This window comes from Cinclus cinclus, chromosome 1, assembly GCF_963662255.1.
Source record: "Cinclus cinclus chromosome 1, bCinCin1.1, whole genome shotgun sequence".
NCBI classification, from domain to species: domain Eukaryota; kingdom Metazoa; phylum Chordata; class Aves; order Passeriformes; family Cinclidae; genus Cinclus; species Cinclus cinclus.
Window position 1 is genome coordinate 119,888,140 of NC_085046.1, and position 244,034 is coordinate 120,132,173.

Below are 244,034 nucleotides of genomic sequence, written 5' to 3' on the forward strand. Positions count from 1 at the left end.
CATTTCTAAAGCATTTTTCGAATTTGCACATCTGAAATTCTAGATTCCAGCCTTGTGATTCAGATGACCTTTTAAATTTAATTAATTTCATGAAATGATCCAAAACTGAGACATAAATGATTCAAGCTACCTGTAAATAAACACTGGAAGGAAACCCCTCTTATATCAAAATCCTTACCAAAAAATGGGAGTATTTACTTCACACAAAAATTTACTGTATTAGATGGAAAGCCTCCCCTGGAACAGCTTTTGCCCTCGGAAGGTAGTATTATCAGAACTTTGGAGGACCCAAGCAATGACAGAAGTAACATAAAAAGAAAGGCCTTTTATTTATTACTTGTATGAAGAGTTTTATTTCCAAATTTCTCCAAAGTAAAGCAGTTATGAGGAATGTGCAGATGGTGCAGCAGTGACACATTTACAGCTGCATCCATCTCTCACACAAAAGTGTCTCTACTTGTGTTTACCACTGTCCTGGTTTTCACTAGGATAGAGTCCATTTTCTTTTTAGGAGTTGGTACAGTGCTGGATTTTGGATTTAGTAAGAGAATAATATTGACAATACACTGATGTTTTAATTGGTGCTCAGTAGTCAAGGACTTTTAACTTTCCCATGCTTTGCCAGTGAGCAGGTGCACAAGAATCTAGGAGGGAGAGTGGCCAGGAAAGCCAACCCAAACTGGCCAAAGGGATGTTCCATAACTCAGGACGTCATTCTCGGTGTATAAATGAGGGGAATTGGCTGGGAGCCACATATTGCTGCTTGGGAACAGGCTGGATATCAGTCAGCAACTGGTGAAGCAATTGTATGGTGAATCACTGGTCCTTCTTGGGTTTTATTCCTCTCTCCCTTCCTCTTTTTGTTTTATTTATTATTTTTATTATTTTCACTTTATTATTACTTTTAATTTATTTCAATTAGTATTGCATCTTTGCATCAACCATGAGTTTTCCCACTTTTACTAATCAAATTCCAGTTGGATATTGTGAAGAATGTTTTTACTGTGAGGATGGTGAGATACTGGAACAGGTTGCCCAGGGAGGTGTGAATGCCCCAACCCTGGCAGTGTGCAAATCCAGGTTGGATAGGACCTTGATAGATCTATTTGGAGGTGTCCATGTCCCTGACAAGGATGTGGGACCAGATGATCGTTAAGGTCCATCCCAATCCCTTAACATTCTATGATTCCCTGTCTCTGTGATTCTCTCCCCATCTCACCAGGGGTAGGTGAGTGTGTAGCAGCATGGTACTTGGTTGTAAGCTGGGTTTAAGACAGTAACAAATTTCTAAGGCACAGGTTTTACAATGCCTTGTGCATACCAGCAGTACATTTCTTTACCTGACAGAGTTTCAGTTTTCCACCTCCTTGGGCAGATGCTTTGAAAGGATTCTCAGCTCAACATGAAGCCTCTGCTGTCTTTTAGGCAGTATGTTTCTGACTGACAGCTCCCAAGTGGAAGTCAATAAAGCAACAAAATTAGAAACACAACTCACACCTCTCTAAGCCTGGTTCAGCTGGAAGTACAGAGCTTTTTCTAGTGGGATCTGCTGGTATCTATCATGTGCTGGTTTGCCCCAGCAGCTACCTGGCCTGTACCCATAGAGTCTTTTAGATGCATGAGAACAGTAGGTAGAAATTACTTGGACAATAGGCGTATAAAATTAAAACAGTAGGAAAGACTTTCCTGGAAGAACACACAGGTTTTTATATTATTTAAAACACTCCTGAGAAATTACCACAGGCATATGTCAATGCAAGAGAAAATATATTAATTGTTTTAAATTTGTTGCATAACATCTGGATATTTCTACTAGTAGTTATCTCCTGGTTGGTAAAATGATTCTGTATGTCCATGCATAAATACAAAATTATTGAAATTTCACTTGCTTGGGCCATCCAGGTCCACACAAAGATCCAGTCATGCTGAGCCTCATGGAAAGAGTAAGAAACTATTAACCAGAATGACAGGGGGCAAAATTAAACCTGTGAAGTGATCATTGAGCTTAATTAGAAGGGCTAAATTTGCTGAACAATTTTTTTGCTAAATTAATCTCTACACTTTCTCTTTCCCTAAATACAATTTGGAGACAAGTTATCCATCACTCCCATTGATCTGATTCTCCTGAAAGGGCTCCTGTAGCATCTCAGCTTCCTCCCTAAGCACCTTTCCCCAGGATAATATGTAATAGTTTCTGGGTGGTTTATTCCCCTTTTCTTGTTCTGTTCTTGCTTTGCCCTTCTTCTCTCTGCAGTCACATCTTGCAGAGCAGCTGGACTTGCTCTGTCAGGAGCAGCTGCCCATGGAAAACATATCTCACACCGTTCACTGGGGACAGGGTACTCACTGACACAGCCAAGTGCCTTTCTCAAAAACTGGAAGCACATAACAGCATGAAGACTAAACTTCATAAACATGACTCAAAGGACCAAACTGAATGTAAATTAATTTTTTAAGTCAATTAAAATGACAGGAATCAAGCATTAATAATGGAAAAGAAAGGATGTCTTAAAATTCTTCCAAACAGATTCTCTTCCTCCTATTCTTGTCTCATTGAACTATATTTATCTGCAGTACAGGAGGTTCATTCTTTTCTTTGGTTATTTAAGAAGGACAAACAGTTTTCCACCTTGATAAAGTATCAGTTCAAACAGAGCAATACATCTTTTATGGAAAGTGAAATAGAATACTTGAATATTTACCAAATCAATACTGAAGATCAAAATGCTGCTTTCAGACATTATAATAGAAAGGTCTTTCATAATACGGCAGGACATTTACCATGTTGCATCCTTATTTTTTGAGTGAATTTTTCATCAGCCTTATTGAAAAAAACCAGTCCCTGGCCTACAAGTGAACTGAACATCTATGCAAAAAGGCTGAATGGCAGGGGGAGTCTAAGCTGTGTGAATAAACACTGCCTTATGTACCAGACTCTTCTATGGCAAGAATGTATCTAATCTGTCTGGCCATCATGCAACATCACATATGTACTAAAAAATGTGATTACATCCATTTAAATTTAGTACATTTGGAAATAGATATGTAGTTAGCCTGACCATCAGCCAGTTGTCATCTTGAATAGGATGTTATGAATAATTTTCCCATTTGGCTTTAAGAAATACAATCCCTTTTACAGAGACAATGTGTCAGGGTCAAATATATTTCAGAGAACTGTTGGAAAAGTAGAGAAGAATGGAACAACTTTCTGTTTTAGAAAGACTAGAATATTAATTTGGCTTTTATACATGACTTTTTCTTCTTTTTAAAAACCCCAAGTAAAACCCCTAATTTTGTTTTAAAGAACCATAAAAAGATTTTGGTTTGGAAGCTGAAATGTGCCTCTAAGCACTGAGGAAGTACAGAGTGAGCCTTTGTAATATAAATGATCTCTTAAGAATCTGAGTTCTCTGCCAGAGCTCAAAATAGTTATTACCCAAAGAAGGAACATTTTCTTCCCCAAACAGGAGCACTGAAAGAAAGAAATGGACTCACACCCAACCTATGCATGTTACCATATACCAGTTGAGTTGATAAAGTGAAAGACCTATTTTTGTAATTTTTTTACTTCTACTTCATTGATATACAAAGGATTTGAGAAGACAAATATAGAAACTGAAGATGGAAAGAGAACTCTCAATGCACAGTTCCTTTGTATGCTTTAACTATGACTTCTCAAAAGGTCTGTTTCTTATTGAAAAGGAGCTGCTGTCATTAGTGTGTGATGTAGATTTCTCAGAAAATACAAGAAGTGAGAACAAACAGAACAATGAGAATAACTCAAGTCATTATTTCTGTCCTCAATGTGCAATCCCATTAAAATGAAGTTTTCTAGAGAAGACAAGAAATAAGACAAGAAATAAAACCCTGGAATACTAAAAGCCTGAATCAGTGCTTTTAACTAATGGCATAAAATTAATTTTATTCATCACTGAATCAAGGTACATGGCGTTTGTTTTGCAAGTGTGTTAGATTTGCTATTAAGCAGTACAAAATGCTTTATTACTGAGAGGGAGTAAAGAGGATCTGGTGCTTATTACCCACATTCTTTTCACTAGTATTCATGCAACTGGTGTTCTTCCCCCCCTTGCCTAAGACATTTATCTGCTCCCAATATTGATCTTTCAGGCTGCAAATCCATTTTGACAAAACTTTTTTGAAAGCATGAAGATCTAGGCCCCCAAAAATTATATTATTCTGCTTGAGGACAAAATCCACTCATAGACACATCATTAAATTTGCTTCAGAGGATAAAATACTGATTTTGCATGAGTATGCCATTTACCAATAAAAGATATAGAGATGGGTAGGAAAAGCTGGGAGCCAGAGGCCATTAAAACAATGTGATGCTATACTACACTGTGGCATCACATTCCATTAAATTTGTCCATAGAAAAACATAATCAAAAAGGGGAAAAGCTAGCTCTTGGAACAGAAAAAAAGCCCAGGCCAATATGTATTTTCATAGCATACCCAGTGAGATGAGACGAGTATATTCAATAGCAAAGCTGTAATGGCTCTCTTCAGTTACAGTGAGAATGTTCCGATGGTCAACTCCAATTACCCTCTCCATGGTTTTCAACCACTAACAGAAAATGAGCCAGGTAGTATGACACAGTGATTATGCAAGGCAGCTGTCACTGAAGAATAGCCTGACCCTAATGTCACCCAGGTTTTCTAAACAGAGATTAGACAGAGAAATAATAGATTTCCATGGTCATTCTTCAGTGGGGTAAAAGGAAATAACCTTTGGAAGAAAGCCTCACCTTCTCCATAAGACTGCCTTTTGAGCTATTTCAGTATTTAGTCTGAAAAAAAAATTACTGTAGGTGATTCAAGTAAGTAAAAATCTTAAGTGAAAAATTATCTTTCTTGAGGGAAAATTATAACTCTCTGCATACATCACTCTCCCTAGCCCAGAGCTGCAACAACTTTCCTAATCCTACAGGCCACGTGGCACCCTTTTGTGGGCTCCTTCTGGACTGGAGCTGCCCCAGGGACAGAGAAAGGGTGAGGGATGGTGATGAGGAATTACATCTCCCCTGCAGCCAGTCTGGTGTGCTGTGCCTGCAGGCAAGGCTCAGAGCAGGGCAGCATCTTTGCACAAGCACAGCTGAACAGCAGTAATGTGGTGCCAGAGTTGCACCAGGACTGTTTCCAAGCTGCACCATACAAGAGCTGCAGATTGGCTGTGTTTGCAGCAGGGCTGCACCTGTTGCCAGTTGCAGAAAATACATTTGGCATGCATGTAAACTATAGTATAAAAGTTGGCTTCAGTGAGGGGGCTCCCCTGTGCTGCCTGCTGCATCACAGTGACTCACAGAGTTGACAGCAACCACAGCACCCAGCAGCAGACACGATTCCTCACAGATGTCACAACCCAAAAAATCCTGCCATCTTTATGATACTGTTGAATAGCACATGGGCTAGTTGATTTACGTTTTCAGCTTCATTCAAGTTTGACAAAAGCAACTGAAAACACGAGTTATACTGGGAAGCACCATCTGGAGCTAGGACAGAAGTCAGAGTCCAGATTTGGATCTGGCATTTCAAGGAAGACTTCTATAGACTTCTCACATATATATTTGTATTTTAACTTAGAGTTTAAAGTCTGCAGATTTTGCTTAAGTACAGGAGGCACTTCTTGTTTTACTAGAAATTTTTCAAGAAATTATTACTACAAAGATGGTGAGGGGTCTTGAGGAGAAGCCATAGACAGATGAGGTACTTGGCTTGATCAGCCTGGAAACTAAGAGACTGAGGGGAGACCTCACTGGAGTTTACAATGTAGTTCCTCATCAGATGAAGAGGAGGGACAGACACTGATTGCTTCTCTGTGGTGACCAGGGACAGGGCCATGGAATGCCCTGAAGTTGTGTCAGGGAAAGTTTAGGTTGAATATTAGGAAAAGAAAGGTTCTTAATCCAGGTGCTGTTTGGGAATTTGTGACAAGGGAAGTGGTCACAGCACCAAAGCTGACAGAGCTTGAGAAGTGTTTGGACAGTGCTCTCAGGCACATGATGTGGCATTTGGGGCTCTCCTGTGCAAGGCCAGGAGATGGATTTTGATGATACTTATGGGTCCCTTTCAGTTCTATTCTGTGATTCCTTTTGGTACAGTGAGGAGAACAGCACAGTAGTGAAAAACTGAAAAATAGCAAAGGATTATCTTTAAAATCACTGAAGCCTTCTGAACCCCGAAAATGTTGAATAAGTAAATTTCTTCCCAAAGCAAGGGTAAAACCCTGTTCTGTGATTTTGTCTTGTTATCTGAAGTCATTGGTTTTTGTATGGTAAGGAAGCTGACTTTTAAAATCAAAACCTGTTGGCTGGAAAAATGTCCTATCAGTTGGAAATGCAGCCCTCCTGCTTTGGACAAATGTAAGACATTGCAGCCCTGGCAGAGCACCCATCGCCAGCTGCAACCCCAGTGCTGCCATGCACAATGAGCAGTCTTGCATGGAAACAGTACTGACCACCCACATGTATTGAGGTGGATAAATCTGAAAGAACAATAGCTGGATCAAGAAGGTAGATATTTTTCTGTTTACTCCCATGAATTAATAGTTCCCACATTCTGTTCTGAGAGTAGATACAGAATTCTGAAGGACTGCCATTTCCAGCCACAAGTTTTGAACATCCCTTTTCCAAACTTATATTTTCCTTTATTTTCTCACATATATCTTCCTAATTCAGACTCACTAGTAATGAGCATAATGTACATATATGTGTTTGTGTGTATGAACAGAGCTGAGGCAGCAAGAGCAGGCAGGCTCTTAGACAGGGACTTCCAGCCTCACTTCTAAAAAATTTTCCTTTGCTCACATGGCACAAGAGTCTCTGTGGTAACCATGCCTCTCATACATAATTAAATGGATGTGCTAATGACATTTTTAAGTCACAGCAATTGACATTTTCTCCACTTTGGAACCTGACAGACAAGTCTGGACTTCATTAACCTTTTGCAGTTTAATAGTGGTTTTGTGATATAGCAAAGCAGATAAAAAGGCAAGAACCTCCTTCTTTCACATGTAAATTCTGCATGCCAAAATAAATTACATAATATATCCCAATAGACAGATTTGTGTGACCAGGTATAGGCGAAGAGATATTCTCATTAAGCTTCATTAAAGTGACCAAGAAGAAGCAGGTTAGGTCACTTACAACAGAGTACCAAAATATTTCTGTAAGGTCACCTTTGAGGAATATGCAGTATGATGACTGAAAGTTTTGAGAAAAAATGGAATCCATGTGTGACTTAATATTCCATGAAGCAAAAGTTTAGTTTGATCAGAACAGATTCCTGCTATAAAAGCAATCTCCAAATGCATTATTTACCTGAGACTCTACAACTTGCTCTCTGGGGGAAGAAGTGGCGAGGCACAGAGCATTTCCTAGTGCAGGCTGGCGCTGAGTACCTGCTGGCATTGCAGGATATGCCACTCAAGAGCAGACCCAGGCAGCCTCTGCAACACCTTGGGATTTGCACTCAGCTTTAAGCAGCAAGCAGGGCTGTCGAGCACCACAGTGTTTGTTGGCTCACCAAAGAAGATTGACATGCCCTGCAACCTTCTGCCACTTCCTAGCCTATCAAAAATGGCAATTACAGTTTGTCTTTAGTTCTGTGCAAGCTGCAATTCTGACTAGGGTGCTTCATAGGCTAAGATAAAGGGGAGAGCTGCCTTTGCTATTCAGAGGAATGGCATCTCCTGTTCATGGCCTATTGATCATGCAAGGCACATGTATTGAGCTGCTTCCCCACTGGAAGAGACTCCTGATACCTAAATAATTTTCTTTTGGATCTCAAGGCTTGGATAGAGCTCAGATATCCCATAAGAGTGTCCAGAAAATCTGAAAAATTCCCAGTTTGCATACAGGTCTTCTGTAAAAAAGAGTAGGCACCTATGTCCTTTGTGTGTGAAAATTTATGCTACCTATTATCATCTGTAAAGCAACATGCATAAATGAGTTGGGAACACACAAACAGCTGTGGGTTTGATAGCTACTCTTTTGCTTAACATACTCCATTTGTTTAGATTGCCATAGGTCTGAACTGTCCTTTAAAAACACAGAAACATAATGAGATATAGCATTTCTCTATTGCTTTTGTGTCTTCCCTCCCCCCCCCCCCCCCCCCCACATTTTGGACAGTTTTCACAGTTATCTTAGTTACTTTGTTGATCTTATTTAAGTTATTGAGTTATTGAATTCTTCAGGCTATAAAACATAGTACCTTAGTACATATTGGGGAAAAAAAAAAGCAAAGAAGAAAGGAAATTATTGATCCAAACCTTTTCTTTAGTTTTGCATAACTCCAAATGAAGTCTCGTGAATCAAAGAAGAAAGTTCTATCCAGCCCATTGCTTCTTGTAAGGCGTTTATTCTATCTGCTCAGACCAAACACAAAACAATTAAAAACTCAAAAAACTACCTGCAGTTTCCATTTGTGTAATTTTAGTACTCTTCCTTTCATGGACTAAGAAAATAAGTTTGAAAGCAGATGCTGTAATCCAATCAGATAAGGATGGTGCAACCAGAAACCAGGGAGATAAAAAACATGTAAAAAAGGGGTTTTCTAAACAAAGTCTTAGTTGTTGTTAAGGTTTGTATTGTCAAAGGGATGTATCATCCATGGCAGTGTGGCACCTCACTTTCTACTTTGAAAATCCCTGACTAAACTAGTAACACAATCAGCTCTATGGAAAGGGAAGGACTGCACCGGCTGCACCTAAGTTCCTTTTGTACTGCAGTAATATTTCTCATTTCCTTCTGAATTTATCAGTCTTGTGCTGGGTAAATCTGGTGACCTTGTCTGAAATCCAACACACCATAATTTATATAAGCTCCCTAACTATACAGCTGCTCATAGTACAGTAAGTGCCTATTTTGCTGTGTAATTCTTTTATTCTCCCTTGGTCCACTTCACCCATACCATTCATTACGGGATAATAAACGTGTCTTGACATATTTGGCGATTTCAGTTGAATGCTTTCCTGCCCTGAAGAGATGCCCATTTGAGGGAAGTGTTTAGTACCCAGCATTTGAAGGGTTTATATAAAATAAGTACAGAAATGATCCTCAAGGACATACCTCATCCCCAGTTACTGGCAGTTCCTCAGATGTGTCCCCCACCAGAGGTTCCATCATTTTTGGCAGTGTCATGTAAAGTTCTATTTCTTAGATACTTTCTGACTGGGTGCAAATTATTTCTACTATCACATAAGTCACTTTTTGCAATGAGAAATACAAAGTGCCTTCTGTCTCTACCCTGTTAGCAAACTGTTGATGGATGGCTGTTGTCTCCAGTCCACCTATAGCTACAGCTTCTAATAGCAAGTACCCTCATACTTCTCTCTCTCTCCATGCTTCTTCAGATCCTTGTTTTCTAGTTATTGAATACTTCCAAACAGCTCCCTTCTTAGCTTTGAGCTGTCACAGCTGTAGCTTTCCCTGCTTCAATACAGTAACTGGTTAACATAAAACTACCCATGACATTCCTCTTTAGCTTCTGTTCCATCCAGACAAGTCTTTCATTTTCTTACCCTTTTTTATTTATTATTTTACACATAGACACAGATGAAGAGAAGGCATAAGGGATCACAGAATGATGTATCCTGAAAGAACCTTCAGGAGATCGAAGTAGGAAATGAGGGAAATCATGCAGCCTTTGGACAACTGTAGGAATTTGCATTAAATATATTTTGTCTACTTTTATTTAGAAATATATTTATGACTTTTTCATCCCTTGAGCAGATGCCCCTTTCATCACTTAAACTTTCAAAAGGACAACTAATGTTGAATGCATAAGGGAAACATCTTTTCTGCCTCATTAGATTGCTATTGGTGTTAAAATTAGGCTATTAAACTGTAAGGAATTGGAGATCAAAGTCTGGGATGGGTACGGAGATGCGTAGGGATCTGCACTTCAAGCAGCCTAACATCAGAAACATTTACTCACCCCTAAATGTTGATGTGCTTCTTTTCTGAATGTGTGCTTGGCAGCCTGACTAATGAGGAGTTGCTGTATGTTCTGCTGTAATTATGCCACATCCTATAAAGAAGAAAAATGCTTAACTTGTATGCCTGTGCTGGGTGTGAGGAGAGCAAAAAACCTCTGCATATGCTTGGATAAACAGGGGAAACATAGAAACTTCAAGTTTTAATATATAGAAAATGTGATGCTTCTTCTAGAACTATGTTCTTGGGTAGAGCACCAGTTTTCAGGATGTGCCTCTTTAAAAGACAGAGAAAGCAGCCCAGCAACTTTATAGCTGTACTTGCTTCATCTGGAGAATTTAATGAAATCCTAGCTCTGTTCTATCAATAGGAAATACTGAAAGTATATTATTTTCCATAAATGTCAGAAAAATAAATTTTATCAGCTGAAGTTCCCACAAATTACTCTAAATACTGTCATGGCTGTGAAAGTGGTCTGTTAGTGACTTTCATATAGAATAAACCTATTCAGCAACTTGTTCATGAATGGGATATGTTTCACTATTTTCAAAGCCAATATATTCAATATGTGAGGCAGTCAGCTAGACAGCTATCTGCATTTCTTTGGCTGTTTTCAGGGTATGAAGTTAGACATACTCCATTGGTTTTGAATCTAAGGATATCTAATGCAGTGCATGCTTAATCACTCTTATCACTGGAAAATTCAAACAGCTCTCACATTCAGAGCATCATAGTCACAAGAAGATATGAGATATGCCTCTAGGCTAAAAGTATGTATAGTCTCCTCTGTCTTCTTTGTCACCACTTCGGCTACCTTTTCTACTTCTATACAACAATTTTCTGTCCTTCACAAAATCTGAAGAGAAATCACAGAGGGGAAAAAAAGCAGAAAAATTATCCTAAGAGCTGAAGTAGCCTTGTCAGTGCATTTTTGCAGAAATGGGCCCAACTCAAAACCTGTGGCCTATGATTCCTCTTCAGGAATTCCAGACATGATCTTCTCACCACTCTCCCTCATCTAGAGTAGTTTGACCTGTTCAAAATGGAGGTGAGACACTACTACCTGGTTTTGATTGCATATAATCTTCTTTACATTCATTCTGTTCTACAGCATATCAGTTTACAAAAATTTCTGCATCTCCCATTTGTTAGTCCTTTTTTTTCCCAGACGAAGACCTGATCATAACAAACCACATGCTTGCTACTTTCAGCAAGAAAAACAGGATATATTCCACCTGACTTAGCTCATGATGGTTACTCACAAAATCTGGGCAACTCCGAAGAAGGGGCTGCAGCAATGGGAGTCGAGTCTAAGCTTTCTACAGTGCCATGCTGTGTGTCCATGATAACAGGTGCATAGGATGGCTGTGGCACGAAGAGAGGTTTTAATTTGATCATTGCTGCTGGTTCTCCCATCTTCAGGAAGATATAAGAGTAACATCAGACTTCAGAGAAAAGTAGAAAAATCATCACAGGTACAGGTATCTTTCCACGTGAGGAAGAATGAAAAAAACAAAATCCCTTCAGTCTGGAGACAGAGGATAAAATGAAGGTCTGTAAAATGTCAGGGAAAAGGACTCCATTTTCCTTTGGTCAGTCCTCATAATGCAGTGTTCAGTTCCCATCTGGACTCGTGTCTGAGTCCTACACATTAAATCTCTTGCTTTTAGGTGCTTTAAATCTTTGCTATAAAGAAACAGGACAAGATATTATAGCCTGAATAGATCAGTGCTGTGTACGTCACCAAAACAAGATACCAAAGACACGTATGCATCTACAGCATTTGAAAGTGTCACCCTGAATTGTGGAATTTTTACCTTTTACTACTGTCTGCCTTTTCAGTAGGGAGAAACCAGACAACACCAAGGCAATGTATTCTTCCAAGCATAAAGATGCTCTGAAAATTCTTCCTGTTCCACTTGCAGTTTAGGAATGGTTAAAAAACAGAATTTGAATTGTTGCAGTAATAGCAGAATGATCAGGGCATACATTTAGTGACTGTACTAATTATATTCTCAGCTTGGAAAATCTGTATTGTATACACTGTCATTTAGTTTCTAAGAAAAGAATACTCTGATAGTTTTTAGCTAGGTTTTGGAAGGTTGCTCTTAAGGTTTTGTGACAACCACAGGAACCTTCTGAAGGCTTTTATATTTCTGTATTTTTAAGTATTTTCCTGTGCCTTTGAATTGTTGCCTGGATAACAACATGGATGGCAGGGCTTTTTTAAAGGATCCACTGGGTGTTAATAATGTCACACCTTAAAAATACACATTGTTGCAGCTACAGCCTTTTCTGGGAATAGTGTAATTGGTATTTCCCTTGTTCAGAATTTTTCTTTGAATAGCACTTGAAAAGCCAGGCATGCCAAGCAAGTGTGTTTAATTAGTACTCCTATTCATTTTGTAACATGCTGCAGGATTTGTCTTGGCACATCCTTGTTAAAAATGATATGTAATGTCATTAAAACTCTGGTTCTACACAAACACGTTACAGCACAGATCACCCCACAGAAATAAAATAGCTGTAGCTATTGATCTAGTTGAATGGATCGGTAAAAGCTAATTTCCTTTGATTGTTTTATAATTAATTTTAGATCTTGTAACTGGCCATAATGTCATTTCAGCATGGAGACAACTGCCAATGAAGGCATCATATTATGGTGCTTCTGTTTATAAATAGAGCTGAATCCTAGCTGATTTTGCCCTTTAGACTGCTTTCTTCTTCCCCCTTTTGCTTTGAGCTAAGTGCCTGGAATCACAATAAATCAGATTACAAAAAAAATGTCTTCTTCTGAGAACAGTAAAGCTGTTTTAAAATTGAAATGTATTGAAGCAAAGTTGTTATTTGTGGTACTGTCAGGGAAATCTCAGCTACTGTCTGCTGTAATCAAAAGAAATGTTGTTATGTGGAATACATTTTTTAAATTCTCCTCTCTATAAAAAGCAAATATTATTATATGAAAGAAAAAAATTACCCTTTAGCTAAGCCACTAAACTAAGTGGAATTATAATAGAAATAAATACGATCCATTAGGTCAAATTCTGTTCAGGTTTACTCCAAAGGAAATTGGAATGATCCCAATGAATACAAAAAATAATAAATTATTAAATTTGCAGAAGAAAGGAGGAATAAGTTTAACAGATAGAAGATTTTTAATTAGACTTTTTTGACATGGTGACATTATCACAAAAAAACATGGAAGCAAAATACTCAAGTCTTAATACAAAATTGGAAAGTCTGAAATATTTAGTGGAACCATATTTTCCAAACATATATAAGGGTTTTCACAGTTTAGCAAGGTGGAATTCATGTTGCAAAAATCTTTGAAAACTCAGAAAAACAGAACTGAATCAGTAGAAGAAGGAAATAGTCATAAGAAAACATTTTGTTTCAGGGATGACTTTTTGATCACTCCTTATTAGCTTGACTGTTTCGTTTTCACGCAATATTTCAGTGGAAGATGGAAATTATCTTTTCAAATAACTGTATATTAATTGGTATGGGTTTGATATCAAACAAAGGAACTGTGGATATGGGCATGATACCTACTGATTTTAAAGTATCAAAAAGTATAATTTCATGGAACTGCCTACTATTTCTACTGCTTTATCCCTAATAATGTTACCATGTCAATTATACCAATGAGATGAACAATATGCAGTGCATTGTTCTCTTCACATTACACAGCAATTAAGGGAAGTCATAACTCAGCGGTTATTGACTATGTTACTCACTTTTGCAGACCAGAGTTCTCTCCTACCCTTTCACTTTCACTCCACTACCAACAAAACCTGAAAAGCTCCTTATAAGTCAAGGACAGTCACCTCTCCACCTGGGACTGCCAGCTGTGTTTGCTACAACCAGATGCCCTGAAGCCCTTCCTCCTTGTGCTCCATCAGACCCAATCTCTGCACACTCGTATCTAGATAACAGCTCTCCCTCATCCCAGGCTCTGCTATCTGCTTTTAGTTTTTCATTTCTTCCTGCCCATAGCCAGAAATTCAAAATCAGCGGCAAATGCTGTGACAGCAAATCAGAGAAAAACCTTTTGCTTTGTTTTGTCTGAATTTTTTTATGTTTAGTTTTTAAAAGTATTATCTCTTCAAATTACATTGTCAGTAAGTGTGGAATGAAAAAAATAAGCTGTAACCTAAATATCCTTGAAAACAGATGCCCAGTGAAAGCTCCCTGTTTTCTTTAACCTGCCCAGAATACAGGGCAGTATCTTTGGGACTTAAGGATATAGAACATCCTGTTCTTTGGCCTGATGTTTTCTGTAGCCTGTTTCTTCTCCTCCCATTTATCTAGAATGGTGAGAAGGGAACCACAAAAAAATCAGTGAAATATGTGTCTTTTCTTACAGTGTTTCACAATAACATCCTTTTGTTAGAGGACTATTCAAAAGCTATAACAAATTACGAAGAACACTGGCATGTAGAGGCACAATAACCTTTTAATAAATGTGTATTTTTTCTAACATTCAATTAAAATGTCACACATTTTTCTGCATATCCTCTTCCACTACTGGTGATGTTCACCACAGAGCTATATTAAGATTCCCTTTGTTTAATCAGCTCATTCATCTTCACCAACTATTTTAGGTATTCAAGAACCTGAAGGTGTTCAAGATAGCATTACAATAATATAATATATTAGAGTTCTGTAGTATTTTCTTGCCAAAATCTAAAAGGTACTTTGTAGACAGTAACAATTTTCTGAACCTGCCAAAACACCAAAGGTCTGGGCGAGTTTACTCCTATTTAATACTTGGATTTAAAAGGTTAAAGTCTTGTCCCAAAATGCAGTGCCAGAAGCCAACACCAGCTTTTCTGATTTATGGCCATCTGGAGTGGTTTAAGGATTTTCCCATGTAACATTACAACTCATTATTATGCATCCAGTTGAGATCAGTTATGAGAGAAGATGTGCATGTTCAGAAGTTTGAGGCTCCACTAAAAAGATCCATAAGGGGGCTTTTTATATCTATAAAACAACTCACACCAGGCCAAGTCCTGAGTCCAGTTCCATATCCAAATTTTTCCAATTCCAGATTGAGCTGGACTCAGTTATGCAGTCCTCTAAGAACAAAGCTGATAGAAATATCAATAAAGAAGTCAGAAATACAGCTTTCATAGAGCAGTAGCAGCTTCAGGCCTTTCAAAACTGAACTGTACACAGTTTATGCCAGGACAGCAATGAACAGGATACTGTAGTTACTATGGCATACCTAGGGAGAAAACTAGCAAAAGAAAAAGAGGCTACAGAATTTGTACTATTTACTCTAGGTAAGCCTAGGTTAAAGGTAGTCTATGGGTATCCTTGAACAGGGTGAAGAACATTTACTGAAGCTGCAGCCAATCCTAGCCCAGATATTAGGATCAGTGGCTCCACAGAACTTGGCGACTTTGTGCCGAAAGAAAACCTGATCCGATTGTTCAGGAACTAAAAAACTTTAATAATACAGAAACAACAAACTTCAAGCCAAGCAGTTTATATTGGATGAACTGAGAAAGGTGGTACACGAGTACTTATAAATTTGGAGGAGGGGAGAAATTAGGGTGGAGTTTAGGGAGAGTATCCAATAGGGAAGGATGATTAGGAATATTAAAATTTTTGCATGAAAAACCAATGACAACAAGAAGAACAGGGAACTGGGCCACTGATTGACCCAGATGAGTTTGTCTGAGGTCCAAGTGAGTTTTACAGCACCGTGCTCATCAGTGGCCCTTGCTAAAAATTTGTCTCAAGTCTTAGTTCCCACTGGGATAGGAGAACCCTACCCCAAACAAGTACTCTGTCTTTGTTAATGATAAACAGCTTGGTAGTAGCCACACGGTCCTCCAGTCCTTTAAAGGAAACAGGATGCAAACTTCTCCACAGTGTTGCTGTGCCCCCTAATTCCCATGAGTGTGTGAGTGAAGGAACAGAAGTCCACTCAGGTCAGTACTTGTGTGAGATAACGGTCACGTCTCCTCCTGTGCCGACGAGGCCTGTCTAGGTGACATTATTTTCCCAGGCAGGTAACATAGCAAGTGATCTTAATCTTACCCAGGCCAATCCGCTGGGTCCATGTGATGTAATCTCTGTCAGTGGCGTTGTTGTTGACTGCAGGCAACCGGAAAGCCTGAGCGAAAACTATTCCTTGGGGGATGAATCAAGGAGGGTTAGGGCACCACACTAGCGCTGTAATCTCCTGATTAGAAATAACACATATAAAAACTGTGTTTTCATACTCAAAACTGTGCTGGTCTAGACTGATAATGAGGAAGTCCCTTGGCTGTGGTTTCAGTCCTAGTTGGCCTGTAGAGATAGTATGATGGAAGAAATAAGTTATTACTGACCGGGCAGTTGACAGCTCCAGTCAGGAACTCGGTGGCAATAATGCAGGCATGTCTCCGACGAGGCATTGCAAATAGAGGTTCAGTGGCCACCAGTGTTCAGAACAGGAGGTGACAGGGGTTCTTGTGTCTCTGTACGCCACTGTCCCACATTTTGCCTGGAGTTTCCCAGCTGGCCTCAACACTGTACCTGGACTTGATGACAAGGGTTAATATCTGGCCTAGTTTTATTGCAGTCACATAGTCTTTGAAAAATTTCCTTTCTGGGTTTGCGGCAGCTCCTCACCCAATATCTCTTTTGGCCACAATTAAAGTATTGTCCCAGTCTTTGGCTTCGCTGTCTTTGAGGACCCTTTTGAGATTTGATTAAGGAGTTAGCTAATACCCGCACTTGAAGAAGAGCGACAACATGCTCCAGTGTAGCCTGCTTATTACAAGCCTCCACCATCTGGGGGATGGTGGGCGCAGGGTCAGAGGGCAAAGCCTCTGGGGCCTTTTTGCGTTCAGGATTTGCAATGACCACTGCTGGCTGTTTCAGTAGCCTCTACTGAATCTAGGTCCTTAGCCACTTGTTTGCCCCTAGTGAGTTTAGGCCTATCCAGGAAGGTCATATAAGGCTCAGTAGGGCCTTACCTTATATCAGCGAAGTCCAATTGCATCTTACTGGCTTCAGGTACTTGTAACAAGGCCCTTTGAGCCGCTTCCATAATGTCAATTAACACCAGCCTTTGCAAATCTCTGGCCTGCTTGTCTGGGTTGGTACGGATTCCTCCTCTGCCAACCAGTCAAGTGTAATGCCGGCCCATGCTGGATCCCCAGCATAATCCAGAAGAAATTTGTTTAACTGTTTCTTCTACTCCAACTCCCATACAGAAAGCTTGGTCAGGGATAGCAGCAATGTCATCAAGAATTTTATGTCTTGAGGAGTAAAAGTATGCATGGCAAAAGTTGCTGAAACCATGCTTGTGAAATATGGAGAGTTCCGGCCATGATCTCTGGCTGCTTTGCATAATTCCTTTATTTCACTAAATGCCAAAACTCCCAGCATGAGTCACCTCTCCTTACTGGCTTTATATCAAGTTTAGAAGCCAACTCCCATTCATCCTTCTTCAGGGCTGATCTTTTAATTTCTTCCCAATTACTCTTCCTTGACTCTGACCAGAAGAGGTCTTCCTTGGAAGAGGAGGAAGAGGAAGACATTTAGGAGGAGTAGCCTTTGGCAATGAGCACCCTTTCATCTCTCAGGTTGCTGCCCTTGCCAGGCCTAGACACAGGCCAGGGCAATTTGGGTGCCACCATATTGGAGGTGGGCCCTACAGGAACCGCCTTAAGGTTAGTTCCAGTCTCCTCCCAGGGAAGTGGCTTTCAGTGCCAGTTCCAGCAGGTGTTGGAGTGGGCAGCCACTTAGGGTGATGGGTGGGCCGCGAGGGAGTGAGGGCAGACTGGCAGGCAGGGCTGGAGGCAGGGGCACCCCAAGAAGCCAGGGCTTTGACCCATAGTGTTAACTGTAGTCCAAAATGGCTGTCATTTGCCGTAGAGCAGCCAGTGGGGTAACAGCCATGGGTGCTTTTACTGGATGGGAACTGCATGGCGTTAAGAGGACAAAGGGGATGAGGAGCACATGAGGGCATCAGAGGGACAGAGCTGGGGAGACCCAACCTGCGAATTGCCATAGTGGGTCCCAGGTGAAGGGTCCGAGGACAATGGATATAGGGCAGCCGGGTCACTGGCAGAGCCGCCTAACTCCCCAGGCCAGCTTTGGGCACAAGCATAAGCCACCTTGGCCCCATATCTGTTATTGGGTTCAGTCACAGGACAGAGGGTGAAGGAGAAGGCAGGATTGGCAGCACCGGGCTGATCCAAATTTTAAGCTTCTTTCAGTCCTCCAAGTAATTTTTCCCTCATGCTCTGTCCTCCTTCTTCCAATTTAATCATGTCATACACCTTATGAAAGATAGGAATTAGTTTTTGAGCTGAGTGATCCTGATTTACAGCCAAATTGTACAGCTTCCTCCCAGTCGAGTCCCAAAATTCCACCAAGTAGAGCTTGTCTTTGGTAGCCTCTGGAGACTTTTTTTGTAAGCCAATAGGATTAAATTTTGGACCTCCTTATTTTCAAATCTTTTGCCCTGATAAGCCAATTTGAACTTAAAATCCCTGTAAATGTCTTTCTGCTCTACAGATGTCCAGGAACCCATCTTTGAACTGAAACTGAACTGCCAACTTAGACAAGAGGAAAAAAGTAGATGGGATGGATGTCACCTTTCCTCTTACCTTCCCTGAAGGTGAATATGCTGAGGCAGTCTCTTCCTGATTCCACAGCTGTTGATGACTCCCAGAGTCTCGACTTGGTGCCAGCACACACCACCAGGAAGGACAGGTCCTACTCTCAGCTCCCTGGAGGATGAGACCGAATTCCGAACAGGTCTCCTGAATTTCAGAGGTCCCTGTTCGGGTGCCAAGTGAAGCCTGGATATTAGGATTGGTGGCTCCACAGAACTTGGTGATTTAGTGCAGAAAGAAAACCTGACCAAATTATTCGGGAACTAAAAAGCTTTAATAGTACAGAAACAACAAACTGCAAGCTGAACAGTTTATATTGGATGAACCAAGAAAGGTGGCACAGGGAGGATAATGCTATGCACAAGGGTGATGGCAAAAAGCAAGGCCTAGGGCAAAACAGGGGTATTTATAAACTTGGAGGAGGGGAGAAATTAGGGGGGAGGTTAGGGAGGGGTTCCAATAGGGAGGGACAATTAGGAATATTAACATTTTTGCACCAAGAAAAAACCAATGACAACAAGAAGAACAAGGAACTTTCTGGCAATAATTAACATACTAAACAGGAGGATTCTGGGGGTGATTTTTCTACTCACCCTTACTGCAAAGGGTTTTCCCACGGCCTTAAGCCGTGGTCATCAATTCTTTTATTTGACCTAACCCCAACAATTTTCTTTAAGTAATCAACATGAGTTTCTACCTAATATAGAGACATCAGTTTGTTTAAGAATGTGGTTGAGGCCACATCTAAGTCAAAGAAAGCCATGACTCTTCTTGAAGGCGTTAACCTCTAAATGCAGCTCAGTTACATTTTCATGCTGGTGCAGACTTGCTGGCTTCATATAGTCCTAAAGGGGTAGCTCTCTCACATATTGTTTGTTGGAACATATTGTCCCATACAACCTGGATAAAAGAAGTATGCAAAGGGCAGTTTCCCTGTGTGTGCACTGCAGAGCTGCTCAGTGTGGGCACTGCAGCCCCTGGGTGAGAACTCCAGATGCCAAAGAGGGCAATGCCTGCTATGGTACATGGTGCACTGGACTAGAAGCAGTGGTTTTGTTTGGTAAGGTGGGTGAACCCCTGTGTAGATAAATCATAGTGTCTCATGTCCCCAAAATCCCATGGTAGGGATCATCTTTCCTTCACAGAAGGGAATAAAACCAGCAATCACTTGGTTATGTCCTGTAACACAAAGATGGTAGCAAATGGAAATAGAGTAAAGCTGTAAGTGCATAAATAAACTTTATAAAGATATAACACATCATGTCAAAAATGTTTTCCTTTTCCTGGTATTCTCCAACTGGAGATACACCAATTAGTCTGAATTCTAGACGATTTTCACACCTTCCAAAAATCTGCTGAAATGTTATTTTTCATCCATCTGTTTCACTCCATCCTGCAACTCAGACCAACCAAACAACCATGTGACCATTTAGAAATGTTATTATTATAATATTGTTACAAACACTTGTACACAGGCACCTAGCTTTATTCAAAAAAGATGACAGTATACTGTGTGCTGGACCACAGAAATATCCTCAGCTATGCCTTATGTGTTAAACATAAGCAGAAAAATTTCAGTTATCAGTACTATATAAGGGTAGTCTGAATTGTGAGCATAGTTATTTTTCTTACTGAAAAGCAACAAGAAACATCAAACAAAAATATGCAACTGCAGTCAGGGTCTGGAAAGCACCAAAAATATGTTGAGAATTCCAGAATTGAAGCCCCTAATTCTCATCTGGAAAACTGTATGGAATTTAACTGCTCTAAAAAGGAGAGTTTAGAAGTTCCATGTTTAGCCTGCTAGTGCTTGAGTCTACAGTTGTAGGGAGTTCAAAGACGTTAACTTACATTCCTGCATTATACTATCATCTAAAGTTATCATTTAGGTAGCTATAAATATGTTTTTATTTCAATGTAGCTTCAAAATACAGTATTTTCTCCTTTCCAAATTATCCCACAGAGAGGTTCTGAACTATTAAAATGACCTTTTAAAATTGATTATTTATTCATTCAGTTCCCTGCCTTATTTGTTCACATTTAACTACAGTATTAATAATGCAGTGCACTGCACAATTTCATTTTACTGCAGATTTTTTTCATATGTCACATTTAATACTTTGTTGAAGCCTTAGGAGACTGTTCCCATTTTCCTTCATGTCATGTGTAAAGGTCTAGTTTTGTTTAATGTTGTCTAGACTTGTCTTTAATATCATTCTTAAAATAGATATTTGCATAAAACAGGGACTTTCTGGAAGTTAAAAGAGGCTGGATTATTTTCTAAAAGTGGAGAGGTAACCCAAGACAGCAGCTGTAGTGATCATGTCCCAGTTTAAATCCCATTCTCATGAATTTCAGTGAAGCTGGACCCCACCCTAGAGAACTAGAGTCCAAGGGTCTGACACTGCTGCTGTGTTTCTAAATATTAATTTTCCCGTAGTGTTTCTGGAATCAAGTGGAATCTGCTCAAGAGGCCTAAAACTACAAGAGGACTGTGGGATTTCCATCAAAACCAAACCTCAAATCTCTGTGTACTGGCATTATTACCCATGTCTCACCATTAAATCAAGTGCTGGTTTAAACCGTGACATATATGCTGATATCAGCATTCCTTAAAGCCCATCAGGGAATGGAATGGAATGGAATGGAATGGAATGGAATGGAATGGAATGGAATGGAATGGAATGGAATGGAATGGAATGGAATGGAATGGAATGGAATGGAATGGACCATTTCTGTTGGAAGGGACCTACATCAGTCATCTCATCCACCATCTGAGCTGCGCAAACCGTAAGACCTCCTCCCCAGTGCCAGGAGGCCCCACCTACCTCCTGGGTCCACCAAGGGTCATGGACAGGCTCAGGGTCTCTGGAACACCAGTGATTATTCTAAGCCCTCAAGCAGTGCTGCTCACCAGTTGTCTCCTATTTGCCTATTTGACTTTGCTTTTTGAATAGTGAAAAACATATTGCTGAAAACAGTGTTTTGATTTTATTGTAGGGGAAATTCTGGTTGAATTTTGCAGCACATAGTGAATTCCCAAAAAGCAGTTTTGCAGCAAAACCAAAATAGGCTCAAATTCAAGTGCCTAGATCTAACTTTTCAGGGCTGCTGAAGCAAAATGATTCCTCAGTGAGTGTCTGTGAGATTTCTTCTATCATTTTATAGCACTGAATTTATACTACTTATCGCATCTGTCATCTATAGCATTGAACTTTGTACTATTGAATTTGAACATAAGGCAATTGCTCTTGTACAAGAATTTATTCAGGACTCTAACGGTAGGCAACTTCAAAGTCATATTTTTCCAAACAGGTTATCCTAGGACAATAGCCTTTGAATTGCTTTGCAAAAAACAACACTACTTACAAAAACAAAACAGTTGCCAGAACTGCTGAGTTAACCATGTGGCTTTAGAGCTTAGCCTTGGCTTCAAAAATTCTGTGTAATTCATATCTTTACATGATGAAACTGTACTAAAATTAAAAAGCAAATACATTCTTTATGTTTGTAGAGAGTTAAAGGAAGTCAGACAAATACATGACATTGTCATAAAAATAAAACTACTACCAGAGGTGAAATGTGTTTAGGAATTTTAGCTACTGGATATTTTGTAACATTTCTAAAGTTCCCAATAGTACTTATTTAAAAATAAAAGAAAAATATGGAAAGATTATTTTAGGAACAGTATTTACTAAAAATTATTTCTGTTGCATCACATGGAAATAAACAGATATTTTTTATACAGAAATCTAATATTCATATTGAAATAGCACTAAATATATGACAATGCTGATTCATAAATATTGGAGATTAAACCTTGTGAAATCTGATTACAATTAACATTCATCTATCAGCTCAGTCAGGGAAAAAACCAACAGAATTGATTAAAAATAAATAATTTTAAAAGGTCCTTAACAACAAGTTAGTAAGATACATGTGTTACTTTAAACCTACCCCATAATACACCTAACTATATCATACTGTTTGGTAACATCAGGTTTAATTTCTCCCATCCCAGCAATAAACATTAACAGCTAAATAATTAAACATTAACATTAATTGCCACAGTAGGTGAAGTTGGATCTAATCTGAAAACCATAATGTTGAGTAGAAGCATTTAATATGTCATGAATGACAGACAGGACATAATTAACTCTCCCATAGTTTCCTCTGATCATTGTTACCAAATGTGATCTGGGTATAGAAATACATGCAAATCTACACTTGAAATCATCTCTGTATCCAAGCCACTAAGATAAGTAAATATATCATTAAGAGTGAGAGAGAGGCAGTGGAGGATGCTGTAATCTGCTCATGGGCATAGGACAGTCAGAATTTGTTCTAAGTCAGTCTATCCGATAAATTGATAAATACTGTTAAAACTTAGCTATACAACCTGAGCAGTTTATGCATCTAAAACACTTTATTTTTCTTAGTGTTTGCTTTTATAACTGGCTATTCCTGATGCCACTGTAACCATCTACTACATTTTTTCGAGCTTGCCAAGTCTTTGCCTTCACTACAGCTTTAGTTGTTATTTACAAGTGTGGGCTGTAGAGAGGATAAAATAAACTGTTGTATGTGCCTAAGTTCCCTGTGCCAGAGGGCATGAGAGGAAATACTTAATCAACTAATTTCCATAAACTATTATGTGCATTCATATTCAATGGTCTCACATCTAAGATGCCAAACCTTTAAAATCACTTTGCCTGAGAAGTTGCAATTACAGAGATAACCCAAAGACATTTAGTTTTCATTGCTCATAGTGGCCTTCTAGGAACTATGATTAGCGGGGAACAGAACCACTGACCCAGAGTAGTTATTTCTCCTGCATGTCTCATTTGTCCACAAGGGAACAGAAAGACAAAAGAGAGGGGTTTTATTGGCAGTCAGATGTCCATGACTTTTTTCTGTAATCTTCACTTATATCAGAGACAATATGGAAAGAATTAGGGCTATTCAGAAGTGAACCACAACACAAACTGCCTGAGTAGTTGGTCAGTAACCCTTGTACTAACACCTTCTGCCCTCTCCTCAACTGCTGCGAAGTCGATGTCATAAACCAGCAAGCCTTTCATTAACACTCATTTCTGGCTAGGGTTTCTCATGACCTCAACTGAAATTCAGCTCACAGAGGAAGAGAGGCCAGCCTTCAGCTCTCACTTCAGTCTGTAATGAACCAACTCCTTTAGTTTCTGACTTCGAAAGCTGTTGGTAAATGTTTGATAATAGCAACCTGCTGTTAAACAAATAATTGGCCAAGTTGCTCTTTCTTTTGTCCAGATCATTCTGATTCTTTGATTCCTACTTTTAATCCTCATGTGTATTCATATGCACATACCCCTACACATACACTTAGCCATTCACCCAACTCCACTAATGCTTGAGATTTGCTACATTCTTTTCCCTTTATAGTTAGACATTAAAAATTGTAGCTGGTGAACTTCTCACAGAAGATATTCAGCCTTCCAGAAGGCAGCACTATACTTGCATAAAATAATAGTGAGCTCTACTTTATTTAGCTGGTAGGCGTTTAAAAAATAAAATTGTATTTGTTGATTTCTGCTGCTTTTTTCCTCCCTTGCTTTTTATTCACCTTAAGTCATTAAAATTAAGAAAGTTACTTTAACTCTATATGGTGATTTTAACTCTCCTATTGGCAGCTCCATAATTCTTGGTTGGATTTATTGAAGGAAAATTATTTTTCTTTGTAGTCACATTATTTTGTAAGAATACCTTTTGGTTTCTGTATCTAGATACATGTGTGTGAGTGAGATACCAACAAAATCACCATATATATATATACATACATGTATGTTTATGTATATATAAACATAAAATTTAAAACCTCATATATATGAATACATATATTTCTGTATCTGTATCTATGTTTTCTTTTATAAAATTTCAGTGTTGATACTGTTTTCAATTCATAGTGTGCACTGGTCAAAGGAACAAGCTATTTTTCCAATGGATTAGCAAGCTTAAAAGAGTCCTCTGGCTGTAAGTGGCAGATCCATTTCAAGCTTTAGAGTATTCGCTGTGTCTATAACATGAGTTGTAGTGAGAGACAGACTGAGATGAGAAAGTGAGGTAATTCACGTGCCATTTTGCAACATCATACGGTATTTTCCTTTTTTGGCTTGTTTGTAAGGACAGGCAGGCATTCCCTGTCAATCTCATGCAAATAACTCCAATGCATACATACATGAGCAATAATCTTTCTATTTTTGTCACTTGAGTAATGCCTTCGATGTAACTGAGAACTGAAGTGAAGATGACACATTGCTAGCAACAAATCCCTATAGCCAAGGGCACCAGGGGAAGTTCCGCATCTGGCATCCTCATTAGCAAAAATTTTAAGCAACACCACTCATTTAACATGCAATGACAAAACACTCCCCACGCTAAAATCAGTCAATCTATAGAGGAAGTTAATAAACCACGGTGGAGCTGTAACAGTTTCCTGAAATAATGTGGGAAATGCATTTAGAAACTTCTGTGCTGCATTCACATAAATCTTCCCTGTATAGTTACCAGGTCGAGGTCTCTGCCCACAGATTCCAGAAGAAAAAGGTTTTGTAAATACTCTTCCCTTTTTATTGCAAGCATTTGTAGGACTGCCATCATGGTATTAGTCAAACATACCTAGCTCAAAATACTGGTGCTGATCTTCCAAATGTTTGTTGAAAAGCAACAACCTTTTTTTTTCTTTTGCTTGTTTTTATATACTTTTCCAATAGCAGGCTTCATCTTTTGGCAGGTCTGTGGTTCAGACCTCCCACCTAAAACTGAGAACAGACAGCATTTCCCATAGTATAGGGCTTGACATAGTCACAAACTTGATTTCAAGTGTTTTCAAATAAGTACAAAAATGCATTTAGTAGATCACTTAAGTGCCTGAGATGCCAGCCAGGCCTAAATACAAGAAAATCTGGTGATGAAACCAGTAAAACATGTGTTCAAGAGAGGACCTTTGAACATCAGCGGCCCAGACAGAAATGCTCCTAGAATATGGGGAGACTGGAAGCATGGAGGGACAGCAGTACCACAGAAGGGGTAGGGGCAACTTCTTGCAAATTGCTGCCCTGCAGCCTCTCTCCCCCTACAGAGGTTACCTGCAAATTCACATTTTAACAGCATGAAAGGCTGGGGCTGGGGCTCAGTCAGTACAGCAGGGCCAGATAGCACAAGACCTGAGCCTCTTTGGTGAATGCCGGCTGCGTTCCTCAGGAAAGAAGTAAGCACGTAGTAAAGTACTTTCCAGAAATTTGTGGATAATCAGATTTCAGGTACTGAATAATTTATTCCTCATCTTTGCATGTAAATATTCTTAAAAGCTTTTTGATTAGTTATTTGGGAAATATTTAATCAATGGGACAGACTGACAAATCTGCAAGGTAACTGAAACAGATAGATACACAATGAAGTAAGCTGCTCTGACTGTGGTCTGAACAAGCACAAACTGTGCTCCTGTGGTCTTATGAGAGAAGCAGAAAGCATCCATTGTGAAGATGCATTTCCCTGGGGAATGGGCACAATTTCTTCTTCCAGGCTTTGGCCTTTTTCTAATTAGCACTAATTGTGCTAGTGATCTGATTTTGTGCCTTCTTTTCTAACAGCTGGACTTCATTCTTTTTTCTGAAGACTAAAATTTCACAGATGAAATCAGATGCTAAGCTGGCTATTTGCAGCACATTCCCCAGTAACACAGATAATTTGAAATCTACCATAGAAAATGGGATGGACTGGATTCTGCAGCTCCTAGGAAAGTGCAGAGTGTGCTACTTGGTACAAGCTTAAAGGATGAACTATGTGAGCCCAGAACGTTGTGTCATGTCTGTAAAGGTATGGCAGACTGTCTGGCACTCACAGTTTTTCCCTTCACCTAGGCCTTTGACATTTCTACTCCCAGCACTAGTCTAAAGTAATGCAACATAAGGCATCAGCCAAGAATAGCTTCAGAAAAACAGCCATTTTTGGAAGCTATTCCAAAGTTGCTTTGCAAACCCAAACAATTCAAAGGCAGTGTAAACTGCGGTTGTCCTGTATATCATTGGGAAATAAAAAACATATACCGATACCGCCTTAAATAGAAATATTTTTACGATGCTCCAGTTTTAGTTCCTATCTGCATCATCACTTTAATTTCTACTTAATTTCTAGGCTATTTTTGCAGTCCTTTAAAAAACTTTTTTAAAAAACCTTTTATTTAGAAAAATTGTTTGGTTTTCCTCTTTTCACAGGAAACAATCTATTTGGACACTATGATCATATCTCAAGCTTTTGCTGTAGTTTTATACTCTGACCTCTGGTGAAAGCCTTTGTGGCAGAACTCTCAGATTGATTCTCCCAGCCAAAAGAAATGCCATGTGTTTTTAAGATGATGAATTTCCAGCAGAATGAATTTTTGAGGGAAGGCCAAAGCAAAGAAACAAATCTTTGAACTTACAGTTAGAAAATAAATCCTGATCTATCTAATGAACAGTTCTCTATTTTGGCTAACAAAGCAGAAGGAGTGTTGCCAGTCATTTACAAAACTTAGACTTTGACCCAATTCTCCTGTGTTGCTGCAGTTAACTTTTCCAGTCTTGTTTCACTGGACAAATGTGGGACATTTTCTTCCTTGTTTGTGGGAAATCTTGTCTCTCCCAGATAAAAGTGTCACTTCCAGCAGATTCTGATGCCACAGACCATGACTGTCCTCTGCCTTCATGGGAGCATGTAGAAAGAAAAACCTGTTTTCTTCTTCCATGAATTCAGACTAGGTCATGACAATCTTTTCCTTCGATGTGGCAAAATCCATGGTGACCTCCTCTAAATCTGCTAGGAGCTGCTTTGGCATATGTTCACTTGCTGTTGCCACTTCCCTCTCCAACATACCATCCATTTGGTTACCAGGTAACACGCATTGCTAGGCATTTGCATTAAGCATCGATGCTTGTCATGTTTTTTAGGCTGGGACTTTTAAAAATAACCAAGGTTAAAATAGGACTGTGTTATGGCTGGGAATCTTCGGATTCATTCTAGTAACTTGTCAAGATATCAGCAGTATAAAATCCATCTGTTGACAAAGATATTACTGTTTAATAAGCACAGGGCCAAATCCCTGAGGATGCAACTGATTTTGGTGTTGATAGCTAGGAACAATTTGACATATTGCCATATGACAACATAAGGCATTATTCTCTTCTTCAGTTGAAAATAATAATGGGCCAAATTCAAGTCTGCTTTCAGCAAGTGAAAACCTGAAGATATTGGAATGCATTTTTTATATTTTACAGATGCATTATCTCCATTAGCAAAACATATTATTCGCTTCCCACAGAGTAAGTAGCATACATCAAGTTCTTTACCAAAATGGGATCCATGATGATGTGAATGCTAAATTCAACTGGAAATTTTCATCAATGAGGTTTTGGATTTTTTTTTCTGAATTTCATCATTCACAATTTTGCGTGGAGAATTATGACTTTCAGACAAAACCAGAGAACAACGCAATGAAAACCCATACTTACGAGATTTCATATAACAGATTTTTGGAAAGTAAAGCAGCTCAGGCCCTATAATGCACTGTGAAAGTTAATTCACTTGAGCAGTTCAGCAAGATGGAAGGTTGGAGACATTTTATGGGAAGTGGAATCCATCAAGATAGGCTTTTTTCTAGGACTGAAAGTATAGGTATGACTAGCATATTTAAACTAAAACTTCTATGTGCCTTTGTGTTAACATTTTCAAAATAAGCCATTTTGACTCCAGATCAAAAGACTTTGAAATGAGGGAAAAAACAAAGAAAGTTACCATCCCTTCTAATGTATATAATTTTTGTTACAGAAGTCTCACTGATTTTCAGTGAAAAAACCAACAAATGGGTTTCTTGGCTGAGCTTTAGGAGGGCTACAGCTGAGCTGATTCCTGCTAATTCCAAAGGATGTTGCTAAAGTCTGCTCACTAAAGAAGAGACTGGAAATTAATATCTCTGTATGAATTATCAGTTAATGAAGAATCACACCTCCTAAAACACCTATTGTTTTAGCCTGAATTTTGAGATTTGGCATTAAATAAATCACAGGCAGAAACCATAATGCTTCATACAACACTTCTGCATCTTGTGTATGTGTCATGGTTTGTATCTTCAGTTTGCTATTCAAATATGTTAGTTCTCAGCGTCTTTTCATTCTTTTTCCTGGGATTTTATCACATATCATAAAGAATCAGACATCTTCCAGTATGTTGATCACTAGCACTTCTGTCATTTCTTCTTCCATTGCCAATTTGAGGCATTTTACATAACTAATGTATAATTTTTCCTTCCAAAAGTAATATTTGCATCTCCCAGATGATATTTTGGAGTGTCAGTTTACTTAGTGTTAATGGATACATTTGCAATAACTTCGCCACAAACCAGATAAAGCATAGAAAAACATGAACTGCAAAGAGTGGTTGATGATGTTTTTCTACTGCTGTGTTATCTCATGGTGATGCAATTACTCGGGTGTACAGGTAATTTTCATATTTGATCTTCAAAGTGCTTCAGTACATTAAAATATGTGTGTGTTAAAATAAGAAAACTATTTGTGGAAGTGACAATCATGAAAAGAAGCAGGTGTAAATAAATTATTCTTTAAACAGAGCTTGCTTGAGTAACAATTGGATGGAACTATTTGTTGCTAACCTCAATATGTGTGTGTGTGGACATGGAGAGGAGACAGGGAGAGACTAAAGAAAATAGTTAAAATGCAGACAAAGTATAATCTCAAGGTGAATTCCTCCGAAGCTGGGAATACCATTCCACAGCTTGTAGGTAACCTGCAGGGTCCAGTAGTGAGGAATGATTCTGGATGGGCAGTGTGATGACATTTCCATTCTGTGGTTTCACTGCTCTTCAGCTGCACATGGAAAATAGGAGTGGTCATTCCAGTTCATCAGCCACTCAAGGGAATGCCAGGATTTCCTGGGTGTTACTGTGGTGCTTACCTACAGCTTGCTTTTGTTATTTCTCTGCAAAAATTTGCATTTCCAGTTTGCAATAGGAAATCAAGTATTTTGAAGACCTCAAAGATCTTCCTCTGCAAACTACTCTTCAGATGATGCTAATAAACAGCCATATTTAGTCTTAGTGAGCGATTCAAATAGGATAAAGAGTGGCAAGACTGAAAATATGACTTTATCTAACTACTGTCAAGGACTTGGAGTATTTGTACAAATCAAAGGTATTCTCGAAGTGCTGCTGTTTATGATACAATCAGACAAGTCTAGTGCTCAGCACTTCTATAAATGTATAACAGACATTAAATTTTCTAAACAGTTTCACATATATATCTAAACAATGGACTCATGTGTGTAGCTTATTTCTTCCAATAAATGTAAGCCTTATTTTGTCTATCACATATTTCAATTAATAGAAAATCTGGATGCTCCATTAAGTATTTGCATGGAAAAATTAAAGCTATCTGAAGTGGTGCGCTTCAACAGGTCTCTATGAGCACACAGCATTCTCAAAGCCCAGAACACACTTAATGAATTGCTGACAAGAGAAGGTGAAGGGTGTGTCTTAGTACGGAGCTCCAAAAGGGCAGCTCACTGTCTCAAAGAGGGTCCAGGCACAAGGACAAGGTGGGGTTGAGTGCACAGGATTAAATATGGGACAAGACAGGCGGATCTAAGGGTCAAGGGCCAATGGGAATGGGTGAAAGTGGTGCAGAGGAGGGGCAGCCAACTGGGAGAACCAATGGGGTGGTAGGGGTGGAGCAATGTGACAAAACAGAGCCAATGGGAATCTGGAGAGGGAAGAACATTCTAGGGAAGGTACGTATCTGGTAAACAGGGACTGAACCAGGGTGAACAGGGGTGACATCAACTTATTAACCAATGAGACATAAGATATCAACATGTGCCTGCAAAGGCCTATGGGAGGGAGGCACTCCTCGCCATGACCTCAGAGGGGCGTGTTCTCCTCTCTTGTTCTTGCCCCTCGATGCCTGATGTTCTATGGCTCTAGGAGTCTCCGGACCTAATTAAAACAACTTTGAATTCAGTAAGTGTAAGGGGGTAATACAGTGTCTTTCCTGCACAAAAGAGACAGTATTTCCTTCCCTTTGCAATATGTTTTTCCCCAAATGATTGTAAGTTCTCTGAAGAAGCAGAGCTGTATTTAATGGTAGTACTATTCTCTGAGAAAAGTAAATTGCTTTGGGAGGCTACAAGGAAGGCCTCAAAACAGTATTAATTTGTGCCCAACTAGTGAAACCAAACATACAAAAACTACTGTGACTAAATTTGGTATTACTATGTGACCAGTCTACAATCTCTGCTTTAAAATACAAGTGTGCATCGAAAGCACATTAAGCAAAAGAAGGGTCAAATATGATTACCACAGGAATCATGGCAAAATTACATTAATTCCATTTATATGTAAAGCACTAGGTCTGGGGTAAAATCCATTCTGTCTGGCTTAGAAGATTGCAAAGAACATTATGAGAGCTATGTTATGGATGGGATATCTGTTGTGGGTTGCCAGCTTGCCAAAACACCCCCAAGACACAAGCGCAGCCCATACATTGATGGTGATGGCCAGATGGAGAGAAAGGGAGGGTGTCTATGCAAAGTCCTCAAATCCCAAGCTGTATTCAAATCTGACTTTTCTTGAGAAGAAAAAAAAGCTACAGAGGAGGAAAGGCAGTGATAGTATAGTCCATCAGCAATCTGATAAATACCTCAAGGGAACAACAGGGCAGTTGGCACTTTGGTGGCATCTACATGAAAGGAATTGGGGCCTGGATTTTTTGGCTTTTTATTGATCCTGTCCAGAATATTTATTATAAGAAATAACATGTGTAAGGTGTACCCTTTGTGTAAGGATATTCAAATGAGGCTTTCAAGACGAAGACCATGATCACAATCTGAATTTATGTGTGTATTTTTATGAAAATGGGTTCAAAAAAACTCACACAGTTTGAGAGACAATGAATAGTAATGTATTTATTTGCTTTTCTTGAAATGTTTAATTGACAGAATACTCTGATGGCTCTCACATATTGAGACATCAGTGGTTAGGTTTATGCAAAGCTTGGAAAGAAAATAAAAGAACTTACAGAACAGAGTTTCTCTGGATATTTTAAAGCAAACATCAATTTCAAATCTGGTGTACTTTCTTCAATAAAAAAGTGGATATGGATCACCAAGAAAATTGTCTTTCTGCATCTATGTCTTCCTAGAAGGCTTTGATCACTGCATGGTATCATGAACCATTAATGTCACTGTGGCATGAGTTAAGGGCAGTGTTTATCTTGAGCTCAGTTGCTGTTACCAGCAAATTCTGCAATTTCAACGGTGATCCCTAGTACAATGTCACAAGGGTATATTTGATGTCTTAACTTAATGGGTAGCTTCAATTGATGTTGTGCCATGTTTCACTAAACAACAAGTCATTCACTTGATGTACTGAATTTTATTACAAGGATAACTGTCCAATAACCTCTTACAATCTGAAAACACAGCTTCCTTAGGCATCACCCCTTTCCTTTGGAAAGCAGCAAATAATCACACCAACTAGGAAAATATATAACCTATTAAATATTTGAAGCTTTTCTTGGTTTCAAAGGAAAAGATGTAAAATATCCATATCTCTTTTTTGTTACCTCCTTCCTAGAAATTTCACAAAATAAGTTTTGTTGATGGTGTGGGGTTTTTTCTTAGGTTTTGGGGGGTTTTTGGGTTGGTTAGGTTTTTTTCATTTGGTTGGGTTTTGGTTTTTGGTTTTTGTTGTTGTTTTTTTTTGCCTTTTTGATCCACAGAAGCTAATTTGGAGGCATGTACCAGTAATTCCAGCTAATTCAGGATGCGACCAGAGTAACACAATAAGCACATTTGCATTTTGATCTACTTATGTCTTAGACTGAGATAGAATTATGAATCCTGTAAAGTGAACCCAAAAGAGATTTCTCCTGCAATTAGAAGAAAATGAGGCATGAGCATAGATGTACAGCACACCAGCCTCTGTAAATTCATCTGACTGCCTTCAGTCTGATTTCAGGATTTTAAAATGAGAGAGAGAGAAAATGTGTATGACTGTGCCCATGAAACAGCAATAAAATGGATAACACCTTAAAGCTCAGTCTAAGCTTTCTGACTTCAATGATGGCCAAGGCATTAAGGCAAGAGTTTAATGTAACAAGACCACCACCAAGAAGGACACATATGCAGCAGGTTCTGCCTTAGGTAAAGCTGCAATTCATTCTCCCATGCCAAATCAATCAAAAAAGCAAGATGTTCTCCATCAATACATAAACGTCTGATTCCTGTGAATATATGTGAATGGGAGGAGGAGATGCTTCTTACTGAGAATCAGTGGGAAAAATTTGAATTCTGGTGATCTTGGAGGTTTATTTTTGTGACCTCTTTTTTAGCTTCCAAGAGAGGCTAATTTCCTCTTAATTTTCAAGTGGGTATGAAGGATGATGGTGGAAATGATTCATTACCAACCTTGAACTCCCAGATTGTTTGACTAATTAAGTTGACATCTTTATCAGTACCTGCCATTTCACAGAATGCACCTATATTTGCATGTAAATTGTACATGTAAGGGCAAAGTATTAATAGCAGAATTAATCAAATTATTCTGCTTTCAGACCAGAAAGATTAATTCTGCAAATCAAACTCTCTGTAACTGAGCCTTTTTTTTTTCCTAATGCTGTCTATCAATTCTTCAGCTGAGTCCAAAAATAAAGACCAAGATATAGGTCTTAAAAGAAGTCTCAAAGTCCTAAGTGGTGCTCAAATATCTATTTCCTGAACACAAAAGGAATTTTAAACTATGCGTAGCAATTTAAGGTGTATTCACTGAACACTTAGAAGTGCAGTTCCTTCCTGTGATACACAAATATTTTAGGTATTATAAACCATATCATATGTTGTAAATTTATACTAATATATCTCAACTGTTTCCTATATCATGAAAACATTACAGAAAATGTGTTTCGAGTGGGCAGTTTCTTTTATTCTGATATTCACAAAAGTTGAATGTATGTGTGCATAGATACCCAGTCAAATGTATTGAGCTAATTTCCCAGTTATGCCCAAGGAGTGAGGCACTACCCAGCTCTAGTAAAACCATGTGTGAGACTGCCAACGTGAATTTTAGGAGCTGAAACTTCCACGTTTCCAGATTCTGCTAATTTAGATGTGCTGAGGCATAGGAACATTTATGTGGTTTATCAAAAGCTTCCAGACAGCTGTGACTCATCATGGTACACACGTGTTCTCTGTCCTTCAACGGTGTGTCTAATGCACGTCACAGTGCCCTAAGAGCCAGCACGACAGCCTTCTCTCCCTGGAAGTTGTCCACAGATGGTAGCACAGCATGATGAATCTCAGACAGAGCACAGACAATGCCTCAAGCTCCAAATAACAAATTTTTGCACCGATTTAATGTCACATTAAACCAATGTAGTAGTACAGGTAATTAGAGTGATTACATAATAAGGAAGCTCAGAAGAGTCACAGTGCATGTAATCTAGGAACAATCTGCAATTTGTAATCTGCAGTTTGTACAGAATTGCTTATCTAATTATAGAAAGGCATAACACTTTTCTGTATGTTGAAGTCCAGTAATGAGTCTAGGCCAACTCAAGAAGCCTAAAAAATTGAGCACATTAAAACAATATTTATAACTGCAGTATAAGAATGATGGGGTTTTTTTTCTGTAGGGAGAGGGATGCATATGTGCAACCATTAATCTTTAAAGATCTTGAGAAAATACATACATCCTTAATAATCGGATACTCCTAATGAACTCCTGTCAATATACAATATTCAAAAAATCTTCTTGATTTAATACATAATTATTAGGGCACTCTCAAAAGCTTATAGAAACATTAATCATGATGATAAACTTTAAGTTCATTTACTAAGGTATTCATTTTTTTTCCATTTATGTGTTTTTTGTCCTGCTCATACAGCTCTCACTTATAGGTGCCTTTCTTTCCTTATCTTGGACACTGTCCTTGCAACATCCAAGTCTCTAATGTCTTGTAGCTCTCCATGCCAAATCCCTGAAAATCAGACAAACTGCATATGTAACTGCTGTACTAGAGACAACTGGAGGCATTTCTGAAAGAAAAGCACGAGAGGTATTCAGCACATTTTTATACTTAGAGATAACACAGCAAACAGCAATTCTTTGAACCAGTGAAGCCTAATTTCCTAAAGATCTGTATCTGAGGGTTAATATGAAAACTAAATTTTAATACTCATAAGTCTTTTCTGGATATTTATAAGGGCTTCTCTAGGGTGAATTCTTTGGTACCTAATAGCTCACACCACATCTTTTTCCATAGTTACAGATTTATTTTTTTTCCCCACTACCTGATGAAAACCACAAGATTTTATTTTAAAATTGGAACCAGCTTCTGCCTCAGGGCCTTTCACTCACTAAAGGATCATTCTGCTAAAAGGAGCTAAATAGACTAATGCAGATCTGCAGTACTCGGAGTGAACCTGCTTAAAATATTCAGGTGGTGAAAACCATTAGACATTTTCAATAGTAATAAATGAAAAAGATAAAGTAATTTCTGGGAAGCATTCCCCTCATAAAGAGGTTCAAATGTTGCTCCTAGTCATATTAAATAACCAGGAAATTAGAGGAGAAAAGGACTGTGTACTTACTGAGGCATACAACCAGAAGTCCAGTATTGTAGATTTTGACTTTTTCTAATCTACTAATTTTCATCAAGGGTGTACTTTAAAATAACCTTTGGGTTAAAGAATTAGAAACAGATCCTATTGCTCTGCTTGTCAGTCTGCTTGGGCTTATTCTTTGTTTCACAGAAAGTCAATCTCTCACATGAGAAAAGAAAGACTTGGAAGTTTTTTCTTATCACAGAACTGTCACACGTATTCAGCTCATCTTCAGTTTATAGAATGGATGGTTATGTCTTAAATGATGGTACTTTGTGTAGTGGTCCAATTCTCTAAGTTAAGAGCTTCATCAAGTGATAGAAATATCTCTCTGAAAAATTCACTGGGGCTCACTCTGAACACCTTAAGTTAATTGCACAAATTCATGACCTAGCCATTTCTTTCTTGGAGGCTCACAGGCATCCATCAGTCTGAAGATCATGTATATCCAGTTCGTAGTACTCACAGAAAACCCTATTTATTGTAAGAATCTCATGTTTGCACACAAAACTAAAGATACAAATCCAAGAGTTTGTTCAATAGATTAGCCATACTTTATGTAATGCAGCTGATATTAACATCTGTCTTTAAGAATAAAAGAGAGAGCTGCAAGCGCCAGGAAAGAAAGATGTTGGGAAAGCAGAGAAAAAGAGCTATATCCTCCACATGGCTTATGTCTGTCCCTCCACATCGCATTGTCTGGGTGGATAAAGCCATCCTCCTCCTCCACAGCCATGGTCACCTTTTGCCTCAAACAAACACACAGGATTTAGCCTTTCTTTTGTGAAGGACTGAATTACTTGCACAGTTTTCTTTTTCAGGTCTTCAGTCCAGACCAAATGCAAATATACAATTAACTTTATCACAGTGTTTCTCTGCCTGATAATTAGCTTTGGCAGCAATAGTGTGGCATGTTTGGTACTTTAATGAACCTGTTCCTCAGTCTCATAACTAGCACACACAACAGCAAAGAAGGTATGATGGTGCAGGGGTCATGTTGCCAGCCTAAGTCTCTGGTGGGTTTGACAATGACCTAGTGGGGGAGTGAAATTATATTATGGGACCCACAGTGCCTCACCATGATTCCAGAACACTATGCAAATAGCAAATACGACTAATGAATTTTTAAAGTAAGAACTAAGCATCAGGCAAACAATTCATAAACCAGGGTATTTTTTTATGTCATTTGCAAGTTAATTCAATTAATAAACAAATTAATAATAATTACAACACAAGTTCCTGCAAAGCATGGGGCACAATTTCCTGTTACTTGCATCTTCAACAGTCATCTCCCTCCATGCAAAATGAATTAACGTTTTTCAAATCAGATTTGGTAGGATTTCTCACCTGCTTCAAAACCACTGCAGCAATACAACCAAGTATTTAGATACACCGGGAAGGAGGGTCCATTGAACACTTCTGCCTGCTCAGCTTGGCATATGACAGCTCAGCCTGATTTCCTGGGGAAAAATCTATGTCGTGGTCTTTCAGGTCCATTTTTTCCCCACAATCTCTTTCCCATCACTTCTAAATCCGTTAGCTCCTTTCAAAACATCTTACCAACTTTCACAAAAAATAGTGACAGGAGAGGAAAGGAACCCACATTAGTCTCTCTGCTGTGTCTGCAACATACCTTTTCTATTATTCGATTAATTTAGTAGAAACACTGACCTTTAAGCATATAGAATTCAGAATAAGCCACAGCGTATGTCACTAGCAGATAGGAAATGGGATGCAGTGAATGGAGGATACTGAGTGTATCTGTGCAAGACAAGGACTATTTCAGGAGTGTGAAATAAAGGAGCTTGTGGGAAATAAATCTCAAGTACAATTTAAGGTAGTCAGAAATAAAGGTCATTAAAACATAAAACAAGAGTCACTTCAAAGCCAATCTGTTTAATCTACAGTAAGAAATTTCATTACTCTGCTTCCAGTCTTAATCAGCTTCCACTTTTGAATCACCATGTTAGTCCATATTACTCAAAAACAGTGTGTTTAATTTTTGTATATATATAGTTAAGAAAAAGATTTTTAGATTTTTGTTTGGTTCTTGTTTTGATGGTTTTGTGGATTTTTGTGGGTTTTGGGTTTTTACTGGAAACAATGCGAAATGTGTTCTCGCCAAGTTAGGAAAATGTGAACACGTAAATTTACACCTTCAATAGGGGTTTTTTAAACATAATGCCATTGCATTTATCCTACACCATAGGAGATTTTTAAAATGGCTACAGTAGGTATAAAAAATGTCTAATGAAATATTTCAGAAGAGATTATGGTGTGTAACCCACCAATTGAGATTTGATATACTTAGGGGGAACCTGAGGACTTGACATGTAATTTTATAAAAGTCATATTTCCTTGACTTAAATAACACCCCATGGTATTAATCAAACCCCACAGAGCCAGTATGCAGGATCGGAAGCAGAGCATTCGTGTGTAATAAGGAACTGTGCATGATCCAAGAAATTACTTCAAAAAGGTAGTCACTTTCTGTTTGATATTTCTGAAGCTAGTTATGAACATAGATCTCTTGAAATGTTCCAGCAAAGCCAGTGTGTTAGCATCAAGATACCTACTTGAATTCCCTTTGGTCTGGTGAATTTCTATAATTTCTTTTTTATCTGAGCTTCAAACCAACTCCATTACCTGGCAGATGCCAATGGAACCTGGAGCCTTGTTTCTTTTCAAGGACCACTTCATCAAAGATCACCAAAGCTGCTCAGGAGCCTGGTTTGCCATGCCACAAGCAACCTGCTTTGTATCTCTCTGGAGTCCCCTATGTTAGTGTTGATCCCTACATACTGGTCTATGTTCAGACTTCTCTGAAGTGAGACCCTGGAAACCTGGGAACCATCCACCTAGACTGGGCCTTCCTCCAGTTTTTCATCAGTGAAAGCAGGGAAGCCAGTGAAAGCATCCACTCCCCAAGTTTTTGAGCTCATGCACCTGAGGTTTGAAGCCTGAAAAATCTTACATGGGCTCACTGTGCAAGTGTGTCCCAGGCAGGGCTCACCCTCCACCACTGAATTAATCTGCAGCTTGTCCAGGAAGCTGGCTTTTTTTTTTTTTTTTTTTTTTTTTTTAGCTGAGATTCTGCCATTCATGGTTAGAAAAATGAAGAATCCTCATGAGCAGAAAACTCTGTTTTTCAGATGGCTTTAAGAAAAAAGACAGTTCTTTCCCAAAAAGAGTTTACAAATTGGAACCATTACCTGGCAACAACTTCATTATTGTTTGTCTTCAAGGAGGTTCCACTTGGGCTCAGTGTTCCATTTACACATCATAGCAGTACTCTCTTCCAGACATTACAAAGGATAAAGAGGCTGCAGGGAACTCTTGGGGTGAATATTAAGGGAAAAAAAAGGCAATAAGGGTAACTTATTATTCTATCAGATTTTTCTACAATCCCATATGAGGAAAACAAAACCAAACCAAAACAAAAAAAATTCCCCAAGCTTGTCTAATGCCTGGAAAATAGTTCAAAGTAATTTGAGGGGGTTTTTCTTAGCTTGCTGGTTGTTTTGAGCTGCAAGTCAGGAGCAGAGCACAGTTCTATGCCATGTGTTATTCACAGCTGGAAAAATATGGGCTTATTATTTGCTCAGGGTTTGCTGGTGATATCAAGATATTTCATTAAAAGAGGAAATGTCCACAGGTTTTCTGCATTCCAGTCCTGAGATTTAATCCCTGGAGGGAATGTTGAAAATGAAAAATAATGATGTCAACGAGAGCTCCAAGGCCTAACACTTCACTTGTGAATACAGTAAGTTTTAAACAAATTATCCACATGTAATTTATCATATTCAACTGCAGTACAAGTTTATCAGATGAACTGATAACAGATTCAGTCCAATCTCTGGGAAGCTTACTTCCCAGTTCCCATCTCAGTGGCAGCACTAGGCTGCCTGAGCACAGCTCAGTGCCTGGTACCTGCAGAACTGCCCTGCTCAGGGAAAGCCCTAAACTGCCCTTCAGGAAAATTCATCTCCCTGCAGCTCCCCTAAGACCCTTTTAGTGATCAAGATGTGGAGGAAGCTCTCTTCCCACATGCCTAGCCCTATCTCTCTGCTCGGAGTCTCTATCCTCTTCTACTCAGCTGCAGGGGAGTGCCCTTATAACTAGGAGCTTTATACCTCTCACCTCTCATATCACAATCTCATTCTCCTCTCTCTGAAACTGGCATCTTCCCATGGCAAAATCCTTTGCTCCTAGATGTTACATTCTCCCTTACTAATAAAGAGAGGTATTTGCTGGTTATTCTGAGCTGCTGGCAAATATCTCTTCTTGCAGTCCTTGCTGTTTTCCTTCAGCTTTCACCTGTGCGGAAAAAAACTTCTGCTTATGCCTAAACTATTGTGAGAGATGACTTTTTATAATCCATCATTAAATCATTTTTGACATAGAGCAGAAATAATCCAAAACACAAATCCTAAAAGTTTTGGCTCCCATGCCACCAGACTGGGAAAAGGCAGAAAAATTTCTGGCTGGTACATAAATTCCAGGTACTACAAAACCTCAAATGAGCTTGGAAAGCATGTGTTTTGTAACAGCCCTCCTTGGAATGGAGAACCCCACTTGTGGGTTTGTCTCAACAGGGATGGGGGAGAAGGAGTGCACTGCAGCAATGAGGGACTGTGGAAGAGGCAGTGGCAGAGGAAGGCATGAAAGCCATCTCCTCAGAGATGGTATTTAAAGAAACATATTTCTTCATTGCAGAGTTCAAAGTTAGCAGGCAATATTGGATCACCTAAAGAAGCCACATGCTAAATAAAGCTTTAGCTTATAAGCATCCCCTATGTAATATAACCAGCAAGTGCCAGCTCTTTGTAGTGACAGGATTGGGTTTTATTGGACTGCTCAGTTGTCATCAACTTGGACCAAAGTACTGCTACTTGGAGAAATTATTCTTAATTTTTAATTATTTCTCAGGCTGTGATCTGGCATAGGGCCAAAACAAGGGATCTCAATTTAAAGGTCTGTGAATAACACCAGATAAAATTTTAATTGTCAAACAGGATTAACATTCAGTTCACTCTAGTAAAAAAAATGGAAATTACAATACCATATATGGATTTTTAAAAAACATAAAAATGCAAGCTGCAATAGCTTACTACAGAGGGTTGAAAAAAAGGCTTGTGACTTTGTGGAAATCATCATTATAGTATGTTACAAAAAGGAGAGCCCTACCTCCTAGAACATAAATGTTGCAGTGAGAAGCCCAAGGAGCCATTCAGCAGGCATCCTGTTTGCTTGCCATAAAACCCAAGCAGTAAATATAATCTATTTGACTTCTGCATATGTGAAGGTACCTAAATTTGAAATGTCAGTTTGTCCAGCTCTGTTACTCTAATAATTCAATTTCAATCACAATGATATGCCTTGTTTAGTTCAAGTTTGGTTTCCATTTGTGTTTTGTCATGTCAGCAACTGATTGTATCCTGGACACCAATTACTATTTTCTTGTGCAGATTTTTCCAGAATTTAAAAAAACAAACAAACAAACAAAAAAACCCAAGAAACCCCCAAAACCCCAAACCAACCAAACAAACAAAAAATAAACACCCCACCCCTCCCCAAAACCCAAAAACAACAATAAACACCCCCAAAACCAACAAACAAACAAACAGAAAAACAAAAAGAAAAAATCCACCTAGAGAAGAAAGGAACAATGAATAAGTTTTTATAAACAGACAAAAAAACTACCCTCAAACCCATCCAAGTTATGGCTTATTTGAGAATGGCATATTTCCCATGATCTGTCTTTTCTGGCTTTGCTCTTGCTCAGCTCCTTTGCTGTTTTTGTGATACCCAGCTCTGTAAGTCCCCATTTAATGCACTAGAGAGGGAAAAGCTGCCACTATTGTCCCTGTGTGCAGCAGCATATCATTCCTGGATGTGTCCACAAGGCAGCCTTTAAACACCAGTGAGACTGCTGTCCCATCCTGTGGAAGGACTGAAAACACTTCCAGGAGCCCCTCTAGAATCCAAGACTTGGAAAAAGTGTGTCAAAGCCTAATCTGTGGCAACCAGAATAGAAAACGTATTATTCTGAGTTAGAAAAATATGATAAAAGAAACCAAAACTTGGAGAAAAAGAGAGGGGGAAAAGCAAAACAAACCAAAACCACTCAATATGAAGCATGGAAAGCTATTCCAATAATCAGGTAGTCCTTAATCCAGACGAGACTTGGTCTGAGCTGTGATGGGTTATGATACTGCCAGATGCTATTCCCAATGTGATTTGTTTCAAGAGAATATTGGACTTGGCCAAAAAGCTGCCTTTGTTTGACTTGTTTTTTCTGCAAGTCTTGGGTGATACAAAGGGCACTGAGATGGGGTTCACTCTTCTCCTGTAACTTTTTTTTGGCCATTTGTTAGACAAGCTGCTGAGAAATTACGATACATTTCAAAACCATATGACATTATATTTCAGCATTGCAATAACTGAGATGATTACACTCAGGAAAATGATCAACCATTTGTTTAGACAGGCCAACTTTGATGCTGATTACAGCAGTCCTCCTGTTATTGGTGCTTAATGTAGTATCTGCTCCTACAACTAAGGAAAAGCCATTAAACCAGTCTATAAGTAGATTATTCCCTTCTCCACAGGGAAGTGTCTCTGAGGCAGGGACTGAAAGCCCTGTGTTGAGCTGAAATGAGGTCCTGGACTGTAGACAGGTACTGGGAAGTCTTCAGGGAAAGTGGGTCAGGGCCAGCAGTCCTGGTCGTGTCTTCAAGGCCCTGGCAAACATAAATCCACTCTTCTTCCTTCATAAGGAAGCAAATGAGTGGGTCACATGAGTTCAGTGGTATGGCCAAGATGGTCAGCAGTGAAGAAGACAATTATTTCTTGCAACAATTAGAGTGTGATTTTGAATTATCCTCCAGGTCATACCAAGATTGAACTATACTTTTCCAAATGTCTGTCCATGTTTCTCCATCCATACCTTCCTCTATTCAGCTTCTCCTCTCACTGAATCAAGGTGTTTGGGAAGCACTGCCTCACAGAGACCTAGCAGGCTCATCTATGGAAATCAGGTGTTAACTGAGAAAGAAGAGACCCAGGATGTTTACAAGGATGGCCTTGATGGATAAAGGTATTCTGAAGAACATGGTTACAATGAGGAGGAAAAATAAAATTCCTGCAGCAGAAATCTTGGTAGAAAAGAGATTTCTCTTTCATTAAAGCTGTTTCTTTCTTCCCATTATCTAACCAAATGAGACTAAACTCCTCTAAAGGAAATCCTTCCCACATAGTCTGAAAGACACTATTCATCAGCACAGCCATGTATTTTGCATTTTATTTCTGGTAACTAGAGAACCAACAAAGGCTTCCCTTCAATATCCAAGCATGCCGGTGTAAGAGCAGAAGATGAGTGTTCATAAACATAAAAGCCCCAAGCCTAGAAAAAGGGTGAGCCAAGAACTGGTAGCATTTGTTCATAAAGGAAAATTGAATAACAAAGATGCAGTGATGTAAACATGTGTCTAGGCAGGATAATGTGCCTCTATGTGCAAAAATAATTTCCCATAATAAAGTTACTTTTACTGTGGACATACTAGCAAAATAAGGAGCTTTTTATTGCAGAATAACTTCTTCTTGAAAGCAGATCAGTTGCTTATTCTGGAGCAGTGTCTACACAGAATGCATACTAGTGTAGCCAGAGAACTGCAGGAACTCACCTATGAACTGCACTTTCTGTCAGTTTTCCCAATAAGCAGGACTTATTAGTGTCTGGGGGTGTGTGTATGAGAGGGAGATAAGGCAGTCTTCCTTTATCAAAAATGAAAAATCAAGTAATAAAATCTCAATAAAACACAGTCTGCTTCAAAACCACTCACACATCATGAAAAGCAGTAGAGGGGAATTGGAGCACCTCAGAACCTATTATTTAATGAGAATCTGAAAGCATGAACTCCAGTTTCCTATAGCTCTGTCTCATGGGTTTTACTGAACTACACTGGCTAAGAAGGCAGACGCTCCAGTTAACTTCTCTCATTGATGTCACAGGTACACGCAGATTTGGAGGTATGTAACAACATACGAACTCCTAATGTCACCTTTGCCATGCTCTGTGCACAAAGAGATATATAGTTAGCTTCTTCATCCACCTGCCTTCTTTTTCTTAAACTTGTTGTATTTTGTCTTTGAGAGTTTTGCTCAGCTGAAATAGATTGGTGCATTCAAAAATCAGTAATGAGACACATAGACACATGCACACACAAAGGGGTGGAACATGTAAAATACATAGACACCGACATTTCAGCTGGGGAGGAGCTGAGGAGAGGAATGGGTTGCTATGGAGCTTTGTTTATCTCATATAAGATATGGAAGAGAATTTCCCTGATTGACCATATGGGTAAATCTAAGCTAAGCAGCATAGGTATGGATGCCTATGACTAAGACTACTGCTGTGGTTGCCATTCAGAAAACTTCTGCAGGTAGGCTGGGAGAAGGTGGGCAAACTTTTAAAAAATTGTACATTTATATGTCCCCAAGACAGGAGGCAAAGAACCACATAAAATGGGTGAAAATTAGTGCAGTAAATGAGCATTCAAAGTTTAATCTTTTTATGGTGGGTTGTAATTGAAATCATGGTGGCAAATACTGCCTAATCTCTTTCTTGGAAAGCTTTCAAAAGAATTAAGAGGTCTTTGAATACAAAACAAAACAAAACAAAAAAAAAACTGATAAAAGTTTTGTTGGAAAGCCTTCATCCCAGCAGCAAAATATGCAACAGCTAAGGCTGACTCTCAGTGCTATAGGACGAGATGAAACCGGAGCAACATAATGCAGAGGGCAAAGCTACAGATGAACTGTTACGAAACCTGAGAAACAGAGAAGAACTTGGAAAGGAGAATAGCTTTCTAATCTGATACCTGAAATATAGTGGGGCATTACTGAATGACGGAAAAAGACTTCCTCCCATTATCAGGAATTATCAGGGAAAAACAATAAAGAGCTATAAAATACTTTGGGAGGGAGCAAGATGCAGCAGGAGTAGCTGAAGTCTTGATTGCAGCCTTCTGTCTTGCCAAGACTTGATGACAAAAACACATTAGTCCCTGCCCCGCAAAGGGTCCTGGCTCTCCAGGCACTGCATTTCTACTGGCGGGGGGTTCAGCCCTCGGCAGGCTCTCAGCACATCAATGGCAAGGTTGGGCTGGCCAGGTCATCGGCCGTGTATAGTCCTGTGCTCTGTGTTGTGTGCCCATACCCTGCCCTGGGTAGGAATGGAAATCTGGAAAGGGATGCTGTGGTTGCACTACTGACCAGGAGAAGGTGGTGTGTGTCTATGTGGATGGGAGGGGACAGTACGTGGAAGCGCGTGTATATGTGCGGTGTGTTTGTGTGCATGCCTGCACATTCCCTATCTGGGAGGACGGTGTGTGGGAAGGTCTGAGGGGTGCGTGCATCCCATACCCAGGAATGTTCATATGTATTCACCGGTGTGTGAGAGGGGAATCCCCTGCCTAGAGGGTGCACTTAGCGTGGGTTGTGTGCGTGTGTGCATGCCCTGCCTCCCTGTGTGTGTGTGTGTGTGTGTGTGTGTGTGTGTGTGTGTGTACCCCGCCTGTGCCACCGGCACGGTGCCTGTGCGTGGCCGATGTCTCTGCGTGCGAGCGCGCATCCCGTGTCCGGGCAGGGTGCGGGGGGTGCGCACCCTTTGTGCGGGGGTAGCGCGGGGAGGGGGCTGCGCGCCCCCGCCCGGGGCAGTGCCGGGTGCGCGCGGGTGCGCGCAGCCCCAGCGCGGGCCGGGGAGCGCGGAGCGCGCTCGGGGGCGGGCGCGGCGCTCGGGAGCGCGGCGGGACGGGGGGCGGGGGGCGCCCCGCGTGCCCCGGCCGGGAGCGGCCGTGCCCCCCCCGCCCCGCCGCCGCCGCCGCCGCCGCCGCCGCCGCGCACAGCCGCAGACACGGGCGGCCGCGCCGGCAGCCGGCGGCTCGCATGCAGCCGGGGATTACGGCGGGGCGAGGGCAGCGAGTGCTCTCGACTCTTATCCCCCCTCGGCCCCCCCAGCCGCTCCGCCCGACACCCCGACCGCGCGCCACGCCGCTGCTCCGCCGGCTTTTCGTCTCCGGGGGTAGCGGGGATATGCCCGTGCCGTGGTTTTTCCACCCCCAGCCCTCTCCGTGCCGGGGGGGGCGGTGATGTGGAGCCGGGAATGTAGAGGAAAACCCTCCCCGGGAAGGAGCGACCAAAACAAATCCTTCGCCGTGGCTCTGGCGGCCGCGCGGTGCCCGGGGAAGCCCGAGCAGCCCCTGCCAGCGCTGGGGAATCCCTCCTGCAGCCCCCGGCGGCGCCCCGGCGCCCGCGGAGCAAGGTAAGCGGGAGGGCATCCCTCTTCCGCCGAGGGCTGCCTTTCGCTTTTATTTGTATTTATCTGAGAGCCCGAGTCATGCCCAGCTCCCGCCCTGCTGGGACTGCCACGGGAGGCGAGAACTGCCTGCTGGCCGCGGAGCGCCCGGGCCGGCCGGGAGCGCCGGGAGCCCCGGGAGCGCCGGGAGCGCCCGGAGCTGCGCAGCGCCCCTGGGGAGGGGGCATGATCGGCGGGGCGGGACGGATACGGGCTGTCCCCGCGGCTGCCTGGGTCGGTCTGAGGCAGGATAATAAAGCCCTCATCCTGGAGCGCTTTGGAAACCGTGGATTGTGTTTTTGTTCCTTCAGAGCTGCTAAAGGGAGGGAGGAGAGAATGACATTTCGTAGTATTCTGCCTCCTGCCGTGGGTGAGCTCTACCGATAAAGGCTCGTCATTTGTTTCCGATGCTCTAATAGTGCTTGTAGAAACCTGATGATAGAAAGCCTCAGCCTTCTCGGTGGCTGTCGTTGGAATTACCCCATCTACTCGGGGACTGAAAAATCTCCTCTGCAGAAGAAAATGCATGTAGCATTGAGGAAGTCTGTATATGCTTTGTATGCATATATGTCATATATGCTTTCTGTAGGTAGGTAGCATGCTGGCTCCTGGATTTAAAAACCTAAATGTCTTTATGAATATAGGCTTGTTCATTGGCTACATGGTTTCTACAAACCATTCAGTGTGTTTCTTCTATCAGAATTTCACTGCCTGGGTAAAGGTAGACCTTTGTTTATACCCTATGTATGTACTGCCCATATTTATAGTAGGGTTTGGACTTCATTCAAGTTACATAATGATTAAGATACAATAGGCTGTATATATGCAGTTTCTTGGACATTTTAATTCATTGCAGATAAGACTGACTCCAGCAACACTGCCAAAATGTCACTTTTTCGATGTTTGTGTAAGAAAGGAAGTGTCCATAGCATCAGGTGGAGATAACATTCCTTAGCACATACATAGTCATCAAGACCGTGCTATTAAAAGGACACCTAAGCGAAGGATTTCAGTGACCCTGTCCTGTAGCTCTGAGGAGGTGTCAGGATTGGTTTAGAAGAGGAGGAATAGCAGCAAGACTGGGCAGGCTTGGGAGGGGGAAAAGCCTGTCTGGTAACATTTTGCATTAAAAACACCTCGAGTTGAAGTTTGCTCATCTGGCGAATCTGTCTGACTTAGAGCAGAGATAGCACCAAGCCTTAAAGGCTGGGCAAGGTCCGCAAAACTGAACATTCCACCAAGCTTGGGACATGATCCTCCAGGGAGTTTTAGTAGAAACTTTCAGGGGAGCAGGGTCAGTGAGTATGTGCCACTTATACGTTTGTTCATTCTCTGATCACCAAGATGTGCTAGCAAATCTCTGGAAGTCTTTCCTAGCGAGATGAGATGCAGTACAGTAAGAATAGTTCATTTCTTGTTCTTAGCACCCATGTCTATTCTGTTCAAACAGCAGATAAATCTGATCCAACTGATAAACTCTCACTTCATTCAGCATTAGTTGAACTTGCAGCTGGCTTGTTACATTTTTTTTTCCCCCCCAAGGAGTGTTTTTGAAGGCAGCTCTCACCACAGCATTCAAATTTCTCTTGCCTCCTTTCTCAGCTGGGTGCTGTTGCTGGAGCTCAGCAGGTTGCCCTCATTCAGACATATGCAGACAGTAAAACATCATCAGCTCGAGATGAGGGAGAGGTGCTGTTTGGAGCAGCACGCTTCAGCCTGAACATTTCCATTTATTTCAGCATTCTGAAATGTCCCATTGCCGTAACGATGCCATATCACATATATTTATTCACACTCAGCCTTTTTTTTTCCTAAGTGAAAGTTAATTGGCAAATTCTAGCTTGCCATTCAAAGCAAGGCAAGAGGTCAAGATTTGCAGTAGCTTTCTTGCCAACACTTGGGATTTTGCCAAACGGTTTGCAACTATCACTTTTAGAAAAAAATCTTGATCTTATGTGACTTCCTTGAGCTTCATGTAACTACATGCACAGGTAAAATATATTCCATGATGCTACTGTATTTAAAGCTACCTGCTAAAGGATATTTCTGTCAGTGTTTTACTCCATCTGTCCTGGTATCAGCAGCACGTTGGGGAGGGTCTGTCTGGGCTCAACTCAGAGCAGGAACGCAAGCTGAGGTATGTAGTGAAGAGGGCAGTGACTGGAAGTATGTCAGTGAGGTGGGATTCTGCTGCAGACCTCCCTGGAGGTGTCTGCTCTATCAGAGTACAGACCTGCTGCTCCCCACAGGAAGAGATGGGAGCCAGAAAGGAAAGCGCTTAAAGTTGTACGTCACTTCAGCTTCATCAGAGTAGACATACGTGCATTTTTTGGGTGAATTCTTGCATGTTTTCAGGGGTCAGTTCTCTTAATTCATCATATGCATAATGTCTTCTGACCCAGCAATGCTCACAGCTCTTGGAGTTAGGCAGTGATTGCTTCTGAAAGGACTTTAGATGTTTGTCTCGTATTGCTGTAGTAAGTTTTATCATTTTTAGGAATGAGGTTTTTTTACCTAATAGATGTCTGAACACTATAAACATGGATGCATGATAAAAAACAGACTGTAGTTTACTTTGTTGTGTTTTGATGTTTCTAGTCTTATCAGGATATGAGCACCCTCAGAATAAATATTTTTGATTTCCCATCTGTAGTGGGCATATTTTTCTTGTGGTTGTTGCTGGAGTAGTGGAATTAGGTATTTGATTTCTTGGATTTTGTAATAAATCTTTGGAATGTGTTGTTTTAACTCACATTTTAGTAGGGAGAAATGTGTGTTTACTTTGTAACAGGAATATTAACTTCAATCCAAAATAAATTTTCTCATATTAAATTGTAGAGGTATTTTAAGATGTGCAACAGTGTTCTGTGGGATAATGTGAAAAAAAATGCTTAGGACATTACAGAGTAGATTTAATTGTCTTGTAAATGTAGATTTTTGTGCAATTCCGTAGCTTCCTGTGTTTTTTAATCTATAATTCTCTGGCTATATGGAAAAGATGTGGAAAGAATTTCATTATTTTGAATTTCTTCTTCACTATTATGCAATTAGAGGTGTCATATTGCATGCTATAATAGATCCATTGCTCAGTCACACTCAAATCTAAGTAAAATGCATATATATGACTAAAAAAAAAGGAATTTGAACAGAAAAGCTTAACAACTCAAGTGCTTATTGAGCAGGACTTGGAGGTTTCCTATCTTCATACAAAGTCAGTCCCAGTATAGCTTCCCAGACCACTAAATACCGTAAAAGCCTTAGAGAGAGTATGCATCACTCAAGATATTTAAAATCTATTAAGCTTAAGCCTGCCTGTATTCTTCACAAAATCTGGAAGGACAGCAAAGGCTATTTTGCTTTTTGTCCATCCCAGTGCTTGCTACAGCATGTGGAGAAATTTCAGCGCAAGTCACACATTGGCATCTTCCTAAGTTTTCACTTGTTTGCTGTGCAGTACATTCCTTCTTCCAAGTCTGGAGGGATGGAGTTTCTTAATGGATGAATTTCTTAGAGGGTTATTGTCTTAAACTACTTTTTTTCACCAGCGTGAAAGTATGATGATGTTAACTGCATAATGAGAAAACAAAAATATTATTTTGAACACACTTCTTCATGAATTCTGGTATGAACATTAAAGAAACAATAAAAGTCTCAGGCCACTAAAATCAGTGGGGTTTTCAATTTATTTGTTTCTAATGCAGGAAATCTATACTTAGCCATCATGATAGATCAGCTGTGACTTAGATGTTTGGCTTCTATATATCCCTGCTCCTTCTCTGGATAAATAGTAGTCAGTAGCATCACTGCTGGCACCAGCAAGAGAGTCAGAACAACAATCTATTAGCTAACAAATAATATATGTAATGCTGGCATAATGCAGCTATGAGCATTTAGGAGTAGGCTGCGATAAACAGCAGTTGAATTCTTTGCAAGGAACAATGGCAATTGACCAATTTACCCCTCATAGTACCATGGCAGGGGAGCACAGTGCGCTGGAAAATTGTGTGGGGGCATTTACAGTCCAAGCCAATGCAGAGGGGCTGAACAGCTCTCTTAGCACAGCACTGGCACGTGATGCATAAGCCACTAGGTTTTTGTTACCCTTAGGTAAGTGCTTCTTACTAGGAAATCAGACTTGCTGTTGCAGGGTGTTCTTCATGCTGCCATCATATCCATATTCAGGTACTAGCTTGTTAGGAAATAAATGTCAGCCCTTTAGGTAAAGCCACCTTACGAGGAAATGAATGCAAAGCTGTGCTGATAATTAACTGAACAAAGCTCTCAAACGTAATCTTCTTTGATGACACTGGAGATGAGCTTCTCTCCCTGATTGCCTAACAAGTTAAGAAATATAAATTAGTTATGGCAGTACAGTCCAAATACAGAATAAATTTGCCTCGGAGCATTAATAAGGCAGTTCATAAAATAATATTTCATGGTACTTCATCAATAGTTAACTTTTAGAAAATTAGCTGTATTTTCAATATATATATAAATAAAAATTAAAATCAAATGCAAGAACTTGAAATGAAGCCATAATGCTCTTTTTTATAGAGTTTTCATTTGTGTCATTTGCTCTCTTAAGGTATGAGAATTGGTTTGCCTGTAAGGTTGTTGACCTTATCTCAGATGGATGTACTCTGAAATGGCAGAATAATCCTGCTATAATTTGTAGCCATTCATTCAGTGTAAATTTGCATATACCAGAGACATTCTGAGACAGTTTGAGCAGAAAGTGCTGGCAAGCTGCAGAAGCTAGAAGAATCCCACTAATGTATTTAAGCAGACTCAAAACAGTGAATAGGCTTAATTAGCCTTGAAATCACACAAGTATGAATGACAGTATTGTACGTGCTTTTCCAGTGGCTGGTGAGATTAACAGTGCAGAGTAGCTCTACCTTGACAGGAGTGCCATCTAGAAGGTTTTGCCTTCTGGAATATTTCCATCTCATGCTTTCTTCATTCTTATTATTACTGACATAGAGCAAACCTCTTAACTGGGTAAGCTTTATACTAGAATTTATTCTCAGGACTACCCTGGCTACTGATAGTCACTTTAGTCCCTATTTAGGCATGTCACTAAAGCAGCATTAGCAGTGCTGTGTATCTTCTGCTCCTTTTGAACTGAAGAACTGATGAGAATGTTCAGCTGCTTCAACATGTTTATAGATAACCTAGGTAGATGCAAATATATCTCACTCTTGCCCAGTAACATTATGGTTAGGGTACTGAGGGAGAAAAATTGAGCTTTTAGGCCTTTCATAGATTAACATGATGCAAATAAACATTTCACTTCTTGTAATCCAAGATTACCACCCACCAAAGGACTGGTCACATCATTCAGTTAAAGGCTCATTCGTGTCTGTTGTCTTTCAAACACAGGCTGCCTGCCTCAGTAGGAATGGGGATGGTCTCCATCACTGCAGCTGTCCTGGGGATTGCTGATAGCAGCAGGAGCCTGGAAGATATAAACCACAGGTTTGAATCACCAGGGGTGAACATGGTCTTTCACTGAATATTTAATGGCCAAGCAATGATGTCAAGGTGGAACCAAGGCCACCACCTCAAGGTGTATTTGAAAAGAGTAGACCTTGTTCAGTTATTTTGAGGGACTATTTTACATTTATTTTACTTTTGTAAGAGGAGGTTTCCAGGCTTAGAATATCATGTGGGTGGGTTGTGTCCCTTTTGATCCTGCTTACGCATTGGGCGTGGATGGAAGTTAAGAGCATCTTCTTCCTGACTGTGAAGTATTGTGTTGATCCTGCCTTAGAGGTTCCCACATCCTTCTTTGAACTTGGGACTTGTGTGTTTAATATTAGAAACCCTGAACTAATGGCTCTGATGAAGCACATTTTTAAGGGATGCTGTGGCTTTTAAAAATACATTTTGGCTTGATAGAAATAAATAAATTCATTTATAGTGCCAGTTTTATAAAAGTGTTCCTTTTAGTCTGTCTTGATTTCAAAATTGTAGTAACAGTAGCATAGGGTTGTACATGACAGTGAGTTCTCAGATTTTTCTATTGTCAGGTCAATTTGAGGGTCAAAAAATATCAATACTCTTGGTATCAAGTAGGACCAAAACTCATTGTAGCTTCTTCTCTACAGTGTTAAACTGGTGGTCCTAAGAACAGCTTCCCCTTACTGACCCCCAGACCAACTGTATCTTTGTGCAGTATGTGGAACCAAAACTGATAAGGTCAGGAACCAAAATTTTCTGTTTTCTGCATGACTGCTTTTCTCAAATAGGCAAAATAAGATGTTGGGTTATCCTAGGCCCTTCGCAGCAGTTTGTAGTAGTGTTTTGAGATGTTTTTCCAAGGCATCCTATAGTTGAAGACATCAAAATGTTGAAGGGATGGATTATTCAGATCAAGATTAGACAGAAAATTCATCTTAATTTTTAATGATAAAAGCCTTCTGTAAAGACTTGCTTGTGCTGTGACCTCGGTGGCATTTCCAGCTATGTGCAAAGGCTCTTGTCAAAAATTGAGTCACCTAAAACCAAGGCCTTGATTCATTCCTTTGTTCCGCCTTCAAGGCTTCTGTAAAGCACCAGCAAGAGGAGTTTGAGCTGGGCTCCTAATGGATAGAGACAAATGTCTCTTAAGTAAATCTGCCCCTTTCAAACTGTATTCTTTGGCCAAGTCTCTTCCTACCTGTTGTCCGGATAGGTCTAGGCCTACCATTTACATTGATTGCATCAGGGAACATTAGAAATGGTTGAAAATGAAATTTTTGACAGAAGGAGCAATTGAACATAAATGTTTTCATTTCTGAAGGAGTCACTTGGGAATACAACTGTGCTTTCCTTAATTGTAGGTTAGGGACGGTGGCATTGGATGTTTTTTCTTTATTAGAAAACTCAACATTATACCAGGATTCTGACTAAAATGCAACATCTAAAATTTTGGGTGCAATTTCATTCAAAGAGGGATAAAATCTGACTCTTTTGTAAGATGTGTCTCATTGTTTCAGACATCATTCTCTATGTATATAAAATAATATCATATGTTGTGTAATATTTTTCTGCCTAGAAACATAGAATCATCATTCAGTACTAGACTGTGAAAGCTTTTCTTCAGGAGAACAAAAAGACATCTGTAAAGTTCTTCACTGCTTTCAGCTACTTGGCAGCACTGTTATTGGTAGGGAGCAGTGGAGGATTGAAGGGTTAGAGAAGCTAACGTATTTAGAATAACCCTAAAACTAATTGCTTTAGGACAACTGGTTACATTAGTGCCTCCTCAAAGAACAAATGATGTGTTGGCAATATCTTCCATCATCTTAATGCACTGCAATCCAATTAGAAGAGAAAATCCTGTAGTGGATGAATAAATTGCAATTCAAAGTTCTAATTTATTAATATTAATGTATTTGTTATTATTAGTGTATCCTGTATATGTAGCATCTGTAAACTCTCAAAGAATTGTATGGAAGCACCAATCAAACCTGTAGATCCAGAGTGCTAGTTGGGATATAAATATGTATTCTGATTTAGACCTGACATGAGGACCTTACATAATCACATTTCTGTAATATCTGGTTGTTTGACATTAAAGAAAATGATCTGCCATTCGGTCTTGTATTTTTCTGTGACAGTTCATCTCCTCAGAAGTTTCCAGGGAAGGCAAAATAAGCAGTGAAAGACAGTATCTTTGGCAAAAGCAGTAAGAGCCCTTAGCAACCAATTGTAAACATAAACAGTAAAGTACAGACATGACCAACAACTACATCTTAAAGGAGAGATGTTTCAACCTGCAATGGAAATGGAAAGGTTTTTGTAAACTGAACAGGAATGCATGAGGATTGTTTGTAAGGATCATTGTCACAAGCACCAACAGCAGAGCTGCTAGTAAGGAAAGAGAGAATCTGGGATGATCTAAAATAAACTTTGGTGGGGATCTTGATTCAGCACTGGATAGTTTAGAAAAACCATTTTCTGTCTTGAGACCTCAGTGCAGGCTGAGGGAGTGCTACAATCCAGACTTGTGAAGAAGTACTATTCAGAAAGACCACTTGAGTTCTGAATTCCATGAGATTTGAGGTAAAATTACTCAGAATGCTCTCAAGAGTGCTCAGCTTTTTGTAAAGCAGTCTGTGTGCCCTGTAGCATGTCTAGAGCCCATCCACATGGCTTTACCTTGCATAAGAGCTTCAGTAAGTGATTACAAGTGCTATTGGGGTAGTTAGAAAACTCAGATAAACCAAAACTGCCAAGCTTTTGTAGCTGCAAGACTTTAAAAACATTTTATCCATCATACTTTCCCTCTTTTTCTGTCTTCTGTCACCTTACCTATTTCTGTCTGGGTTTTCTTATCCAAGGCTCCTAAGGAATATATAGAGTCTCAGAGTCTGCTGCTCCTTGGTGAAGTTCAGCTCATCCATGTAAAAGACACTTCTGTGCTCAAGATGGTGAGAACAGCGAGTTAGCAGACAGACTGATTTAGTCAATCTGAATAGTTTGTCTATAAAAGGCCTCATCTTTTTTGAGTGTTTCCTGCAGATCTCCAAGACTTTGTGCAGCCAAAGTTTAAATTTTCACATACCAGAAATAAATAACCTGTGAGGTCTGTTATGAAATAGAAATAATCATCATTTCAGACCAGTTAGCCATAGCCCCAAGTGCTGATTTTGCAGGATTTACTCTCAAAGCAAGATCTTACTTTTAAAAGACCAGTCCATCCATAGCTGCCAACAGAGCAGTAAAGGCAACAGCTGGGATTTGGTCTTAGTTCAAGGGAAGAATCAGCTCTCCAGTAATGGCTCTGCCCATGGCTGTAGTCTGGCAAGAACCAGTCATTGCTCACAGAGAAGCTGTGTCAGGGGAGACAGGCTAAGGCTCCATCTTTGCCCCCTCAGACCACCTTGCTTCAAGTGGTGTTACCTACTGAAGCCTCCGAGGACTTGGCAAAAAGAGCTGTCACCAGCAATTTGGATAATCAAAGCTCAGCTGTTTCTCTCCTGTGCATACATGCATGTGTTCCTTCATATAGAAATGAATCTGAGACATACAAAGGATGCTCAGGAATACTTTGACATGTTTCATGATGCTTCCCACATTCATCTTGCCAATCCTTAACTATATGAGATGTGACTTCTCTAAAGGTGGGAAATGGAAATAACGAACAACTCATTTGAGCGGGATGCTTTTATGCAGAGTTTTAGCTATCACCTTAGCCATCTTTTAAAAAACTGTAATTAAGGAAAAATTCTAGTAAAAGATCCCACAGCACACCATTAAGAAACTGCACGTCTTCATCTTTTGAAACAAAGAGCAGACATTTGAGAGCTAAATGTGGCAGCCAAAAGATGACAGCAAAGCAGACAATGAAAGAAGAGCCATACAATCAATAAGTTAGCAAAAACGTGTTTGCTCATTAAAAATTTATTGGTTTGTCACAACCAACTTGCTTCATCTTTTCTTGGCTAATTTGCTGGATTCCAGGTTGTAGGTTTTAGTAGTCAGATGCTGAGGTGGGCACAGGCTTTCTAAGTTTTGTGTTTTTTTCTTTTTTTAAATCACAGAGTATCTCAATTCTCCATCTAGAAAGGATCATCACTCAAAGAATCTTCGAGTTCAACTCCCTGTTCCTCACAGGATTCCCTAAAACTAAAAACTAAACCATATGACTAAAAATGTTGACCAGATGCTCCTTGAACTCTGAAAGGCTTGATGTCATGACCCCTTCCCTGAGGAATCTGTTCCAGTGCCCAGCTATCCTCTGGGTGAAGAACTTTTTCCTAATGTCTGCTCTGAATTCCCCTCACATTTCACCTACAAAACCTAAAGCTAGTTTTTCCAGAAAGTGTTACATATATGCATTATATACAGCCTGAAGTTCTTAAGCCTTAAGTCAGTTTTAACAGCTAAACTAGTCAATGCAACAATTGTCTCCCCAGATTTTTCTTGATTTCGGTGTTTTTGCAAGTGAAGAAAACCAGCACATTGATCTTAGACTCCCAGACCTGAAAATAAATACTTTGTATAGGATCACCCATTTAATAATATGTTTAATGTTTTATAATTTCACAATCTCTCCTTTTTAATCCAGAGTTTTCTTGAACTTTAAAAAAACTAATTAAATATCAGTACATTTCAAACCAGATTTTTGTTGAAGACACTTAGGACAAATTGTGAAAAAATCTTCTATTTGTTTTCAAAGCAAGGAAATTAACTAATACAATCTTTTCTTAAAAACAATTTGACAAATTTTGACAAAAAGACATCTTCTGACAAAAAATGGTAGAAGTTTGTCTCTTAAAAGTCAGAAGAAAGCAAAATTGTTCCCTTTTCCTGAGGTCCTTATGATACAACCTCTTCTTAGGTACCCCATACATTTTTTTCCTCACTGTTTTAAATGCAGGACATGTTTCCAAAGTGAAGTGTGCTCACGTACTGTAACTTCTCCATCTTCTTTGGTGAAATTTGTACGGCAAAGATTGGGAGAGATGTTTATGACAAAGGCATGAAAGAGTGACACGGATGAGAATCCCTTTGGAAGAGAGATCTTGTGCGTGGAGTCCATGGAAGGGTCTGGCACTGCTCGGGCCACCTGGCATGGCAACCTCCCTGTGCGCACTTACACCCACCTGGACTCCAAAGCACACGGCTGCGAACAAACCTGTTTTTAGGGGCAGCCCTTGAAGCGTGTGCACTCTCCAGCCGTCCTTGCAAATGACTTGGGAGAGTCCTAAGTGTGTGCTGTGGCAGGCGATGCTCCTTCAACGTGACGGCACAGAAAGCTGGGTTCCTCAGCCTGAGGGTAAATCTGGTCACATAGGCATGCCCATCAAAAATGCTGGAAATGCTAAGGACTCTGTAAAAATCTGCGATCTCAATCTGAGCAGCCAAAATTGTTGGATACCTCAGGCATATATGACCCTAATTTCTACATTATAAAGCAGTGGTAATAATGGCCTCCTACAGATGGGAGGCTGGGATACCCTGGGAGAACTGGGGTAGGACAGGGAGAGCTCCCTGAGGGAAATTCAGCACTTTGTGTGTAGTGCAGGCCTTGCAGCAGGAAATGCTGAATAACGTCAGAGGCCAAATAGTGAATGAGAAAGATGAAAAGAAATGGTAAATAATTACCCGTTCATGTAAAGAAGAAGGCACTGATGGGAGAATCACACCATTAAAAGCTGCATGCCTGTAGTGCGGGGGAGGGCACTTAACCTTCCTTCTGGCTTTCCCAAGCTTTTTGAGTTGTAGTCTTTGAAGTTTTCATTTTTATTTAATGCAAAGAATTAGCTTTGATTTGAAGAGTTTTATGTAATATTGCAGGTATTTTGCTACAAAGTAATTTTATTATAGCACAGGAAAAATGTAGGGTTTATCTAGATTTGCTCTTATGTGTGGGGGTAGAATTTTTGTTTTTCTCTACCAACTGCTATGAGTGCTGGTGAGCACAATGCTGGCTTTGCCTGCCTCCTAAGCAATAGTTACATTTATTACTAGCCCATGGTGGACAAGGTGCATGATGGAGTTGCACATAGCCTAAAGGTTAAAGCAATAAGCCAAGCTGAAAAGTATTTTAAACTGTTTTAAGAAAAAAAAAAAAAAAAAAAAAGAAAATCTCCTGAGTAAGTTACAGTAGCTAAAATCCAGAAAGGTAATTTAATGAATTGTAAAGGTAACCTCACTTGTATAATTTTGTTATAATGACAGATCTGGTTATTTTATATTAAATTGATAGTGTGGTTTTTCAAGTTAGAAATGTTATATAATAACATAAAGGTGATTTCCTTTTTCAACAAGGTAACCCACCTGTTTGATAGGGGGAAAGCAGTGGATGTAATATTCTGGATTTCAGTAAGGCTTTTGGTACTCTCTCTCACAGGATCCTTCTGAATGGAATGTCCAGCCCCCAGCTGGATAAACACATCATGGGATGGGTGAGTGGCTGGCTCATGGATCACACACAAAGGGTTACAGTGGATGGGGTGACATTAGACTGGGGACCTGTCGCTAGTGGGGCTCTGCAGGGCTCCATCCTCAGCCCTGTGCTCTTCAACATCTTCATAAATGACATGGATGCAGGGCTGGAAGGGATATTAAGCAAGTTGGCAGGTGATATGAAACTGGGAGGAGCTGTTGACTCCCTTGAAGGCAGGGAGGCCCTACAGAGAGACCTTGGTAAATTAGAGAGATTAACAATCACCAACCACATGAAGTATAATAAGAACCAGTGCCCAGATTCTCCATCTGGGTGGTGCAATCCTGGATGAATGTGCAGACTGGGGAATGAAAGGCTGGAAAGCAGTGCCATGGAAGGGGACCTGAGGGTCCTGATTAGCAGAAAGTTCAGCCAGCAGTGCCCTGGCAGTCAGGAGGGCCAGCCCTGTCCTGGGAGGCATCAGGGACAGCATCACAGATGGGTAAGGGAGGGGATTGTCCTGCTCTGCTCTGAGCTGGGACAGCCTCACCTCCAGTGCTGGGGGCAGTTTTGGGTTCCACAATATAATAATATTAAACTATTGGAGAGTGCCCAAAGGAGGACTATGAAGATGGTAAAGGGACCTTATGATTCTGAAGTAGAGGCTATTGATTATGTTTTTGTTAAAGGCACAGTTAAAACCAGGCTTTTTATCCAAGGTTTGGGGAAAAGCTGAACAGGAAGAAATTTTTTTAAAAATTATCTTCAGAGAACTAAAGAAGGTATGAAGAATGAAAGAAGGTGGGAAGAAGAGAACTTAGGAAGGAAATTAAAATAATTCATTTATTTATTTTTAAGTCACACATTCTTCTTCTTCAATGTATATTTCAATGACAAGAGCTCTGCAAAACAGGCAGAAGATCACCCTCATGGTTCAAGATTCTACACTTGGGAAAAAGTGTTTTTTTATCTTTTCAGAATGCTGCATGTTGTGAATGGTGGTTCATCCCTTGGTACATACAAATACACACAGCACGTTCTCAACACTAAACTTAATAGTGTTCCACTGCTGACTTCAGTGTGGCCACTGGGATTTTGAAAGATTTTTAGAAAAGCCACATTTCCTCAAGCAGGAAGATGCAACCAATAACTTTACTGAAAAATCAGAAAATGTTTTTACCAGCTTTACACCAGTCATGGGGACACTGGAGTTTTTTGCATTGTTTAAAAAAATATGTGTGGTAACTACACTGCAGAGAAGTTAAAACAATGCGTAGTCTTGTGTATCTTTTGTTCCTACAATCAGAAAAATAAATAAGGATGGTTAACTTATGTTTAATCAGTTGAGATATTTGATTTCTATTGTGTTTTACTTGATATTGTTAATATTAGGGTTCATATTTTCATTTTAAAAACAGTAAAATAAATCCCTGAGATACAACAGTGAATAAACTAGTGAACCTCACTAGAAAATGCCTGAAGACTAGACTGATTTCATGAAGGATGACAGAACCTCTTTATGAGTTTCTTAAATTCTCGTGTTTTCTTATGTAAGACAACCTTTAAAGGAGAAATATCATTGTGTATTGAAGTCTAAAAGGCTTTTTTTAAAAAATAAAGTTCACAAATATTTCTTCTGTAGAGAAATATGCTCTCATAACTGTTTACTCTTTGTGTAATTGTCTGTATGTCAGAAGACTGACAAATGCATCACAGATTACTAAGAAAGGCTTAAGTGAGGAGATTGTGCAAGAACTGGAGTCCCCTGCTTCTCAGAAGACTCACCATCATCCCCTTGCATATCAGGCAATGAGGAGGAGGGTAAAACCAGAGAAAAAAGTCAGCCTAAGGTCAAGAGAAGAAAAACAAAACACAAAACAAACACAAAGAAAATGGATATGTATTATGTAAACCTACTGATGCCAGGGCATTGATTTTGATTGGACATTTACCTTTGCATGTGAAGTTATCAGATTATCTTTTTTGTGAATGAAGGTAAATGTTACAGGCTTAAACTGTTACGTAATTAGGCACAGAAGTGCTCTGGGTTGCATTGGGAGATGAGGAGGGATCATCACAATTCAGTGCTTGAGGCAGGATGGAAACATGCAGAATATTTTGACCCTTACGGTTTTGAAGTAAATTCAGCTTGACAGTGAAATTGGTAACTAAAATGGTGGTGTTCTGGGCTGCTGCCATCACCTAGCTTATGCACAAAACAAAATAAAAAATAAAAGAAAATCTTTAGGTGTAAGTATTACTCTGATAAATAATTTTCCTCTTTTCTGATGTTTTTGCACATGATAGTCTGTTATACCTGGATTGTAGTTGACTTAGTCTTATTTTATCTATTGGCAGAGGAACTTTTAAAGTTTAGATATAATCAAGTTTAGCAATTTAATTTTGTACCAGCAGCATAGTCAATACTGTCATGGGCATGTCAAATGACACACTGGAATTATTCTTTGTTTTTCCTCATACTTCTAGTAAAGGATTATTCTAGATCCTCATGGCTCTTGTGAGGATCTGCTCTATGCTCTATTCTCTTTCAAATTTCTGCCTTTTCTCATGATGAATTTATACCCATTTGTTCTTGTGCCCACTGATAATTCAGTACAAATAGTTCAAACCCCTCCCAGGTGTTTACTCCTGATGAATTTGTAGGTAACAATCACTCCCAGCACAACTTTCATGCTTACTTTGCAAAGAGGATCAAATTCTTGTAGACATCAAATTCTTTCACTTGCTGGACTTATTTCACTTCAAGCCAAACAAACCAAGCAAACAAACAAAAAAACCCCCAGATTGTTGAATTGTTGATTTGCTGAGAACGGGAGAAGATGTCAACTCTGGGAAATTACTAAGGAGGGATTTCCAAGTTCATAACAGAAGCCTTGTCTAAGCATTCTTTGGGCTATGATACTATTGCTAGGTTAGTATTTAAGCACTGTGTCTGACAGTTGGCAGCAGTAGAGATGGTGGGTAGGTTTCCTTCCTGATTAATGCTGGCGTTCCAAATTTGGTGACTAACAGCTGCACTTCGGAGTTCACTGAAGCACTGAGCACAGGGGGTGAGGATACGCTTGTGGATTATTGAAACTGAGATCGCTGATTGCTGTCATGCAGTCATGTCTGCAGCAATTTCACAGGTGAACAGTGGGGCAGAGAAGAGCCTTTCAGAAGATCCAGAAAACAGTATGCAGAGCCCTTGCCTCTATAACATGTATTACTGGTCAGTTGACAAGTAACTGACTAGTAATATGTGTTATACAGGCCTGTGACTGGTCACGAAAGACTTAGGATTCTTTTGACCCATTTGTAAAGAAATAAGTGCTGTGTAGTGACAAAAAATACAACTTCTCAGGATAGCAGTGGAATTTTTTGGTGAAAAACATTTACCCATGAAATAACACAGCGAACTAAGATTTGAATAGGGACAAGGAGGGAAGCAGTTTGGTTTCGAAATTTTGATACGTTTTGATTGTTTTATTCAGTTTCAGTATCACCCAAATTTGAATTTTTCAATAAAAGGTAGACTAGACTCTGTCTTTACTTATAGATATCCCTACAATCTTTCCGTTTGGACACCTCACACATTAAAACGTAAGTAATCAGATTAAGCTAACACAGCTGCATCAGAAACTGATTCTTAAAAAAAAAAAAAAACTAAAACCCCAAGTCCTTTGTAGAAATTGTCACAGTTTATTTTCACAAATATAGAAATTCCAGTGAGTTTTTCCTTTGCTTAATCATAGTGCTCTTAGCTGTTCCAGTTGTTACAGCGCTTCTGGATATTACCACAAAGAGTATCACTGTAACGAGGGCAAATTGCAATCATTAAATTTTCATCTGTGTATGATAGTATGAAAAGAGAGAAAGAAGGACTGGGGGATGCATTGTACATGGCAACATTCTAAATTTTTGTCTTTTTTAGCTTCAGGAATGGATATGTCTGTCTGAAGAGGATTCTGCCCAAATATTTGTAGTCTCCAAGCTCATTTTCCTACAGACTCTGGTGTTACAACGTCATCTTTTTCAGAATGGCTGAGAAAGCTCCACCAGGGATCACCAAGAAGTCTTCAAGGTCCACCCTTTCTCTCCCTCCAGAACCAGTGGAGATCATTAGGAGCAAAGCCTGCTCACGGAGAGTTAAAATAAATGTTGGTGGACTCAACCATGAAGTGCTGTGGAGGACTTTGGACAGGCTTCCAAGGACACGATTAGGAAAGCTCAGAGACTGTAATACCCATGAATCTCTGCTAGAAGTATGTGATGACTATAATCTGAATGAAAATGAGTATTTTTTTGATCGACACCCAGGGGCTTTCACTTCTATTTTGAATTTCTACAGGACAGGGAAATTACATATGATGGAAGAAATGTGTGCTCTCTCTTTTGGCCAGGAGCTTGATTACTGGGGGATTGATGAAATATATTTAGAATCTTGCTGCCAGGCAAGATACCATCAAAAGAAGGAGCAAATGAATGAGGAACTGAGGAGAGAGGCAGAGACATTGCGAGAGAGAGAAGGGGAAGAGTTTGATAATACCTGCTGCCCAGAGAAAAGGAAGAAGCTTTGGGACTTGCTGGAGAAACCCAACTCATCTGTTGCAGCAAAGGTAGGATAAACAATAGGCTTAATACAAAGACAGTAGAAAATGGTTTCATGGTCCATGCATCCTACTTGCAGGAATCAACAACATCCACTAAAATATTTAGAGAAAAGAAGAATCTAAAAATCTGCATATCATTAAGTGAAAACACCCAAATCTGTCCTAAGCCCCGTGAAATCAGCAGAAGGAACACCGTTGAGTTCAGTTGTTTTTAGGCCACTACTGTACTTTGCTTTTACTGTATGTCATGAGAAACATCTGTGTGATTCCTAATGGACTCCATATGAAACACTTAACTGAAAATACAGACAGAGTACATTATCTACTTGTTTGTTAGAACAGGATTTGGGTGTGACTAACATCCATTTCAGTATTGCTTGTCCTGTTACAGGCACTGCGTATGTAGCGTGTCAGTGCTTGGTAGGTTGTGCTGGATAGGCTATCAAAGAGTCAACAGCTGGTCTGGCATGTTTTTGCTATGGCATGCTTTCTCTTATACTACATTTTAGTAATCAATAATTAAGAGTGTTTTGTATAAAAATATTAAAATATTAATGCATATATACACATGTATATATTTACATGTATGTATATTTATGTGTATATGGGTGCATGTACATAAACAAGTATATATTCTATACATTTATACACACACACAAATATATCTGTGTAAAGTTTATATATATTTAGTCAGAAGTGAGAACAAATTCAGATGAATCCTGGTTCCAGTTCTGCTGTCTTTAAACAGGCAAGTTGGCTGAAGTCTCACTGACATAATGGAAAAGTTTACCCTGGTCATGGAAATGGGACTACATACACAGATATTGGTACTGGTATTTAAAAGAAAGATTTTCTTGCATCTTGAGGAACTTAGTTGTTCTGTTTCTGATGTGAAGCAGTAAATAATGTGAGGCAAATTTTGAAAGCTCATCTCCAGTTTGAATGACTCAAAACAAAAATGATCGTTGTTTAGATGTTCATGTTAAGCTTAACTGTGGCTTTATATTCTTTTGTTGTTTGTCATTGGGTGCAGTGCTCTTGGACAAAGGTAGGTATTAAAATATGATGGTGCAATGGAGAAAAAATGAGGATTCTGGCAAAGATTTTTCTTGCAATAGTAACTCTCACTAGTGAGGTACAATACACTTTTTTTTTTAATTTTAATTTTTCATTTTGAGCTGCCTAACTTTTTAAGCAAGGAACTTGCTTTATAAAAAAATGTTGTGGCAGGATATAAGGTTCATAACTGGAATAAAAGCTTATAGGGGAAAAACGAAAGTATTCAGAATATTTTAGAAAACTGCACGAATACATTTTCTGCTTCCAAGATACATATTCTGGGCCATATGTTCCTCTCCAGGAGAAAGAGCATAGGGGAAGCAGATGGGCATAAGTTTTGCCAAAAAGGGTTCAGGGAGGCTGTGTTACACGCCGTGATCCCCTGGTGCAAGCTAACATCCGTCAGCCCTCTCCAGCACTTCTGTGACACAGCTGCTGCACTGCCTGCAGGACTCAGGGACCAGCTTCTCAGTCCTGCGTGCCTTGAAACGTCACCAGAGTGTTCCATAACAGACCTTTCCTCCTGGATGCGGTCAGGAGGATTTCCTGTCTGAGCCACACTGCCGAAACACACTGCATGTGACCTGGGAGATCACCTGGCCGTGGACACTGCCTCAGAGACATCCAGCAGGCAGATTTGTTTGTGAAATATTTCCTCTTTCATATATAGAAACAAAGGCAGTTGCCTCTAAGGCTTGAGACGTATGCTTAATTAATGTTTTCCTAAGATGAGGTAGGAGTCAACACAGTAAGAAGAAGCAGATGAATAAAAATGTAATATACTGATTTTTGCATTCTTTGCCAGTGACTCACTTTAATTCATTTGCATGTTGAATAAATGCAGAAATATAGGATGGTTAAACTTACATGAATGCTTGCCATTCATCAAATTGTTTTTATTACTTAACAGTGCCCCATCATGAATTTGCTTAAAAGAAGTTAGGCTGATACTGAGTTTTTAAGAAAATCTCCCTTTGGTCACTCTGAGCAGATTTCTCCTCAGATTTTGCAGATGAATGTGGCTGTTTCTTTAATTTCCCAAGATGTCTAAATAATTATTTTTTTACCTTTTTATTTTCTTTTCCCCTAATCCCCTAATACGATTCAGTCTTACAGATCTTTCTTGCTACAGGGAATTTCACTTGTATACATGTTGTAATGATTTGCATTCTTTCAATTGCCTTTTGTCTAAGTTAATGCCATTTGATGTGGTTTCTGTGGTTCTGGTAGCTAGAAATCACCATAACACATGCACTCAGTTTCTCTATCTAGTCACCTTCAGTCTTTAAATACATATATGAGCCAAAATTATATTCAGGTACACCTGTGACAACTCAGACAGCTATAGAAACTTGACTGAATGACATAAAGGAGAGCAAAGACCATCACAACACATTTGACCTTAGGTAACATAAAACAAGGTATGGTGGAATCAGCTGGATCCACTTTGAAAAACAGACTGTGTTAGAATCTGTGGAAAGGTTTTATCTGAAGTGTTTGGATAACATCTCTTTTAGGTTTTTCATTTCGCGTTTGGTCAAATAAGTTTCTAGTTTGTCCTGAGACAAGAGGTACAGCAATCTTCTTTCCTCTGTAGGAGTAGAAGGGATGGTGGGATTTTGACAGTGGAGAGATGGGAACCAAGTGAGGAAATATTACCATAAGTTTCAAATTCAAAAATTAGGTCCCTTTTGAAGAAATGAAACCAGATGAATGGGCATAGCTATCCTGTAGGTGCTTGTTCAGTCATTAGAGCCTGTGTGTCATCCAAGCAGTTGACAGGAACAGCTTGCTTTTTAATCCCTTTCACATCAAAGATTAGAAATGTGAGATAAATACTCGGATGTGGTTTTGATATGTGACTGTGTCTTGCCACTTCTTGATTCTGCTAAGAACCCTTCTAGGTCTGATCCAAAGCTTACTGAATTAAGAGGGAGTCCTGCTTTGGATTAGGCATCTCAGGACAAATCCTGCGCCTTTCGAGGTCAGTGAAGGTTTGCCACTGACTTCACTTACATCAAGGTGAGACAGAATAAGTTGACAGTGAATGAGCAGCATGTATTTTACAGGATATGCAACAATAAAGAGGAGAAAGCAAGAAGAATGTGTGACAAGAAATTAAAACTATGTTTAGCTAGTAAATAAAGGAATATTATTGGTCAAGTACTGTTGCACAGTACAGGCACACTTTACTTTTTGAGTTTTTCAAAATTTAGTAAATTCAGATGTACGCCTCATCTCAGTCCCCAGTTACGGTATTAGAGGCACAGCAGTTCTTGCTTAGTCCTCACCCCAGGAAAGATCTCTGAATTCAGTAGATATTTCAGCTGAGGAAAACAGGATTTGCCTCCATTTTCCAGTGTTCTCATTCATAAGCTTTTTAAGTAGGATTAAGATAAAGATGTCCAGAAGTCCAGCCATTTCAGACATGTACAGTGTTGTGGAATGAGAAGCAGTGCTGGGATTTACAAAGGACAGGAATTTTTCATATTTTACATCCCAGAAGAGTCCCAAAGCCTGGTACTCAAACCAGAGTTTTGCATGAATCTGGCATTCTTTGGTCTGCAGTAGCATCTTGAGTTTTTAGACCAGGCATTTATTTATGCATATTGTAACCAGTAGTTTGTGAAAACTGTCTTAAAAAAAAAAAAGTTGTTTTATTTTTGCTATCAGCAATCATTTAGTCTTTTATGTGCAGCTGCTGGACCTATAACCTCCTTAGTGCAGCAGCAGCTCTTACCAGCTACTTCTGTCAGTAGTACAGAAGTCCTCAACAGATTCCAGAATGAGCACTGAGTAGATGTGAACTTCGTGCAGCTGAATTGCATCAGTGTTTATGGTTCAGCACCTTGTTGAACTGGCATATTAAGAGAGCACCTATCTGAGCCAATGCCTTGTCAGCTATGTCTGAGGTATATTGTTCTGTGCAGTGCACTCAAAATCAAAGGAGCCTTACTTTGGAATGACTGTGAATCAAATGAACCCATACATTTGATATTTCTTTGAAAGTGTTAATGCATGAGCTCTTCCTTTCATTCTTGTTTATTGGGTCCAATAGCCTGGATATTTTTTTCTCAGTTTTTTAATACTGATGAAACTCATTTGGGCTAAATCTTAAATAAATCTGGAATGCTTCTAGTGAAGAGTTTTATAGAGTTAAATTTATACTGTAAATATAGAGTGAATGAAATAAGAACTAAGTGGAATATCCAGGAGTAACAAAGAGCCTATGTCTACCTAAAGATATCTGATAGTGACTTAATCATGTTTCATCTACAGGAGTATTTTAGTTACCTTACAGTAACATTATCAACAAATATCAGTCATATTTTCCAACTGGTATTTTATATTCCATGTTGTCCTTTTGAATACAACTAGAATGTAATTGATTGTGAGTGATTCTACAGTTCTTTCTTGTGCAAGTAATTTTTTCTCATATGAATATTTGCATCAAGCTCAATGTCACTACTAACTGATCAAGTATAAAAGGTAGTACAAAGTAATTTAAAAAATTACTAGTCAGTCACATTCTGTCCTCAAATTTTTGTAAAACCCCTATTGATGTACATATACAGGAGGGTAAAATATTGGCCTTTCTGTTTCTGCAGCATGGGGTTTGCTTTACTTAAAGTGAAACTTGATAGGGTTGAAAGTGTTCTCTGTTAATTCTGTTTGTTTCACTGCATGCTTGATTTGTCCTTACTTTATTTTGTTGATTTCTGTTTCTCTTGGGGGTAGTTTTCAGGGGTTTTATTTTGGTTTGCCTTACAAACTGTAACATGGGTATTATTTCTTTGTAAAAAGCACACTAATTTATCAGCTAACTAGTGGATTGTGGATTACAGAAGGTATAATTATCCCAGGCCTGACTGGAAATTGTGAGGACTTTTTGTGCTGTATTGAGTAGCTAATCCCTTTTGTGAACAAAATTTCTCTGGGGAGAAAAAAAAAGCAGGAGCACACAAGAGGAAATTTAGGCCACTGATATTTATTTAGCTACAAGTGCATTTTGGCTAGGCTTGCCACAATAACTTGCCAAGAGAGGGCCACACCTATTTTACATTAGGGGCCTGATTCTTATTTTCCACTGTTTTATATATAATTCTTATGTGTAAGTCTGTCTAATGTATAATTCACACTGACTCTCATGCCTATTCCATGTAGAGCAGCTTAAAAGTGGTCTTAGAGTGAGTGGAAATTAGTAGAGTCACTGTGCATGACTAGAACAGAGCAAAGTGTCATATAGGATATTTCATTTTTCCTTTGCAAGTCCTCATAAATTATCTCCTGGATTGTCACAGTGTTCATTCAGGGGTAAATCCTAATTAATGGTATGCTACTGGTTCCTTTTTGGGTTTAAGGTAACCATATACAATCAAAGGACTTTAGGAAAACTGAGCTGATTCGTATGTTGTGAAGAAGAGCTATCACACATCAGCAAACTGTCAGCAGCTGAATGTTTACATGAAGATATTAAAGTGTTCAAGTGAAAGAAATACATTTGGCTATGTTTGCATCCTTTATGTTGTACGAACAAAACACTTTTCTTGCCAATGTCCTCTTAGTTTCAGTTTACATTCTATGTGTCATCATGATTTTGTGAATATTTATCCATAAAAAGCTTATACTTCATGTGCTTTGCCATCTAATTGTAGACCAAGGATGAAGATGAAGAAATTAAGACTGTCTCTTTTTTAAAGTGTGAGGAATGGCTTTTGCATTAGATTAATTATCACAAATTTTTGTATTAGATGTCATGTACCTCAGGGAATGATATTCATTGGAGATAAGTGTTCTTTTCTAGCAGGTATGTGGCTTGAACCTGTATTTGACATCTCATTTCAATTTATTTTTGGGGGCAATCATGTCACAAACCTTTATCCAAATGGACTAGCAGGAGTAATATAATTTGCATTGTCAGTCCCAGTACTTTATAGAAATTTGTCTGCTGAAGATAAGTTATGGTAAAGCACAGAGAATGGTCACTGGTAATAAATAGGTATCTTCATCTCAATATTGTTTCTTCCAAGGTGACTCATTACCATTCTTTGCTTTTAAGGTGAAGTTATTTCTTGTTCCAAGTGATAATGTCAGTCAATGTGACTGTAAGACAAGGAGATTATATTGGATCCTAGTCATTCATATTTAATAACTCAAGTGTTTTAATGTCTTGAAAGATAAGTGAATTTATTGCTTATTCAATAGATGTTATATCAAGGAACAAAGAAGACTGGCAGTAGTTAATTGATTTTGTTTGAAGAACTTACATATGCTCACTGCTGAGCTGGTCATTAAAAGATTATTTACCTTCTTTATACTTCTTATATGAAGTATCGTGTAACCCATGATTCAGCTTTTTTTGTCCGTTTAAAGTGTCATGGGAATACAGCTACCATCTGATCTGCCTTGCTTCAGAGGTGTTCAGTGCCCCACTTACATACGGCTTCCCTTCAGCCCTGAGATTTTATCAGTGGTGTGCAAACTTATTAAAAAACATATTGAAAGCTACTATTGGAATAAGAAGAGTAAAATGGCCTTTGAACCAACCTGTTTATTATTGACACTTAATTCTCAGTAAAACAGATGCTGAAATTGTGGAAGCAGTGCCAAGGGAAAGATGCAGTGACTCATATTCAGACTGTCCATCAGCGGCATCAGGTACTGGCACCAGGGAATATCCCCATTCCCTGTATGAACAGAGGGGTGAGAACTTTACTTCTGTAGCTGCAATAAGGGGCTTCACTGACTCTGATTTTATGGATACATTAAGGAAAAATCAAAGGGGATTCATGATGAGTCTTGTTAAGGGGGGGGGGGTGGGGGTGGGGGAGGGAAGGCAAGAATAATTGTCTTTAAAATTGCGGAAATCAATTTTTTGTATTTGGTAATAATATCTAATTGGTAATGTTTTGGAAAACAAAGTTTTAAAGTAATGAATAGAATGTGCCTGCACTTGTGACACCATTCACAGACTCATACAGTAGCTCTTGCACAGAGAAACCTACTAGGATTTGGAGTGTATATTACAGTGATTTACCAGTGGATACCATCTGCATGAGAACAGCTATCCTTTGCCATAATGGATAGAAAGCATTTATTCCAATTTACCCCAGCACCCTAAATTGCGTCCTTAATATAGGAGAGCGATTTAACTCTACAACAACAGCTTCTTTTACCACTGATCATATCCTTTTTTTATGCTCTTACCATCTATTGAGTATAGAGTAGTGTCAATGGCATGTATCTTTTAAAATATGTACTGCAGAATTTCTGGTTAGGAGGGTGATGTTTTGGGCATTACAGCATGCTCCCCGCAAAATCAGAGGCATCCATAAGCTTGATTTTCAGCTGTGACATGTCACTTAAGCTGTGTAATGCCTGAGTGGACAGACCAGGCTGTTGTCCCTTTCCCTTCACCTAGAGGCAGCTCATATGTCCTAAAAATGTTGCATTTCCATTCCCTGTTTTTATAAGCAGCTGCCAGTGTATTGTCTTCTCTCCTGGAAGATATTTGGAAGGAATCAGATGTCAGGGAGATACACTAATGCATTAAATGATGAAATATTATCTGAACAAAATCTATGCGACACGAAGGGCTGCATCATTGTCTGGATAAACAGGCTCTGTCTGGCTTTGTAGAGCTGAGAGGCAAAACAAATCTATATGATCCCCTGCAAACTGGCCATTGTTTGGCTCTCTGATTTTGTTGCAAGATGTAGAAGAACAAAAAATTGGTCTCAAGTGATTGGGAAGCCAAACAGGCTGTTGCATGTTACTTATTTCAGAAAAAAACCTGTGGTATTTATCATGACATATGGCAGACTGATGAGTTTTCTTTTTGATGAAGATATGTGAATATTTGACACATAACACTGAAAACCAGGTCCTTTGGGATAATATTGAAAACAAGCAAGTGGCACTGGCACAGCTGTTTCAAGGTGACTTTGAGATTAAAACAGGATCCCAGTACAGTCCTTATATGAAGCCACCACAATCTGCTCTTAACATGTCTTGGTTGTTCTCTTTTTGGGGAAGTGTGAAAAAGGCCAGGGTTTCAGGTGGTATAAGTGAATTTGATTTGCTCTAGGTGGGACTCAGAAAACAGTTCTACATTTTAAGTAATTTCATAAGCGTGCAGTATCCTTTCCACAAAGGTGTTATGGCATTGTAGGTGAGTCAATACCTGTACTCCACATACCACACCTGAGACAGTTCTGGTGTTTTTGAGCAGCCATGGGAGGAAGTTATCTTTGAAAAGCTTACTTACTTTGTCACTGTAAACATTAATTCTAAATATTACCAACTAGCCTTTATTTCCAAACAAAGTGTGGATTTGTTGGAGTTTATCCTATACGTATACTATTCATAAGTATATACAATACTGACAGCCGAACCATTTAAAAAAAATGCTCACAATATTGCACACCAAGAAGATGTGTGAGATGGCTGAAACTATCAGAGCAGTAGTTATCTCTCAGAATTTAAGTGCCTACAAACTGCCTGAATCATATTTGCTGAATTTTCAAATCATTGTGTAGCTACTTGTAATAAATATTCATACAGGATTTCTTCTGAAATGCAGGAATAGACAGAAGCCATGGGATGCAAATCTGAAGTCTGAGGAAGTTTTTATCTGAATGACAAGGTGAACTCCTGAGTTTGGTCTTACCTGACCTCTGAGGCTCAAGTTCATTCCTCACTGAAATTTTTTTATGCCTGCTGCTTGTGGAAATGATGTGTTCCCCTAAGTTCCTGCCTAAAAACTGGCATTTCACCGAACTAATAAAAAAATCTTTTAGGATTTTCTAAGCTATTCTGTCCTTGTCTCTGAAAGGTAAGGTAATTAAAAGTCCAAAAAGAGCTATTCTTCAAAAAACAGTTCTTAAAGGGAGAGCTTTCCTTTCCGAGGCAGCAATGAGCTTCACTACAGAATGCTGGGGCACATTTGTTACCCAGAGTTTACTGTCTTCAGTCATCCTTCATTGGGTCTCTCTTGATGCAACCATGAGGGTTAGAGATTGCTTTAAAAACCTCCACTATGGCACAGCCATATCCCAAGGACAGCCCAGTGGCAGTGACAGTTCCAAGGTGTCACTGGCCACTTGCAGAATTCCCCATTGCAAGAGATTTGCTGCTGGCATGCTTTGGGACAGTAAAGCTTGATGTGATTTCATGTATTCTTGGGGATGGTAATTTTGGCTAACTCCTGAGATGGTTCCATTTTTTATACTCTTTCCGTCAGTGGATTGCTGTGACAGAAAAAAATGGCATCAAGCTTTGTTTACAAACTCAGGTTCACACAGTTTCTTTCTCAAGTACTGTAGCCTCCTTTTGGATTGCTTACTGAAGAATCTTTGGATGACCTGTCTATTCTGTTTTACTGAAGTATCTACCAATGTGTATGACTTTGGGGGAGGTTTTTCTGGAGAACAGTGGTTATTGCTAAAATAATGTTGGTAAGGCTGTTCTTTTGCAGACTGATAAATGTGTTACAGCGTTATTCTGAGAAGAATTGGGAACTCATTTCCATTTTTGTTACTTTCACAAAGCTTTTGTTTTTTCATATATAATATTTTCAAAAATTTTATATAAATTCTTTTGTGGAGTTAAATGCCATTTGAAAAAACTGTTCCAAAAGCATCTTGGTCTGTGGTCTATATATGTATGCATACAGTTTCATTTTGTAGGATGATACCACTGAAAGATCTGGTTAGTGCTCCTGAATTCAGTTGGAACACTAACATTGACTTCAGAGTTCTTTAGGCCATGGCTACCAGCATTTAGCACAAAAGGCAAAATAGGTAATATGAAAAGAGTACATAGGCATGAGGCCAGTCCTGTTTCACTGAATTCTACGGCCTTTTTTTAGAATTGAAGCAGGATGGACGCATTGCTCAGGTCAGTAATATGTGCTTTAGTGAACCTAATACTAAGTTATTGTAATCTGCATTTTAGATTGATATATTTTCCTGCCTGATGGTGAGGTTAGTGTTCATGAATTTAATTCAAAATTACATATGACAAATTTACTCAAAATGCTGTAGGTGCTTCAGTTATAGTGAAATGGTGAATAACTCCTCTTAGCTTTTCAGTGCTTCTTCAGTCTGTTGAATTTAGGAAGAATCAACACAGTTTGCTACGTACTTGTATGTGTAGTTTTGGATAAATAACTAAGTTGAAGAGGGGGCTTTTTAATTAGAGTAGCTGACAGAGATGAGAGCTCTTGGACTGAAAAATAATTTGCTTGATGAGTGTAGTATAGAGGGAGTAGATGAGGGCTAGATATGCTCTTTAGGAAACATTCTTAGTACGTGTTAACACAGAATGGCAGGGCAAGTCTTATTATAATATTGTGAAACTGATGTTAGTAATGTCTGTATGAAGAATAAGCTCTTCTGAAATACTCCTCTTTTCTGAAAGCAAATTAATTTCGTTTGATGATGATGATGAATTGCTTTGCTGATGAGAGCTGCTATGTCTGACTTACAGGTGTCTCCTCTCAGTCTGATTTGTGTTGTTAATTGAAAACAAATTTTTTTTTTAGTTTAGGTGGGTATGAAATTGAAAGGAAAAACCTAATCTTAGAAATATCCATTATTGCACTGAATCTCTGATAATGTGTCTGATGCATTTCAGCAATAATGATTCAGATTAATGTAACTTCAGTATTTATAACTCCAGCATCAGTTTCCTCTCTAACAGGATTTAAAACCAAAACCCAACACTTACCTAAGCCCATGTTCCTAAGAAAGAGGCTGTGTGTGACAGAGAAGTGGTTGAGAGAGTGCAGTTACCAGCAGGGTTTGCTGCTGCCAGCCTTTTCTGGAGACATCCTCCCCCAGGGCTTTACTGGAAGGCAGGGGGCAGCTGGAAAGGGCATGGGGCAGGCACAGATGTCTCCTGCTTGTGAAACCAAGCTGAAGGACAGCATGCAAACAGCAGGAGAACCTGGGTCCCTGCGAGCAGGAGGTGCAGCTGCAAGTCTCTGTGATGCCTTTTCCCCCTCCATTTTTAAAAAGGAAGATGGGAAGAAAACCTTCAAAAGCTCTGAACCTTTTCTCATACTCCTGTTGGAGTTAGCGCCAATAAAAGTGCAGAGGATCATGGCTTAGTGCCATGGGAAAACCTTTGCAGTAGTAGTGAGTAAAAAATCACCCCCAGAATCCTCCATTTCCAGTATGTTCATCATTGCCAGAAAGTTCTCTGCTTACCTTGATATCATTAGTTCCTTTCTGCTGCAATAATTTTAATATTCCTAATTGCCCTTCTTTATTGGAGCCCCTCCCTAATTCCACCCTAATTCCTCCCCTCCTCCAAGTTTATAAATACCCCTGACATGCCCTAACACCTGCTTTTTGCCACAAGCCTCCCTGTACCATCTTTCCCAGCTCATTCAGTACAAACTGTTTGGCTTGCTGTTTGTTGTTTTCTAGTATTAAAGTTTTTTAGTTCCCGAACGATCAGGTCAGATTTTCTTTCTGCATAAAATTGCAGAGTTCTGTGTAGCCTCTGGCCCTGATAGCCAGGCTAGGAAGGATTGGAGACTACCTATTCCAGTTGTGTGAAAAGGACTAATATCCCTTGGGAACTAGGCTGAGCTCAGGAGTGTTCCTGTGAGAGAGAGCGATGCAAAGGCACGTGCCAGTCATGTATCCCTGTGGCAGATCAGTTTGCCACAGGAGCACACATGGCAATCATTCCTTGTTCCATCCTTGTGACGGTGGATGGAGGAACGATTCTTCAGTGCTGTGCCATGGACAAACAGCACCTCTGGGCACAGAAATTATACCAAACCTGCCTAGAGTTTATGTAAGTAAAACACAAAAGAAGAATGGATGTTTTAATTGGATTTCCCCTTTTCCATCCCCATCTGTCTAAATCTACATTTTTCTTTTCTCCATTATAAATGCATGAAGGAGTCAATCAGAAGTCAAGTAAGTCTTTTATCTCTAGATCTAAACAGAAGAATCTCACAACATTTTTACATTTTTGCTAAATGCTTATTTTTTAATATCACCATAACTACTGTTTTAAAACTTCTCTGGAATCAAACCTCCCCTCCAGAGGGATGTTCACCTAAGTCACATGAGATTTCCATGTTTATAGAAGAAGGACAACCAACCATTGACTCTGGTGTCTACTGATTTAACACTGACCTAGCATGTAAGGTAAAAAGAATATATATTTTTCTGTGGCTGATATATTTAATCAATGATGTCAAATACTTTGGCATTCATTGCTTGGTGATTTGTCACAGATAAGGTAGATATTCTAGGCTCAAGGGTAATTTTTTGAAACACAGTTTTTAAAGGAGATTTATAGTACTCCAAAAAATGGGAGTGAGATAATTGATCAAAATGAACATGAAAAGCACAGAGCCAGGTTGTGTCTGAACAGCAAAAGCAGTCATTCCTTCCCCTTCCACACAAGATCTGTAGTCCCATTTGTGGAAGTACACTCTGATTCTTCTGCACAATAGTGTGTATCTCCATATTAACTTTTGACCATAGAAAACCCTTAAGACCACCAGGTTTGGTGATGATGAGAGCTCAGCCTCTGCACTGCAGCTGGTGCTTCATGAAGCCCCACCAGAGAACAGCACTGGGCAAGTGGAGGGCTCTGAACAAGGGGCAGCTGCAGCCTGTTTTGGGAACAAGCTGCCTTGGGAACAGAGCAGGATGTCAGAGTTCTGGCTGGCTTGGCATGTGTCAAAGGTAGGAAATCTGTATCAGGGGCAAGATGCATGCTAGCTGGAATAATTCATGTGATTTAGATAATTAAATTGCACCCTGTATAAGTAACCTAATGTCAACTGTACAGCTGGTATTATTTCGTATGGTAAGAATGAAAAACAAACAAACAAACAAAAAACAAACAAACAAAAAAAAAGGCAGTCCAAATCACCAGATAATTTCCCTAAGGCTAGAAGAAGTCATCAGAAAAAAAAGACCAAGGGCAGGGTAGGGAATAGGAGAAATATAATCAGCAAGTATCTACATGTGTTGAAATCCTAATGTGTATTAGGGTTTCTGTTCCTAAAATCCATGGCATTAGTACTCCTTTATTTTTAAAAATTCTTAATGCGGTATCTCAAATAACTTCTGTTTCTATTGTCAGACCTTTCAGCCACAGGCAGTGGCCATACAAAGGGTCTCCAGTTTGCCATGTCTTAATTCATAGCAAGGAACTTCAGAGTAGTGGCAGTCATCTCCTGAGAGAGGAGGTCTGATGACTAACCTACTTGTGAGTGACATTATTCCTTCTGTGAAAGCAAAGTAGTGTTTTCTCCGACTGTGTAGGTCAGAATTTTAAACTAAGCTGGGGACAGCTGTTCCTGCCTGTTTACTGACAGCTTCTCTGTGTGTGTTGGGTGTATGCATGCAAAAATTACTGTGCAAAGGGAGGTGCTGAGCTCAGCCACATCAGCATGCCACCACATCAACCCAAAACCAAGGCACCCCAGGGAGGAGTATACATTGTGCCTGAGAATATTATCATTTTTTATTGTGTAAATCACTCCTAGTAAAGATTTAATGCCACAAGATTACCTCTGGAGTGAAAAGGCATCTATTGAAGAAAGCATGAGCACTTTGTGGTATGTGAGGAGAAACATTAATGAGCCCTGCTTACAAATTAAATTCAGACAAGTAGATGTATGTTCTTATCTGTCCCTAATGTAATTGTTTTAGTACCAAGCTCCTTGTAATATTGAAGTGATTTGAGATTTACAATCGTTTGACAGAGCAGAGAAGCCCTGTTGTATAAATGCAGACCTGAGGTTCACTGCATCTACTTTAAAGTACCAGGAAAAGTCTGTGACAAAGTGGGAAGCTGGATCCAGATCTTTCACCTGAAACATATTTTTTTTCTGTGGAAATTTGATCTTAAGTATTTTAGACTTAGAACAGGCTAAGTTTATCCTCTCATACCATTAGTAATTAAATAATTTTCTCGTTTAATAATGCTGGCAGAGATTTGAAAGCTTACAAATCTAAGAGACTCAGCTGCCTTGTTTCTATTCCTTTTAATGAAAAATAGGCTATTTTAGCTAATATGTTGTGGGTGTGTCCATGTAATGTACATGTCAGTTGGTCCCAGAGTCTTTTGGCATGTTTACTTCACTGCCATAGTTTAGAACAAAATTTATAAATTACTCTATACTTACTGAATTTTACTACTACTTATTATAGTAACCATTTGCCTTTGATCAGATTTCTACAGTGTAGCTTGAAAAGTGAATTAATATTTAATTTCAGTCAATAAAAAAGACTTTGTGGGTGGAAAAACAAAAATAAATGCTAAGAGCTGAGATAAAAGAGTAAGAAAGTCTTCAAATGCATCCAGATTTTGCTTTAGACATTTATCCATAGTCATTGATTCTTATTTCCATCCTGGTCTTTTGGCTTTGATAAGCAAATATTAAATATCTCCTCTGAGATGCTGCAATCTGCCTACACTTCTAGTACACTGTGGACAGCTAGAGTTTATAATGGGTACAGGCAGCTTCCTCCAGATTCTGAAATGGGTTACAGGGAAAAAAATACCAAATTAATTCGAGCTGCTCTAGCTAGAAAGCTTGATTGTTGGATCACCCTTGTTTGCTGCTTTCATATTAATTCACTTTGGTAAGAGGCAAAAATTATTAACTTGTATGCAGGGATATGCTGACAGCTTCAGTGTTGCTGTGCATTGTGGAGGGACCAGCACAGCGAGTGATATTTGATTTCTCCATGAAGTTCCATACATGGACTTCTGTGTCTTCCAAATGTTTTGTTCAGCATATTGTAAAGGAGAAGAAACACAAGTTTGTTACAAGTGGACAAGGGAGGGGCTAAGGCTGTTGTGTATTCACTCAAGACAACAGTTTTGACTTTCAGAGCAGTAAATAACTTGTTGGACCTGTCCTGCAGCTCTTGTGTGGATGGAGACATTTCTTGCCTATTCACTGTGACTTGTGGTCACAATTCATGTTCATGACATGCGAGCTGCACCAGCCAGTAGAGAACTTCTGTGTGCAATCCCAGAGACATTGCAGGCTGAGCAAGTGATGGGCAGGAGGGGAGAAGACCTGGGCACAGCAAATGGTATCCACCAGCAACATGGTTACAGTAGTTGGTGCCAATGGAGCACTGCAGCTGAGCTGCTGAAGGGTTCCATAGTGCATGACATTTTCTTAGACAACGTGTATAAATCTTCTGTGAATTAACTTTTTTTTTTACCTTACCTGGTTCCAATTTCATGCTCTTGTATGGCTCAGAAAATGTCCAAACTGGGCATTCTGACAAACAGAACTGATGCAGGTGGTAAAATTGGATTAAGTCTTCACTTTACATTGCATTTGCTTATTTTTTTGTGTCGCAAAAAAAAAAAAAAGTGAACTGAAAACATTATGAAAGTTGTTTACAAACAAAAAGTAGGGAAAAAATGTCATGTGAAGAAGAAGAAAAAAATCCAGATGACTATCCCCTCAATAGAAAGTAAAAAAAAAAATCTTCATAAATAAGAATAAGGAAAATATCAGTAAAAAAGCACAGTGCTAGCAAAATCCTAATTAAGCCAAATCACTATATGTTAAGGTGCTATGTAAACCATGTAGGTCTAAAAAAGTAAGTCAAATGGAGAGAAATACCTAGTTTTATTTGAGGATATCAGACAAGTAAGTGTTTCAGAGCTTTGATGGAGAGAAATCATACAATATAAAGGTACAAAGTATGTATGAATTACAAAGCAAGTTTCCCAAGGGAGTAAAGTTCCTATACTTCACGAGTGAAGAACTCACACTATCAGGAAGAACCCACGATCCCTGATCTAAACAGAAAGAATGAAAACCTGCAGCTCTTCTGTCTGCTGCTCCATCTAGGTCTGGACAGGGTTCGTGAATAGCTGAAGGCAGCCAAAAGACTGCAAATGCAAAAAAGCACATTATCAGGTATAGTAAAAAGAGCAGATGTTTAGATTTTATGCGATATTCCCTTTTGTATTGTCCCTGGCACTGGGTGTTCCCTGGCATTGGGTGCTTCCAGATGTGTGATAAAAAGCTGGGTGAGCTGTTGCTGTGCCCTAGCATGGATATTTTCAGCTGTGGGAAAGCTCATACTCCTTTTTCACATCTCATTGTGCTGGGAGTTTTCTGAGAGAGAGGACACTGTATTTTGTGTACTTGAAGGTCAAAAGGCCCCTTAGCTGAGGTTTGTGTTTGCTTGTTTCTGGTAAACAGTGCTATTTCGCTTGCTTGAGTTTGTTTAGTGAGTGAGTCTGTGTGTTCTTGTGCTGCTCATACCCAAAAATCAAACACGGTGCGACTGTCTCTGCAGCCTGAAGGGGAGCAAGTTGCCCTGCCCAACTCCGAGGTGAAGATAGTTAGAAATACAGTTATGAAAGGACACTCAAGGGAAACGACAAGAAAAATGGAGCATGCGTCCCTCCCTGCCTCCACACATGACAGCAGCTCCGCTTCTTCCGAGGCCAGTGACAAAGCGCAGCTGGGATCCGTGTCCAACAATGCAGAAGATGATGCTGTGCTGCTCCTGCACAGCTGGTTACCATCTCCTCTGCATTGTTGGATCCACGCAAAATAGTGCTGTTTTTCTTCAGTAAAGCCAGGTTTTTATCTTTTGAGTCTGCTGCGTTTTCAGGGCTTTGGGGGTTTTTGTGTTTTGTTGTTTTGAGGGGTTTTTTTTTGTTTGTTTGTTTTTTGTGGCTTGAAAGCATTTAACTACTAGTCTTTCTCAAGGCCATAAAATGTTGGCACTGAGAAATAAAGGCAAAGTTATTTTTTCTTTTGAGTGCTGGTGTGAATCACTGACAAATAGCGAAGAAATGAGCCTTCATTAATCACAGTCCTTGTGCAAAGCCAATACTGAGCAGGCGCGCGCTGGGGAGTGTCGTACGTCAGGTCCGCTTTTGGACAGGGCTGATGTGGAAGCCTTCTTAGTTGCACTGTGCAGCAGTGCTGCTTCTGTCCCAGGGATGCTCATTTTATTAGGGGTGAGCTAAACACCGAGGCTCCTTGGGCAGGCAATTACCCCTTTGCTTCCACCCCTGCAGTTTCTCAGATAGATGGATACAGTCTGACAACCATAGGGAACAAGTTGAAGCCTGGAGAGAACATGGCAGTCCAGTAATTTCCCCCCTCACTCCCTGTGGCCAGAGGTACACCTCACCATTTTCAAAATAATTTCATCAATAAAATTTGTATTATTTTGTACTGTACTTAGAATAGAATAAAACCTTTGAGTAAAAATAGGGGAACAATTGAAATACTGTAAGGAGAGTTTGTATTTTTCACTTCTGAATTCTTGTGTTTCAGACTTTTGGCACTGATTTAATAAAAGTTCTCTTTCAGAAGTCTAGAGATAATGAAATATGGTAGTAGTTAGAGAACTTCATTATATAGTGAGGGAAGCAAAGGCAGTATGTGATTAGGAAATCTGCTAAAGAAAAATAATTTCAGTTGTTTGTCCTTTAGAATCAAATGTCTTTGGAGAAAATTTTAGTCCCTGATTTTTAGAAGGGTTAGCAAGGGAATGTCTATTACCCAGTAGACTTAAGGATTTTAGTATAATGAAACAAAAATCAAGGTACCTGTCTAAAAAAATAAAAGAAATTGTTTTTCCTTTATTTTACAGCATTTAAGAAATGTCACTTGACACAATATGTGTTTTCTCTAACAATAGGAATAAGATGATCTGTGTGAGAGAAAATGATATGGTGTCTGGCTCTTTAATCTAACAGCTTGTGCAAATAAAAGGGGAATCAAAAGAGTATTCCAAGTGTCAGCAGTTCATGTGGTGGGAGTGATCTCATTCACCAGTATTCTGCCATCTTACAATGGCCAGAGACATTATATAAAGCCAAAAATGAGATTTCACATATAATTTCAGGACACAAAAGATCTGTAGGAGGCATGAGAGGTTTCCTACAGCAATGCCAGAAGGAGAGCAGTAACACACTCTCAGTTCTGCAGCTGTTGGGTGGAGGACCTGCCCAGCACCCTGATCTGCCCCTCACTGGTGGCCCCCAGAGCCCCAGCCCAGGAGACAAGAGACAGCCCTGCCCTGAAACAAGCACTGTGTTCCCTTTTATACATATGTTTATATATATATATATATGTCTGTGTTTGTATGGATGCATATATATATATGTTCAGATATCCTACTTGTCACTGCTTTCCAGCACTTATCTTATGGAGAACAGGAAAGCCACAAGCAATTCTTTCAGACATGTTTTTGACATAAATCCCAAGGTGTTCTGCTTTATCATATTTCTTCCATAAGTGCTTGGTAGCTGAACTCCTGTTACTCCAGTTTTTCAATTGCTGCTGAAATAGAATTACATAGAGGGAGTGTTTTTTGCCAAGGTTTGTTTTTTATTCACTTGTAAAAAATTGTAAAGAATTGAAGAGGAAGAGAAGAATCATCTAAACTCACGCTGAAGTGTTTTGCATTAATTGAATTTTGCTTAGGTGTCAAAATCATTTATGTGCTGATTTTGATATATTCCATGCATTTTAGAAAAGTTGACTTGATTGGATTACTCGGCAACATTGCTAAATGCAAAGAGACTGCGTCATGAGATTGAATTCAGCCCTCCTTCATGTCAGCAGAGGTCCTTATACTGAGAGCTGAACTGGCTCTCCAGACCCAGTCCTGTTACAGTAGGGCTGAGTATTCATCCCTTTTGCCTCCACCACCCAAAAAGTGCCCAGATCAGTACTCTGGTTTTCTCCAGCTCTGTCCCGTAGTCAGGAAAAACAGGGGCTCAGTGGGATTGAGAGCAGCCTTAAGTAACATGTGTTCCTCCAATGACTGTAGAAGAAATTCCAGTCTCAGGTAGGCACCTTCATTCAGCAGGATGGACCTCAGGCAGTGCACCTGCATAGTCATGGGTGAAGTTCTGCAAAATCGTCTTTCAGTGCAGCATCACCATATACAGGTCTCAAAAGGTTAAAAACAGCATGTCTGACTTCACTAGAGGGAGCAGGAAGGGAAGAGAAAACAGGTTTTGTTGTCCTGCTCCACATTTACTGCATTAGCTCTAACAACCTCTCAATTTTCTCATCCCGTGAAGCAGCAACGTCAGTTTTCTGCATAGCTTCTCACCTTCTCTGCTGTTTGGATGGAAGCTGCAGCTTTTCCAGAATGCTGAAGGGAAAGAGCTGGATTTGGCACAAAGCTTCTAGAGTTCTCTCAAATTGCATCTTCAGTTTGTGCCTGAAAGAAATGGGAGTTAGTTTGTCTCAGAAGATAGCCATCATCTAATGTGTACTAAAATGTTTTACTTAAGCACCCAGCAGCGAACAAGTTGTGCTCCACAGAAATGTAGCCAGGCATCAGAACACAGCAAAATAATTACTTATGCCTTGGGGGTTTTTTTTGTTTGTTTGTTGTTTTTATTTATTTATTTTAGACTGTCCTTACCATCTGAAGAAAAGGCTTGCAGCTATTCACATAAAGCTCCTTCTCAGAGCTGCAGCATTATACTGCTAAAGCAGTAAATGTGGTGACATACAAACAATATGTCACTTCTAAGAAACTGTCGTAGTTGGTCTCCTTGAAACCATGACAATGAATATAAAAATTTATTATCACATTGTCTACAGAATTAATAAGGAATAACTTGTTCTTTTCATCACATTATGTTACTTGTGTATTATATATAATATACATATTATTAGGATGCTAAATTTTAAAAGATGACTTTCAGTTAAGCATGTACTTAACTGCAAATCATCCCTTAAAATTTAGGATTTGACTAAAGTGGTTGGTTTGGTGAAACAGAAATGACATACAGCACCTTTTTTTGTGATCCAAACTCCATTCTGTTGATAGTTTCATACAGATGTGATAGATTTTGTAACTTATCTGTCTTTAAAATAAAATTTCAATTTCCAAGAACTAACTCAAAACATGTTGAATTCCAATCAGGAGAACAGTACTGTTAAATGGTCCTCACAGGCAAAGAAACAGAAAATAAACCACAAATAATTTTTACCACACCATGGAGAAAATTGGAACAGAGTCAAAGATATTGTGGCAATGTCATAATGTATAAGTTATGCCTAAGGGACAAAATTCCAAAATTCATTTTCATATTAATGGTCTCTAGTAAGACTAGTGACCTTATAGCCTGGTCATTTTTGCAGTGCTTTATTTCTATCATGAGTGTACTATTCGAGCATTCTGTTGTGTATTCAGCTTAGGAAATGAATCTGCCCTATCCAGAAGTAGCAGTAGGGTATTTTTATAAATCAAAGCGTGTCTTGGCAATGGAAATAGTAGTTTCTTCTCCTCAGTTACTACCCAAAAATTACATTTCAAGTGCATCACATAAGCAGCACACCTACAAGCTGCTGTTGCTGATCATGGCTGTTCTCAAAGCTTCTTGTCACAGATGCTAAACTTTAAATACTGAGAGTACAGAGAGGTCCTCCATCCCCTGAGGTGTTTGACTTTGTTTCAGTGGTACAATCTGAAATTGAACTGGTATAGTTAATTGATTTTGGGGGGGTTAATTTTATTTTTTTCTGAGCATCTCACAAATGGTTGCTGCATTGTAGGAAAGGAAGCAGAAATGTTTTGTATTGGCCACCTGAGGGTTTGCTGATAGGAATAATGAGGTAGCTCAGAGCATCCTGAAATGTTGGTGGGATAGTCAGCAAATCACTTTTGACTGCTTCAAGCTGGGGCCAAATGTTTCATATTTACATCGTGTTCATCTGTGGAGAATTAATCTGGTACTCCAGAAGGGTGGAAACTGCTTAAGAATCTGTTACACTGGGTCCCAAACTGCCAATGCTGTGGATGTCACGCTTCCAGGAATAAAAGCATATGTGCTCATTTTTAATTCAGAGTCTCTAAATATGTTTTCTGCTGCAAGAATAATTTCCCAGTCTGCATAAACTTTTCTATTGCTGTTTCTGTTGAGCAACATAGGGGCAGACTGTGCTCTATATTTTTCTCAATGGTATCCCATTGCTATAATTTTATTTTATTTTATTTTATTAGCTATGAGATGGTTTGGGTCATGTAGTCTCAGGACTTAACACTTGTTGTGTATTGAACTGGCAGTATAAGGCACATGAAAGAGAAGATTTCACTCTAACTTGCAAACCTTCTCTTGTTGACACCTAACCCGAGGGGAAAAAAAATACTGATCTTAGGGAAACTACAGAATAGTGGATAAAGATCAAAGAACACCTGACATATGGAAGAACAGCAATTGTTTTGACAGGTGAAAAATCCCAGAAATTATATCTTTTTCTAACTCTGAACAGACTTATAATTTACTACATATTTCAAATTGTCTTGCTCGTGGCTCTTCTGATTAGATCAGGACTGGCCACTGAAGTCAAGTGCATTGTCCTGACCATGCACAAAAAAAAAAGACAGGTCAGGGAACTGAGTCACTGAATCTGAGATATAGTTTTAGTTGAGGACTGAAATTTCCATTGTGGCTAAAAACTTTTAAGCTAAATTTTGACTTGGGCAGAAATGGAGCCAGTTTGAGTCCAGAATGTTAAATGGGTGGAAATGCTTGCTTCTTGCCAAAGTTTTGTGCAAGAAAAACTAATTAGTCCTGCAGGGCTTGCCTTGTTAATTTTACTGAAAAAACATTATCAGGATCATAGGCATGAACACACATGTAGATGTGTACAAAAATGATGCATAATAGTTGTTTGCCTGCTTAGTTAATAGCTTAATGGGAAAAAAAACAAGCAGCCACTGTATCTGGTCTACTCTGACTTTATATTGACTGAAAGAAAATGGAGAAATTTTACAAAATAAAGAGAAAGTAGGTCTTTACTAATCCAGAATTGGCTTCATAATGGAGTCTTGCTGTAATCTGGCTTTTAGATGAATGGTTGCTGTTTATATGCTGTCTGGGATAATAGTTGCTTTTGCTTTTGTAAGATGTGAGCCAGCCTCTTGGGAATTTCTGAAAACTTTCTTACATTCTTTAAATATTCTTTTCAGAATTTAGCAGAGATGTTTGAGCAAATGAAAAGAGCAAGCAATTTTCATTAGGCTCATGACTTACCCTTAAGGCTTTTTAAGGGTCATCAACACGGGTTTGTGTCACAGTTCAAACCAATTTGTTTATGATAGGTTTTGAAAAAAAGATACAAGTTTTACAAATAGACAGACATATCAGGTGAGTAAGAAAGTTCTTTGATTTTTCAGGTTGATTGAAAATAGACATCTGATGGAAATGTCAATATTTTGCATTACATTTTAATATTATTTTGCACTGGTTTTTATATAAGGAGCTTACTGTAAGAGCTCAGTTCTGGAAGGATGGAGTGCAATTGAGTGCAATGAGGTAGAATTCAAGCAAAATAATACTGACACTGGGTTTGGATTAGGTATTTACTCTCTGAATTTACAGGCTGTCATAGGGAGAAGAGATAGTATGCAATATTCTACAGTATATGAAGCTGCCTTAGAAAGAGAGGTCTGAGAGTTAGAAGTAAAAATTTTCATTGCCTGACAAATCCCCACAACTAATTTACTGAGATCTGGTGTCACTTTCTGGGAGATGCTGTTGCCTTCCCAACCTCCCTCCCTGCCCCCCAGCACGGTTTTGCCAATGTCTACAAAGGCTCTGGGCTCTTAGCTTGCTTTAAAAAAAAAAAAAATCATCTTGCTAACATAGTGATGCAAAAGTTTTCAACAGAAATCCAAGAAAATAATAATAAATTTAAAAATCCAAGAATAAAATTATCCAGAGTTGTTACACTTGGCAGTGTTTCATTACGTTTTAAGTAGCTGGCCTTCTGAAGGTCTGAGTAGCAGGAGCTGAAGCAGTGCCCACTCAGAGCTGCAGCCTGCAATGTAAACTGGAGTGGTGGGACTTGCCACCACAGTGTGTCCCTTAGCCCTGCGGTGACGTCTGATAAGCACAGTCACACGTCTGTGTCAGCTAATACTATTACAAAGCTCCAGAGTGGTAAAACAGCAGGCTGCCAGGTAAATGAAGTACCCATATGGTATGCTTGCTTACCTGTCCTTCCTCTCCCCTCCACTTTTGCTTTCCAGCGCCTATGCTTTAAAAGAGTTCATTAAAAAAATGATTCAAATGCTAAGGCCTGAATTTCCAAGGCTGTTGCATTTATTCAGAATAGTCCTCAGCCTTTCTGTGTGTATGCACAGATTATAGATTTAAACTCCCACACCATTCCCAGGATAACGACATAAACTCAAAGCATAAGTGTGGACTATCTAATTTTAGTCAGGTGGCAGTAAATTTTCCTGCATAAATGCAGCATGTGATCCTTCTCTAAGGAGAAAACAAAACAACTATATATACTGCTCACTGTAACCCCTTTGCTAAAGCAGAACATCAGCTGCTACTTAAAAAAGTTTTGATTTTCTTTAGCTTCAGTTTTTCTTCGTGAGTATAAAATGTTTGCTATGGATTATGCATAGAGAGCAAAGACAAAAGGCGGAAAGGGATGAAAAAATATTTCTTGTATTTTCCCCTTGTACCAATCAATCCCAATCACATATTGTGAAAGGATACTTGGCAATAGTAAGCACTGAATTTCCTACTACCTTAACATATATATTTATTCATGTTAGTTTTTCTTCACATGAGAATGGGTAACACCAGAGGATGGGAATGCAGGAACAAGTATCAGGAAATCCTGCTGATCAATCAAAAATCAATCAAAAAACTGGCTGTCTGAAACAGGAGAAACACATTTGTATTTATCACAGCAAAATTTATCCCAGGTATATGTATGCAAGACTATCGAGAATTATGGCTGACAAATATGTGTAACTTGTAGTGCCTGGGCTCAGTTTCTGTATGTTATTAGGCTGTATCACTTTCAACTAATTTTAGAAGAACTTTGTAACCAAAAGTTGTAGCCTGCTGTCTTCATTCATACCTACACCACTGGCATCAGTGAACTGCCCACAAAATAAAATAAGAAAGTGTAAAACCTGGTCCTTTTTGTACATAAGAATGAAAAATATGTTTAAAACAGATTGTGCAACAATTTTTTGAAAGAAATCCTTTCTTAGTCCAACTGAAGGATTATGATGTATTTTAGAGAGATTTTGGGTACGGTGAATATCTGACAGATAAGGTGATTTCCTTGCTGTATTAATCTGAGTAGAGGACTCTGAAGACATGAACACTGTAAGTGGCTGTAATCTGCTTTGATGGGTTTAGAAAGTCAACAGACAAAAATAATACAAGAGGTCATTAAACAGCAGTGTGCAAGGTTTGGTGTCATCAAGATGTCTGATGCCATGTGCTGGATGTCCTGAAGTATTCACTGAACCTAGGTCATGAAACCTAAGGCAGGATATTGACAACAGAGTAAAGCTTGTAAGATCTGTGTGGAGAGGCTTAGACACACTATGAGATTATGTTTGTCAGCTGAAAGAGCAATGTCAAAGCCCACACAAGCATAACTGAACATTTTGAAGCAGAGTAGTAAATTCTCAGGCTCTCAAAACATAAAATTGAATGCTGTGTTGGCTTCCTTCAAAACAGTTCTACAATACCTTTAAGCTCTGTACTTGAAACTGAGCTGGAAATTTTCTTGGAAAATAAAGGTTCTGCCGATTTTTTTTCCAAATAGGCAACATAGAAACCACAAAAAGAATAGCACAAAGAATGTAAGACTTTGGTGATTATTCTTAATTGATTGGTTATGCTTGTTCCTGTAGATACATGTCTCAAGATAAGAAGAGGACGATTTGGTTCTAAACTTGTCAACTGTGGTCTCAGATTTCTAGGCAGATGTCTGTAATGTGCATTTTGACACAGGTTCTGTGTAGAACAGGCATAGCCTTCCCTTCTTCCCTTTTCAGTCACAGAAGAGACAGCAAGTACTGGACAAGGGATGTTCAGGAGGTGACATCTCATGGACCAGCACCTAAGTACAGAGTGGAGCAAATGACCATCCCTTTGAGGGGCTTGGGGAAATTACCAGCTCAACACAAGTTTCACATTTATACTCCAGGGATATATATTTGACAAACAGGACATGTCAATATCACAAGAAAGTGCAGTTTTCCATACAAAGAGCATGCATAGCTTATTCCTGTATTGCAGAAGGGTGTGTATAGGAAAGAGACAAAAGAAAGCTAAGAAGTGAATTTCCAGAACTAGAAACAGTTCTGCCAGAGTGCCTGACCATCCATGTCAAGGTCAGATCCAACAGGTCATTATAGAATATCCTATTAACTGCACTATTTTTTTTTTAGCCAATCATCAACTGGAAACTAAAATATTTTTCTGTTTCTATGAAAGTATGGTTTCTGTACAAGTTACTCAGCAGCTACCAGGAGCTAAGAGACTTGTGTGACATAAGCCACATGAGTAGATAGTAAGGAGATAAATCATGCCGTGTTACAAGGAGGAGGAACAGGTGACTGTGTTTCTTTCTTTTCCTGTCATTTTGCCGGCTTGAGATAATTCACAGATCACATTTTGTCCAGTGTGGAGACTTTTCATAATTTGTCTCTGTTGAAGGCTTCCATATACAAGTAGGCATAATAGAAACAAAAGAATATTAAAAAAAAAAAAAAGGCAAACATTTCTTCCTGACTCACCCAGATCCACCTTGTGATAAATTTGGGATCTCTCTGTATCTCTCAAGTTTGCACATGTAGGCTACATTTTCATTGGACTGTGCAGGTATTGACTGCTTCTGGAAAATACCTGCCTACATATTTCCATCTCTGAATAATACACTCCAAATGAAAAATCACTCCTTTCTGAGACTCAAATAATATGATCCAAATCAAGCACCAGGAAAGAAAGGTTTGAGTACCTAAAATTTGCTCTCAACATTCATATATTTTGGGTATAAATTGTGCCTGCCAAGATGACTGTCTTCTCTGAATTAAGCAGTATTTCAGGCTTCTGGGGCACTCTCTCACAAGCACCATAGATTTTATGCACGTTAGTTTTTGTTTACCAGCTGTAAATGACAGATTAGCATTTAAATGCTTTTGTCGCAGTTATATCTGTTTTGGATGTCAAACCAAACAAGCCATTATGTCTCCCTCAAAATAACACTCGCTGTTGTTCAAAATGATTTCCTGCCATTTCCCCACTCTACAGGAGTGCCTGAGCACAGAACATTTCATGGTACATATTGAATTCTAAAGTTCGTCTGAAATCTATCATTCATGGCAAATTAAGTCTAGCACACACTGAGAAAGCAGTTGTATTCACTGAGGAGCCATAGAAGCATACTCTGAGAAGCAGGGATTTATTGTACAGTTTCCTTATTTTTCATCTTTTTTTTTTCTCTTTTTTATCCTATCTCCTGAAGCTTCATTTTTCCCTTTCTTTCTTCAGATTGTATTGTCCTCCATTAGCCCCAGTTTTGTGTCCTTGCTCCAGTGAAAGTCATCTTCTCTTTGTCTTTCTCCAAGAGTTTCCATACCCTTTTGTTTTTCCCTCCCAAGTGTATGCTGAATTTATTCTTTACATAACTGTATCTTGTACCCTGTCTAATTTATTTTCTTCCTGTCTCTACATCATGTCCATCAGATCAGTAGTCAGAGTTTATCCAGTCTTCTGATTTCTGGACTTTCCCTTGGTGTAGAGGAAGGATTGGTTGAATATTTGAGGGTGACAGTAGTCCTCAGGAGGCCCCCTATGTGATCCATCCCCATCATGAAAGTACATGAGTAGTCTGATCTTGCTGGCTATCTTTATGAGCAGAAGATAATCTCGAGAATTTCTCTGAGTATCTTGTACTCAGAACAAGTAATTCTTGATCATTTTTATTTTTGCATGAAGGAAGTTGCTGTCTTATCATGCAACCATTTCTCTGGCAACATCATACAATTTTAAAACAACTGCATGACATTTTTAATCAGTTCACAGTACTTTACATCAAATCTCCAGTAGGAATTTGAGAAATACTTACTTTAAAAAAGCATGTGCTGGAGATGTACATCTAAAATTGGGAACAGCAGCACTGTGAGAAAACCTGCAGCACCTCATCACAAGAACCAGTGCAAGTTTTGCATGTGGTTCTGGTTCCTGTGAGTGTGTTGACCCTCCAACATTATGTGAATTAGAAGGAACTGTATAAATCTAAGTGACATCAAAGTTGAAACTCCCCCAACTGTGTTCAAGGTCAGGTTGGATGGGGCTTTGAGCAGCCTGTTTTAGTGGAAGGAGTCCCTCCCCAAGGGCAGTGGGGTTGGAATTAGATGGTCTCTAAAGTCTTTTCCAGCACAAACAGTTCTATGATTCCGTGATTGATTTGACACCAAGGAAGGTAGTGCTGCGCATTTTTCATGACCCTAATTGTCTTTAGAAAGATCTTTCAGAGTCAGACTGACTCAGAAAAAGACTTTATAAATGCATAGTGTTAGATTTTATTAAATGCTATTAGGTATCTATATATAATCTATATATACTATATACTAGTACATCTATATTAGATAGTGTTTACTAGTAGGTATTATTATAGGCATTATTATGTTGATTAGAGATTCAAATATCATCCTAAGTCCATTTTTAAATGCAGTTGCTCTCATTCCATAGTACCTGCTATTCACACAAAGCCCCAGTCTCTCAAGTACAGGTTTGCTGAGCTGGTTCAGGCCTTTTCCAGTCTTGCCCAAGTTTGCCTTTACAAGCAGGCTGCTGTAGCTGGGGAGCACACTGTGGGTGTCACTGTACCGTGTCTCATTGCTGCATCCCCCAGCTGGAGGCTCTGCCCCTTGCAGTGGGTTCAGCATGGCCACTGGCCACCCCTGTCCTGAGCTGGGGCTCCTGTTGGTCCCCTCTATGCCAGGGGATGCTGCAGCACGCCCAAACAAGTCAGTGCCAGTGCGTGGGAGGACGCCACGCATAAAAGAGTGATGACAACGCCAACCCAGTTGTGGCACAATGTATTAGACACTGCGCCTTGATGGCCTGAAAGCGTTTCTGATGACTGCAGCTTCCCTCTGAAGGAGTCCTCCAGACACGGGGTTCCCCCACTCCCTCTCTATCCCTTCTCTCACCGAGGACAAGTGTATTCTCATTGAAATCTGTCATCCTTTTTGGAGAGAGACATTTTAAATCCCACTGGTGATACGGAGAGCGAACAGATCCAGCTGATCCCACTCTGCCAGCTAGTAACAGCCCACCCAGGAGCTGTGAATACACAGTAGTCCCAAAAACAAGCTCAGAAAAGAGCTCTGCTTTCAAAAGTGCAGCAATAAGATGATAGGCTTGCAAAAACGCTGGCCTTTTGCCCTGTTTTAAAATACTTTAAGCTGCCTAAGTACTATGTAGTAATAAAATATATGTAAAAACATGCTCTGAGCCTGACAGCCTTTGAGCTGTGACCTATGTGTACATCTTCAGCAAGAAATGTAAGTTGCCTTTTGGCTTTGAAGAAGCAGTGGTAGGTTCCTCCTCTTAAGCAGATGTATTACTGTCTCCTTCATATGTGAATAAATTCTTCATATGATAGGTCACAATCTGAAGACTTGAAAATATTTTACATTAGAAGCTTTGGGGATTAAAAAAACCCAATCAGCTGAGAAGAAATCTTAGCTAAAATAAGAGAAAAATAACATCATTGCTTGCCTGTTGCCAGCTCTTGCCCAAGCTCACAGTCCTCATATTTGTGTGATGCCTAAAGCACTGCAGAGTCTTCAAAGGTTTTAATGCGGGGAGACATGCAGCCTGTCAGGTATACATACTTTATCAGAGATTAGAAAAATCCTGGCAAAATATTCAATACCTTTTTTCTTGTCAGGGAGGCAGTATGAAAAAAAACACATCCATATGAATACCTATTTATAGACATAGGTATTTAATGTATAAATCCATATATAATATTTTTAAATATTTATAAATTTAGAATGTATTAATATTTAGATCTAGAAATAAATTTATGTCTGTATTGAGGAAACAACATCTTCAACACAAATGCAGGTAGAAATACTCATTTCAGCTTTGGGATTGATGTAGCAAACAAAGAACATTTATTTTAGGGGCAAAAAAGGGAACTTTCCTGTCTAGGATGCCTAGAACACTGACACTTAATCAAATACCTGGCCCAGGGAGTCCTTAAACTTACAGCAGCTCTCCAGTGTGTCCTGAGGAGTCTTTGGGTGCCTTCCTGGGGCACTCAATATGGGCAAAGATGTTATACCAATATTACCCCTTGGAGTTTTGCTTTGTTGGGCAGTTTCCTTGATAACTTGATTTACATTATGTTATAACCCAAATGATTTAATTAAAAGCCCACTGTTTGCAGCAGCAGCACAGAGAAGCCTGAATGCTGTCAGCCAGCTGTGTGTGCCTTTTATGATTGCCATTCAGGAAGTTCCCAGCTAATCCAAGAACTGTCAGTCACACTGTTGGGGCAAGAAACACATATTTCAGGAATTGCAGTACCTAGCTGAAGGCACTTTGTTGCCACCCAGCCTCTTTCTGAGTGGGTTTTCTTTACGGTGGGCTTCAGAGACTTTCTAGATGGGGTCAATCTCCCTCTTCACCACTAGCAAACTGTGATGTTACAGCAAAATTTGCAAATTTTAAATATAATCCACACAGAGATTTCAGAGTTTACAATTGACCTAGTAAATAATGCAGTAAAAGTGAAAGATATGTTTTAAGACAGTAATTGTATAATACCCATAAAACAATGCAATTTTCAGTATTTCTAAGTGCCACGTACTCCTTTAGTCATAACTGAAAGATCTCTTCAGTAAATATCAATACAGTTCTCTTGCTAAAGCAGAGCTCTGTCAAGTCTTTTCTGTCTCCCTTAGACACCTTCCAGTCTGCTTTTCAAATGTGCTCCTACTCTCTTTGTATGCTACTGATGACTGCAATCTAACTTGGAAGAATATTTTGTATTAGGAAAAAAGTAATCCAGTATACATTAATAAAAGGTATACAACCCAACCTAATCAAACCAAATACATACACGTGCTTATGATTTGTTCCCAATTTCTGCCACAAGAATATTTTACTCTTTTAAGATAATTGTATAAATGGTCTTTTTGCAGATTTATGAGAACCATTTAAAAGCAGAGTTAAAACAGGCAATATAAAAATAATGGACTGTACTAGGGTAGTGTTGTGAAATTTATTTGTAATAACAGTTTGAATTGCAACATGCAGCTATTCATCATTTTGTCATTGTTTGAGCTTCATGATAGCAAGGACACTAAATCATTAGATTTATTGAAGCTTGATTTAGATGTATGTTGAGGCAGGCATGGAAGCAATTAGAGTTGCAAAATAGGTGAGGTTTCACTAGCCAGTATTTTACCCAGCTGTGGAGCAGGCAGTCACATGGCAACTGATTCCAGCCAGCCTAGGTCAGAGGAGTGAAGGACATTCCTTTGTCACCTGCAGCCCCAGGCTGAGAGGTCACAGCAGCAAGGTCCAAAGGGCTCACAGCTTTGCCTGTATGTCATGAGCTGGACCAATGCAAAGTGGGGGGTTTTCCCCATTTCTTTTACTCCATGGCCCAAAGGACCTCTGTGGGATCACCTCACAACCACAGTGGCTTTGGCAGCTCATGGAGGCTGAATATTTTGACCTTCCTCCAGCCTTCTCTAGGCATTGGTAGTAAGAAGATTGAAAGTCGCTCTCCCCCAGGTTTGTACAAACAGAACTAGAAAATATGAGCCTGACCCAGTCTCTGTGGAAAGCATTTCATGAAGTGTAGCCTCTTCTGATGCCACCTCACCAGATATTTGACCAAATGCAGACTTACATTTTTGGCCAGTATCCCTCCTGCCATGAGATACATGCAACAGGAGAGTTTCAGAGAACCAAAAGATTTAAGTAATAGAGGATAAAACGCATAGGGCAAAGAAATTAATTATAAATTTTCTATGTTATTATTATTTGTATTCACCAGAATCCTTTACGGCTTTACAATAATGAATATTGAAACATTCATTAATGAAACTTTACAGTGACTTAATGACTCTGATGTAGTAACATCAGAGTTAGCCAAAATATTTGAAAGGAAAAATGAGAAATGCAAAATGTCAGAGCTCTTTCAGTTGTTGTTTTAATAGTTTTAAACAGTGTTTCAGTAGAAATGCATTAAAAATTATCATTCTCCTTTTAAATATATCTTTCAGAGTCAGTGGAAATGAGAAATTCTGTAAATTCGGTAAAAAATAAAAATTAATGAAGTGTGAAGAAATTCTGCAAAAACTGATGAAAAGTTTGAAAATTGCATAATATGACAGAAATTATGAAAACAGAAAAAAAAGAATAACCTGCTTCCTCCAGTTTTAAGTAACATCAGTCTCCAAATTTTCTTAATAGTCTAGGGAAGTTACCAAAATCCTTTCAGTATCACATTTATGTCTCTGTGGTCTCATTGCCATTTCTGAATGCAAAAATCCCACCTGCTATCTAAAAATCAATGGCTGTTTTTGGATGACCCATTAATGTCAAGTTCAATGGTTCTGTATTTTTAACCGGGAAGACAACTCAATATTTATGACCTTTTAAATTCTGGGGTTTTTTTAAATGAACCCTTCCTATGGTCCCAAGAGATGAGAGTCATCAGGAAAGAGAAGAAAATCCAACTAGTCCTGAGGTGTGTAAAGGGCAAAGGGAAAAAAAGAAACAAACCACAGTGTCCTTCCCACTTTCATCTCATGCTCCTCTTTTAAAAAGGCAGAATCCCATCCTTTTCCAAAATTTGAAGGAGGTGTTCTCCCTTCAAGCTTGTCCAGCAAGGCAATGTATGCATCAGATCCATGATGCACATTGACATAGGCTTGAATCTGCGTGTGATACCAGGTTTGTCTGAAGCTCTTCTTGAGTGTAAGCTCAGCCCTGCAGGAACTGTGGGGTTTACTGGAACCATATGAGAGGTGAGATGTGAGTCCATCCTTTTTGGTTAGCCTAACACAAATAGGCACAAATGGGCTAGTTGTGTCATGTACACCAGTATCTCCTAATGGCTTCAGCCAGTGTGGAATACCTGACACTGGATTCAGTGGATTCCTCCCAGACAGCTCCAATGCCATGGGTTTCCCAGCAGGAAGGAAACAGGGCTGCTACGTGCATCCCTGCAGCCACGCATTGAGCTTGGTGCAGTGCTGAAGCAGAGGCTTGTGTCAGTGAGCACCATTCCCCATCTCCCACTCAGACCCTCACATTGAGAAACTCTGCAGGCATGCCACAAAATCCAACCCACAGCTTCCTCAAGTCCTAGGAAAACATTCCCCTTGACTCTGGTGGAATTTGAATCAAACCTGTGATCTCCTAGGAGCTTATGTTGACATTAAATTTTATTTTTTCTAATCGCCAAGATATAATATGATTGAATCTGCAAAGAAGCTTGGTGATTATTGTAGTTCTCCAAATCTATATGATTAATAGTTTTCTATGTGCACATAAAGAACTTAATTTTCATTCTAAAAACATTACAGGCTTTTCTTGCAAAACATTATGAGAGGCAAGAATATTTCAGGTCAGTCACTTTGCCTTGTCTTAGTGTGAACAGTAGTATCAGATGCTATAAAAGAAAGACACAGTTAGTTATGATAGATGGATAAATAAAGTCCTGATTTCCATACAGGTAGTTTAAAAAAAGAGCTGTAGACCTAGCTTTCCAGCTAGATAGGGGACAATAGCAGGGCTAATTACTATGATGATGTTGTAGGCATAAGTGCTGCAAATGCAAATGACCACTGAGATGTATAATTGGCCTCTTTATAACTCATCTATTATTGCTGTATATGAAATTGCATCCATTACATAAAATTACACATAAGTTTCTCATATTTGAGCTTTTAATCCTGGACATGCTCTCAGCTAATATTTCCTAGAATCACTGAATCACAGAATAATAGAACCACAGAATGGTTTGGAAGGGACCTTAAATATCATCTAGTTCTACCCCCTATGTCATCAGTAGGAATACCTTTCACTAGACCATGTTGCTCAAAGATCCACTGAACCTGACTGAAGAATTCCTCTGTGTGAAGTGTCCAGGATTTTTACTTAAATCCTTTAACTTTACCTTTGAATGATTGGCACTGTTTGCTGAGGTGATGCTTTTGAAACACATGAATTTTATTGTGTAATGCCAAGCTTGAGTGGCAGACTGTACTCAACTGCCTATTTGCAGTTATGGAAGCACTGGTTTTCTCTAGGCACTGAACTGCTTCTCACAACAAAACCACTTTTAAGAATCTGTAATCCATACCCATATCCAGGGAGCTCCTTCATATTGCACTTTCAAAGAATGAACCAAATAATCTGGAGACTCATAAGGGGAACTCAGGGTAATCCAGAAGTTGTGCTCCTTACAGACTTGCCACTTCTGCCCAGTTGTTTGAAAACCTTATGATATTCAATGTGAAAAGCTCAGAAACAAGTGATACAAAGCTCATAACAAGTTAGAACCTCTGCTGTAATTTTTAAGTGATATTCTAGCTGTCATGTTTGTGGGAAGAAACTTAAATGTGTGGCCCAAATGCACAGACGTCAGAAGGCTAATCCATTTTCTTTAAACCATGTCATTGTTTTCTTTTTAAATTCATTTTACATTTTCTGGAAGGGCTTATGGTCGACTTGCTAGTTGATATAATGGACTGGGGGGAAAAAAAAGTCTGTTCTATACCCAAATATGGGCAGAAAATATGATACTGATGATACCAGACATGTTTAAGTTCTGGTATGTGTCATTCATATTCCGAGTGGGGCTTGTCTGGTTGTTTAGATAGGTTTCATTTACTGAAATAGGCTTGACCATGGAATTACAACCATTAATGTCTGGACAGTTCTTACCCCAGTGGGTTCCAGGCTTTTTCTGAGTAGCCCTGAGCAAAGGAAAAGTCTTTGGGGAGGAGAAGTGATCTTCTGAGACAGGATCTGAGGGACATCATTTCAAGTTTCATGTGGGAATAATGGGAAGTGTACACAGAAGGAACTAAAACAAATATTATCTGGTATCCACGGAGTTTCTTTCATTTTTCTCTGGTTAGTCATTTCAGAAGAAGTTTGAGTGGTTTGGGAACTTGGGTTTTTTTCCGCTGTTAACCTTACATTTCCTTGTCTCCAGACTGAGGCAACCTCTGGTGGGCTGAGATAATTGCTTACTTTCTTGTTTGCCATGTCAATGTGATGTTAATACAGGACTAGCCTAAATGTCCTTAGCTTACTTGTTTATTGTAAACCTTAGAGCTCAGGTTCCAGTGGCAGCACAGTGGCTCATGTTTCACAGTGCACAAGACTGACATACCTGAGAAACTTGGTTCTTGGAGAAAGGCAAGTCTCCCTGCTCTTGCTCCTGCTGACCTAAGAACTCCTCTGGACTGAAAAGTTACTGCCTCTCACACCTGTGGGGCCATGGAGAGACCTTATAGCCATTCCAGATGCTCACTTTTTTGAGAAGTGATTCTCTCCTTCTGTCAACCTGACATGTCCTGCTTCCACCAATTTTTTGTCCATTTTCTTCTTTGGAACAGAAGCATTCAGCTGTGGATATCCATTTTCTTCTTTCCATTTCACTGAATGCATCATTCTAGGAATTTACAAACATGGAGAAAGAGATTTGCATTTACGTCAAGATGGTTTTACCTGACATCCTTCTGATAAGGCAGCCCCACAGGGCCCAGATATATAGGAATCCTTAATGCTGCCATAGTGGCAGAAGGTGATGAGAATTAGACCTATTTTGGTCACATTATGATCTTGTTGAACTGAACTTTTTCTATGCTTTGTTTCTCATCTCAGTGATTTCCAAGCTTGGAAAAACTATTTCAGATATAAACCACTTAAAGCTTACTGTTCTGAAAAGCAACTGAAGTCTTTCAAGAATAAATTTGTATAATATTAGCTCAAAATGATTTGCATGACAAAAAAACACTTGTGCACACTAAGATGTTTGTAGAAAAGCAACAGTAAAAAAAAAACCTGATTAGTGCCTTTGAATTAAATAGTAGTAATCTGCTTTTCCTTCTCCCTTTCTTTTCCCCAGTAATATGCTCTGGTTTATTGCAATATTTTTTAATTAGAATGTAAATATTCCCTTTCTGATCCTACTTATAATATTAGAATAACAAGATACAGCCAGCCTAAAACTGCTAACATAATGGAAAATAAATTAATGAATGAAGCATAAATGCAAAAATTTTGCTCTTAAAGGTCTTATTGTCATGGTCAAAGGTGTAGTTGAAAAAAGCCACAGCCTCAAAAATATGCCATATTAATGTATTGGGAGTCTTCTTGTAGATAATGTTATCACATCATACTTTTTGTCTGTGCCTGTCTGACTGCAACACAACTGAAGCTGAACTTTGGAGGGCAATTACCTGCAACACTGCACTAAAGTACAACAGTGACAAGAAAAGTATGTTTTTAACCTAATTTACTTCTTAAGGGAACCAGAAAAAAAACATAGATTACCTTTTGGACCTTAGATTTGTGTAGGACTAAAATGGGTTAAATGCAAACCCAGCCTATCTTTAAATTAACCAGATTAGGAACAAGTATGTCAGTGCTCAAATTCTCAGTACTCAAGTTTCTTCAAGGTTCATGAATGGATTTTGTGCACAGTTCCAGGACCAGAGGTAATGGACATACACTGAAATACAGGAAACACTTTTTCACTGTGTAGGTGACCAAGAACTGGAACAGTTTGCTCAGGGAGGTTGTGGAGTCTCCATCCTTTGAGGTCCTCAAAATCCATCTGGACATGTTCCTGGGCTACTGGCCCTGCTTTAATAGGTGGCTTGCACCAGACCATCTCCACAGCTTCCTTCCCACCTCAGCCATTCTGTGTTTCTGTGCTTTGCACCCTCAGACAATCTTTCTGCTGTTCTGTAAAAGCCAATTTGGGTTTGTCCCCACAGATCTTGGTCTGTACAGTCAGGACTAAAGGGATCTCTGTGTTTGCTCGCTCTGTCAGACAGCAGGAAGAAAGGATAGTGGGCTCTTAGGCTTCTTCTTCCTTCTTTTCTGATAGTTCATGAGATTGGAAAGGATTTTCCCATGAAACACAGCCATCATATCCAAGACCCCACTGAGCCTAGTAAAGCCCTTTGAAATCACTGGCTCCAGGAGGCCTCAGATCCAGCTCACAGGAGAGGCAAATATATCTGTGGGGTTAAGACAGCATTTTCAACATTGAGGGTGGAGAAAAAAGAGGAGGGGGAGAAGGGGTGGAATTACCATCTGTGCTTATGGTTGGTTTTCCCTTTTGATGAAAGGCCTCTCTGGTTTGAACATTCCTGTATTTGTCTTGGAGGTATCCTTTTGCAGTTGCCCATTTTCTGGCCATCCAGTTAAGATTTCAGGGAGGAGACTTTCCCACACACAGCCCACATCCCAAATGATTCTTTCTTTTCCCATTCTCAGTTTAGGTTTCTTCCATTTATCATCATTTGCTTCTGCTGAGTGGGTTTCTATTTTATTTTTCTCCCTCCTTGGTGTTGTGAGTAGTCTCACAGTCAGGGACAAGCTGGAATGGCTGCCAATAGTCTAAGTAACTCCTCCAGAGATAATGAGACATCAGAAATATGAAAGGCCTGTAATGAAACACCCCAACTACCAGCCAGATGGGAATTTTGAATTATCTGACCTAAGAGAGAGTGGGAGATCATGATTAAGAGCACCTTTCTTCATTGGGAGGGTGCTCTGAAGTGAAAGAAGACACTTCAACCAATACTTCCCTACTTTGATCCCTGTGCAGGAAGGAGAATTTACATGCCAGTTTGGTTTGGCTCTGCACTCTTGCAATGTTCCAGTGATTTTAATTCCCCTGTTTTTTTTTCATTCAGATGGGCTGCTGTTCAGGACATGGGGGTTGTTCATGACAGAAGTAGAACTGCAGATGGGAACCTGCTGTGCTCCAGACTCTGCTTGTACTGCACTTGTTGCTCTATCCAGCTGTGTTGCTGAGAGTCCCTTTGCATCAAGGCATGCTGTGTTCAAAGCTGAGAGGAATTTTCCTGTGGTCTTTCCATGCACATAAACTAGCTATAGTTAGGGATGAACTGCTTCACATTTTTAGATGAGTGATTCTGTGCTTGAATATACAGATAGTTTAAAATAAGTAACAGATCCAGCAGCTTAGGGAGATATATTAAATGCATGATGTTATTTCAGGAGTTTACACTAAAAACTATTCCTTTCACTGTTAAATATATTAACTTTTCAGCTAACTTTTTCAGTTTCTGGGCACTGTAGTTCATTGTCTGAGAGCACTTCTAAGGACCAGCCTCCCTTTTGTGATGTTTTAAAATGTGCAAGAATCAATACTTGGAGCTCAGGAATAGCAAGTTCTGGATTAAAATTACAACAAAATCTTGGAATTATTTCTCATTTTTCTTTCAGACATATGTGTAATCTATCTTCCTTGTTGGTTCTCCAAGGCTAGATTTTGTTTTGCCTAGGATTCTCTCAATGCAAACTGGCAGAATATATCAGGTGTCCCTTACTGTTCGAACTAGTGCTCACTATGTAGAAAACCTCCTATTAAAGTAAATGGCATTTTTCAAGCATGATAAGGTCTTTATTTCCATCTTCAGTCCAGCTATTTAGACTGCTTATTGTCTGAATGGTGACAAATATGTCTGGCTTGATTCTGTAGAAAAGCAGAGGTGTTCCGGAATGGTGCTGTTTGGGAAGCATAGAAGTCAGCCACGCTGCACAGGAACCTCAGTGTAAACCATTTAACATCCCACCCTTTCAGGTTTTTTTCTGCAACACCCACTCATTTTGCACAGATGGAGAGATATGACAGATCATGGAATTAAGAAACCAAAAGCTTTTTTGTTAAATTTTTAATCCGCTCCTCCCACACATTGATAGTTCCTTGATTTACAGTATAATTCAAAATGAATGAACTATCAGTCTTTACTAGCAGTGGTCTGTTCACAGCATCTGCTAGCTACTAGCCACATGTCTGACCCTCTAATATTTATTTTATTATTCCCTAAACAGACAGGCTTACAGCAAACAGTAATCTGTTACACCAGACCACCATAGCTTTTGGGCATTACTCTAGAGGCAGGCTTTGGGCAGCAATACTCACTTTTCTTTAAATCACTGATAGCACCATCTTTACTTGAAATAATCACTGTTTCTTAATAAACAAGAAGGAAAGCTTTCTAAGAGAATGCCTTTGCTCATTTTCTGAAATGCCTGAATAAATAGGAAAAAACAAATAGAATTAAAAGACAATATGGACAGCTGTTTATAAGTGATAGATAATTATACCTCACATCTCCTTTCTACCTATATCTGCCTTGCCCTACACAGGAAGGGGACTTAGAAGCATCTCTAGCTACTTCTCATTCATTAAGTTAATAATTTCTTGCAAAAAAAATAACATACAGACTAAACAGAACCTTTGCATCATAGATGAAGTAGGGGAGCAAGGTGTATTCAGAGGACAAATAAGTAACAATATTCATGCTTTTAACAGAAAGAAACTCAATCAAACAAACAAACAAGGCATAGTTTCCTGTCACCTCCTTTTAAGTCTTTTGAGGACTTACAAAAGATGTTCTTGGGCTTTTAGTGCTACCTGCTGTTTCTCTCCTCTGCACCAGCTGTGGAGGTTTCCACCAACAGGATCCGGGGCAGGAAGGGCTTGGCCAAGTGTTTCAGTGGTCTCTCAACCTTCTTTGAGCACTTTGGATGCATCCATTCTGCAGAGAAAGCAGTTTGGGTTTTCTTCTTCTGTTTATATTCTCAATGGCAGGGACATGAAAAACATATACTTGAGATACTGAGATATGTACTCTCCTCTTGGGGATGCTCCTATTTTCTGACATACAAAATAACATGGAGACTCTCACACACCTTTAATTTCCTGAATTATTTACAACTTTTTTTCTGAGTCCAGTTTCAGTTGTGTAAGTTCACAGTAAGGACTTTGAAGTAGAACTATTTTTATTTCTCATTTACACAGATATACCTCGTATTAAAAAAAAAAAAACTAGTCAAGAATTATTTTTTTTAATTTTGCAATTTTTATAACTTAAAGGCAAAATCATTCTTCCTTGTAGAAATCCTTGTAAGAAAATCCTAGGAGAATTTCAAAGCATATGCTGTTCTCATTTGTAATCCTAAAGGGTTTACTGCTGCTCAGAGAGTAAGAACTTCAGTCATACAAGATCATGAATCAGTTGAATATGTCATACAAATCTTTACTTCTCTGTTTTTTTTTCTGCTGGAAATTTCCCTGGTGTTCTCTGCTGCTGAACTTTAGGTGACACTTCAGCTAGTTCCTAGAAAAGTTTTGTCTAGACTTTCATTCCATCACTGTGACATGAACCCTGATCCTTCACAACGTATCTTGGCCCTTTTTCCTTAAGTTGGCTTAGCTAAGATAGTATGTGGCACAGGAATTTAACAAGAATGAGATAGATGCTGACAGGCAGGGCAGGATGTAACAGTGACATCAAGAGAATAAGGATTTAGAGGTGCCAGCCTGAAAGTACAGTACTAATGTATGTTTAATCCAAGCAGGCTGCTCTTTTATTAGTAATTCTCTGAATTTCCTCAAGACACCTGATATCTCCTTGTCCAACTCATTGTGGTGAATGTGACTGCACAGCTAAGAGGTATTAGATAAATTATCAGCAAGTAAAGTAGCTTGGTTGCATTTAATCTGTAGAGAAATTAGAAACCTATTTTGAGAACAGTTTCCATGCTGCAGCATTGAATATTAGCAAGACAAATTGAGCAAAGTGCCACTTTATCATCCAGGTGGGTGTAATCCCCTAGTTCTGCATCTACCATAGCAGAGGCTGCCGCACTTTGTGTGTCTGCCCTCTGAAAGGCCAGAGTGGCAGAAGGATTTTGTGCTCCTGGTTTATCTCCTGATAGCAGTAACACTGTCACAAGGGTCAGCCAAGCTTTTCAACTAAGAAATAACAGCAAAAACTTTTAAACTTTTCCAAACTTTTATCCTTTTCAATTTGTTTGAGCATTGTAGAACTGTCTCCACACTAGGAATTCATCATTAAATAGAGCAGGGCAGAGAGAATGATGCTCCTCTGTATAAGGCTTGGCTGCAGCACTGTCCTCAGGGCTCTCTGTGCTGCAGGAGAGGTCCAGGTCCAGTGTGGCCCTTCTGGGAAAAGGAATCCTCAAACTCTCAGTGTCTGCACAGCCCCATAAGACTAAAGACTGTCGCTTCAGCTTTGACCTCTTCAGGGTCAGGTCAAATATTAAACATTTCTGCTTTCCACTTGATGTGGTTCCTGTTGTGAATTCAACTTCCCTTCAAGCCCAGAAAATCAGATTACATGATTTCCCACATGTAAGCTGAGTTTTCATACTTTCATCTTCCCTTTGGGTTTGCCAAGGCCAATGTTGTTCCTTGTCAGGAAGTTTTATCTGGCTCCCACTCTAAATTACCTTTCTTAGCTACATGCCATTTCTAGTGTCACTCTGAGAAAATTTATCTCCAGAGTCATATATTTATAAAGTACTACAGAGTTCCCCACTCAGCCTGCTTTTAGCCAGTTACATGTTTAACTCCTCTGGTCTTTCCTTGTGAGTCAGCGCTTTCCACCTCTTCTGATGCCCCTCTGAGTGTTTCTGACAGCGAGCAAAGCTCAGTGCCACCTTGCTGGGACAGCCATGTGAGGCAGTTACATAAAGGGAACACCACAGGGAGTACCAGGCCACCTCCCTTTCCTCTACTATGAATGCTATGTCCCCTTAAACACAGTTTTGCTGCAACTTTGCGTTGCAAAATCATGTCTGAGCTACCACCCGTGGCATTTGCAGGCACCTTGCCATTGCCCTTGCCTTCCTGACTTTCCCTCCTGCTGGGTCTTAGGGGTTTTCTTAAGAAAGAAATCCTGCCAGTGTAGCTGAGGAGAACACAGAGCCCAGCAGAGCCCCTGCAGGGCTGCATGGGGGACTGAATCCTGCTGATGGCAGAGCTGATGCATAACTCCCACCACTCAGCCCAGTGCACAGCACAGCTACATCCAGCTACTCCAGCATAATTTCCCTTGGGAACTGATTTTTCTGGAATAAAAGTACTTACCTGAGAGTAAAGAAATCCTTTTTATCCCAGACTGGAATGAGGTATATCCTGGCAGTTTTACCAATCTAGTTGTACAGATATATGGGTAGCTTTTCACATGTAGACAATCCATAAAATACATTCCTGTTCCTGATTGGCTCTGCATTTTCCCTTGAGTAAATCATAATTCAACATCAGTCTGTTCATGTCCCTAATTGTTATAGACTCCTTTGTGTTACTTTATTATCAACACTTGGCTACTCAACTCATCCCTGTTTTGCATTATGTGGAAATTTCATTACTGCAAGTATTTCCTTCCCCTAATGGAGGTACTTAGCAATAACCATGCCTTGCTCTGATTCCTGTGATCCTCAGTAGACACATTGTCATTCATCATCACCTCTTGTTTATGTTTTCAGCCACTTTTCAAGCCTCATAATTTTTTATAAACATGGTAATTTGTATTAACTAGAAAATTAAGATTTGTTTTGAGAGACTCCAAAATGCCTTACTAAAATTCAAATAGCATATGCCATGCTTCCTTCATTCATTACTTTTATTAATCTACCTGATAAAATAATAAAGCCTGCACAAGACTTTCTTTTCATTATAGCATACTCCATCTTTTTAAAGGTTGCTTCATCCTCTAAATACAGACTTCTTTTTCCTTGTAAAATTACTTCTATTACTGTACAATCAGTTGATCTAATCTTAAGTAGCATAAGGAGTCATTTCTCAGGTAACACTTGCTTCAACCAGTGTAATCCAGTTTAATCCCAACTGACAGGCTCTGTGCCTTAAAGGAGTCTGCTGGAGTGTTCAACACCATTACATTTTTTAAAGACTCTCAATTATTTGTTGCCATTAGGGCAAATGAAATGCTGGGAGGATGTCTGTGATATTGTCTCAGAGTCAGCCTTCTGTTCAGTCAAACATCCTCTGATGCCTGATCTGTAAGGAACAGCTACAGTGTTCTTTCTACATTAAAACAGTTACACTGAAAATATGAGAAAAGTAGGGTTTAATTCCATTTTCCTGTAGAAAATGTTTTTCTTCATGCAGAACACTGATATTGACTTGTTTGTACTTCTTAACTATCCCAGGAATTGAAGTTCTTTTCAAGAAAACCAAGGCAGAATGAAACAGAAATCTTCAGACTCTGGTATCTGTCTCTTTCTATATGAAGGACTAAGTAAAAGAATTTGCTGCCTCATAGTAAGAAGTCCACTGTAAAGGGTATTTTTTTTTGTAAAATGGGGAGTAAATTCTCTTTGGAAGCATAGAGAGCATTCTACCTATAGAGAAGTCTATACAACTAGGTGCTTGCTCTTCAGAGGGCCATTATGTGAAATAGACTAACATAATTTTTCCTCACCTCCAGCTCCTTCAGCTGCTTGTGGTCTAATAGTCCTGGAACCCATTTACAAGGAAAAATATGGGTAAACTCCAATCATACAATTTCTTTCTAGACAAGACAGACTGGCTTGGCTGTGCCACTGTTCATAGCAAAATTGAAAGTATTCTGAGATGGTGAAGTCCATAAACAGTGTGTTGGAAATTAGATCCAAAATTTAGATTATGGATATTTTCTTGTACAGGTAGTGAATACAAAGCTGTGGCATTGGGTAGGAGAAAGAAGGCAAAATGGATCATATTTTTATAAAAAGTCATTTGTGAGACATACCAACTTCAGCATTTTATAGCCTGGCAACTAACTCTTCCTTCATTTTTTGATCATTCTTTCAGAGTGATCTACCCTCAGACCTGTCCTCAGCAGTGAAGAAATACTTGGCATGAAGTGAATATTAATGGATACCAAACTATTGTAGGAGCCTTAGGATTAATAATATCTAAAAACTCAAACTGGGTTGTGAGCCTTACAGTAGATACTAGAAGATACAATAGTCATGCACTGTTTTGAATACTGTTTCCATTGGTGTGCAGAAAAATGAGAGTGGAAATCACTTAAGTGGTGGTTAAAGGAATCTGTGTATCTAATTGATTATTCATGGTGTGCTATAAAAAATTGATTGGATTGTGCCACTGATTACCATGTTGATCAGGTGTTTGAGTGACATTGTGGGTAGTGAAGTTTTTTTATCATGTTGCTCTGCCATTCTGATGATGTACAGAAACTTGCAGGAGCAATAATTACCTTTTCAGGGCAGCTTAATTGGGTAAGGCTCAGAGACACGTACCAGGCACAATAACACTCTGAATAATGAAAATCAGCCTGCTTATCTTTGCTGGGGTGGTTCTAGTGACTTACTCAGATATGCAGAGTATCTTTTTTTTATTTTTAAGTGAATCACAATAATGTATTAGATAATTAAAAACATTCAAGAAATACATTCATTCTCCTTTTCTGCAAAGGAAAAAATTGTGTCAGTACTTTTGAGTGTGGGAATCTTCACTAAAGAATTAAACCTGGGTGTGTTATCGTAGTTTAAATACATCTAACAGAACACCCACTCCAATACCAAAACAGATAAACACTTTGCAAAGCGAAGATGAAGCAGTGCAGGCTATTGAATCATCTGTAGTGCAAGAGAATCACATTGAATAAGAGAATAAAAGGAGAAATTTTTGGTGTGGTACCAGTAAAAGTTGTAACTGAGTTTTTTGACCTCTCTGTCTTAAAACATCCTCCTTAAGGAACTAGCAATATCTTAGCATTCTATAGGTAATTTTTTTTGTCAGTCTGTTTCCACTGAATGTATACAAGAATGCAGTGAAAAAGCAGAGAATTTGAGTGTAATGCTTGAAACTAGTTTGGTTCTCTTAAATGGGCTGACAGTTTTGCTGTGAGGAGGAAAACATTTTAAATTAATCAGAGGATTTGAAAATTAGTTTGAAATCTCTTTGATTTTGTTTTTCTTCCTTTTTTTCCCTATTTGTTTGATTTTTTTTTTTTTTTGCTTCTGTTTTTGTTCTTTTTGTTTATGAAGCTCCCATTCCAATCAAGCATGACATTTTCAATCCTTGGATTAGAAGCAAATGAGAGGAAATAGGTGTGCGTAGGCTTTTTTCCTAGCTGTAAGATAAAAGCCACCGGCCACCTTGCCCAGTTGGTGTGTGTATGCGTCAGCAAGGGCATCACATGCTGGGGCTGTTTCACAAATGTCTTAGACACAGAAATAGCTGGCAGGTCACTGAAGGACTTCACCAGTGGCAGATCGCTTAATCAGACTTTACAAGTCGGCTGTGGGACCAATCCCTGCCCTGCCGCCCCAGCAGCTCCTGCCTCCACAGGCACAGTCTCAGGGCTGGCTTATCCAAGGATTGAGCCACTCAGCCAACACAGAACAAAGATTACCAGCGTGCAGGAGAACCCTTGTAGATTACAAGGCTTTGGAGTTTGCACAGCTGTGATGTACATGCCTTCCCATCGTTCTCGTCTCCTTCTGATTTTACTTTTTTTTTTTCCCTCATGCATTCCAGAAGAGGTTTAAAATACTCCTCAGAAATGTCTAAGCAGAGACAATGGATCTTGTTCACTTGATTAGAGGAGCTCATCACAATGTCATGGAAAAACAGTAATCCACAGGTTTATCCATAGTTTGATTATGACCTACTGTAATTATCCTACAGGAGGCTTATGAAGTCTCAGTCTTGCAAGATACAGTTGAAAATCAGATGGACTGGATGCTGCAGTTTTGCACTTAGAAAAGTAATGTGGCAATGTACAATCATGCCACAGCTGATTGTTGGTGTGATGTTTTGTTTAGTTTGGTGGACATAAGTATATGACTTTAGCAGTATGACGGTATTCACATGCACTTGAAGATGCTCTGCATACAATAATTTCAAGAAATTTTCTTATCTCTGTTAGAGCAAGGATGAGGAGGAGCAATTGAAATCACACAGATACAGAAGTCTGTTTGCGGCGAATTATTTTTTACACAGTAATGTTCTATTATCCACATTATTTTTCACAGACATAATTCATATTTTTTGCACAGTAAATGCATTTCATCCCTGGATCAACTCCCATTTTTGTGATATCTGCTATCCTAGCTAATTCTGGGAGCTTCAAACTCAAGAGCTATTGTTTTTAGTCTTTGTAGCAGCCCACTACCTCTCAATGTCTTTGTATCTAGCGATATCACAAACTCGAGTCTACTGTTCCACTCTGTTATAGAGCACAGGGGGACAAACAATGCCCAGTGATGAGTGGGCCACATCCAGATCTCCTGCTGCATGAGGAGTAGTTCCATAGATAGACCTTTTCAGCATGTATCTTGGTTTCCCGGTTGGTACATCAGAAATAACTCCACTAATGTACAGTTTGAAGAGACAATCAGACAAATCAAGTGTCATTTCTGAAGTTCTGAACCAGAATGAAATGCATAAAGAAAATAACATTTTCTCTACAAAAAATAAGAAAAAACAAATGAATGCAAGCAGCAATATTGCATTGCTTTTTTATCTCGATGCAGTGTAATATTGGTGATGTATCATTATAAAATTTATTCACTTATGCATTATTATAATGTGATATATTTGATAGTTTGTGTACCATATATGATTATTTATAATTTGATTCTATTTTGATAGAATGACAAAGTCCTTATAAAATAATTGGGCTTTGATAGACTTGAAAGAGTTTTACCCCATCCACCTATTTTTATCCATTTAAGGATAAAAAATAGGAATTAAGCACAACAGCCGACATTTTTTTTTTTTTTGCATTGATATATGCCTGTCAACTCATTCATGAGAATGAATTTCATAATAAAGACTAAACATTTTTGGAGCCATCCAAGTAAACGTCCCTGTATTCCCTATCAATAAATAACATTGAAATGTACTGTGTTAATGATGAGAACTAAGGCATATAACTAGAAAACTCACTTTCAAGATTAATTCAGGGAAACCTTAAAGAAAAGAAAAAGCAAACACTTTTTTGTGTAGTTCAGTAGCATTAGCAATCTCTTTATTTACTTTTAAGCAGAAATTCTCCTTCATCAAAGGAGGCCCATGGAACTAAAAAAATAACAAAGCAAAACAAAAAAGCAACTGAAATAAAACAATGTACATACATTTGTGTCGGTGTTTGTTTAAAAGGTAATTGTCCGAGTGCTGAACTTGTGCAGATATGTTTAGTCATTCAATTAAGAAGTAAAAGAAGCAATATCTGATGACAGATACCTGACTACAGTTTAGTGCCTGCTAAAGCCCTGTGATGTTCTAAGGTGTTTGTCCTTGAACATTGTTGTTACACTAGTGAAAAGCTGTTAATGGATGAAGTGACACACTTCACTTGTACAAGGGAAGTAGCGATACTTCCTTTGGTACAAAACAATGATTTAACAAAGTTTGATGGTAAATATGACAGTGGTTTAATTAGATTCAATGGAAACACTTGTTTATTTACTGCATAGAGGACAGGGTCAGATAAAACTGCAAGGGGAACCTTGCCAATGAGATATGAGGCTCAGAAAGTAACTCCCCTTGAGTTACAAACTAGTCCTCAGAGGCGAGTTTAGGTGAGGCTGGATCCCAGACCTGGTCAATGATTTCTCTCTAAAGGATTAGATGTGCACAATCAATCATTTCTATCACTTAGCTAAGATTCCAAAGTTTCAGCACAATTATTTCAAACTGACTTACCAAGTATCTGACGTCATAAGAACTCTCTCAAGCCCAAGGTGTAACCTTGAGAGCTGCCCCTTCTCAAGAGGAGATCATGGCATGCAGCCCACTGCCTTGCAGGAGAGCTGAGTGGACCCTCCCTGGACTGTCCACTCTATGGAGTAAGGTGATTGAGTCAGTCCTTTTTGCATACCAATTGCAGAAATTAATTTTGTTCAAATTTGGCTTGAGTCAGACATTGACCAGCACTGTGGTTAGGTGGGCTTATTGCTCCAATTAGCCATTTTCTAATTGTTGTTACCTGTCTCCCCTGTAACCTCTCTGAGCCAGATGCAGCCATCACAACCACGTGCATCAAGTACGACTGCCCTGGTGGCTACCCCTGGAGCAGGGCTATGGGAAATAATGGTGAGATTGGGCAACTGGGGAGCACACCATCCCAAAACCCTCGCAGATATGCAGTTGAGTCTCCAAAAGTGTGCTTTCGCCTGTGTAAATGAGTGCTGTATACAATGTATAGTATACTATGCTGCTGCTTGTGTCACATGGAAGCACTTCTATATTGGATGGGAGCAGTTAGGCTGAACAGCTAACTTCAGCTGAGAAGTGTTTGAACCATATGCATTGTAAGCTATCCCCTTGCAAAGCCCGATAATATTAATTTGGACAGTTTGATGGTGAAACTTTAGAGTGTTCAACTCAGCAGCCAATCTTAAATGCCAGCTTTTTCCAAAATAACAAAGCAAGACATATTGCAGTAGAAATAGGGTACTAAATTTTTGTTAATGAGGACATCTATCAACTTGTTTGTCATCCCTCATTAAGCTGATTTGAAGCAGCCATAAAAGAAGTCTGAAAGATGCCAAGTCATATAAAAATTATGTTAGCTACGAGGAAGAGCTCACTTGTGGTTTCCCTGTGAGTCCTGTTCTTGAGGCAGGATGTTCATTCGCTAACACAGATAAAGAACTCATGGTTTGTTTCCAACTTGCTCCCCATTCATTGTATGTCCTGGTTTAGAGGCATCCTCAGGACTTGCTTAAACTGAGGGTGGTCAGGTGGGATGAGGCTGGAAGTAGCTTTCTTCTTCCTTCTTTGTGTGCCTGACTGCAAGGGTTGAGGAGAGGAGGAAGACATGTTCTCCTTGGTGTGGATCTTAACCATCACCTCTGTCATGATGTACCAACAACCTCTGAAATAATTTTATAAACAGTTTTCTGTAAAATGCCTGCCACTGAAGTGTAAAATACAATGCCTCCTGTCTGAAAGTGCAGCTTTGCTCATTTCTTATCAAGAGGTTTCTTGGCTAAGGGGTGTACTGATGAGCATTCACTGAATTTTAAATCTTAAGCCAATATTGGAGGGCATGATCAGATAATGAAATTCATTCATCAGCTTTTCTCATTGTAAATGCAATTCTATGTTATCCCGTCCAGCCAAAGATTAGCAACCCATCATATGGTCTCTTTATCCAGGTAAAGTCATTCCAATGCAGGAAAGCTAACCCCCACAACAAACTGCTTTATTTCAGCCTCAGATAAAGTTATTTTGCAAAATTGTGTCTCAGTTACTTCAATTAATGAAAACAGTTGAAAAATAGCAATCTGTTCAGCAAGGAAAAAAGAAGTTATTTTTCTGAAGTACATTTTTTTTTGTGTGTACATGTTAATGTAGTGCTGTCTATAAACACAAGGCTTCAGATTTTATTAATTACAGCCCATTTCAGTTTCTTCTGTTAATTAGTATTCAACAATTTCTTTATTAAGGAACATGGACTTGGAATTTCACACTTAGTTAAATACCACCTAACCCCCGACACAATCTGCATTATCCCATTAAGGGAAATTTTTGCTAATACTATCCCAGTTGTCATGATCATTCACCACCATTCACTTTATGGCTATTAAGCCAAAAAGATTCTCTGGGATATATCCTAAAAAAGTGCTATTCTAATTATGCACATCCCAGATAAGAGAAGTATGGACTATTAAATTTATTAATCTGTCCTGGAAGAAAAAGTCCTTTAATTTCAGAATGCATCTGGCCCTATTTAATGTTAAATGTAAGGCATTCTTGGATCTGGTGAAACTTTGCTGTATAGCAGCCTTTACTTATATCGTGTCTTCATTATGGGAAGTTATTATTGCAATTGTCTTTCCCTAAATAACATGTAGTTTGCTTCATTTTGAGTTTGGTTCCCAGATGAACAGAGAGATTTTCCTTCTGGTTAGAAACTATATTGTTAATCACACAAAATTTCATCCATACCCATAGCCAGTTAATAGTGATCTAAATACTATTACTTGCTTGTAACTGGTTATAGGACTTAATTTCATCATTGTTCCTGGAGTAGTTAATCGGAATAATGCTGTTCAATGGAAGTTGTGTAATGTCTCCATTAGAGTACTTATGTTTAATACTGTTTGTACTACATAACAAAGCAGTAAGTTCGTTAATTGAACCTTCCAAATTAAACTGTGAAACAAGAAGCAGTGCTGTTAACATTTTGGGTTGAGTATCTGTTCTTTTCCTCATCTGAAATGATAAAATGTGTTCTTTTGTAATCTAAGGAAACACCTGAAATAGGCATATTTATGCAGTGCACACAGTGCTGATTTTATTTGGCAAGAGGCTGATTAGGAACACCACACCCTGAACACCTTCAAGCCTGTGGGTGCACGTGAATGAATGAATGTTACTGGCATCCTGATAAAGACTGCCAGGGTCTTTAGAAATAACTGGAGTCAGTGTCATTTACTTCACTACCTCCAGACAGGTAGATGGCACAACTTACTTCTCCCCATGGCAAGTTCTTCTGAAGGTCTGTCTTTTGGTTTTGTGACATAAACCCTGGACTTGCCTCATAAGTCTTCCCTGACCCCATAAAGCCAGCAAGTGCTGTGCTTCGAGCCATTTTTATGAGGCTTTATCACTGTGCACAACTTGGCTGCGAATTGCTTGTCGCAAGCGAGTCATGAAATAAGAAGTGGTTACACTGAGTGCAGAATGCCAGAGTTGGTGTTGTGTGCCTTAGAGCTGAGTGCATATGGTGCCTGAGTGCACCATACACAGCATATTTCCCAAACTAAAACACCCGTCTCTTTTGTCACACACAGGCATGACCACCTGAATTAGCAGAATTCCACCCCCTCCAACCAGGACTGGGGAGCAGAGCTGTCTGCAGCACCTGTTTCAGATATCTGGTCTTGGTCCTCTGCTCTGGAATTGCTGACGCTTGAACTTCTGCCAGCAATTAAAGCAGTTCCCTGGTCACTGGGAATACTTGAAGCCAGTGACTGCTGCAGGAGCAGAGCTATTGGCTGAAGAGACACTGAATGTGTTCCTAGAGACCCGAGAGCATCTGGACTTACAGCTGTTTGGTGCTGAAAGGGGAAATCCCATATCTGTGACCCTCTTCCCCTCCTCTTCCTAACCCTACCATACAATCCTGCTTTTTCTCTTATAGCCCTGATCAGACATTATGGAGAGACAATTCAACTACCCAGCCTGGAAGAAGACTCTTAATTTTCTTTTGCCTCATTCTGCTAGTTTCCTCCAAAAATAATGAATGGAACCAGCTTACAGTGAGGTCAGGTGAGCACTGAGCCTTGTAAAGAGAAACAGCAGAAGCTGGTAATTAGGAGCAGAAGAGGTAGGAAAAGAGTGCACTGGGTTTCAGCTTTTTTGATAGTAAGCTGTTAGATCTTGCATATGTCTGTCTTGGGAAATGCAGAAGTACAGATTGACAGTGTCTACCTCCTTCCCTTGGGAAGCACTATCATATTCAGAAATTGAACTGGAGAGCATTTAGCTATCCCCTGCTGCAAGATTAGGTTGGCTTTAATACTTTGAAAGAAGTACCAGTTGTTTTGGAAAAGAGTGAGTGGGAAAAATGTTTCTTTTTTTTTTTTTTTTTTTCCCCCCCAGGTGATGCATTGATTTGGGCTTGGCAGAAACTTTTGAGAGTTCAGAATTACTTATCAAAATCACTGGGTTATCTTTGATTACTTTTCCCCAAAATGGCATATTGCCTGGTCATTAGTATGCTTGCAGTGGCTAACTTTTTTCATCTTCTAATTAGAACAGTCATTTAATTGGTGAATTTTGTCCCAATCAGTACATGCCAACTGGAAAGGGTCTGTTCCTGTATAGTAGTCAACTGGACCCTAATTAATCTTATCCTAATTAAACTACCATCATGATAGGATTTACATGATGATAGTATTTCATGTGGCTGGGTACTTTAGTTTCTAATTCATGCATTGTTGAGTGAGAAATATATCATTCTGTAACCTACTCAGTAGTTTTGCTTCTGAGAATCTGGCTTTCACCATAGAAATCAAAAACCCCATATATGTCCAACAGGTAAAAGTGAAAATTTCCTAATTTAGGCAGGCTGGAAAAATTTCAAGCGCTTTCAGGAATCTGGCAGTGTGGCTGGATAAACCTGTGTGAGTTCCCCTTGGGGACTTGGAGAAGAGACCTGGAGAACCTGAGGTAGAGATGTCCATGTGCTGGCTGACAAGATGGGGCCTCTCAGCGCCTCTGTTTCATGGGATGATGCACTGGGAAATGAGTTAGAGGAGCACCATCAGCTCTGAACTTGGGGCCTGAGCAGTGAGCAGGCATCCTGGCAGGAGTGTAGATCCCTCTGCCCTCAGCCTGGCCCTGCTGCTGCCTTGGCCACTCTGCTCTGCTGAGGTGCATGTGCTCCGATGAGAACGGAGGTGCTGATACTGTGCTGCCAGCATAGGACTTGTGGATGTCACAAGTTTGGAGTGGTGCTAAATGAGTGTAGCTACCTCAGTCAACTTGGCCAGTGTTAAAAAATCCTCCGAGGGTGTTACAGCCTTCTTTACTGTAGCTCCAATTTTTCATTCTGTTTCACCCCGCTGTCAAGCTGCACCAACATCCCTGATTTTTAAGTGTTTTATATCATAACACTGTGTGGCAAAGGGATAAATTTCTGTTGCTGAACCTAATAAAAACAGTGGTTGTCATGGTTTACTAGCAAAACTTTAATGCTAACTCAGACTCATGGTGAAGTGTCCAAATAGCCTACACTGTGCATCCTGTACAATCTCGGAGAAGCTATCAGTAATTGCATCTCTGCCCCCTCCCTATACATATACTCCATGTACCATCAAGTGCTTCACATTTATTATTCAAGGCACTTTTGGCTGGAGATTACTGCAGCTGACTTGCCAAAACAGAAGGATCATCAATGGCTTTGAAATGCAGTGTTTTCTTTTGTTTCTCTTCCTGCAAGTCTGCTTTGTGATGCTGTTTCCTGAAATTTATTGCTGCTTTCCCAATCCCTGAGGGCTTCTAAAAGCTTAGTTGATGTTGCAGGGTCATATTTATATCCTGATTTTAACCCCAACTATTTCTTAGACAGATAACTTCCAACTTTTTATTTACCTGAGCTCTGGTTATGTGACAGGCAAAAACATCAGTGAAATGCAATTCTGCTTATATAACAAATCAGATTATTTTGCCTCACAGACAAGCACTATGTAGGAAACTATATGTGACCTCTGTGTAAAATGTACATCTGCTTCCATCAGCTTATAATATTTATGACGAGAGCAGCAGAAGCAGTTGGGGAGCAGGATCTTGTGATTCACAGTGGTCATTATGAAATCCATAGCAAAAATGGTAGACTGAAGTTTACTGCTGAGTCAAGATACTTCTCTCTGCTTTGAAATGTTTCTTTCCATTCTAGAGTTCACATGTGCAATAGTTTAGGGCTAGGGCTTCTGTTTAATTCTTATTCTACTTTCGATTAAGGGTATCGTAACTTAGTACATAAGAACACTGCTTTGGAACAACTTAGTGAAAGAAAAGGAAAGTATGTTGCATTTGGGAAGTGCACTTCACTTCCAGGGAAGTTGGAATGCTAAAACTGTGAATGGGAAGGAGAATTGTGATTGAGGTATTCAGCATCCAGAGCTAACAGTTGCCGTTAATCCCCTGCTGTTAAAGATTCCTTAATGTTGCAATCCACGGCACCTTCGTGCCTGCTGCAGTCAGTGAAGGCAGCTCTGAGCTGCACAAGCCGCTGGTATTAAACCAGCACCAGCAGCAGGGAGCTTTGGCAGCAGTGTAAAAGCGGCACAGTGGTTTGGCAGAAGACACAAATGTTGCTGACATATAAATTTGACTAGATACTCTTACCTTCAGTTTTTATTGTTATGTTAGAGTGCACCCAGTCCATTGGATGTTAACATCTCCACAGAACTGATCCCTAAATTTAATCTGTTATGCTAAATTGACAAAATTACCCTCTAGAAGGTGATATTCAAGGACGAATCACATGCATAGATTAGCCCTTGAATATCACCTGGGGAAAAAAAAAAAAAAAATGTCTGGGGTAAACATCTGCAAAAGGCTTGTTTTGATCACAGAGAATGAACATATGAAAATTAGATCTTTTTTTCATTAAGTAATGTTGAAACCTATAAGAATAAACAGTCCCTCACCTCAGAAAGCTGATAAACTGTAAGTTACCCTGTCTTAGGTTGGTAAGAAGTTTGATAGGTAGTTTCTGTAAAGTCAGTGATAAGTACCACAATTCACTCCTGTGAATAGAAGTCGCACAATATGGCACAAAATAGGTAAAGAAGGGAACAAGGAGAAGAAAAATATAACTGATGTATTTTCCTACAGGAGATATTGAGGCACTGACCCATTGTAGAACTTCTAATGATGACCCATGATCTCTGAATATTCTTGAGCCCTCCAAGGAGATTTGTCTCCAGATTATTTTTCCTGTCATTGCATTTGCTATTAGCTTTATAACCATGTCTTTACCTGATGGCATTTTATATTAAAGGAAGCTTTTGGGTTAAAAATTAGATTGAACTAGTAAAAGCTATGTCATGTCTTTTACTGCATTTTTCATTTCTTGTTTTATGAGAATTCAGGCTGTGTACAAGCTTCCATCCACTGTAGATCTCCCCCTCACATTCACACATCCAGCACTGTTAGGCAAGTGATTAGGAATAGAAATGAATTGACATCTGTGCAGAAACTACAGGAAAGTTCAGCAGGTTTCTGATCTTATAATTAATTAAAAAGCCTGGAGAAGAAGTCTGTCTGGGGCTGCTATTTATGGCAATTCCAAATCAAAACTGCAGTCATGGGAAGCAGGATTACCCATGCTTTTTGCAAATTAGATAAAGAACTTTCTATCAAAAGCAAACACTGAATTGAATAAAAACAAATTAGTTGCAGCCAGCTCTGTGGTGACTGTTTACCACTCAACCAGACATAATCCTAACCTTAACCTATGTTGGGAAATCTCAGAAATCTCAGAATGTAACTTTATCACCAGTTCTCTCTACAGCCCATCTTTTTCAGACAGGCAAGTACTTAATACCACATAGTGACAGTCAATACCAATCTTATTCATTCATACTTCAAATTTTCTTGAAGCAGGACAGTCCCTATTAAAGAAAACAGCAAAATTGATGTGAAGATCATTTTGGTAAGAGTCCCTGAAAGTGTTAGAATCCAACAGACGTTTTATCCTTAAGGTAGGCTTGTCACCACCAGACTTCCATACCTTTTCCCTGATGGAGACCTTCCTACATTGTCATGCAGCATGTGATCACACTGAGCTCCTGGGTAAACCACAGAAGGGTTTTTAACCGCAAAGAAGCCTTGCATAACAAAGCAGATAAAAATGTGGAGAGAACTCTGGTCACGTTACAGAGTAATCCAGGACAAAATGATACATTTAACACATAGTTATTCAGTAAAGCTGCATGGAAGTATGCATTATGTATCATTTTTATCATATACCAATTTATTTTAGTCTGCTCCTAACACTCTGCAGCATGAGTTTCTGGTGTATTCATCGGAGATGAATTTATCATCTCTATAGCACACAGAGAACCAGGGTAAATGCTCTACTATGATCCTTCAGAATAAATATGTTGCTAGTAGACAATACAGCAGCTGGAGGAATGTCTGCACAGGGAAAAAAAAAAAAAGTCAGAACCATTCTTTTGGATCTTTCTCCACCCAAAGCATCTGCACACTGAACAGGGCAGGGATGTGAAGGCAACACGCACAGGCTGTGGGTGGTAACTGGGCTCATACCTGGTGGCCAGTGTGAGTGGGGGAAAACAAATGGTAGTTCTGTGTTTGTGTGTGAGTGAGCTGACACCTGTACTGCACAGACCTCTGAAGCTGGTGTGCTTGCGGACATAAGTACACAGAGCATATTAAAAGAGAGTTTTCCTTTTCTTCCACTTCCTATAGACGCTTATTTTTAATGGATGTATCCAGGTATCTCTCTCTTACATTTTTCAAGAATTGCTTGAGGCTAAATTATTTTTGTATTTCTCATCAACAGGCATCAAATGGATAACAAGACAATATTGCATGCATTGCCAGAGCTTGTTAGATCGTGGCTGTGTTGCCAATATTCTAAGGCAGTGCTCGTTGGAACAACATTTCGTTGGCTGAAAGACATAATTTCCTACTGAGTGTTTCCATTGTGAGAGTTTTATGTGCCTAAAAAATGTAGCAAATGGTAGCAAAAGAGCAAGCACCAAATGCCACTGTCACCTTGCCAAGGTCTATATTTGTCATTTCTAGACTTGGAACTTTCTGAATATATTAAAAGTAAATAGCTTTCAAACTGAAAGTGTAGGATATCAGGGTAAAAGATAGAACACTTGACTTTGCAGCACTGTAGTAGAGTTCCTTTGTATTTTTTAGCAATTATAAATGGCAGATGTCATCTTAGCATGAATTATAGGCCTTCTTGTCTGCCAAGGACAACCTGTTTGTTAATGCTGCAATCATTCAACCTGTCAGTTTTCCTTAATAATACTTAAGGTAACCCCTTGGAAAGTGTGTAGTGTAGATGTCAATAAATATTTTCCAAAGAACTGACTTTACTGGCAGCCTGGAGGACTTTGGTGCTCTAAGAGTTAAATAACTGTTTATTAGTTTTTCTTTTCCTTGAGATAGACATTTCATAAATGAATTATTGAATTTAGGTTCTTTAGAGTTGGAGATTTTGAGGGCCACAACAGCTTCTTTTAGGCTGGTACAAACACACCAACCTACCACTTCTTTTAATAGGGCAGTCTTAGTACCGTTTATGTTCCTGCAAGGAAAAAGCTTTTGCAAGGCTATTTTTAGGAGTTAATGAAGTCAACACTGGTCTAGGAAACCTGAATACAGCTTTATGTATGTATGTAGGTGCTATTTCCATATATATAGGCTATTACTGTGCATGTATTAGAAACCTTTCCTTTAGCCTGCTCAGTCAGTGTATTCTGTCTCCATTGTACTTGTAAATTTCTGCAGTCAAAATCAGGAGGTCAAACAAAAGGCATTGTGTAGGCTTCAGAAGTTCCACATACCTTGATATGTCATGAACAGAATTTCACTTCTGTTTTTACTCTATTTTTCGCAAAAGTGTTGCTGTTTATTATGAAACACGTATTAGAAGACTGAGAGAAGCTTATTACCTGAAACCTGTGTTTTCTTTGCAAAAAAAAGTTGTCAGTGATAGAATCCTGGTATTTCAGTCTCTGAACAGTTATTCACACAGCATCAATCAGATGCTATAGATGCTTATATTGTTTTTCATAATAAAACTGTTAAGCAGTTCTTTACTCTTAAACCTCAAATGGCATTAACTGAAATTAACTGCTAATAATTCTCATTCATTTTCATTAAGTTGTGCTGGTTTGAAATTCATGCAGTTTGTGAAAACACTGTCATTTTTATCCTACACTGCCATTAAAACCCCAGTCATACTTACTAGGTTAGTACTGTGTTGTTACATTTCCTCTAAAGTCACCAACAGCAGAAGAAAATATGGCAATTGTTAGTGCTGTTGAAATGCCATGTAATTGAAAATCATGTCAGGGAAACCATTGCACAGCTCCCCACACTTTAATGGATCTTTATCCTCACTGTTTGTTCAGCTGTGCCTCAAATATTATACATAATCTTTAATCATGAGCTTTTAAAAATCCTCTTCCATGTTGTTATTCTCAAAGTCATCAATATTTGTTTGCTGCTACCATTTTTTGACCTGGGAAATATATTCCTGAAGACTCATGTCACAGAAAGTATGTTTTATTGATTGTAGGATTAGATCCTGAAATTCAATCCTGAAATCTCATAAGTACACACTTCTTTCTAACCATGACAGTAGGCTCATTAAATATTTTTCTCTTGTGGAATTGGTTGAAAGACAAATAACTGAGTCTGTATTTGTCCAAGCTAGCTCTATGTACTCTTTTAGATATTTCCTTATAAAATGATCCCTACAGTTGTTTTTATTTCTTGGTAATTGAAATCCACAATAATTATGTGAGGGCCTTCAGGGGAGACTATATGCCTTCCTTAATTTGAAATGGGTTTTGCCATATAGTTGTGGGTAGATTTATTGTCTAATTTAACTGGAATCTATTGTCGAATTCAACTGGAATGACAAAGTGGTGCAGAAAATACGTACACAGGGATGGAAACCAGTGTGCCAGTGTAAGAAAATGCAGTCCCCTCTCTTTTGATTTGTTGAGGTCTGGTTACCAAATCAATGACATCCAAATAAAATATATACAAGGACTTCTGGGGCCTTCTGGTGAGATCAATATATATGTGCAGTGACTGGGTACAATTCCTTTTTTCTTTTCTTTTTTTTCTTAAATACAAATGAAGCTCTTTGTGGATATTCTGTACCAACGTGAAATATTTCTTCCCAAAATTAGAGATTAATAAGATGATCTGGCACCCAAATACTGGGCATGGTCAAGGGCAACTTTTGTTAGCTACCCTGCTTTCAGCAGGATTGCATTGGACAAGTTGATCCCTGGTCATCCCTATCAATATCAGCAGTCCCATTTCTTTCTGTGGAAAGAAAAAAAAGTACCTGCTCGGTCCAAGTTTAGAAAATACTTCCAAGGAAAACATTAAAAAAGCTCTAATCTTCATACAGAAACCCATCTGCAGTAATTGCTTAACTCATAAGAATATAGTAACAGAAAAAAAAAAAAAGACGTTTTACATGAGATTCAAGTAGGGATTAATCAAGAAGACTATATTTATCTCATTGACACAGCATATTCAATCGCTTAGGGTTTAGTGGACACAAAGATATATTTGAATGTGTCTAATTTGGAGAGAAAACTAGACTGTATTTCCTTTCCAGCAAGCCTCACTGAACAGTGGTATATGGTAGTATGCTCTCTAGGCATGCCACTCTTCTCTGTTTTTGTGGGTTTTTCTGTGATTTTGATTTCTTTTTTTTGTTCTACTCTTGCTGCAGTTAGCTGTACAAAATTGTATAGAGAATTGAATGGTAAAAAAAATCAAACTTGGAACCCGAATTCCAGTTGAACTTAACTGATTCTGTCTGTACACCGACACTTGCTTGTTAAAATACAAAAAAAAGAAAAGCCCTCCATCTCTTGCACGTCATCAACTGGCAACAATAACTTTCCTCAGTCTTCCCTTCATTCTGAAGTTTGGTGATCAGCTATTTCAAATAATGAAGCTTTTCAAATATTGCAGTTTCTGTTCTCATGCATCCTAATTTACTCATCAGCTCTTTATTTCCAGTTGTCAGACATTCTAAGCAGTCCTATCAGTGTCCTTCACTGTTTCCATTCCTATTCAGAGTTCTGGTTTTTCATCTCTGCCTTCTTGATATTTACTCTGAAACCTATTTTCACAATTCTTCTATGGGTAACATTAATCCAATCCATTTCTAGACTGAGCAAAATCTCAGCAAGCTCAAAGCCATTATCTTCCAGTTTGTATCCCTGTCTCAGACCAAAACATTTCAATGAAGTAAGCAGTCAATAAGGCAAAGACAAAGATCCTATTCCATGGATCTGTCTTTTGATGTTTGTGCTGTACAATCACGTGTTCATCTTCCATGCTGACTTCTGCAGGTGTGCTATCTGGAGAAGGATAAGTCCCATGGAGTGGATTGATGCTGTGCAGCCAGTCCTGGCAGGGTTCTCACAGTGCTTATATGTGGCCAGAGGTGTAATTGTGCCTGGATATGCTGCAGCTCAGGACCAAAATTACTTTATGGCATCTTTTGTTCAGGTGCCCATATCCCCTTTTTAATGCCCATGTAGCCCACATTAGTGGCATACTGAAACAGAAGTTTTTAAGAAGCAAAATGAGTGGCAAACCTCCTTTGCCTGAGCACAAACATGCACAATGTGTTCATAAGCCATACAAAAGAAGTAGGTAAGAAGAATGAAGGTAATCCACTGCTCATGTCCACTAGGAATGATATTATCTGTGTTTGTACAAACTTTGTTCCATGTAGTCCAATAGTATCAGGTGCATTAGTGCCAGAACAGCTCTCTTCCTATTCTCTCTGGCTTTCAAAAACATGAATCTAAACTTATATCTATCCTGTAAACATATCATGTTAACATTTATAGTTTGCACTCATTCAAAGGTGCTGCATCGCACATGAAGGACATTGTGAAAGGAAAACAAGGAAAGCTGAAGGAAATCTCTGATAAATAACATGGACTAATATTGAAAGGTGGTAAACCACATTTCATCCTGGTAAGCATTGCTTGTTGGCAGACCAAGCCCCCTTCCTCCAGATCATCTCATTACTGCAAAAGGAAAAATGGGATGGAAGAAACACTAGTAACACCAGAAGGCTGGATATTAGGTGTAGGAAAACATTAAGATGAGACAAGATGGATTTGGCTCAGTTCCATGAGAAGGAAGATCAGGATAAGCCCCACACTGAGTCTATGATCAGGGATCTCTTGGAGAAAGAGTCAGTGCCTGAGGCTCCTGACCACCTCCCCACTACCAATGAGCAGCTTGGTGTCTACAGGACTCCACTGCAATGTTGAAGGTCATGTCATACCCTCTGGCATTCAAAGCCATTGTGGAATCATTTAGTTACTGTATCTAACAAGTCAGAGCTTCACCAAACAAAAAAAGCCTCAGCTGTTGCAAAAGTCCAAGGAAAAATCCAAGGTAGGAGTCCTGGAGTTTTTAGTGTTGTAAGAAATGTCAGTTAAGATCACTATTTGTGAGTTTATTTTGTCTATATCAATATGAAAGATGTTCCAAAAAAGCCTGTGTCCTGTACTCTGTGGTAAAAAGCTTTAAGTGAGTTACAGTGTTTTTCTTCTCAACACCATTTTTGTGCAGCATTTTGGTTTATGCTTGAAAAACAACAACAGCAAAAAAAGAGAAAAAATAGCAGCAAACAGAAGTTCCAGGGAGATATAATGTCTGGCATTGAACCAGATGATGGTAGCTGGAAAAAATGGACAAGAGTGAGGGTACAGGAGTTCTTCATTGCTACAGCACTGCTATTACGACTGCATTTTCAAAGAAAAATCTAAAAATAAATTAATTGTAATTACTTTTCCCTAAATTCCCCCAAATGTCCCATAGAACAGATAGCTACGTTCTCATAGAACATCAATGAAATTTGAATTCAGTCACCATGTTAGATAATGAAAAGTTAAGAGACTATGAAAGAGAAAAATGCAAAGATCACATTTGTTGCCATAAACTGGGTTTGTGTGCAGGACAGCAAATGCTTCCGAGTACATTTGGGGAGTGTTTTGGAATGGAGTGCTTTGGAAGTGACTTCTGCTTCTACATAATCTGTATCCTGCTTTGGGAAGAGTATGTGTCTGGCTTCAAGGTGATCTATCATCCCACTCAGGGCTATCTTTCTTGAATGGCATTTGTACTGTGCAGTGCAGATCTGGGGACTTGTGTTTATTAATGTGGCCGCTACAGTCAGTGAGCTGATAAGAGAAAGGTGATCCAAATGGTATGAGTTAATGTGCCTGAAGGGGTAGAAGAAGAGAGCACAAATTATGAGAGACAGTGGTTCTTCTTTCTCCTGGATTATGATGAATGAGGTTTGTGTAGACATATCTGAAGAAGCACAATGAAATTATGCAGCAGATGTTTATCTTTGAGTCATGGAGTAATAAAGTAAAATAGACAAGCAGAGAGTGCTCAGCTAATCCTGTGGGCACAGAATCAAATACACCTGCTTTGCTTCTAACAAACTTCTGATCTTTCCTTAGGCACCCTCAAGTGATGGTATCTTCATAGCCATCCCAGGCAATCTGTTTTGATTTTCCTGCATGATTCTTGCTGAAATTTAAGTCAGTTACGTCTTGTAATTTCCACAGTAAGTGTGGAGAGCTGATTGTAGAAGTCCTGTTTAACTAGTCAGATGCAAATTGCCTTCAGCCTTCTCTCAGATAGGATAGCTAATACCTATTTCCTCATAGGTTACATTTTTCAGGCAGGTGATAATTTGCTTTGTTCCCTTCTGGCACCCAAAACTGTACAGTAAGACCACTGACTGAGGGTGTGGGAAATTTCAGCCTCCACAGAACTATGTAATGGGAAGGATGTGAAGATTCCATGAAAAGATGTGGGATAAAGGTGCTCCTTTGAAAGCAGACTGAATGTGATAGGTATCATGGGCTCTACATGCATCAACATGTGAAGCATACGTGTGAAAGGACTAGAAGTAGACAGGGAAGACTTCAAGAGATTATGCTTCATCTTTTGGAGAAGGGGGAGTGAGAGAGTATCTGTTAAGTGCAGATTAATCATATCCAAAGTGTTAAGAAAACCATTTCTTTGCAGTAGAACTTGTGATGTCTACCAGAAAAGAAGAGACTTGAGAGGTCAAAAAGGCAGAAAAAAAACAACTTCTAGCACTGAGTTATGAGATGATGAAGATATAAAATGTAGATTTATATTTATGGATGAAGACTCAATGAATGTAGAGCTAAGTAAGGAGTATCTTAGTAAAATTCAATCAAACTCTTCCTTTCTGCATTGCCTAAAGGCATTTGTATTGCTTATTTACTTTCTACCTTTTCCCCTTCCTTACCATCATCGGTGTGAAGAAATTATGAACAAATTTGCCAAGGAAATAGGAGTCTTTGCAATTTTATGAAATTCAGTGGCTAGGATACTCCCAGGGAAGTACCCCTCGATGCTGGTTTTTGTTGGTTTGCAGCAGTGGTATAGGAGGTGGTGGAGCTAAAAGTGGTAGAACTATGCTGCAGATGGCATTTGCCTTTAATTCAAGAGTTTGGGTAGATTTTTCTCTCTTAGGATGGGCTGTCCCATGCTCTGGGAATGCCTCTCTCCCCATTGCTCACAGAAGGTTGACTAGTTCAGGTCAAACCCTTACCTTTCAACAGAGACCAGGTAAGATGATGTCCACCTTGGAGTCCAACAAGAGTTGTGACAAGGGAAAAAGAGCAGAGGGAGAAAATGGTGACCAAGTGGCCAAGTGGCCTTGTGATGTGAAAAAGGGAGCAGAAAAGCTGGAACTGGAAGAAATCAGAGAATAAAAACAGCTAAGGAAAGTGAAGAAAGCACAGATGACAGCTCTAGTCCAGTTCTGGTGAACTGGAAAGATGTTGCCGGCTGAAAAGGGCCCCATTCATAGATAAGAAACCTTCAGAAAGTCACACTATTTCTCCCCAGGTCTTCTCACTGGTGACCAATTTCACAGAATTACTTTTCCAAACCCGATTTCTACCTGCTGATACTTGTTTGCAAACAATGTGGCACAGTATTTATAGTGCTTCTGAATTACATTTAACTGGTGTTTCTTCCATACCACTGCATGTTTGTAGCAGTGGTGCCAACTTCTGTAAAAGACTTGTTAGCTCGCACAATTGAGCTGCCACCCACACTGGAAAGCCTAGAAACATTTCAGTAAACATGGGAAGGTGTTGGCAGTCCTCTTTTAAAAGAAGCCTCAAAATGATCTCCTGCTTCTCTAAGGAGACAGTGTACCCAAGATGTAAACAAGTATATATGATGTATTTGGGGTATTCAAACAAGACTTTCAGCTGGACTGAGAACTTAATTTCTGGTTTTAGAGGGGGCTTTTCATTTTTTAACTAAACCCTGGAAGCTCTAAACAGAGACTTCATATTAGAAGGGGGACGATCAGTTTGGAAGAAGGAAGAGTTACACTGGATGCAAGCCAAGTCTTGAGCTATATTCTGTATCTAAAAGGGCCTGATTCCCATTTCCTGACTATTTATTAGTGTTTTGCCAATATTGATAGCCACCAAATGACACTTTGTTGGACATCTGTTGGACCTAACAAAATCTCCAGGTCAGAAGAGCAGAAATGGTAGCATCTGAGGCAAAGGATCTAGAGTAAGTTGTTTCACACAGAGAGGGGTGAAGATTTCAGGAAAGTCTGAAGCCCTCTTAGACATTATTGGGGCTGAAAAGAAGAAAGAGAAATCCACATAACAGATGAAATTTCAGTAGTGGGAGCTTTATCACAAATAAGCTTCAAATGAGGCAAATTAATTTCATTTATTAACTGTCAACCTCAGTAGGCCAAAACCCCCTTGTACATAGGCTGGAAGGTGAAATTTGAAGAAGCTCCAATGGAGACAGAGTGCTCAATAAACACAGCAGTCCAGGTCCTGCTCTAACGTCTGTTTTTTCTGCATTAGTTACTTGATTGGCAGTGGGCTCACCCCAGTGAATAAAAAGTTTCTGTGTGTCTTCTTCCTAAATGTTTAATCTTCCGTATTTAGCAATTTTTAAATTAGTCACATCAAAACAAATGAAAGAGACATCCTGAAGGGAAGCTATTTTTCCCCTGTGCTACAGACAAGTCCAAATCAACAGGAAATAATTAAATAATGTTAAGTCATTATAGGACCCTGGTTGAATAATTCTGTCATTATGCTTTGGAAGACTTAGAATATATAATAATGGAAAACAGCAGGAATTTTACATTTTTAAGAAGAAAATGGCCACATTTATAAAATTCATGTTTTAGAGAAGAAAATTGGTCATGAAAAGTTGTCAGTGTTGATTGTTAGCATAATGTGATATTACATATAGCATGTATTGTTTTTCCAAGACAGATTGACAAATCTCTCCTAGTACCAGGCTAAAAAACTCATAAAGAATTGCAAAATGCAATATGCACAAATAATCAGTCTACTTCTGTTACATCTAGCTAGTTAGCTTCTTGCAGAGGAACCCAATATGTTATTATGACAGTCGATTTGCAATATGCAATAAAAGTTGTTTATCATTAAAAAAAAAAAAGCTCTCCTCAGCCCATTTCAGACTCAGATTTGGATTGTGCTTGTTTAAGGAGCTTCCTATCTGGATTCCTCTTGTTTTGTAGAAGCTGAGCTTACTTCAGAATTTTCAGCTTAGTGTGGGAGGTTAGCTGAAATCCTCTGTAAAAGCCCTTTAATTTTACCTGAAGTGCGTGAGGAACATTCCTCTGCCTGACAGCATCAGTCACACAAGGCAGAAAATGGTACGCGGAGGAAGCTGCCCTACTGCATTGTTCATCGGGCAAATGAGGGCCATTCATTTAAGTTGGAGGTATCATGGTTATTTTAGCAACCTCAAGATCATATGGTCTATCAAAACATTCTAATGGAGAGGCTAAATATAAATGTGATAGTTTTTGGAACCCTTGGCAGAAATTAATTATCAATACCTGTTTCAAATTGTATGAGTGCAGGGATTCAGATCCCCGTGTCTCTTGTGACAATACAGAACAGCGTAGGAAGGCTGAACCTTGAAGGCTGGTTGAAAGGAAACCTTGTCTTTCAGATCCCTCAGCATTTTGGTGACAGGCTGTCATGACAGTCTTAGAGCCACAATGTGCAGTGGGATTTCTTTGGAGATACACCATTGGATGCTGCTGCAGATTTAACACTGGTAATAGCCCCAGAAAAGAATGTTAACAGGAAGCAAACAATCATAATGTTCTTTTTCCCCTGACCTTTTTGTCTTTTTCTGCACTGTTACCTTTAGAACAGTTTTAAACTTGACCTGCCATTTCCTCCAAGAAGGCAATGAGCAAGCTGTCCAGAGAGAGTTGTTTATCCCTGTGAAAGAAGCCCATCTGAGACTCGAGTGTGACATTTGCTTGTATAAACCAGACAGCAGTGCAGTTGTGATCACTTGGTTTGTTAGAACCAGGCCATGCAGCTGCTTTTTAAAGTTTCGACTGTTCACTGAAATTTAACCTTATAAAACACCCTATTAACAGATCCTGTGTGGGTTTACAACATTTTGGGATTGATCTGCATTTGGCTTTCATACCTAATGTTGCTGAGTTGTGCCCCCTAACATAACCTGGTACTTGGCCTTGGCGCACACTTGTGCAGCTTCTTCTGACCTTCACCCTGCAAATCCTTTAGCAGCACCTGACACTTTGTGTTTGTATGCAAAACCCAGCAGCACCTCAGTGCATGAAGTACAGCAAGTTCTGCCTGTGCCTCCCCTGAAGTGCTGCTGCCAGCTGGAGTAGTCACAGAGTTGGCAGCGCTCTCTTGCCTTGATACAATAGTAGGTACGCCTCCAAATCCCATGACTGAATATGGTGGTTGTTCAGAAATAACTCTGGTTATTGTCCCTGTGTGATAACCTGGTGCTTGATTTGCAAAACAAATCCCTGATTGCTGTCGGGAAGCAAAGCATGCTCCTTCAGCACACCATAGGATGGAAGAAATGGATTCTTGGCTGTGAAACCTTCTCTTACCATTGTTAAAAATTGAAAAGAATCGTTGTTACTCTAAATGTAACTTTTCTAGAGCCTGGGGAAACGAGCCATCTTGCTGGAAGATAATACATTAATCCTCTTTCCAGCTCCTAGTTCATGCTGTAGCCAGTATTTTTCTCACTATTTACTGGCAAACAGACAGGAGTTGCCTATCCCTTCCTTTCATTTGTAACTGAATAACGAGACCTTTCTCTCAGATGCCCACATTATTAACTAGTGTCTCACTGTTGTTAATTTGTTCTCAGCATGAAAAAAATCCTGCTTTCAAGTCTATTTAAAAGACTCTTTTCCCGGGGAAGTAAGGCAGATGGAGTGGAAGAATGTGTTTATTTCCATATAAATTTCAGTCATGCTTTTTCTGCATGTCCACAAGAATGAACCTTCAGCACAGGTATACTCACGTGAGCCTACGGCTTTCTTGCATCAAGTTGCTTCTCCTACTTCAACACTTTCCTGGGAGAAAAGGGGTTTATCAAGATTAAATGGGTACTTCTCGTATTCTGGCCCACACCATCCCATCATTACTGGTTCTCTTTCCATCAGAGAATAAACTCCAGACTTGGATTCAAATTATAGGGTTCTGACTCAGGCAAAATTTCTTGTTGTTTCTATTATTTATTAATGATAATAAAATAATAATGTATTATTATTTATGTATTGGCTTATTCGTGTTTAGAGCATGACTATGAATCTGTAAGTATCTTAAATGGAGAGTAAGCAGAGGTGCAAGCCCTGCTAAGTTTTATAACCTGATTTAAATGTAATAATTATAACATGTAATAATAATTTAAATTTAAACAATTTTAATTATTTAAATGTAATATTAACTAATAATAACATATTAACTAAATGTGATAATAAATAAACTGATAAAAAATGACCCTTTATAAAGAATATAGGGAAAGAGATGAGACAGCAAGCTGTTAGAAGATTGGTCAACTGGATAAATTTCAAATAATTTCTTTTAAATTTATCCTTGTAGAAAAAGCTGCCAAAGCATGTTTCTTTATGTTAAAATGTTAAAAAATCTTACGAAAAAAATCTTATGAAAGTTTCTATTTTTAATACATGGTAGGCTATATTAAAAAACAATCTGAAATGAAGATTAACAACTTGGTTACTTTATAACACTAATTAGAGGAGGAAGGTGCCTCGTGCCATAGCCCTATCACTAAGTTTATGTGAGATTAGAGAGTAAGAAGTCTCCTTAATAGTACCAGTTTCAGGGTCAATTGGATCATCTTACTGTCATTTGTGTAGGATTTCTTTGCTTACATTTGGAGGTTCCATATCTGCCATCCTTGGAAAATACAAATAGAAGTATATAATTTAATGTGGTCTCATCTGCTAAATGGATTTTCTATATTTTTCATTTAGGAAAAAGTGTGAATCTTTTACCCATACCTGCCAATATTTGTTTTGTTTACTGCCACCATGGCCAGCTTGTTCTATACCACTGGTTTCCAGTTAGCTACAACAATGGCCCAGTTTGTGTAACAACCTTAGTTTCTATGTAAGAAGATGAATCAGTTTTTATTTCCTGGTTAATACATGGTAAAAGGGCCTTGCAGTACTTCAACTGAGTCACTGTTCTTCACAGTGAGTCAGATCCATCCTTCAGTGGATCAGGTATGTGTGAGTTCTCAGGAGAACATCTACTTTTAGTCACTATATTTCCAAATTTGATTATTTTTTCCTGTTGTCATGCACTGTTATTACCTCACCTTTAATCATCTTCTCTTTCTGAATGTAAGGAGTGGCCTATCCTAATGTTTTGATAAGAAAATTTTACCTTTCAGGAAATAGCTTTGTCACTATAAAGCATTTGAGTTATCAGTTGATTGATACATGGCCCAAATTTAATATGCCTAGACCTCACTGACCTGAGTAGCCCACTGTCCTGAAGACTCCCTTCCAGGGCTGAAACAAAACCTGAGTCTCTTTTCTCAGTGTGTTATGCTTTCTATCCTTTTGACAGCTTGGGTTTTCTGGTTATGTCTTTCCAGACAATGGTAGCCATATATCAGATGTCCTCTTTCTTCCATGACACCAAGCAGCTGCTGTACCCTTCTTCATAGCTGTGCAAGAGATTCCATCAATGTCAAGCACACGATAACAGAGCAAGAATAAGTTTCTTAATCATGATATTCTTCCTGAATTATTTAAAGAAATATATCTTTTTAAAACAAATTAGATAGTCAAATAAAGAAAATTAATCCCATGCTCTGTATACGTCCAATAGCAATAGAAGAATTATACCAGCCAAAAATTTTTGTCCAATGAGTCGTGTGTTTTCTAAAGCCATCATTAAAATCCAATACTTGTAAGCAGAAACTTAGAAATGTAGCTTCATTAATAGGTTTAGCATCACTGAGACTTCTATTTTTGAGAAACCAGGTTATGGTTTTCACAATTTCTGCAGCCAAGAAGCTGAAGGGCAAGGCTGGAACAGAGTTGCATTGGCAAAATCTTGAATGTCATTGCTCCTTTGTCTTGTTTGAAGAAAAGAACCTCAGAGCACTGCAGTGCCTCCCCCATGTGTCATCCCTTTGGGAGGAAAATAATTACACAGAGAAATTAGACCAAAATGAGATTCCCTTAAGCATAACTTAACCTCAAGTTGTTGCCAGGAATGTGACAAGGAAATGGTAAGCATAGGCTGATATATATTTTTAATTCTTCTTGGAATGTCTTCTAATCTTGTAAAGAAAATGGTTATTCAACATTTGTTCTTGTTTTTAGATCTCTGGGGATTCTTAGATTTCTTTTTGTTCTTCCCACTCTTTCATTTGCAGTAGCAGCACTGGCTAATCAAGACACAGCTGCCAGATTGTTCCATCTCGGTGTTAGTCCTCAATGCTCGCGGTGTACTCCAGCTCTCCAGCAGCAATGCACCTACATAAGGCCAATCTCCATGGTCTTAGTGTAGGTTTGTTAGCTTTAAGTATGGGTTTAAAGTCCTCTGAAACCAAGACCCACTCAGACTGCTGAAATGCTTTGCTAAGCCAGAGCAGCCTGCTGTACAGGGTAGAGTTTGCAGACTGGTTGGAACAGACTGTGCCTGGCTATTGAGCATCACAGAAGGGGATACGCACAGACGTAAATCCATCTGCAGAATTTGGAGGATGATTAAACATTGTCTTCCCATAATGAGCCAGCCTTGTACTTAATGATCATGGTGGTGAAAACAAATCTAACACATCATGTCATCTGTTAATTTTGCAGAGCTCACTTAAATTGATTGTATGACCCTGTCACGCCTGACAAAAAATTATGTCAAAAATGCAAATTCATTATTAAAAAATGTGAGTATGACTGATTCAAAGAAGCAATTGGTTAAAAAAAAATTTGGAGGTTATAGATTCTATGATAGGATCCAAAGAGGAAAGATAGCATATGGCACTGAAATGCATTTTATGCTATGGGTCGCTGAAAGGCACATATGTTTTCTCTTTGTGAGAGAAAGTTGGCTGAAAGTTATCTACTGAACGTCAAAGTTTTCATTACTATTCCTAATTATGCTATTTTTCTGATGACCTGATCAAACAGAAAAAGTAAATCATACCTCTGACTTTTAGCAAAGACACAAAGTGCCTGACTGTCCTTGAATTTGGTCTTTTCTAATTGCCAGTTGTTCCCCAAAATAATTATATTGTAGATTTATTTTTATAGCCTGAAGTTCTGTTCTAGGACAATTTCACCTTTTGAATTTGATGTAGATGTTTTAGGAGGATTTTTAAGAAGGATGGTTACTGTTGAATTTCATAAGATACAGTGGACCATTTTGTTCTCTGATGCAACCCTGAGAAGACAAAGAAGTTATAGAACAGGTTAACTTGATTTAGGATGCTTGAATCCCAACATACTGGAATATCTCAGATGACCTTGTTTCTTTGAAAATTTAGAAGAGGGATGTTATAAATACCATTACTAGTATATACTGGGTTTCTGCATTTCTCCAGATTGTGTTATCCCTGGGCCCTGAAAGTAGCCTTATGTAAAACAGAGGTTATAGGTCTCTGTCCTTTTCACAGACTACATATGTCAAATGAGACACCAGTCTGAAGATTTAATAAATGAACTTATTGATTATTCGGTATTTTGGAATAGATTTCTAAAGCTCCTAGTAGTGCTCTGATTTGTTTTGGTAAGCTATTTTACAATATCCAGGAACCATCTTATTTTTTCCTTACATGAGGCTCCGACCTCTCTTCAGACAGCAAATTGTTTTCTCTGCTCCATTCAGAAGTACCTGCCTTCTTTTCCTGGCCTTGGGGCTCGGGTGATATTTAGTAACTTATTAAATTAGATGGCCTAAATACTTTAATCAGTTATCTAGCTTAGATATGTGTAAACACCAGCTCTTAGAGCAGAATATCACAAGCATTGCCTAGAGGGGACTAAATACCCAGTGACAAAAGTGGATGGTTGTCTCTGGCCTCCCTGCTGCAATACAGGACCAAGCCCTGAGAGGGAGAGGGTGGGCAGGGGAGGATGATGGTGCTGGCTGGCTTTGATGGCCACTATGTCCTGCCAGTGGCCCCACCAGCCCCTTCTGCTCCACCTGCAGGTACCCACTACAGCACAACTAAAGGTAGTTAGGGGACCCACATGGCCGTCACCTTCCAACAATGTGTACCACATTTCCATACAACTTTCATGAAAAATGAACCTCTTTGATGATTTTAGCAGTATTTTCACCAGGCCCAGAAAATCTGTAAACTTATTTGTGTTGGTGCAGAAAAGTCCCGGGTGAGAAATCTATCCAGGAAGAGCTACTGTAATCCCAATTTTAATTGTCCCCATGCACATGAACAGATCAGTATGTTTCCTTACTACAAGGGTGGTGAGGCACTGGAGCAGGTTGTCCAAAGGAGTTGTGGATACCCCATCCCTGGGAGTGTTCAAGGCCAGGTTGGATGGGTCTTTCAGCAATTTGGTCTGGTGGAAAGTGCCCCTGGCCTGTGGCAGGGGGGATTGGAACTAGATGATCATTAAGGTCCCTTCCAAACCAAACCATTCTGTGTTGCTCTTGATCAGAAGAGAGCAAGGTGATGATTCCTCAGGGTATGTGCTTGTACAAAAGTAATCTGCATCTATTTGTCTTGGAGGTCTTCAAAACACACTAAAACAATTTCTGAGATACATTACTGAGACTAATGTTGAGCCCTGTGTCCGTGTCCAGCACCATTGTGTAATATTAAAAAAAAAAACCCTGAAGAAACAAGCGAACCGCTGCAACAGAGGAAGAGATAACTTCTGAACTATTTAAAACAGTGTGTTTGCTAGTGAACTTAATGAGAAGTGAACAACTGTAGGACATGCCTGGAGCTTTTTAGCACATAACCTTGGAAAAAGATTTTAACTGGTATAAAATGAATGCAAATCAGAAGCATGGAATCTAAAAAGAAAACTTACAGCCTTAATATGCACAGTTAGTATCCACATCTCTAATTATTAACACTTTAATAACTTATAAAGATTTTAGCACAGGAAGTAGTAAGAAGAGAACTGTGATATGTGAAGGATTACTTTGTGTAATCACATAATTCAGAAAAAGCACATGCTCCAATATAAGAAAATGGATAAAAGTAAGGAAAAAAATGTTCAGGGATGACTTAGTATTTTTCAGCAGTGGAGTTCAAAGTCCAATATTTCTTATTCTAGCTAATTACTCCTCTTGTATGCTCCTTGTAATTGGGAAGGGGAAAACAAAAGGATTAGGGATTCAAGTTTGAAGAAAAGACCCCTCGTTCAAATATTTCTGTAAAGATAGGGTGGAATTGCAGAGGTACATGGAGTCTGAAGGACTTGATGCAAAATTAGCCATTATTTCTGATTTTCCTGCCACGTATTTTTATTCCAGTGTTTGAGAACATGATTGCTGTCTTCATCTTGCATCTGATACTAGTAGTGCCCTTGAGCAGCTTTTGCATGTGGTCTTGTTCTGAGTATTTTGTTATCAGAAGTAAGTTTGAGTAACTGTTAATCTGCTAGATCAGTCTGTGTGTACTGCAAGCCATTCACTTCATTCCTACACAGGAGCACTCACTACTTAGCCTTATGGACAGGTGATCCTAACCTTTTCATGTATTTTCAGTATATCTTTGCACATTAAGTTCTAGGACAGCAGAAGGTAATGACAGTCAATATTACCATAATTTCACAACCAGGGGAGACGCAATAAAGCACTTGCACAAGATCTGGACCACTGCCCACCTGAAGTGACTTCCAGCAAACCATTTAATTTTCTAGTCCCACATAATCAGTGAAATATGAGCAGTAAATGCTTCATAAAATAGTTTAAAAGCCACTCTAAAGTGTAACCTAAAATGTAGAATAGCTTTTTCAGTATATGACAGTGCAGTAGACATGGGGAAATGATGCTTGTCTTTCTTAGGACTGAGATTGCTTCTGACTTGAGGGTCTTCACTTACTTCTGCTGAAAGCAGGTTTTAAAATTTATTATCATGTTAGGTGTTCCATTCAGTGCATAGAAACATTCATAAAATGTTTTCATTCACATCCTCATTCTTTGCATTATACAGAATAAAACTATATTCCTTCAACATTACTTCCACTTTTATTTGTTGGACCAACCGAGTTTCTGTTCCCTCTCCTCCTTTAAAAGCTCGTACTCCATTCTGCATGAAACTAATTTTAAAGCCCTGGGTACTCAATTTATCCCTTACACACACCCCAAAGCAATGAGAGGTATGTCATAGCAATTGGGACTGTTTATTTCCTCAGTGTGGTCTCATCAAAGATCTCCTTTTGAGGTTTTCTGACCAAGGCTCATAATGATGGAGTGACAAAGATGAGGCCAGTGGGGTTAGGGTCTGAGCAGACAAAAGGTAGGGGATTGCATTGGGCAGGAAACTATTCCCAATGGATATTGAAATTTGGGTTCCTTCTTGGTGAAGAATATACGATGTGGGATTCAAAATTCCCTTCCACATTTAATTTTAATTGAAATACATCTGGAGGCAGATGCTGAAATAAAAACTTAGCTAAGAAACCCTGAGGGTGGTGGAAGGGAGCTTGACTAGCTCACTCCCCTGCTCATCACACTTCCAGAATAAGCAAGACTTGCCATAGTGTCATCCTTTATTAAAGGTTCACCTGAGCCCCATCATGTGCTGGCAGAGAAAGAGTGGGCATAAGTTACCAGAATTGCATGCTTAAAATAAGTAGACAGTATCAAGAATGCGTCACTATACCAGGATCATTTGAACCCATCTGATTTTATTGCACACACAGAGCATTAAGGCCAAATCTTCTGCATGGAAATAATCCAAGGGTATGGGTAAGTATGATATTCTTTGGTCTGCAATCTGAAAGAACAAATAAAAAGCAACTAAAGGGATTACAAATAAATCACCCTGGCTTCTTTATCCTAAAGCCTATTTGGCTGGATATGTAGTAGTATTCAAAATTGCAGGAGCAATTCATATAGTTATCTAGCAAACTATTTCACTTGACTGAATTAATGAATAAAGTTGCTTTAATTGCCAAAGCTGCTAAATTTAGCACAAGCCACATTTTACTTCCTCTTTCTTGAGTATATCCTATAGCTAAAAGCGGATTTTGTAAATCCTACACTGAGATTAATTATGTGTTGTGTTCAAAGACAAAACAGAACCCTGAAATTACAGATTTGGGAAAAAATACACCCCGTGTTCATTCATTAATTTTTTTGCTATCTGATATTAGAAGTAGTCCATAAATAAGTAAGTCTTGCTTCTGTCATATGTAAGGCTGCTTTCTTCATCTTTATTTGAAGTATTTGCATAAAGTATTTATTATGTCTGAGTCTAAACCAAGTTCTCTCTTGTAATGCATTTGACTGAACTTTCAGGGATCTGAACAGAAACATCTGAGGATAAAATCCCTTATGAAAACTCAAGTAATCTTAGACAAATAGGACAGATATGATATTTGTTGAAACATGGAATTGTTTTGGGTTATGATATTTGGGGGAACAGAGGGGTTTTATTTTTTTTATCAAAGCCTTTTCTCATTGTACTCTCCTTTCTCTACATTTTCAGGGAGATATCTGTCTCTCTCAGCATCATGGGTTCAGTGAGCCTCTCACCTTACAGAAAGGGAGTGGTTTTTGCATTCATTTATCTCCTGATGAGTCTTCCCTGTTATTCATATTCTAAACATTCTATTCGTGTTGGTCATCCCCTTAGTAGCCCAGTAGCCATCAGTACTGTAGCCAGCTCAGTAGCCATCTCTCCAAAGCACCATTAGATACTTTATTAGATTGAAATAATTTAAAAGTAGATGTGATTTTTTTTTCCAACCAGTGCCATGACCATTCTTCACTGCTCATTTCCAAAAATATCATCAGTGAAAGACAAAATGTGGTGCAAATTTGTCTTTCATTTATGTTTGTGAACACATTATATACTGTGTTACATATGAACACATAAATGTGTTCAAGTGCATGCATACTCTCACATGTACCCTTTTATCTCTTCGAACAGGATGCTTAGAGATCACTTTTCTGTATAAACCTCCAGACATAGACATGGCTACCTGTGTGTATGTTGAATCATTTTTGATTTCATAAGGTTTTGACTAGTACAAGCTGAAAGAATTTCCAATACCGTGCCAGGTGTGATCCAAGAATTTCACCAGTGTTAATACATAGTTTTGGACTGCAATACAAGGTACCAACAAAAAAACTTAATGCAGGGAGTCATGGGCTAAATTCTGATTTGTAACTACCAGAACTCAGAGGTTTAGTACCTTCAGGAACGCACAGTTTTCTGCACCCCAGATGACACTGTGAGACAGCCACCCCTCCCAAGAGCCTGCTGACCACATCAGCAGCCCACAGAGGCTGGCAGAAAACAATACAAATCCTCTGCTTCCTTTAGCACATCCTCAGACTCATGCATTCCCAGACAACCAGTTGTTTGTTTTACCACTGAGTTCCTTCTCAGTGGTAAACAACCCTAGGAAGAGGGGATTAGAGCAGGGAATTGAGGTTCTCGTTATTATTTGCACTTATCTCCACCAGGGACATTTTACATGGAAACTTTATCCAATAATTTCTGTCCTACCTTCCCCAGTTGACAGGAAAGCTCTAATTAAATGCAACTGCTGCTATAGTCACTGTAGTGAATCTCTCAACATGAAATTAGCAGGTAGATGAAAAACCATATGTCTGTTGCCAAGTTCTGGATATTCTAAGACAATATATAAATGGTAAGATAAAAGGACTGAAAGCAATATGATTAGCGACTGGAATTTGGTGTGCTTATTCCTGGTGTCTCTTTTACTAATAGAAAATATCATACATGATAAGTTAATTAAATGCATTGTCATATTTCTTTATTGTCTTGGAGCCCCAAAGGAGAGCAAAGCAAAACTAAAATAAAATATTTGTCAGATGAGAAACAAAAATTATTTGTATTTTAAAGACACTAGTAAAAACAGTCCTGGTAGAAAATGCTGGTACATGTCAAAACCAGAAATATTCTTGCTTCCTTCCAACCAGGAACAGTTAATTTTGTCTGTAACATCTCTTCTTAGTGCATAACTTCTTGAAAAAATTATGCTTTTTTAAAAATATCTTTTCTCTGGGTATAATCATCTTCAAGTGTGTGTTTATTTTCCTATTTCTTCCTATTGCTTCAGCTTTATTTTAGACGGCTATGTTGGCATGATGGCAAGGTTCAAGTATTCAATTTGAGATCATTGCAAGTTTCATTTTTGTTTTATATAAGTAGTCAAATTAAATAGGAAGGCTAAAAACAGAGATAAAAATCAATCTCCAACTACATTCAGAATTCTGTAGGAGTTATAGAAATCTCATGCTGAAGCCTACAAGAGATTCATCTCATCTAACACCTTACTACTCAATATTTATTTAGTATGTGATAGCTCATGTCTGGAGATGAATAAAAGGAAAACCTTCCTTGTTTCAAGAAAATAACACAAATAAACTACTTGCATGATGAATGGAAACAAAATGAAAAATTAAATAACAAAAGAGAAAGAAAGTTGTCGGGGAGTCAGAGAGCCCTGTTGGTTTCCATATTTGATTATATCTCAGATAAATACATTATTCAGGACTGTCTGTGAAGGTCAGATTTGAACCACAGATTACCCCCAGTAAAATTAAAGAGATCAGAATGAAGGACCCAGGAGAAAGGTAAGGTTTAGGAACCCCCCCCAGTCTGGCTTCATCAGTGACAGGTGTATGGGGGGACTTTTGGCCTGACCTGCATTACCTTTTTCTGACAGCCCCAAGCACCTCTGCAGTCCACTGCAGCCAGGTGGGTGTTCCTTTCATATGGCCCAGGGTGCCTTTCCAAGGGACTGGCAGGGTGAGTGGCATATGTTCCTGGGGACCAGCATTGGGATGATGGGAGGAGTCAAGTGGGGACTACTTCTTCCTTTGTTTTTCCTTTGTTAGACACAGAGAAACTAGAATCTCCTGCTTGGTGACACTGTGGCTCTGCTCAGGCTGGTAAATATATCAGGACACATTTTGCTTTTGGCAGGTCAGGTGTCATTTCCTGACTCTTCCCTTACTGTGTGCCAGTTCTCAGTACCCTGCCCAAAGGTGAAGGGTGAGAATAGCCCCACAAAGAGAAACATCCCATCACACAGAACTTCAGTTTGAACCTGTGAGGTTGCTGTGTAAAGCCTGCTTGGGCAATGCGCTTTTGTGCTAGCTGGCAGAAGCCTTGTGACAGCAAAATGGAAAAGCTCTCTGCAGTGCACATTTGATTATTGTATGACTTGACCCTGGTCTTTGATTCTGAGTTTCTTTCACCCTATTCAAAATAACAGAGTAAAGAAGAAAGAGCAAGTACTACTCACCAAAAACCAATAGACACATAAGTAACTCCAGTATGAAATATGCTGATAGAAATTTGGAGGTGGTGTATGTCATGAAGACCTGCAGCTATAAAACCACTCAGAGGTGCAGCAGAGGCAATTTGTATCATTAAAATTCAAAGGCTTGTTAAGGAGGATCCTTATTCCTGCACCACTCTGCATCATAGATGTTATTAAAGGGCATGTTTGCTCTCTTCATTGTAGCAAACAAGTATTTTTGCTTTCATAGCATGTTCCATAATGTTTTTATATATATGTTGACAGGTTTGTACATGTTTATACATGTATATAGATGTCTTACTGATGTATATATTATATATAGCATACATAATACATTGCAAAATAGATGCAATATTTATATATTTTGTACTATTACATGCATAATATTTATAGGCCTATTATTTATGTATTCCATAGAATCTTAAGGGGTGGGAATAAACCTTAAAGATGCACTTTGCTCCACCCAACCTGCCTTTGAACACTGTCCGGGTTGGGGTATCCACAGTGTCCACAGTGTCCAGTATCTCACCACTCTCACAGTAAAGACTTTCTTCCTGATATCTAACCTATCTAACGTAAACTTCCCCTTCTTCAATTTTTGCCCCTTATTCTTTGTCATATCACTGCAGTTCCTGATGAGGAGTCACTCTCTGCCTTCCTGGTAGGCTCCCTTCAGAAGTCGCTGTGAGGTCTTCACACAAACCTTCTCTTCTCCAGACTAACAGTCCCAAATTCCTCAGCCTGTTACAGAAAAGATGCTCCACTTCGTGGCACTCCCCTGGACCTATTCCAATGGTTCCATGTCCTTCCTATGCTGGGGACACCAGAACTCTGCACAGCACTCCAGGCTGGTCCTCACAAAAGAGGGATAATTACCTCCTTAGACCTGTTGGCCACACTTCTTTTGATACAGCCCAGGATACAAAGTAGTCCAAATTTGGAGGATTATTTGAAATTCTTCCTAAGTAAAGGAAATCTATTTACTATCTTCTAATGTTACATGGACTTAGTGAGTGTTGCACTGTTGCCTGTAATCAAGCTGCTCTTCCAGTATGTTTCTGCTTACAGCAAAGATGACCCCTTGCTTTAGAGCAGAGGGTCATGGGTCCACAGTGAGATAATCAAAGAAGGAAATTCAAAAGCCTATGATCTTACTGGAGCCACAGTTTTCGTCTTCCTTCAGCAATCTTCAAGTGCCAAAATAAGTTTGAGAACAATGTGAAAACAACAGAATGCAGAAGTCACAGGTCCTGATAAGTGGTTGCAAAAAATTGAGTTCAAAAGAAATTTGGAAAAGAATTCAAACCCTCTTGGTAAAGGTCAAGGCATGTTACTGTAGTTTGCAGTATAAAATGTGTAAAAAAAATAATCATGTAAGTTGCACAAACCAATGTCCAGATGTTATTTGTATATAAATGTACTTTGGAGGTTTTGGAAGGAACAATACAAGTAAATGCAGTTCAGCTGTTTAGAAAGGTGGATGAGAATTTTTGTTGTAGGATTAGCTGGCAGACAGTGATTAGAAGAAAGGATTTTGCTCGCGTGGCCTGACATCTTCCTGCTGTGTGTAACAGAGGGCCATCCAAAAGCAGAGGTTTCTTGAGTCCCAAGAGACCTGCAGAGAATGGGCTGCAGGCCCACAGCTGGAGCCCACAGCCAGCTGCTGTGCTGAGTGAGAGCTGTGCTACAGCTGCAGGCAGAGTTCAGGAAAATCTGGGAAAACACCATCCTGCATCTTCTGTCTTTGTGGATAGATTTACCATTGGGAAGGACCTTTGCACCCCTTGCCCTTAACACCAAAGATCATCCTGGAGCTCACAGCCTGCTAAGGATGCTGACCATCCTCTTCCTCATCCCCATCTGTATTGTAGCTCTTCTCGGGGTCTGTACAGAAAATAGTCTGAACGCTATGTGGGAAGATATCCTTAAACCCATTCTGTCTGCTGGAGTTAGCTGAAATTGTCCCCACAGTTGAGAGGCCAAGAATTACCATGGAAACACTTGCAGCAAACTCTCATGTCAAAGCAAATATTTCAGTGTTAGTTAACAGATTTAAAAAGATGCTGATTGAAAGAGCAGCATGCTTTGTTCTCTTTATGAGGTCACTTAGCTAATCTGCCCAGTAAATCTGTTTGCTGCACGTGTTGCTCTCTGCTGACCTTAAAAGTTCTTGTAAAAGATGGATTGCAGAGTTTAGAAATAACACAAAATACCCTCAGATGTTATCCCCAGCTATATGATAGCTATGAAGAACAGATGACCCTGGCAGTGCTTTTCCTTTGGTAGTTAATATATGTCTGCCTAAGAGCTGTTCCTGGGCAGGAAACTTATGACTGCATGGTGCCATCTGCAAGGGAGTCTGTTGGTCCTGTAAGAGCACTGTGATTGTCAGAAAAGGCTCTGTGTTGAGATCCTAGCACGCTGGCCAGACACTGCATGGATCTATGGTTCTGGTGCTTTCCCTGCCTTAGGGAAGTCTGAATGTGTCCCTTTATTGCTCAGTGTCACTACTTCTGCCCACTGACTGTTTCTTACTTGTAAATATCACAGGCTCTTCTACCTGACCTTTATTTTATTTGGCCATATAGACAACTTGTGAACATAACCCTCAGCTTTGCCATATTCCCTTTTGTCCAATCCCTGTCATTTTAACAGCACTCTTTCCAATGTGATATTTTAATTCTTACCTAATGGACATTACCTCCTATTTTGGTGTATCAGCAATTTTAATTAGCATACTACTACATTATATTAATGATTATTTTTCAATATCTCTTATTTTTAAGTTGTGGATAATTCCTGTCTCTCTCTTTTTTTTTTTTTTCCTCCCTAGACATATTGCTTATAAACACTTTGGCAGTGTTAGCGCAGCATATGTTTTCACATGAATAATTTAGTAGTTGTACTAAACCACTATCATCCTGATATATCATTCTGAATATGCTGAATATACTGGGTACTGATTAGTATGGAAAACAGCACTGTGAGAATGAATTTAACACAGGAAATATTTCACATGCAAAACACATTCAGTTTTCACAAAAATATGAATAAATATTCAGATTTTTTTTTAATGACTCCTTATAAGTCATTGTTCTTGCGCAACAGTACAGCAAAACAGGATTTAAATTTACAAGTAGTACAAATAGAAAATTTGCCCAAAGACGGTTTTGTACAGCTCAAAATCAACATGGACCTGGATCAAATTTGCCAAGAACTTCCAGTTGTTAGGTTGTTGAGGAGTCATCATATCTTGATGGAGGGACAGTCAATGTCCTTTCTGCTTTCTCAGTGTCCAGTGTTTAATGTTGTCAAGCAAAACATAGGGGAGCTATGTTCACTGCTGTTCCAGTATTGATTTGAACTATAATTCTCTTGTCTCAACAATACCTTAACCATCAGGATAAAAAAAGAAATCCCCATATATGTTTCCTCAATATTTTCCTCTCTGAACCACATTTTTATAAATGCTGAAGCATTCACTGTCAAGAGCAGAAGAATGGGATAGCACAGTGGCTGGCCCATTTCACAAGAGGTGTAGGTTGGAAGCACTTCAGTGGGAACTGGGTCTAGAGCTTGGAGTTCAGGTACCAGAAGTGTCCCCATCACTGGTGATTCTGGAAGAAGGAAGCAGTGGTGGAGATTCAGCCAGTCCTTCATTCCCTGTTGTTTTTTGTATGTCTGCCACAGGATGAAACATTTTGTTCCAGATTGAAGAGACGTTTTGACCCAAAGACGTGTTGATAAGGGAGCTGTTTTGTTTTACTTTGGCAGAACAAAATGAAGGGAGGGGAAAGATGTTGTTCAGTTTGTTCCAACTGGAAGAAAGAAAAAAGAATTGTTTTTTTATTGGCACTCTCGGTCCTGATTAGATCATTGATATTGATGGGGCAGTTGAGCCTTTGTCTGTGCTACTGCTGCTTAACATGGAGCAGAGAAGATCCCTTCCCCTATCCCAGAGAGCAGGTATCCTGAGGGAGAAAACAGCACAACAGCAGCCACCGCCATCCCGATGCTCGGTCCCCTTTGTGAATAGCAGGGAAGGGACAAAGCACAGGTAAAACAGGTACAGAGGAGCCCGAGTACTGGGGCAAATAAATCATGTGCTGCTGGAGGTGATTCAAGCTGCTTCTTCCCGGCGCAGGGCAGGGGCCTGTGGCCTGGGTGGCAGAAGGGTGACTGGACAGACGGCCAGGTGCCATGGCTCCTTCTCTACCTGCCCCCTTTACAGGACACGCAGGGACACCAGCCCTGGCACAGTCCCTGGCAGGCATCTTCCCCGGGATGCTGCTGCCAGTGCTGCAACAGGAGCAGCCTGCATGCACAGGAGTGCCCGTGCTGCTCAGCGTGCAGAAGGACTTTGTCCACCTCTCCTTGGAAAGTCAGCTGCCAAAGCTGCTGCAAGTCAGCAGCTGCTCCAGTCACACCAACCATGTGCCTTTCAGGATTGCTTTTTGAGAAAGAAGGAAGCTGAGGAAAAGAAGCCCTGTCCCCATGCCCTGAGCCATCCCAGCATGTGGTACAGGTTGCTGTCTCTGGTTTTGCTTGGTTCCCTGACAGAGTTTCCCAGCAAGGTTGCCAGGCAGGGTTTCAGCTCTTCCTCTGTCACAGTGCAGTGTTTATTCTGAGACCCAGGTGATGAGAGATTTATTTGCATGATCAATCTCTTCAACTTCAGTGGGACTGCTTTTCAAGGATGTGTGCTTTGGTAAGAGTATGTCAACCATGCCCACAGAGACTTTGTGAAGGAACATATGCTAATTAAATATATGCAGGAGGCCACATTTTATTTAAACAATGAAGGAATTTTGTTTATGATGAAGATTACTGTTTTAATTGCTTTTTAAAAATTGTCAGCAGTCTTAACATTGCTTGTCCTTGAAAAATTATATTTTTTTCTTCCTTCCTGCCTGTTTGAAATGAAAATTATGCCCATTTCCCTTTTTCTACTCTACTGGTTCTCAAAGAAATTAAAATAAATATAACAGTAAGCACTCAAAGCAAGAGGAAAACTCCACCACTGCATAGATTCATCAAAAAGGAATTGCCAGAATGATGGAGGAGGGTATTTCCATTCCATTTGATGCTTTCAATTACAGTTCTTATGAATGGTCTGAATCTCTCATGCCTGAGTTGCAGCACAGAGCAAGTTATTTTTAGCAGCTGTAGCCCAAAGCTGTTGTTGCTACTCTACAGTGGCATATCCATAGAAACACTTTCTATCCTGCAGTTCCCAGCTCAATAGGTAAATTAAAAGCATTACCTGATACAGCATCTTTAGTAGCAATTAACAAATATTAGACAAATATTAATTGAAAGGAGTCAGGAAGAAGATAAATGTAGCCAAAGAAATTGCTTCCTCTTGTTCAAAGCCTCTGTGCTTGCAGATGATGAATAAAACCCTGGAAAAAACAGATTCTTTCTAAAGATGGTATAGAGGAAAGCTCTTTGAGATTTACCTTTCTGCTAAATACACACAAAAGGAACACCACTATTTGTTGGGGTTTTTTTTTAAGAAAAAGGAGTTTTTGCCATTTGCAAATAAAGGTTAAATTTTGTGGGGAAAAATAAAGTCTGCTTCTGCTTTCACTGGGGATTTTTAACTTTTTCAGTACAAAGCAGCTGCTGGAAAAAAATTAGTCTCCCCTGTAATGAATTAGACAGTTTCTCTGTTCCAGAGTGCATTTCATTAGGGTGAACAATGGAGACTGCTGACTGGATTGTGATAAGTGGCTTTACCTCGAAGGACAAGCTGCGTTTATCTGGAGGCAGTTCATGGGTTTATAATGGACAGCAGGGCCTTTGTCTTTGCTAAGAGTCTTCCTGTGAAGAGCTCTGTGATTCATAGACAAATTATAGTTGCTTCCTACTATCATGGCCTTGTGAATAGCAAGGTTCTCAAAAGGCTCCCTTCAAATGTTAAGTGGCACTAGTGGGCTTTAACACCTTTTTTATTATTATTTATTTATTTATTTATTTTTCAGTTATTGGAATCAGATTAAATAAATAAGAAGTACCATTTTTGGTCCTTGCGGGGATTTTTCTTTGTGAAAGATTCAAGTTCAAAGCATAAATATAATGTTTAGAATCTTAGACATTTTCCTCCAAATTAACCCAGTTAACCAATGATAGATACAATAGAAAATACATCCAATCAAGCATAAAAATTTCACGGATGTGCTGCTGCAGATACACATGTTAAAAACCTGTAAAGGTTTTTGATGAACTCCTTTTAAGTATTTTGAAATCCTTCCTGACAATTGGCTGTATATTCTGGGCATTACCTCATCATGTTGATGCTAATGGGTGATATTCCGGACCCCAGCTTCCTTAACACAGATTGCTTTGGGTTAAATCAAAATAAATAAATACATGCAAAATGTTATTCATAGTAGTAGCAAATGTTACCTCATAGTAGCATGGAAGGACACGTCTGAACCGAAATTCTTTTGTGTTATGCATCCTTAGGCATGTACAGTGTGCCTAAAGTTGCATAGGCATTGTTTAATTAAAATGCTGTTTCTTCAGGTTAAATTTGTGTTTCTGGGGCAATCTAATGTGTGATTGTCTAATAATGTGTGTCTAATAACTGTCTCCATAAATTATTTGCCCACATTGTGCTTTAATTTAAAGTGAGCTTTGATTGCTTGTGATATGCTTGACTGTTCATGTAGTAGATTGGCAGAAACTTGAATCTTCCAGTCTACTCAGAGGTAAACAGGATTATTGCTAGCATATGCCATGAATTTTTTTTTCCCAAGGAGTGAGCGGATGTGTTTAGAGGCCAGAGATTTAAGCTTTTTTTAAATTCATGCTAGAAGAAAGGGAGCAAGTTGAAATTTCTCAAACCTCACCTTTTTTTGTATTTTTTCCACTGAAGAACTTCATATGCTTTTTTCTTACCCTTTACTTGGATACAATAGGGAGGTTGTGAGGTGAGAAGAATAGCATTTAATTCCAGTTTCAGTCAAATGAATGCTGTGAGAAGTGATTTTCTACTTTTTCTCCTTTCTAAACTGCTTGGTAGTGACCAAGGGCATTTTTACAGCCCAAGGACAAGATGAGAAAACCCAACACCCCACTGGAGAGCTGCTGGATTGCCTCACACAGAGAATTCATTTCAGGGGAATGATTCAGCCTGGCACTTGAGCACATAGTTTTGCAGCAGCTTCAGACAGAAGTGTAATCTAATGCTCTGGTCCAAGCAGTCTCTTGCAGAACTTGTGTATGGTAGTTTCCACCTTGTCCTTGTCCCCTGCATTGAGGTGGATTGTCATTGCAAGCTGCTTCATGTGATGGATACAGAGAGCCAAGAAGTCCAAAGTGGAATGAAAATCTCTGCACTGCCTGAAAGGACAGGTGTCTTGGATGCCAGTGGTAGATATGCCAGAGGGGAAAAAAGTCTTGATGACTTAAGGAATCACAGAATCACTGAATGGTTTGGGTTGGAAGGGACCTTAAAAAACACCTAGTTCCAACCCACCTGCCACAGGCAGGGACACCTCCCACTAAACCAGGCTGCTTAAAGCCCCATCCAACCTGGCCTTGCACACTTGCAGGGGTGGGGCATCCACAATTTCTCCTGGCAACCTGTTCCAATTCCTCACCACTTTACAGTAAAAGATTTCTACCTAATATCTAATCTAAAGTCTAAAGCCATTCCCTATTGTCCTATCACTATATACCCTTGTAGAAGTCTCTCACCCTCTTTCCTGTAGGCTTTCTTCTAGTACTGGAAGGCAGCAATTAGGTCACCCCAAAATCTTCTCCAGGCTCAACAAACCCAAATCTCTTAACCTTCCCTCATAGGAGAGGTGCTCCATCCCTCTAATCTTCTTTCTGCTCATCTTCCCAGTGATGAACAGTGAACCTTGGGTATCAAATCCCACTGAGTCCTACCTGCATAAGATTCCTTTTGTTCTGAGACTGCAGATATTCCCATGCTCCTGTGTCTACAGTTCCAAGGGTAGAAATGAGCTTCTGCTTCCTTCTCTTAACTTTTCAGGCTCAACTCCCACACTACCCCGTGCTCCTGCACTACCATTTGTATTCACTTTCTTGGAATCTCCCTCATTCAATCTTACTTTTTCTTGTTTATAAGTCTTTCCAATTCACCACATCTTTTTTGGAAAAAATGTACTGCTTTTCTTCCTGAACCTACATTTTTTTCACCTGCTCATACGGAGAACTGTAAAGATGTCTTATTTTCCTATTAAAGGGAGCATTGTGGGGGGAAAACCAAACCAACTTTTATTGTTGCTTACTATGCTATAGTCTCATATTGCTGATGGTCACTATACAAGAAAAATCAGGCTTCAAGCAGTGTAGAGCTTATCTAATATCTGCAGATTTGAAACAAATATAGTTAAGAAGCCTACGTGTCAGATAAGAGCAGATAATTTTTTGTCCCTTTAATTCTGAATTGGGTCCAACTTAATCAGGCTATATGCTGTTTGCTTTCATTGACTTTTCTCCATCAGACACCTTGACTGTTTATTAATGGTAGTGCTTACCCATCATTTATCATCACGTAGAATTGTAACCTTTTCGAAAGCAGTAGTCAGCATCACTTTGCCAGTTTTCAGAATGTGGTCAGAATCAATAACAGATCAAACCATCTGCATTGAAGTATCCTGAAGAAGAGGCAAACTGGGCTGTTTAGGGGAGGCCACTATGTAATTTGTGAACTACCCAAACTCCACCTCAGATTCTTGTGAATTTCCCCATGGCTTTCTCCAAAATGCAAAAATATAATTGTTTAAGTACCTTGGGAAGGAGTCTTTGACATGTGAAGACACCTTATGTATCTCTTTGACAACAGATGGGGCAGATATGCTCACTTCCACTCATTCATTATTGTATATCAAGATTTTAAAACAGGACACTTTATGCATTTTGGGTATTAAATAATAATACCTGAATCCTGTTTGTTCAAAAGGACAAACAATAAGGCTCTCCTTAGGTATTCTGGGGCAATGCCTCAGCAGCAATTATTCCATTCTGAGGCTATTTTGCATCAAGCCCTTTTCAATTATTATAGCTCATTCTATCATATTTGTGCACATGCAACTCATATCTGCAAATTATCCACATGACACCAACTGCACTTTTGGACTAAGGCATTAGGGTTCCTCACTGAATAGTGAAACTGTTCCATGAACACAGTTCATACAGAAATATAGACTTAACAATGCAAACTGCAATAGTACTTGCAGGAAAATGAACCTAAGTTCTTCCTTCTAGTTATACAGAAATCCAGAAATGTTGAAGTCAATGACATGATTTCAGTGAGTTTTGGTGCCTATTTAGCATAAATTCTGTGATCAGGAGAGAGTCTCTCTTGGATAAGAGAAAACCATACATGGGCAAAAGTCGAAATACAGGAGGTTTCCTCTGAGCATCGGGAAACACTTTTTCACTGTGAGGCTGAATAAGCACTGGCACAGGTTGCCCAGGAAGGTGGTGGATTCCTCCACCTTGAGATCTTCAAAAGCCTTTTGGACATGGTTCTGGGAAACTAGCTCTAGATGGTCCTGCTTGAAGAGCAGGGGTTGGACCAGGTGGCCTCCAAAGATACCTTCCTCTAAAGACACCTGTCTGAGGCATCAGAATTTGGCTCTCAGTTGCTTTTATGCAGGGGAAAATCAACCCATCTCTTAAAACGTCCTGCTAAAAGGTACTCGTAATACATGGAAAGTGAAATTGCATTGAAATAAGCAATTTTGTCAACAACATTTAGAATGTAACATTTTGAACTCTTAATACAATTTCCTTGGCTCTCTGGAAATACCTAGTTTGACTGAAATGATTATTCTTCAGAGATAATGGAATCTTTGATTTCAGTCACCATTTGAATAATACATCAGGATTTTTTTTAATCTAGTTTAGAAAAAAAAAGCAATTGCATTTTTCTTTTTAGGAACAATCTGGTACTTCTATCTTCAAAGCTGTTATTTACATATCAACAGCTTTGTTCATTTCCTCTGTTCTTTGGCCAAGTGTGAGATTACAATGAAAGCCAGAGAAGGGGTGGTAACTCCATCAAGTCAGATCAAAAGTGGCAAAAATGAGTAAACAAGAATATTACGAAGAATAAATAGTAAGGGCAAAAATAGCAAAATTGGATGGGGGTTTTTTTGTGTTATTTAATTTAATTTCCCATTTATTTGATAATTGTAAAATCTTATCAGAAGTCCGAAAACTGTTTTTCCTATTTAACCAGGTTGGTACTTTTCCATTTGGCAAATATGCCACTGCATTTATTTTCCCCATCCATATGTCGAATATGGGTGAATAGAATAAAAATACTTGTTAATAGTTTTTCTTGTTAGGAACAATTTTTCCTGCATGTTTTTTTCATAAAAATCTTTTGTTGTCCTGTAATGGCATCGTGGGTAGTTAAAGCATTTCTAATAATTTCCCAGTGAAGAAAAAACTAAGTATATAATGATTTACTAGCAGCTAGTCATGTATTGGAATAGAATTTGGCACTGTCTTTATATAGTTTTAGAGATGTTAAACCAGGTTCAGACACAAAATAAGATAAAGAATAAAAGAAAACACTAAAAAGTGGAAGACAGTGATTTGAAGAATAGAGCCACGCTCATTAATTAAATGACATGGCATTAGATACCAGTGCACAGTGATGCTACTTCCATTAAGAAAAAATGTGCCCTTTTCCACATCTTATGTCTAAACATCTTAAGACACTTAATACATTTACAAGCAAACCCCTCTTGGTAATGAAACCAAGAAAAGAATTGATAGCATTGAGACAGAAAGCTGCACCTAAGGAAGGAGAAATGGAGGGAAGATGACAAATCAAAGTCAAAGACTTAAAAAGAAACATTGATGAATGGTTAAGATCATACTTGTATCATACTCTAGTCTTAGCCTTTGATTTTCCTCATATCTAGTCCTTGCAAATTCTCACACATCAGTGGCATCACAGTTTGGCTGGTGCAGGAGCAGGCTGAGTTGTAAGGATACCACATAATACTTACTCCAGGTGGAATATTAGACATGAAAAAGGACTGAGGGAATTATTTTGGGAAAAATAATGTATTTTAAAGTTCTGTGCCTATCTCACTAACTGATGGCTGGGCAGATGTGAACTATTCTCTGCTTTTCCAGGCAAACTTAGAAAGGGATATTGTAGTGATGTCTCTGGACATAGGAGATGGCTGTTATGATCTTGTGCTCTTTTTTCCTCCCCTTATGCTTTCTTGTTTCTTACTGTTTGGAAGGACTAGCTGTCATCCAGGTGACTCACTTGCTCTTCTGTGCTTCTCAAAGTGGTTTACAAAAGAGGGTAGGCACTTTCACACAAGACCTGCAATAGCAACTCTGTTCTGTGAATTAGAGGAGTGTCTGAAAGAGAATATGAGCTGTTGGTACAAGGATATTTTCAGCTATCAATAAAGTACAGGTGTCTCTGAAGCTGGCTGCATCTTTGAAATAATAGGTACCACCACTGTACAATGTGTCAGGATGAAGAGAGAGTGCACTGCTCTTCTGAAAAGAGGAATTTGAGCTGAATGTAATTGCTCATATGGACGTCAGCCAGTGCACCTGGGCTCAGTCACTGTAGCAAACACTAATTCCTAAATAGGAATTCAGGAGAAATGTTCTGTGGCATTATATAAATTCTCAGAACTGTTTGTGTAGTTTATATATTCATCTCCACTTTCAGAATTGACATTTGCTCTTATGTCTGGCACCTAATGATCAAAAAATAAATTTCTCTGTAACTCTGTCAAGACTGTGCAGCTAATTGGGCTGAGACACCAAGATGACAAATACTTAAATCCTTTTACTTCAGATATTTCAATATTGGAAAATAAAATGGATCGCATACTTGCATGGTATACCTTGACTAAAATAATATAAAAAATATAAAAGTTTGGTTTATATTGATTTTAATCAGCTAAGCATCCAGTTGAGTAGTCTGAAGCACATCAAACTGCTGACAAAATCTTGTTTCCTTCGTCTTAATGCTCGGGCAGAGGAATTTCAGTCCCACAGGCACTGGGCTGGCTGCTTGCTCCCATTGGAGTGGGCGAGCCAAAATGCTCCTGCTCATCCTCCTCCACACTGGCAAAGCACTTTTTAGTAGTTAAAAAGTAGTCAAGTGAGCATTAGGCCTGGAGCCAGTTTAGAACTGAGTTTTGTCTGATACTCCTTTATGAGAAGCTAAAAAAGATCCCTGGAAAGGGCATCTTTCCTGCTGGACATGTTCTGCCACTAAAACTCAAGTCTTCATCTTCTAGACAAACAGTGGCACACTGTGCTTTATCCACAACTCCTCTCTTTTAGTGCTGAAAGGGTCTCCCAACTGGACAGGATCATCCCAGCTGCTAAAAGGGGATGTCTGATGGCAATTTATTCCAGCTGAGGAATAACACCAGGCCCCAGCTCTGAAGTAGCCTTTCTGTCACATAAAGTTTTGGTATTCTTGTGCTGAAGTCCATTCATCTGGGGCTTCTTTTTCAGGGCCAATTATCACCATTCATTACCAATAAATTTAGACAGATGGCTAAGCTTCTAAAACCAAGTTTAAACCAGAGTTTAAAATCAAACAGAAGAAAATATCTTTCTCTGAATATGGCCATACTGTGACTTAGTTGAGCCTGCTACAGAACACAGGAAGGATGAAAAGTAAGTTTCTGAACTTTTCTTGTGAAGTTTGTCACAAAAGTTAGAGTAGCTGCTTATTAGAGGATGTAGACATTCTTGAACACTACAGCGATGTGTGAGGTAGATCACCTGATACTAACCCTTGTAAAGAATCTGAGTCTTGAAAGTCAAGTGAATGCCTTTTTGAGGAAGAAGAGGCTGTGCTACGAAAGGCAGCATTATCTCTAATGCCCTCATTTCCTCCATAATTGAAGCCATTGAAGTATATATATTTGGACGTGTAGTGGAGCATCAAATTGAATTGTTAGCCTTTTACCAGTTTTTCCTTTATTTTCTTTCTTAGGATCAATCTTTAGCCATTAGCTTAGACTAGAATACCTTGTTGTGGCTTGTCTCCTGGGCTGATTCTGTAAGCAGTGTCCCAGCAGTATTGCACTTTCACTGTGTTTGCTATTACTGTCCTCAAGCTGAATATCAAAACAGGAAGAAAATTCAAACAAAAAACTTAGAGGAAGATCTATCACATTTAGCAAGGCAGCCAATACTGGAGTGTGATAACTATGTGAAAAAGAAGGACTCTACCACTAACAAGGTTTAATCAAATTTCTAAGATTATTATATTGCATCAGCAGGTATTCAGAACTACCCTTTGCAGATGAATCATGTTAGGAATTCCTGATACTGGTGTGTGTTAAAGCAATTATATGTCTTGTCACTGTATTAGGGATAGGTTTCCCAACTACTGGGAACTGTAAAATATTAACTGACGCCAAGATTTCTATAAGCTTTATATGATATTTAGATATACTTTTCTGGCATATTATAATGTATTAAGACTACTATCTAGCGCAGAAAACTAAGGAAAACCAATGCATTTGAATAAAACTAATTCATTAAATTAATTAAATTAATGCATTTCTTGTGGATTATGACAATTAATCAATTCCCATATAGTAGGTTGTGTTCACTTCATTAGTGTTTGTCACACATGTGGATGTGCATAGCAGCAAACTGAATTCAGATTCTGGTGTCTAGAAAAGGATGTCAATCACACCAGCCTCAGCCTGCCAAATTTCATTTAATATTTACAGAGTTCCTGTTTGTGAGCTGCATATCTGAAATACAATGGCCTTTGGTCTTGAGATTAATTCTTTATCCTTCTTCGACCCACTTCTGACCTCACAGCAGTTGTTCATTATATTTTACACTATTTATATTTGGATTAACATGATTTACAGGAAAGGAAAATGGAAAATATAAGAAAGTAACATTTTGGGAAGATGCCTTGATTAACACTGAGGTCTATTTGTGTAATTTTACTGAAGCTGGTCAGTTTACTCACACATATATTTTAGTAAAATGCATGCATTTGCTTTTAATACACAGAGCTTTCTATTTGGGAATAATAAAACCTGATCACAATATATTTAGCCTAATCAGTATTATAGAACATAAACTCATATTTTGATATATGTATTAACAAGGTATTAACAGTTCAGGCTGGTGATGTAACATTATGTACTGTGCACTGCTTGGCTTCTTAATCACAGCATCTTTGAGTGCTACTGAATGTTTGTGTTTCAGAGAAGCTTTCAACCTGTTTGGTTTCAAGAGTACAACAAAGTTCAAGCAGGAGACTATTTAAGGAAGGCAGATGGAACATGATTTCAACAAGTCCCTGTTGAAAATCATATCTAGTATTTAAACTAAACTTATTTTCATGTTGTCATTCAACCGTTTTCTCATCTTGGCTGTCTCTGAGATCAAATATGATCTAGGGAACTATCTGATGGCCTTCATATTATTGCTATTTTAACCTATTTGCATTCAAAATTGTGTTGCAAAGCATCAGAAAAAACATAAAGCATCCAATTTGGAACACCTGGGCACAATAAGGGAAATCAGGTGTTTTCAGGTTGATAGTTTTGTTCTCATGCCATAGTTTGTGCTTACCAGATATTGGAGCAGCAAAATGGCAAATGCTGCATTGATGTCTAATGTTTTCAGTTTCCTTTAGATCAATCAATCATATTAACTGGGTGGTTGATATCTCACAAGGACATTTTCTTCAGTTTAACCTGATTGAGTATAGTACCAGTCCAAATACCAGTGAGATCCTCTCTCTGTAATGGATTTAACAAAAACGAAGGCATCACTTAGCCATCATCTGGGGAAAAGATGAGTCTCCAGTTCCAAACTTTAAAACCTAGGTTCACCTCTGTCATTAGTATTCTGAGAAATAAACACAGGATTCATCCCAACCTGCTTAAGAAGGCTAAAAACAAAGTTCAAGTCAAGTTTTAAGTTTTCAGTCTGTGATCTCATGATAGCAGCAAAAGACAGGAGGCCCTGAAGGGTCATGGACTCCATCCCACAACAGCTATCTCAAAGGGCAGCCCCACTCCTGTGATCCTAAGCGTTGCCTTGAGGGTTGTATCATCTGCCTAACCTCAGAGAGCTGACACTAGGTAAGATAAATCTTGTCCTTCATGATTAAGATGTCTCTCACATGGCTTGATAAAAGACAAGACAATTAGATCTGATAAAGAGAACTGCCTGGTGGCAGCTAGAACAATAATTTGAGTGCCAGTCCCACATGGAGATGATGAGAATGTTCACCCTGTCATTGCATTAAAAAGCTTTCATTTTCTAATGGATTTGCTTCCTGCAGAAAGTCATGGAAAGACTGTTTTGCATTTCTTATCTATGAAAATTAAGTTACATGGGACATTTCAGGATTTACCATATAGAGTTTATGCCTCTTAATATGCTCATCTCAATAAAATATATGGCAGTTGAAGATGGCTCATGTAAGATACAGGGTAATTAGTCATTTATATGGTTCACTCTCCTACAAACCAAATCAGCTTCTATATAAATGTCTAGACAGCACATTAGTGCTTTTACCAGCCAGCCCAAGATTATGTAAGTGAGAAAGGTAAAAGGATCCCTGCCTCCCAAAATACTTGATAGCATTTACCACACTCCCTGTTATCCTTTGTATTTTGGCAGATAAACCCCAAGCATGCAGGTCCCAAGTACTCCAATCTGTCTGTTACACAGAGTTCATATGAGGTTATATTTCCATAAGTCCCATTGAAATCAATATTTTTTTGTTCAGAGTGTTAATCTCAGACAAATTTCACATGTCTCTCAGGACAGCATAAAATCAAGGTCTGCTCTATTCACTGCATTGTGTTTTTTTCAAATATATTATTGACTAGTTTATAATATACTTAATAAAAGACTGCTCAATGGGTAATATAATGTGTTTTTGGATTTAATATAGCATTTCATGATGTAAATGAACTGAGTCATACAGGTTGGGCCAAAAGCTTTGTTCCAAACAATCAAATTGTTGCTTCAAGGAGCCCTCCCATTAAAGGCTAGTGTGCCCGGGCTTGTCAGGCACTGTGGAACACTTTATGAAGTTTATCATCTGGAAAGGAAGGTACCAGCTGAAGACAATGTGCAAAAGAGTGTCCAGATCCAGTCTGGAGGGATTCTCTGTGTGGCACATCACTGACATCTTCACTCAGGGCCAGGATTAGATAGCTGTACTACCAGATTGTTTACTTCTTCCTCATAATATCATTTATTAACATGAAGGCATTGGCTTGACAAGGTTAGCATTGACCAGATCCTTACCTTAAATCACTGGCACCACTGTGGATACTGTGTCATTAAACAAAGTAAAAATTCCCTCAATTTGGATTGAATTCTTGCTCACTAAGGCAATGTAACAATGGATTTTTGGGGTTGGCTGTTCAGTGTCCAGTTCAAAACCAAACATCAGGCAGATAAACACGATAGACATTTTATGTCTTCTCAGCCAGGCAGAATTCCAGGTTCCATTCCTTTCCAGCTGAAGGAAACAGATATTTCAACTGAAAATGGAGCTTGGGTTACTTGTGCTTTCCATAAAAGCTGAGAGGAAAACAAGCTGAAGTCACAGAGTTCTTGAGTAAAAGAAATTTATCCCAGAGCCCGTCATTAATGGCCTTTACTTAGGATAAAGGAGACAATAGTTCTGTACTATACTCTCCCTCAAGCCTGATTTATGTTGCTTATGATTGTTCATCTAAGTAAACAGCATTTTTCTTTATTTATTCTCTTCCAGAACATGTTTACAGAGATTAATGAACAGTTTCACTGCACAGTATTTTCTCAGTGGCAAAACAAAGAGTACAAAAGCCAGGAAAAAGCCAGTGGTCTGGGAAATGGTAAATATTGACAAAATATGATTGCAACTCAGGAAAGGTTTAGCTGCCCATCTGGAATTTCTCTTTACAAAATCTATACACTCCTGCCCTTTTCAGGACAGGGACCTATCTTAATGTGTCGTGTTGTGAATAATTAAATTAATATTAAGTAGTTTTTTAAATGCTTCTAAGACTCAAAGAAAATAGTGGTAGTCTTTCTCTCCATTTCCGTATGTAATGCCTGTGCCTGGCTTTTGGACCTTCAGAGGTCAGAAATAAAGTATATGAGTATCTTCATTCTGTTGTTCATTTGAAACATGAATTCTGTTCCTCAGTCCAATCTCTGTTCTTTCTCTGCAGATAATTGGGGGGAAAAGCCATGGCTACTTATTGCACTTCTGCTCTCCACACATCCTATTCCTATTTTGGAAGGCTTCCTAAATTCATTACACAGGCAAAACTCCCACTTAAGTTGTTTGTCTGTGCAGAAACCAAAAAACAGATCAGAGAACAGAACTGTTCATTTCTATAAACATATTGGCTTCCTGATACTCTGTACTTTTGTTCATTCCTTGAGCAGAGTCCAGACAGAGCTGAAAACTCAGGGAAAAATTAGAAGTCAAAGCCTTCTTGTATATTTACTGACCACATTAGAATAACCAGTACTGCCAACAGCCATCAGTTTTCTAGAATGAATGGACCTTCAAAGAAAAAAGAAAATGTTTATAGTGAAAGGAAAACTAATTAATTAGAACTTTAGCCTTCAGCTGTCAGCACCAGAATACAATGTCAATTGGAACAGGAGTTGCCTGTGACAAATCTCACCTGCTGTCATGAGATTTGTTTGCAGTGCCTTATGCACAGATCTTTACAGGAACAGAGCAGTGCTCACCAGCACAGCCCATTAGCTTTGAAAGCTGTTCTGTTGATTTTGATTACAGAATAAAATGCTGTAACAGAAAAGCAGCAATGCTTTGGCTGTTCACTACCAAGGCTTGGTATTGATTTATTTCTCAAGCATTATTCATTTCATAGGGTAAAAGAAGCTAGACTTCAGTACCAAGACTGTGGTGGTGATCCTTGAGTTTGTAATTTGATTTTTAAGATGTTAGCACTAGGGAAGTAGGAGGCTCAGGAAATAGTTCTGTTAATGCTTTGTGAGACATGGTGAGACAGGCTGGCATCAGACTTCAACTGCTCTAAGTTATTTGGAACAGAAAAAAAAAAACTTTAATCATACACTGGGTTTGTAAAAGAAATATAGAATTCATATTTTGCTTTTTAAATAGTGAAATTTCAGAAAAGGAGGAGACTGCAACTGCTTCACATCATCATAATTTGGGATAACTCACTTCAGATGCTCTGAACTAACCAATTCACTTGAGTAAGACTTGTTCCTTCACGTATTGGAAATCATGTTTGGACACTAAATAAAGTCAAAACAGATGTATGAACCGTCATCCTTTGCTTAGTGCAAAGCTTTGTGAAACTTCATTTCCCTCCTCCATCCACTGCAGACTGTGTGATATAATCAGGTCCTATATGAATTATACTTATTACAAGACAAAATATTTTGTTCAAATTATTTTAATTTTATATTTTTAATGAAAACCAGTTTTGTAGGTTTTGTCAAACTATTCCTGATAAGTTCACAGTCTTTGGAAGGGGAATCTCTTGGTCTGTCATAAGAGTGTGTCTTTGTGTTGCCATTCACTCAGATGGAGGATTGTGTATTACTAGGAGGACTTCTGTTTGCATACTGCTTCTGTCCTTGTGAGAGCTGAGGGTGCAGTGCATGGAACTGTTAGAGAAGGAGCGATACTTATATGGTTAAGGTGACTGTTCCAAGGAAATAGGATTCTTTCCTTGGTTCTTGCTCCTTTTTGTGCTTTAGTGAGCAAGGCACACAAACCAGACTTGCCACAGCCTTTAATTGTAGGTTTCTCTGTACAGCTGTGTCTTGCCTGAGAGCAGTGTGGTTCTAATTTGGCAAAACCAGGCACAGTTTAACTTAAGAGAATTGTTGTCAGAATATATTAACCATTGTACAAATGTTACTTCTGCTGAAAAGTCAGTCCTGAGGCATCTCAAAAGAAAGAAGCTCAAAAGTGCTATGTAGTCTTAATTTAAATTTCTATTTCACTTAGTAGCACAGATGTGAAATTGTTCTGATTTTCTTACCTTACAGGTCAAGAAAATAAATAAATAAAATTTTCAAAACAACTTATGGTCCTCTGTGTACTACAGAACAGCCCAGGAATGTATCTATTATATTCAGGAGAGAGCTTCTCTTCTGAAATGTACACAATATATTGAGCAAGGAGATAACATCAAGTGCCCTTTAATGCACTCCATGAGATAGGAGGCATATGGAAAAAAAATGCCATTAAAAGCTATTCTTATGCCTTATAGGGGAAGGGTAAACAAGGACAAAAGTGGAATAAAACCCCCTAATTCTAGCATTCCCTAAGTTCTCACTGCTTGATATCTTTACATTTATTAAATACTTTCAATGAAGCGGGGAATGAGTGTGCAGGTATCTCTGCTTTCCACATTTCATCTTGCCTATCTTGCCCCATACTCCGTGCTGACGTGTCACACTGAGATCTCTCCACCTCTAACACTTCAGCGTAATTATATTGTAGCTTGGCGGTTATTACACCCAGACAGTACTTCTGCTCAGTCACTAGATTATGTTCCCTCTGCCTGCACCCAATTAATCTCCCCCCACGAGTCCAGAAAGGGGAGAGAAAGCTGTATTATATTTTTTTGTGTCATTAAAAATTCCCATGACATTTTTTAGTAATTTTGTTAGTAATTTTGTTAGTTCCCATGTCCTGGCCAAGTCCCAGTTTTGTTTAATTACTTGAGTCATCTGAGAACTGGGAAAATGTATTCATTGTACATTTTACTTAAAATGTCATGGAACACATTGAGAAACATATTCAGAAATACATTTGTGAGTGATTCAGCTAGGCCTCTAAACGGGGTATACAGGGGCAAGGAGTTTCCAAAAAATACTGTAGAATTTGTCAAAAAAGTTATTTGATACTAATTAAATGTCTATTTGGCATCCCATTAATAAAATTGACCCTGGAGTTTTATCAGAAAGATAGATTTTTTTTATTTTCCCTTCTCTCACCAGTTCTGCAGTGAGGGACAGGTTGTTCAAAATCAGTATGATTGTCCACATTAGTCCTGGAAAAATTTCAGTCCCAGGGAAAATGACGCTCATGGGATGAGGTAATCAAGCATCATTTTCTTGCCTTTGTCCTTCCTTATTCTATGAGCAATCTGAATCATTACACATTAATTTTTTGCTATTTGTTTAAACCCCTGCATCTCACTAGCTCAACAACCTTTAAAGACTTCTTGACTTTCAGCAATACATTGATTAGAAACTGAGTTGTTGACCTTTTGAAATTCCATCAGAGGCCTTCTTTTTTATTGTGTGATCTGTGAGTGAGCTTGGACAAATTATTAAATTCTCTACAGAGCATGACAAGAGTTCCAGATCAAGGACTGCAAAGAAGAGCCTATTTGTATTGTGCAATCAGGACTACTATTGTTTTTACAAAACCCAGAAAGTCCTCTACTTATTCTTGGTGTTTTCTATGTGTATTTTAATCGTTAACACTTGGAGATATATAGATATTTATAGGATTCTTTTATGACATAACATTTGCCAACCTTGGGTAGTCAATGTACTGTGTTATTACATTTCTATGTTTTTTACAGATGCTCTAGCAGACCCATTCTATAAGTGAGGAAAAGCTAAATAAAATATTGGTCCTGGCAATCACTTCCAGTCCTCTTGTATCTTTTCCGCTAGCAGGCATAAGATGAGTTCTTCGTCCCATTTGCTTATGGTGATGGTAGGCATAAATTACTAGAATTGACGTGTCTAAAATGAGTTTTGTGGAAGCCACTGTTCTGTGTAATTGCAGTGTTCCATGTAATGACGTATTTAATAGCACTGCTTGACTGAGACTTAGAGTAATAGTCCTAATCTTTCCCAAATGTCTATATAGTAACATAGTAACAACCAGAAGGATTTTTGCTGCTTTTTTTTAACAAAGATAATCTTTATCCTAAACAGTAGTATTTTAAATGTGTTATGTAAATGAATTATCCAATAGAGCGTTTTTACTTTTATGTCCTTTCCACTGGCAGTTATTTTTTTCTTGAGGGGTCTGAGGATTAGGCAGCAGCTAACCTTTCCAAGGTTAGTGCAGAATCAGTTTGATAAGGATTGTTATATGGAAATTAAAATGTATCATGTTTTTTCATGGGATTTTTTTGTCATTGTTTTTCTCACTGTTAGAAGCAAAAAAAAAGTAACTTAAATGCTGTTCTCTCTGAGTAGAAACTATACTTTGTTTATTAGATGCTCTTTAATTGAAGCAAGATTAAATCTTTTTCCCTTCTTAAGAGAAAAAGCAATGGCACTTCATTGTGCATGGATATGTGTGAAATACAGTAATGAGTTTATGTAGCAAAGTCATAGTATCATCAAAATACATCAGCAAGCTGTATTGTTGAGAAGAGTTTCCTGTGGAAAGGAAGTAATATAATTCCTTTAACATTTGAGCATTAGAACTCAAGAGAAGTTTTATTTGACCAGAAGTGGGGCTCAGACATTAAGATTTCCATATGGATTCTCTGGAGAGGGATGAGGGTTGGGTTATGGACAACATCCTTTGTGTGACTTTAAAGCAGCTGTTTCTCAAAAGGGTGTGTAAAGAGGGATAGTGGATGTACCACCAACTGTCACATGATTTGTAAAGACATTTATCCATCTTTGTGAGCAGGATTTTTTCTGAGGTTTTCCTTTCTATCATCATTTAAATGCTTTTGGTATGGCTGCCACCTGCATTAGTTGTTTTGGGTCATTGCTTGGTACAGCATGTTCAGTGGGGAACTCCTCTGACCTGCTGGAGTAGATTATTTGGCCACAGAATTAGGCTGCCTTTGGAGACTAAGCAAACTGACACTGAGTAAAATGCTCAAGGCCAGAATGAGGGGTCACACATTAAAGTCTGTGCCTAAGGTGTGATTCTTTCACCTCTGCTTTTGCCTCTGTCTTTTCCTGTATGCAGATATGCCAGAAACCCAGACACCATTCCTCCACAGTTGTCCTTTAGTCTTTGGCCCTGATGACAGTGACCTCACTCTAGTATTGACCTATAGGAAGTGGTCTTTGTATCACTTTGGGAGTGCATTCACCACGTTAGTGACATTAGTGGTTTAAGAAAGGAAATAGAGAATCATGTCTTCAGTTACTGAAATTAAACCTTCCTTATCAGGCCACAAGTAAGACTCTGGAAGCTTTAGCTCAGAGTGTTTCAAACTCAAATTGCATTTTACTGACAAATTGCCAAGGCACATTTGACCCATGTGAGAGCCTCTTCCAAGAGCTAAATGAAAAATGCATTCTTGTAAATACCATTGAAATTGTTCTTAGGTTCTTCTCATGCTCTCAGCCATTAGCCCCTTCCAGAAAATGGTTTTCAGATTCCTTTCCATCCCTCCTACAGATATAACAGTGCTTCAGACTCTGAAGATGTTATGAGCTGTCTTTATAAATCTCTTTAAAATAACTTGGCAAGCCATAACATGAAATTGCATATAGTTGAAGAAAAATATGCCAGATCTTTCTGTATTAAAAAAATATGGGACTAAATATAAAATACATAGGTGAAGTTGCACCTAAGGTTATTTTCCTTACATGTGGTATGCACAGGGTGAAGTGTCTAAAAATACCCTAATACTGTATCCTACCAAATGTAAATACATTATGATTTACAGACTCTAAAAGAGAAGGTGCTAGCAAGTCAAGCCATTAACGTTCTACACAAAAGAAGTCTTCAGTGGTGATCCAAAGAGTTGCCTTCATGCTGCACAGCAGAGCTGCGAAAACTTTCTTTGTACAAGAGCTTTTTGCACATAGGCTGGCAAGTTGTTTCTTCTACCGTACTCCTGGTGTAAAAGGGAATTCAGAGCTGTTCCTCTGAAAAGAGCTTAACCAGGTAAGAGTTTAGAAAGCTGGGTACTCCTTCCAAACAAAAATTCAAAGATACTCCATGCTGGCATGTAACTAAATATATTTTAGGCAAAGTAGAAAATGGAATGTGAGTAATGAGACAAGATGTGCATATTCCCCTTGCTAAAACTGGAATTATGATGTGTGTATCTATTTATACGTATACACATACACGGGCACGCAAGAGCCCATTTCTGCAGCTCAGAATAATTTAACCAAAACTCTTTCATTTTCCTGAGAAGGCTTCCTGGTCTACACCAGATGATTACCTTACAGATGTTCAATTTGTAATTTACATTTTCCATTTTGCATGCATCTATCTGAAAACTTCTCTCACAGAAGGGGCAGACGCAAGTGAGGAAGCTGACATCCATGTGTTCTATTAACTAGGAAGGAGGGAAGGAGGGAAGGAGGGAAGGAAGGAAGGAAGGAAGGAAGGAAGGAAGGAAGGAAGGAAGGAAGGAAGGAAGGAAGGAAGGAAGGAAGGAAGGATGGAAGGAAGGACATTTTCTAGAAAAATCTTACTTTCCCATTACTCAAAGCTTATTTTTGTTAAGAGGTGTTCAAAAAATGAATTGGAACCTTTTAGATTCAACTGAAAATGTGGTGGATCTTCCTTATTAGCACATGAGCTACAGCACCATTCTCTCTCTCGGTGATGAAATCAATCAATTGTACTTAATTTGTAGAAGTTTAGCCAAAATTCAGCAACTTTGAGAAGAGAGATTAAAGGCTCCTCATTGCTTATGCTACACTTACAGTCTGATGGCTAGAGTCCTGTCTTTGGAGAAGAGATCTATGAATTCCAGTTTCTGTGCTGAATCAGTCAGGCAAGATTTGCCTGGGAAATGACTTGGAGAGATGGACTTCCAGAGTATGGTGGTACTGTGCATATTTGCACAGCTGCATCTTCCTTGGTGTTGGAAAGTCAATTGACTCATGTTATAAAAGGAGGCCAGAATTTCTTTATGTTCTTACTTTTATCATGAATGCCCCAAAATTATTACAGTTCTCAAATCTTTGTTTCAATTTACCAAAGAAAGCATATAGAAAAATCATTATCTGCAACAGCTCAAATGAAGATCTCTATTGTGTTTATTTTTGTTCAGCTATGTGGTTTTGACTCACACAGGCCTAGTTTCCACGGGTAACTAAGGATACTTGATGCCAAGAGCTCCTAAATATGAGATAGCAGTTCAGCCCTGAAGAAGTTGTGTAAATTGCTGCTTTTCCTTCTTTCACATCCTGACAATTTTTTTCAGGCAATAAAGCTTTCCAGCACTGGCCATAGTACTGTAGCCTTTCAAAATGACTAATAGCTATTTATTTATCAGTTATTTTGGACATGGTTACGATATCTGTGGTATCCTGGTTGTTCCATTTTTCCATTCTGCCTTGCTTATTATTTTTTAAAGTGTCATTCCAAATGTTGCCTTCATTTTGACACTGAATTTTGGTGTCTTTTCAGCCAAAATTGTCCTGGTTTAGACCTTGAGGTTTCTTTTAGGTTAAATCCAGCACTCAGCTTCCAGAGTGACAAAGTTCTTGCCACGATTCAGTAAATAAGCAAAAAATTTCAGTGAAAGTACATGGCTTAATATTTTGCACACTCCATTGCAGTATTCTGCTAAACTCCATGTTCTCTGTACAGGATGAGAGTTAAATTCTGAATAGTTAAAAGCAAGGAATTATTTGGGTTTTTTTCACTTTCCTATTGAATTCTTATTTTAGCAGTCAGCAGATAGAAAAAGTTGAATATGTATTTTTTCTTTTTGTAAGTTTTTATTCTGAAAAGTGTTTGAACAATGTCTAAGCCTTTTTTAAAAAATGTTCTTTTTCAAATGGCCTGTCCCTGGCGTTCAAAAAGGTGGACAAAAAAACCTGAAAATCTATCAAAAAGTCATTGAATCTAGGAATCATTCTAATAATGAAAATCATTGTCCAGAAGTGCATATTCTTGATATCTTGATGTAATGAAAGCTGCAAAACAGGTCTTGCCTCAGCAGGAGTATTGCATGGCCTTGTCCCTCCCTACAGCTGATTTATGAGTCAAGAAGGTAACCAAAATTTCACCAGTAAAGCATGAAAAAGTTTAAAGTAGAGGGGACCATGAATTGGGAGGGACAAACGAAGTGAGAGTTTAAGAGGAAACTAAACTATGCTAAAGTGACCTGATGACTGGCACCTGGCTCTTCGTGCCCCCCTACCCTGCCAGAAGACAACTCAACCGCTTTTTCCCTGAGCTCCCTCCAGCATGTAGAAAATGAAGTAGTCAATGAAATCTGCCTTTGCATCAGCCTTCACAGTTTTGCCATGAGCCCTGTAAAATGAAGGAGAGCACGCGTGCAAGCGCATTAACATCTGTTGGCCATAGCAGATGTCACACACTTCATACAGTGCAACATTTTCTCCTGCAGTCCAACATATGCGACAGGACACGTGAAGTGAACGTGCGTATTTTAAGGAGACAAGTATCATGCTTTATTTCTTAATACCTCTGTTTTTGTGTCAGTGGTCTAAGGTATGAATTTAGCTAGTGTTTTTAAAGCTGGTTATATTTTGATGAAGTAGCAACTTGAACAGTAAGAAAAGAATCAATAGAATTCACAGCTGCATAATAGACACAAACTCAAAGACAAGAAAAGACAAAATATATCTGTTACTGTTTTATAATCTTCAGATATATTATCAGTAATCATCTAATCACTTACAATGTAACTGTCTTCCTAAATCAAAGTTAAATGAATACTGATGCAATTATTGCAAAGGGTAACCAAAGATTTTTATTAATCTAGAGTCAAATTTCACACCTAATACCTGAGAATACTTGAATATAGTTTCAAAATAGCATTGACTATCCACTTCAAGGGCTATTGTTGACCAAAATTAAAGCAGGAAGCTCCAATTACACCACAGACTAATGTAGCTAAATTTCAGATTATTAAAAATTTCAACATGACAAAATTCAAAGCTCAAAGAAAATACTTTAGCTTTAAAAGTAGATGACTGAAAAGCATTAAGTGTAAATATATGCCTATATTAAATGCATATATATTTTTAGTGTTCACCTGACATTCAGTAGTTCTTGAAATTTTTTAGCCTAGCATCAATTTATTGAAATGGTAAATAAGGTGAAATGAAGCAGGAAATGCAGGCTTTAACACAATTTCTTCTAATTTAAGTAGGTTTTCCCTGAGGGAGAACAGCATCATTTAATCAGACTTTCCTGACATTACATTTTATAAGACTGAGGTTTTATGGAGATTTGTGTAATGAATAACAAATGTGCTGTTTTGTACTTGTGTTTCCATGAAATGTGAACAATCTTACATTAGAGCTTATATAATTCTGCCATTTTTGGCTACATTAATATCTTACCTAAAAGCTATTTTAAGGGTAGTGTTTTATGCAGGATTTCTTTAATGAAGGAACCTTTCCTTCTTGTGCCTGTCTTGTGAGAGTGCATTGCTTTAAAGAGCTAGAATGAGGGTTCAAAGGGATCTGAGGCTTTTTAAGTATCAAAAGGCAAAAAATGCAGGTGAGTTCAAGTGAGGTCTTTTTAAAAGAGTGGTTCTAATATGTTTGTGTGCTACTGGTCCACACACCAGTGTATTTTTCTGAAGGGTAATGGCAGCTTGGCCTTATTGAAGACCTGGTTGCCCCATAATATGATAGGTTGTGCCCCCTGTGCTGCATGGCTGTGGAACAAGGCAGGCAGGAGCTGGAGGTGGCTCACAACTCTCATCCCTTTTCTGTCAAAGAAGTTGCAGGTTCCAGCTCTCCATAAGCAAGGGTAGGTTTAGCAGAGTAGAGCTATGTTGTTCAAGCTATATTCCTCCTTCCTCACTATGTCATCCTCTGTCTGCTACTGCAACATGGGCTCTGGCTCAAGTGACAGGTTCTGCCCAAGCTCAGAGCTCCATAGCCCAGCTCTTCCACTGAAATGGTCTGCTAAATGCAACTACTAAATGTATGCCCTGCTCATTTAGTAGAGGATCCAATAACCTCGACTGTTTTTTTCTTGCATTGTCTTTTGGCTGTAGCTGTGTGCTCCTCTTGCTACTCAGCCTTGTCCCTCACCCTGCCTCTGGCAGAGTAATTTCTGCTCCTTGATCCTTGTCCTGGCTCCTGCAGAGGACAGGGCAGCCAGGCCTCACCTCCTGCCTTTCTGGACTATGCATCAGTGCATTCCTCAGCATCTTCTGCTGCCATCTCTGGCTTGGGTTCCATTTGGCCCCTGGCTCTGATTTAGATGCCTGATGATGCATGGGCTGGAAGAGAGAGCCACTGGTAAGCTGGGCAGCTCCAAGAGCAAACCTCCCTCACAGAGCCCAGAGCTCTTGTGTTCTGCTTGTTTACACAGGATTTCTTTGTCTAATCTTTGGCATGTTCCTCTGATGCTCACAGCAGCATTTTGGCATTCTGGCAGAGCCAGTGGTCAAACAGATTGAGCCAGCCCTCTCTTTGTAACAGGCAGGATACATGTGTGTACATTGCAATGGAACAGGGACAGCTACTGCTTTATAAAATGCTGTCAAATAGCAGGCAGTAATATGCTGAGAAGGGACCACTTCATTACTTTACTGTAATATATTCCTCTTAAACAATTTTCAAATTAAGCTTACTATTCATATTGGATTCTGTTGTAGAAAGGCAAAGGAGCTGAAATAAACTCCAGGTACGAGCTCAATCCTTTCCCCCCAAAATACAAAACAGAGCACAGCTGGCAGAAACAAATACCAAGACATGTGCTGTAGTGCTATTTTGCCAACTCTAACACCCAGCATCAGAGATCAGACCCGAGGTTGCCCTTTGCTGGTCTGATGGGCTTTGGCAGTTACTGATCTCACAGAAAAGAATTGCTTTTTGTTTCAAGGCTTTCTCTCTATCACAAGCCAAACTGGACAGAAGCAGAAGTGGAGAGGGATGCATCCCACAGACTTGTGGGGTTTTAGCTCTTTGAGATACTGAACAGTATCTGCATCTACTGCCTTTTGCAGCTCAGCCTGCCTCCCAATCCTCTCCTCACAGTCCACATGTTTTTATAGACTGGATGCAATCCAAAATCTGAGGATTAAGTTGCTTTCCACACATGACAGGTCAACCAGAGGACAGCAGCTTATATGGACCTTGATTTGTTTGATTTCCATATGTCTTAGTACTAAAGTCTTGCTTTGGATATTCACTTAGCAGAGAAGTAAGGGAAATCCGTGCTGTGAAAATGATCCCGGAAAAGATAAGTCACACTGCAGGGTAAGAGATTTATTTTAAAGAGTATAGAAATCTTACATTTTCTCTCCTTTACAAATATTTTCCTGTCTTTCTTGTGATATGTAGGTGTTTTGCAGTGCTATCTCTGAAATCCATGAGGAAGGGGCTCACTGAGTCCTGTCTTCCTCTCCTGAAAACCAGTGGCAAGAGCAGCAGCGGCTGAGAAGCTTCTGCCATGTGGCTTTCAAGAGCTGGCCCTGTTCCTGCTGTGCCTCGAAGCACCCAGGTGGGGGAAGGCATCCTACCTTGTCAAATGTACATACTCTGCCTTTGGGCATCGCATTTGGCTCTTCATGTGTAACGTGGCAGCAGCAGGCTCTCAGAGCCTCACAAAACCCAGGCTTGTTCATCTGAACAGCTGCTGCAGTGTGTTTCCTCCTGCCATGAAGGTCTCTCACTTTTAACCTCCTCCAATACTTTATTACTGTGAACTCTATCTGTAGGTCTCATGGGCAAAGCTTCCCAATTATACTAATGGAAAAGGGAAAGAAATAGAGATAGGGAACTGTGTTTTTAAACCATGTGGATTATGTTACTGTAGACAAAGAAACAGTAACTGGATCTAATGAAGAGAGGAGGATATTCATTATAGATGAATCAGAAAGGAAAAGGCAGCGATGGAAGGTAAATATGATTTGGGAGTGACTGAGTTTGCCCATCTTGACTGTCACCTACACTGTTCTCAATTCCAAGAAATCAGACAGGCAGCTGGTGATGTATGTGAAAACTATGTTAATTCTCTGTTTTGTGAAGGAAATCAGTGGGCACAGACAAAATTGATATACACTGCAAATATGTAATTAGCAGTGTTTATATAAATTATTGCAGGGTATTAGTTTGAACAAAGGCATTATTTTAGCAGTAGTCAGAGAATAATTCATACCATGAAATCACTGAGTTTCAGAAAGAAGAAATCACATCCAATTGATGTAAATGAGGGGTTTTCATATGGGATGATTCTGTGCTTTCTGACTGCCTGCTCTTTTGAGCTCATACAGATTTCAGGGACCTCGGGAGGGGCCAGGCAGATGCAGCCCCTTGTACTGGGGTGGGCCATGGCTGTACTGCTGGTCCCCAGCTCATGAATGCTGGTCTGGCCTCCTCCAGTGCTACTGCTGCTCCTGCACACCTTGAGAGCCATACAAAACTTATAGCCTGTAGCTCTAACATCAGCATGATGAAAGTCTCCCAGAGTGAGGAGAGTTACTACACCAGCCCTCCTAGCAGCCTTGGAAATAAAGCAGCAGCCTCATTATGTGCTGAAGGCAAATGCCTTTCCCCCAGTGAGGGATTGTGTGCTGGGTTTCTAAGAGGTGTGAAGTCACAAAGTTCCAGTGACCTGCTTGGATCTTCACTGGACTTGCATATTTCAGGAGTCCCTTCCCCAGCAGGAGTGTTGGGTTCAATGTCTAGTTCCAAGGCAGTTTTGTCTGTTGCTTGCCCTGCAAAGACTGTTTCTGAGTTGCTGAGAAAGTGAGCCATCACCATGAACTCTGAAATTTTCCTTGATACCTTATTATTTTAATAAAACTCTCTCACTTCCACAAAATATCTGCTTTTTATACCGAATATCTGTCAAGAGTGTCTGTAGCAGTGTCAATTTGACTTCTGCATCATTGAGTAGGGAGGATCTTTGTTACTTCTTAGGATGCCATTTTATAGGATGTAAGAGCTTATTTCTGCCAAAATTCAGCAGTTAAATTATTTTCCCAATAACCAGTGGTGGGTGGAGTTAACTCCTTCTGAGGAGAGAATATAGCCCTGAACTTATGCTCCCCTGACCCAGTGGTGTTGTGTGTCTAGCATAAATTTAATTCTTCTTATAAATCTCTCCAGTACAAGGACTTGACCCTTGGATTCCAGTGTCCCAGATGAATGCCTTGACTGTGCTGTTATAGAATGTGTTTCTTGCAATAGCGTCTGTTGGAGCTATTCCATGGTTAAATAATTGAGTAGTTACTAGGGCACAGCAAGAGATACCAAGTCTGTAATCTAGCAGTCAGGAATCCCAACTGAGCTGGTAAAATAGAAATCTCTGGGAGAAATTGGGAGCTGAAGAAGGTTCATGTTGATTATCTTCCATTTTAGATGAAGATGCTAATTTACAATATTCTGAGATTGGGTCTTACTTTCAAGCAAGATGGAATGGGAAAAATTTTAAATCAAAACTTTTAAAGAGCTGAAAAATTATATTCTACCATGGTCTAGGAAAGAATTCCTATGTCAGTGCTGCATATGTTTTATTTGAAAGAAAGAGCTGCTTGGGCCTTCAGTGTTTCAAAAAGTCTGCTGTTAATGATCTGCAAAGATCATGCATCCCACACTCATCTGACCTGAACTGGCTGGTGGAGTATAGTCAGTGGCATCATCAGCCCAAATTTCGAGAAATGCTGCCATTTTCCTGTTTGAAGATGGCCTTTTGGTGCACACAATACCCGCAACTGAAGCAGGAGGTGAGATCTAGTCCTTAAAACACTGCCTTAGTTGTGGCAATGCTCCTGCAATCTGTCTCCACTGCAATCTGTCCTCAGCCTTGGCGCTCTGCTCTCATTCAGGTCCCCTCCTAGAAGATGCACAACAGAATGAGGAGCAGAGATTGTCAGCTCAGTGATGGAGTTTTCTTTAATAGAGCCAGTTTAATAACTCAATCAAAATATAATTCCTTTTCTTAACTTCATGCTATCTGCTAATAATTTCTCCATTAACTAGGAATGCAGAGTAATATTCAATGTGCTGCTCTGAATGTTAATAAGAATTCCAGCTTCAGAAACTGTTTTCTAATATTGTTTCAGAGGATACCAGAGTTTCCTCAATTCCTCTCTTTAAAGTTAGTGAGACAACCTTAAAAACACCATGGTTGCTAATTGACAGGATTTAGTCTCAGAACTAATCACAATGGACAACTTTAAAATTAGTAGCTTTAAAATTAGAGCAAAATGAAGATAATAAGAGTTCTGCTTGTCTGCAGAGCTGCAGTGACCACCCACACCTGTGAAGAAGACAGCTTCTTCAAACTCACAGAGGAAAACAACTATTCTGGCCAGGATTGGTCATGCTGTACACGCAAATCTTAGTGATCAGAACTAAATCTCTAGTGCAGTAGCTACAAAATACAAGAAGTGAGAGATTAAGTACTTGGAAATCAAGCAACACATATGAATTTAGATGTATTTCAAAACCTGGAAGTACAGTTTCAAACAAAACAAACAATTGGGTTGTGGAGTTTAGCTTCTGCTTTTACCAAAGAAAATCTTAGAAAGAGAGATGGAGGAAAAAATTACTGACTTCACATGGCTTTGAACTTGCCTTCAATCTGATTTGTTTTTAAAATAATTTTTCTGTATGAAACCTTTTATTATAAAATAAATTAAATTGATTTTCCTGTTTTCAAATATAACCAAAATTCTACCTGTGAGGAGGTTTCCATTTTCAGTGGAGAAAAAAAAAACAAAACAAAAAACACATAAAATTTAAGAAAACAAAATTAAAGTATTGGTTGTTTTAGCATCAGCAAGTTATTGTGCTGCTGGGGAAAAAAAAAAAACAAAAACAGAAAAAAAAAACCTCTAAGGCAGAAAAAAAGCCTCTGCATTAGTGTCCTCCACATGACCTCTGGTTCATCAGTACACTCCATCTGCAATTGCTCCTGCAGCCAAAAGCATCAGGCAGTGTGAGGAGGGCAGCCAGAACCTTGCCTCTGCTTGCAACACAGAGGCCACGTCAAGCAAGATGCTTACATAGCTCTGGGCATAACAGGCACCAGCTGTGTGGTCAGTGCTGGGAGGGTGAACCTTCCAGTGTTTTGGAGCTACAGCTGAAGCTAAAAGTGCATTGCCACCAGCACCCTGTGGGGGATGCTTCACCAAGGCACAAGGGCTTCATCCAGACAGGCTGGTGTTACTACAGGTCTCTCTTACCCAGACTTTAAAAGTGTCTATTATAATTGTCAGCAGTAGGAGTAGTGGAAGTTGTATGTCTGGATCAATCATGTAAGCTAGATAGGATTTGACAACTTTGGGAAAGATTAAATTTAGATATATCAAGTTAAAACATAAGACCACAACAAAATCAAGTAATTTCCAAATAATTTGCTTCTTTAGTTCTCTGAAAATTTCCTGTGGAGGGGGTTTATTCATCTGTTCCCAGTTATTTTGAATATTTGCTGATCTTTTTTTCAAAAATTGCATGCCGTGCTATTTAAACAGCAACCTTTAAGCTGTTTAAAGAAGGAGAGTGCAAAGCACTGGATTAATCTGCTTAGAGCCCATATGGCCAGATGTTCCAAGGACTGTGGAGGAGCACAGGTCACAGTTAACCCTCATTCAAATGGCTTTCTCAGCAAGAGGGCTTTTTTCCACTTGATGAATCAAATGGGATGCCATTTTTATCTTTGAAATTGAATTCAATATTCTTCTGTCAAGAAGACAAATCAAGATGCAACATGGTGTTCATGGGCAAAGATTTGAGGTGGTGGAGAGCTGTCCAGGAAATTGTCACACTAATAAAAGTCAGGAGAAACTAGGCAAAAATGCATATTGTAATCAAAAGATGAGGAGGAAAATAAATTTCTGCTTCTCTGTTGGAGAACAAGGGATACAAAACTGAATTTTCTAATGCAATGAAAAGTGGCAGAAGGGTGATTACTGAGGAGGATTGTTATTATAAATTAAAATGGGAGCCTTTACAAGCTGCTAAATAGAGCATAATGAATAACAGTTTTAAACATCAGCTAATTTATGAATGCTGTTCAGTCTTCACCCGAGCCAATTCTTGGGACTTCCTTTTCTGCCTAATAGATTTGACCCATTGTGTATCATTTTATAAAACCACCTTCTTATCGAGTGGGATCTCTTTCTTGGTATAATCTTATTTGTGTTAGTCTTCACAGGCCCAGTCAAAATATTGACTACAGTTTTTTTCCTTGTACTGAAGAAAACACTCTTTTTTTTTTTTATGCTAGTGATAGACAAAGGCTATAAAAACTAGTATGTCATTAATTTAAAGATGGCATAACACAAATACTTCTGCTAGAACCTTTTAAAAGGGGTAGAAAATCAATACAAAGCTGTAGTTTCTCAACCAAGTGGACTTCATAGCATCCAGTAGAAAATAGGTGAATGTTTGGGTTTGCTGTCGCAGGAATGTGATGCTTTCCAAGTCTCCCAGGGGAACAGAGATGACATTTTTGCTACAGCTCTTGCTCTCTGCCCAAGTTAGGTGATACTGGCTTTTTGTGTGCAAAATTGCTTTTGTGGCTCGGATTGTCTGCATTTGAAAAGAAACATTTCAAGTGTGGGGTAAAACTGCTGCATGTATTGCTCATCATTACAAAGTCTGTCATAGATGGCTCTGGTGTATTGTTATAAAGTTAGTGGGGACTGTTGATAATTACTGTGGTGGCTAATTGGGTTCAAAAGGTTTATGAGTAAGCAATCTTCTGTGGGATGGAGTGAGGTGAGAGCACAGCTAGAAAACATTTTGTCAATGTGTTAGCAATCAACAAAGAGCTCATTCTCAGTTTCTTTTATATAACCAGTGTGGACACTCTACTGCTCGTTTTTGGCTCTCACTCACTTGAGAAACTTTTATTCAAAATTTTAGGCTCCTTGAATTTCTTTTTAGTGCTTGAACGGGAATTTTCAAATTGCATACAAAGTGGCAATGAACAGTGGTGAAGTGTTTTGTAAGGAAAAACATGCTTGGGACAGAAGTGGTGAAAAATCCCAGCAAAGGAAATCGGTGATCACTAGATAACGAGGTTATGTGGAAATAAAAAGCCAGCAACTTCTGGAAACCAGGACCAGTAAAGCCAAGGCATGGTGAAGAATTTTAACCATTTAATACAGGGTGGGTGTTGTGATAATGTCTAAAGACAGACATTTGTAAATTTTCAGATATTTTACTGGGAAAAATTCCATTAGGTTTAAATGTTTTCTCTTATTTTCTTCAATATACAAGAAAACATAAAATAGTTATGCCATGCAAAATTGCCATAGAAAATGAGTACTAGCTGCCACTAGTTTTTATGTAATCTATCTACCACAGGAACTCATTAGGAAATTTGAAACAGAAAATTTTTCCACTGAAAAATACATATTTGACAATAAAAAAAAAACGCAACCACAAACTGACATTTTAGCCTTGAAAAATTCTGAAAATATATATATACATATATATTTAAAAATAAATTTCTCCTTTTTTTAAACTTTATTCCATAAATAAGAATTGGAAATTAAAGCAAAATGGCTTAATTTTGTCTAAATAAAACATTTGAAATGATACTGCTGTATGTATCAGCATGCAATTATGAAGTCACTATACATTAATCAAAGGTATTTAGTACTTTGACATTGCTATTGCTGAAACTGATAAATTTTTACAATTGACTAAACTAGAAAATGCTCTCTAAAAACGCAGAATGCAAGCAGCATAAACCACTGTGTGTTCACAATGCACTTGGAACTTTTTCATCGTGAAAGAGGTAATGAATTGCCATGAAATCACAATAAAATGCTTCTGAGTTCCAAGTGAATGAGATATGGATTTCATATGATCATACCTGGGCTATCACAATGTGTATAAAATTGTCTGAACTGGTTTAAAATTGCTAGTGAGGCAACTCAAAATTTTACTTTTATTCTCCCTATTTCTCTCTTACTAACCACATTTCTGTATGTACATGCTTTTTTACCTTCTGAATAAGAATGTGCTAATGCTCATAATTAGTTCTATAGTAGCAAATTGAAGGTCAAGCAAAATGAACCATTTTGCTTTTTACATGCCTGCAATCGCTGTTGTAACCTGGAATTAAATTGTAGCCTTTTATATTCACTTGCAGGATAAAATGCTTAAGAAATTCTAGGCTCTTTTGTAGCACTTTGACTTTACGTTGTTACCAAAATATCACTTCTCACTGGATTTTTGATATAAAACTTCTCTTTCATGTGAGGCAATTACAACAGGCTTCAAACATCTTCAAATCTCTAATGGTGATGCTGTAAGTGTAGGGAGGGAGTACAGAGTGGTAAACTGTACCTGATATGCCCTTTTCATGACGTAAACAACATTTACAGGGACATTTCTGAGACTGTGCACAAAATGAACTTAGTCATTAAAAAGTCATTATGTACATAATTTGCAGTACTTTGTATTTGTGGAACAGTATTTTCTATTTGTATTTTATTGCTAAGTGAGATCTATGTGACATCATTCATTGCAACAGCTAACCCAGACAAATAATTGACCACAGTTTCAAAAAATATTATCTTTCCTCCTTTCTTATTTTATTTGCTTCGTAACCCTTCAGTCATTAACCACAGTCTGAGACAATACAATGAATCATTGAGCAAAACCTTTGGAACTAGTAAGAATAGTGGAAAACTTGATCAGATCTGGGCAATAGCAGGATGAATGTCAACACTGGCTTTGATTTTTAACGGTTCATTAAATATTTGCTCTTATTTTTGTTATTACAACATGATACATTACTAAATGACCTGTAGAATTAACTACTGTATGATAGTTAAATGATATGATAGTTAAATATCAACAAACAGTGTAATCCTTAAGGAAATATTTTTTAGTTATAGGAGTTTTTAGAGTCTGAGAAGAAGGCTATATCAAATCATCAGAAAAAATAATACTTTTTCACTCAGTATCTTATATCTTGTCCTGTTTTTTAACACTGTGCTGGTTGATCTAGCAAAAGATACCATCTCTCACTGCAAGCCCTGTATCATGTATCTTTAGTCTGTCACAACTATCATTGCTCTCTTGTGTAACATATGAATGATTTCATGTCTGTAATACCCCAGAATAAACTGCTGCAAGGCAAAAAATGATTTAGTGGTATGGAATTGGGTGGTGATGCCCCGTGTTTTGCCAGGAATCTAGAGCATTAACTGGGCAGATGACTGACTGAGCTTAGCAGCTGGAGATGCCTCTCCTTCCTGAATTTTGCCTTCTCACCAGTCAGAACTTCTCCCTACCAAAGCACATTGTGTGACACTTCGATATTTTCTGGCTGAAAGAAAATAAAAGAAAGTTACTGTTGCTAAAGCCAAAGTGGAGGTTGGACTGGGAAATGTTTGTTTCGGATAAAATTGTGCAAACCCAAGAGATCTTTGGAGGAAGTAGATGCTAAGTTTGTAGTTAAAGCCTGAATCTCCTTTTAAAAGCTGGAGCACTCATGCAGCACACTGCCACTCTACCCAGTCTCCCCCAGTTTTTCCAGGCTTGCTTCTTGCTTTGCAGGGCAGTGATTTGTTAGCCCATTCAATGGGGTAAGGGCACTGAATGCTCTCTAATATCTGTCTTTGCAGATATTACAGAGACATGTTTATCCACCTCAAATTCATTCAGCCATGGCTCTCATGTATTTCTGTGACACTAGGCTGATGCATTGCTATCAAAGTAATTCCTTAGCAAATGAGGAATATCTGGGTTTTGAGCAGGAGTATTAACAATGCATGAATTGCATCCACAAACTGCTTGCCATAGTATAGTATAAGCTTCTCAAAATAATTTCACAAAATATTTTCAGAGAACAATTCTAGAGGAAATCTTTGCCTTTGGTATCTAGCAGGTTTTGCTGTATTTTCAGTTGTATAATCCATGGAGATTTCATAGAGTCTTCATAGCAATCATGGACTGAACTTCTCGGGTCCTTCCACAGATTTTTGAGACAAACTAAAGGAAGGAACTAAATCTAACTAAAGGAACTAATCTAACTAAACTAATCACAGGAACTAAACCTGTGATTTTCTTTACTGGGCCTAAGACCCTCAGAACCCATAGTTTCTTACTGACATGGGCTGATGGCACCCACAGAGGAGTTCAGGTACCATGGTATAAAGACATAATCAAAAATTAGTTACAATAACAAAACACAGTGTGAGAATTGTTATGTTTTTTTACAGTGGAAGAAACAAAACCAAAAAATTTGCTCAAACCAAATGGAGTAGAGATGGTACAGGTCCATAACTACCTTGTAGTAAGGATCGATTACTACTCTCTTGTTATTGTGTAAACTAATATAAGAGGACTCTTATTATCCTTCAAAATCCACATTGCAATCATCATTCCCATACCTCATTTTGCTGCTATTGTTAATAAGCACATTTGAAGTAACTTATAATTAAAATGTAATCATATTTAAATTAAAACTGAAAAACAGCATTAGAAAATTGAAGGGTGGCAAAATCAGTGATGGTTAGATCAAAGTGCAGAAGTGCTTATTCTTAATGGAATACCAAGTTTTTGTTTCACAGGTTTGGGCTCCTTTTGATTATTTTAAATCCTCCCAGCTGCTAGGACCTTGACAGGGATTCACATACAACAAGTCAATGAATATGGTAAAGCTCAGACCAATCACAAAATGGTGGTTGGAGGCTGACTTCAAGCTGAATGTTTGCACTTTGATCTTCATTCCTGACTTAGTTAGTCATTGTCCCAAATCTCCTACTTTCTCCACCCTGCCTTATTTGTCTAGAACATATTCTGTCAGGCACTTCCTTCCCATGCATTTTCTGCATACAGATAAAACCTCCTTCTTTCTGAAGGTATGCTAGCCCTTGTCTGTGTATGGACAGATTTTAATGTGAAATTGGAAACCTACTGCATTTATAGACCCTGCACTAGATCTTGACTACATTCTACAGTTATATCTGTCAAGTCCCATCACAGAAGTCTTTGGAGACTAATTTCTATTCTATTTATTAAGCACTTTAGCCCATCAGTGACAAAGAAGAAGAAATAGTTTGGTTTTGAGCTATAAAGGAAACTTATGATTGGTGTAACTTGGGCAAAATTCCACTGGCTGTGGAATTAGACAAGTAGACAATTTAGATCAAACTGAGTTACTATGTTGTAATTGAGGTTCTGACTGATGTAGCACTATTATGTCCTGCAAAGTTCACATTGTATTACTCAGAAGGATACAGAGCACTGTATTTTATGGGGAGGGGTTATGATACAAAAAGGTTTTGCATGCTAATGTAGTTCCACTCTGTAACTTCTGGTAAATTTGTAGGAAAAAAAGAAAGAAAAAATCTTTGTGCCAGTTCTAATTCCTCTCTGAATATTTTCTCTCTTTGAAATGAAAGGAAAATTTGTAATTAATTTTTGTTTAATTTTAGTGGTGAAAAATAAAAATACCTGTAACTTATCTAATAATACAAAACTCAGTTCTAGAGCAGGTTTTTGGGTAGTTCATATTTTTTCAGATATGATAATTTTTAAAATCTCAGCTTTACATGTGGTTTTTGATCACCCTAAAATAATACTTCAACTTGAGCCCCTCCTATTCGGAATTAAAAATGTTTTTGAAGCTCATTGTATAGAATTTCATACTTAAGGAACCTAAAGAAACTTACATATAGCAGACTTATCCAGGAAAGCTAATTTTTCAAATGTTAAATAGGGCAGTAGGTAAATATGGGCAAAGTAATCATAACAAAGAGAATTGTTCCTGATCTTGATTTTTAAATTATTTCTTTCTCTGAGCTTTCTACTAGTAAAATGTTGTTATAGGAAAAAAATATTTTCTTTAACTGTATATGTAGTATATATAAAAATGATGAAGAAAATATTAAACAAATTATGTAACAGGATAATTTATGGGACCTGTAGTTAGGTCACACTTCTGTGTCTATTATAATTACCCACAGACCTTGGGAGTCCTGGAGAGCAGCCAGAATATTGGGATGCACTCTTGTAAGCACATCCAGTAATAAACATATTCTTGGCACTAATTGCCTGTCCTTCCCCAGCAATTAAGGGACTGTTTTCTAGAGTTTATCCATATGTTCACCAGCACAGCATTTGCTCTTGCTGTGCTCCTCTATCCTCTGTCCTAATGCTTCATGGGGGCCTATCAAAATACCACCATTTGACCAAGCTGTAGGTCTGTGTTCTGTGGGCATCTCAGCTAACTCCCCTTGGCTATGGAGTGGAAGCCTGCCAACAAGAATCCCATACATTTTTTATTATCTGGAGAGTGTCCACTCTCCAACACTGCAACACTGCTAATGCCTGCTGTTATTATTACCATAGATACCCCATGAAGATGGGTCACATCCTTAAAAAAAGAGGATATACTGGAATGGAAAAATTGTCTTCTGAATGTGAGAAACAAGGAAGAGGCTGTGTGCCAATGCCCCTAAGTTTGTTTTTAGCAGGACCCTGGAAGTGGTCAATGTTCCTTACATATTGAGGAATTCCAAGGTGCCTCTTAAGTTGTGGCATCTGTGTTCCTCTGTGGGACTGAAGTGCCCTGTGTACCCTTGGTTAGGAATAATGAACAGCAGATTGGAAGTGAGATTTGTTGGATTCATTTCTGTGGTACCGAAACAAGCATCCAGGAGAGAGTGCTGCTCGTGTAGAAGCAATCTGAGGTCACGTTGTGGTCACCAACTCATTACTCCAGCAGTACATATCCTGTTTTAAGATTGCTGTCTCACCAGCCTGCCACCAGATTACAGGGAAGGAGAGCTAAATTTACCCAAAATTGATTAAATTCTTGAGTCTGATTAAATTTAGGTCTTCCTTCTTAGCTCTAGACTTTCTCACTAAGATTGAGAAGTAAAGGGGATTATGGTTTTCCAGAGATATGCTGTATGTTCAGCAAACACATTTTTGTCACCTCTTTGGGAGCAGCACATTTAAGCAACAACAAAAAACCTGTTTGTTCTTTTTTTCTTTTGGCTGGGCAATAGCCTTTACATAAGGCAGAGGTTGGGCACCCTTTCCCAGTTTTCGTCACGGCAGAAGAAGCATGTACATTCTCTCTAAATATGTCTTCTTTGGAAAGTGAGACATAATTCCTGGGGAATAAAAATTTTAAGCTAATAAGTGAAGCAATCCACTTAATAATTTAAAGAAATATATTTAAAACAATTTCTCATTTTGAAACCCACTGATCTCTGCTGTTTAATCACTTAAACATGTTTCAAGTTGCCTTTGTTATGCTTTGCCTATTAAATTATGCTTATTTCTTATTGTACTAGAAAGCTAATGATTCATAAATTTAAAACAATAGTGCTTTAGAGATTGCACTTGTTTTTAATCTTCATTTATTTTGTATTACAAAGGGGAACACAAAGTTTCTGCCTTTCCACTGTAACATGTAACAACCCTTTCCCCTCATGGTATGCAACCAAAAGAAAATACTGCAGAACTTCTTATCACAGCCATATCAAACACAGATTGTGAGTCTACGCAGGCAGGTTGTAAACCATGAAAAGATCTGACATGAAAGAATTTACATATATTAAATCCATGATTCACATTGCTACCAGCAGAAAGTCCCATTCAGTACACCAGTCAGGAAAGGCTAATACCTCATACTGGCAGAGCCTCAGGAAACTGCTATATTTAGATACCTAAATTATAGAATGCGTCTATTAGCATGAACTTTATTATCATTATGATTAATGCTAAAAGTTAAAGCTGATGAAGAATTTAACTTATTCATCGGGAACAGTTTCCCAGCTCCATCAATGGGATATATGAACAAACTTGGCTATATAACATCTTGTGTCGTGACATGACATTTATAATATAATTATAATGCTAGAGCCTATACAACAGTGAAATAAGTTATTCCCCTTTCATGCTTACTTAAGGCACTTCTTACGCCTCTTTCATCAGGATGTAGAACAGGGGTTCAATTTTTCTTTGGGCTGCAAGCTGCTTTTCTGACTGCAGAGTTTTTGAGCAGATGTGGTTTTACTGACCCAGTCCTGTCAGAGGCCCTGAGGTGTTACCACAAAACAAAATGGCTCATCAGTCATGGTGGTTATCAGGCCTGTATATCTATTTCTTACTTCAGCTCTGTGTGCTCCTGGTACATTTTCCAAAATCAAAAATGAAATTTTGCAGTGTCATGTAGGAGTTATAAGGAAATTATCTTTATCCTTGTGGTATGTGATTCTGGGCCAGAAATTAGTGATTTGACCTATTGTTATCAAGACATTTGAAAAAATCTCCTTGAAAATTTGCAGGGTCTGGTAGTTACCCTGACAGAGATTTGTCCACACCATTATTTAATTGCCAGGAGCCTAACAAAAAAATGTCTTTTCATTTAAGCAACATTTATCAGCTGGGGTTTGGTGACTGCCCCAGGCTCTAACAGCTATGAGAAATTCACGTTCAATCATGAGCATTATACAGTATGAAAACAGATTGTATTTTTAAAATTAACTGTATCCTGCTCTGAGGAGTGGGGAGTGTCCTGCAAAAGCCTGTCCTGATATGTTCCTGCAGCCGATATTCCACAGTCATAAAAACTTTAAGTGAGAAGTTTAAAGCCTTTATCCCTTAAATCCAGGCTCATCTAAGATAAAGTATCTTTAACCCAGAAACATCACCTATAGACTTGCAGAATATCTGTAAGGAAAAAGTCACTCAGACCAGTTTGCAGGCAGCACTGGAAGAGAGAAACATTTCCTGGGAATCCCCTGTCCATCAGGATTAGGATCATTTTAGCACCAAATATCTGCAAGTACAGCCCTACTGCTCTATTCTGTCTGGAATACAGGAAGACCAATGGAAGTCCTAAGCAGCATGAAATTGTCAGTGCTCTCAGCACAGAGCCCTTCTTGGAAATAAAAAATGCTCTTTCATTCTTGTCTTCAAGGTTAACTGTTTTGATCATTGGAAAGGACATGGTATGGTTCTAGATTGACACCTTGGAAAACATTCAAACTTTGAATTCTGAAAATCTTTCTGTTAATATTAAATGCTTAGATCTATAAAGGCACAAGAAGTCTACAGAGAAAGGCTGTAGAGGGCAGGAAGGCTGTTAATGGATGCCATGGAGTAGCCTGGGCACTCTAAGACACAGCCTTTGTCTTGGTGAGTCCTGATGGGCACAGTCTTCTACAGGCAGATACAGTAGGTCTGCCCATCACAGGCTTGGTGGATGCACCTAATCTTGTCCTAAACTTAATCCAAAAGTTATGAAGAATCAATACACCAGAGAAAGCTACAGAGAGATACACCATACGTACAGCTGGCTGCCAGCCTCTGGAAAGTTGTCTTCAATTCAAGTCCAGAGGACCCCCCAGCTCCACTGTTCTCCATTCCCCTCAACTTTTAATTTCTTCATATAGGAACATTACATAGTTTTAACCAAAGTTTTCGTGCTCCTCTGATGTCATGGATGCTCAAGGGGTTTTGTGAGAAAGTGACATTTATTTCCTGGCCTAGTCTGGACTAACAGTATGTAGCCTTGATTTTCCAGTAACATGATTGAAGTGATTTTCCAGTGGGACCAGCGCATGTTGAACTGTTTCCAGGATCTGGCATTCCCAAATAAATACCGTACCAAGATGTAGATTCATTCTGCCTTAGCTGCAGACATTAATAATAGTTTAGAGGTTCTTGTCAGGGCTCCTCAAGCGCAGCAGGGCAGGTCCTGGCAGCTCATCACACACCACCCCAGCCAGGAGCAGAGAGGCACAGGGCAGCCCCAGACATCAGGCACCTCCCCAGGCTTTAAGACAAGGCCACGCTGGGCTGTGGGACCACAGCTGGGCCTGGCTTAGCAGAGCCCATGGCAGCTGGTGGCCCCAGTAGGCTGGAATGGGATCCCTGAGAAGAGTGAAGGGAGTCCTGACAGGAGCTCCCCCTTGGGCAGGGGGCTCTTGGGGAGGCTGAGCAGGGATGGGCAAGGCTGGCAGTGCCTCACAGCCTGGACAGTTGTGTTCAGCCTCTCTGATAAGGAAGAAAGTATGAAACCAGCACAATTGAAGTAAGCAAAGAAGTTTTACTGTGAGACTTAAGATGCAAGGAGCCAAAAGCAATGCACTTCTTTAGCAGTCACAGGAGTTAAGAAATCTGTATCAGTTTGTACTTTGCACACATTCATGGATACTGAGCAGATGCACCACTGGTTGTGTGCAAGCGAACATAATCTGTCTGCATTCCCTTCTAGATCTGCCCAAAGCCTACCTCTGTATTGCTGCAGCAGCAGGAGACAGTTCAGATTTTTCTGTGAAAAACTTTTCTGTCAAGAACCAATCAATGAAATTGCAGGCACAAAAACATGACATGTTGATGCACACATGAAAAATTAATAAAGCAAGCCTCAGCTGCCTTGGGTGCCGTGATGGCATCTACACCTAGGGACAAGGGATGTAAGATGCTTTAACAGGAGCTCCAGAAGCAAATTTCAGTCTTTGCTAGCACACACAATGATTAAAAATGCAGGGCAGTTACACTTTCAGACCATCTTTGTCTTGGCTGATATGGAGGCAAAGAGCTGGCAGAGAAGAGCTCCTCATTCCCTATAAACAGCTTCACTTTAACTTATGGTCTTGTGCAGAACTAAGGAATGACAATAATTTTCAGAGAATTCACAGCAGAAATTTTCCCACATTGAAATCCATTTTATGGTCAGGAGGGACTGAGTTGTCATAATATTTGACAAGAAATAACCTGAAAATTTTTCATTTTTTATCTTTACCAACTTGTCAAATCATACCTGTCCTTTTCTGCTCATCAAGAGTGTGTCTTAAATAGCCCATAGCATTGCTATCCATGCTTTGCAGAGGAAATTATTGACACCTTAGTTTTACACACAAAGTACTGGAAAAGTAAAAATGAGCCTTCCTGAGAGTTTAAAGTTTTGAAACAAAACCCTGGACTGCTTAGTTTCAAAATTGGATCAAGTACTTTGATTCAGATTCTGGGTGGTATGAAGTGCCAGCATCTCAGCCTGTCCCACAATATGCAACTCAACATTCTCATAATATCTTTATTCAGGAGAAAACCAGAAAAGTACAGTCCAGCCATTTTTTCATGTCATTGTAGCAACTAACTATCACCATCTCAGGGATTGGTGTGCAGTGAAAAACATCACATGCTAAAGAAAATCCTGGACCTGGGTCTTTTTCTCTCCAACAAATGGCAGAGCTGCCAAGCTTCCAGCCTGGGTTTATTTTATCAACATTTCCAATTTCCCTTTCAGTCAAAATAAGACTGTGGGACCATCTGAGCAGATAATTATGTAACTCTGAAGGTTCAGAGCATGCTGAACAAAACAAAATATGTTTTCCCTCATTTATGCAGACTAAACATATTGTCAAGGTTTTGAAGCAGTCAGTCCAAAATTTTCACAAAACATTGCAGTTTCCCAAGCAGCCTGTTAGTAAAAGAATTGCACAAAAATGTTATCCTTTCTATAAATGCTCATCTGAGGGAAGACTTAGCTGAATACTTCCAGTGCCTAATTAATTGCAGACATGTGAAAAATCACTTTGCATACTCCAGTTGAATACTTGCCAGCTGAAGCATTCTGAAATTACTGGTGAGCTTCTTATAATTATAACAATTTAAAAATAATTATGGCTCTGAGATACCAGCTTTGGGTCCTTCTGCTTGCGTTCTTTTCTCATAAAGAGCTGCATTCAGTTGCCTCGATGTAGTTAGCCAGTATCATTTGAGATGCCCTGGTGGGGTATCCAGGACATCTGTATGAGCCTTGCAGATGTGACATGAGAGCAGTAGAAGACCTGTGCCCTTGTGGAGCAGTAGCTGGAGGGCAGTCAGGGTCCAGAAGGGCATCCTAAACAACACTGGATGCCTGTGTTTAGGTCAATGATCATGCTCTGGCTGTCACATTTCTGATCTGTTTATTACAGCTGTGAAGGTTATAAGCCAGTGAAAGCTGACACTTGCATTTATTTGACTGGCATCAAAAGCTTCATCTTTACACTGAATAGCTTGAGATGTTCAATAATTCCTGCTGCTCAAAGCTAGTGTTTCAGGATTGATAGACCAAAAAGCTGATCTTTCTGGAAAGTTTTCTGTAACTATTCTTGTGGTATATTCATCACATAATTGTATTTAAATCCTTAGTTTTAAATGAGAGAACAGTCTTACAGAAGTATTTCTGAATCAGAATTTAATGTAAATGGGTTTCAGATCCAATCCTGCTGAGATCTTTTTCTGAACCGCCTTTTGAATGTTCATGTGCTGTATGTTTCATGGCCAAGACAAAACCCCCTCTTCTGAATTTCAGGACTGACAAGATCTCTTAACTGCAAGGGCAAGATGAAAGTGCTTGCACTTTTGAAAATCTGTGCACTTTACAGGGGACTGAGAAGAAGCTTTTCCACTTTCAGGTTCTAATATACTATACTGTATGGATACTCCTGCCTTCAAACTGTCAGCTTTGCAGATGACTCTCGGCTTTTAAAGTTTCCAGTGAAACAGTGCAAACGGTTTCATTGTAAAAGAGCAATAATATCCATGATAGATTTAAAAACTCACTGACCTCCATCTTCTATTGGCCCTCTGGCATTCATCTGAAATGAGTATGGTGGGGACGGAGATATTCATGAAAAGAAAGAAGAGAAGAGAAGAGAAGAGAAGAGAAGAGAAGAGAAGAGAAGAGAAGAGAAGAGAAGAGAAGAGAAGAGAAGAGAAGAGAAGAGAAGAGAAGAGAAGAGAAGAGAAGAGAAGAGAAGAGAAGAGAAGAGAAGAGAAGAGAAGAGAAGAGAAGAGAAGAGAAGAGAAGAGAAGAGAAGAAGAAGAGAAGAAAAGAAAAGAAAAAAAAGGAAAAGAAAAGAAAAGAAAAGAAAAGAAAAGAAAAGAAAAGAAAAGAAAAGAAAAGAAAAGAAAAGAAAAGAAAAGAAAAGAAAAGAAAAGAAAAGAAAAAAGAAAAGAAAAGAGAAAAAGAAGAAAAGAAAAAGGGAAGAGAAGAAAAGGGAAGGGAAAGGGAAGGGAAAGGGAAAGGGAAGGGAAAGGGAAGGGAAGGGAAAGGGAAAGGGAAAGGGGAAGGGAAAGGGGAAGGGAAAGGGAAAGGGAAAGGGAAAGGGAAAGGGAAAGGGAAAGGGAAAGGGAAAGGGAAAGGGAAAGGGAAAGGGAAAGGGAAAGGGAAAGGGAAAGGGAAAGGGAAAGGGAAAGGGAAAGGGAAAGGGAAAGGGAAAGGGAAAGGGAAAGGGAAAGGGAAAGGAAAGGAAAGGAAAGGAAAGGAAAGGAAAGGAAAGGAAAGGAAAGGAAAGGAAAGGAAAGGAAAGGAAAGGAAAGGAAAGGAAAGGAAAGGAAAGGAAAGTTTTTGCTTTGCAGGTTTTGCTTACAGCTGACTTCCAGCCCAAGAACATTTTGATGTGTGGGGTTCATTTCTAGTTGTTTGTTCTGATAAATGCATCTAAATCATGCTCATGCTTTAACCAAAACCAAAATGAATGTTAAGTCAATGTCAAATTCTGTGCTGTACTTCTTCCTTGATGACTTTTGCAATATTCTGAATGTTATGCCCTGCTATGTGGCAGAATCCATCTCACGTTTCCTAGTCAAGAGGCCAGTGAACTACCCTCAACTTCATTCACAGTTGGAGCAAGCTGCTCAGCTGAGTCACTTACAGAAATTTTGGCTTCAGCACATCTCATTCAGTGCACATATATCACACTAAAAGTTTTCCTTCCAAATTTCAGCCATTCAGACAGCCTCTGGCTCATAAGTTAATAAAAAAATAAAAATTAAAAAAAAAGTTAATTTCAAATGCTTTTATACTGACATGAGCTCAGAGAAGAGTAGTCCTTGTTAATTCTATTCTTCCTTCTCAAGTAGCTAATATAAGGTGGCATAGTGTTATCCTCAGTATAATTGATAATCATTATTCTTAATGCAGGAAAATTGGCCTCCTTTTAAACACTCATGGGCTTTGCCTTCAATAAAGAAGTAAGAAAATAGTGATATTCCTTAAAGGATGTTTAGAAAATTCAATTAATATGGGGGTAATCTTCTTAAAGGTAAAATGTACCACATGTTCAGCTCAAGGCCTTCAGTCACAGGACTCTAATGAACTGACATTAGCACTTCTCTAAGAAATATTCTCTTTTATCTCTTAGAAGATGATATAGATTTAGCACTAAGCCAAGCAAACTAGAAATGTAAATATCAATAGAGTCACTGGGATATTTTGAATAATTTTTTATTTAATAATTGTAGACTTTTCAATTTCATGTTTGAAATTATTAAATTGAAAAACTTTAGTAATTCATCTTGAAGGAAAGAGACATTTTATTCAGCTTGGAAAGATGTACCTCACTGTATATTTTTTAGTACTTTAGATTGCTTCTTCCACATACCAAATCAAAGCATTTCATTAGAAAATGTCAGAAATAAAGTTTCCTGAGAAATGAAACCCTATTTTTTTATTAATTTAATTAATATTTCACAAGTTTTGTTGCTGTATTTCCTGGTAAATAAGAAAACTGGGGAAGGTATTTAGGCAGAGAAGAGTCTAGATAAAAATTTTGTGATATTTTTAAGAAAATATGAACAAGTTATGTCTCCAACTTGGAATTTCACTTAAAACAGGTATCTTTTAAACTCAGATTCATCTGCTATTATCTGCTTCTTTGTGCATCTACAGCCAGGGCACTTAGTCTACCCCAACTATAAGATGAAGGTTTAAAAAGAAAAGAAAACAAATATTTATTTTCACAATGGATTAGAAATAATCTGAGTGTGAATCCCAGACTCTAAAGCATTCAAGTTAACAAGGTCTTTCTGTTCCTGTTAATTAAAGCATTATTCTCTTTATGTTCATCTTTCTAATGCATTATTATTCTCAGCAGATAATAAGATACAGAGAAACACATTTACCTTCATATTTCATAAATCATATTAAGCTGAGAAAAATATACCTAAGGTCTATCTTTGAGGATTTGGGCAGTACCTTCCCCTTTGACTTGGCTAGTGCTGCCTTCTCCACAATGGGTTTGGGGTTTTTTTATTGATGGCACTTGATTAGTGCAGACCTTCTAATCTCACAGTATTTTATAAGAGAAAGAGGAGATTTAAGGCTTAAAGGTTTCAGTAGTTACCAAATGTAAGTAATGCTGGACATATAACAAAACAGCATGCAGACCACCATCTGCCTGCCCTCTCTATGGATCTGTTTACCAAGAGGATCTTACATATTTATTATTTTAAACACTGTGAATTATACCTCAGAACTAATGCCAAGCCATGATAATTCCCTTTAAATAACAAGTGACAAAAATGCTTAGAGTGAATCACTTATTTTTATCTGGAAAGCCTCAGTAGGTGAAATACATCAGGAAAAAATGTTTCTCTCTCCTAGTCTTTCTTCTCCAGAAGAATTTCACTTTAATATCATCACTAATACTAATTGCTTTTCACCTCTTTGCTTTTAAATGAATCATAGTCTCTGTTAATAGGACAGACTGCCTGAATATATTTGGTTATTTAGTTCCCCAGCAGCTGGTGTCAGCAGAGATGCTTGGAGAATTTCTGGGGGACACTCACCAGGGGTGATCAGAGGTGGAGCCAGCACAACACAGTGCAGCTGTTCCCAGGTGTTCCCATGACTTTTTGGCCCTTCCAATCCTCTGCAGAAAAAAAAAATAGCCAAAGAGCAGATGTGGCCAGATGAATACCACTCGGAAATAAGTTGTGGTACCTAAGGAAAAGTTACTGGCAGCTCAGTTTTGCTGACATTAATCAAAGAACCAGCTACTATAGTGGAAAAGTTTGCTAAACCTGGTTAAAGTTATCCAGAATGAAATGTGTGCTGCAACTAGACTATCATCTTGGTCATCCTGACAGTATAATGTAAGCTTAATGAAGTATGGGCAAAAAAATATTTTCTGTCTTATATACTTATACACTTATATACTTATATTCTGTCTTCAAATTCTGTTGAATTTGAATTTCAAATATGAGAATTAAAAATCAGAAGAGAGGCTGTTCTTCCATTAAAGCTATCCTGTAAAATTTTGCTTATCAGATTTTTATCATAATTTGATGGAAGCAAGCACTTGAAATAAAGATTTTACAGGATCCCTGTCACTTGACTGATTTAACCTCTGAAGAATCATAAGTTCCTCCAAAGACAGTGCTTCACTGATCAACATAATTTTCTCTCTTGCCTCATTCACTCTTCAGTAACTGTTGCTCTAAGGTGATAAATTCTTGTTGGGAAATATTCATCACTTGAATATTATATACGCAGAGACACTGCATAATGCCACAGATCTTCCCAAATAGTGAGATACTGGTCCTCTCCTAAAAAACATTGAGTTCCTTTCTACATAGTCGTATATAAGCAAATAAATGATCTGCAATAAATCTTAGATGCATTCACTGTCACTATCAGTAATTTTAGAATCCGTTTCTAAGTCTGCACTGGGTGCACTCAAAGACCACCTTATCTGCCCTTATCACAAAGAGGGCCAAAGCACAGATGAGCAGGAACCAGTTCCTGGGCATGCTGTTGGATAGCCATACAGGAGCTGGGATTTTAGGAGAAATTCCATCAGTAGCTCATAATTTCTGTCTCCTTAACTATCAAACCCATTCCTCTTGTAAGTACCATGGAAAAGAGATTATTTTTTTATCCAAAAATTGTTGTTCGCTTGTAGTGTTAGACTACCAATCTGCATCACCCTAGTAACAAAACAAATTCAAGGTTAAAACGGAATTGCTCACTGTTCAGAGCCATCCATCCCTTTCTTTTAGAAAGTGGGTTATGTATTACAAAAGAAAGCCATTTTTAATAGAACTGCCCAACCAGAGATGGAAAAAAATTACTTACTCATTCTTGGTAACTGATACTGAAAAACAGAAGACAGACACAGGTGATTTCTGCATCTAGAATAGTACAAGGGCACTTCTCTTTATTAGTCCTATTCCATGTTGTACAAAGTCAAATGCTTCTTATGTCTGTTAAAAGAAGGCTAATGAATGCAGAAAGCAGGAAATCAGAGAAATACAAGGAAGATATTTTAAATGCTTTTTCCAGTCCCTTTCTTCACACCTTTTTTCCTCCCTGTCTTTCTCCTCCTCCATCCCAACAATTTTGCATGTTATTTTCTTCCGAGGGTTTTACCTCTTAACCTCCTCTGTTTTCTGACTGTATTTTTCATTGTAACTGAAATCAGTTACAGAATCACAGAATGGGTCAGGTTGGAAGAGACCACAGATATCTGGTCCAGCCTCCCTGCTTGAGCAGGGTCATTCCAGAGCACATGGCACAGGATTGCATCCAAACAGTTCTTGAATATCTCCTGTGAGGGAGACTCTACAACTTCTCTGGGCAACCTGTTCCAGTGCCTGATCACCTGCACAGTAAAGAAGTTCTTTCTTACATTGAGGTGGAACTTCCTTTGCATCAGTTTCTGCCCATTGCCTCTTGTCCTACTGGCTGGCATCATCAAGCAGAGCCTGGTTCCAGGCTCTTGACACCCTCCCTCCAGATATTTTTACACATTTATGAGGTACCTTCTCGGTTGTCTCTTCTCCAGGTTGAACAGGCTCAACTCTCCCATCCTGTTCTCATAAGAGAGATGCTTCAGTCCCTTAATAATCTCTGTAGCCTTTCGCTGGACCAGCTCCAGGAGCTCCATGTCTCTCTTGTACTGAGGAGCCCAGAACTGGACATGTACCTTATTATCTTGCTAAAGGACTGTGTCTAATGCCTGACAAGCAGTTTGTTCTCTCACCCTTTCCCCAGATATAGAAGTTAGTACTTGAGTGTTTGGTTTTGAAAATTCATATACATTAACTAAGCAACATCATTAATACTCATGTAAGAAGGCAAGGGAAAATAAATGCGCTTTCTATTTCAGGTTGCAGGTGTCTGATATTCTTATTTAAATGTCAGATTGTGCCAGCCCTATTCTCCGTAAAGATGAGCTGTAGGCATATTATTCCATTCCACCTGGGGAGTGTTGTCAGCTGTGTTCTGCATCCTTGTGAACTAAATCTTTTGTTTGAGGAGATACCACAAAGATGAAGGCTGTGACCTACACTTGGTTCTGCACTGCACAGGAACAATGTAAAGCAGAGCAACCAAGCTTGACATATTTGCAGTGGCTGGCAGTGATGCTGAGGAAAACATGCCTCTGCACTCTGCTTTACCCGGCATCCTTCAGTGCTATAATTTCTTTAGGAGGTATCAGGTATTTCCACAGTCAGACTCTGTGAGGAGTAAAGGCTTGAAAACTGAAGGTGGACTTAGGTTAATCATAGGCAAGGCAGTTAGATCTGTCAAAAACTTGCATGGATTTAACTAAACAGCTTTTCGGATTAAGCCTGGAGCATATCAAGCGTGTTTTTCCTCACAGGTTTTCACTGTTTAAAGTAAAGTGATTTTAATCTTAAATCTAAGCAGTGTAAGTTTGTTTTTACATCTGCCATTGCACTAGCATATTCATTGTTTTTAAAATTCCCTCTGCTTTCAGCTCAAATATTTGATTTCTGCATGGCATTTTGTATTTTCTTTCCTTGCCATATTCTTGTGCTGCATCACCACCAGACTGAATCTTGAGTATTCATTAGTAATGAGAAAGCTATTACCTAGTCGATGACATACACATTTCTTTATCTAATGGACTGAAAAAAAATTACATTTCTGATTTCCTTTATTTTTGGTAGTTTTCAGTTAAGAATTAGGGATCAGATTTTAAAAGAGAAAATTAAATGGAAGTCTCATTCATCTCAGTTCAAGTTCTATGTTAGTCAAATTGCTGTACTAAAAACTAGGCTCAGCATTTCAATACCATGGAAAGGCTCTAACCTCTCAACAGTTTCTTTTCTTTATTTTTATGTCAAATATCCCAGACAGATCCATAAGGACTAGACATCAATAGAAAAAAGGTCCATCGTGCCCTTTGTTCTGTATAAAAGTAGGTATTTCTTGTGCTTATTACCCTAGGCATAAAGCTCTAATCTTATGCATAATTTCATAATTTATGAATCATATGTCCTCTCATTTTCATGTTGTTTCATTTTATGTGAAGGGTTTGTGAAGCATCAATCCTCATTGCAATGCTAAGTACAAAATTTAGGTATTATGAAATTGCATGCAATGAATATAATGAAATATGAGGCCCTCTTCCTCAATCTGTCAGTTGAAACTTAAATATTTGAATCCATTTACCATTCTGATCATAATGTAACTTGCCCTGTTGGAATATATTATGGCAGCTCTCTGGTGAGCAACTAGTGCAGTACAGTGTTGCTTTAGATGACTCTACTTTTCCAGGGAAATATTTTGGTTTATTCAGCCATCCAAAAGAGCACCTTGCTCACTCCCGTGCTCTCAGTTGCAGGATGGGTTGGTGGGTATTTATCTCAAGAAATTTTTGAAATTCTGAACCTTATCTTAAGATAAACCAGCCATTTAGAGACCAGAATATAATATCTATTAATGTCTTAGTAAATCCAGAGTTGGTGGGTTTCTTCCATGCACAAAGTTGAGAAATAAAAGAAACAGAAATTAGAAAGGGGAAAGGGTCTCAAGGTGCTGCTAGAACTGAACATGACAATTCTCTCTGACCCTGCTAGAATCTGTTGGCTTCTCCATTTAGATACATGGGTACATTATCTTCCCAATAGGGCAAGAGTTGGAAATTTGAGATACTGCAAACCTCAACCTTTGTCCCTTCCCTCCCTTTCCACCTGTGTTGATGCCAATCTTTGAAAGACGTAAGGAGGAGAAAGGATATAAAGTACCCCAGGAAGAAAAGCTGCAGACAACCTACTTGGCATATTTTCAGACAGCATTTGGAAAGCAGCAGTCTTACAACTTCGCCTAGTGTCATGTAGTGTGTCTCTAAACACAGGGCTTTCAATTCAGGTGCCAATTTCCCCTTTGTACCTTTTGATTTTAGGGAGACTTTGAGCTCTCAATAAGTATTTATTTTACTTCTAGGCAATAGGCTGTTACACATGGGATCACTTCCATTTTAGTATTTTTTATTATTTTTACTACATTAAGGTTATATGAAGAAATCTTTGGTTTAGTTCTGTTGCAGTTTTAGGACTTTTTTTTTCTTTTGTAAAGTCCTTTTATTAGCCCCATATTAAAGTATTTATTAAGGTGCTTTAAAGGTAATGAGTAACTAATGTTAGATAGAAAACCAGAAGTAATGTCTTCTGAAAAATGTAAAAGGGATTACAATGGTCCTTGTAATGAATAACCAAATAAAGATATCAAGAACTTTGCAAAACATGAACTGTTTATCAAAATGTATTTATTTTCAAGGGGGCAAATGGAGTTTTTCCAGTATTTGAATGGTTAAAAATTCTGGAGCAAATGCTTTTCCCTGTGGTAGAAACATTGTCACATTTACTTCAGCTCAGTTATTCCTGTGGGTATTAATTTATTTGTAATGCAGAAAGTGTTCTTGGTAGAATAATTAGCTTTTCAGGGAACATAGCTTAGACCTCTTTGGAGCCTATGTAATTAGAACTGAGGAAATAGGTTCATCACTACTGCTGCCATTTCATTACTGGGTAATCATTTATATCTAAACACACTACTCTTTGGAGAATGAATGTCTGTGGTCAGATATGCTAATTTGCCTCACATTTGCATTGCAGTGTGTGTGTTTAGCAGCATACTTTTAAGATGGGCAAAGTATCATGGGTTTTTTAATTCTGTTGTGTTACTAAGACATTGGTTTGGTTTACAAAATTTGGGGTGTATTTAAAACCATTTCATCAGATTCTTAAAAGAGACCCTTAAACAAGGAGATCACAAAGGACACATATTTTTGGCTTTCTAGGGTTTGTATATCAGAGGACAGGCTTTGAAGTGGAAGGAAAAGTGGCAAAAGAGTTTAGGTCCCTCCAGGTACTTCCTTAAGTTGTGTCTTTTTTAAGTAATGTAGGACTTCAGTGACAAATATCTACCTAAATCCAGTGGAAGGTGGAGGAGTTTTGGCTTTGGCCATATGCTGTAAGTCACAACTAATATCCACTCTTAGAAATAAAAGACAACACTTCCTGAGATAGCTACAAACCTGAGGCTTATGTTCTTTCCTACAACTTTGGAGGATGTGAGTAGTTTAAAGAGACTGAAAGGGGAGCTTGCACTTTGTTTAGAACCTTTTATTCATACACTAAGTTCTTTTACCTAAATGATGTTCTCTTCTTTCCCTGTAATACTGTAAGTCTGCTCTGTCTATAGTACTATATAAATAGAATTTAGTATTCATGACCCTTAGAACCCTTAATCTTGGCTAGAATAGCCAGCTTCACTGAATTAAAAAAAAAATAATTTTGTACTGAGAAATGCAATACAAACATAGGCAGGTACTAGGTGTAAGAATCTTATTTCCAATGCAAGAGGCATAATTTTGGAAAGGCCTGCTTTTTGCTCTTTTTCAATATAGTGCAAGACTTCAGATACCTTCTTCATAAAATTGCTGATTCTCTTTTGAGAATGAGAGGAGCTAATAGCAATTTACAATAAGTGGCTACTTAGCAATTTGACCAATGGCACCTGTGGGGCCAACTTTCACCAGAATTTCTGCCACACCAGACTCAGATTCGTTGATCCCACTGAAAGTTTTCCATTTCCCTAGAGGTCTTTTCATAGTGCTTTCTCACCTTCAAGAATACCTGCCTGCCATGGAGCAAAAGGGCCGCTGATAACAGGAGGAAAAGCAGAGACAAAAGAGACAGTGACAAACATTTCCTTTAAAGAAAGCAGCAGAGAAGATGCTATCTTATCACAGTCCTTAAAGGAAAATAGAAAGCAGGTAATCTGATCCAAGATGAGGAAGAGGCAGAAAACTGCCAGGTTAGAGACAAGGTTTCCTGTATTTTGTTTAAAGCTAACAAGATATCATGATTTAGCTAAAGAAGCATCTGATTACACAAAGTATCTGAGAATCTGTTGCACCCACTAAGTAAATGAAAGCTGTGGGTTTTTACAATAGCACATTTCCCATCACCTTCACTAAATAATCCCCAGGAATCAAAATTTTCTTGCATAACTTGCCCAGATCTTTGAATTGCACTTTGGAAGTGAAGGGGACACTTGTTAATGAGCTGGCTCATGTGAGCTTGCATTACTTTCATCTTTCAAGCAATTATCTTTGTTCTCCACTCTGCTGAATAGTGGTACTGGCTGATGGAAAACTGAGGAGGTGGATATGAAGGCTGTTAAGGAACCTTAGTAAACAAGCAGATTAAGACTCTCAATTTCATTTTAGACATGTGAACAGCAAAAACTGCTACGTGAAAATGTTGGACGCTGAGGATCTGATTCCTTGCTGAAGCAAAACTAATTGAAGGAAGAGCAAAGAGCTATTATCATCTGAGTAACAGAGAGCCTATTCTATTAAAAGACATTAAAGGAATTGCAGAGATTCCAAAAGCCTTGCTTAACCTTCCAAACTGAGGGCTATCTATAAGGAAATAACAAAAGTAAATATCAGTAGGTATTAATTATGTTCTATGACTTTGGAGGTGTTTCAGTTCTGTAGTTGAGCTTCCTTCATCCCTGTGAAAGTCAATTCAAATCAGCCACCTACTTCTCAGTGCTATCTGAATCAGATACTGAAGTTTGTTCTCCTTCTTTCACTTCTAACTAACTTCCATTTTAGACAGAAATAAATGTGTGACAATCTTTCATAAAAATACACAAATGTCCACTCCTTTTCTTGCTAACATAAAAGCTGGTCTTCATATATTTCTCTGCCTACAGGAGAAGTTGTATCTAAAGAAATTTTTCCTGAAACTTTAGGTCAGGCAAGTCTGTAGAAATGCTGAGAGTCAGCAGTAAGTGTACACTTTTTGCTGGTGCAAGAGGAGAATATGATATGGCTGGGGTGGTCTTCCTCAGCAGAGATAGTCACAAAACCATTTACTCTTGCAAGTCAAAAGTTCCTCATCGTTTCTCTTCACATGTAGAACTACAGATTAAATTATTTATTTCCTCTGCATCTTGTAAAGAATAGGGGGTCTTTTACTGCTGATGATTCGGAAGTACTTCAGCACTATTAGGATGGAAGACAAAAGATTAAATAGAAACACTGCTAGAGTTTTCACCTGTAAAGCAGCAGTATTTAGCTTCATTAAATTGTTCTCATGTACTTCTAAGCACACCCAGAAAGAAGGTAGCCATGCTTTTCTGAATGCTTGAAACCCACTCTGGGGTCCTGATCAATGACCAGAAGCTGTCCATCAACTGCATGAGCTCTGCCTTAAGACAAGGAATGTTAACAACCAGATGTGGGAAGAGAGAGCAGCCTAAACTTTCAAACTATATATCCAGGGAATTTATTGTTGGTTTGTCATTTTCTGTGAAAAGCAGTGATTCACCAGAAATCTACAGGTTATCAATTAGTGTGGAAGGTGGCCCATTTTCAGTCAGGTAAGCATTGTAACTCCTGATTCAGAACTAATGCCTTAGGTTTAAGCTTGGTTGGGCCTGTATTTTACCAACATGGCTTGATATTTGAAAAATATATTAAACAACCCCTCAATTACCTAAATCAAATTACTGCATTTAGAAGGAAGAATAAAGAAATATAAGTTATTGGCAAAGATCACATGGCATGTTCTTAGCCATTAGGGTAGAAAAACAACAGACTGGATGCCTGCCAGTCCTAGAAGTGTGGAAAATTAGATGCCGTTTTGCACACAAATCAATAAGGTAAGTGGGAAATCTTAGGTCTCCCAAACTGTCTCCAAATCTGGCTGCTAATTGACTCAATTAATCCCTGATCCCATTTCTGCAAAATGATATGCTTGGAATAAGGAGAGACAGGCAGTGTTGTAGATGATTAGACAATATTCCTTTAATGAGCCTTGCTCAGGCATGAGCAGTTAAGTGGCCATTAATCTTCAGAAGGGAAGAAACAGGCTCTGCACTGACAGCAATGGGAATAAAAAATTTGTCAACAAAGAAGCCTTCTAAAGAACTGCTAAAAAAGTGATTAGATGCACTAGTGATTATTATAATCATTATCCATCTGTGGTAGGTCCTTCACTAAAATCCACCTTCATTCCTCATGCAGGCCATTAATTCTGTACAGATTTGCTTCCTGAAGCTATTCATGCTGCCTGACTCTTCTGAATGCTTTATATTCCAAACACAAGATGTGGCATTGGGAGATACGCTGGGAAACAGTTTAATTCTCAAAATGTGAAAATAGATACATCAAGAACTGTTACTGCACATTCAAACTGTGAAACAAATGTGAAGATGAGGATGAGGATACCACACATTTGCTTTGAAATTAGCTATACACTAAAAGTGGATCAGGATAGCCTCTTCTTTTTATACACACAAACAAACCCTGGCATCTTATTGCATTTACTTATGGAGGTATAGAGGACACAGAAGAAACTACTACAGCTAGGCAAAGGACAGTTAAGGGTAATTGTAATAGGATTTCTATATATAGAAAGGATGTGAAGCCACTTTTAGCACTTACTCATTCTTTCCTGGTACAGGATGACAAACCATCTGATGTTTCTTCAGCAGTATTTCAGAACAGAACCATTTTCAGGCTTTCGTAGGTTATTAGTTTATTAAACATCATGTGTTAGTTACTAGGGCACTAAAACAAACAGACCATGTATATGAGGCTGAACTTTAAAACTTCAAGAAAAAGAGACTAAAAGAACAGAGGTAGAGAGACAGAGGTATAACAAGATTTCTGCACAGACTCTCGTTTCTAGAGGACAATTCTGGAAATGAAGTTGTTTATGTATTTACTCTGAATTGCTTAAAATATGTTCTTCCACTAAACTTATCCAGGCTATAGCTTGATCATTGGCTGTTCACAGTAATGAATACCTAGGGACAGATAGTGATGTTAGAAAATTTGGTATGGAGAGTTTCTGTGCACACCAGCTAGGGATTAGATGATTTTTATTTATCATTTGTATAGCTCCAGGAATATGCATGGAGTTTTCCATAACAAAGGGAAAGGTCAACTGCTGATCTGAACAGATTAAAATTGTAACAAGGCATAGCACCCTTAAAGCCATGATAAAGCACAGGAGAACTTAGCAGAGGAGGACAAGAGTTTCACTGGTATCAGTGCACAGTGATATACAGCTTACACACTACTTTTTCACACAAATACATACAGAAATGCATTAGCTAATGTGCTTGTGAATACTTCTCAGCAGTGGAAAGAACCATCCAAGGGATGATGCTTCTGATTCTGGAGATGTGAAAAAACATAGCTTATCAGTTTGGCAACTAACTCCTTGCTGCAGATGTGCTTAGTGCATGCAAGCCTGGAGGAAACAAAGTCTGAGCCAGCAAATGTACATGCTATTAAGCAGCAAAGTTACTCTGTGAAACTCAGTGTCTTATGTTAGCTGTGCATGCCTGTCCTTCCCATGACACTATTTCAGGACTGTTAATACTACACTATTTATTTGTGCTTTTGAATAGCAAACCATGTGACACATTTGATTTGCATGGATTATCAGAACAGAATATGCTTCCATCAGTTACATGTAAATCATATGAAATATCTCTTGGTGTGAGTAGTAATGTGCCATTTCTGTTTCTCACTTGTGTTTGTAGGCAGTCAGTCTTTAGTTCCAGACCTTCACAGGACCATAAGTTTCATTAAACACTGCCTACCACTCTGCACAGATTTTCTGGCAGAAAAGGAAGTTGCCCTTGCAGGGATGTGAGCTGTGCATGTGCACTGAAATAATACATAGACAACCCTGATCATCAGGCAAAAGCCTGAGAAAACACTGTCAGTCGTGACTGCTTGCTTTGGCTTGTAACCATAATGGACTATGAAAAAAAAAATCAAGTATTTATGGTCTTCTTTTGCTCCTGATCTCATCGGTAGTCTTACAAAGTCACACACGTATGCTGTCCATTACACCCTGTTCAGTGGCTGCCCAATGCCACTTTCCCTTCCCTTCCCTTCCCTTCCCTTCCCTTCCCTTCCCTTCCCTTCCCTTCCCTTCCCTTCCCTTCCCTTCCCTTCCCTTCCCTTCCCTTCCCTTCCCTTCCCTTCCCTTCCCTTCCCTTCCCTTCCCTTCCCTTCCCTTCCCTTCCCTTCCCTTCCCTTCCCTTCCCTATGGAAAATATTTATGATGTGCTTCAAATAGCTATATATAATATAGATATATAGATATATATATAATATCTAAATAGCTATAGAGCCAATGTGGAAACTTTCTGATTATTTAAAGAGTTTGTCATTCAACACAGACAAGACAACATCTCATAGGATTCATGCAATGCTTTCCTCTGCTTTCTTTCAGAAAATTCCTTTGAAAATAAAAGGAAAAAAAGAAAAAGAAAACAATTCCCAAACAAACAAACAAACAAACAAACAAAGCCTGTATTGTCTCTAGGTAATTGACCACTTCCTTCCCATGAGGACTGACCTCTGCAGTGCTGCAGTGCATTGTCTCATGACATAGCTGTATTTCATATCTGAGGTGTACGATGGGGCATTAGATACCTCCTGGTTTTAAAAGAAGCAACCAAGAGAAGGGTGAGGGTGTTTTCACTGAAGAACAAGGGTGTTTTCTCCTGGTTGTTTGAAACAGACTCAAAAACCAGGATAAATGACAACTGTGAAAAATCTTTCTTCAAAGGTTCTAATTAGTTTGATGGGATTTTCTACCACATAACCTAATGAAGTCTGGAAATAGATGTGAGCATAATGACATAGATTTCAAAGTGAAACACAGCATTGTTTTGTAAAGGTAATTTTTTCATGTTTTTGCCAAATTTTGTCACTAAGAATTTGCTTTAAAATCATCAAAAGAAACATACATGTGCAATAATGACAAATTAAATCTACAGCTGAAGGTGGAAGGTTTTTTCTCTTTTGAAGCTGAATTTATTGCTTTGGGAAGGCATCAGATTGATGGATCTTGAAGTGCCCTATTTATTCATAGAACAAGTGACAAGCTTCCCTTCATTGCAGCTTTCTTCAGATTCCCAAAAAGAGCAGCCCCACAAATCTACTTACAGCAATGATAAATATTTAAGATACAAGGTCGGAAATATAATTTGTCTGGTGACAGTGTTCTATTCCAGTAGCTTTATATCTTTCATAGAGATGAATAATGACCTTGGGGCTTTAGGTATGGGCTGTAGAGTGACAGTCCTACGATGTAAATATATCCAAAGGCTCAGGAAATTAAGCATTTGCTCCAGCCATTGGCAAGGAAGATCATTTCTAAGCCCATATGCTATGGAGAAATATCATATTGCACCAATGACAGTTCAGAAATGTCATTTATATATTTTGCTAACATGTAGTTGCTAAATGGAGATGTTTTGTGAATACAGTGGTTAGCAGGTAGCTTTTAGCCCTCCTTCAAAAACAGGGTACTGTAATCAAGCCCCCACTTTTCCTAACAGGTCTTCTGTTTGTATCTCAAACAAAAATACCATATTGTTCTAAAAGATGCCATCTTTCTGCCCCAGCATATTTCCTGCTATTTTTTTCTCTTTTAAGCCTCAACTGCTCCTGGCTCATACTGGTCTCTGCCCTTCAGCAAACACAGTCAATCCCTCTGCTCATCCCAGGCCGCATTAGTAGCTGTTATCTGCTGGCATTAACCACAACTGCTGGACAGCAGGGCTCAAAGGGAGAAGCTTTGTGACTGTGCAGAAGCCTGGCACCCCACTCCTTCCTCCTGTTCCTGTGCACACTGTTAACCCCGCTGTGCAAATCCCTGCCACTGCAAATGTCTGCTTTCAGTTGATTTCCTTGTGACTTTCTAAGTATCCTTTTAGATATGGCCTCTAAATCTTTTTGAGGTTTGCTCATCAGTGATTTATTTCTGTCATATCAATAAAACATAAAAATGAGCATGCAAAAGTTTATTGTGTTATAATGGGAGTTTGTTCTCTTGTTTAAACTTAGATAAGCTCTAAAATGGGAGGTATTTTCTGGCAAAGGGAGTTCTCCTTGCCTGATATAATATATTCTCCTTGCAATTTTCAGGTAAAAAGGATGAGAGAAATGTGCCTGTAAAAGAGAAAATTTGTTAGCAATCAGCCTCGTACATCGTAGAAAAAACTAAAAGAGTCTCAGAAAATCCCAAACAATTAGTGTTTCCCAAGTATTCATTTTTATTATAATTGTGTTTCATTCTTATTTTCGCTCTGGCCATTTTCAGTTCCAGGAAACCCTTTCAATTCCTACTCATTTGTTGAATTGTTTCATTCCGACATGTGTTTGAATTTATTGTCTGTATTATCACTTAACATACACACACAAAAAAAGCAATGGTGCTCTTCAGATGCAATTTGTACTTATGATAACTTTGCAGTGGTTTTTTACTTTCTCGGCTAAGATCAATTTCTGCCACATCTAACAAGTCAGAATGAGTGACTTTCAGCACTTTGTGGTAACAAGATGTTCTGTATGGAACATAAAACTGGTTTTCAGAGTGGAAATTTTTCAGCAGTAAAACAAAACAAAAAATGATAGCAACTTTTTCTGTGGGTTATATTGCTTATTTATGAGCCACTCCATGCCTTTTCTCTGTTTATAGGGGGAATTCTGACAAATAGTAGGAGTTACAGTTGCATGTACAGAACTTGCTGGTTTTAATCTAGTTAGTTCAGGACTAGTAGCATTGAAGCAGTGGTATGTGATTAGATTCACCAGAGTTATTCCTTCAAAGCTGCTGCATATCCTGAGGCTTCTAATCCCACATCTTCACCACGACGAATGGAGTTCTACATGCAGATCTCTGCTGGTAGGGAAAAATAAGGCTTTTCTAGCTAATGGCTGTTAAAAAATGAGCCAAGAACTTAAATGTCAAAGCAAATTATTTCTAACCCATCCATTACTAGGAAAAGATTATCCAATTCACATTAGCAGCATTGAAGCTTCAGCCTGAGCCAGCACTAGGATACTCTGGAAAAAGAAGAATTTACCTTCCGTGGGGGAGAATCATAAAAAGAAACATTTAAACAAACTGGGCCTCCAAAATTGATAGGATCTGATGGGATAAACCCCTAAGTGATGAGGGGTCAGGTGATACCACCACAAGGCCACTCAGTTATCTTTGAAAAGTTGTGGTGATCAAGAGCAGCTCATGTGAGCTGGAAGAAAGCAAATGTCACTGATAACTTCAGAAAGAGCAAGGAGAAAATACAGACTGGTCAGCCACACCTTGGAGACACCACTCCAAGGTCATGGAACAAATAATCCTGGAAGCTGTTTGCAGCTATATTAAAGACATAACTGAGTAGTAACTCAGAGATGGTAACTGAGAGATGGATTTACAAATGAGAAAATCATGCTTAACTAACCTAATACCTTTCTGTAATAACATGGCTCTCTTGGTGGATGTGAGGAGATTAGAGAATGTTAATAAGTCTTTTGACTCTGTCCATCATAGCATTCCCTCAGACAAATTGATTAAATACAAATTAGGTAAGTGGGCAGTGAAGTGGTCTGAAAACCATCTGAACTGACAGACTCAAAGGATTGTAAATAGCATTTTGGGAAAGAGGTAATAGTAGAATCCACTGTGCATTCTAGCCTGAGGATGAATAGTATGGAATAGCTCCTCTGAAAAATATGGAAATCTCTTGCAGTTAAAAAAGTGAACTTTACTCTTCCCAGACATATTACCATATTAGTCTGTATTATATTATACACAGGCTAAGAGAAGGTTAATATGCTGTGCTTATTATTTAATCTTAATTTCTTTACAGAATCATACACAAATTACTGATTTTATGAAGTATCAGGGAATATCACGAACATTAGAATTCAGATTCATTCCACCTAAACTTCACACACTTAATTTTGATGAACTCATTTAAAAGTGCTGTCACAATGTCATCCCACTAAAATCAGAATGGAGGAAAGAGAGCCCTCTTCCTTTTGTGCCAGAGCATGTGCAAGTACCCAAGAAGTTGATATTCTGCACGTCCTGAGTCAGCCTTGTTTTTGAGGATTTGGATATTTGCTGTGAATTGGAACACATCACCATTGGGATGGATCTGTTACACACTTGTGCTGAGATTCACCTGCCTGAGACCAAGCAGTAGTTAAATTGGGAAGGTAGAAAGTGGTAATTCCAACAGGTGACTCAGATCACAAGTGGCAGTGATGCAATGGAAATATTGCAGAAATATTCTCATATTTTGTCCAGACACTTAAGGCTCATTTTGTACTTTGCAACAGAGAGAGTCAGAAATTTACTGCTTGAAATTTGTTTAAAGAAGCTTTTATCTCTAAATAAAAATCTTCACATTTGTAATGGACATCTGGCATTTTGGTTTCTAAAAAAAATACTTTTACCATTAAAACTGAAGAAAAGGCATGGAGGAAATATCTATTCATTTTTATTTCTCTCAAAATTTTCCTCAGTAAATCCTTGCACATCTGTTCTAGTGATCAATATTTATGATACATAATGAATATTAAATCACCGGTGAAGTATCTCAAGGATTCATTCAGTGTTCTGTATTCTGTATTGATGTTATGCGGTTAACTCTTCTAATACACAGGTCAGTCTAGAGATGCTTTCATATTGCTTTTTCTTTTTGAAGAAAAGTTCTAGTGTAAGGTCCATCAATACTTTAATTATTTCCTTCTTTCTCTTGAGTCTGTTAATGCTTGGCTTTGTTAAATGGATATAAATCACAGCACAATATTACATTAAAAACATTTCTGTGTAACTGAATTGACTGCGTGAGATGTTCTCCATTTCATCTTACTCACAAAAGAGAACTGTTGAAATGAGATCAGGCTGGTGAAGCAAATCAGGAAATGCTGTGAATTGATTAAAAAAAATGCAAAGAACCCTGGAGAAAGGCGTTTCAGGTATTTCATCACATTGAATGAACAAAAGATCACTTTGTATGCACATGGTACACAAGTATCTACCTGAAATCCTCAGAGCCCATGGAGTTTTACCATGGTGCATAGGCACTTTCATTGTTATTTTTGAACTTGCTTTCTTGCCACTCTCCATTGGTGCAATTCTTGCAGAAATTGGTGGGAACTGAGAGCTGATATATGGAAAGTGAAAGTCTTGGACAGAGCATTATGCACTAAAAATAGAAAGGAACCCAAAATAGCACAATGCGGAAAAATACTCAACAAATTGTATTTTTCCATAGTGTATTTCCAGCCCAGTTCAAACATCTCCTAACTGTATGCTCTTAATTACTTTAAAAAGCACTAGCAATCCAAATTAAGATCCAGGAATATCATGTTTGATTCAGGCTTCCAAAGCAACATAAATTCATTAAATCTTCCACACCAATCCGCTTTGTTACTTTTGGCATATCTACAGTTTTTTTGTGTAATAAAACATTGCATAAAGGGTTTAGTAAATTGAATTTAGCACTATGCCAGCAATGTAGCCCACAACCCTAAATACTCCTGAATTAAGCTTTTGTCTTTCAAATTTGTAGATATTTAACAGGGATCTCTCTAGGCATAAGTGTGCATACTTGCATACGTATGTAGTATGTGTGTGTATGTGAACACATGTGCGTATATATCTAATATGTATGAATGCTGGCAGGTGTTGCATTTGAAATTTAAGTGAAGCTTTACTTCTTTGTCACTTCAAAAACCGTGCAAAATGAAATGGATGAAAAAAACCCCAACTTCATAACCAATTCCAGCTTTTGGAAATAATGTTAAAATTGTATTGGGAGGATACTTACAAGCAGAGCAAAAAGAGTTCATCCCACTACATGGAACATAAATGAGTTAAAATGTATTTTCACCATCTGCTGCTCTCATGAAATCTCAAGATTTGTAAATGGCAGTTTTGAGTGAGTGAATCTGAAATTTGGTGACTTTTCTTCAGAGGCTGTCATCTTGAGACAATATTCTTCTGTCTGTTTTAGAAGTGCACTTTGTACAAGTTAGATTACCCAAAGTACCTAAAAGTCTGTGAGAGGTAAGTAGTCTGAGCAAGTATCTTTGTTCTTCTCATCTGTACAGTGCATGAATATATGAACAGCTGTGGAGATCTGGAAGTGTGTCTTTGTTAAGAGAGAGTTCAAATGGTAATTATAGGTAGTCACAGCCAATACTCCAGTCTCTTGGTTGAGATTCAAATGTTCCCTATTACTGCAAAATATTATCCCTTACAATTGTAAGCAGATGTCTTTTAAAATAAGGCTCACACCAGGGGAATTATTTTACTCTGTTATGAGAGGCTACCACATAATCTGCTATGTGAAGTGGCCCATTATGTATAAAGTTTCTGCTTCTGTGCTGCACAGCCTCCTGCATGTGTCCTGGAGAGTAGCTACACATTGTTCTGAACCGAATAGCTTTATCTGTTGCAAAACACAAAGGGTTCCAGAAGTCCCCAACTTTATTTTTCTCACGTACCATCTCTGTGGTAATGCTGGAGCAATGACAGCAGTTTCCAATCATATTTCTGCTCAAAAGGAAGCTAGTGGCTTCCTAGGAATTATTTATGCATCTTTTGTGGGAGCTGTATTATGCAGTTTAAGAATCCTTGGTTCAAGCAAAGGGATTTTACTACTATTCATAAACTAGATATATATATTTTTACTGTTGTTTTATTGTTTCATCGTGTTGTTGTTTTACTGCTGTATTCCTAACCAAGCAGCATGTTTACATCCAAGAACTGTTTTTAAAGTAGGATAATCAAACCTAAAAATGTGCTAAAGAGAAACCTATACAAGTCTTGCTCCAAGTGAGAGATAACTTTGACTCCTGTGGGGGATAGAGAAAGAAGAAGGTTCTTGATGAAAGCACTCAAGATGAAACCTTCCCTAGACCTTGAAGTAGCATATTTCATGGGCTATAATGCAGTCCAGATAATTTGGGATTTTGTGACTGCTCCAGGGAGAAACTAGAAGAGAAAATCTGCTTAAGTGGCCAATAATATTTAATAAACTTTATGACATCTGTCGACCAGACGAGCTTACAGACATCTGTTCCCTGACTTGGCATTCAGCTGGGTTTATCTATATGAGGTATGGATCAGATACCAATACTATTGGTTCACTCTTCAACACTATAAATAACCCTGTGTGCAAGCAATTGCTTAAGCTTTCAGCAGTAACATATGTGACCCTATAAAGATTTGACCTCTTGTCTATCAGCATGGTATCAGCTGTTCTCATATGTTTCAACTCAGCATTCTGAAGATCAGCTGTAAAGGCCATTAATAGGGCATTTATATTGAAAAGACTCAGAAGTTCCTTTCCTGATTGCATTATAGTAATTAAGGCTTCTGCTTTTGCAGATGATGTAGTTAAGATAGATAACCACAGATACATGCACATACAGGTTATTTCTTCACCTAAATTGCTGAAGTGGAAGCTTATAAACTGGTAAACAGGAATTGTAATGCACTTACAAAATATAGTGAGAGGGTGGTCCAGTGAAAAGAATTAATGTCAGTCTTCCAGCTTCACACACTAGGGAAGAGTAAAGAAAAAGGAATCTTTTATTTTTTTTTTCATTTCAAGTTTCCTAACAAGCTTTTCATGAAATGGGAACCTTTCAACTCTTTTCCTGGCACGGAATATGTATAAAATAAATAAATACATTAGTCATGTTTGCATGGTTTTGGCAGAACTTCTGCAAACAAGTGTCTTTCAGGATGGAAAAGAAGGGAAAGTCAATGATTTGTTGGAAATACTATATGTTATTTGTTAGAGATGTGGGAGCAAGTGAACAGAATTAATATGAACCACTCCAAGCAATTGAGTTATAAAAACTCTGGGTCTCTACGCCAATTTACTCATCTCAAATTGTGCCCTTATCTTTGAGGATTGTATTGATTTCACTATGAGGAAATGAAAGTTATTATTAATGTGATAACACGATTCTCATTCAGTCTAAGGGGGTCTTTTTGCCTTCCTTACTGTGCAAAAAGTTCTTAGATATATAAATCATATGCAAAACTAAATTGTTGTAGACAATAATAAATTGTATTTTTAATAGCACTTTACCTAAAGAGCACTTGTTGCTACATAACGTCCTGAACTCATAAAGGCCTCCATTCCCTGTAAAGACACTCATATAAAAAACATATAAAGTAAATAATATGTGATACCAAGCTTCAAATGGTAAAGACAGTGTCCCTGTCTTCCTGTCTTTTCATTTTATTTAGTGTGTTCATCTAGTATCAAGATAAATGTAGGTGAAGAGTCTAGCAATTGTCTGTAAAGAGCCCATTTCAAAGGGAACTACATTCTTCCAGCAATGCAATGTAAATAGTAGTAAATTGTTAATTGTAAGGAATGCCCCAAAGTCATGTCATGCAAATGGGCACTTCAGAGAGGCAGCACATCTGTGGTTAGTGCTGAGTATTGGTCTAGTGTGGTATCATTTCCAGAATCATTTAAGAACTGATAATATCGATGCAGGTCCTTAGACTATGGCTAGCAAACCCTGAGTGCCTGTGTGGCTGTACATGACCAACAATAACCCACCCCATCTTGCATTCCTAAATAAGAAAGAGAGCCAGCAAGATGTTGTGATTTAAATGGGAACTGATCTCTTAAAGTTTATCGAATGCCAGACATACTTAATCGATCCTTATAAGACCAATGTAAAACTGGCATCTGCTGTACAGTAGTTTTTATGTTGAAGTTTTATACAACAGGAAATTTATAGCTGAGAAATAGGAGACCATATGTGTGATATTCCACAGTCTTCCCCAGGAGCTCTTTGCCATTTCTCTTGAAAATTACACCTTATATCTAGAAGTCTACCTGGCTTCTGGTTTTAGGACCTACCTTCAAGTTTTGATAATTCACAGGTCATCAAAGCTTAAGGCAATAATATGCAGAACAACAAATTCCTTTCATAACTTTATTGCTGTAAAACTTCTGATATGCTTAATAAATACTAGAAATTCTTATATAAAATATCTGTGACTATATGTTTGATGCTTCTTTTCTTTTGCTGTGATGTGATAAATATTACTGGAAGAAAAAATGAATGATAACTGTTGAGCCAGATTTCTTACTGAAAAAAAATCATTCAGTCACTAAATTTGTGTTTAAAATTATACTGCTGCTACTGTAATTCTACCATGTCAATCTTTTAGTATTTTAGTATGAAGCAATGGGGTTCTTGCATTTAGGATTACTGTGGTGATCAGATTTTGAAGTGTATTTTGATGTATAAATTGCTAATCAAAATGTTTGCTGATAGTATGTACAAGCATATTCCATGCAAAACCCCCCAGTAATTAATGTAGAGTGCAGGAAAAGAAAATGTAAGAAAAGCTAAAGGCTCATTCATTCAAGCTGCTTTGAGATACTTCAGACCAAGGAAGGATTCTAATTCCGGATTCCTGCTTTACATGAGCGTTTGGCTCCTGAACTTGTGAGCATATTCCAAGTGAGTTCCGTGCATCTGGATGAGGATTTGTGCACTGCAGAAAATATGTTAGGCCAGGTATAGTTAATTTATTCACAGAAGACACAACATGCTGCAGTTTAATCCCTTGTCACCAATGGACCAATGTTTACATTTTTTTAAATGCTAATCTGCTAATTTCAACTTCTGGTACCAAGAGGTTAATATGATGCCTCTGCTTTAGCAATTATTGGTTAAAACTGACTGGCACATTAATGGAAAATTGATTAAACTCTTTAGGAATTGTAACACCCTCTGGAAAAAAAAATACACAATTCATTCCTAAAGTAAATCTGACAAGCAAATAATTTAAGTCATTTGTCAAAATCAAAAGCAATTGACAACTCCAAAATAAATATTGCTTTTCTTTCCAGATACAAAGTTAAACACTAAATGAATTTCAATTAAAAATCCGATGCTTTGTGATGGAGAGGGGACTGCATATTTTCCTTTTGACAGGGTGTTTCAGAGGAAACATGTTTTCCTTTGATGTAAAGGAAAAAATCATAAACCCTTTTCATCCCAGCTTCCAGATTCGGTGTGAAACTAGTGACCCTACTAACGCTGCTGATGTTTGACATTGCCAGTGCAACTTTATTTGCATGTTTTGATGGTAGCAATGCTGTTCATCATATTGAAAGACTGACTGTAAGTGGAAGGATCAGACAATGAAAGTACATCTGTTCCTCACTTTCTTTACTGGCACCATTTTACTGTTTGGCTCTCTGATTTCCACTGAGAGAGATTTGGAAACTATTCCTCTGTTACAATTTCACATGCCTTTAGGGGAATGTCTTACCCAAATCATGCTGCTCTGAAACAAGACTCTTGCAGATAAAAATCCATAAAAATCCATAGAAATTACTGTTTATCTTGCTGAGTTACATATAGCAGGCTTCCCCCAACAGAGGCATTAGATATGTACAGTAACATCACACAGTTTCTATATGAGTACTTTCTCGTGTAAATCAGATTCAGTGTCAGAGTGTGGCTATAAAAGATACATTTGAAAGTGTGCTGGTGATAGTGGTGAAAATGTTTCTTCTGGCTCAGTCCAAGAACATAGACAGGTTACTCAAAAGTCCCTCTCATCCCAGAAGTGTCAGAAGGGGCACTTGTGCAGAGGTGGAGGTTGTGAGCAAATCTGGTCAAAACATCATTGTTCCTGCTTTTAGACTTCACTGTTCTGTCCATATTGTTCTCCTGGAATATATTATCAAGAAAATTTATCTCATCTCACACAGAGGTGATTAATGTGCCTTCAGAAAGAACCTAGAAGTGAACCAGGATATGGAAATGAAGCAGGAAGCTAGTTGTTTGAGCAGAAATGTATCCATAAATGGTGATGTTAGGGCTGATGAAGGATGGTGTATTTCCTTCAATCATTGTAACATAGTCCCATATTTCAAAATCCTATTTCATGTCAAAATAGGTTCTCATTTTCTGTCTTAATGGAAATATTTCAAAAGGACAACATTCTGTGATATAAACAGGACCTCAAAGAAGAAGTGTTTTCTTAGATGCCGAAAATTCAGTTCAGAAGTCAAGATCCCAAATTTTGCAAAGCACCTCAAATATTCCTGTGCTTTGACGCTTTAATCTCCACATCACATCCATTTCTCCATTTTATATGACAGTAAAAGCAGTATTACCAGTTTTTTCCTTTCAGGCTAACATTAACTGTTATAATGTCATATGTCTTGTACTGATGGCAACAGATCACCTCTGTCCCACTTCCTATCCTTCAAAGGAGCATGGGACAATGATAGGAGCATGCACTTCCATGACTACTAAGATAAATCATTTTGAAAAAAAACAAACCTGAGCTATGGTGTCATTGTTGTGCTTCTATGAACAGCAGTGAAATACTTCACTGTCAGTGAGCTCCTAGGTATAGTAAGACAGGTATTTTCCCATAAAAATGTGTTTCTAATTATACAGATCGCAAAAAAGTAATTGGACATGAAGGACCCAGAATAAAGCAGAAATAGTTACAATCTGCAAGATCAATAGTTAATAATCCTGTTGAAACTACATACCTGTATGCTTATGTCTCAAAGAAAACAAATATACCAGTATATTATAATATTACATATACTCCCTATACACAGTGATTCCAGTTTATTCCAGGTGGTACCTGAATTATACTGTTTTCTTCCAGTACTGTCATTACTGTAACTACTAAAAGCTATATGGTTCTGTCATATACATGTTCCACAGTAAAAGATTTTTCAAAACTATTTACTTTGCTTTGATTAGCACTTCTGACTGAGTAATAACACAATCGTTTTTCTTCTTTAATTACTCATGCAGTTCTATCCCTTATCATAAAGATCATGAAAAATAAAGAATCACATTGCCCTTCTAGCAAATTTTTGAGATTTTGTTGGTGGGGGGGGGGGGTTTGTGGCTTTCAGAAGTAGAAATATGTGTAATCAGTGTGTAGATAGAAGCAATTGTAAATACCCCAAAGACTCTGTTCCAAGTCTTTATCATAAATTGCCAGATGCTGGCAGTTAAAAAGAAAAAAAATATGTATTATGAAATTGTCAGCTATGAAAGATGCTTCCTGAAGCATAGTCAGAGTATAATGTGTTTGTTCCATGTTCCAGGGTTCTTTGAAGATGAATTTTATTTGCCATAGCCTTGCTGCAGATAGCTGCATTATAGCTGTTTGTACCTGACAAATTTATTTCCAGGTTTATTTTTTGTCTTAGCCTGATTGAGCTGTAGAAACTCTGCTGTGTAGCTGAAGTCATAGAAATCTATGGAGTTTCTGTGGCCTGGCAATCAGTTTGACAACCAGGAAGATTAGACAGACAATTTGGTCCTTTTGAAACTAGTCAACATTCCTGTCCCCTTTTTCAATCAACCCCTCATTGTTCAGATATTTGTGGAAAAGCTGTATTTAATAGTAAGCCATTCAGGGTAAAGCCTGATACTTCTGCTACTTAGTGTTCTGCTTGGCTCCCAGAAATGGTCGGCCTGGTGGAACCAGTGACACGGGACTGGTGACTCAGACTGTCCATCTATGCCTCTCATCACAGTGCATTTGGAGCATAAACGTGGGCTAAAAAATAGCTCACCTCTGGTTCCACTTGACAGTAGAAGAAACAGCCACAGTGAGTGGAGTGTGAGCACACAGGAGTAGTCTGTAACATGTATTTGTCCTTGAGGAACATGCTTTCTCCAGCTGGAGAAGTTCTGTTTCCTACATTGACTTGGTTCTTAATGGGGAAAAAAAGCCCCAACATACTGCTTGTTCATGTGAGAATAGCTACCATCTAAAAGAGGTCACATTTTTCTTCTCTAAGGTCACATGCTTTTTTACTTTAATAAGCATGCGGCACAACAACAGATCCTAACGGTTTCTGTAGGGATTTCTAAAAAGGAGCATATGACCAGGATAGAGCAACCCACAAACAAAAATTCTGATGCAGTTCAGGGCTCAGTGTAGATACAGTCTAGTATTTTTTGTCTCTGATGACCTAATCCAGGATCTCAAATACAAAGATACCCAGGAAAACAGAGACTAAAAAAAATAGCTCCCAGGTTTTCACATGTGTGGACTACTGCCCTCGGAGAACAAGAACAAGGCCAGGAAATAACAGATAGACAGTTATTACATTCTTAGACAATTCATAAAAATAAAAAAGTTTTAAGTTCTGAAATAATATATTTTCATTTTTCATATATTAAAAAATTATAATTTGAATGTAGTTTTTAAATTGCTGATCTTTTCTGTAGAGATTTTAGAAGAGCATTATATATCCCATATTTTTTCAAGTTTGGAAAATACAGTAGTCTGAATACAATAGTATCACAATGATATTTTCAGTTAGGTGCAAGAGTTTCAAATTATCTACATTACTCTTCTTGATGTTTATAGATGCAGAAATAATATCATACACATTTGTGAAGCAGAGGAGATAATTCATCCATCGCAAGATGGAATTTCCTCAGGCATTGTGTAGAAATCACACACTCCATACTTTTCTGTAAGCTGTTTCTGAGAGCCTTCCCATGGGATAAAAAAAGATGTACTCAATTTATTGCATTTTTTTTAGATGAATATCCATAGAATCTCACCAATTCCCCTTTTGGCCTCTTCAAATCCTATGGGACATTTCCATAAAGATGATTTTCAAAATTGCTTAGCAGACAGAGCTCTCACCAAAGCTTCTGGGGGCTTAGGTAGTAAGGGTATGCTGAGAGCATTAAGTCGGCATTTTTGCATTCACATGTATTCATTCCATGGGAAACAAATGATTCTCTTATTAAATATGCGTCGTGACAACAGGAACAGTGCGTCCTTGTCATCAGCTGCATGATAAAACAGAGACATCTACTGGTTAAAACACGAAATAGGGAAAATACTAACATTAATGCACAACGTTAGAGTAAGCCTTGTCAGATTGCACTCCTTTGCTTCCCAGTACAGCTGAGAAAAATATTCAAACTGCACTGGTGCATTCTAGATAAAGGCAACAGTAACCCTCCCTTTGTTTTCCTGAGGAAAAAAACCAGACCCTGTAACACTGATGGACCCTAATTTTAATAGACCATAAGCAAATAGAGATTTATTTGTTACAGAACAAAACCAGTCTTCTGTAGAGCAGGGAATATTCAGCCCATCTTCTGTCTAAGTCACAGTTTGGGATAAAACAGTCATTCCTTGAACACCCTCTTCAGCACCTGCCTGAGCTCTTTGTGCTGAAAGCAGAGTGTGAATACAGCCCTAAACTGGAATGTTCCCATAATGTACAGGCATTTTCTGATATACTGTCCTGTTAGGCTGAGCTCACAGCAGTATGAGCAGTACCTTTTAATGGTATTTTAATAATGGATAATAGATTTTGTGAATCAGATCTGTCTTCAATTACAATTTGACCTTCCTAAATGTGATGTGAGGACATTTACATATTTATTGAAGAGCATTGGTACTCTTTGCATGTGTTACACCATGCATCACACCTTAATAAGGGTTTAAAGCTCCAATATTACAGACGAAGTTAAAAAAGTAATCCTGGAGTGACATCTAACATAAGGAAATGATCCTTAAGATATGCAGATGTTTAACTGCTGTATTGCAAAAAGACAGCAGGCTGGATTCCTTTTCCTAACAATTTCTCTTATTCTGCAAGTTTTGGAAATACTGGCATAACCTTACATAAAAGCATAGATTAATATAGATATTTTATATAGAGCCTTCATTCTGAAACTTATATAAACACTGACATGAAGCCAAGATAGAAAAAAGTATTTTTAAAGTGTGAATAAAGAATTGTGGGTCTGTCATAATTTCAGATAAGTCTGATAGATAATATCTGCCTTCAGGAAGACCATACCAACTCGTATTATATGACTAAAAATTATTCAATGGCAAAAAGATGGTAAAATGAGAACAGTTTAAACAAAAAATATGTTTGTCAGCAAATTAGACTCAAGTGTACAAATTAGACTCAAGTGTAGACTCAACCTGAGATCCCAAGTGTAAGCAAATTCCATTTAAAGTAAATGGCAAATAGAAACAGTGAGAACCAAGAAATTTGATTTCCAGTTTGCACGTTTTAAAAATCAGTTACATCCAGCTTTCTGCTTTAAGTTGAATGTTAATATCAAAATAGGTAGCATCAGAATAAATCTGTATATCAGATGTGCTGATTTCCCCCATTAAATCCATTCAACAGCCTTAGAGCTAAACAATTGGGGGCTGACTTTTCATTACTCTTGCTTGTTTATCTCCACCGTGATTTGCTGCGTGTTAGTCATAACTTACTAAATAGCAAGCAGTAGAAAGAAATATCTCACCTCTGGTGAGATTCCTGCCTCCTTCAAAGGTATATTTTCAAAGAAATAAATATTATGCCAGAGGCATCGTTATTTTCCCAGACTTATCTTTTTAGAACTGCTTAATTTGCCTACCTTCACGTAAGTAACGCGGCAGAATAGAAGGTGAATGTGGGCTCCCCACATCTGCGGCGGCCCCGCGTTCAGCACCATCCCCAGGGACAGCTCCCGGGTCCCGCCGTCCGATCCGGCCCCGCTCCCTGCCCCGCTCCCTTGGCCTCCCACAGCCAGCCCCGCTGCTCCTGGAGACCACCTCCCTGGTTCAGTCTAGTCTGCTTTGCTGTAGGTTTGGTTTCTTGGGGTTTTTTTTCCCCAGTTTTTTTGTTTGGGTTTTTTTTTTAAATGAAATTCCTGTAATGAAGCCAATGTTTTTGTGTGTGATGTAGCACAGAACAGATCTTGCACATGGTTTGCTATGCAAAAGGACTGGAAACTGCAAGCTCCTTGTCATGACATTGATGCAAATTTTGAAGAGTCTAGTACATTCATCTAAGTAATAATAGTCAGCTTTCACCACCCAAAAACTAGACAGCTAGTCCAAAACACAATGTAAATTTAAGAAATATGTCAAATGTTTAGAAAACTTCTGAACAAGACCAGGCAGGAACTTTAATAAAGACATCTCATTCATTTTTGATAAATGTAGGCGACTTTTCTTGCACACATAAGCAAATTTTTCAATTTAGAAATAACACTTGGGAGGCCAAAAAGCTATGTATAAATAAAGCCTTTAAGATGACTCTTTAAGTTGATTTTTTGTGATCATCTGTAAGGCAGTTAAAATCTCTCACATTGTTATAGAGTGAAGAAAGCATTAGCCAGATAGACTTTTATTTTCACTGTAAACTACCTTACAATAAATTATTTAATTGATTGAACTAGCCACACTATAATTTCAAGCTGGTACCAGTTCTATTTCTGTCAATATATGACAGTCAAATTCATGGGCTTATCCAATTTCATGGTTAAAAAAAAAAACAATTCACCAACATTTACTCTGGATCTGCCATTTCTTCTACATTAATTCCAACGGGACAGTTTGCTATTTATCATGAAATAATTGATTTCATGTCTCCAGCTGAAATAGCTTTTTGCTGTTGAGCAGCAAAAAAAATTAGCGCTGACTCGATATGGATCTTAATATGTAAAAAAACCCATTCTTATTAGCTCCGTGCTGATTCAGTATTCAAGGTTGTCTCCACTAATGCTAAATTGACTACATACATCTCTTCCCAAATTATGAAGACTGTCTTCATCTGTGACTACCTAAGGTCTCCTATCTTTGCCAGTCCAAGATATGCCCTCAGTATTAGCCTCAGCTTTTGCCTATAATGAATCAGGTTTCATCAGGGCTGTTAAAGATCAAGCTGATAGTCCCATTTGAAATCCATTGCCTATTACTTGTGCACATTGCAATTTCTCTGGTCTCCAACACCACTTTTTGGTTGCAATATTTAGTAAATACATCCTGCAAATGTTTGCAGTGTTGTGCTTACTTTTCTACTATGTACCTAACGTGCCCCTAGTGTTCTAAGAGACTTGAATGGTTCCTGTGTTCAGATTCACAGAAACTCAGTCCATTCCCAGGGTTCTCATTTGCCATATTACCCACTGAGTTGCCTTTTACAAAACCACCTCAATACTCAGCCATAATCAAGTTTCCAAACCCAAATGAAATTCTTACGCTGAAAATCTTGGTGTCCCCAAACCCCAAGGCCACCCTTTCCTAAAGCAATTAAGTAAATGCAATTAGCTCACCCCAGAATGCAGGAGGGGTGTATTCTATTACTGTTATCCTAATAACATAAACACAATAAACAGTAATCCATCTGCAACAGAACGTAGGACAGATGTATTTTACTACTGTTACTTTAAGCCAGAAGGATGCTTGCTAATCTCAAAGGACAAAACATCCTTTCCTAGGCAGGTTTATTCCCTCTGAGATACTAGGTCTTCTAAGGCAAATATTCATCTGTGTAATGGGAAGGTCAGCACAAAGTGGTGGAAAGGCTTCATGAAAAAAAATTTAATTTTTACAGTGCTCTCAAGTAGGAAGTATATTAGCCACAGAGAAGGGCTTTATGACTGAACATCTGTCTTTTGCCAAGACAGAGGCAGTTTCTCTGGTCAAGTAGACCTACCTTAGCCAGTTTCAAAATACCTTTCTTGACTACAGCTGTGTTTGGAGAAGTCTGAGTTAGCTCGTGGCAAAATCTGAGCTTTAACTACCTGTTATCGTGACTTCCACTAGAATTACCATGATTATGATCCTGCTGATGTTATCATCACTGGTCTGCTATGCATACTGGAATTGGCAGGCAAAAAACTCCTACCTGCCTTAAACCTCCTCAGACAGAGACTTGAAGGACACCACATTATAGAAGCAAAGGTGGTCCCACATATTGGCTCCCAGTCTGGGTGAGATTGCTAGGACAGCACATCCCTGGATGTATGCTGCTCCGTAGGTGAAGTCACCACTGAACTTCACAGAACCATGAAAAAACATCTTGAGGCACTTGAGTTCACTATCTTCATAGGAACTTGTCTGTCAAGCTAAACTGTAGACAGAGATTTTTCATCTACTGATGAACTGGTAGATAATTCTCATATCTAAAACTACGATGAGTATTTATGGAGCTAGCCATGAAAACCTCCTTTAGTGAAAACCTCCTAAATGAGTATTTCTGAACCAAGCTTGTTAAGTCAAAGTCATTGTAGTGCAAAGAGACCAACAGAAAAGACTGTGTATCACTTAGACATCAGATAAATACAACACTGAGAGCTTAACCTTCATGTATGTGGTTAATCTGAGGCTTAATGAATTGTTCTGAAAGAGCAATGAAGAACATTCAAATTAAGTCCTTAAAAATATTAATAATAATACTAATCTAGGAAAAAGGAGAAAATGAAAGGTCAGAATTCTAAATAATGTCATCAAGGAAGGAGATCAAGAGCAGCAGAGAGAAGCTGTTCAGTGATCACGGAGTCTGTCAGAATTATTATCAGATGTGTTCCTGAAAGGGCAACAGTGACAGAGCTGTAAGCTGCACTAAATTTATGTTGTTCTGTTAAATTATTCCACTCCCTTATTTTCCAAAAATTAAACTTTTAGTAACTGGAAATTAATTTTTCCATCACTTAAAATGAGGAGCACTTGCAAACATATACTTCTGATATTTCTCAGTGTTGCATGACTATTGAGATTGGTTAGATTTGGCATAGTTAAGGCTTGCCATAGCTCCACTGAGTTCCAGTTTGGAGTAAATCCAAGTAGGATTTGTTTCTATTTGTCTCATTTTTCATGTCCCATGGCCAAGGACCTTATGTTAAAAAAGAGCATTAGCCAGTAAAGGACTGTAGCAAAATGTCTTGCCTTTTGTTTAGCTTTTTTAGTGGTCTGTTGAAACCTTAGATTCAAAGTAATTTTAAGTCTGTCAGACTGTTCATTATATAATCTATGACACATTGATACATGTTGGGAATGCAGAATTACAGGTGTGAGCTGTGTACAGTCCCCTCTGCAAAGCAGCATGGTACAGAATTGTGGGTCAGAAGCAAGAAGTGATGCTTGTAACTGGGAAGTCCCAGGGACACAATGGAGGGAGAAGAAGCAGCAACCAGGGAATGAGATGTTCTATCTTCTTCCTGTCCTTTGCCACACAAAAAAATATTTTAAAGGCCCCTTCTCCTAAATGTCTACAGACTGATGTCCAGAATAATCTTAAAATTCCTCATGCAGTAATAGTTATAGTTCCAATGTGACTCATTTTGTAGCTTTGTCCTTGTTTCTCCAATGTGTGTCTCATTTGGATAGTCCCACACGCCAAGAACAGAATGCACACAGATTTAGACAGATGTAGAACATAGCAGTCTTACTCAGAAAGACTTTTTGCCCATTCAGTTGCAAACTCAATATCACAATCTGAAGACACCTGACAGTAAAGGATGCTGCTGAAGTAAACTAATTTCTATAAACTTCTCATCAAGTCCACCAATATGCCTTCCACTTTTGTGGGCTTACTCCCTCAGAAAAAATGAAAACATCCATTATCTGACCTTCTGCTCCTACCAGTGTGGCTGTGAGTCTGTGGATTGTCTGGCCAGAGCTGGGAGCTGTGTGCTACAATCTTAAGGACACTTCCATGCAGGATCTGCATGACCTGCAGGCTACAACAGGTTGAGGTACTACTCAGCACTACCTACAGCACTACTGAGGTAGCTCTCAGGTTGACCTGAGGAGCCTAGACTAACTCCAGATATCTGCTCAGATCTAGATCAAGACACCTCTTTCCCAAGAGAAGATGCTTCTGAGAATATATAGCCAAGTGCCCAAGAAAGCTGATACAGTTCTCCAGAAGCCTTTCAAAAGCTGAACAACAGCAATTTTTTTCTAAAGGTGAAGTTAAAGATACTGCTAGGGAAATTTATGTGAAGACAATATCCTATATTTAAATGCAGAAAGAGAAGAATGTGTGACAGCCTGCTAGTTTTCAGTGTCTGTGGAGGCTAGAAATTTGAAAAGTATGAGACTATATTGCTGTCTATTATGCAAATAGTATAGATCCTACCCTAGATCCCACCTTAGGAAAAAAAAAAAAAAGGAAACACTATTGCTAATATAGTCTTACCCAATTCCAGACTGAAACCTGTATTAATCATACTGTACTGGGTGATCAGTAGGGTTCAACTGAAATTCCCCCTAGCAGCTGTATTTTTGTGTGAACCTAATGCATTCTTTTTCTCTGTTGTACATAAAAATTACACTGGTGTGTCAATTATAGCAGAAGCCTTTTCATATATCATATCATTTCACATATTGTATCAGTTGTTGCAGAATATCAAGGAGTAATTTGAAGGCAATTCCATCACACCTTTATTTTCTGCCTCAGTTGTATGCTCATTTTATGCAGAATTCCTTACAATGCTGGCAGTATTAAGCAATGAGATGGTGCATGGGGGGAAAAAAAACCACTTTTTAGTGGCAGTTTAATACTGGGAAACAACTACATATTCAGGAGATTGCTACCAGTCCTTGCACCCCAAAAATTAGAAACAATAGCATCTGGTGCAGGCTGTTAAGACTGCATCATTAATTCAAGGAATGGAATGTTTTACTATTCATTGCATCAACAGATTCAAATGCCTCATATCCAGCCCACAGGAAAGAAATTTAAAACAATCAAGTCTTTTAGAAAAAATTGCTATTTAAAAGAAAATATTTTTAAAGATTAAGAGGATCTGGATTTTTATGTGCTTTTGTAGTACCATAGCTAAATGACATAATGTGCCAGAATCTGTCATTTAATGGATTATATTCTGAAATGCAGGTTAAAACTAATATGTCAAGAACTGGGGTCATAGATTAATTACTTGGAGGGCATAAATTTTCCAGGTATTTGAGTCCAGAATAAGGTGTAGAAATATTACATAATAAACATGAATTTTTGCTGGGAAAGATTCAGTCAGTGGTGGTTTCTTTACTCTTCTGTATCAGCATAACCAGCCTTGCAGTTTGCTACACATCTTTCTTATAAACTCTGTGCTTCTCTTAATTCAATCTACATGTGTTCTATGAAAATTTAACAGTATAGTAATATCTGCAAAGTGTTCTTCATGAAGACTCAGAATAGGGAGCTCTTTTGTTCTTCTTTTTCTCACAGTTGTTCTTGTTCTTCCAATTTTTCCCCAGCATTTTTTTGCCTAATGAGTTGTGAAATCTAATCAATTGCAATAATTAAAACATACTGTGTGTGGAATGATGCACCACTTTAATTTCACTACAAAATCCCAAACAAATAAAAGCTTGAGATTCTTCAATTAAGAGAAACCAAACTACTTTACTTTGCTGTAATTTTTTCCCACGAAGAACAGACTCATGCTTATAGATGATACGTATAAAACACTTAAAATTTCAGGCTTGCTCTACTGCATATTTTATTGAAAGAGCTGGGAGAGTTCAGGCTTGTGTGTTAGCAGCATATGAAGGAATGGCTGGAAAAAATAGACAGATACTGGTTTTCAATAAAACACCCTGGGTGGAAACTCTGAACAGGAAAGTTTTGTGTCCAAGGCCTATAAAATGCATGGAGTTTATCAATGTCACACAGTGCAATAGGGGCTGCTATTCACTGACTCACCTCTTTTCTAGGATCTTTTGTATGCTGGTAAACATTCAGGAATAAAATAAATCCCTTATGACAGACTGAAATGCCAGTGTTTTTGAATTAAAATCAAATTGATGACAGTTGGGCAGATACATTCTTACAGTTTTCTCTTTTTTTAAGAACAATGCATGTCAAGTAATTGGGTCCTGATATTTTACAGCTTTTTTCCAATCCTGTTATTTACATCACGATTGTGGCTCCAATGAGGCTCCATCACCTTGACAGAAACTGCAAGCTCAACTATTCAGACCTGTGCCTTGTTCATTTGTTCTGTAAATTCTGAAAGTATAATTATGTTGCTGAGTATTTTAGAGAACTCAAGCCTGCATTAGCTATTTCACAGTCATTTAGGTGAAGTGGATAACCTAGTACACTTTATTTAGGTTTCCAACTTTAATACAGTGAAATCTGATACAGGCGACTTTCACAGTTTGAAAAGTAGTAATTGCTCTCTTATAGGGTTGTCTTTTGTCTGCCTCAGTCCTAGCTACAAATTTCATTAATCAGCCCTGCCTACATATGTACTGTTATTGCCCTCATTCTTTACTGAGATTGCTTTCTTTCACTAATGTTGGTAGCAGAAGTTTTAAAGACATGTATAGCCCAACTAAATAGGACAGATTAACCTAAGGATGTTTTCTGAATGGACTGCATGAAGGATGAAGACAGATGGTCTATAACTCACTTGGCAGGAGAAATGAGTGGATCTTATTCTCCGATAAATGTAGTTCAAAACAAACAAAACAAGCAAACAAGCAAGCAAACACACAAAAAAAAAAAAAAAAAAAAAAACAAAAAACAACCACCCAGTACTGGTATACTGGTAGAGAAAAATTCAAATACACACCACACTGTGAGCAATTTCTGCTTGTGCTTAGAGAGCTGAATACCCACTTGGTGACCCATAGATGGAACAAGTTTAGTGCTATTTCTTGATTTCTCACAAAGCTACAGTGAGGTGGCCTTTCTATGTCCAGAGCCTCTATCACCACTGTGACCAGTCTCTTTGCAAATACTATTCACACTTGCATTCTTAGCTGTGTTTCACACTTCTTGGGTGTTCCAGCAATTTTTTCAGATCCAATGTGTCCTTGGAACATCACCAAAGGAGTTTAACAGTACCATTTCTGAGAAATGAAAGTAAATGGTTTCATAAATGAGCTTAAACTGAGCTTTAAAACAGAAAAAAAATATTTTAGTATTTCTAATAAAACCCTGGATTTAATTAGGACTTCCAACCCAAATAATATATTTTTTCCAAGTGTTATAATAGTTTTTGTATCATTTTAGCACTTTGTTTACTCTCTCAAAGCTGCTCATATTCCTTAGAGTATAAATAACTAAACTTTCTGGTAAAGCCATGAGGTTTGCTGATATTAATTTTTCTCTTATAATATTGGTTTTTTAAAAGACAATGACCAGCTATTCCAGGCAAAGTGGAAAGCTGTGAGGTACAGATATGCCTGAACTTTATCAAAATGTCTTTTTTCCATCATATGGCAATTTATATGGAACAAGGCCTGCTGGAGACAGATGGGGTTCACCTGTCTAAAAGGGGGGAAAGGATTGTAGCAAGAGTGATTGAGAAGGCTTAAAACTAGGTTGGAAGGGGGAAGAGAATAGAACCAAGTTCAGAGATAAGCCTGGGGGGAGCATGCCAGTGTTGGGGGTGAAATCAATAGCCCACCTGAAGTGCACGTACATGGCTGAACACAGCATGGGTAACAAACAGGAGGAGCTGGAAGCAGGAGAGCTATGATGCAGTCGCCATCACAGAAACATGGTAGGGACACTCACATGAATGGAGTGTGGCAATGGATGGTTATAAGCTCTTGAGAAGGAACAGGTGATGAAGGAGAGGTGTGGGGTAGGTCTGTACATTTAGGGAGTGTTTCAAGTGTGTAGAGCTCAAGAACAGAGAGCTGGAGGCTGGCCAGTGTGACACACATGTACAAGAAGGGTCAGAAGAATGGTCCAGGGCACTACAGGCCTCTCAGCCTGACCTCGATGCTGGGGAAGGTTATGGGACAGATCTTAAGTGCACATCACGAAGAGCACAACCAGGGGATCAGGCCCAGCCACAATGAGTTTGGGAAAGGCAGGTCCTGCCTGACCAACCTCATCTCCTTTTATGACCAGGAGACCTGCCTAGTGGATGAGGGAAAGGCTGTGGATGCTGTCTGCCCAGACTTTAGTAAAGCCTTTGATATTCTTCCCACAGCATTCTCCAAAAATGACAGCCCACAGCTTGGACAGGTGCACTCATCACTGGCTGGATGGCTGGGTCCAGGAACTGGTGGTGGTCAATGGTGCTACATCCAGCTGCCATCTGATTAATAGTGGAGCCTTTCCAAGGCTCAGTATTGACACCAGTCCTGTTTAATATTTTTATCCATTATCTGGATGAAGGGATTGAGTGCACCCTCAGTAAGTTTGCAGACAGCACAATGTTGTGCAGGAGTGTTGACTTGCTGGAGAGCAGGAAGGCTCTGCAAAGGGATACAAACAAGCTGAATCAATGGCCCAAGACCAGCTGTGTGAGGTTCAATGAGACAAAGTGCTGGGTCCTGCACTTCGGTCACAACAACCCCATGCAGTGATACACACTTGGGAAAGAGTGGCTGGAAATTGGGCCAGTGGAAAAGGACCTGGGAGTGCTATTCAACAGCAGGCTGAACACAAGTCAGCAGTGTGCCCTGGTGGCCAAGACCACCAATGGCATCCTGGGGCCTGTATCAGGAATAGTGAGGCCAGCAGGACCAGGGCAACAATCATCTCCCCATACTTTGCACTCGTGAGGCTGCACATTAAGTCCTGTGTTCAGTTCTGGGTCCCTCACTACAAGAAAGACTTTTAAGGTGCTGGAGTGTGTCCAGGGAAGGGTAACAAAGCTGTTGGAGGGTCTGGAGAACAGAGCAGCTCCCAGGTGTTATGATGAGTAGCTGAAGGATCTGGAGTTGTTTAGCCTGGAAAAAAGGAGGGTCAGGAGAGACTTTATCACTCTCTACAACAGCCTGAAAGGAGGCTGTAGCCATGTAGAGGTCAGCCTGTTCTCCCAGGCAACCAGTGGCAGGATGAAAGGATATGGCCTCAAGCGGTGCCAAGGGAGGTTCAGTTTGAACATCAGGAAGAATTTCTTCACTCAAAGGCTTGTCAGGCATTTGAACTGCTGCCTAAAGAGTCAGCAGGTCTTGAAGCATTCAAGAAACAAGTGATGTGACACTTAATGCTATGGTTTTTTCGGCATGGTGGTGTTTGGTCAAACATTGGACTTGAGGGTCTTTCAGCACTGGAGATCAGATCTCTTTCAATATTAATGTTTCCATGATTCTCTGATTCTAAGATTCTATGAAAGTGAGTCATGAAATATATTATAAAAGCTATCTCATTAGACAGAAAGCAAAAGTTTATTTCTTGAAAGCCCTTGTCTACTTACACATTTTAATAATTATGAGAAACTCGGTTCACCTTCATAATACTCTTTAAAATCTTGTTCTCAAACTAATTCAGGACCAATACCTTCAATTCTTGCAGCATCTGAAATTTGTCCAAGCATGACAATTCAGCAGGACTAGTCTGCTGAACAGTGCTTCCTGTTTATTCTTAACTTTTTCTTCTTAAATTTTCAGCTCATTTTTTTTTTTTCTGTCTAAGAAAGTGTGCACTATGTAGTACTGAATTACCATCTTACACATGGTATTCCCCAATCAATTCTCATCACTATGTAAAGTTTTACATAATTGCAATTAATGCAGAAAATTCATAATGTTCTACACATTAGCAGGAACTATATACCTTTCACTTGGTGACTTGCACTAATAAACATGACCTCCTATTATAATTTTTAAATGGTAAGACCAGTTATGGCCTGCTTTATGAAATGAATTGGCTTACTGCAGGAAGTAAAGCAATCAGGTTTTGACCATGTCTAAGATGAGTCTAATATTTCCTCTGTGCAAAATTCAAAACAATAAAATAATGAGCACAGCAGCAAAAACAGATTCCCCCATTCTGTGTTTGACACATACACATTTGAAAAGATTTAATCAAACCCTGGTACACTGGTATCAGTCTAACCAAAACATTTTTTATTTTGTTTTACAGATTTTGGCCATTGTGTCCATTCTGTTCATCGTCCTGTCCACTATTGCTTTGTCTCTTAACACACTGCCAGAACTTCAAGAAATAGATGAATTTGGGCAGCCAAATGACAACCCTCAGCTAGCACACGTTGAAGCTGTGTGTATTGCTTGGTTTACCATGGAGTATCTTTTGCGTTTTCTGTCCTCACCAAATAAGTGGAAGTTCTTCAAAGGCCCATTAAATGTCATTGACTTACTGGCTATCTTGCCATACTATGTCACCATTTTCCTCACAGAGTCCAATAAAAGTGTCCTGCAGTTCCAAAACGTCAGACGTGTGGTTCAGATATTTCGAATTATGAGGATCCTAAGGATTCTTAAGCTCGCCAGACATTCAACAGGCCTTCAGTCATTAGGCTTTACACTCAGGCGAAGTTACAATGAACTGGGCTTGTTGATACTATTTTTAGCCATGGGAATAATGATATTTTCAAGTCTTGTATTCTTTGCTGAAAAGGATGAGGATGCTACAAAATTTACAAGTATTCCTGCGTCATTCTGGTGGGCAACAATCACTATGACAACTGTAGGATATGGTGACATTTATCCTAAGACCTTATTAGGTAAAATAGTTGGAGGACTTTGCTGTATTGCTGGAGTGCTGGTCATAGCCCTGCCCATACCAATTATTGTGAACAATTTCTCAGAGTTTTATAAGGAGCAGAAAAGACAGGAGAAGGCAATTAAGAGGAGAGAAGCTCTTGAGCGAGCCAAAAGAAATGGCAGTATTGTCTCCATGAATCTGAAAGATGCCTTTGCTCGCAGTATGGAAATGATAGATGTAGCGGTAGATTCAGGAAAGCTTGGAGAGCCACTCAGTCCAAAGGAGACACCTGATGACAGCCACCTGTCCCCAAGCCGGTGGAAATGGGCCAGAAGAACAGTGTCTGAAACAAGCTCAAACAAATCTTATGAAAACAAGTACCAAGAAGTTAGTCAACAAGACTCCCATGAGCAATTAAACAACGCTGCAGCATCCTCCAGCCCACAACACCTCAGTGCCCAAAAACTGGAGATGCTGTATAATGAAATTACTAAAACTCAGTCTCAGCCTAATCTTAATGCTGGTTACCAAGACCAGTCAGCAAAGCCACCCAGGTATGAAGAAGAAATAGAAATGGAAGAAGTTATAGGTCAGAGAGATCCACTGCCAACTGGGCCTGCAGACATTGTAATGGACATGAGAAGCACATCCAGTATCGACAGTTTTGCCAGTTGTGCAACTGACTTCACGGAAACAGAGAGGTCTCCCCTCTCTCTGTTTCCTGGCTCTCACTTGCAAATGAGATTTCCAACTGATGCTGTTAACCTGGAAGAAAACCAAAGAGCAAGAAGTTCTCAGTTTATACCATTTGCAAAAGACAGAGGATTTTCTCCAACTGATGTCACCTTTGACTACAATCCAATCAACAGAGCTGTTATCAGTGATGGCAGTGGATCCCAAACTGTTTCACATGGTCATTTTCATTTTGACACTGCCATGGAAAGCCCCAAAAGCTCCCTGAAAGGTAGCAACCCATTAAAATCTAGATCCCTTAAAGTTAATTTTAAAGACAATAGAGGTGGGGCTCCACAAACTCCACCAAGCACGGCCAGGCCACTGCCAGTGACAGCAGGAGTAGACTTCACACAGGCCACCCCTCAGCACATCAGCACCATACTCCTAGAAGAAAATTCCCCCCAAGGTGAACGGCCTGTACTTGGTGCTGATGCATCTGCACTTGGTCAGGGACCTTCTAAAAAATCATCCCCTCTCTTTCCCAAACAAAAACTTTTCACTTTCCCTTCAAAAGAGAGGAGGAGCTTCACTGAAATAGACACTGGAGAAGAAGAAGAATTTATGGAGTTACATGGCGTGAAACATGAGAAAAAACAGGATATCAAGACAAATTGCTGTGGGGATAAACAAAGTGATGGTAACAATTTAACAGGGGAGCCACAGGTCACCTCTTCACCCAAAAGCATGAGCCACAACTGTACTCAAGACATTTACCATGCTGTGGGTGAGGTAAAGCCAGATAGTAATCAAGAAGGCCACAAAATGGAAAACCATTTATTTGCCCCAGAAATTCATTCAAGTCCAGGAGAAACTGCTTTTTGTCCCACACGTGAAACTAGCATGTGACTAGTTACAGAAGCAATAAAAGTATCTTTTCTTAAAACACAGTTAGTAATGCCTATGAACTAAAACATGGAAAGCCTCAACAAAAGTGCATAAAATGTTATTTTTGCATGGCATGAAGAATTGTTTAGTTTAAATACTGTTTAATTTTAAAAAAGACTGCTTTTGTAACAAACTGAAAAAAAACAGGGAAAAAAATAGGCAAGAATGGTGAATACAATAAAGAGAGCTTTATTAGGAGCCAGTGGTCTGCAACATCTGACATTTTTGATCCTTTCACTTATGATTGTAGACAGGTTTTGAACTCTGTTAACTTTTCCTTGGTTACAATGAATTTTAGAATTTGCACATGAAAGGATGAAATGTCAATGCATGCATTCATAAGGATGTGAAAAAAGGTGCTTTGAGCCTGCAAAATGCATATACTTGTAAATAGTTTGGGGTTGGGGGAAAGCTACTGTTAACAAGGATTTATGGAAAAAGCATTTCCTGGGACACAGGTACTTCCTTCACAGCGTGCTGCCTGGAGGTTTTGTACAGACTTATGTTGCAAAATTGCAACTTCTTCTTAAAGCATCTCACGTATCTTGCTTTCTGTTAAAAAGCTCATGAGTATATCTGTTAATTAAGGACTACAGTATTTTAGTTTATCTGTGCTATAAATCATTATGTTTTTTTTCTACTTGCAGAACTTCAGTTATTGCATTTGTCAGTTTAATTAATGATCCTGTGAGGAAAAGCAAGGATTTAATGACCAGAACTTGAAGCATTTGATATTTTTATAGAAAATTGCCAACATTTCATAACTGAGAAAAAAAATGTTCCACTTTAAAATTTAAAAATCATAGTTATTTCTGCCGCAATAAATAGTGCCAAATGGCTATTCAGATATATCTAAAAGTTTTCAACCTCATAGAATATACCTTGGTATTAAAAAATATTTCCCACACTCTTAGTTTTCCTTTGATTTAACACTATTTGCTTCTACATGATCTTTGATCTCTTACCTTTTGTTCTCCATCCACTGCTCATACTTCAGTAATGGCAATGTCGTTGAAGCTGTTAAGGACATGAGAGACAAGGTTTCTAGGGGAAAGTGGTACCTTTTGTTATCATAAATCATATGGCTGGAGAAAACAAGGCTTCACATACACGTGATTTGCCTCAGGTCTTCCATACCCCAAAGCTTGTTTGTGTTTTTCAGTTCAATCATTTGGAGTGACAGAAGATATCACTTGACTCACCAACTTTGCCTCAACCCATCTTTCCATAGTTGTTCTGAAATGGAGTACAGGATTTCCACTATACTGAAATAAAGGAAAACATCAATCATTCCACTGACAACTGCCAAAGCGTCTTTCATTTCTCTGATTTCTCCAGCTTTGTAAAAGAAAGATGCTGAACCAAAGCCTTCATTACAAAGTACCCATCTACCATCTGTCTCAAAAAAGCTACTTTTTATTTTATTCAGAATTCATAGCTTTCTATGCTATTTTTTTTTTTTTTTAAGATTGTAGGTTGCTTTAATTCCCTAAATCATAAAAAGTACTTTAGACCAATCCATGCATGGTTTGGAACAGCAGGCTTCTACTTACCATAGTGGAGCTAGATTAATTCTTACTTGTGTCTTTTTCTGTTACTTGAATATGTAACAACCGGGCACCTTAAGCATTTAGTGTAAAGGATTTTTGTTACAACAAGGCCCTTTGCTTGAAATGACTGGGCCAATGCCACAGACCTCACTCAAGCCTGGCACATAGAAAAGAACAAGTTTTAAGAGTCCCAAAATATTGTTCCTGATGGCTGGGCCAAACAATGAGCACAGCACCATTACTTAGGTGTTTTTAAAAAAAGTTTTCTATAGTTCCATCAGTTTTCTTATTTCTGTAACAAGATAATATTGAACTGTCTCTTCAGTCATTTGAAAAACCGAGAATATGTCTTTTTTTTCAAAGAATGTCTGGTCATTAATTCTCAAAATAAGTTTTTTTGTCATTAATTGCAGTTCATTTGAACTTGTTGCTGCATTCAGTTTTATGCATTTATATTGTATTCTGCGTAACACTTTCAATCGTTGTATCTCACTGTCCCCAAACTTAGCTCTTTAATATTTTATAGTAATTAATCTTCTATATTTATTTTTTAGTTTCTAGGTATTTTTGCTGACTAAAACTAAATGCCAGTCAATTTTTATATGCCTGAAGTGTTAGTTTGTATTTTCTGTGTGCAGTTTTATGAAATCACATGGGCCTGTTCAATTCTGTCTTTACATCCTAATGAACTATTGAAGTCCAAATTAAGACCAAATGGGACCTGGTCCCATGCTCTGGATCCCCAGAAAATTCCCATTCAAGTCAATGATGTTGTTCTGGCAAGACTGAGGTCTGTGTCATGTTTCTCCTGTGTGCTTTTTCTCCCAGGTGACCCTTATGCTTTAGAAAAGCCCCTTAGACCTATGCCACTTGAAGGAAAGGGAGGAGCCCAGCCACAAGGAATGCATTGCGGGAACAGAGATTTAATTCATTATAATCTCCTGAGCTAAACTTCATGCAAACCGGATTCTGGCCCATTAAAATCACTGAAAATTTGAAAGGAGTAAAGTCAAGGCCTCAATCCTTTCACAAATGAATTTCCCCTGAAACCAATGGGAGTCTGGTGGAAGAAGGGACTGACTGAAATATAAATGAGAAGAACGATAATCTCTCCCTCTTGAAAATCAACAGGAGCTTTAAATATAAATCAGATTAAAGACCAGGCCCTTATTTGTGGCTGTATTTTAAATGTTTTCAGAGAAGCATATTTATTTTGAAAGCAAAAGAAATGCAATTCACTTTATTAACAGATGCTTTATTTTTTTTAAATACTGCAAGCAAAATGATTAAGCTTTAGAAGTGCTTTTGGTATAATTTTTGTTATCTACTTTTGACTATGGTGAAAACTATTTCCAGAAGCACAGGTTTAGACATGTGGCTTTTCCAGTCTTGACTGTATATACAGGATCCACATCTGAATACCTAACTTGTATAATTCCTGATTAAAACATCTACTTGAGCAGTTGCAGGACTGAATCTAGCTTTCTATCCTGTACAGAAGGTATCAGAAGTGCAGGCCAGGATCACTTCATTCATCATGAGTTGATACACAGCAAATTATGCAAAATTACACAAATATATTTTTCTGGTTTTCTAAAACTTTGAAGCCATTTGGGATTTATTACCTATTCACCACAGTAAGGGAAGAATGTGTCTGAGTTCTAGAGTCAGTCTCTAATGCCAGCTGTGCAATTTCAAAACAACTTAAGGAGTCTTAGGAAGAAGTGACTCCTTTGTGCACCTGAAAGGGGTCTGACTCCTCGCATCACTGCAAAATGAAGAATGTTTGGGAGATAGCTTTGCAATTATATATTTTTTATATTTTTTACAAACTGCAGAATCGTGAATCCTGAATTCCTTTTCAATGACAAAACCAAATGCACATATTTTAAAAATGTTCACAGAGTAATTAGAAGAGTTTTTGAGTAATAGTCACATTAATCCAAATCTGGGTGGGGGGTGGGGGGGAATAATATATCGCACAAACTGCAGAGGAAGTTCCTACAGGAAAGCTGTTTACAGGGGAAGTATGTAATGTAAAGAATGTAACATGGAGTAGAAAGTTTTTGCACTACCAAATTTATATAAAATACACTTTTTTAAATGAAAACACAAAAGGCCTTTTAATGCTACATTGTATAGAATATAGAAGCCTCAGTGCTAATGCAGCAATCTAATGCACTGTGTCCTCACTTCACAATTGGTCTCGAAATTCAAACATTAGCAATGTTAGAGAGGTGGTATCTGACGTAACACCAGAGCAACGGACATGAAGAGCCTTTTAGCACGCTATTATGCAACCCAAAATGTGTACAGACAGTTGTATCTTTGTCTATAACATTCATAAATCAAAATAACAATTGGCTTCATAAGTCATTTCCTAACAGGTAATACTGGGCAATGTATTTGTATTCCTTGAAAAACAATGAGTTCCTTTAAAAGTAGACCTCTTCCTCTACATGTTCACTAAGCTTCTGTTTCCTTCAAGGTTTACCTTCAAGTTATTTAATTAACTGCTTCAACCTCATCTATAAACCACAGTCCAATAAAAAAGGCAGTTGCCTTCTTGAAGCTCTACTGCAGATACAGTCAGACTGGTAAAAATATCCAAGATTTAACTGATTGGCTTTTTTGATTCAAATATTTTTTTGAATCACTTGGATAGAAAATGTGTATTTTGATCATGCAGACATATATTAGAAGCAGAATAATGCAACAAATATGCCTCTTTTTTTTTTCTAAGTAGCCAGCACAGATCAAGAAAGAAATGCAAATACAACAAAGGGGGAAAGAAGGGCAGAAAACTGTAAGTAAACAAGGCATGTTTTAGTGTACTTTATAAAAAGAGATGTAATAAAACATATGTAAAAGAATCCTTGTTCACACTAAATGAGGTAAAAATGCCAGTAGCAAAAATATTTCATTTCTCTCCTTCTCCATTGTAATTTTAAACCTAGAACCAACAGGTTCAGTGATGCTATTACCCACTGGCTGCCACATGAATATCTGATCTGTAGTCATTTTTCAGAAGACTTTCCTGAAAAATAAGATATCACATGTTGGTGTCTTTATTGATGTGTGGATCTCTTCCCACTTCCCTCCCAACATCAACATTCTTTTCTTCTTGGGAGCAGAGTGTCTTGTTTGTCAGGAAAGTATTTGGTAGAGTGGTGCAAATGGCCAGATGCTGCATTTGAACCAAGGAACAAGAACTGAATGTCACTTCTCCCTGTTTTCTAGTTGTAAGGTGCTCTGAATTCTTCAGTGTCCTTACAGTGCACCTAGCCTTCATGCAAGAGCTTCCAGTGTTCTTGCAAGAACTTTTTTAAAAGTAGTTGACTGGTAAATGCTATTAAGAGAGCCATCTATCTAAGTGTGAATAATGTCTTTTGTCCAACCTAGTTTCAGTAGCGGTACTTAGCTTTAACTCCAGCTGAAATGCTTTCTAAAATAGATCAGGTGTTCTGGGAGCCAAACCCTTTGCAGGTCCTCTGTCAACTTCCTTAACAAAGGAAGGTTAGGTAACAGGCAGGCAAAAATGAAAGAAAAAACTTTGTTTTTATTTTGCGATGGTTTCTTGTTCAGCGATCATACACCATGGGACATCTGCAAGTGGAGTAATAGACTTATCTTTGTATTTTTTTTTTTTATTCCAGGTTTAAACAGTATTTTTTAAAACACAGCATATTTTAAAATACTAAAATAATGATATCTAGAAAGTATTACCCTTTAGTAAAATTGAGATTTCCAGCAAAACAGCAGTGATACTTTATAATCCTGTATTATTATTGATTGATATTTAGTTTTCCTTTTTGACACCTAACGCAGATCCTGATGAATACCACTGTGGAACAAGGAAGTAGCACACTAATATTACTGCTCTTTTTTCTCAAATGTAACTAAAAAGCATGGTATTAGCTAACTAATCCAAAAAATATTATTATCCTAAATATACCTATCAACTCAAAAGAATGGTGACCTGTCATTACCTTAGACATTGACTGTAGTCCTGTGATTAATATGAATCACGAATCTAGGAGTAATCTTTGTAATTAATGTAATTAGGGTAATTTTTAAACTCAGATAACTATTTAAATACATATTTAGCATCGGCAGGAATAACATACACTTCTAAATCTGGAAGTCTTTGTCTATGTTTACACTGGCATCTTAGAGAGAATCAGGAGACGTGAATCTCTCAATTACCCCCACTTCTCATGCTTTGGTTCACACAACCAAGTAATCTTACACCATGCAAATTGGACTACTTTCAGGTGAAGCTGAACAATAAAACTTCTTCCATGAGGGCACCAGCTATGCTTCAGGCAGGAAAAAGCATTGAGGCCCTGATACCAATATGAGAGCTAGTCCAAAAATTGTACCCTGATAGTGTATGCAAACTGTCAGCACAATCTGCTGTCCTCAGCGAATCTCCTGGTATTGTGCAACTTGCTGATGTAGACCAGAATCTCTACCATAGCTACTGTCTTCAGCCAATGTAGCTCTTGGCTAAAACACTTATTCAAGCAAATTTTGCCATTTTCATCAGTGGTATTGCATAAAAAAGCAATATGTAGCCAAAGATTAAATTGTTCCAAGTGCATTCCCCAAGGTAACCCACATAAAACCACTTAAACAATAAATTCTTCATAACCTTTAGATAGTTGTGTTTTGTAGTTTGGACCAAACTCTATATACTGCATATTTCTATAGTCAGTTTACTCTAAAGTTGGTGTTACATTTAATGAAGACAGTACAGACAGCAGTAGACTTACTCCAGAATCAGTGAATTATTAAACTGATTGCAAGTAGCTTTATTTCACTTAACAGTAACCCTTACTTTATACTGGTATGAATAAAGGGAAATTGCTGTGCATTGATGGAGGATCAGAAGCCCAGCTGGAGTATTTTGTGCTGATTTGCCATGTCTAGATATCTTTCTATTTGGATCACCAGCTGAAATTTCTTTAAATTGAGAAACTAATAGGGTTTTGATTGTGTGCTTTGTTGCTCTGATGTCTGCGACATACCTTGTACAGTAATGCAAGGAATAAAAAGCCTATTCCTTATCCTTTTAACCATTTCAAGGTGGAGGACATAAGTCTTGTAGTGATATTTTTGCTCTCAGTTTTGCTCAGATAGCATCTCTCTGTGAAGGTTCAGAATACAAAATATTTATGCCTGTTCTTGAAGTCCTTAAGCAGAATGCCAGTGGGAATTCTGCCTGTATAAAACTGAAGGATGGAGCAATATATTATAGTGTTAGGCAAAAGGAACAGTTTCTAACACATTACAAAATACATTTTAAAAAAACCAACAACCTACTGTTGGGGACAATCATGAGTACTTCTAGGATGCAGAGTTCTGGATTTATATGTCTAAATTGTCAGAGTTCTGCAGAGTTTTACCTGTACAACTCTGAAAAATCAAAGGAGCCATGCAGATAAGCTGAAATGGAGGGATTAGTGTTCAAAGAATCTGAGCATTGAATACATAGCCTATTGCTTTAAGATCACTGTAAATATCAAATTAAATATGTACTAATTCATGTTTATATGTTATTACTGTATTAGTTTCATAGATACAGTAGCATGATTATTATTTGTTTTATGGAGTTTAATGAACTTTACTTTGTATTCCTCTGTGAATGCTCTGAATGCTGCAAACAAAAAAAGCACAACAGTATTTTTTCAAGTTCTCTTGGGGCAATAGCAGTGTCTTCACTATTGTTCAGTTTTACAGATTTAGCAACATTTCATCATACATTGCTCTATTAATAACGATCTTTCTTTAAAAGTACTGTCACTAGACGATAAAAGCATATGTGATAAGTCTTGTCTAATCTCATTCATCTGCCTTTACAAAATGCCCCAGACATTTTGTGGGAGAATATGCTGCTTTTGCTTCATGCATTGTTTGTATCTGGGGGTGGGGCAGGGGAATAATAGGGCATTTTGCAATGGTAATTGCATCAAACGTTTTTTTTTTCATTATTATTGTATTTCTTAGAAACATTTTGATTTTGTTTCTTCCTGTAGATAAAACTTTGACAATAGATTTATTTTTTCAACTAACCATTTGATTTCATTAGACTAATAACTTCTCATATTTAGTGGTATTCGTATCAATGTTTCCATATCAGCTGCATTTTAACTTCATAAAAAAGGAAATGTGATTATTATTTTTGTCATACTAGATTTTGCTGATCAACTAAGTATTTCTGCACCAATCTACATATTAATATGCATGTTGTAGTCTGTACAATTGTTCAACATCAAAATATCTGTTTAATTTATGTCAAATGTCTTTAAAATAAATGCATTGTTCTCCATTTCAGTCTGATAGAATTAGCAGAATAGTAAATAAATGTGTAAATGAATCATCTGTGTCTCATATCAGTTTTCTTCATGAAACCACTTTACATTGAACATTGCATATATACCAAAACAATAATCCATACTGTCTATAGGTGTCATTACATAAGAAAATTATACAGGAATCTCTGACAGACAATGTGTACAGAAATAAATCACCTGGCTATGCAAATATATTCAGAATCCATTATTTCTCTTTAAAAAATGAAATGTAGTGATTCTAAGACTTTTTTTTTCCCTCTCTGTTCAGAATTACTGGAAATTACTTCTCACACTGTCATAGAGACAAAGCCTCAAATGACTTTACAAGGGTGAGTAAACAGTACTGCAGGATGGAAAGCAGATGCATGTAAAAATTTAGCACCCTTTTTTGGCTATGCAAAATTAGGTACCTCAGCCTAATATTCAGCGTAGGGGATAAACCAATCTCTTGTCCACCTTAAAACTGTAAGAGAAAATTTAGGTTATAGTGGAAATGATTTTACTTCTTTAAGATGAATCATGAAAATAACAGATTATTTTATTTTTACATGCAAATTTTTGCTGCAAATCCACCTATAATAGAACAACTCTACCTTTTGGAAGATTAGGAATATAACATCCTCACCTTCAAATTAGAGAGGTATTTTTAATGACAACATCTGAACAGCACTGCAATGAAGTAAAAATGGAAGTCCAAGTTCATCCCTTTGATAAGAGCATAGAGACACTATTTTCCCAATCTCACTGTGCTATACATCTCTTAATACACCATTCACTGTACTTCAGAAGTTCTTGCCTTTCAGTTTTTAATCTAAGGGTTCCCTCTATGAATGTGCAGCCCTGTACATAAACATAAATTTGTTCCATCTTTCTATTTTACCTCAAGTACATTCCCAACTTCTTTTTTCCTTTAAAAGGAAAAATACATATCCTTTTTGCTTGTCCAGATCTCTTCTTCTTTGCATTCATGTGAGTAATTGCATGTTAAGGAAAGGATTTGGGGGGTTATATATTATTTAATAATCAAGCAGCCCACACATTTAATCATGGTACCCAAGAGAATTTGCAAAACCACAGTTCTACATGCTATTCCAGCTGCCACATGGTTCCATCCTGCAGCAAGACCTGGGCCTCTTCAGATTTTCGTTGTGCAGAAAGGAGACTAAGTCACATAAATGAAAAAAAATGTGGGAGCATTTTCAAAAAGCAAAATCAAGGGACCAAGATACATCACTGTACTTCCTAGCTCAACATCAGTCATGCCATGAAAATCTTTCTTTATGAAAATCTTTCAGGAAATCTTTCTGTTCTAACCATGTCATCTTTTCCCATCTTTTCCTCTCCCTCAATTTTTTCTTGTGGAGCATATTTAAAAAAAAAAAAATCAAGAACCCCAGCATCTCATCCCAGATCTAAAGCAGCCTAAGAAAGGAACTGACTCATGCTAGTGAGAAAATAAATTATAGAAAATCTCCACTATCTTATTGGTGCAATTTGACCTATGGGTGAACACAAATTCCACTAGAAAGCAGGAAAGTTATTTTATGATAACATGCAAGAGTGATATGTGGTTGGGATTAAGTCCTAAAGAAAGAAGTATTCTTGGCAGACCAGGAATAGAGCAGGTCAATAGAGATGATACTGACAAAATGCTGAGAGAGCATTAGGTTAGCACAAAAAGTATCCCACCATAACCTATTCAGAGAAAAAAATATCCCTAGCATTTCTAGATATAAATATTAGGAAAGTAAGCAACCTAAATATTCAGGATATCATGTTAAACCTTAATTTACGGTATAGGCTTAAACCATGTTTCTGCTGACTCTCTGAATCAAATTTTCATTGAGTGAAAAAGAGACAGTATTAATCAGATGATGAAGAAAAACTGTCTGCAGTTTTGTTAGCCAACATCAGGGAACCCAAGAACACAGAGGGAATAAGTTTACTCAGTCCTGCTAAAAATCATTTTTGGTCTTAAAAAGTATTTAATAATGTTGAGCTACCATAACTATAAAATATGTCTTATTTGCAGGAAGTAAAGACATATCAAGCATATGGCATCAGAAGTAATGGTACCATTCAATAACATTTTTACATTATTATAAGTAAGTTTGATTTGTTATTTCTTACCATTCATTCTCATGCATTCTACAGATTATCATCTTCCCCACACTGGAAATCGGTGCAACAACAATTTATTGTGAATCACTGCTAAATTACAATTTAGGTATTCCTACTGTAAAACATTCAGGTTGAGTTATGTTGTCATTCACTCATATTGAAACTACTAATGAAACTACTGCTTTACTTCCCAAAAGAAATCTATTTTTATGATTTGTTCTCTTTATGTTGCATTTTTCAAATGGCAATTTGCCATTATTCTTCAAAATATCTTCCCACAACAGTTTGCTTCTGCTAGATGGCAAGAGGCGAGCTGTCGGCTGTCAAGTCTCAGTACATTATTCATAGCCATGCTGTGAAAGCTGAAAAAGCTTCTTCAGATATTTTTGCAATTTAGCGCATTCATTATGGAAAAGATCTTAAAGTGAACTTTAGTCCAGTTAAAAGAGCCACTATGCCCCAACTGCAGGAAGTATTCCTAACTTATTAAACACTGAGGCATTCAACGATCAAAAACACATCCATAAAGAAGTAGAATTCATTAGCTCAGCCACTGAAAAAACTCTGTATTTACCACTTTTATGGTTTAATCTCTTACTGGTTTCGATTTAATAATTTCATTATAGTATATACAGAGGCTGGCATAATTGTACCTTCTTAGAAAGGAACTGGGTTTTCAGTTCTTCAGTCCTTTAGCAGGATGATAACACAAACATCTTATATCTGTGACTCATCTTCCAGTGGCAAGTCTGCTGATCACTTGAGCATTTGCATATATATATATATATATATATATATATATATATATATATATATATATACACACACATAAAACACCCCCACACACACACATAGAGCACATGGAATGTGGCACTGTCTTAGCACCATAGTCTGCAAACCAAAACTCTGCAATACTTTGCATTTGTGCTACGATATAGCTACAATCTAGAAAGATTTCTCAGTTCACCAAGGTACAGCAGAAAGATCTCATGGTTCTCACAAATCTAATTCATACTCAAAACAAAATAAGTCACATATCCAGGACATCATTTTCCATTCACACAGAAAAATGGAAGTGTTAACACCTGCACATCACTAGGATTGTTACAAGGCTTATATACCTGGCAGTAAATTAAAATATACATAGACTGGAATAATTTCATTCTAGTATGAATACTTACACCTTCAAAATCTCATTCTAGTATGAACAGTTACATCTCCAAAATAAGTTTCTTATAGCAGCTAAAATACAACTACTGGTTTAATTACCAGCCATTCCTGCTTGCCTGACCACCCTTCTCATCAGAAACACATAAGCAAATCCTGTTTAATAACTTCAAGCAGGTTTCACATGTTTACCTTGCAAGATGGGTAAAACCTCCAACTTTTCTATTAAATTTTTCAAAACTAAGTCAAAAGCTACTCCCATTTCTTGGGGAGGACAAAAGAAGTTTCCCAGTAATGAAAAGAAATAAAGACCTTAGTGCATACAGAAAGAAAACAAATTTTATAGTGTTTAAAAAATAACAGAAAAGAGTAGCTACTGTTTTTCATCTCTGAGATCTCATTCTAACCCAGAAAAAATGAATAAAGAAGAAACAGATTTAAACAAGCACCACTGCATAAATATTCCATTAGCTCTACTTTCTGTGAGTAGTTTCACTTCAGTGTTTCTCCCCAGTTAACAATTAAATTGATTTTTGTCTAATCAGCATGTTTTGTTTCCTTGGAATTTCTAGTCATGACTTCTGCAGAATTAAAACTCAGGGACTCTCAGCAATGCATCCAGAGCTCAGAATGAATAAAATTGCAATTCCATGAGTGTATACTGATGTTGCAAATTAATTTGACATTCATTGTGATAAGTGATCAAGGCAAACTACTTTGCTGTTGTGTATGTGTTCAGAGGTATCGCCAGTCACAATAGCTATTTACACAGCATTAGAAATCTAGTGAAATCTACCAACCTCCTATTTTTAAACAACAGAAAATTATTTCCTCTTCATTTGGAATCTTGGGTTGAAAACAGCACCAGATTTAGTTTCACCCATTCAAATTAATCTCACATTTTCTGGTATTCACTACAACTGATCTTCTCTGACACTTCTACAGATATACAATAAAGTGTGTCTCTCTTTAATATTCTCACAGTATTTAATATTGTTCCAAGTTCATTGTCTTTCTTCCAGGTTGTTAAACACATTCAATGCTCAGTTAATCAGTAGGGCCAGAGAATCATATTTCCAAGACCTTATTTTCACAGTGGGAACAGTTGCAAAGCCACTTCCTAGTGTCTGGCACATTTAACAAAATGAACAAACACATAAATAAATTATTACTTCTAAACAAGCAAAGTTTCTGAGAGGTCTCTAATGATAATTTCATAGAAATATAGTTACCTAAGGTGCAATTGTGTATCTCAAGTATAATTCCACAGAAAACAGTGCCAAATGTCAGTCATTACTCAGTATACAAGCAAAGCTTGTATTTGGCCAGTAACGTAGGGACTCCTTCTGTGTTTTTGTCAGAAAATCTTCATTTATATAAAAGATAATCTGTAAACATAAATTAAACTCATTAAGGCATGTAAACACTATAGATTTATTTAATTTACTTAAACACATTGATTGATTAGAGGGTTGCAGCACCTCTCCTACAAAGACAGGCTGGGATAGTGGGAGTTTTTCAGCCTGGTGAAGAGAAGGCTCAAAGGACACCTTATGGAAGACATCAAGTACCTAAAGGTGTCTACCAGAGACCTGGAGAGGAACTTTTCCCAAGGGCATATAGTGAAAGGACAATGGGGGAGGGTGGTAAGCTGAAGGAGGGCAGGTTTAGATTAGACATTAGGAAGAAATTCTTTACTCTGAATGTCATGAGGCACTGGAACAGGTTGCCCAGAGAAGCTGTGGACTCCTTATCCCTGGAATTGTTCAAGGTGGATGGGACCTTGAGCAACCTGGCCTAGTTGATGATGCTGCTATGCAAGACCGGGGGTTGCAACTAGATGCTCTTTAAGGTCCCTTCCAATCCAAGCCATTCTATGATTCTATGATGTTAACCAAGGAGAATTCCATATAACTACCTCAGGAGTTTTGTACAAGGGATATAAGAGCATGTCCCTAGTTAAAACAAGAGACACTGAGTAAAGACAAAATGTGAGAAGTGTTTGCTTCTGGTAGCAAGCAAGGTGGACCACAGTCAGGGCTACACAGCATTCCAACTTACCATTCTACTTCCTAGGGGGAGTCCCAGACGCTAGAGCAAAACAGTGATTTGACATTCAGTAATGTGAATGTGCCAAAGAACATGGCTGGTGATAATGTAGCAACTGCATCATCTTTAACTCAAGTCTCATATGTAGTTCTTCAGCTGGGACAGAATAAAATACCTATCAGTTTTTTTTCCATGTATGAATTAAACTCAGCAAAGGGGAGGAGACCCTGCTGAGTTCATAATATTGAATACTGTAATACATTTGTCTCTAAAACTGCGTTACATTAACGGGGAATAATGCAGCCTTTATTCTTTCATGCATATATTAGCTTAATGAGCCATTAAAGTGTCTAGTATTTAAAGCATACTAAAAGATCTATAGTTTAAGCTTCAGAAGTCAGCCAAATATCTCACAAGTGCCAACAGTATTCTCAACAGGAGAAATTTAGCCTTTCATTTATTTTTCAATTGCTCTCTCATTTTATTCCACAAAATGAATTTATTTACAAGAAGGCAGTTGAATTCTTTAATACTGAATCAAGTAATCTAAGTTAGAAAAAGGAAAATGGGAACATATATGTTGGATAATACCCTGCTCCTAATCAGGTCTCAGGAAATTAGACTCATTTTCTTTATTACTTTCTCTAGTCAATTAATCAGAAAATTCTTCCCACTGATCAGAGTTCCATAAGGAAAGCTGTCCCTTTGGAAGAAACAATGTCCACAAAGGGGCCATGTTCTTTGGCAGAGATCTCTAGATCTCCCAAAGAGACTGTTGAAATACAGAAACGTTGGGTTTAGACCTCACCGTGGGAATTCCCCAGCACACACTTGTCTTGTCAATGTGACAAGGGAGTCATTGATTCAGCCTCGCCACTTTTGTAAAGTCCAAACCGTTTGAATCCACAACAGATACATGCCCAGAGGATCAAGGAAAGACAGAACAGGGTTTCAGAACCACAATTATTTTCTAATGCAGACCTCACCCATGTCTTCTTGCCTTCTCAGAAACTCATGTATCTAATTGCTTCTGTATTATTGGCTCAAGAACAACACTCATAAATCTGTGAAATGTCTGCTTGGTATTATCTTTGCACAATCTTAGGATACTTGTAACTAAAATCCTTCACCAAATGGAAATTTACTGCCAGTAGTTTCTAGGCAGATGCAATTTTCCCAAATCTGTTATTTTAGCCAGTATTCTACCAGAAGTCTGGTCAGTCCTGTATTTCTATATATGATGAATAATTTCAGTAATATTATTTTAAAAGAACTTTTGAGTTCTGTTACTTTGATTTTTCCATCATTCTGTATCTCGTAACTATTGCCATTGACTAACATGAAAAGGTAATTACAGCAGAGCAGCATTTTAGTTGATTACACATATATCAAGAGTATTTAACAATTTCCCTTTGTTCCAAAGTGGCTGCATGTAATATTATATAACCTCTATTATAATTAAACATATGTTTCATAGTTGTGAGAATTTTAATATATCTCATTCTAAAGTCTACTGGTTCAATTTGTCTGATGGCACAGCATTGCTAGTAAGATCAAAAAAAAGAACTTGTGCTGTTACACTTAGGAGGAATTACAATTTGTGAGCCAAGAAGTAGCTCTGTCATGCAACAAAAGACTGTAATACAACACAACTGAAAAAGCTTAGCAGCTTTGAAAGTGTGCCTTTTAGGCAGAAAAGACAGCTAAAGGGCTAAACTGGACTAACAATGCGAAAACTTTCATAAGGGACCTTGGAGTTTTTAACGCATTACTTCTTTTTTCCACCTTCCTAGCTTCTCTGACAAGTTCTTTTTGATAGGGTTCTTGATTCTTCTTAAGGCAAGATGAAAATACAAGACCAATTCATTCACATATGTAACAGGAAAGGAAGCCTTCAGAACAAGGAAATGAAATCACTGCAATTTGTAGTGTTTGTGGGGGGAAAAAAAAAACAATAGAGAATATCTGGGGAGAACTGAAATTCTGAGATGCTAAAATGTATTCCAAAACACATTTGCAACAGTGCAAAATAGTGATAAGTGATGTAAACAGCAGTAAGAAATTACATTGTATCTCAGCATATTTGTCAGGACATACATATATATACATATATATATATACACACACATACACACATATATGTGTGTATATATATGTATATATATATTTACTTAATCTAACACTGTTGCAGACTAAAAACTTTATAGTCTTATGCCTGCTGAAGAAACTATGCATTCCAGCCCAGAGTTCTGTCAAGTTCAGACTACCTATGTGCTATACTCATATCCTTCATTTCCCCTTATCTATTTCCTTCTTAAGTTCAGAAAAGACTCGTAAAAAATTGAGTTTATGCAATGTGAATAGTTAATACTCACTTGATAAGCATGCAAAAGCTTTATTCTCAGTAGGCAGATGCAGAAAGAGAGCATATGTATACATATCTATACATACATATTCACACACATACATATACACAGTTGGCCACATATTCCATGGAATGGTTTGGGTTGGAAAGGACCTTAAACATCATCTACTTCCAACACCCCTACATTGGCCACCTGCAAGGCAGCAGCCTGCCCATGCCTGCACCAGCTGCTGTTGATAAGGGCTGCTGGGGGACAAGGGTGGGCAGGTGAGTGCTCCCCTCACCCCTGTGAGGCAACAGGGTAGCCAGAGTCACAGGCAGGAGTGGCAATCTCTGCCAGCCTGTGCCACAGCTGGGAGGCTGATCTCAGTACTGGCCTCTCAGAGAATCACAGAATATTTTGACATGGAAGGGACTCACAAGGATTGTCAAGTCCAACTCTTGGCCTTGGACAAGACAGCCCCAAGAACATCACCACATGCATGACAGCACTGTCCAAACTCTTCTTGAACTTTTTCAAGCTTGATGCTGTGACCATTTCCATGCGAAGCCCATTTCAGTGCCCAACTAACCTTTGGGTGGAGAACTTTTTTCTAATATCCAATCTAAACCTCCCCTGACACAGCTTCAGGCCATTCCCTTGAGTCCTGTCACCATAGAGGAGAGATAAGTGTCTGCCCCTCCTCTTCCCCTCGCAAGGGAGTTGTAGACTGAAGTGAGGTCTCCCCTCACTCTTCTCCAGGCTGAACAGACCAACCTCACCCAATCGACCTCAGCCACTCCACATACAGCTTGCCTTGAAGGCCCTTGACTACTTTGGTTGATGTACTTTGGACACTCTTTAATAGCTTAATGTCTTTTTATATTCAGGAGCTCAACACTGCACACACAACTCAAGATGAGGCTGCCTCAGTGCAGGGCAATCCCCTCCCTTGCCCAGCTGTGATGCTGTGCCTGATGCACCCCAGGACACAGCTGGCCCTCCTGGCTGCCAGGGCTCTGCTAACTCAGATTAAACAGTCAACAAGGACCCAGGTCCTTTTTTGTGGCACTGCTTTCCAGCATCTCATTGTCCAGTCTGTACACACAAACAGGGTTGCTGCATCCAAGGTGCAGAACCCAGAACCTCCCCACTCACTTCTCTTCACTAGAAATTAGAGGAAAAAAAAATCAGTTCCCACGTCTTACCATGACAAAACTATTTGGAAGCTTTGTGACAACATCAGGAGTCAGAATCAGGACCCTCTAGAAGAATTTCATGCTGTTTCCATGGAAAGAAACCATCTTGAAAGAGGTTCTTTTGCCCAGTATGGAAGGGGATGACCCATAGTCAGAGTGGAGGTTATATCTGGTTTCCTTCATACTGTAAAAGAAGTTTTTTTCTTCTATCCTTTCTTCAATTGTTGCTGTAATTACTGAGACATTAAACATAATTTTTCCATCTGGGAGAAGTACATCAACATTAGAATATACTGAAGTCAAGTATCACAGATAATATTGCAATTTCCTTCTTCATTGCCTAACAAGAAAAAAAAAAAACAAATTAGGAGTCACAGTGTGAATGCAAGCAAGAGAACCCTGTTGCTTCTTCATCAAAGGAATTGAGAGTCTGGTGATACATACAATTGTTAGCAATGTTTATCCAGTACACGTGCTATCACATCTTTCTCAGTCCCTTAGCTTCAAACAAATCCTTAGGCACCCAAAATACAGGGTAGGATAGAGAGACTGCAGAAATCAGTATTATGGGACTATGGATCTTTATCAATGATGGTTTCAAAAATGAGAAAATAAACAGTTCCCAAAGAGCCACAATTAAAAGCTGGAACTGTTCTGCACTCTGATTAAGTACTTCTTAAAGTCTCTCTCTTCACACAGCAGAGGTTGCTCCTGACCAACTCATGCAGGTACTCTGAAGAGGAGATATTTTTCAGTTAAGGTAGAAGTAGAAAACAAAACAAAAAAATCAAATCCAGTCACAAAAGCTCAAAAGCACTGAGGTAACATAAACAGGTCCCTTTTTCTTCTAAACCACATCCTTATGCTAGATGAGAGAACGGTGAATGCATTTTTCAGGAATGGCTGCATAAACGGACCAGAGTCTGTTCTCTTTATCAGCTGTGGAAGAAGAAATTAGATGACCAGGGCCAAGGAGAAGAACAGGCTTCCTCATTTTTTTTTAAGGCAGACAGAGAGGCATAAAGAATTCTATCTGTTCTCAGGCACAAGCATCTGAAAGACAAATAGATTCAAGGGCCTTGAAGCTGAAGATTGAATATCCAACCTATCTCAATGAACTCAATACTGGGAATGCCCAACTGGGACCATGGGTGCCTGTGGAAGATTCCTGCCTAGTTCTGACACCTCAGAAATCCTCTCTTAGAGGCGAAGATTAGAGAATTTGACTCATTAACAAACTGCCATAGGCAGAAAATTCCCCATTTGTCAAATTAAAGATGCTTGGGCCATGCTAGTTAAAAAGAAAGTCTGGTGAGACTGGAAAAAGTATCAAGTTCTTGTTATGCTTTGTACTTAATTTCTTTTCGAGAATGGAATGACGACTATACAAGCATTACCATGTGTGCCTGCCTACAAGGGGAGAAAGAGGAAGCAACACACTGAGAAATGCACCCTCCTATCAAAGCCTGAAAAGCTTCTGGAGAATACTGTTGACAGAGGTTAACTGGTTTGAGAGGCCTGACTGGGTGGACCCGTTGTCTTCAAGCCTTTTCCTGCTGAAACTGCCAACAATTATGCTACATACAACAATGGTTTTGCAATATGGATAAAAGTTTTCCAGACTGAAATAAAAGCCTTGTGAAACAGGCAACTGAGCTGAAAAGAGTAATGCCAAATAAGCGTGGTGTTCACAGTGCACACCTACATATACATAACATGCACACACATGTATAACAGCCTGTGACAGGAAGGGCTACAAGACAAAACAAGACAAATTTACCTTCACTAATTCAGTTTTGTCATCAGCTTCCTGATGTCAGTAAATGCACTGGCTAAGAAGACTATATTTCCATGTGAGATATACTGAAATTCTCAGTTGCCACAATGACCGAATCCTGCACTTGCTGAAGCAAAAAAATGCAAACTTAATTCAGAATAGCACACCATACATCCTACTTTCTTATATTGTAATACAGAAGCATCACTTCAGAAAACCAATTAAATATCTCAAAAGATTTAACTGCAGGAAGCAAATTAATATTCCACATGTCAGAGAAAAGGCTTACACTTCAGACAGTATTTTCTTACTCATCACTATATGACATCAGTGATCATAACTGCCAATCAACTCCTTCTAGAACAGCGGGGAATGACACAATCCACTTTGTCACAGAGTAGCTGCCACAGGGAAGTCATGGCTGCATTTCATTAGAAATTAAATACAGGGCCCTGGAAAATGTGTTTTCAGAAACAAGCCTACAGCTATTCCAGACAGAGCTGTGCCAGATGGAAACAGAAGCATCCTTAGGTGCTCATCTCTACCCATTAGCTGAATCTGTACTGTGACTAACATCAGTCAGCTCCTACCTTTCAACTCAAGATCTTTCAACACCAGAGCAGTCTGTGAGAAATTACCAATCTCTCACACAGTTCCTTGTGTTAGCAATGATGTGAATGTGGTAATCTGGGGAAAGCAACACTAACCAGCTAGCAGCAG

At 38.6% G+C, this 244,034-nt stretch overlaps 1 protein-coding gene across 1 annotated transcript; it reads left to right on the top strand.

Annotated features, from left to right (window-relative positions):
- Positions 1–61,538: 61,538 nt before the first annotated feature.
- On the top strand, positions 61,539–224,711 carry KCNB2 (potassium voltage-gated channel subfamily B member 2). Its single transcript, XM_062489547.1, has 2 exons — positions 61,539–62,117; positions 222,549–224,711. The coding sequence occupies exons 1-2, from the start codon at positions 61,539–61,541 to the stop codon at positions 224,709–224,711; spliced, it is 2,742 nt and encodes a 913-aa protein (XP_062345531.1).
- The last annotated feature ends 19,323 nt before the right edge of the window (positions 224,712–244,034 follow it).

Bases quoted from the DNA above. Each gene is read 5' to 3' on its own strand.
- KCNB2 (XM_062489547.1), top strand. From the start codon at position 61,539: ATGGCTGAGAAAGCTCCACCAGGGATCACCAAGAAGTCTTCAAGGTCC. The intron at 62,118-222,548 runs GTAGGATAAACA...TTTGTTTTACAG, and splicing joins ACTCATCTGTTGCAGCAAAG to ATTTTGGCCATTGTGTCCAT.